The 288,358-nt window shown below is 37.3% G+C and overlaps 3 protein-coding genes and 1 long non-coding RNA gene across 13 annotated transcripts in view; 2 read left to right on the top strand and 2 right to left on the bottom strand.

Moving 5' to 3' along the window:
- Pdk1 (Phosphoinositide-dependent kinase 1) overlaps positions 1–36,392 on the top strand; it is a 384,329-nt gene extending 347,937 nt beyond the window's left edge. For 2 of the 4 annotated variants that reach the window (XM_087415474.1, XM_087415473.1), the window contains 3 exons: positions 29,402–29,641; positions 29,774–31,141; positions 31,354–36,392. In XM_087415474.1, the coding sequence (XP_087271600.1) occupies positions 29,471–29,641; positions 29,774–31,141; positions 31,354–31,467 (1,653 nt within the window). In that variant the 5' untranslated portion in view covers positions 29,402–29,470 and the 3' untranslated portion in view covers positions 31,468–36,392. Of the gene's footprint in view, positions 1–7,116; positions 7,345–17,732; positions 18,354–29,401; positions 29,642–29,773; positions 31,142–31,353 lie in introns of those variants that run through there. The other 2 variants (XM_087415472.1, XM_011054175.2) reach the window with 2 other exon arrangements.
- Aptx (aprataxin) lies at positions 36,382–38,366 on the bottom strand. Of its 3 annotated transcripts, none has more exons than XM_087415477.1 (4): positions 38,281–38,366; positions 37,257–37,585; positions 36,917–37,050; positions 36,382–36,857 (listed from the first exon to the last, which is right to left on the bottom strand). In XM_087415477.1, the coding sequence occupies exons 2-4, from the start codon at positions 37,571–37,573 to the stop codon at positions 36,694–36,696; spliced, it is 615 nt and encodes a 204-aa protein (XP_087271603.1). In that variant the 5' UTR covers positions 37,574–37,585; positions 38,281–38,366; the 3' UTR covers positions 36,382–36,693. The 3 variants fall into 3 exon arrangements, with proteins under 3 accessions (XP_087271603.1, XP_011052478.1, XP_087271602.1); XM_011054176.2 differs by having other exon boundaries at positions 38,126–38,347; XM_087415476.1 differs by lacking the exon at positions 38,281–38,366 and adding an exon at positions 37,928–38,096.
- Positions 38,367–53,240: 14,874 nt separating this feature from the next.
- Positions 53,241–191,093, top strand: LOC147906763 (uncharacterized). Its single transcript, XR_015548145.1, has 2 exons — positions 53,241–53,290; positions 167,940–191,093. It is a non-coding gene; the product is annotated as an uncharacterized LOC147906763 (long non-coding RNA).
- On the bottom strand, positions 60,288–272,364 carry LOC105144915 (uncharacterized). 5 transcript variants are annotated; one of them, XM_011054177.2, is made up of 14 exons: positions 269,336–272,364; positions 141,986–142,086; positions 141,672–141,895; positions 138,758–138,951; positions 74,619–74,684; positions 69,868–70,164; positions 69,261–69,625; positions 68,654–68,950; positions 66,851–66,991; positions 66,303–66,486; positions 65,937–66,233; positions 65,192–65,802; positions 64,560–65,072; positions 60,288–64,426 (listed from the first exon to the last, which is right to left on the bottom strand). In XM_011054177.2, exons 1-14 carry the CDS (start codon positions 269,373–269,375, stop codon positions 64,112–64,114), a joined length of 3,645 nt encoding a protein of 1,214 aa, XP_011052479.2. In that variant the 5' UTR covers positions 269,376–272,364; the 3' UTR covers positions 60,288–64,111. The 5 variants fall into 5 exon arrangements, with proteins under 5 accessions (XP_011052479.2, XP_011052480.2, XP_011052481.2 ...); XM_011054178.2 differs by having other exon boundaries at positions 65,192–65,790; positions 269,336–270,778; XM_011054179.2 differs by lacking the exons at positions 138,758–138,951; positions 141,672–141,895; positions 141,986–142,086; positions 269,336–272,364 and adding exons at positions 93,193–93,637; positions 102,885–110,440.
- Positions 272,365–288,358: the final 15,994 nt, after the last annotated feature.

Here is a 288,358-nt window from a genome sequence, read left to right as displayed (position 1 = left end):
TGCCGCATTTTTTTTTTATATTCCCAGGCGCATAATTCCGCCGACTGCATACACGGTATTATTAAAGCGACGGGAGGGGGCGGGGAGGGGAAGGAAGGAGGGAAGAAGGGAGGACAAGGACGGAGCCTACGGGACGCTCGGCTTCCCCGAGGAGAGAAGCGCCGATGGAATAGTCGGAGTGCATCGAAAAGCAGGATGGACGCGGCGAGTACCGCGCATTTATCGTTCGACGCACTCGCTGAATGACGCGCGACGAATTTAATTAATGAAGATCGCGCCGCACACGTCGTTCCGCGCGTTAAACGTCTAAGAATGTATAATACGTGACCGACCGGGAAAATGAAGGGTAATACGGAGCAAGGAGCCGTGTGGACTGATTGCTGTCGCTTGGTATTATAATTCTACGCAGTTGTGCGATTCCACAACGTCGAGACCTTTGTTCTTCGTCTCACCCTCACCCTCGCTTTATTCGCCTTTCTGCCAATGCATAATTTTTCATCTTTTTTCTCACCCTACTTTGCGTTTCACAAGGTTTCCGCTAACCCTTAGTATACACACAATGGTTTTCCGGTCCTTTACCACACACGATAAGTCGTTTGTGTCCCGGCTTAATTTTCATCATTTGTACAAGTATACAAAAATTATTAAATGATTCTTATACTTTAACATCTTTAGAAAATATTTGTGTATTAAATAAAAGGGAAGGATAAAGATCATTATTTAACTAGGTTTTCCTATAATATTTCGAAGAAAAGGAATGCGACACTAATGTGTGATCCAATAATGTGTGTACTAAGGATTAAAGTGAAAATGAGATAAAGTCGTAAAACTGTTCTTTATTATTCGAAGAGAGGACTTTTTGAGACGTTATAATGAAATTTGCACCAAAATATAAATATTTATACTTTAAAATTCGATATAGGTACTCACGCATTGATACTTGACAGAAAGGTTAAACCCGAGCACTATAACGTGCATGTCTGCGTGTTAGACTCAATAATGACATCTATTTGTATTCACATCATATTGTAACAGACCATAGTTAATCTGATTTTAATTCAAGTACATGTAACATGGTCAGTTTGTATATTTGGCAAAAAATATAACAGACGACATATAAGTTTTCAATTATTGACAACAGTTTAACGATGATTTGACGACTTGGCAATTAAACACATTATTTTATATATTTTTGAATGGCTTTTGAATCAACATTTTACATTGAAGAGGATCCATATACTAAAGTCGAAACGTCTATATTTAAAATTTTTAATACATATATGTATTATTACACACGGATATCTTGTGTTGGCTCACATAGGCGTTTCCTTACATTATCATGTTGACTTAGACTTGAAAGTTCAAGGGCCTCTAAGCGCCGTACGGCAAAGACACAAGAGCGTTCTTAACAAACGGAAAATATAGATATCTGAACATCGATTAGCATTATGAATTTACGCGCGAGCTTTCGCAACCAACGTATATTAAAGATGTAACGGCGAAGCTGAGCGGCGTAAATATGTAATGGGAAACCTCCAGCTAATGTAACGGCATTATAAATAAAGTATCAGAGTCAAGCCAGGCATCTTGTACACGCCTCACTTTTTAATAATGAAGTTACCGTCTAGTTTCTTTTCCCGAAACTACGGTCCTCGCGGAGTATTAAATAATTCCGAATGGCTTCATAAATAAATCGATTATTACAGCAAGGATATGAGTCGGCACGTTATATCTTACGAATTGCGTGCGACTCAAAAGGAATAAGCTATTATTTATTATCTTACGGTAGAGTATCGCATACTAAATTTGGATATAGATAATACCTAGGCATTAAGCCAGTTGTTTGCCAGTAATTTCTGCTAGTAATTCTCATAATTAATAATAAATAACCACAGGGCTTTTACTGCGCCCTTTCCACAATAATAATCCGTCCTGAAACGCATTCAGACGTATCGCGACGACGAGAACGTCGCTCGATTCATTCATTTCGGCGTGACGATAGACGCAGACTAGTCGACGGAAATTAAATTTTAAACAGTTAACGGTGCTGTTATTTGCTCGATTATTTGCGCCTTCGCAGCATCTGAGCCTGCACGATAATTTTCACCCGCGATCCATTGCCCTGCTGTTCTTTGTTTGCACGCCGGCGACTTAATTTCGTTACCAACAGGCCAGTCGCGCAGACGATACTTTTCTCTATTTATTCTCTTTTGATTTACGGCGCCCACCTGACCGGGTATCTGCATTGAAAAATATTTTCGCCCTATCCGAATTCCGCCCAGCGGATCGCACACATTCAACTGAATTTTCTACCTGCTCGGGAAACAAGCGACAAGGGCAATCGGCTTATACATACCATTTGCAAAAGCCGAAAGGTATTTGGCTTTATCCTTGCAGGCGTGGCGGCTCCGATAATTGCTGTTCGAAAGTGGATACATTTACTACAAGGCACAGGACGACGGATTCTTTGAAAACATTTTTTGGATATTTTTCTTTTTCCTGTTTACGTGACAATTCCCTCCAGGTCCTTCGAACCTTTGGACATGCATTCTACTCTATGCCTGATATTCGTTGAACAACAACACCATGAAAAGTATACGAAACAATGAATAGATCTATGAAGGTATATATTTTTTTTTCTCAAGTTACACTAAGATTTTTTAAGGGAACGGAAACATAAATTATATTCGCTGAAAAAGAATATTCTGACTAATAAAAACAAAATGCATTTTGATCATATCAATCAGAATTCTGGTTATCATGATAACTGAAAGTCTGATTATCTTGACTGTGAAATGTTTGATAGATTTAACTCTTAAATGCTTGAATGTGCATCTTTATGGTTGAATGTATTAGAATTTCAATTACACTATCAGACTTCCAATAATCTTATTTACATTTTATTTTTATTTTTTTCTCCTCAAATACCTCACGCAATCAGAATTTTGGTTATCATAACTAAAAGTCTGATTATCTCGATTGGAATATTTGATAGATTTAATTATTAAGTGTCTGATTTGTATCTTTACGGTTGAATCTATCAAAACTCCAATTAATACTATCAGACATTTTTCTAACGATTTTATTTACATTTTACTTTTATTTTCTTCTTTTCAAGTTGTGATTTATTTCGAGATAGCGGGATTGCAAATGTACCGAGAAAATTATTTTACTGAGAAAAATATTTTGATTATATAGAAAATACGAATAAAATGCATTTATAGTGTTAAATTTAACAATGTATGATCAGAATGCATTTAAGAATCTAATTTAAGTTGCCACTCCTACTCAATATATTGTTATTTTACTAAATGGATAAATTTGACTTTATATAGTGCCAATTAACACTACATGGTATTGACACTATACAGTCTCAAATTTATCCATTGTTTTAGTATAAAATAACGATGTATTGAGTAAGAGCAGTGGCCACTTGAATTAAATTAAAATTGACACTACATATATAGATTTAACAGTGTATCAATCAAAATTCTGATTATCATAATTGAAAGTCTAGTCATCTCGACTAGAATGTTTGATAGATTTAACTTCTAATGCTTGATGTATCTGCCTTAATGGTTAAATCTGTCAGAATGCCAATTAATGCTATCAGACTTTGTTTTTTTATTATTTATATTTTACTTTATAATTTATTTCATGTCTTAGATTTTACATCGCGGCTCATTCACTCGAAAATATGTCGAGGTAACTATTTATTAAACGTTTGTCCGGTTCGGCAACGCGGTGATCGATGCGCGCAAAAGGAGTCATCAATAATCACGATTCACGCGTGTGGCACGTATCGCACGCATCGTATCGATCTTTGTAACACGTCGTTTCGTTGCTCAATCATTGTTTGCCACCGAGAGTATATCGTCCACCGCCGTTCTTCGTCGGCGGTCTGTCTCTGTTATTGCTGAGAGGCGCGCGATGACGCACGGTGCTCGAATAAACTGCGAGTCCGATGTCGCGCGCGTGATTTCCAACCAGGAAAGAAAACACATCGCAGGGCGGGATGAGAGGTAAAAAAAAAATTTTCTCGGCCTCTTTTTTTTTTCTCTCTCCAGGCCGTCTGGCCGAGAGCGCGTTGAGCGTATCGGTTACTGGCCGACGAGTGGTCTATAAACTGACTCGAACTCGCAATTTCGACATCGCGCCAGACGAACGCGAAACACGATGTTATCAGATTACCTGATAAAGATCCTGCGCACAAAGTAAACAAACTACGCCGCAAATAATCATATAAATGCTGAAGTTATAATATTCTTTATATAATAATGGAAATTAGATGCATTGAACAAGGAAAACACGTTGCATGATAATAAGAGGAAGTTTTTTTTATTCGGAAAGAAGAATATGTTTACTTTGATAAAATAAAAATATCATATAATGTAAAATACAACGTTCAATATTTAAATTTTTTATGATAAATCGAATAAGATTTATGACTAAAATAAATAAAGAAAATGATCATTAATCATATAACTAAAATTACTTGTTTCTCGTTTCAATATTTGATACATCTTGATATTTTTAAATCGAGTTAAATCGGATTAAATCGAAATTAGATTGGAAAGGAACGTCTCGAGACCTTTGAAAAATAGAAACCCGAATAAGTGTTATTTGTGTCATCATGGCTGATAGCTCATCGAATATGTCGTCGAGGTAACGTCGAGCGGAAGCGGGGGCTGATACTTGGCGTTCTTTTATTTTTACGCGCGCGTGTCTGTCCCCGAGGTGGATAGAAGTCGAAAGCTCTCCAGCGATATTTCCAGCTTGGCATGGCATCGCGCGGCTGCGAGGACTTGCAGAAAATTACACGCTCCTTTGTCTATGCAAGACAATTCAGTCGCTTTCGCATTCAAAGCGTGACCAATAGCGAGAAGCGCCGGAACTCCGGAAGATGTTTTCGTCGGAGTTAGCGAACGCGGCGCTCCTCCGCTGGCAAATACAAATCAGGTCATCATGTATGTGACTGCCGCATATACCTACGTGTACATACACACGCGTACCTCGGCTTCCTTCCACCCCTTTCCCGCCCCGGTGTACCTGTTCGTGTCTGTCCACCCGCTACCGACGACCGCGACGTACCGGAAGTCGCCGCAACGAATGTGCGGCCATCCACGATCGATCGAGGATCTCTTTCGATGCGACGGGATCGTTTACTCCGTTTCGGTCTTTCGCGAGAAACAAAGCGAACGGTTAGTAATCCATTTTTTATGAAAGTAGAGACTTTTTCTCCGAGAAGTGTCCCGAAACACAAAATCTCAAATTTCGACGAATCTATCCCTCCTGTATATCTTATGTATGTCTTTGCCGTCACGACGATAACGATCGGCAATTGCCGTCGTCGTGTAGAATCTCCTTCGCCTTTCACGTCCGCCAAATTATCGAGCTTAATTGCGAGGAAGATTCGACCGGATTTCGAAGACCTGATCTTGCTCAAACCCCCTGCATCATTAAAGCGATTCAAGACCCGTGAATCCGCGGGCGCGGAAATTAGGTCGCAACCGCCAATAAGAAGGCGCCAATTTGATCTCTCTGCTTCATCGAGATTTTAACAACTCGCTATTATTAACAGAAGTAACGATCATATCCCGTTACAGGTCTTAATTGATAAGCAGAGAGAAATCTTAATGAATCTATGTGTCGCTATAAATTATTATCCGGGGTCAAAATAAGGAAAATAAAAATAAGAAAGTGTATAATATATTGTTTCGCACAAGGAAAAAATTTTTGATTAGTCAAAGCTGGTACCAATCTTGTTGATTTTTTAAGAGGATTAATACGCTAATTGCTTGAAAAAAACTACCGCTAATTGCCACTTTATTCGTACTACTATCGATCGTTATAAGCGCGACGATGTTATTGGCATTATTGCTCCACTAAGTGCCAAATTTCTGTTGGCGATCCGACAATAAATAGTCGGCCATTGAGGAACCATTGGGGGGCCATTGAGGGGGTGCCGCGAAGGGTCGAATCAAGGATTGAGATCTCCAACTACGAGTCGACATAGCGACGATTTCGTTTCGCGGGCGCTTCTCTCTTTGAACGAAACGTCACAATCTACGATCGTCAAAGTCGTGTTTCCGGGTGAAAATGGCATCCAAAGCAGAGTGATGAGTCCCGTCTGTCGCGATAAATCTTGGGGGTGATTGATCAATCGGATCAATTTTGCGAAAGATCCCAGATAATCCCCGGCTCTCTCACTCTCTTTCCTCTTTCTGTCTCTGTACGTCTCTTTCTCTCCGCTCAATACTCGCTCGCGCAATCGCGCTTATTTTAGACCGATGAGTTGTTTTTAACGCGTTCGATTAACGCGCAAATAACATACTACGTATATTTTTACGCCGGCGTAATCCGTACTTTTCTTTTCTCCTTCGCGATCCGCGCGACAATTCGTTACTATTTACTAATTGATGTTTACTTGTCGACGAGTTAATCGTTACGACTTTTTCGAACGTATGCATACGACGCACACAAAAAAACATCGTGCGTATATACAGGGGTGTTTCTGAAACGCCCACTAATTTTTCCAATTTTCGCAATAGTTAACGAAATATTACTTTCTAAACATTGCCGAATAAACAGATAAAAAAAAATCGATGTAAGACAATTTTAAGATATCTTTCAGTGTTCTTTATGAAATATTTTGAAGATTTTTCTTAAAGGACTCTTAAAGATACCTTAAAGTTGTCTTACACGCTCATTGAGTAACTAAAAAAAAATATTGCAAAAGTTGCAAAATGGTAAAAGACTTTTCAATTCAGTTTTTTTATTAGGAATTGCACTGTATGATTAGTGGGCGTTATTTCAGAAACACCCTGTATACGTGTCGATTATTTTCACAGTGACGTAATGCGCCAGTGTTTAATTACAACCGCTATAAATACGTATACAGTGTATTTTTAATTCGCGCAATCCCGCGCGCAGTAGAGAGGGAGGGGGAAGGAGAGAGAGAGAGAGAGAGAGAAAGAGACAGAGAGAAAATATCGAGAGATGAAGACATTTCCTTGTAGCCAGCGTTTGTCGTAATGCGCGAGTAAACGCGAGGCGTCAGTAGATGTTATTTCGTAGCCGATTCAGCTTCCCCTCTCTGCCTTCAAGCTTGTTCACGTGCGCCTTATCAGGCCCATCGACCGGACGAAGTTCGCTCGCTCGGAGGATTAATTAAGAAGCGTGATTTCTGCAATTCCAACGCTGCCACCATCGCCACCGCCGACATCGACATCGCCATCGCCACCACTGCCATTGTAATCAACGCCAGACTGGTGAATGAGGTCCGAAGATCGTCGCCTGCCCACGAGAATGATTCACGCTGCCTACGCTATTTACTACATCGCTGTAAGTGAGAGTTCGCCCGCCCGTCATAAACAATCGATAGATCCACTGCACAAGCAGCCGCTTGTTTATCACAAATAACTGGCTTTGCCGATTGATTTGTCCTACCTCGCTATCACTCCTTGATCACGCCGAGCACACGTGTCGTACCTATTATACGGTGATGATTGTATGTATTTCTCGAATTAAAAAAAATATTATCGTATCGCTGTCTTTTATTTCAAAAGTAACACGACTAAAAAAAATACTTTTTGAATTATTATTAGTTAAATAAATATTATTCTATCAATCGTTAAAAGTGAATTAAAACTTTATTTAAAAATCGTCTGAATCATTACAATTTAAAAAAGATGATTAAGAACGAAAATAACAAAAATGATATTTGATCATGTTAAGAATAAATTCTTTTTGCCGACAGTTTTCGATTAATCAATTATTTTTTGTCAAGTTGAAAAATACTTTTCTCTTTTTCTTAATTTTTTTTTTAGTTGTGTCACTTTTGAAGTAAAGGAACAATATTATATCACTGCGTCACATTCTCTCTCCAAGTTGTATTAACCGACACTCTATCGTGTACTCTTCATCTATATAAAGAGTTAAAATTTCCTAGAAGTGTATCTTCTCAAAACTATTTTTGCCAAGGGAAGAAGTCAATAGATTGATGAGACCATCTTTGTGCATGACCATGAAAGTATATTAACGGTAAGATCAGTAGTTCCCATATTAACTTATTTGTACACAAATTCGGCACTGTCCTGCGAAGGAAATTTAGGATCTACAGCCATCACGTCGCATTTCTCTCGCGATTAACGCGGTCACGCAACGAGCGTGCTGTATTCGTTTAATTACCGTGATTTTGTTCCTTCTTTACGTTGTATGATTTTCGATCGATAAATCCTGAGTTTATCAGAACACCTCGTGTTCTAATGCGCGTGGCTCGCTATCGCGACCGATTTCCCTCGAATTCCCGATTAATTAGTCACGCTGGATACCGTGCCCGACAATCGGTGTTCTGGAATTCGATTATTGGAGTGACGGAATTTTACGCCGCGTATGTCGATCGCGTGAATGTCAATCAGTGTGCGAAATTTTAGCGCCCGAACTAAAAACAACGTAGTAATGGGAATATCATGGCAATGACGATCCCAGTGTTGTTACGCGCGAGAGAAAAGCGCGACTTTTGTCCATCTTGCACAATCCAAAGTGCACTTTATTTAAATTTATACCCACTTTCGTTCGCACTGTCGACTGCTATGATCGACTAATACAAAGAAAGAACAGTTTTACTAAAGTAGGTATTCAAAAATTTAGCCAGATGCAGATCTGAAAATAATTTTGTTGAATCATCGAAATAATTATATAGGAAACTCAAGCATGACAAACAATGTTACAAAAAGCATTTTGTAGCAAACAACTTGAGCGTCCTGCATCATTATTAAATTTATGTCAAATATCTATAATGTAATTTGAGTTATTTTTAATCATTTCTATAGGTCATTTATATTTTTAATCAATTCTATGTCGGTACCCAACATTAATTTAACTAAAACAATGGGATTAAACAATTTAAAAAAATATATTAAATTTGATTAAAATTCAATTTATGATTTACTAAGTGCATACTAATTAATATGGACGTTGTTTACTTTGAAACTAATCACAGAAATGGATTGATTTTGTATTTTGACATGCATGAGGAAGTTGAAAATAAAATGTTATTTAACTCAAAGGATTAGATTATCTTTGCTCCTTTGATTAACCTTTTAACAGTAAAGTCCAACAAAATTATTTTCAGATCTGTATCTAACTAAATTTGAAGATTAGCAAAATCGTTGTTTCCAAGTTTATTTCTTTTTCGTAAGAAACAGAGAGAGATTAGCCTTTAATTACCGCTGGAGTTAATGGCGGTAAACTCGGTCGTAAACTCGGCGGGAGAGAATAAAACGGAAGTGATATTGACATTTCGGGATCGCGGTGCGTCGCAATCGGCGTAATTTCGATTATTATGACAATTGCGCACGATACTGTTTGCAGACGCTCCTTTATTTGCGCCGCGTGCCGGCTGCCCGCTCCGCCGTGTACAGGTTCTCTCGCGCGCATTCATTAATTAGCCGGGCATTTGTTTAGCGCTATTCGAATGCGGCCGACGCTCTTTCGGACCGGCGATCCAACAAAGGCGAGGTAGTTATTGTTACGATAATTTTATCGCGTATCATTATGACACACAGGCGTAGTGTGACAGTGCACCTTGCCGCGCCGTGGTGCCAACGTCTCCTACGTGGGCGATCGACCGCTATACGGCTTATGTTCAAGTTACGTTGCGGTCAAGAGAGCTGCGGCATGTTATTCCTTTCGCGAAGCGGTAGTCGTTCGCCGCCTCGTAATAAACAGTCTTGATAAATGAATAATGACGCGCTCACGCATGGCGCGGCCGCGCGCAACATCCGCGTAGCGATTTAATGCGGGGGTTGAAAGAATTATGGCGCTTCTTCGGCCACTTCAATTCTACCAGTTCCTCCGACGGGAATTCGTACAAATCTGAATTAAATTACCGTACAATTATCATCAATAAATCACCGATGCAACTAGACCTCCACGAAGAGGAGCTCTGTAGTTACCTTCGTGCGTTGCTCAAAGCAATTATGGGAGGGAGTTATCTTTTTAAATATGGAATATTTTCGTGAGCGATATTTAAAAAATGTATATTAATGTACAATTTCGCTCTTCAGTATTTATTCCTCATAATTGTTGGCCCGTAAACGTTTATTCTGCACGAAAGAACGGTTTAGCTGAAATATCTTAAAACAGGTACAGATCTAGATCTGAAAATAATTTTGTTAGTTTATAATTATGTAGGACGCTTAAACTGGTTGCTAAAATGTCAAAATCTTTTGCAACACTGTTTGAGCTTCCTACATAATTATTTTGATGGTCACACAAAATTATTTTTAGAGTCGTATCTACCTACGCCTACCTACATAGAAAAGATTTCTTAATCCAATGCTATTATTCTCTTCAATCTACCATGAAATAGGATTAATATAAAGACAATCATATTTATTGTTGACAGATAAATATTTTACTTATAAATAACAATTCTGAAATTTAAAATAAAATGATGAAACATCGGTTTTGCGCCAAGTACTATGGCATCGTGCTTTTTATAACATCGGGTAAAAATTTATTTTAAACTTAAAGATATGTAAACTTAAAATTACATACATTATTTTTGTTTCAATCCACGTATCTTATTTTCGAGAGAGAAGAATAAAAATAATTGATTTAATTTTGATATTTTTTATTTTTATATGTCAAAATTGCGATAAGATCAAACATGATAAAAATGTTTTTTATCTTGTTATCAAGAAAAATCATTTTGAGAGAATAAATTTTTAGAAACTTTAACAAACTCATTCTTTCTATGTGTAGAACTTGTATCAGAATTTTTTTAGATTTATTCCGAAAAATTCTATTTTATGACCTATTCTCGCGTTTCCGCGGAATTCAATTCCAGATGAATTGTAGCAAGGAGAGAGAAAGAGAGGGCGGGGGGGGGGGGAAGAGAAAGAAAGAAATGGTCGCGTTTCGTTTGTCGTACCGCGGACGAATTATGACGCGTTAATGCGCCATACATTTCCGCCTTCGTCGGCCAGCATCGATCTGACGATTCGATTCCCACGATTCGAGCCGCGGAACAATCGCGAACGCGCGAGCGTGAATTCCGGTCGGATTAGTCACTCGTGACCGATTTTCCAACAGATTTTCTGGCACCGGCAAATACACGCGCACAAATCGAGCGAGCCGTTATAGAAGACGCGCGTCCGTTCGCGCATATACCGGGTGCGCTAAATACGCGCTTCCGCATTGTGATGCTGTGCGGCTGCACCGAGGATAGAGTCACGACCCCGATTCCGCACATCCTTAATTACGCGTCATATCCAGCAGAGGCTCGCATCTGCAGTTCGCCCATCTATATATATATATATATCGTGGCTCGAAGCAGAAGGAAAGTTGTCTACGACTGAAATTTCGTAACCTATTTTTACCTATTTCGCAAATGTCTTTTGTCTTTTTTATTGTGTCATATCTATCTAATTAAAAACTCGGTGATCAAAGCTTTGTTACAGCATGCTATTATTTGATTATCAATTATAATAGCAGAATTGAAAGAATTGCTTTGTAAAAGTAAGTTACAATTACTTAAAAAATTAACATTATTTTTCTATTATTTTTTATGTTTATTTTTTCTAATTTTTTGCATTGCTATTTTAAATACAAAAATCTTTTAGGTGTTGGAATTAATTCGTAGCGTTTTTAATGAAAGAATGTTATTTATTTCACATGAGCATTAAAAAATACATTAATGAAAGTACTTCCCATCACTTGTAAAACGCTACGAATTAATTCCAACACCTAATATATAAAATTATTTTACTTATTTACTGAATATTCAATCATAGGTTATATTATTTATAATGAATTAATCTTTATTAGAATCAAAATTTGGATCGATATTTAGACGTATTTACATACTAAAAGGATTTTAGCTTAATTCTTAATACAGATATTTAGAGTGTCATTATTATCAGGAATAAAGATATATTTCAATCACAAAGAAATAATCACTGATCGTTCACGAAACACTTCATTTTGATCAATCTCTATGTTGATAAATTTTTTTGACATAAAATAATTATAAAAGTAATTATTAAATTGATTACTAGTAATAAAAAAATGTAACTAAATTAAATTACAGTTATAGATGAAAGAAAAGGAAGTTATAGTTATTGAAGAAAAGTAACTGTAACTTCGTTGCAAGTTACACTTACGAGTTACTTCCTATCTTTCTATAATAATATATTACATTAATATGTATATATATATATGTATATATATATATATATATATATATATATATATATATATAATATATTATACATAATATTATATTAATTAAGAGGTTTATATTATGATCACTTTACACAGTGAATAATTCTGTTTACGTATTTGCACTCGTCGTAGCGCAACATTTTGCATTGATCTCTACATAATGACAAGGAACATTACATTATTGCGTAATCTCTTTTAGATAATTTAGAACCGTCGTGTTTCCCTAATCTCGCCTTTTGTCGTCGCCGCGCAACAATCTCGTGATCGGCTCTCCACCGCACTTCGCACTTCTCCGTGCGAAAATATTCCCTGGTCGGAATTTCGGAGTCTGCATTATCATCCCGTCAAGGTGGGGATCGACGACGACAATGACGCGATCATGCAAACAATGATTTGACTGTTCTCACTGCGCAGCGCGTATTTGAAAGTCGCGACCGGCCTTCGTCGAGAGAGCCGCGATCGAGAGAAAGAGAAAGGGTGGCGGGGAAGGGATGGGATGTGACGGTGATCGCGGGGGATCGTCCGAAGGGGAACAAGGATTTCTGTCCATTGACATATCAGAACAGCCGTTGCTGATTTCGCAAAAGTGTATTTTCGCGCGCCAATTTGTGCGGAGAGAGAGAAAGAGAAAGAGAGAGAGAAAGAAAGACATTCTCGCATCTCGACCACGGACAACAACGTACGATTGTTCCTTGCCTGCGACGACGCGACGCAGCAAAGTATATGACGATGACGGTAGCGTGAAGTTCGATGACTGCTCGACAAATTTTGCGGAAACCTCCCAAGAAAGTAGTCAAGTGTATTAAGCTGTTGACGCCACGCACGTGGGAATTTCACCCTCGACGTAAAAATATTTTGAATTCGACGGCGACGTGGGGGAAAATATTATTACATCATCAATAATATTTTCCCAAACATGAAATCTTTTTATAATGCAGAGAGGGAAAAGGGAGAGAGAAAGAGAGAATGAGATCATGATGGTGTTATTTGCAGAGCATATTTTATCGTATTCTTGTTTTCAAAACATCTTGATATCGCCGCTGGCGGACCTTGTCAGCATTGATTTCCTTGGCTTGCCAACTCCATAATAAAAACAGTAAAATTATTTTTAGAACTTTTGCCTGCTCGGTGCGCACAATCTTACCTGTACTTCCAAGAGGAAAGACCTCCCAAGAACGGACTATCTCAAAAGCATTAGATAAGAAGAACTTTCCCAATAATTTTCTTTTTTTTCTGTTCCTTTGTCATCATTTCCGGTCTTAAATGATTTCACGGACCCCAGACACATGGCGTACATATTTTGCGTTCATTATCACGAGGCAGTGGTCAGAAAGCGAATACGGGCTCCGGGCCCTTTGAACCTACGGAGGCGTATACGCGTTTACATCCGCATGAATGGCAATCGAAGAAAATTGAATTCGTTACTCGTTGCGGCCGTCGATTAATCTGTGCCAGTCTCTCGAAGAGACATTGTTTTTCACGATTATTAATATCCGACCTATTCATTTAATAATAGTATTGCCCCGACACACGCGGGATTCGCACGTCGATATCTTATTTATGCAACGAGCGCGCCTCACAGATGACAAAGTCCAAGAGAGGATCTGCCGCGTTGTTGTTGACTCTTCCGCGAATCACAAGCATTATCATACCATTCGGTGAATAATTGCCGGCCGTTTATATATCGTTGTTATGCACTCGTCGCAGCATCCGAAGATTTTCTCTCTCTCTCTCTCTCTCTCTCTCTTATTCCATCACTTGCTCTGTCTTTCTCGCTGTGGAAACGTTTGGTGTTTGATATATCGCGTTGCATGGACGTTCCCCCTGCCAGCAGCCTTTCACGCAGGTCTAAAAATTAAATAAAAAATAGAAAAGACAGACAGAGGAACAGCTCGTATTCCCGACCGTAGGAAAACCGATGGATCGGCTGCGCAGTTCAAAAGTTTTGTTTGACATTATCTAAAATCTCCTTCATACTTGTACATATTTGTTTAGGAGCACGAGAGTGTGACGTTACGAAAACAAAGCATAGAAGCTCAGACTAGAATTTTACGTGATTGTAAAATCTAATTATATGTATACGAGTATATAAAATTATAATATAGTTTTATATATAAAAACTAATATAGTTGTATTAATTTAATATAGTTGTATTATAGTTGTATTATTTTAACATTTCTATATACATACACAGTCTGTCTCAAATTTTTCGAATTTATTTTCTGCGAAAGGTAACTAAGCTAGCTATTAAAACAGCACGGAATTATTTTCTTTATGAAAATTTATTTCTAATTCTATTACGTTTTTCTGTTTATATCATTTATTTACTGTGATGTCAAAATAAAAGTACGTTTTTGAGAATGTATTTATCGAGAAAAATAAACATAATTTTGAAAGATGTTCTAAACCATTCACCGTCTTTACTATCTTCTTCCTGTAATTATTTTCTTTTTTCAAAGTCAAACATAAAGCTGGAAAGATAACATTCTAAAACAATTTCGATAATTGTGGCATATAAACAGTTTTTCGAGGTCATTTCCCTTGTTTCGAAAGAAGTTTATCATTACATGTTTATAGAGATTTTTCGATGAAGATATTTATTAAAGAAATTTCTAAAAATATTGTGTAATCACTATAAAGACTGTATTACTTCAGATAGAATGTATTTCGAATAATTAATAAATAAAAATTCAGAAACTTTTGAGACAGGCATGTATATATTAGGCGTTGGAATTAATTCGTAGCGTTTTACAAGTGATGGGAAGTACTTTCATTAATGTATTTTTTAATGCTCATGTGAAATAAATAACATTCTTTCATTAAAAAACGCTACGAATTAATTCCAACACCTAATATATATATGTAAAAATATTCGTAAAAATTGGGAAATACAAAGAGAAATGTTTCCGTGCAAGCACCGGGAGATTTTCTTCGCAAAGTGTACCTTCCGCAGGGCTTCCCCTGTGTTTTTTCGGGCTCTCATCGTGGCTTCTAATTAACCGTCATCTTTAACGTTATCATCGCGTCATGTGGGCTCCGCTACGTACTCGTATGGGTCACGCGGCGTCGCCATTACGCGTCATTACGCAACATCATTGTACAATATTTGTCGTGCGATCTGCAGACAGACATATGCGCGCGCGTGCGTATGTATACTGCGGATTGTCGCTGACGTAGTACATTCCTGAGATTACAGGTGGACTACTTTTCAGAAACGCTGGCCGATAAGCCGCGGCGTGTTTCTCCGCTATCGATCTCGTACGCGCCGCTTGTCGACCACACTAGAAGATTATCTATCGGCGCGTCAGGAAGATTTACGGAAGGGAACGCGCGCGGCCACCGCATCGACGATGATCGACGATCGCGCCCAATCACTCTGTCTATATTAATAAATTATAAGTGGAGATCTCTGCGAAGTAACTGGACTTCACCCTGAGAGAACAGTTTTTGGTATTTGTAAATATTCAAGTTGCAAAATTCCCACAAAAATATATTATTAGGCACAATTATGATATGAATTTATATGAGAATTAATCAAATATAAGAGAAATAAATTTTGTCAAAGCGGATCTTGGTGCTCAAATATTTTTATATGAATTTATGCAATATGTATATATCTGATTCGTAATTTTTTATCTATGCTAATGAGAAAATTAAATTATTAGGTACCAGAACCTGCTTTGATCGAATGTTTTTTTCATTTTTTTTTTTGCATTGAATATTGTTTAGTTGATTATATAGCTATAAATATCATATTATTATCACGTTATATCGTATAATTATAAAAATGAAGTTTTTAACTATTGTTATTTTACTATACGATTATAGTCACAAATATTTGAAACTTTCCTCTCAGTGCATAGTATTGAAAGAATTTAAGAATTATAGGCAACACAGGATGTGATCGTGAAAGTTTAGAATATTGTGAGAGGACAGGTCTTTCCTGCTGTTTTCGGTTTCGTTTCTATTTTTAGCTCAGACGCATTTCCTCATTGTGTACCTGCTTGATTACAGATTGTCGTTTCGACGATTATTCAAAAGCTCTTTCCGTTAGCGCGGAAAAGTTGAAAGGCGCATCGGGATCACCCAGATACCTAACTGAGAGACCGAAAAAGGGCGGGAAGAGCATCCGTGATCTCGTCCCGGGAGTTTGGAGTTCGGAGCCGCCCGTATATACCGCCAACCGGCCGTTTTCCGAAGTCTCGGAGGAATCCGAGAACCGACCGGATGCAATTCCAGAATGGGAATGCAAGCGGCCGCGCGCGGCGCGGCGCGTGTATGAGGCTCCGTTACTCGCGTATCGGGTATTTCCCAGAATGCGACTATAAACAAACAAACACATCGAGTTCGGTAGGATAAAGAGAGATAGAGAAAGAGAGAGAGATGACGGAGAAGGATGGGGGAGAGAAACGGGCGGGCGAGCCGGCGGGAGGAGAAGGGTGGCAGAGAAAGAGAGACAGAGAGAGAGAGAGAGAGAGCACCGCGCCGCGCGTGTGATCAGTGCACACTCCCTTCCAATACGAGAGAGTGCACCGACGAGGAGCCAGCCGCCGCGCGTTGTGCCGGACGTAGGAAAGGGTGCGCGGGGAGGAACAGGGGGAGGCTTGATCCTGGCGCCGTCGGTTGAGGGAACCCCTCCATTCCTCTCCTCCCCTTCCTCGCCAATTGCGCGACCGGTGCATGCGCCGTGCGTGGGGTTTCCCTGGTTTCCCCCGCCGTCCGCTGGGCGCGAAAACCGTCGGCGATGCCCCCACCACGGGTACGAACGGGCGCGCATCGCATACACGGCTTCCCCTCCGACGCTCGCCCGTTCGAAATCGCAACGTAAAGTCGTCGTCATCGTCGCGGACGAAACGGCGACGCGACGGTGACAAACAGTCGACGCTGTTTACCATCGATAATGCGAAGGTATCGTGGGAGGGGAAGAGGGGGGCGGGGATGAAGCGAGCAGCCTCGTTTTAAAACGGCGGATCCCGAGGCATCTCGGAATTCATGGGGTGGGTTTTTCAGGTTTTGCTGCGCTTCTTCCATCCGCGGCAGCTGCGCCCGTCCGGGGTCATTAATCTCGCGCTAACGCGAGCGACCGACTCGTAAATTCGAGCGTTCTCCTAAAACTCTGGCGAGCGCGCGACGCGTTCCATCTTTTCTGCACCCGGTCGGCCCTTTGACTTGAAATGCCGAGAAAGCGAACCCCGATGAAGGCGCGTCTCGATGCTTTCGTTGCAATTTTCGCACTTGACCATAGGACCAAGCGTACTTTACGATCCGCGGTAAGATTACTGGCGGACGGCGCGACGCGTTACGATGACGGCGGCGGCGGCGGCGGCGGCGGCGGCGGCGGCGGCAGCAGAGGAGGAGGAGGAGGAGGAAGAGGAGGACGAGGAGGAGGAGGAGGAAAAAGAAGTGATGGTGGTGGCGGCGGCGGCAGGGGAGAGTTACTCCTCATACGGTGCCCCACCATCGCTCCCGGATGCGGACTCCTGCGTCGGATGGTAGGGATGCCGACAGTTCCCAGAGTGGGGCTGCTGGCGGAGAAGTGCTGCTTGCCGCCAACTCGGGCCGATCCCTCGTGGTGGGGAGAAAGCGCGGGTTAGCAGCCCGGACACGCCAACCGTCGGATTCAGTAAGCGAACGGCTCTCAACGGCCACGAACGTGTTTTTCGTTCTTCGGTTCCCGCGCATGCATATATATATATACACGTAACTGCGATATATATATATATATGTGTAACTATCCGAGACTGACCCGCGAGAAACAACACTCGTCGTCGGGAGTAACGCAGTCGGTGATCGGCGACGACGTGACGACCAACAGTTAGTCAGATCGTATAACAGCAGCAACAACAGCTTATACATCCGCGACACAGATCCGCTTTTTCGAGTAATCACAAACACTATCCGTCAAAATCCATTCTCCATCTCCGCGATCAAAACAAAAAAAATCAAGAAAAAAAAGTTCTTCCATCCCGTTCTACAAAAACTCCCCCCCCCCCCGTCATTTCGGTTTCGGTCCTTCAACTTCGTTCCCGCAACTGTGGCTTCAATCAATCAAACTGGATTCCAACAAGCAGTACGTGTCGCGATTACTTCGCGGCTACCGGAGGCTTAAGAAATTATTCAAGGTAAGAGATCCGTCTTCCTCTTTGGGGGCGAATCTTGCATATCGCAAGCCGCCCTCCTTGATTTCTTCCTTTCTCTCTCTCTCTCTCTCTCTCTTTTTCTCTCCCTTACGGATCGAGAGGACTGCGCGATAGATTTTCGCGCGTATCCGTGCAGTGGCAGGGTGTAGTCTCTAAGTCACGCGCGGTAGTGCGAATTCGAGTGTCTTCAGCAGAAATACGGTGTGTGTGGTGAACCGCGTATCGAAGAATCAGGGTGCTTCTTCGATAGATTCGCGCGAACTCATTCAGCTTCTTGTGACGCTCCGGGGATCGATAGTGTATCTTGAAATGAGGTAAAAATTAATAAGTGAGCAAGTTCATTAGAATGTTTTTAATGTTATTGGTCAACACTTGATGAATTTGCTCACGTTTGGAATTTTCATCTCGTTTCCCCTGGAGCGAGTAGAAATCTGTCGAGAGAGAAGAGATACTCCGGCTTGGCTCGAACATATAGATAGCGCGAGAGAAACGCGCGTGATAAGTTGGCATGCGACGAGGATGACGAGGCTGTTTGTAACGCCGACGTTTCAGTTAAGTGCGAGACGATCTAGCGTTTGATTGTGTATCACGCGACTTGATGAAAAACACAAAAATGAGCGAATTTTTACTACGGTATTTATCGTATCATTGGCAAACACCCAGGGAATTTGCTCGCTTTTGTGTTATTACATGACTTGATGAAAATCATAAAAATTAGCGAATTTTTACTAGATTATTTATCATCTCATTGGTAAACACCCAGAGAATTTGCTCGCTTTTGTCATACGACTTTATGAAAAATCTAAAACGTTTATAATATTGATAAACATTTTGTGAAGTTGCTTGCTTTTGCAATTTTCATTCTTATAATTATCACAATTTAATGGGAATTACAAAAAGGAACGAATTTCCTGAAATATTGACATGTCACTTGCACTTTGCAACGCTCAAGTGTATTTATTTATCTCGTTTTAAGTACAAAATTTCTGGGATTTCAACCAACGTAAACAAATCTTATGATTTCATTGATCGAGTGAATTTGTTCTTAATGAATTCGCTCCGCCTAATAATAGTACTTTATTTTTATGACTTTTACCGAATGGGATGATGCACAATGGGGTGAACTCTGGCGTTTGCTTTTTGCTTTCTGGAAGATTGGCGGGAAGACTCGCGGTATCTTACGTGCGATCAGAAGTAGACATTTACAACGCTCAGCCGAGAGCGAGTTATCGCGCTGATTCTTGAAGCAGCCTCGTCGCGAAGTCCACTTTTGCAACGCTGGCGAACAATGTCAATTATCACGACAATCGGAACGAGGATACACCCGATATATATATATATATATGTAGATCGATCGATAAATAAATATGTAGACCGTCACCACGGTGTTTACGCGACGGATTATGGCGAGGCTCGTGAAGTATGTGAGATCCGAGGAAGAACGAAACTTGTTCATTTCAGGACAAGAGAGAACGGGCAGTGAAATAAATAACGGGGGAAGAGAGAGAAAGAGAGAGAGAGAGAAGAGAAGAGGTTATTATTCTGCCTCACAGCATGAATAATTTACACGCTCAAATTTAAATAAATTCGCCCGCCACCGCCGTTGTCGTCGTCATCGGTTTGAAAAACCGTAAGCGCGTAATCTCGACGTCGGCTCGATGGTTGTTTACGGTCGCGCGTTGCGCGCAGTTAATTTTAAACGAATTCGCCGGATATCGTCGCCGGGTATCTCGTCTCGTTCGTTATCGTCCGGTTATTTATGTTATTCCGTGAAATTACTTAGAAGCCCGTTAATTAGGTCTCCAACCGATGCAACGCTCGTAAACAACGTGTGACGTAAGCTGAACATATACCGCTGTATTATAACAAATAATGAGGAACGGACGAGCGATAATATTCGCGGACTGGCAAAACATTATTCGTCGTTGAAAAATCGGAAGGAGGAAAAAAGAAAGATTTGTCTGGGCGCACTCGAATTGGCTGCCGATACTGATAATCGATCGTGGCTTCTAGCTTCGTCGAACTCATTTCACACAGGAAAGATCAGTTTTGTTGAAGTATTTAAAAATTTAGCTAGATAAATTGAAAAGTAATTTTGTTTGGATCTTCAAAATAATTATGTAGAATACTTAAACTGGAAGACTTGCTAGAATGTAACTTTTTGCAGCATTGTCATTAACGTTTAAGTGTTGTACATAATTATTTTGATAGCTAAACAAAATTATTTTCAGTTTACATATTTAGCTGAATTTTTAGATACATGGAAAACTGATTTTACTGAAGTATCTAACAATTTGGATACAGATTTGAAAATAATTGTTTGAAACGTCAAAATAATTACGTAGAAATCTCAAACATGATGATCAATGCTGCAAGAAGTTTTGACATTTCTAGCAAGCAGTTTGAGCGTCCTTCGTAATTATTTTTATTATTCAACAGAATTATTTTTAAATCTGTATCTAGCTAAATTTTTATTAGACTTGAGCAAAATCGTTCTTTTCGTTTACAATCCTTGTTTTCGGTGCGTTCGACGATTCCGATAGCAGAATATCGCGACCGAGTATCAGTTGGGCGACATCCTCTTATGGCCGAAAATAAAAATAAAAAAAAAAGGAAAGAAAAAAGAGAGAGAAAGAGAGAGCGCGAGTGAGCGATTATGGAAACTAACGGAGGCCGTAAGGTCGTCATTGGCGATCGTGACACGTGAACTGCGGATGACCGAGTGAGATTCCGTCACGCCCGCATACGAGGAGAGGATGTCGCAGTATAAGCGCGTCCACGGATGATGTCTCCCGACACCGAAAAACATGTTTGGTCCGCGACCGGTTGTTTATACGATATATACCATGTGAAAGCAAACACTTTAAAGATCATCGAAGCGTCGCGCGTCGTCGGGAGCTCGATCTTCGTCCCGAAATGTGTTATCTTTGACGGTCGCAGCGCAAATAAAAAGGAGGAAAAAGATAAAAAAAAAATAGAGAAGAAAAAAAGGAAATTAAGAAAGGATTTCTTCACTGGATGTGCTAAACTGACGAAACGTATTCGGCAATTAATTAAATATTATTCTCGTCTCGACGCAAACCTAAATAAGACCTTACGTGAAATACGTCACGGTGGATAATAACGCTTGCTAATGTATCGTAACGCAAATACCAACATGGGCGAAATTACGATCTACGCGTGCCCGTGGCACCTTCGGATTAAACCACCCGGCCCCGGTGTGCTGGTAGCGCATAATTCTCGAAACTTTGTCCTGGCCGTGATGCAAGGAACGCGGGGAAACTCTCCAGCCTTTACCTCGGGAGTTGCATGCGAATTGAAAAACAGTTGAGGGTGTACTCGCATAACTAACGGAACCGCACGTTATCGCCACTAGCTTTTGACAACGTCGTTATATACTATGTATTTATTTCGTATTACATACTGTTCCATCGAATCCTTCCTTGTATCATAATATAATATATAACAGTGGAGATATAATTAGCGTGTTGACCACACGATTAGAAGATCGATTGATGTATCTCAATTTGTTAGTTTTAATTTTTAGGTATTATTTTTAGGTATCATTTTGTTACCTCAAGTGGGCATCGCATGTCGCACTACTTCACAGTTCCATTAATACATGTTAATATCCAGTCTAGCGCTATTTATGCACGCTTCACGACAATAACGATACACACTTGTACTAGAAACGTTATTGCCGCACCTCTTGACTTTTCTCCCCCTCCCCCCATACGATCGGAATGCACACAATCATGCGATGCGTGCGCATACCACGATCCGACAGGAAGATCACCCTCGGAGACTAACTATTGTCTGCTCTCGAGGCGGATCGCAACAAAGTCGAAATGTATTTAAGGTCGACTGTTGCTCTGTCGAGAATCTCGTATCCCCCGAAAATCTTTTCTAGCACACAGACGGCTTTTTCCATGCAACGGAGAGACTCTGTAACAGAGAGTAGCTATCTCACCTATCCTTAGCATTCAGTCTCACGCTTTAGTGCTATTCATTCATTGTATAGAAACATATTTTCTTCTCACTCACTGGGCCCTTAATTAAAGGAAGAACCGATGGAACGAAATGTATATTGGCAAATGATTTCGTTACCTGAGGGGCGCAAAGCTTTGATCAATCTTTTATTTTCGCAAATAATCCGTTTCGCGGAGGGAACGAATCTCCCTCCACTGAGTTATAAATATATAAAAAAAAGGCTACGGTCGATACAAACACTTGATACAATGCTGCACGACATTATCGCGTTCCTTCCACGAACGATGATATTGCTGATCTGTACTTTGTACTTATCGCCAATTTTTACTTGACGGCTTTAACAGCTCCCTCCGCTCTTTATTATCTATTATATCACCATTCGCGTGCGCTCTGTCGCGTACACTATACACTTCGTACTTTCGCTTAAAATACTTATCGCGTAGTCTAACAAATATTTTCTCTTGCTTTCTCGATTAATCAACGAGTATCGATTAACTCTTGTGAATGAACAATATATACACACACACACACACACACACATATATATATATATATATATATATATATATACACGCAAGGTGTGTAGATAAGAATACAAGTATATATATATACTTGTATTCTTTTCTATTATGATAATTCAATTTTATTCTATCGATACGTTTATTTTTAAGTTTAGTCTACCTTCGTCTTATAGTCTTCGACGAGACGATGGCTTATTCCGTACCAGAACGGCGTGTCGCGGGGACAAACCGTATTCTATTCAATTCCACTCGTTCTCGTTCTCTCCTCGTCGAACGAACGCCTTTATTCGTCGGCATCGGCGGCGCGTGATCCAATTTAACCGCGCTCGCTCGCGACATGTTTCTCTCAGCGTCTGCGAATGCAAAACATCTCATTCACGGGCAAAAGTGCTGGCCGCCTGCGCCAATAGGCGTAGTCCCTTACCTGCGAGAGCGGCAAAAACGAGAGTAGTGGCGCGCGAGCGCGCGAGAGAGACGGAGCGTAGAGGTCGAGAAACGCGGGAGGAGAGAAGGAAGGAGGCAGACGACGACGACGACGACGACGGCGGCGGTGGCGGCGGCGGCGGCGGCGACGGGTATATAGAGAGAGCGTCGCCCTCTCCTTCGCCTCCCTTCGTCCTCTATCCGCGCGAAGGGAAAGGGAAAGGAGGGAAGGGTAAAACCCGCGTACCGGGAGAGAACACGGAACGCCATAAGATGGAGGAAAAAGAGAGAGAGAGAGAGAAGAGAAGAGAAGAGAAGACGAGAGAATGTGCATGCGGGAGAAAGAGAGAGGAGACGCGCGCGGGGCTAAAATTAGAATGTCCGTTGGAATGCCGCTGGTAGTGATGGTGTGTACAGGATGATTCAGCGAGTGAGAAAGAAAAACAGAGAGAGAGAGAGAGAGAGAGGGAGAGAGGGAGAGAGAGGGAGGGAGCAACGGAGGAGATATGCGCGGGATAGTTTATTCCGTCCTGCAACGAAGCCTCTAAGGACGCATAGCGGATACTCGCGTGCGAGTGCGACGTACATAACGAAGAGGCACCGGAAAGCGGTCGATTTTGTGACTATGAGGTTTTTTCTCTCCTTCTTTCTCTTTCGCGCTCTTTTTTTTTCCTCTGGCTGTTCTTTTCTCGCGCGTCTTTTATACTCCCGTCGCCGGAAATAGATTCGCATATCGACGCGCTCCGAGAATAGTCCTTAACTTTTTTCATCGGAAGATTTCACGAGGCGGACGATAGTAGAATAGAATAGTAGTAATCTTGGTAGTAGTAATAGCAGCAGCAGCGGCGATAGTACTATGTGATTCGATGCTATTTTCAAATGGGACATTATTTTCGTCTTGCGCTGCTTTCGCATTTATGAACGACCTGATTATCGAAACTTGTGAATTCAGAAGTTCTACTCAAAATTATCTATTCTCAAAATTATCATTTCATCGTGGCACTTCCAATTCTCAATAATAGCATGAAAAGTAGTCTCATAATTAAAAAGCTTCATTTCTACAATTATATTGTAGAATCTCAGTGTTATCTTGTTTTAGATTCTAAAAATTCTTCACGTATTTCTCCAAATTATTTTAACGTAACATTTTTTCCAATTATTAATATCACTGAAATACAATTCTTACAATTAAAAAGCTCGATTCTTCAATTATAGAATCTCAGAGTTTAGATACTGGATTCTAAATCCTTCACCAACGTTCTTCTCGCGATTCATTCTATAAATAGCGGCTACCAATTTTTGTGGGACCGTAGGCCGGCCACGTCTCTTCTTGGGGACTTCACGACCGAAATTCAAATACCACCGATTGCTTTTCAAATACTTCAGCGAAATCCTCCTGTCCTTCCCCGCGCGAATATCGTTATCTGCGATCTAAGCAAATCTTTCCTAGGTCATTCAACGACGGACTTGCCCACGTATCGATTAATTCTGCAAGATTCCCCACCTTGTCTCGCGTTTGCGAAATGTTCGGTATCTGGTGTCGGTGGTTATACCTCCGTCGTCGATACGTGGAAGGTAGAGGCAGGGTGGGGAATAGATAGATAAGCAAATAAATAAACTAGCGGGGCAAGGTGAGTCCGAGGCGACGGACGTGCGAGAAAGAGAGAGAGAGAGAGAGAGAGAGAGAGCAAGAAAGATAGCCTCGAGTAGGACCGGTGATTCTCGGGCGAACGTTCTTGGACGAGGTCGACGGCCTGACACGGATGGTTGACGCCGTGGGGCCCGGCTCGTAACCGGCCTGGGAAGAAGAACGAGAAAAGGTAGATAAAGAGAGGAAAGGAAAGGGCCCACCGCTGTGGAGCAAATGACGCATTTTCGCCCTCCGCGAAGACGATAGATCGCCCTGTGTACCCCCCGGCTCGGTGATCGGTCTGGGTCAGCTGGCAATTCTCCTACTTCGATACTCGTTCTCCCTTTCTAGATTGCAGAGGAAGGATCGAAATGATCGTCAAGTATATAGATCGCTCTTGAACTAACAGGGTGGTCCTGTGCCCGTTTCTAGTATATATTAATTTTAATCTCGATTCAACTTACTGTTCATCTTTTTCTAGTTTCAAGAATTAGAAAAGGATAAAAGATTGAATCGATCTTAATTCTCTATTGAGTACAGCGAGTGTCTCAGAGTGTATCGTATCCCTGCTCGTCGATCTCTCTCTCTCTCTCTCTCTCTCGCACGCTCGTCATCCCCCTTCTTCCTTCGTAAAAGTGTGATCGATGGACGACGAGACGGGACGGGTGGCACGAAATTGGGGCGTTGCGTATTTATCGCTCCTATCTCGCCGCTATTTACCGTACCTGCGGCTTTTCGCCGCCGGCCTGCTTTTATCGTCCGCTCATTTTACTCCCCCCTCCTCCATTTCTCTCCCCGTTTCTCACCGTTATAACTTGTACAATACGCGCGCGGCCGGATATTTTTTTATTAGATTTCTTTTTTCATTCGCCGCCGCTAATCGAACGCTTCCTCGCGCGGCAGTTTATTCTTCTCTCGAATATTTCTCTTATATCCTCTGTTATTGATGCCACGAGAATTAATTAATATCTTTAAGAAACGCTTGGCGTCGCGTTTATTTCAATTTGATCAGCAAGAATTCTGTTTTTTTTTTAAATTATTTATTATATATTTAGATATTTATATTTATTTGCTACCATTTTTTAACATATATTTTTGTTTAATTGTTTACGAATTTTCTATTAAAAATAATCTTGTTTTAGAGCAAATTTTCTCTGGGAAATAGAATGTTTATATTTTATATTTACTTCCATTACACAATTTCATTAAACAACAGTATTTATCTCTTGTAATTTATTATTTTTTTTCAAATTTTTCCTCTTTTACATTATATAATCTACTCATATTTTAGAGAGGATATACGTTTAAAATTATATAAATGAAATAATACGACATTCGTCGTCGACGTTTCGTTTCCAACAAATAGTGCTTCATTACGGCGACTCGGAAAATCGTAAAAGCCGAGACTGCCTGATGAAGTGATAAAACTTAATTCGGCCGTACAAACAACGTTCGTTCGTGTTTTTCACGGGCCGCCTTGCCGTCTATCTACCCTGATTTTACGATTTTTGCGGAGGTTTTTACGGAGGCGGGGGTTTATTTTTATTGGCGGCGTTACCCCGCGTCGGGGAGGCGCGGCGATTCGAAATTACGACGGAGTCGTAAGAAAATCCGGCATATAAAACGGCGAAGAAACCATCCCTGTTCGAGCACGATTCGCGTTTATCACCGTCGGTTTTAATGCAATTCTCGTCAAAATTATTCCTTGGCTCGGAGTCGGGAAAACATCGCGGTACATCAAGATTAATTTCACTCGCGAACAATTAATTATCCGATTCCCGCCTCGTTATATCGCTCCCTGCGTGCGACTCAGTCGTCTGCGATTGTTGTTATTGCGTATCGAATCTCGCCGCCGCGACTTAAGAAGATTCCGCGCACGTGGAGTATTTCTCCTTGTCGAACATCTGTCGCAAATAATCGTAAAGCTGAATTCAATGAGCTGCGCATAATACGTTGTCGCCAGTCGCAGTTTTACGTCATCCATCACGCCATGATTTCCAGTAGAGTAGACATAATTATTCAATCATTATTTGGTTGCGATAAGATATCCACGGAGATTAATGACATGAAATAACCAAGGGTATATATGGATGAGTTTGTGTTTGATGTTTGGACCTTCATGTTTTATCATACGACAGATGTTTGCAAAATAACGATGGAAGCCGAGAGATGGGATTTTTTTTCCTTAATTAACATGTCAAACAGCCGATAGCTTTTGAATCGAAAAAGTTTCATTATAAAATCTTGTGTAGCTAAATAATTTTAATGTAAAATTTCATTATTGGGACATAATTTAGATATTATTAGCAGAGAATCGTGAGAACAGATTATATATAAATTAATTTAAAAATTTTATCAAAATTCAAGAGTCCTGCATTCAGAAAAAAAATATAGTGATAGCAGCTATAAAGGTGACAGTTACAAGTTTTATATGTAGAATTTATTTCATTGTATATATATATATATATATATATATATATTAGGTGTTGGAATTAATTCGTAGCGTTTTACAAGTGATGGGAAGTACTTTCATTAATGTATTTTTTAATGCTCATGTGAAATAAATAACATTCTTTCATTAAAAACGCTACGAATTAATTCCAACACCTAATATATATACATATAATTGAATAAATCACATGTATATATTAATTGTACATATAAAAGTTGTCATTTTTATAGTTGAAACTATTACTATATATTTTTTTGTGAATAGGAGGAGCCGGTTCGCCTATCTTGCTTTCGAAGCGCAAAGCTTAGATTCTTCTCTTCAATATCTTCAATCGTCAATGAAGACTCTTGAAAGAGAAGAAGATATGATAAAAGATCGCGCACGTTCGTCGATCGCGAAAGGCGGGAAACCTGTTGCGATCTTTCGTATACAAAGCGTTTTTTCGATGGAAGCCCAACGATAATGACAACGGAAAGAAGAGCTCGATCGTCTTTCGAACCGGAAACGAGGGACGATTAGGACTGCACGAAAGAGAGACATTTATCTGGCAGGAACTCCCGCGATCATGATCATCCTCTCGGAGCGGAAATACTCGAGCTCTCGGCACTTTCTCGTCGGGGCCGGTTTTCGGCTTCACCCTTCGACCATTGAATTTCATACCTCTTTCTAAACGTAGTATTTAATCGTCTTCAACCCCCCCGGCAAGATTACGGAGCAGGTACCAGGTGGAACATCTGTTGCTCAACCTGTATCGCGCTATAATGCCTTTTACGCTCCAGTACCGATCCCTTTTGCGATTTTTTTCGTCGGTTATGTGAATAGGAGGAACCAGAGCGTGCGTGAGAGAACACCCAGTCGTTTGGCGCATTATAAAAAGCGTCTGCTCGCAAACGGGTCGCAATTACGCACTAGGTCTCATAGAGAGGTAGCCAACAATAATCTCTTCCGTTGTAACGAGGGAAATCCGCTCGGGGAAAACGTTTCTTGCTGGTCTCAGCCTCGAGTCGTCGTTCCTGTTCCCTCGATCTTGCATCATGATCTTATTAATGGATACAAATTCGTCTTCTAACCCGCTGGTCCTTCGAATTCTCATAATTAAAGTCGTTTCGTATTCAGATGTTAAGCAACAACTTGTCCAACTAGCGATTATAATATTGCTCCATATATACACATTATAAATATATGTATATATATATATATATATATATATATTTTAAATATATATTTGCGTATCGAAAGAGGATGTGCTTCCGCAAAACATTTATGTAAATAATGGAACACGCGTGCGACTTACGAAAGCGCGCGTGATTAACCCCGTAAACTTTGGACTTCGGCCGCGTATAGCCTTGATCTTCCAGCGCGTGTGGGCCGCTCGTGGCCACGTGAATGCGTTTCCATTTTTCTGCATGGCGCACGAGAATGTGCGTGAACGACGTCTCTTTCTCTCTCTTCGCCATCGTCCTCTGACCCGCACGAAGTGACCACGTGCCAGTCGGTCGCGGTGACGTCACACTTCCGGTACGTGATTTCCTGGTACCGGACGACCGTTGGCGGATGAGAGGAGTTAAGTACCGGACACGGGAGGTTCGCGCCTCCTCCTCCGCCGCCTCCTCTGCGCGAGTGTCTCTCGCGTCTTCCGGAGCGGAAAGGATAATAAGTGCCTCGCGAGCAAATATTTGCAAACGGAAGGGCGACTGTCGTCCTAACGTCTTGAACTCTGTAGTTGCATTTTTTTTTTTAAATTAAATTAGGAAACGATCGAAGAATTTTAGACCTACCTCAATTTTAGATTAATTCCGCGATTAGAAGCGAAGCGACGTTTATTTTCGGTCTCGCGTGATCTCTGACTTGATACTTTTTCAAATTTATAACACTATCAGCAGAAAGTTACATGAAGTGACAAGACTGTAGATCTTATTTTATTTTAACGATTAGTTATCGATGCGCGAGAAAGTAGTAGAATAGTCAGACGATCACGGACAGTGTGTCTAATAAGTCGTGTTTCTTCTTACAGCGTGTGGCGAACCAGGCGCTTACCGTTTCGCCACAGCCGGCAGTAACGGTGGAGGGGCCGGTGTCCAAAATGTCTCCACCGACGAACGACGTGAACAACGGTGTGGTAGCGTCTCCTAGCACCCTGGCGCCTCGGGTTCCACCGACCACGAACCCGTCCCTCACCAACCCACCGACGCACAAGCGTACCCCGAAGGACTTCATCTTCGGCAAGGTGATCGGCGAAGGAAGTTTCTCTACCGTAAGTCTCCTCCCCTTCATTGTTTTCATGAATTTAATAAAAAGAAACTTAATGCGAACGTAAATTGAAATGTTTTATAACAAGAAATATGAAAAGAGACAATAACGAATCTGTAATTTTTTAATCCGACAGGTTTACCTTGCCAAGGATATCCACACCAACAAGGAGTACGCGATTAAGGTGTGCGATAAGAGTCATATAATCAAGCAAAAGAAGACCGAGTACGTGAAACGCGAGAAGGAGGTGCTGAACATGCTCGCGGACGCCAAACACTCGTTCGTGCGACTGTTCTGCACCTTCCAGGACGCGGAGAGACTATACTTTGTCATGTCGTACGCTAAGAACGGCGAGCTCTTGCCTCACATCAACAAGGTGGGCTCCTTCGACATCGAATGTACCAAGTTCTACTCGGCCGAAATCTTACGCGGTCTCGAGTATTTGCATGGGCTCGGTATCATTCACCGAGATCTCAAGCCGGAGAACATCCTGCTGGACGAGAAGATGCACGTGCTCATTACCGACTTTGGCTGCGCCAAGATCCTCAAGGATGACCCGGAGATGCCCGCGGACGCGGACTCTCAACAGCAACAGCGTTTTAGGGAACGCAGCGGCTCCTTCGTCGGTACCGCTCAGTATGTGTCACCAGAGCTACTGACCAACAATAGCGTGAGCAGAGCATCCGATCTCTGGGCCTTGGGCTGTCTTGTCTACCAAATGGTCGCTGGCCTGCCGCCTTTCCGTTCGAGGAGCGAGTACGTGATGTTCCAGAAGATCCTGAAACTCGAGTATGATATACCGGACGGTTTCTGCGAGTTGGCCAGATCGTTCGTTAATCAGTTGCTCGTTTTGGAGCCGACGCAACGATTGGGCGCTCTGGACGAGCACGGCGCTGGTTATCCCAGCATCCGAGCGCATCCCTTCTTCGAGGGTGTCGACTTCGAAACCCTTCACGAGCAGACACCGCCACCTATTTATCCGTATTTGCCCGGCACGTCGGAACGAGAAGAGTTGAGGTCGCAATACAGGGTGCCTGATAATCTTGAACCCGGTCTGGACCATAAACAACTCACCAGGCTTCTCTGGCTGAGTACCGAAGATACCGATGATGACAACAGTACTGGCGCAGAGCAACGCGCTGTTAACGCGTTCTTCAACGAGATAATCGCAAGCGTGGACAAGCCACTGAGGAGGTGCACTAACAACAGATCCGACAGCGGCGCTAACATCGCCAATCTGACACCGGAACAGATCAAGATGCGACTAGAGAAACAGCGCACCACGAATCAGTGGCACTCTTTCGTCGAGGGTAATCTTATACTGAAACAGGGCTTCGTCAATAAGAGGAAAGGCCTGTTCGCCAGGCGGAGAATGCTCCTCCTTACCACCGGACCACATCTGTACTACGTCGATCCCTTCAATAATGTTCTCAAGGGTGAGATACCCTGGAGTCCAGAACTGAGGGTCGAGCCGAAGAATTTCAAGATCTTCTTCGTTCATACGGTAAGTGTTTTAGAATATTGTTAAAGTAAATTATTGAGCATCCGATACTTTTGTACTTTTGTACCTTTTTGACAAAGAGATGGAGAGATGGAGAAAGAAATTAAAATCATACCTTTCGATGTTTCCGTTTGTATTCAATTTCTATAAAAATGGAACATATATTTGAAATATACACATCAAATATATCTAAACTTCGATGTTTTTGTTTATAGCCAAACAGGACATACTATCTCGAAGATCCCGAGGGATTTGCACTGGAATGGTGCAGAGCAATCGAGGAGACACGAGTCCACTGTTATGGCCTGCAGGAAATGACCACTGCTTAAAATGAAAACTGGAGAGATCCAAAAGACAGAACGAACACATAATAAGTGGTAAAGTCCGCGAGTGGTTATCGCCAAGGTTCTCGACGAGAAGAATTGGCGACTCGATTGTTCACGTATTAGCCCATTGTAAAAAGTAAACTAGTAGACTTATCGCGCGCATTCCGATTGGTGCGCTCTGTACAGTTTATAGGCAGAAATTCATTAAGCAAAAATTTCTACCTCCGTCATCGAGAATCACCGTCGCGCGGTGTCCATTATCACTTACGTTCGCTATTTATTGATGACCTTTTAGAGAGAGAATCGTATCATTCACGCGCGAAAACCGCACGATGCGTGCGCGAAGAATAGACGGAGGATTAGAGAAATTTTTAGCCAAGGCTTCGGCTGTGTATTCGCAGCGCCTATTGCCGTGTGACGTAACTCGCGTGAGATCGAGGTCGCCCCGAGGCAAAGAAAAATGAAGTTCACGCACCCGTAAATTTCAATGTTTACAATTCTCGTGATATGTATAATCCGGATCCCATGGCACGAGCAGAAATTTCCACGCGGCTTTCGAAGAATAAAAATTATTAGGTGTTGGAATTAATTCGTAGCGTTTTTAATGAAAGAATGTTATTTATTTCACATGAGCATTAAAAAATACATTAATGAAAGTACTTCCCATCACTTTCTACTACTTTTGACCATCTTTCGGGCAGTGAATGAATACCGCGTCGGAAGAACTGTTCATCTTTAGATGAAATCCAGGAATCGAACCATTTTGTACAATCTTCGTAAGATGTGAACTTCTGCTCGCACAAGCTATGAGCTAATGATCGAAACAAGTGGTAGTCGCTAGGTGCAATATCAGGAGAATACGGCAGGTGCGGTAGCACTTCCCATTTAAGTGTTTCCAGGTATGTTTTTACCGGTTTTGCAACGTGTGGGCGAGCATTGTCGTGCAGCAAGATGACTTTATCGTGTCTTTCGAAGTATTCCGACCGTTTTTGCTTCAATGCACGGCTCAAGCGCATCAGTTGCCGTCGGTAGAGATCTCCAGTAACGGTTTCATGCGGTTTTAGCAGTTCGTAGTATATGACACCCTTCTGATCCCACCAAATACAGAGCAGGAGCTTTGAGCCATGGATATTGGGCTTTGCCACTGATGTTGATGGTTCGCCGGGCTTAACCCATGATTTTCTGCGCTTTGGATTGTCATAATGGATCCACTTTTCGTCACCGATGCAAAAAACCTTTTCTTTTCTGCCGTTGAAGCAGCAGTTCGCACGTGAGAAAACGTCTCTCAATATTCCTTGATTTCAATTCATATGGGACCCAATGTCCTTCCTTCTGGATCATGCCCAAACTTTTAAGACGTTTTCCTATTGTTGAGAAGTCAACTTCCAATGACGTAGATAATTCCTTTAAGTATTTGACATGAGTTTTCATTGAGCAGTGCCTGCAAATCGTTATCTTCAAATTTTTTCGGCTGACCAGGTCGCTCCTTGTCATCCAAGTCGAAATCACCAGCTTTAAAACGTGCAAACCACTTCCTACACGTTTGCTCAGCCAGAGCATGTTCACTATACACATCCACTAAAATACGATGAGCTTCAGCTGCACTTTTGTTCATATTAAAGTAATGAAGCAAAACTCCCCGCAAAAACACTTTATCTGGCACAAATTTTGACATATTCAATGAATTATACAGTATTGTTATTTATGATTTCAAGAAAGGTTATGTACGGCAAATGACGTCCTATGATAGATGTTTACAATGTATACAGAACTATAGGTAACAACGAAATAGTGTACTGCTTGTGCCATCTCTTGTAAAACGCTACGAATTAATTCCAACACCTAATAAAAAAAGGAAAAGCAAAAGACCGAATTGTGTCCCAGAAAGGAATGAAGGATCCGCCTGTTCGGAGGCGCCCTTGGTCGCGCAAAACACGCTTCGCACGACGCTATTGTAGTACTTTATTCCTAAATATAGTCCAATTCCATACACACACGCGGATAAAACGATGCGTATTTAGGTGAAATTAAAAGCTGCCGCGCGGTAATGTCATCGCGCGAGCTTAGACGTCAATTTAGCCAAAAAATGGGAAAAAAAGAAAACGAGAAACGCCGTGGAGGATAACGAGACACTACGCAGCTTTAACGAAACCGTTTTACGTCGCCTGTAAAGGATCCTCGGAATCTCGCGACGTTCCGGGCGATCTTTGCTCTCTTCGCAGTGTACAGACAGTATTCTTCGTTACGTCGTTCATCATCATCCCTCCCTCTCCCCCCCCCCCCCCGCCTTTCTTCGCGTATTTCGTATTCTCGACCCCTTTTCTCATAAATATTCTCTGTAAATATCATAAGCGCGTTTCTACGAAGAGCAGGCCACGTAAAAGCACTTTGTAATATAATAGATACGTAAATAGAATAAAAGGGGAAAATATCGTTGTCTTACCACGGCGTTTTTCGCTCGTTTAATTACGCTTCTCGTCGTCTGGCTTTCGCGGATTCGAGTGTGCGATCAGATGACTTGGGGAAATATCGCAGACAAGGGAAAGATCGGTGTTCGCCCTATCCTTCCTCCGTTCGAAATGGTAGCGATGAAGAAAAAAGGGGCATAGGAAATTTCATTTTCCCTCCCGCGAAAGACTTACATGCCCGTGACTCTAGATTAATATAGACGTTTTCGATAGCTTTAAGAGGCGCTATAGTAAAATTCGCTCTCGAGCATATCGCCGATTCATTTGTATATCGTTATCAGCGCGATTATTATTTATAATATAATTTACGTAATGTTCGAACGAAAATTATTATCACCCGCGACCGATGACGCGTACGAGTATTACGAGTATTCATTTTCCTCGCATATGTATAAATTAGATATTTAATTAAACACGGTCTCGCGCTTCGTTAATTTATTTCTACCGTTACTTGCCTCGAATTATTTATTCTCGTTTTTTTTTCCTCTTTTTAAATACTATGCGTCAAGGACCGTGACGTTCGTATATAGAGATTACAGACTAGTTAACTATTTCGCTACACCACTCCGTGCGACTATATATTTATATATATTAGAAAATATAGTGCTATTACTACTATTACTATTACTATCGTCACCACTGCGTTGTTGCTACGTTACTGCGTACATATATATATATTAAATATATTCTATATTATACGTCAACTATTGTCGTTAGACTTAGCTGTTTTTAGGTATATATATATATCTTTATTGTGAATACGTACTATCGCATTGAGAATAAGGAAGGAAATCGAGGTGCGATTCGACCATGATATCGCGATCGAGCCGTAGTCCAATGTGTATATAAAGTTGTACATTACTAAACATACGAAAATATTTATATAGATATATTGTACGGTATATATATATAAAATATTTATATAATGTAAATAGTTTGTAGTTAGGGGGAAAAACTGTATAAATGTTTATAGGGTAAAATCGCGTTTAGGTTTAATTCTCGTTAATTCTTGGCACGGCTCGTTCGCGATTCCGCTGACGAAAAACTTTAATTTTCTCTCTTTGTTTTTCTTTTTCTCTCTTTCTTTCTCGCATGACACAGACATATACAGGGTATTCGGGGGATGACCAGAGCGGTCGGTGGTTGGCGCGCGTTGCGTCGTGCGATGTTCGAAAAAATGGTGATTCTTTATGAATCGGCATTGTCCTCGCTGCCTAGTGGCTTTGCTCAAAATGACCGCTTTTGGCAGGCCGCGTACGGTGTGGGCGGACGGGAAACGAAAAGCGGGCGAGCAACCACCGTCAACGTCTCGACTCAGACTCCTTTCTTCTTTTTTCTAGTGAGAACCGATCGCGAAAGAGAGAGAGAGAGAGAGAGGGAGAGAGAGAAAATGTTAGTCTTTTAATTTAGAGAGAGAGAGAGAGAGAGAGAATTTCGCTTTAGGTGAATCGCGTCTTGATTTCGCAACGTAATCTGTCTACCGTGAACGAAGCACGTGTGTCATGGAATTTTGGTTTATATATATATATATATACATATACATATATCTCGCGTGAAGTCATACATAAAAAGATATATTTTTCGACATAGAAACAAATATATTCCCGTGCATTGTGTAAATATATCACACATCGACGTTGTGCTTCTTTTCCGGGGAGAGAGAAACAGTACGTACTATACAATATACATCCGATCGCCGATCTCGTATCTTGTCGAAGTCTTTTTCTTCTTTTCTGTATACGAGATAGGGAGAACGGATCGCGCGCGTCGTTTTCATCGCGGGGAAACTTTGCAGGTCCTGTATTTTGTGTAGGCGTTGCAAACTTTCAGATGGGAACGCGTGCGCGCGCGCGTCTTCTTCGAGGGGTATCCAACGGCGCGTTTCGATTTTTCCGAAAAAGGAACATTGTTGGATGTCTCTTTTGTTCGTCCGGCACTGTTCCTGAGATTCCTGCCGCCCTTCGGTCCGTACGTTTCGGACCTTCCCCTCTCACTATATTATATCATAGCGAAATAATCGGTTTGGACGTGACTTCGTAAGGGGACACACCAAGGCGCTACGTTTACTAAGAGAAGAGATATAACTAATTTAACTAGGCTAGAAGTTTTTTCAGAGGAGACGTATACTTAATTCGAAATTCTTACACTGTTACGATATCGTTTACGACCTGCGAAATAACAGCAAAATCTTGCGGATGTTCAGATGCCTACTGTTTCGATGCAGCAGAAACGTTCAACTATTGATTGCAGTATTACTAAATGTATACAGATTAAATGTAACACACTCTACACATAACACACACACACGCACACAACACACAAATACTGTCAATATACACTTGCGCAACCTACGAGAAGACTTTGTAAATAGTTAGGATATAATTGATATTATAGGCGCCAAGATGTATTAAGAATAACATCAAATTTATTCCGAATAAATCTTCCGAACTATCGCATAAACATGTCTTTATTAATCTTTCATGTCCCATTCCAAAAAATTTCCTTCATGCGATACATTACAATATTATAATTATAAGAAACATAATTTATATATCTTCTATGCAACGTAAAAATGTCATATTTTAGATATATATGCAATAACATTATACATGTTTTTTTGCTATGCATTACACTGTTTCAAGGTTGTAAGCTTATAAGTCTCAAAGATACAAAAAAAAAAGAATTTATTTTCTAAAGATAATTTATACGTTGTTTCATTATATAGAAGTTTTAAATTACATATTTATACATTATACGCTTTTCATGGCTTGCCGATGTGTGTTAACAAATGTCTTTTTAAATGTGGCATATTTTTCGGCTCCGTCGAGCATTTGTGACACTTCAATTTTGTGTTCAGATAGTTTGTACACATCTGCGGAGAAATCTTATTGATTTTGCCGTCTATGCGCAACTGACGGCATATATCTAAAATTCAATATGCTTTTATATGTAAATTATAATATAAATAAACATATGATACAAACCTTGCGAATGTAAAAAGAATGGCGTGGTAAAGGAGTTCCAATGATATTTAGTTTTAAGGCAAGGACTATTAAAATCCGTGCTTATTACATGTAGGTGCAGCCTTTGCATACTTGGCATCGCATGATAACCTATGCTGTTCAAGAATTAATATTGTCTTATAATTCTCAAATATATAAAAATAATTCTGTGCTACATTTTTTCTATATACTGTATATATATATATATATGTCTTTTATATATGTAAGACAGCATACATATACATTCTTATTTTGTCATATGTGTAATAGAATTAATTACTATTTATTATTACTATTAATACTGTTCTATTTTAAGACTCACAAGAATTCATGATCTGTTTGGTCTTTTATTAGATCACATGCAACATCGTGCATATATGTTAACAAATCTTGATGCTCTTTTTTGATACGCCATATATTGAGAATATCCTCTTTCGGTAAAATCAAATAATGAAATTGCGCTTTAGGATATTTATCTTTGATAACAACTATTTTATCATCTTCTCTGATTTTGCATTCAGGATCTTCCATTGATTTAAGTAAATTAGCTGACCAATGATGTTTTTTTGCAGTCGCTATTACATTAGTGGCTTTACGTTTCATTATCACAATTAATATAAATCGTAGTCGTTGAATCATGCTATCATTTATCTAAAAATATATATATATAAATTAATATATTATGTATATATGTGCGTATACACACACACACACACACACACACACACACACACACACACACACACACACACACACACATATATAAATTTATATACATATATGTACAGTGTTAAAACAAAAGTTTATAGCACTACGAATTACAAAATTCACGCAACTGTAACTTCTTTATTAAAAATGAAATTTAAATTAAAAAAAGAAATTTTAAAACTTAAAATCTTCACTTTTGAAATCTTCACTATATCTTTAGAGTTTCTGTAAGTTTGATAATTTTTTGATATGGAAAATAACGAGTTGAATAAATTGGAAATTTACTTTTTTATGGGATGTCATGTATCCAAGAAAAATTTATAGATATTTTCGAACATGAAAGTTTAAAATTTTTTCTACCAAACTCTTTTCAGAAATATTTCTAAGATTTCTGTTACTGAATTATCGCGTATTAAATAAAAGAAGGAGTTTGACTTTAAATATTACTGCCGATCGATTACGAAGTTAATACTTTTAACCTACAATATGTATATAGTGAGGCAGCTTTCATATTTTGCACTTTGACTTGCACTCTCACAATATATAACATAATTCTTGAATTCTGTACGTCTATATATAAATAAAAACGAGAGAAACACACGAATCAAACGAAATGATTTAAAAATATGAGATCTAACCAACAAATATCAACTTCAAAACACTTGGAAAATGGAAGATTAGGATTGTCGAAATCGCCTGTACACTACCGCCAGTACATCTACTTTCAGTTTGGGAACTATGTGACTACATACATTTTATCGATAAAATCGTATCGGTAGTAGATATTAGAGAGCCTATAATCAGAGTGGCGCCATACGAGAGATGATATTTTACGAGTCATATTTTAGCGACAATAAACAACGTTTTGTATAAAGTAATGTGCAATATTACAAAATGTACAATATTGTAATAGTACAAAATATATGAAATTTTATAATAAATATATGTAAAAGTTTTATTGTTTTATGTACAATATTTATTTATTACCATTTTTTAATTTGTCACAATTTTTGAGCAAAAATTTGAATTCAAAATTTAGAAAATAATGCGTTTAAAAAAGAGGGAATGGCTAAAACATGGCAGACCAATCACAAGTGATACCTATATGACGTTACTCTGATTGTAGGCTCTCTATCCCATTCTTATTCTTATAATTATATTTACAATTTGCAATTTGAATAAAGTTAGAACTCTTCTAATTGTATAAGCAAACTACATTTAATTTAAAATTGTGAAGAAAATTTGTATGAATAAAAATAAATCAACCTTAGAGGCCCTCCACACCCCCACCAATTTTTAATGGCGATCCTCTTTTCTTTGTAAGTATATTCTCCGTAAAAAAACGAGTTAGTCGGTTTTTGCAGATAAATATGTTTTAAATTTATTTTTTAATTTTATATCTCTCTTTTTTTCTTTAATTATTTTATTATATTTCATTAAAATCATATTGCATTATGATTAGCGAAATACAATAAAATAATTAACAATTACATTGCATAGCTTTTTAATATTATCTTTTATTGTAACCCTTTAATAATTATTTACAATACAATGTATAATAAAAAATGTTGTTCGAAATATAATAAGAATTATATTATAGGAGCACAATTAACAAAATTTAGTAATGAAGTATTATACGAAAATGTCGAAAATACATACGATAACATAAATTTTCTAAACCAATGTTTAATGAAATATTGATAAATGTGAAATGAAAATACTAATAACAATTAGATCGTACTTACTATTAATTATTAACTTGCGATTATATTATAAAACTTATTAATATCGTGATAAAAAGTCATTAATACATTTACGACAAGATTTTCATCGCATTTAAGATAATTATCCCGATAATTTGATCAAGGTCCCTCCACGTTGTGATAAGGTTAGTATCCGATACAAAGAAGAAAAAAATCTTCATAGAAAAGCGAACTTGATGTATTCTGATTTCACGTCACAATTCATAAGATCCATTTGCAAAAAAAAGTTAAGCAATCCGTTAAACACCAGCGGTCTTATTACAGAAGGATGTGAATTTCAAATCTTTCAGACCACTTATGATAGAAATAATTTTGGTAGCATCTTAATTACATTTTTATTGCATTTTTAATATAATATCAAAATTTGCGAGAAAATTATATGTTCTGCCACACATTACTACATCATCTCTTATTAAAAATAAAAAGATAAAATGATTTCCTTATGGAATGGTGATTACGAAGGAATATATTTAATAGTAATAAAATACATGCATTATTGTAATTTTTTATATGTATGAATACAAAAGTATCTCGGATATTAATTGTTCGAGATAAATCGAACTTGATAATAACAAAATTTTAAAGAACTAAGTATGCTTTCTGAAAAATTTGTTATATATAAAATTTAACAATCTTTTTTTTCTGCATTTTCAAAATTTTAATTATTAATATCCGCTAATATAAAGGTATCCATTCGACTTATCTCGAATTTTTTGTATCCACACATTTTTAATTAAATTCATGTAATCACGATATCATTGATAAAAGAACATAAGGTATTTTGATAAAAAAATTATCTAAATCGACAAAAATCAAAATTTGTTAAATATAATCTCGTAATATATCTGCATGTATTTTATCATAGAAAAGTATATACATATAAATTAATAATTAACAATATTCTGGAATGGCGGGATGTTTCCAATACCTAAAAATGATTTTAAAATAACAGTTAAAAAATTAAATATATACATTCGTAATCACATTTTTTTGTTAGAGCAATCATCGAAAAATAAGCAAATTATTTGCATAAAGCTTAAATTTATTTACTTAACAATTTGGATTTAAAAAAATAATCATTATATGTATATCCATACATTAAATATATAATATTAAATTCGTATTGTTATTAAGATATAATATTATTACTAACATTATTATTACTAGTGGGAGAACATTTAATAAAACAAAAAAAACGACGAAAATTGTATGTTAAAGTATACTACTAAATTAATTTCATAACTTGATTTTAAAATATATAGTATATAATTGTCTAACTCATTGACAAAATTACTTCCAGTGCAAGAAAACTCGGGATTAATTCCGATCCTATACAAAAATTTCCAACAAGATACCAAACTAGACTTTGCGAATGGACTTTACAGAAAGCGACGAAGAATAAGTCTTCATATGATATTGTAAAAATAATTTCGACTTTCTATCGGTACAAATCACGCATTCACTGCATCAACATAGCATCCACTTGACGCGAGGGACAGCGATGAGACTTTCGTACATAATAAATTAATCATTAATATTTGTAATTTTTTAATGACTATAAATGTAAAACTATAAATGTAAAACTATAAATGTAAAAAACAAACAAGAAGTTAATATTTAACCTATATTACCTCAGTCAAAGCTCGAATCTTTACTGACTTATTTAATAAATTAAATAGACGAAAAATTGACGATTATTTTAAACATCAAATTTTTAAGTTAAATTAGTCACTTAAAATTATTAATGACTTTTTCATATTTACAATAAAATTCAAATTAAAAAAATTTTTTTAATTAAACATCTATCAAATTCGTTAAATTAATAAACAATTTTTGTTATCATATGGTTCGTCGATTTCGTGTAATTTACATCAATAAAGCAACAATAAATTTGATTTACTACGACAAGATAAATGCTATCTGTATGGAATAGATATATTTAATATGAATATATAAACATTCCAATAAATGTATAATTTAAATTAGTAATTATTGCGGAAATTATAAAAATAAACATGATGGCATTTACCTGGACATAATTCACATAAATTTTATATTACGTATGTAATATTATTATACATACATTTATTTATGATAAAATAAATTACAATATTAAAGCGTATACATACTTTGTATATGTATAGAATTTTATAACATATTAAGTTTAATTTCAGGGGAGCTGAAAATTCAATGAAATTTAAAATTATATTATATATAATATTAGGTGTTGGAATTAATTCGTAGCGTTTTTTAATGAAAGAATGTTATTTATTTCACATGAGCATTAAAAAATACATTAATGAAAGTACTTCCCATCACTTGTAAAACGCTACGAATTAATTCCAACACCTAATATATAATCATAAAATTAAAATTATATATAATATATAATCATATTTGTCAATTGGGTTGTTGACAATTAAATAAAATTTAAGATTAATTTAAAATTTTATTTAATTTTTATCTTTTCTTTGCAATTATCAAGTACGTACACATGATGTCTATGTATCCTTATCTACATATTATATAATTTATTAGTTAGATTTATTATATAATATTTTTTTAGTTTAATTATATTTATTTTTTAAAACAAAATTTAATTACCCGATCGCGAAATCTATTTAAGTGTCATTTTATTTATAATAATTTAATTTTCCAATTTATCTACATTTATTGTCTTTACCTATACAGTCCCTACCTATCCATATACTTGTCCTACCTATCCGTATTTTCATTTATTCGTGCCTATTCGCGTATCCTATCTCTGTTCGTATATTTCTACTTCCTACAATACATTACTTCATTAACGTGTAACACCACGAATATAATACGTTAATGACTGTGTTCAGCAGAGAAAGCTTCGCAAAATTCTTCAACACGATTGGTTCTTGCTTTAGGTTCTTATGAATTTAAATGAACTAATGATATTAAATCAAATTTTACAATAATTGCAAAACTGCTTTCTTTGCTGAATGCAGCAGCTAATGCCTAACCATGTCCTATCGTGTACTGATAAATTCAGAGAGATTACCTAATTCCGATCATATTAAATAAATGAGCAATAAATGATAATAATTAAAATAGACTTTTAATTTTTAAAATACAAAAAATTAATAAATAACAAAGCTAATGAAAGCCATTGCGGATAATGAAGTGCAACTAGAATTTATAGATTAAAAAATCTACAAAACTTGCGCTTCATTATCTGCACTAGCTTTCATTAGCCCTGTTATTGTATTTTAAATCAACAATATAAGAACTCGCAATTTGCGAGTAAGTTGCCCTCCCGAATATTCAGAATTTATCTTTATATATATCTTTCAAAAAATTTGATTGATGTTACACACCAACACCCACTTCGTTCAGATCCTCGTCTTTTTTCTGGCCAATATTCTGGCTTAATATGCCAGAGATCGACAGCAAGGAGAAATATTTCTTTTTGCTGCCGACTAAAAGCGTAAAATTTTACGCCTTTGTATGATGCACGAAACACGAACGCGTCGCGAAAAGGCCACCATATTAATCAAATTGATTAAATATTAATTATCAATAATAATAATTTTATTAATACATGTGTGTGAATAAATTTATTCTTTATTCGTGTCTATTCGAAACTAAAAATATAAGTATTTGACTAAAAATAAATCTAAATTTTAAAAAAATCTCTATGAGGGATATTTTGATTTTATAAATCTCAAATATTGTGAAATTAGATCAAATTTCTTAATATAAATTTTACACAATATAAACAACAAAACTTCAAATTAAATATAAATCGGAAATTACTAAATCGATTACTATCCCATAAAATTTAAGACCCATGTACGTATTCTTAACGATTCGAACGATTCGTTGCTGAATCTCATCTCAAAACATGCAGAGAGATAAGAAATTCAGATAAATGATGTAAGATCCAAAAGGGAGATAATTTTCCCTTACATTAATAAATATCGTATATCGTTTATGTTTTTAAATTAATACAATTATTTTCTGTATAATTTATTATTTCAAAATTAAGTATTTTAAAAGATGCAAAATTCTGAACGCGATTTTTTAAAATAATTATAAAATAAAATTCTTTTATTTCTTGACACAATGAACCTATACTGGATTTTACATCATGTTACTATTTTGACTGGTATAAAATCCAGTTACTACATATGGATAAGTTATAAAAGTTTAGGCTAAAGTAAGTGCATTTAGTGCAATTTATGTAAATTATAGTAACAAATAATAATCATAAAATATTTGTTATAAAAAAGCGAAATTAATAAATTATACGAAAAATGTGCTACATTAAAATATCTGTTATTTCATTAGTAACAAGTATACAAATAATAAGTGTGAAGTAATACAAAGAATATCTTTGAAAACAGTTTATGTTATATACATATATGTGTATATATATATTATTTTTTTCTGCACCAACTTAAATAAAAATTTAATCCTGAATGAATATTTGAAAATAGGATAGATAGAAAGAATAATACTATACTTATTATACTGTAACAAACACTGTTTTATATTATAATATAGACAAAAAAAAACAATTTCATTTACTCTAATTACATTTTATATATATATATATATATATGTTCTTTATATTTTTTAATTTACTGTATTTTATTTATTTAAAAAATACGAATACTTTATTAATTCTTTTTACTTCCAAGTGCGTTAGTTGTTAGTTGCCAAGACGTAATATACAAGGTATTTGATAATTCTGTTGACAACGCTCATAGGTACAGCGGACTAAACTGAGTCGAAAAGTCTTGTATCATTTTGCAATTTTTGCAATAATTAACAAGATATTAATAATCGTTCAATATTGATTTTCAATAAATTTTTACCCAAATACGATTAACTTTACAGAAAAACAAGAAACAAAAATTGTTAATTTTCTCCTTATAAAGTTCTAAAATTTTTTTCAGAATTTTTTAATATCGTATTTCCTCACATGTTGGTAAAAATACTTGTCAATGAAAAAATGCAATACTAAAAAGTTGATAAAAAATTCTGAAAAAAATCTTAGAGCTCTATGAGAAGAAAATAAACAATTTTTGCTGTTTTTCTGTAAAATCGATAGTACGATCAATAGATCATCGCAATAGTAACAAGATATTAATTATTAAATAGTGCCGAAATTGAAGATCAATATTCGCCACTATTTAATAATTAATATTTTTAATAATTATTTAATATCTTGTTACTATTGCGATGATCTGTTGATCGTACTATCAATTTTACAGAAAAACAGCAAAAATTGTTTGTTTTCTTTTCATAGAGGTCTAAGATTTTTTTCAGAATTTTTTATCAACTTTTTAATATTGCATTTTTTCATTCGCAAGTATTTTTATCAACATGTGAGGAAATACGATATTAAAAAATTCTGAAAAAAATTTTAGAACTTTATAAGGAGAAAATTAACAATTTTTGCCGAAATTGAAGATCAATATTCGCCATTATTTAATAATTAATATCTTGTTACTATTGCGAAAATTGCAAAATTGGTAGAGGACTTTTCGACTCAGTTTAATCCGTTCTACTGTCCACGAGCATTATCAGTACAATTATCAAACATCCTGTATATATTTTAATGTAAAACATATTTAAAAAACCGATTACATAGAATCAACCTTTATTATATTTTTAAAATTAAATTATTTGGTATCAATCAAATTGAATTACATACAACTGAGATTAAATTACTTATTATTATATATATATATATATATATATATATGTGTGTGTGTGTGTGTGTGTGTGTGTGTGTATTTTGTGTGTGTGTGTGTTTGTGTGTGTGTGTGTGTATGTGTATACACAAAATATATTTCCGTTAACATATGAATTTAGAAACAACATTTGAGCCTTTAACATTGTAGTTTTCTTGAATGAAATAGTTCTACTTTATTGTTTCAGTTGAATTAATGAAAGATTGGATAAGAGCAATGGCGACTTTTACGAAAGATTAAAAATAACTTAAACTGAGTTAATATGATATTATAAATTTTACAGTGCATGTACAATAAAATAAGAAGAAGCATCTAGGATTAAATTTATCCTAATCTGTTCTAACTTATCCACTTTAAGATAATGGATGCATGGAATGCTACATATACATTTATAAAATTTATAAAGGCATATTTTTATTAAATTGATGCATATATGCATCTGTAGTAATTAATAAAATCACATGTATCCGTTACCTCAACAAAAACATCAATTCATCACTCACCAATTTGATGCGCAACAGCGGAGTTTTATCTGCATCGTTGCTACGATGATTCTGTAAAAAGAATATAAAATTTAAATTAAAACAAAACAAAAAAAATCAATTAATATTAAAAAAAATATTTAATGAACGTAATTCTCTTGAAATTAATCACATAATTTTCAAAATATTTTTAGCATCGAATTTTTTAATTTACCATTCACTTACATATTTATAAAAATAATTATATACTCGAAAAAATATTATATAATAGACATTACATATATAATTATATATAAACATTTTTTATATATGAAACATTTTTCCCCGAGCATTTTCTAAAAAAATCTTGAAAATACATAGATATTTATAAAATTTCAAAATAATTTTAAGATAATTCTTTTTTTCTAATTATTATTTTTAAATCAGTGTAAAATAAAGCGAATAAATAGAAAAAAGATATTGATTTTACAATAGCAAAAAAAGATATTTACCGCAAGGTTGCTCCGCTGGTGCCCGATGTCTCTCCCAGACCTCCTCCTCCTCTCAGCACATGGTTGTCATCCTCTCGCACAGGACACTCGCGTGCAACACTCGTGATAATACACTATAATCGCGCGCGGACTATGACTTGAGTCCGAACTTGAACGGCACTCCCGAAACGCACGACGCGACGAACCGGCTGCGGTTCGTATATTTTCAAGTAAATCGGCGACGAGGGTACGTTAGCTTCCCCGTTGGATTTTTACACGAAGAGAATGATTTTACTCAATATCTAAAAATTTTTCTAGATGTATTACATTCAGGTATATCCGAAAATTTTTAGATAATTGAGAAAAATTCTTCTTTTCATGTAAATATCCTCTGGGTACTGAGATGTACCCGGAGAGGAAAGATAATCTGAAAAATGTAATATATAGCTATTATCTTTATTATTATGCAATTACTATGCAATCGGTTAATTTTTAGAAACGAATATTACGTCTGCAATTCATTATCATTGCAAAATAAATTCAAAATAGATAAAAAACTGAATCTTATTTATACATAGATGATATGATTAGAATCTAGAATAAAATAAAGATTAATAAAAAAGAGAAATTTTTCTTTTATTACTGAAATATTTCTTTTATTACCGATAAGATCCAAAGTTACGGTAAATTTTTAAACGGATCCTCATATAACGAATACATAAGAACAAAAAATTATTGTATGAGAGTATTCATATATTAAATCATTCCTTTTTTATGATACAGACAAGAGGTATCGCTACTGATTGTGTAATACGCGTTAACATTAATATTTCGACAGTTATATTATGAATAGTTAGAATATCGGCCCAAGATATAGATTAAAACTTAAAAAAATAAGTAAAGATTAATTATGAATTATACATTCTTTAAATAAGATAAATGCAAACATTTTGTAAATTGTAAAACAATTTAGATTTAATGTAATAATGAATATAAATGGAATTCATATTATACATTTACAGATATATAAATTAAAGATATCTAAGGACGGTATTCATAGTTCGTTCCTATTTCAAGACTGTCTTATGTTTTAAGACGACTCTTTGATTCGTGACTTCTTAAATCTGTTCTTAAGACAGTCTTGAATATAAACTCTGACTGTGAATATCGACCCAAGATATAGATGAGTTGTGTGCGTACGAATCCAAGTCATAAAACAAAAATCGCATAATAAAATCGTGTAATATTCATCGAAGAATATTAAAACGAGTAGATTATTTTACTGAATTTATAATGTACGTTAATATTTCGACAGTTAGATGATCGGCGCGCAACCTTGAAGTGACGATGGTACGGGGTGGCACGGAGCGGCGCGTCAACATGTTACTTCGCGGAAAAATGACGAGCGGCGTAAACATGACGCGCCGCTCCGTGCCACCCCGTACCATCGTCACTTCAAGGTTGCGCGCCGATCATCTAACTGTCGAAATATTAACGTATATTATAAATTCAGTAAAATAATCTACTCGTTTTAATATTCTTCGATGAATATTACACGATGTTTTATTATGCGATTTTTGTTTTATGACTTGGATTCGTTACGCACACAACTCATCTATATCTTGGGCCGATATTCACAGTCAGAATTTATATTCAAGACTGTCTTAAGAACAGTTTTAAGAAGTCGCGAATCAAAGGGCTGTCTTAAAACATTACTTAAGACAGTCTTGAAGTAGGAACGAACTATGAATATCATCCTTAGATATCTATAATTTATATATCTGTAAATGTATAATATGAATTCCATTTATACCCATTATGATATTGAGTCTAAATTGTTTTATAATTTATAAAATGTTTGCGTTTATCTTATTTAAAGAATGTATAATTCATAATTAATCTTTACTTATTTTTTTAAGTGAAACTCATTAAAGAAAACAATAAAAATTGAAATATAATCCTTAGTACACACCTTAGATAGTTTTGGGCAATATTACTAGTTGAGCATCCTTATATATTTTATCAATTCGCGTTCATGGATGTCTAATTTTCGTGGATTAATGCAGATTAATGCGCGACACGCGGAGCGTAGGGGGAGCGACTCGTGCCACACGTCCATTTCCTTCCGAGGTCGCCAAGCGAATGCCGAAGTGATGACGTTGCCAACCACCGCGCCGCGCGGCACGCTCCCCCTAGCTTTTCGCCGCGTGACACGTGACCCTTCCCCTCGCTTTTCATTGGGCGCCGTTTAGATGTTCAACTATTGCTTATGAAAAATATTCATGATTCAATTATTCGTATTTTATATGATTTTGACAAACGGGTATCGTCATACATTTCATGCTTTGCTTTGTGGCATCTCTAGCATTTGTTCAATCCTGTATTATTTACGCGATTCTTGTATAATTAATTAGTAATTGTTCGCGTAGAGAATTTTTGATATTTCAACATTATGTCTCAATTTTTATTATTCTTTTAAATGATTCATACTTAAATAAAAGTAATATTTTATACATTCTTTATATAAAGATAAATGCAAATTTTCTTGATATTGCGGTTCAATTTGCGCTAAATGTAGCTTTGGCTAAGAGTATTAAATATCTCGTTGATCATTATTTAATTTTTCAACTAAAAAATTAATTTATGACACTACTATTGCTGCAAATTATTCTGTGTTTGAAAAATTTTTTAAACTTACGTGTAATGCCGATTATAGTTCGGTAAAATTACTGTTAGGACTTATTTAAAATAAAAAATATGCAATAAATTCCAGAAACTCATTTAAAATGTAAAATAAGTTAGAAGTGTATAGTTATTTAAAATGATAAATACTAAATAACTCTTTTATGTTTTTATTTGAAATATATACTTTAAATAATTCTATTTTAACCCTTAGTACACGCCTTAATTTTAGGCAACTTTACTACACACGTTGGGTCATTCGTGTTCTGGATTAATATTCGTTACTTTTACAAATATATAAAAATCATTAAACAATTTTTATGTATATTTTGAGATTATAAATATTTATTTATTAATTACTATTTTTATTTATTAATTACTTATTTATTATTTATTTAGTATGATCGTGATTAGAATTAGTATTAAAACAGACTTTCAATGTTTAAAATAGTAATTTTTAATGAATTTCTGGAATTTATTGTATATTTTTTATTTTAAATAAGTCGTAACAGTTATTTTACCGAACTATGATCTACATTACATGTAAGTTTAAAAAATTTTTTAAACAGAATTATTTGCAGCAATAGTAGTCATAAATTAATTTTTTAGTTAAAAAATTAAATAATGATCAACAAGATATTTAATACTTTTAACCAAAGCTGCATTTAGCGCGAACAATTACTAATTATACAAGAATCGCGTAAATAATATAGGATTGAACAAATGCTAGAGATGCCACAAAGCAAAGCATGAAATGTATGACGATACCCGTTTGTCAAAATCATATAAAATACGAATAATTGAATCATGAATATTTTTCATAAGCAATAGTTGAACATCTAAACGGCGCCCAATGAAAAGCGAGGGGAAGGGTCACGTGTCACGCGGCGAAAAGCTAGGGGGAGCGTGCCGCGCGGCGCGGTGGTTGGCAACGTCATCACTTCGGCATTCGCTTGGCGACCTCGGAAGGAAATGGACGTGTGGCACGAGTCGCTCCCCCTACGTTTCGCGTGTCGCGCATTAATCTGCATTAATCCACGAAAATTAGACATCCACGAACGCGAATTGATGAAATATATAAGGCTGCTCAACTAGTAATATTGCTCAAAACTACCTAAGGTGTGTACTAAGGATTATATTTCAATTTTTATTGTTTTCTTTAATGAGTTTCACTTAAAAAAATAAGTAAAGATTAATTATGAATTATACATTGTTTAAATAAGATAAACGCAAACATTTTGTAAATTATAAAACAATTTAAACTCAATATAATAATGGGTATAAATGGAATTCATATTATACATTTACAGATATATAAATTATAGATATCTAAGGATGATATTCATAGTTCGTTCCTACTTCAAAACTGTCTTAAGTAATGTTTTAAGATAGCCCTTTGATTCGCGACTTCTTAAAACTGTTCTTAAGACAGTCTTGAATATAAATTGATAATTGACTGTGAATATCGGCCCAAGATATAAATGAGTTGTGTGCGTAACGAATCCAAGTCGTAAAACAAAAATCGCATAATAAAACATCGTGTAATATTCATCGAAGAATATTAAAACGAGTAGATTATTTTACTGAATTTATAATATACGTTAATATTTCGACAGTTAGATGATCGGCGCGCAACCTTGAAGTGACGATGGTACGGGGTGGCACGGAGCGGCGCGTCATGTTTACGCCGCTCGTCATTTTTCCGCGAAGTAACATGTTGACGCGCCGCTCCGTGCCACCCCGTACCATCGTCACTTCAAGGTTGCGCGCCGATCATCTAACTGTCGAAATATTAACGTACATTATAAATTCAGTAAAATAATCTACTCGTTTTAATATTCTTCGATGAATATTACACGATTTATTATGCGATTTTTGTTTTATGACTTGGATTCGTACGCACACAACTCATCTATATCTTGGGTCGATATTCACAGTCAGAGTTTATATTCAAGACTGTCTTAAGAACAGATTTAAGAAGTCACGAATCAAAGAGTCGTCTTAAAACATAAGACAGTCTTGAAATAGGAACGAACTATGAATACCGTCCTTAGATATCTTTAATTTATATATCTGTAAATGTATAATATGAATTCCATTTATATTCATTATTACATTAAATCTAAATTGTTTTACAATTTACAAAATGTTTGCATTTATCTTATTTAAAGAATGTATAATTCATAATTAATCTTTACTTATTTTTTTAAGTTTTAATCTATATCTTGGGCCGATATTCTAACTATTCATAATATAACTGTCGAAATATTAATGTTAACGCGTATTACACAATCAGTAGCGATACCTCTTGTCTGTATCATAAAAAAGGAATGATTTAATATATGAATACTCTCATACAATAATTTTTTGTTCTTATGTATTCGTTATATGAGGATCCGTTTAAAAATTTACCGTAACTTTGGATCTTATCGGTAATAAAAGAAATATTTCAGTAATAAAAGAAAAATTTCTCTTTTTTATTAATCTTTATTTTATTCTAGATTCTAATCATATCATCTATGTATAAATAAGATTCAGTTTTTTATCTATTTTGAATTTATTTTGCAATGATAATGAATTGCAGACGTAATATTCGTTTCTAAAAATTAACCGATTGCATAGTAATTGCATAATAATAAAGATAATAGCTATATATTACATTTTTCAGATTATCTTTCCTCTCCGGGTACATCTCAGTACCCAGAGGATATTTACATGAAAAGAAGAATTTTTCTCAATTATCTAAAAATTTTCGGATATACCTGAATGTAATACATCTAGAAAAATTTTTAGATATTGAGTAAAATCATTCTCTTCGTGTAAAAATCCAACGGGGAAGCTAACGTACCCTCGTCGCCGATTTACTTGAAAATATACGAACCGCAGCCGGTTCGTCGCGTCGTGCGTTTCGGGAGTGCCGTTCAAGTTCGGACTCAAGTCATAGTCCGCGCGCGATTATAGTGTATTATCGCGAGTGTTGTACGCGAGTGTCCTGTGCGAGAGGATGACAACCATGTGCTGAGAGGAGGAGGAGGTCTGGGAGAGACATCGGGCACCGGACATGGAGCAATCTTGCGGTAATTATTTTTTACTTATGTAAAATTAATCTTTTTTCCGCTTGTTTTTAAATCATTGTTAAATAAAATGATTTAAATAATTATTAAAATAAAGAGCATTAGGTCATTTTAATCAAACGAATTCTGAAAGGTGTAAACAGTAAACTTTTATTATTCTTTTATCATAATCATTCACTTAACATCCGTTTATTCGCTCTGCACCACGTGGATGTTCCACCACGTGGACATATATGTTTCGTATATACAACCATTTTATACAATTGGATATAATGTTACCATTAAGTTATTGACTGGACTTTCTTTTCTGATTACCTTGATTACCCTTTCTTGCTGTTAAACGAAGAATTGGTTTGGATCTACAATTTATATACGTTTTTATAATTTGCCTCAGTATACATGGTTGAATTTGTAACACATATTGTAATTGTGGAGATGATCCAATTAATACATTTTTTATACCATTACCGAAATTAATTTCTAAATTTTTAATATGTTCATATAAATTATTTTCAAAGGTTTTTATTTTATTTATAAACACGGCTGATGAAGATTTAGTATGGTCGGGAAACGTTCCGTAAAATTATAATAAAAGAATAATAAAGCTTTACTGTTTATTTTTAGAGCTCGTTTATTGAAAAAAATGACCTGGTAAAAGCTCTTTATTTTATTATGTGAAATTTATACGAGCGAATTATCTAATATATTTTTTATTGTAATATATTTTTTATTGTAATTAAATAATTATATATTCTATAAAATAATTATATAAAATAATTCTATAAAATAATTATATATTCTCTAAAATAATGATATATATTTTTTAAAATATTGATATGTATTCTTTAAAATGTTATTAATTATGTATATTCTCTAAAGATCTTAGCAAAAATAAATTTGTATAACATTTTAAAGTAATTTTTAAGTAACTCTCCTTTTATTTAATTTAGATAAAAGGAGAATTACTTAAAATTTAGAGAGAGATAAAATGATTATATATATTCTCTAAAATAATTATATATATTTCTCTAAAGAAGATCTTAGCAAAAATAAAATTGTATAAAATTTTAAAGTGATTTTTAACTTGTTAAAATGACATAAAAGAAAAGTTATTTAAAAATTATTTTAAAATTTTCTACAAATTTATTTTTGCTAAGATTTTCTCTAGAGAATATATATATAATTATTTTAAAATATATTAGTTGTTTTATATCTAATTAAATAATGGATGCAAAATTTATTTCTAATTAAACAATGGATGCTTACAAAAATTGTATTTTCAAAATTGCATGATTATTTTTCAGCAAACTGCATGCGTTCATATAGCAATTATTTTTTAAAGTAATGATTATTTCCTTACTCTGTTTTAATTTGGATTTTAATTTATTTATTACAGAATCGTCATAGCGACATTGCAAATAACTCCACTGTTACGCATCGGATTGGTGAGTGATGAATCAACATTTTTATTGGGTAACGGATGTATGATAATTTTATTAGTATATTATGTACATACCTGAATACATGTATGCATAGATTTAATAACGATATACGGACACATATATGTATAGCATTGCATACATCCGTTTCCTTAAAATGAACAAGTTAAAACTTATTGATATCGTGTGTTTGTTTTATTTTATTGTTATTCGAATAAATTTAGTTATGTATGCCTGATTCTCTGATGAATCTTATAGATCCAAATTTCTAAAGATTAGAAAAAAGAGAAATTAAAAGAGAGATTTTAGAAAGAGAAATTTCAAAAAACTAAATTTGGAAATTAAGCGAGATAATGTGACTAACTTTGAACTTATAACAAGAGCATTGATTTATTCGCACAATTGTAAACTTACGCTACACTTAGAGCCTACGTATAATAAACCTAAATGATTGATATATACAGAATCATACAAAACAGTTAATCCTCAGAAAACAAAATCGCGTCGGTTTGTAATTCTTTCCACACATCTCTCCTTCTCTCTTTTTCATGAATTATTTACATGAATTATTGCGCCTTTAGCAGGCAGTTATATAAATAACGATAAATTTTTTGGTGTTTTCTGTACACGTCTCAAGAACGGCGCCAAAGATCGGCAGTTTTCTACATGCGATTCTCGATATCGAGAAAGATAAAGCTAGTAGTGATGGAATTACGAGCTATCGCATCCGTTGATAGTAATTCTGTTTCTGTTGGAAACTGGTTCAGCCTCGTAATGTTCGGATCTGCCGTACAGTCTTCTTGAGTGGCCGTATCTGTTACGAATACATATCAATTTATATAACACGATATCAATCCTATTTAATAATTACAAAATAAACTTCGCTCATCAACACATCTGGTTGTGAGAACCGTAAGATAGACGTATTCTTCTTTACAGCCATAACCGTTAAGGTATGCCAATCTTACAGTTGTCGCATTCGTACTATAGTTCTTGTAACCAAAAAAATGTATTGATGGGCGACTTTTGGTCATGGCAACCGTAGCCATTTTTTTCCGTGTGTATACATTATACACTTTAATAAATTTTTGATTCGCTGTCTATAGTATGTTTTAAAATAGTTTTAAGCAATTAACTCTTTGTAGACTCCGTTTGGAGTCTTTTATTTCATAAATTGCTTGATGAATTTTTATGAAACTTGGCGTGTAGGATAATTTGATAAAGCTTTATTTGAATTCAACTAAAAATTCAAAAATTCAAAATAGTAGATTCAATATGACGAACGGAATTTCGAAAAAGTAATTTGATTATTATAAAACTCGGTTTTAGGAAGTTTTTAATTCCTAAGTAACATTAAGTTTCTAATTTCGCTTTGAAGATCATCAGTGCTATGTGTAAACAGTTAGTAGGTACTGATTTCCAAACTGACTTTCAAACTCAGATTTTGAATTGTGACACTAGAGTCTTTTTCATGGAGATTACTGTCTTTTTAAGATTCGATATTTTTAGGGCCTAAACACATTTAGTTATTGCAGACATTATTACAGCATTTGGTTAATTCAACAAATTTTATTTAATCAAATTTAATCGTAGTCTGTTTAACGTTAAGCTGTTCAATGTTAAGCAAACTACGGTTAAATTCAGTTAAAAAAAATTTTTTGAATTAACCAAATCTGCAAACGACTAAATATGTTTAGTTAGAGGAACAAATTTTGTTTTCTCAGCGTATAAAGATAAATTGAATATTCGGGAGGGTAACTTGCTCGCAATTTGCGAGTTCTTATATTTTTTGAAATATTGCTTATTTAAAATATAAAAATAACTAATAAACAACAGGGCCAATAAGAGCCAGCGCGGCTAATCAAGCGCAAGATCTTTTGTACAAAATCAAAATTTGCGCTTGATTATTCGCGCTGACTCTCATTAGCCTTGTTATTAGTTAATTTTTTTATATTTTAAAGATTGAAAGTCTGTTTTAATTATTATTATTTATTGCTTATTTATTTAATATGAGCGCGATTTAGTTATCCCGTTGAATTCATCAGTACGCGATGATTAGGCATTAGCTGCGTTCAGCAAAGAAAGCAGCTTTACAAATATTGTAAAATTCTTCAATATGTGATTGATTTATACATTTAAATCCATAAAGAACCAAAGTACAATCATATTGAAGAATTTTAAATTTACAAAGTTGCTTTTTTTGCAGCCATTAATGTATTCGCGATGTTATTACACATTTATAGTAATTTAGTTAGGAATACACGGATAAAGAAGGTAGAGATAGATGAATAGGCACGAATAAATGAAAATACGGGTAGGTAGAACGATAAGTATGAATAGATAGAGACTGTATAGGTAGGGACAACGTATGGAGAAGTAGGGGTAAACTCAATTTTAAATTAAAAAATTAAATTGTTACAAAATTATAAAAATTAAATGACATTTGAATAAATTTCGCGATCGGAATTAAATGTTATTTTAAAAATAAAGATAAAATAATTATGTGATTGAACTAAAAATATCCCATAATAAATCTAACTATATATAATATGTAGGTAGCGACACGTAGACATCACGTGTACATACTTGATAATTGGAAAGGGAGGATTAAAAAGTGAATAAAATTTTAAGTTAATTTTAAATTTTATTTAATTATCAACATCTCGTTCCAATTTTATCAAATATGAAAATAAATCAAATTAATTTTAAATTTCGTTGAATTTTCTGTTCCCCTGAAATTACTTTTTTTTTGGTAAAATTCTATACATGTACAAGTTACGTAACGCGTTAATATTGCAATTAATTTTATTACAAATAAATGTATGTATAATAGTATTAGGTATGTGAAATACAAAAAATGTATGCATACTATATCTAAATAAATGCCATTATATTTACTTTTGTAATTTGCACAATGATTGCTAATAAATTATACATTTATTGAAATGTATATATTCATACTGAATATTTATTCAATACGACAATAAATAGCACTTATCTTGTCGTAGTAAATCAGATTGTTACGTTATTGATGTAAATTATACGAAATCGGCGAAACATATGATGATAAAAATTATTTAATGATTTAACAAGTGTGATAATTATTTCATTTGAAATTTTTTTTAAATTGGGGTTCTATTTTGAGCATCAGAAAGTTATTAGTATTTTCGAGTGACTTCTAAATTGAATTAAAAATTTTATATTTAAAATAATTGATTTTCTTCGTATTTAGTACACAAATTTATTAAATAAGTCAGTAAAGATTGGAGCTTTAACTGAATCAATGGTTAAATATTAACATCTTGCTTTTTTGACATTTATATTTTTATCATTACAAAATAACAAATATATCATAGTGATTAATTTATTATATGCAATAACGTTGCTATCCCTTGCGTCAGATAGATGCTAGTGAATGCGTAGAAATTATTTTCATCATGGAAAATTATTCCTCATCGCTTTCCGCAAAATCCATTCGCAAAGTTTAATTTGGTGTCCCGTTGGAGATACTTGTACATGATATTATAATCCCGTTTTCTCGTCAATTCCTAAGAAGTAATAATTTTGTCAATGAGTCAATGACAATTAGCTATATATTTTAAGGACAAGTTACGAAATTAATTCAGTGCTATATTTTAGAATACAATTTTCATTGTTTTCTTAATTTTACTAAATGTTCTCTCACTAGTAATAATGTTAGAAATACACTGTCTTAATGACAATGGGAATTTAGTATGATTAATATGGATATATAATGATTATTTGTCTAAATCCAAATAATTAAGTAAATAAATTTAAGTTTTATACAAATAATTTGCTTATTTTTCGATGATTGCTTTATCAAAAATGTGGTTACGAATGTGTATATTTATGTAATTTGCTAATTGTTATTTTAAAAATCGTTTTTAGGAATTGGACATCCCGCCAAGGACATTATTAATTATTCATTTATATATATATATATATATATGTATACACTTTTTTATAATAAAATACATGCAGATATTACGAGATTATATTTAACGAATTTTGATTTTTGTAACTTAGATAATTTTTACCAAAATGCTTTATATTTTGTTAATAATGTTATCGTGAATACACGAATTTAGTTAAAATTGTATGGATACAAAAAATTCGAGATAAGTCGAATAGGTACCCTCATATTAGCGGGACATTAATAATTAAAATTTTTGGAAAATACAAAGAAATAAGAAATTGTTAAATTTTATATAATACATTTTTTAGTATAAAAGTATAGTTCTTTAAAATCCCGTTATTATCAGGTTCGATTTATCTCGAGCAATTGGTATCCAAAAAACTTTTGTACCCATACATATAAAAAATTACATTAACGCATGTATTTTATTATTATTAAATATATTCCTTCGTAACCACTATTCCGTAAGGAAATCATTCTATCCGTTTATTTTTAATCCGAGATGATTTTTAGTGATGTATGGCAGAACATTTTCTCGCGAATTTTAATATTATATTAAATATGTAATAAAAATGGTAATTGTAATTGACATGCTATTAAAATTATTACTATCGTAAGTAGTCTGAAAGATTCGGGATTCACACCCTCCTGTAACGAGATCATTGATATTTGACGGATTGCTGAACTTTTCTTTGCAAATGGATCTTATGAATTTTACGAAGAATCAGAATACATTCAGTTCGCTCTCTACTATGAAAATAGATTGTTCTTCCTTGTATCGAATACTAATCAGCGTATCGCAAGACGAAGGAACTTTGATTATTGAGATAGTTATCTTGATCGTGAATTTGTGAAAAAGCTGTTATAAATATATTAATGACTTTTTATCGTGATATTCTTAAGTTATATTCACAAATTAATAATTATTAGTAAATACAATCTAATCGTTGTTAATATTTCTTCTGCGTTTATCAATATTTCATTTATTTTTTAAACATTAGTTTAGAAAAATTTATGTTATCTTATGTATTTTCGACGTTTTCGTATAATGCCGCATTACTCAAAAACTTTGTTGATTAAGCTCCTATATTATTATTTTTATTATATTTTGAATAGCATTGATAATTGTAAATAATTATTATAAATGTAATCGAATTGTATAAAAGATTACGATAAAGAATAATATTAAAAAATTATTTTGCAATTTCATTAGCGAAATAAAATAGTTTGACGTAAAAATAAAAAAATAAATTAAAGATATACTTACCTGCAAAAAATAAATTTATTAGTAGTGCGTTTTTTTTATGGGTGAGTATTCTTATAAAGAAAAGAAGGGTTAAATTGGCCGATAAAAGTGAGGGGAGGGGGAGAGGTGGAGGACTCCTATCACTCGTTTTTGCTAAATTATTAAATTGATAATATATGTTTAGAAAAGTTTGAATTTATTAAAAGTATCTATAATTACTAATAATTATAGAGACTTTAATACATACTATTGATTATGTTTGATAAAAACTGAAAAATTGCATAAAAAACATAACTTTGTATTAGGTGTTGGAATTAATTCGTAGCGTTTTACAAGTGATGGGAAGTACTTTCATTAATGTATTTTTTAATGCTCATGTGAAATAAATAACATTCTTTCATTAAAAACGCTACGAATTAATTCCAACACCTAATAATTTTATAGGATATTATAAGATAAATATTCTCTCTCTCTCTCTCTCTCTCTCTCTCTCTCTCTCTCTCTCTCCGACAAGATAAGACAAAATTCACTAAATTAACTTATTTGAATTTTCAATTTCATTTATTAAAATTCAACAATTTTTATTTACATATGCAGGAGATGCGAAATTAAAATTTTTTCGTTCAAGGACTTAAATTATCCCTCCTATGAATAGTTGGCAGGCTCTATTCTGAGGATTTAGTACAGAGACGAATTATATCTACTTTCGACGATACGATTTTATCGATAGTGTCAGAAAATGTATATAGTCATGTAGTTCCCAAACTGAAAATGGATGTACTAGCGCGGATAGTATACGGGGAATTTCGACGATAACAGGAAAAACGCTAGCATAGCCTCTCTCAAGTTTCTCTCTGATATTGGCGATAAAATCACAGTCTCGAAAATAAATAGTGCAAGTCCATATAAATTGTTTTAAAAAGTATTAATATAAATTATACTTCGACTGGATTATTTAAACATTTTATAAATATAAAAATATACGTATTACTTAAAGTTTTATAACAAAATTCTTCAAGATATGACTTCAATAAATTTTATTTATTGTTAAATATTAAATGTATCATGATAATAAGCATTACTAATTAAGCATTAATAATTAAATGTATCATGATAATAAGCATTATTATAATAAGCATTGAATTGATAATTCAATAATTTATTACAAAAAAGTAATTAATTAATGATAACAATGTTAAATAACACGTTATTTTAGTCTTTAATCCAAAGAAAAGAAGACCGCCGATTAGAATTGGCGAGAGTGGAAGGCCTCTTAGAAATCCTTTGAAATTACTAAGTACTCTATCACTACATTTAAATATTTTATTAACATTAAACTATTTAATTACTACTAAAAAAAAAATTATAATTCTACGTAGCACAACTATGGCGCACTAGATATGAATTAATTCTTACAACATTCAGCTTTTATACATTTACAATGTACATATTCTTTGAATATAGGATTAGTTTCTATTACTGTAAATATAATTAATTTATTTTTTGAAATTTTTTTTAATGCACAGATATCATGGATAAAAATTGAATGTTAATATCAAATATCTAAATTCTAAAAAATCGATGAAGTATTACAAGAATCCGTAAGAAAGATGTACTATACAAAATTTTAAGAATTTTCTAATATTTTCAAGAATTACAATTTCGAGAATTCAACTTTTCGAATTAAAATTCTTCAAAATGAACACTGTCAGGAAAATATACTGAAGAGACTGCGCTATTTAAAATTCCAAGAATTTTCCACATTTTCAAGAATTGCAATCCGAGATGGGAGGATGGGAAGACAAAGAATGAAATAACACTTTAGCGAATAACTTTATATTTATTTATTTTATTCAAATGGAAGGCAATCGATAAATTCGCAACAAATAAAAATAAATAACACTCTCTCTAGCAATAATTACGTGATCGTTACTTAAGAGTATATCATTACAATAAATTCAATGATACTTAATAACAAAAAACTTATATGTATACCACTCCTCACGCGCGGGTGCGCACGTAATGCGCATACAAAGTGTATATATACGTGTTCGTGTGTTTTTATGTGTATATGTGAGTACATGTTTTGTGTGTGTGTGTGTGTGTGTGTGTGTGTGTGTGTGTGTGTGTGTGTGTGTGTGTGTGTGTGCGATGCTACTGCATCATTTTTCTGTCGATGCAACTGCGCGGTTCGTTATATACTCGACGAAGCTATGTATACATGTATAGATGCAATCGGTTTACATACTTTACACCTTGCTTGGCTGCCTTTACTCCGTCCTTGTTCGCACTCGCGAGTCATAAAGACTTATTACTCATACGGATACGCACATACACTGCAGATGCACCACACATGACAGACTACCAGATTCGCACAGCCTGACAGATCGATCAATCATCGGCAGAATCATGATGAACGACTCAAACTTAAAATAATTTCGCGATTGCAACGTTTCCAAGAATGGTGGCTCGAGTTGCGACGCGAGTTCGATAAGATAGGGATGCGGCGTTTTATGATATGATCTTTTTAATTAATATTGCCTTTTAATTACCCTAAATAAATTCATTATATGTCAAGCTCGCTACTACAAAACACACACAATCTCTTCCGTTATATTTTACACATTTATATATATACAGTATTTTACAAGAGAACAATAAAATCCTTATTGTCATGAGGCAACGGATGGTGACGAGTGTGACGATTTTCTACATAATGCTTGTAGCAAGGGATACTTTTCTTTTTGGCACCTTCGTTTCTCACCCCGATGCCATGTTCCGTTTCTTGTGACAGATGAGTTTGATAGGCCGCATTTATCATTTCTAAAAGCCTAAGACAACGGCAGGAAGCAATATGGTAGCGATATCTTAAATGCAGATATTAGCAAAACGTGATTAAAAAAGCAGCCTTTACAACAAATCTGCAATAACGCTGCAAATTGATTGATGCCTCGCGAGCCGTTTGCTACGAGTAAAAAACGGTACCTTGGATGCTGTGCAACTTACAAAATATATTTATAAGCGATCGATTCCCTTGACATGATAAATACCGTAAATTATGAAATTCATAAGATTTACAGAATCAACGCTTACTGTAATTATTCGATAAAAAAAGAATGTTTCTGCAACTGGCTCTGAGAACTAGAGCAGGGGAGGGAAGAAGACAGGAAGACGAACCGGTTCCTTTAATTAAATGCATTGAGTTCCAGCTTAATTATTTCCGCGCGTGTTTCAAACGGATTCGGCGATGCGTTACGGGCGCACGATCGCGCTCCTCGCTTCCTCTGTCAGGGCTCTCGCGTACACGGAACATGGCAGTACCTCGAGGTCTTTAGAATTCTCCATGAAGCGTGAATATGTTTGGAATGTTGCATTTTTTTCGTTTGCTCTTTCTCTGGTGAATGCGGGAGAGGAAATGACGATCGCGGACCAATGTACCGTGTTTCGCTAATGAGATTGTGGGAACACACCTCACTAATTTTCTCACATTCAAAAAAACTAACAACTTAAATACGGCATTCTCTCTTTATTCGTATTAAGTAACGCTAGTTCCGCGTGGAACTAAAAAGCTCGCAAGAAAAAACAACACTTCGAGGCACGTTGGTTGCGAGGAAAATTCAGAACGTTGCGGTATCATTACAAGTGTTTCTTTAAAAAAAAGAATCAAAACAACCGCGACGTTTTATTTTATTTTATTACTTCTTTTTTAGAAAAATCATCGATCGCTGCGTATTGGGGTTTCGATTAGCACCATCGCTGTCCATAAACATTAATACGTACCACATGTACTAACTTAAGGAAATCTCAAATTGTAACTTTAATGTTACTTATTCGTTACTTATTATTTCATAGAGACATAAACATGAAGTTTCACGCTGCAATAATATTACCCACGAATTTCGAGATACCCTGTATAAAAAGTAGTTCAGATATAAAGTCAAGTATTTCAAAAATTAATAGAAGTAAATATAATATTCAGATATTTTTCATATATCTATTCAAAGTACAAATATTTTGTGTAACTTTTATTCAAAGATACGATTTATCATCATTTGTTTTGTCACAATTAAAGATTTCCTTGCATTTCATCAGGCAAGCAATACGCTCTTTAAGATACATCTCTCTCTCTCTCTCTCTCTCTCTCTCTCTCTCTCTCTCTCTCTCTCTCTCTCTCACATACACACACACACACAAACACACACACACGCGCGCACGCGCGCACCACACACGCACGCACGCACGCACGCACGCACGCACGCAAATACATACAAGCTCTCGTTACCGAGATCGACATCGCGGTCCCTCGTCGTTACGTCAAAGTCCGAAGCCGCTTGGTCTCCGAGGAACGTCTCGGAACAGGGCAGAACAACATTTTTTTAACCCACAAAGCAACTCTCGTGTGACACATAATGTTCCGAGACGGAATCCTTCGATTACGATCGCCCGTGGTGCGATGTGCGTAATGGTTGCGGCTCGCGACACGCATGGCTTCGATCTCTCTTGTTCATACAGTTTGGAAACATGGAATGTCACAAAACAACAAAAAGATTACTAGTCGCGGTGGAAAGATCGAAGGACCGCGCCGTGATAACCGATCCCGGTAGCGATTGTGTAGCTCGCTCGCGCACGCAGCCATTCCTACGATTTCATTGCTATTATGATTATCGATTAAAATACGCAATAATTCCTAACATCACATGCTCTGTGGCTTAGAAAATATGTATAGCTGCGCTGGAAGGCCCCCGAACTCGCGTATTCAAACGTTACACGACTCGTAGACGTCAGGCGCACGTAGAAGTATATTTTACATATGTGTATACGTATGTTTATATGCGTATGTATGCATATCTTTACAATAATTATTGTTATATTAGATTCTGTAAGTGTTTAATTATGCAAAGTTATGTTAAGATTAATTACGATTGCGGGAGGGGGGCAGGCATTTGGAAACAGAGGATTATCCGAGGGATCATATACGCAATGTTTTCTCGTCTCCTTGATTTGACACACACGCTATTTCTCGCAGTTATTAAAACCCAAGCAACACACGACTGGATAGTAAAAACTAGCTTAAAAAACCTGTCGTAAGCTGACTCTTTGGGAGAATTTTGAAAGTTGATTTCGGTCCTGAAACTTTAGGTCCTTTTCTTTTTTTATATACGAACGGCATGCACACACATATCGCTATTTTAGATTTTAGTTCCAAGAAGAAAAATATTATATATATATGTAAATATTTTTCTGATAGACCACCAATCAAAAGAATGACGTGCGTTAGTGTTCATTGATTGAAGAAGACCGAAAGATGACACGTGTGTCAAACACTGGTCCATAATTCGACAACTTCTCTCGTTCTTAATTCTTAATTACGATAACGATCCGCGCGATTATGTACCTATTTTTTAAAGTAGTTATACTTTCAAAATCAACATTTCTCGTCTTGACGTGCGTATAAGTACACATAATGTCGGTTACAAGATGCATCAGAGACAAGAATGTCATGAAATAGCTTATATAAAATGCATTGTACAGACCTCAAGCAACGCAATCATTGTTCGCTTTTCTTTGTCTATCTCGAATTATACTTTTGATTACCTGCCGAGAATTAAGTACATAACGCCGGATTGTAAAAGAGTATCTCGGGCTAGGTCGCAAAGTCTACCTTATCCCAGGTCATTGGAGATAAGTCGGACGACATCTTGAAGTCAGAGTCCTCCATGTTAAAGAGATCAAACGAGTACTGACTGCTGCCTAATAATGGGTCATAGATATCTGTAGATGAGAGACTGATTGATGGAGTGTTAGACTGATGGTTGGACGATGGCATTGTAGCTGAAGGCGGTGGTGATTGCGGCATTAGGGAATCCAACCAATCAGGATCGTCCATATCCATCGGCATGTCGCAATCCAGTTGAACGAAGTCCATTGGATCCAATGTTTCCAAGTCCAATCCCAGTTCCTGAAAAATATAATATTAATTTGAATAACTGCTAATTCCATTTGTACTTTTGTTAATTATATCATAATTATTTTGATTATTACAAAAAATAGTTTTGTTCTTCTTAATAAATTTCCTCTCTAAAGAAACATACTTTGAGATCTAAATTTGCATTATCGGGAGTCACTTCTTGTGGTGGTTGAGGATCTGGGGAAGCTTGTTGCACTGATTGAGGACTGAGTAACATCGTGGCGTCTAGCTCCGCTTCGGAGGTTAGAAGATCCGTGCCGAAGGCAGTAATCTCTTCCTGCTGTTGTAGCTGTTGAAGTGCAGTAGGTAACTGAATGGAGAATGCGGTTAATGGTAATGGTGGCGGTGGCGGTGGTGCTGGTGTCGATGGACTCGGACAACCACTCTGAGATACCTCCATCGGTATCGGACTAATCGGACTCATTGGACTGGCGGCCGTAAAAACTAACGATTGAGTTGGATTGTCCGCCGGCGCGGTGAAGACCAGATTTGGCTGTAGCTGGCGATTTGGAGTCGTGGGAGTAGCTGGATCTTGCGCGGCACTTGGTGGTAGTTCGCCATTCTTGATCAGAATCTCCAATACGTCGTCAACTACTTGACTTTTTATGTGACTCTTTTGAACTGGTTCGATTTTGACCTGTAAATAAAATGCGACAAATGACAAAATTATTCATATATATGTATTAGAAGAATTTGAACATTACAACTTTTATTACTTATTACTGATTATAGAGTTATAATATAAAATAATTATACCTTCAGCAACTTAGCAGCTTCGTCGTACTGCGGTGGCGGTGGTTTGATGTCTTCAGTAGTAGTTGTTTGTTGTTGCTGCTGTTGCTGCTGCTGTTGAACCTGCGCTTGCGCCACGAGAGCACCAAGAAGTGAGCCATTCAGCTTTGTCGGCTTCGCCAAATTTAAGACGATGGCCGTAGGTATTTGGACAGTAGTGCTGTTCTTAGACTGATTCTTCTTGTTGTTAATCGCGGTCAGAGTCGCAGAATCAAGAATAGCAGTGGCATTGTTTGGTTGCGCTTGCAGAAAAGCTGCAAGACTCGCTTTCGCGTTGATTTGATGAATCGTAGCTTGTTGTGGTTGCGTTTGTTGTTGGCTCTGTTGTTGTTGCTGCTGGTGTTGTAGTTGTTGCTGTTGTTGTAAGTGCTGAAGCTGCTGCAGATGCAAAGCCAATTGTTGTTGTTGCATTTTATTTTGTATATGTTGCTGAAGTGCCAGTTTCTCGGCGCGCACCGTGGTTGGTTGTGTTTGACGAATCTGCTGAAGCTGTTGTTGCGACTTATACAGCTCGCGCTGTAATTCCTCTATCCGTTTCCTCTGCACCTTGATGATATCATCTCCTGAAACACGAACTGTGTCGTAAAAACACCCACGTGTGCTGTCTCTCAAATCAACAGCCTCGCTCGAAAGTCTCATCGTTCCTTGCGCGCACACCAAACACTTAAAGTGGTGCTTAATCTAACGAAGAGATATCGAGACGTTTTACCTGGTGGACTCAACGGGTCGTCGTGCTCGCTACTGTGGGGCGAGGCCGTTCGCGGGCTGCTCGGCTCATCCTTCACAATAGAACTCGGACTCTTGACCTGAGAGCTAGAATCATCCGTTGCCATCGGGCCAGGTGTGTCCATCAGGATATGACCCATGTGTGTTACGTGTGGTCCAGTAGAGTTAGAGATCGAGTTGCTGCTGGATTCTGTGAAGGGCTTTAATCGCTCGATCAATTGCGGCTTCGAGCCCGACACTGGCAGATTCCGTCGTTTCAATTCTACCTTTAGGTCGCTCACTGTAAACGCGACACACGAAATTATTTTCCGATTCTTGCGACCGATCTTTCGATGCGATTTCAATATACCTTTCATATCTTCTAATTTGCCCAAAGGCCTCAGTGGGGGCTGTTCCGAAGGATTGTTCGAAGAATTCGACGGAGCCGGGCTGGCAGCGTTCGCGCTACTTCCGCTCACGCTACCAGCATCGCTCGCGCCGCTACTTGTCAGCGATAGCGGCTTCTGCGCGGCCGGCAAGATGATTTGAGGATACTAAATTAAAAGAAAAAAAAAAAAGATTTTTTAAACTATTTTTATGAATTTGAAAAGCAAATATTTGAGAGAAATGATTTTTTTAAAAAAAGATAAAAATTATTTATCTGAAATTTTATATATATATATATATATTAGGTGTTGGAATTAATTCGTAGCGTTTTTTAATGAAAGAATGTTATTTATTTCACATGAGCATTAAAAAATACATTAATGAAAGTACTTCCCATCACTTGTAAAACGCTACGAATTAATTCCAACACCTAATATATATATATATATATATATATATATATATATATAATTTTTTTCGCTTGTAAAAAGTTTTGCTGTAATGCGCGTGCTATAATGCATGCATCAGTACCTTATGCTGCCACTCGAGCTGCCATTGGAGGAACAGCTGTTGCTGTTGTAGAAGTAGCTCATAACTGGTCTCACCGGGTTGCGCGCCGCCGAGACCGGAAGTGTTAGACGACACTGGTGCCTTCTGCGCGTTTGGCGGTCCCTATAGTAAGAATCATTACGTAAAGAAAATATAAAAAATGCAACTCGCGCTTGACCATTTATTATAACAAGTTGTACACGATTCGCAACCCGAATAAACCCCGCCTTTATGCTTCTCGCTTTACGTAACGTTGCTCGCGACCCGTGAACAGATTTGAAATATATTTTCCTGACATCACTGTCTGGCGCCCAGTGAAGAGGAGACCAAGGTAGGTAGGTAGGTGACGTAGCTCTTCGGTTCAGGCCAGGCCGAGTGATAAATGATACATCAAGATGTTTTCTGCGCCCTCATTTGCACGCCCATTCCCGGTTCGCTTTCACACCGGCCACGCTATATCTCGGATGTTTTGGGGCCCGTGCGCTGTTCGGGGTCCAGTGGCTTGATTCGGCTCGGCGTCTATCGGAGTCTGGGGGAGAAGACCCCGCGCAGCCCGCTTCCTGACTTCTCCGCTCTTAGGTGCAATTAGCGCTCGAATTACTCAGAGCTAACGAGGTGGGGCTTCGAGCCCTGCTCTGGGGAGATCGCGAGAGTTAATCACCCGATACGATCTACCTCCGAGGTTCCTCCAGACCCCAAGAGACTGGGGCTCTCTACGCCTTTTCGCTGCTCTCTGCGGCGGCCCACGGGAGCCGAGATTCACGGTCCATGCTCCATACTCGTTTTTACCTTGTCCTCCTCCTTCTACACGACCACCTTTTCTTGCTCTCATGTTATCCTTTTTGCCTGTCTCGTTTTTTTTGCCCCGCACGCTGGCTGCCACGCCGAAATGCGGCCCTCCGTTAGCCCACGCTGACCGACGAGCACTTCGCCACTAGTTTGTAGTATCACCCGGCCGTTCCAGGTACACGATAATTATCGCGCGCCTCTGTGTATATTCTGGTCATGCTTCGGATTAAAAATTACTTTGCACCTCTCGTTTCATCGCTTATCGAACTCACTAGTTCACGACTGAGCGAAGCATTTCCGGTAAAATCTTTTGGCTCGAGTTTATGACCGAATAATTTAGCAGTGCCGAGTAATTTAAGCTTAAACCGGATAATTTCGATGTATCAAACAAAAGTAAAAAAAATTACACAAGGAAGAGATAGAAAGAGATAGCATTATATAAATTTCCGTTTCAATAATAATATCTATTAATCTATGGATTGAATGTTTTATCGTTCTAATAATGAATTAATTACGAAATTAAGGATTGAAGCAATTTGACTTTGAACGCGCACATAATGTAAAAATCAATTTAAATTACCGCCGATTTAATACTGTATTTAATATTATTACAAAACTACTTTTGTTTAAATATTAAGAGGAAATAGTGTGTTAATCGATCAACAATTGTCTTACGTAATATCTATTACGTTTAAAGATTCACGCGATGGACCGGTGATCGTGAACAGTGATGTCAGAATCTCGATGCTTTGAAAATAATCTCGATCCTTTAATAACTTTCATCGCAATTCAATAGCCGTTCTGTGAAGACATAATGCCCTGCGTAATAAAATCGATACCTCCCGACGAGAGAACCAACAGTATCATTTTGCAACACGGCGATAAAAGAAAAACGATGTATGCCCTCGCGCTGCTCTCCTTCGTGCAAGTCACACAGAATGACACAGTTGTTCTCGTCGTCGAAATGTTGACACAATAAATTGAAAGTGAACTTACTTTATACTCGTGGAACTTGATCGTGCGGGTCTTGGGTTGGCTCTTGGTCTTCGACTTCTTTCTGTTCTTGTCCTTCCCGGGGGCGTCGCTCCTTTGGCACGTGGGGACGGCGGTGGCGGCTATCGGGCTTGGTTGGGGCCGCGGGGTGATCGCCGCCGGCGGCGGTGCCGGGGGTGACGCTATCGAGATGTTAGATAGGGGACTCAAGCTGGACGTTGTCGAGCCCAAGGACATCGGACTCGGCGCCGGCGCCAATGGTAGGAGGGTCGTCGACGGGCCATTCGTCGTTTGGCTCGCCTGTTAAAAGAGAAAGAGGTCGTCTGATGGTCTTTCAAACTTCTACAATGCAACTGACACGCGGTATCGATCGCTATTGACATAATTATGGCGACCTTCTAAATATCGGAATTACCATCGGGAATTGCGCGATTAATCTTCGTCGTGCTCGATTAACGCTTTCATTGCCGTCTAAACGTTTTAGAGATTAAGTTCGAAAAACTGCTAATTCTAATATGAGAGATGAAGCTCAATGACACGTGTCGATGTACAATCCAATAAGAAGATAAATGTTTGCATTATTTTTTGTTTTTCTGCGCTAAAACTTTACCTGTGTAGACGTGTGTTGCTGGCCGTGTGGAACTTGCTGCTGACCCTGTTGCTGCTGCGTTCCGACAACGGTGTTGCAAAGTTCGGCGAATGTCTGTATTGTCGATTCAGTAGTCGTTTGCTGGAAGACGGGAGACGTCGACGAGACCACAACGGCACCGCCGGTCGACGGTATGCTCAAGGAAACTGTGACGATGCCCGCAGAAGCGGCCGCAGTTTCCAGAACATCCGATGATCGCGACTCCAGTTGTGGTGAAGGCGCACCTTCCGAGCTCTGGGAGTCATCCTCGAAAGTGATGTAGTGGTCCGGGTGCTGGGGTTTCGTCACCTGCCCCTCGCAGGTGGCCTTGAAGGGAATGTGACCCTCTGGAGGGAGAATTTAGTCATGAAAAATCGCGTTGACATGTACACGGAAAGAACGATTTTGCTGAAGTATTTAAAAATTTAACTAGATACAGATCTAAAAATAATTTTGTTAAATCGTTAAAATAATTACTAAAATATTTAGTAGGAATCTTATGATGAGTAATGCTGCAAAAAGTTTTGATATTTTAGCAATCAGTTTGAGAGTCTTATATAATTATTTTATGGAAGCTATCGCGAGATACCTTTGACCGCCCTCTCGATGGGCTCTTCAGTATGAAGGATGTTCTTTTGGATGAGCTCGAGCGGCCCAGGTCGATGACTGAGCTGATCGTTGAGTTGATCGGCTAGCCTGGCCTTCTTCAGCATTCGCTGCCGTTCCGCCAGACTCGGATCCACGTGACCTACATCTTCAAGGATATGCTGCCGAACCAGCTCGTCTCTGCCTGGCCTCTGCTGGATCTTTGCCTTCAGCAGATCGCCTGTCTTCGCCCTTTCCAGCTGCTTCCGTTGCTCGTGAAACGCCGGTGGCGTCTTCAACGCTGCGCGCAAGGAAAAACATTCGTGTCTTTTATATCGTACTTTACTCACCCGTCTGGGCGTGATTAATTTTAAGAGCGACATTGCGCTGAAATGTCTCGGTGAAAGCTACTTCGAGTAGCTTTGAAAGAAGTCGAAACAGGGCTGTCATTACTTTCTCATTCGTAATTTTAGATTCGCAATTTTTCGGTGTTTTGATCAAATGGATTTTTCTTTAAAAAAAAAAAAGAAGAAGAAACAAATAAACGTCAAATTTCTTAGTACGCAACGTGACGCATGCAATAGGCATCAATTTCCGGAACGGTATCCGATGATCCTCAAAGGCAGCATTTTGGTGTTAACATGATGTGTCCTCAGACTCCTGCATTCCTCAACGCCGTTAAATCGGTGGATAAATGATCCCCGAAATGTGTCTCTATCACTATTTCCAGACGCGGATGCTGTCGGTGCGACGCATGTAGACGTGGACGTCGTCATTACGCGGAATAAAAGGCACGTACCCACCTACGGTCGCGTCGCCGATGTCGGCAGCGGAAATGTGAAAATACATGGGCGCCCTGGTATTTTAACCGCGTGCCGTAAGTTTCCATCCAGCCAGTCGTGGAACGGGGCACGCCGTCCGACTCTTTCCCCGTCGCCAGTTTTTTTTAGCATCTTCGAGATTAATCGTGGATGTAATTCCCTTGCTCGTCGTCGCGGCCGCGAGAGATGCAACGCGTTCCTCGTCGGATATTACTCTTCGGCTCGTTACGGAGAATTTACGGTACTTTTGTGAAGGTACGAAGGGAAAATAAAAAAGTAATGGGAGGTAGGGGTTTCTGATCTCTCGCGCAGAGGATCGCACTAAAGTGGGATATTATAAGATCGCTTATGGACCGATCTATAATTTACATCTTTCAGTACGTATGTTTCTTGCTTTGTTCTCTCAAATAATTGCAATCGTGAATTGAGTTGCCGCGCATTGGCATCATTTCTTTTTCGAAGCCATTCGCTCTAAAAAATATCGGATTTAACATTGTGCGGTGTCTATATGATTTTCACTGTGTTGGTGATTATTAACGCCATGATATGGATTTAATAACATGAGTTTTAAGTTTACATCGTGATGATATTGACACAAAGTGTTAAAAAAATTATTTATATGGTAGATAGTACATACCATACTGACTAAAAAAGCCTTAATGAACATAGATTGAAAGCTCAATCATTTCTGCGATTAATAGTTTTGTATATTAGTATTATAACTGATTTCTTGTCTCTTTTTTTATGTGTTACATACGACGTGAAAAGAAAGAGAAAGAAATTAAGATAAATAGGACTGATAAATAGGTCTATTTGAGAGAATTACAGATCTAATGAGATGATCTCTTATTCAATGGCAATAGTAACTGCTGGTTAATGTTAACTTAAATTATACTTTAGCGCCGAGACACTACTTAGATATAAGTAATCAGTATAATTACTGATTTCTGATAAAATTTTTTATTGAATCGTATGGAAACTGAATCAGAACATTCAGAACGCGATTTGTAAACACTTAAGTAAATCTTCACGTCACATACGACACATAAAAATCAATGAATTAGTTATGATACTAATATACAAAATTGTTTATATCGTAGAAACGATTAAGTTTTCCTATGTTTACTAAGTTTTCCTATTTTTACTTACCATCAGTATAATGTATATTATAATATCTATCATCATATAAATGTCAAATGTTTTTTTAACACCCTGTAGAAACATCAGGAGTTTTAAATCCATATTATATCAGTGTTAATATTTCTCTATTTAATTTTTTATGATTTTTACGTTTTTTTACATATTTTTTTTATAATATTTGGGTTCTCTGTAAAGTGATGATATCATACATTAATATTTTTAAACATCTATTGAGTATCAAGTTTCGTTGAAATTGGACTAATAGAAAAATGTATGTTGCATAGGGTTAAATGCACACCAATATTTTTTAGAATAATTTGTTATTTCCTTTGGCGAACGAGAAGTCAGAGGTTTGATATGTGTTTCAAAGATATTCGACGTCCTTGCAATAACTATTCTAATCTCAGACCAACTGTCCGAGGAGCGTCGTTAATTTGCCGCAATAAACATCGCTTTCCGCGGTTGGAATAGGCTCAAGATTCGGGAAATAAAATAAGAGACACTGCGATCTTTACACGACGATTGACATCCTAGGAGAAAAACGTGTAGGTTTATTTGCATTTACATTTGCTCGTTGTACTCACGATGGCAATACGCATGATGATGTACGATTTGGCGCATATTTCACTGTGGCAAAGCAACAAATTTGGCAGATATTTAATACCGTCGTAAACATATAATGCGTTATTATATAATTACATTCAATTTTGCATTCTTAGCATTCTCAGCCTTTATAACGAGCAACTCTCCACATGTTTTACTCTTTTAGTGAATAATTTTCAGTATCTCTAATATTTATATAATACTGAAAAAAATTTAGAAGCAATTAAATTTTTATTTAAATGTGTAATCTCATAAGTGTAAAATATAAAAATAATAATTTTACTGAAGTGTAAATAATGAGAATAATATGAGTTAATATTCAGAATAGAATAAAATAGGGGAAAATGCATCTCAAAAGATGAGACATCAGCATAATGCTATCTTAAACTTATAAAACATAATAGAAATAATAGCATATATAGACGAAATAATAAACTAATAAATTCCTAGCTAAGAAATACACAATTTAAGGAAATTTAAGTGAAGACTGAAATAAATTAAAGTAATAGTAATAGTCAAGATAACATATAAAAAAGAAATGTGTAAATAATAATAAAGCAATAATAAATTGCTAGCTAAGAATATATAGTAAAAAATAAAGAATATGAAATTGAAAATGTCTTTCAAAATGATATAAAAAAATTAAAACGTTAAATTTTATAATATTTAAATAGCGTTGTTCAAGTAAAAATAGTAGTAGTAAAGAAAAAAGAAATATTAGCGAAAAAACTTTTTCAGAAAAACGGTTCGCGGGAATCTATCAATTTTTGAATGTAATAAATTTTCAGGCATGCGAATGTGTATACGGGGCTTAACTTTAAAGCCCCAGAAAATCGCAGATGAATGAACCCTACGCGCGGCATGGAAATGCATGTGCACACACGCGGCTTTACGCGTAAAGTCGAATGAGGCCTATCAAACCGCGTATTTTCATCAAGCCGACGATATATACCGGGCGCCATAAACGCGCCAGCGGTAACAAGAGCAATATTTTAGGGTGTGACCCAAATAATTACTGGATGCTCGTGCTCTCGTTCTGGTAAACATTTGGTATCCATCGTAAATCTACCGAGTAACTAGACTGCTGTTGATCGCTTCGAGGATTTCGGATGCGAGCACGCCATACGCCGCGCGAATGTTTTTATTTTTGTTTCTTCATTTTAGTCCACGGTATGGTGAGGAAAAAATCGAATCGTTTGTTTCAGAAAACAACATTGTGAGAAAATTAAAAAAAATTGTGTTTACTACATTTTTTATTTATAAGAATATAAACGCAAACAAAATATTGAATATTCTTTGACTGATTAAAATATATTCATAAGAACTTTTTAAACAATTATATCGCTCCTTATTATTTCAAAAGTAACACAACAAATAATTAAGTTTCCCAGAAAGGAGAAAAAATTATTTTTCTTGACAGAAAATTATTGTCTAATCAAATGATATCTACAAAAAAATATATTCTTAATAGGATCAAATATTATTTATCATTTTAGTTTATTTTAAATAAATCACTCTTTTTGAATTGTGACAATTTTGATAATTTTGAATGAAATTAGTTCACTTTCGATAATTAATAAGACAATATTTACTTAACTCGTTCATGATAATAACTTGAAATTACGTTTTTTTTTAGTTGTGTCACTTTTTAAGTATAAAGGAAGCAATATTTAAAAAATACAAATTTATTGTAATATTTTCTAGGGAAGAAAATTTAATTTCTTTTGAAAACTTTTTTTATCTTATTGATTAAGTCTTTTTTAGAATGATTTAATTATTACAAGATTAATTGACCGACTTAAAAGCGACCTAATTTGTTTCGCTTTAAAACTCACAAAAAAACGATAGCTAATTGTCAATTTGTTTAATTGTTGCGAAGCAATTTACCACGATCTAGATGTGTCCTAGATATCAGTCCTATATACTTCTTACGTATTCTTGAGAACGGCGTGATAATTAACTCGTGCGTGTATCAATCGATCCCACGTGTGTGAAGACGTTTTTAAGACCGTAGAGACTAGCCGGCAATGACGTTCAATGACGGTCGTAACGAAAGTTACGTTGATCACAACCATCGCGAGCATCAGCGAGAGTTTTAACAGCCTTGAGTCGTACAGGCGCAATTTTCCGCGGCGTAGAGAGGAAAAAAATGTATATAAACGGTGTAATAAACAAGCGGATCAACACTTACGTGGCATGATGCCTTGCGCAACCAGCTGATTGATGGGTCGCCTCAACATGAGCTTCACCTTCAACGCTGCAACAGAAAAAGGGAACCGCCGGTCATAAAGTGTGCCTCCTTAGTTATGGGGAAGAAATTAGGGGCCAATTCGAGCGAGCGGCCTCTTCTTCGTGGAACTTTTATTCGAACGAGTGCGTTGCACCTCGGCGAGACGCGACGCGGAGAAGTCGCTCGCTCATGAAATTCTCCCATCTCTCAGCAGCATCTCGCTCCAATTTCTGTGGGATTTCCGCGGAGGAGTTGCGACAGCCGCGAAAGCTCAAGTCGTGACGTGGGATGCTTCTATAAAAACCGCAGAGATCAAAGTCGATCACTCGCCCCAACTTGTGGCGCGGATCTTTCCTGTTATTTATCCTGCGCATATCACACGTCTCTTTTGATCCTTTTAAAGATAAAATAATGTTTATAATCATTTTTATAACAGGTTAATTAAAGAAAGACATTAATTCGACATTAATTTATTTTTATTAGCATTATTATTTTATTAATATATACAAAATATTTTTTTTAAATAACATTAAGATTAAAATAGTAGACATCTTATACATTGGACATGCTATCTTTTAATGATGTTTTTATTTTTACGAAAAAAATTGTAGATAGATTTTTTATATTTAGTTATAGCAATATTTCAAAATTTTAATTAACATAGCCATACTTTTAATTACCCATACATTGATATTGTCTAAAACCCGCTTTCCTGTAAATCGGAAAAATGCGAAGGTGCGTTGGATCGATCAAAAAGATCGAGAAGATTCACGGTTCGTCCTCCGCGCAAGATATCCAAATACAAATTAACACACAAAGGGCCGGCGGTTATAAATACGCGCACGACGCGGGCCAGATTGCATAAATTGCCTGCGAAAGAGGAAGAACAAAAACGCAGAGGCCGCATGGCCGTGCAATCTGAATTCAAAGCAGCCAATGTGCCGGCGAAATGCCTGGCGCACTGCCTTTGAGCATAATGGCTTATCCGCGATGGGATTTGTTACTTCAGTGCTGCTGCTGAACTCGTAATTCGTTCAGACTCCCTCGAATCGTCAACGAATGTTAAATTGGCAGCTCTCCCTCTTTCCTTCGATCTCTCGCGTCTTGTTAGAATTAGTCAGTGTTGAATGAAAATTACACTTGTGACATTGCTTCCTGTTGTTGTTTTCTGCTTTACACTGACGTTGATGAGTAATGATTCAATTCCTTGTGGATAGTTACATTTAAACTACTATTTCGGGATTGAGATATGCCCACTGAGATTTCGGGCAACATTGTACTTTGGCATGGAATAACTTAAATTCACGATGCGACAAATCCCTCGGAGTGATCTATCGTCTTGTATTCCTTACATAAACAACGCACGTGTCAAGCAAGACAAAATTATAATGGAATTTGATCCTTTATACTTCCTTTTCTCACTAGCTAAGTGCCATCGGTTATTAACGTCCGTCCTTCGTTCTTTATAATAGGTACCTTTTATTTTCTAGTCGATTTTACTTTGGTATTTATTTTGTTTCTTCGCTCCGTCTTCTTTGATCCACTTCGATGCATTTAAAATAGTCTAGGAATTAATATTTTCTCGTTTTGTAATCAGTTTTCGTGTATTTAGTATTTTCATTCGTCTGTGCTCCCGATACTGCCTTTGTACAATAAAATGTGTAATCACGAATACAGCTGCATTCCGAACGTGATTTCCAGGATCGATAACGGGGATATCGATCAGGAATGCTCGTTAAGGAATAAGGCTATCGCGATTAAAGTGCGTTGATAAGATTCCATAGTGTTTGCTTGCACTTTGTACCAACGGTTATAATAATTCGTACTTGATCGCAATTTCCAATCGGCGTGTTCCGCGATTATCGCATCGTAATAATAATTCGCGCTAATTAGCGAGTCCATTCTGTTAAATTAAATCAGGTCGGTTAGTTGCTACAAAATAAGTTTGCCAACTCTCCACTCTATCTAGTCTCTTTAATAATACTATGGCGCGCAAACTCAACAATGTCGTAACGACATTGCTGCTCTTTATGGACATTCGACTTCGTTCTGTGATGTTGCAATTGTGGCCGCGTTTTATGAATTGTCAAGAAATCTTGTGGATTAAAACCTCGAAGTTAAACAATTATTTAAACAATTTTAAAGATTTTTATTTCAGGCACGGAAAGAACAGTTTTGCTAAAATATCTAAAAATTTAGCTAGATACAGATCTGAAAACAATTCTGTTTGAACTATTAAAATATAATTATATATAAGACTTAAAATGGTTGCAAAAACTTGTCGCAGTATTGTCAACGATATTGTTAGTCTTTTAAATAATTTTTCTTATAATCCAACAAAATTATTTTCAGATATAGCTAAATTATTTAATACTTTAATAATAAAACTATTCGATTGGTATATTTTTAGAAAATTTTCAAAAATTCCAGAAATTACAATTATTATCGTAAATTAATACAATAAATTGAAGATTCATTGCATTACATGGTTTTCTTGATTTTCAATTTTATAATTAGACAATAAATACTGAAGATTTGAGTAAATCGCAGATCCGAGAGAAACGGAACAGAGCGTAGTGGAGCAAATCTAGATCGGAACATCAGAGGAAGGATAGACACGGAGAAGATAGATACTAATGACCAGAGTGGCGTTACGTTAGCTACCGAGAGATATGCTGGACCAAACGATGTTCTCCCATCCCCCTTCCTTCTCTCTCTGTTTCTCTTTCCTTGTTTCTTAAGCATAGCACACGTGCATAGTTGCGCACGTGCATAGTTGTCCCGTGTAGCCGGTGGCACTGCAGGTTACGACTTTGTGGCTCGTGGACGATCGCGCTTACGTGAATTCTCACCGTGTTTCGCATTTCTGGGAGCTACTCGTCGTTATTTCGCTTCGTAAGCCACGCCGCACCGCAGCGCGCTGTGCCGCTAATTTCTTAACCCCGTGGGGTCGAGCATCCTCTCTGAGTTCCGCGCGAAATCGAGTTTCAACACGTCGTAATTAATGGCGATATGTATGAGAGAACGGGAAGCGAAACTCACAGGAAGATAACTGTCAAACATATTTCGCGGCTTATGAATAGACATCGGTAAAAATATTCAGAGCAACGAATTTAGATTTAGACATCTAAAATAAATAACTTTATTTTTTTTTGTGTTGCGTTAAGTGTCTTTTTAAAATATTCGAAAGAAAATATACCTATATTATTAACATAAGATTAACATAATAATATTTAAAAAATTAACAAAAGAGAGAATTGTATCTATTTTATTTTTTTTTTTCGTAAAAATTGCGACTATCAATTTGGAGCAGTTGTAATTATTTATATGGAGTTTGCGTGTACAAATATACGAATGATTAATGCGTCGGAACATTGCTAAGGTTACTATCTATCATATTCCAGTATTTCCAAATGTTTACATAGTAAACACAATAAATCTTGCGGCAGACATCTTTTACGATTGCAATAAAACTGATGCTAATATCGTGAATACCTCCTTATGGAAATTCTATCGATTCATAACGCGGGTCTATTTACGCGAGCGTTTATGCATGCATTATGCGTGCGGATATATCGGGGGTGCTCCAACTTTGAACCAAATTCATTATCGGCCTCTCACGCATCGATCGCGTTGGATTCTCGTGTTAATTGCAAAGTTTCCGGATGCCGTGAGATATGGGAACCACGCGCCGCCGCAGGCATTCGCGCCATCCATAGAATGCAGATTTGCACCGGTGCATTCCTTGGGGGAGGCGATTATCTCCACGTTCATCGAGATATACAGCCTTTACCATTTTGATTCTCGCTTCGGACGTATCTTCCCTCTGCGATGCAACGCGATTACACGGAAAAAATGGTTTTGATGAAACATTTAAAATTTTACCGGATACAGATTTAAAATAATTATTATTATAATTTTGTTGGAAATTCAAACTGGTTGCTAGAATCTCAAAATTTTTTGCAGCATTACTCATAATTTTTTAATTTACAACATAATTATTTTAATAGTCCAACAAAAATAATTTTTTCAGATTTGTATTGCGCTAAAGTTTAGATCTTTTTGTGTACGAATTGACGATAAATAATTCAACGAGCAGTAATTCATTCATTTGTAAGAATAACTGGATAACACTTAATAACACTTAATTGATAATATGTACAATAAGGACTGTTATCGATGCGACTTTACTTCTATAATTTGCGTTACAACTTTCGCATAACTGTAATCGTACAAAGAAGAAACGATTTTGCTGAAGTATACAAATTTAAATATAGATCTGCAATTAATTTTGATGAACCATCAAAATAATTATGTGGAAAAATCAAATGTGATAACCAATGTTGCAAACATTGAATTTTGACATTCTAATAGCAAATATTGTCAGATAACAACTGTATGCTAAAAATAAGTGATATTTAAAATGTTTTTTCTTTTTTGATGTAAGCCGATGTTTATAATAATTAATTTTTAGGATTTCCTTAAATCAGAGTGTTAAATCCACATGTTGTTCATATCAATATCAATTATCACATAGTGAATATATAAACATTGGCATAGAGTAAATCCATTTCTACATTTTCAGCGTATATATATATATATATATATATATATATATGTATATATATACATATATCTCCAAATTTTTAGAATACTCAACAAAATCATTCCTTTCGTGAATTATAGACGTAATAACAAAAACTAATTTTTAATAAAAGTCTTTAAAAAGTCAAAATATACAATTGCGGTCGACATTAGACATGTAATTATTCTTGATTTCTGACTTGTGAGACAACTGAAGACCACCCAAAGCTGTCATTAATTTTACGATTATCTCGCTAACACGTTCCTTACGTGCCTGCTTTACGACGAGACGACCGGCAAATAAATCAGCGCGATCGGAATCCTAAGCGCGGCGTTAAAGTGTTAAAGAGTTCCGGAAGACACCGAATTCCTTCGGCTATCTCATAAATATTACGTCTTCGTGAATTCGTTCCTACTGTTCTGACCCCAATTTTCGGATCTGCTCTTCAACCAATTTCGACAAATCACCACCTTCCAGCATCGATAATCCCATATGCCACGATCGCGTCGCAAGAAAGCACATAAAACGCTGCTTGAAACGATGTTAATGCATGAACTTACCGCGATGCATTTATCGGGAATTTCTACGACCGGAGGATATTGGCGTTCGAACAGGACAATTTGCAGTGTCTAAGCAAGAATTATTAAATCGATATTATCCAGAAAGACCTATGAATATTAGGGAGCTTTTGCAATATATCTTGCTAAATTGTGACACGTTTATTGGGGATTCCTACGACCACAAGATATTGCATCCTGATAGGATGGAAACTCTGGTAAATAGAAATTTCTCTTTAGTTGGTGTGTTAAGTGTAAAGCTCTATGAATGTTAAATGCCCTCACCACTCTATGATTTGCCTACTGGTAAACGCTAACCGTAGATTATCGCAGTGATGTCATGTTCACTGTAAATCCAAGTGTGTAATAAATAATAACTTTCATATATACTTTAGTTTAACACGCTGCATACGTACATGGATTTATACATTTGAACATGCAATATAGTTGTACTATTTATTATATTATTTATGTATTTATATATTACTTTTACGTGGAAAATTAAATCATGTACATATATGAAGGTGTCTATTACTTGAATTTGTAATGTTAGAACTCACGCTTAGGGAGTTCAATGTTCGAAATACGCGGAATTAAAAAAAATTTCTATTTCGCAAGCACATAAAATTTTTAATGAAGTCATCGCGAGTTTGATAGAATCCCTTTAGCCATGTCGTCACCGGGACGCTGAGTGGGTGGAATAGAAGTCGGACATTCACGAAATAGAAAGACATGTTGTAAGATACGTTTACGTCGGGCGGGGGTGATCCAATAATACGGCAGCTTTGGGTATAAATAAAGCCTGCGAGCCCGGAGATCGCGAGAGAAGTTGTCTTGTGTCGTCTCCTCTCCTCTGTCATCCTCTTCGACTCGCTTTTCCCCGTGCAAACGCTTATCTCTCCTGTCCACCACTCTGCGATCTTCTATCTTCTAATTCTCACTTCGTCCCACGCTTTATTGATCTTTTCTTCCTCTTTCCCCTTCGTCGTGTCCTCCTTAAACAAGGCAGCACGTGACAATTTTTCTTTTCTCTTCTTTTTTTCGAAATGGATGCTACAGAACTCTCCCCCTCACTTTTGTTTCTCCACGTCTACGTGATTTTCGAGAGATGAGCGGCATAAACATCTCGAATACCATGAAATATTCCATTCTCTAAATAACCAACCACTTTATCAATGTGGTTGCGGAACCCTTAATGGAAACATTATAGTCATTCTATGCGAACTATTTTAATGTTTCGTTATTTTCTCGTAGTTTAAGAGACAAGAAGTTTTCTGAAGAATCGTGACCTCTGAAATGTTTAATTTACGTGCACTATAATGGAAAACAGAATACAAAATTCTCTTAATTAAAATTGCAAAAGGATAAAGTGATTTAATTTCTAAAAGTTTATTCTTCATCCATTTGTAAGAGTAACCATATTTTTACTCCGGACACGAAATTAATATTATTAATGAATTCTTTTAATTTCGTTTAATTTTTGCCAAGCGGTATTGACGATCGGCCTCCCTATTAGAATACTAATTGGAATTCGCCGACGAATTTATTGGCGACCGGTTGAATTTTTCAGTGGTGCGTTTCCCGCCATTGTTTTCTGACGAGCACAGCTGGGCGGAGAATGCACGCCTGTGCACTTACGTCAAAGAGCGGGGAAGAACTGCGAAGGCACAACCGTGAATATCGTCATGATGAACGCCCGATGGCGTCCGTTTGACGTTCGTTGCACTTAATATTCCGCTCATTACAGCATATTTATATTTAATTGACATTCCCGCGTGTTATTTCCTATTCAATGCGAGCGTTGCGGATGTAGACATGGCATAGACGGACAAAAGATCGCATTAATGATAAACACGTTTATTAATATGTTAGATTCGATTGATTTTACTACGAACGCACGATAAATGATAATGACCAAATAATTAAGAGTTTATACAGAAATAAATAAAATTATATGTATATATATATAGCAAAATATTGAAGTGCATAGATAAACTAACTGGTATTATAATAAATATGTATAAAAAAATTTAAATTTAATTTAATAAAACATTAATAATAAAAATGGAAGAGATAAAACAGAAAAGTAATACAGTGAGTAGTACATGATGATATGTAATATTATATAATTATATAACAATAATAATAATAATAATAGATAATAAAAGAATAATTAAAAAAAGTTTTTTCGGAAATAATCAAAATTATATAGAAAATATTAAAATAAATAGAAGCTAAAATATGTTAAATGTGAAAAGAATTAAAATTTAATTAAATAATGAAATAATGATAAAAAAGAGAAGAAACGAAGAAATGCAATATCATAATATGAAATATTACATGATAAAATTATAATAACAAAAGAACAATTAAAATAAGTTTCTTTGGAAACAAACAAAATTCTATTAAGCAAAATATTAAAGTAATAGTGTTAAACGGAATCGAAAGTAGTGATAAAGGATAGAAGAAACAGGCAGAAATACGGTATGACAATACTAATAACATTGTGTGGTATTACTAACAAATATATTTCACATCCAATTATTGTATATTATGTTCATTGCAACAAACATTACCGCAGTTAATTAATTATTAATCATCTAAAATTCATATCAGCAAAAATACACGCAACAAGCAAATTAACGCACACGGCAATTATTTCTGTCCTTGACAAATTACGAACGACCAGCGCAAACTCGTGTATCTTCGCAATCGTAATGAGAGGGAGGAGAGGCGTGTAATATGCTTATAATTACCCCGCTAGTTAATTCGCTTAATAGGATAATCAGTGTGCTATTTATTTCGTTTTCACGTCGGGGTGCAGCGCCTACGTTCCTCCAGCTGTTCCAGCCGCGCGGCCATGGATCGTTTCGCGGCGCGCGGTAGCCGGGAGGGACGCCGTTTAATGCGCCGATCGTGCGATACGCATACAAACGCACGCATGTATGTACTTATAAGTGACTTATAGAACTCGCGTGCGTCCGCTTCGTGTATATTAGCGCTCTATGTAAGTTTAACACGGCTTCGGCACGCTCCGCCTACCGGCTACGCCTTCTAATCGACGTGCGCACTTGTTTCTTTCGTAATGTCCCCCTCGAGGAGCAATAATGACGCGCGTATTTACATTTTTCCCTTGTGTTTATTATTACGAGATCCTCGCATCGAGCGCGACATGTTGCACTTTGAGTTCTATGCGCATTTAACGATCGATTTATCCTTGATGCGCAAACGGCTTTATCTTTGTTGGTCATCTGCATCGTGCCTATCGCGAGTAAATGTATCGTTTCTTTTAAAAAATATGGGATGTACCGACTTTTCAATTTTATTTTTTTGAAAACAACAATGAAATACTTTGTGGAAAATATTATAGGAATGATTTTGATAATGTAGTTTAGAATTGCATGGAAGAATTTAAAATAGAGTAATTATTTCTTTGCACAGGTATTAATATTTACATCGCATATTACATATTAATGTTGAGGTGATATTTTTCGCAATAATTCTTTGCAGTGTTTTATGATGCTTATTAGCGTCATTATTAAATTGATCATTGATGTAATTTGCGTTATTGTGTAATTTAATGTTATTTTCAGCTTTTTCAGTTTATGATTGCGTTTCAAACCCGATAAATTGAATCAGCGCGCAATTTTTCTTATAGAACTGGTAAATCTATTTGCAAATTTAAATATAAATATTATCGAGCTCGAAGATTTGTTTCGATCGAAAATAGGATTCTTTCTGTTATTTAATTTATTGTTGTCGGCTTAATTTTTTACTTATAATTATGTGTCACGCATTTCGAACAGAATACAATCGCATGGTAACAAATAATTGTGCTATTTGAAATAATTTCCTGCAATTCTAAATTACATATTAACCTTCCGGAGCTGATGGTGAGTCTATTGAATTCTTACAATTAATTATCATTTAAATCTCTTTCTCAAAAATGTTACAATTTAATTTTCTTTATTTGTGTGTTACATCTGCAAATTTAGATTATTCTTATTAAAATCTACTAATATTAATTTATTTATACAAATTATGTTATTTGGAGTCTTTGAAATTAATCACCCTAAGAAAAAATTTATTAAATATGGTGTGCCTTTAATTAACACTTAGAGAAACTATTTATTTTTTAAATCTTACTTTTTTTTGAGTATAGATTTATTATTTTATAGTATAATTCATTATTTTTATAATATTTCTTATCTCGAAATATGATACTGTTTCAGCGCCATTACAATTGCTTTCCCGTTCTGTAAAGGTTAATATAAATTAAATGAATCTTGCAGACTCTGCGCCAATAACTATATTATAGATTTTGATGCTCCGGGGAGGTTAAAGTAATTATCACACAGAGATTTCCTTCAAGATCTGCTATCTGTGCTTCTATACTACATGATACCTACATCGCATGTTGCTCAAAACCATTTCAGAAATATTCTAAAGAATAAATTTAATTTATTTTGAAATGTAGCTTCTCGGGTTTCAGATGGTTCCACCTAAGCCTTTGGCTTATCTTCATATTCCGCGTTTAATATGGGAATGCGCGAATCCCGGATCGGGCGATCATCGCGTGCGAAAGGCGTGTAAAAAATTCCGGAGTCAGCTCGCTAGAAACGATCGGTCCATCCGACATCTCGCCGTATCTGTACCATTTACTATGTCGTTCACTCCGAAAGAAAGAGAGAGGATATACCGAGTCGACCGTCTGGCGCTCGTAAATTCTGCTCGAAATTCTTAAATATCACGATTCCCTCTCTATTTCTCGCCTCCTTGTCCCCCGTCGCTTCAGAGGAGAGGAAACCAGTATTTTTAATCGCGCGCGAGCGCGTTTCTTCTCCACCTCCCACGACCCACGCATCGAACGTTGCACCACACGCTTGCGATGGGCCACGCAAGCCAGGAGGACGCAGGATGAGAGAGACGCGTGCGTGCGCGTGTATGGCACGCGTGCGCGCGATGTTCCTCCTAAAAACGGGGTTAACAACACTGAAATCTATTTATTTACCGGGATAAATCACCAGGAGCTTTATGGCGGAGTATATTACGCAAATCGGGGCGTTATATCAATCGACAAGAAGGTCGCATCCCTTTTTCCTCTTTCGCGTTTTTCCCATCCTGTTCGCAATCTCCTCCCACATCTTCTATCTTTTTTTCTCCTCTTCCGCTGTTTTTCTTCAACGGCCGCATTTTTCGATGTTCTCGTTTTTTTTTTGCAGAGCGGATGCCGTGAAGATTTGCATTGCATTTGATGAAAAAGTTACGATACTTTAACGGATAAACTGTTATTTCACACTCTTCTATAGAGCATTTGTCTAGAAAATGATGCAAGTTTGTTTAAAAAAAAATCTTATAAAAATTGCAGCGTCAAAAATCTCTTTAAATAAATTAGATATCCCACACGTTTTACATTGTATATAGATTAAAACGTTTTCAACATAAATGTGTTGAGTTTGTGATTTTTCTCTTTTCCTGTTTGAATCTTTTTATTCTTCTTCCTTGATATCGTATTCCTTTTTTTCGCTCTGCTTGGAAAACGATGACGACGTACGAGGTGCCGAATGGACGTCTGGCGCGTTGCGTCGTACTTCAAGTTTGTAAAGCTTCGCCATTACTCCCGATATTTCACGATCCTCATCTTCATCGCACAATTAATGTCATAAGCGCGAGATATGTTTTTGAAAAATTTTAATTGACATTGCAGATGCAAAATAAATATTTATTAACAAGCTGTTTCTTGTAATTTGTAATTATAATGATTTTTCATGAATGTAAGTAGGAGAGGCTGTATCTTGGGACATATTAATTATTCTAGTTTATAAGATTTTGTGCAAAAGCACATGAAGTCTGTTTTTAGACTGAAATCTGCCATCAAAATATTTTCATCAAGTCTGATTTCCAAGACGTAAAGAGACATTTTTCCAATATTGAATATATAGTGAAATTTTTTATTAGAATTAGGAAACAAATTAGAAGTGCTTAATTTTTTTTTTATATGATTTTTAGGTCTCCCTTAATCAAGAGCTTCGAATAATATCGCTCAAATGTTACAAGAGAATTATATTAACTCTAGTGATTTCAACTGCAGTTTAGATTTAGGATGACAAATCGATTGGAGGAGGAGTTCAGAAATTACTGAGAGAAATTGTTCGACATCTGTGTTACGATAATTACCACGTGTGGGCCGACAATGCCTATATTATAGACAACAAGATGGGTGTTAGTATCGGTATTGTTCCAAGCGTTCGTCCGTTGCGTTTCAACTATCATACTGATAAATCAATCGTTTTTGCGTGATAAACACCTGCCACCGTTCAAAAGCGAGAGACGCGATGTACTTCTACGGGCGAAAGTTGATCCCTGAGGCATATTAATTAGTAATTGCAAGAAACGAATCGCCAGGCAAACATTACTCTGTATGACATCGCGAGCTCGATCACGATATAACGTTTTTGTCTTGTGCGATTTCGCAAAGTATTATTACAGGAACAGGTCGACCGATCGGAAAGAGAGAGTCAATTGTGCGCAATCGTCATTATCCCTTAAAAGGTGGGATAACCGTAAATAGGTGTTACATTTCAGAATACACAAAACTACGAATATTAGAGGTAAAGGAACATAATAAGAAAAAAAATTCCTGATTTTCAAACGCACTGCAATTAATTTTTTTTCTCTAGTAAGAATGTTTAACGTCGGTCATTTGCATCTTCCGATAGCAACGTGAATCTTACAGTGTAGATTTTTATATTGTTCTAGATTATTTAAAAATCTGGAAAAATTCTTATGAAACCTTTAGCGAGTTTTTACTGTCACCAAAATTGGATTGTAATTTACTTATTTTTTATAGATTTTTAAGTATCTACCAGAATTCACAATATATCAAAACATTGATTGTGCTTTCAAAGTCCAACTTGGTCGATAAAAGATTAAAAACTTATTATTCGTATCAAGTTCTCGTGATGTTATGAATATACAATATATCGCAGTGCGATTTTGCATCTTCTCCAAACGAGTGGATTACATCGTAGAATTTCGCAAAGCGACGTTCTAGATGATCGCGTGTCAGAAGTTTAATAGTGTTTTCCACTGGGAAAACTATACTGCAACAATTGAGTGCAAATTAGTTTATATAATTTCAGTATTAATGAATAACTTAATTCTTTTAGGATTATAGGACTATCATGATAATAAAGAATATGTAATTAAAAGGATTAAAATGTGAATTGATTTGTACAAAAAAAAATTGTACTCATGTTCTTTTCTATATCAATGTAATTTAATTTTAATCTCGGTTCAACGACTAACTGTCCATCTTTTTTTAAGGAATTAGAAGAAAAATGAAGAGGTAGTTGAATTGAGATTAAAATTAATCTACATTGGTAAAAACAGGCATCAGTGTGCATCAGTGCTGTACTGTAGTTTTCCCAGTGGTCAACGCTGTAAAACGCTGCCTTTGCTGATCATCGACCGAGCCTCTCGTTGAAGCCGCGGAAAGCGCGGGTCGTCAAGAAAACGATATGCACGCATCGCAAACTCGCGCGCGCGCCCACCCACGTGTCCGTCCGCGCGCGTTTAGTTTCACGTTTGCTAGCGTGCTGGATGCTGTGCGGGACTCGCACGCCCCTCCAGGTGAAACCGTTTCCTGTGTCGCAAGCCGCATCTCTCATTCCTGAAGGGTTTGCCACTCTCTCTCTCTTTCCTTCTCGACTTCCCCCCCTCGTAGCCTCGCTCGCGCTCGCGTGCGCCGTCTTCTTTCTCTTGCGGCATAGTAATATATCCGACTCGCGTGGGCGGCCCACGTGGGCTTGACAGCTAAGCCCACGGGAAACTGGTTACACCCACAACTACGTTCCGACTTTATGCCGCGAAGAGAAGAGGCACACGCCAGGTAGATACACACTTTGCTCGAGCACACCGGTTGGCTGACTAATATTTTGGTAAGCAGTGGACACGTGGCCGTCTCTCTATCTTCGATAAAACTGTCTTTTTAATCGATTCGTTGGCACCAATTTTCCAATATTCTAAAATATATGACAACATCGTGACAGGGAATATTAATCTGTTTTCTTCGAACTAACACGATGTCGGCTTTTTACATATTTTCGTATATATTTCTCAAGAACTATGGTCAGATTTGAGAGTCGGGATTGTTGTGGAAAGATTGCTTCGACCTCAATAATAATGGCATTATAATTTATGTTAATAGGCAAAGCGTCAAGTCTATTTTCATTTCCCTTCGCAATGATTAAGAAGGATAGGCACACACTAAATTGATGAAAATTTTGGAAACAATCATTTTTAACTTTATAAACCATTCTTTAGGAGTTTAATGAGTCCAGATGACAACTCGCAAATTAGATCTGCCTAATACATCTCGGCCAAATTCAAATATATGATATACTGTTAGTACTGAAGTATACTCTACTCTCTAAAATCTTTGGAGTGGACTCTCACTCTTACAAATTGAAAATTGAGCCACACTTTTCCAAGATTGGCTCAGTTTTTATTCTTTAGAATAAAATTCCACTTCAAAGAATTTAGAGAGTACCTAAACCTTAGATTTTCAGTACAAAGTATATCGAAACACGACCCAAGTTTATTTCGCACTCTTTACAACAAATTTCCAATGTACATTCCGCCTTTTTCCGTGTTGAAGGCGCATTAACGAGGATCGACAGTGCGTCTGTGCCATTTCTCACGAAAAAGTAGCAGCTCTGAGCGCGAAGAAAGAAGGAAGGACCTCGTTTCCGCGGAAAGCGAGTCGTTGTTGACGGAAAAACGGCGCCGAGCAAGCTCATCTAGCGTGTCTAATAAACACGAGCATCTTCCGTCTTAGCGTTTTTCTCCGCGTGCGTGCATGCGTGAACGCGAGCACGCGGTTACGCACACGCTTTGCGGACAATTAATTTATCTCTCGGGGCAGTCTGAGATCGCGCTAACGTTCAGGCTCTGCAGACGTACGAACGAACAGACGGACGAACGGACGGATGGACGGACGGACACAAACCGTTCCAGAAATGGAGTTGGTTTCGCCGGTTGAGATACGATCGTATACGTACGTATGTACGTAGCGCACATATCGTACGGCGACCGTACGTGGAGAAAAACGCCATAACTCCGCGTCGTATATGGCGGCAATGCACAGGTGCATGCCACCGTGCATCCACCCCGCAACCCCCTCTCGCGTCATCGTTGCCACCATGTCCTCGTCCCTTCGTCCCTCGATTGAACGTGCGTGCAGAATGCCAATTGTTTCTCCGCCTCTCCGTAGATACTTCGCTCGCGTTCGCGATATCAGGACACGCTGAGCTGGTTCTCTCCGTTTCGCGCCGTCCTCTTCGTTCCTCCTTCTCCTCCTCGCATCCCCGATGATGATCCCCGTTGCTTTCCTCTTGTTCCGCCCCTTCTCGCTCGCTGAAAACTCGATTGCGATACTCGGATGGTGTAGGTATCGCATATCCTATCCTCCTTATGATCCTCGTTTCTCTTTCTCTTTCATATTCCCCCCTCTCTCTTGTAAAGAGACCCGGTTGCGATATCTTTGAGAGTTCGTACGAGATACTTTTTCTGTGACTCTGTATTATCTGACTTCTTATTTCAGCCGCTTCAGCCAAAGATAAATGGCACAAACGATATAATAAAAAATAATTAGTATGTATGTCGGCTCGTTTCTAGAAATAGACTGGTCGCATATCGCGCGCCGATTCCGAGACTGCTTTGGAAACCTACAATCGACTTGGAGTGTAACGCTGCCATGAGGCCCATGTGCGAGGGAACTTATACGTTAACGCGATCGGTCGTTTGCTTCATCTCGAAGAACATTTCTCAAAGACAGCGCCTCCTTCTAAAAGATCGAGTGAGCCGTGAAGGAGGAGCGTAATTCAATTCTGCCAGACCAACATGGATTACTGTCTGTTTATTACGTCAACATGATAGACTTTTAGATTAGATACATTTTTATCGAAATCTCGCAAATATTGGACGATGTTCATTCAATGAGCTCTATATAATATATCATAGTAAGCCAGGTTATTCCAATTCTTATTGTTAGACAATAATATTCTTCTGTAATATTTTTTGTCAGGGATTCGTTGATTAATGTTATTTTATGATTACAAATACGAAAGAATAAAAAAAAAACAAGTATTAGTATGCCTTCTTTTTTTTTATCGACTAGAGTTTTCTGTAGTTTAATAAAAAGAAAGCTCGCAATATATTGTAGAATTCTCGTAGAATTTACCATTCATTCAAAAACTCTTAACCCTTCAAAAAATGCCACTATTTGGTGCTGGTGCAACACATTATGTATATCTAATCCAACTTTCATTGTTTATAACTTGCATAAAAATGAACGTATTGTAAAACAATTTTTTGTTCACTCGAAATGCTAAATACTAAAGAATACAATAGCATCAAGAAAATATATGTATTTTTAGTAGTAAGCAATATAATAATTATAAGCAATATAATAATTAATTAAGCAATAAAGTAATCAGAAGTTTTGACGTTACTTTATTGCGTTACTTTGAAGTTTGAAGTTACTTTAAATAATTCTTTAAAAAGCTGATTATACCAGGGAGAGTAGGATTGAAGGGTTAACTAATTGTCGAAGGGAATTTTCAAAGGGAAGTTAGTGAACTATTTGTAATTCTTTTTTCAACCGGATTTCGATGAAATAGTATCGCCTGACGGATAACACGCCTCATCGAGCAACGAGGTATAACCACGAGAGCCACCGAAAGATACATTCGCGCGCGGTGAGAGTTGACTTTATGAATGAACGAGCGAAGGGCGAGCGTAGGCGAGCCTACGCGCTTTATCATAATCGAGACCTCCCGGCCTAGTCGCGCCTGCCATAACTGCCCAGGCATAGAGCAAGGTTGCTCGTGAAATCGAACGCGTTTTGCTCGCCCATTCGACTACGATTACGCTGGTTGCGTGCGCGTCGCGGATGAATGAAACCGTGCAGTCATTCGTTTCTTCATTCATGCTCGCGCGATTTCGTAAGCGCCCTTTCACGCCTTCGAGGGATCCTTCCTCGGCGCGAATGTTGCGAGAAGGTTTCAGGTGACTTGACTCGCGACTACTTACTTCTGTTCTATTGCAATTGTAACTGAACAATTCAACGATCAGTGTTGATAAATTTAAGGATGTATTATATGTATTTTTGACCAAATTAAGAAATTACAGATTTTTCTATATTTGAAAGTAAAATACAAAAAATTTGACGGCAATTTAGAACTTGAATAAAAAATTATTTCAAAAAGAAGTAGACTTATTTTTAAAAAATAATTAAGATAAAATGAGAAAATGTTCATTTAAACTATAAAATTGTTAAATATAATATTGAACTGTTTCACACATGTGTATACAGTATTCATATTTATATGGAAAGTATAAATTTTCAATTCCAATCATTTTTTGCAAAGAATGAACATTTGATATATCCTTAATCACACAGTAATTTTTTAATATAATATTTAATCCGGGAATAGAGTTACCTGGGACGATTTTTACATTCTAGCAACAAGAAAATAAAGCTCAATCGTAGTAATTTTTTTTTTTTTACTTAGAAACTCTTACCTATTTTTTATTTCTTGTTATATTTTTCAGAAAATATCTAGAAAATCTATACCTACATATAATAATCTCAAATGCTAATAAATTGTAGAGCGATCAATAATACATTAATTACATACAATAATATAATTAATAATGCTGATTTTCATTTGGAATTTAAAAACATCCTAGATGTGTGTGATTGTTTATTTAAAAAACATTTAGTTGATTATTTCAGGGTGAATCGACTGTTAATTTTTAGAATATATGGAAATTTTTAGAATATATCGGAAAATGAGCATAAAAAATTGTAAAATGATTAGCTCCGTTAACTCGCCTTCTAGAAATAGAATTTATTTCTCTCTCAGGTGGAAAATAATTATAACTACAGGATCGAATTTTCAACGTTCGCGCCATTTATCCGCCGGGAGATTCTCTACTGACAGATCGAACAAGATGGACAGCCATTACCCTGAGGCGCAAGAGGTACCTCCCTTCGTACCTTTGCTTCCTTCCTCCATCAGTCCGTCAGTCAGTCTGTCACCTTAACACGAATACGCCACGGGGATGAATAATCCATGGGGCTCGAAGTGCGCATCGAGAGAGAGAAAGAGAGAGAGAGAGAGAGAGAGAGAGAGAGAGAGAGAGAGAGAGAGAAAGACAATGTACGCGTCCCACACAGGAATTTCAGGTGTTTCAACTAACGAGCGATTTGCATGAAACGAGGACGTACGCAACGGCAAAGAGAGGAGGGCAACGAAGGAGGACGAACCAGTTTCGAATCGCGTCGATACACATTCGTAACTGCGTAATGCGTGTAAGTCGACGTAAGCGTCCTGTCAGTCTCCTCTTGCCGATTTCCCCTTTGGAAATGACGAAGTGTGTGTGTGTGTGTGTGTGTGTGTGTGTGTGTGTGTGTGTGAGAGAGAGAGAGAGAGAGAGAGAGAACAGTGAACGCAATTAAACATGATAATAATAATAATAATAATAACGATAATAACAGTCGTTGCGCTCTGACAGAACCTAATTAATTCCTTCGGCCATCAATACACTTTACAGTTTTACGTAATAACGGCATTGCCTTTTCACGCAGACTGTTAATGTAAAACGGCAGATTTTTTTTGTCACGTAAAAATAAAGCAGGACGTCGCGAGGACGTCGTCGGATGCTGTCATCCGTGGATTCCTCGAATGCCGTCCGGTCCTGCGTTATTTTTGCCGGTCTTATTTCATGGAACGCGTTCGTCGCGCGCAATTATACCGCGAGCGGTGACAGGTGAACGCACAATTCAACGCGGAAAGTAATAACCAAAGATCGGAAGGAGAGAGAAGGGAGTCTCTCTCCTTCCTCCCTCTACAATACTCGGGGTCTCCTTCGTTACATAAATTGCGCGAAACGTTCTGTCACGCGTTTCATTCCCTCTCCTTGGCCGGTGCTGCCCGCCTTTATGCAACGCACGCTATGAATTATTGCGCAAAGGAAAAAAAATAATTAACCGCCTTAATAACGGCTCTTAAAATTCCGTGCGGAACGAGCGCGGAATTGTCCGCCGAGTTGTTGTCGATGGTAACAGGTCAGGTGGATAACGAGGGCCGTTTTTAAAGTGCCATACGCTTAAAGCGGCCTTATCGTCTGGTTTTTATTTCCCGTCTCATGGGTCATCCTCGCGAGTCCCAATTATGCACGTTGCACACGGAAGATGGACAAAAGGAGAGACGAGGAAAGGCGCGAAATGCGCCTCCATAGAGATATCACTTCGTAGGGTGAAATCGCCGCACTAAACGCTCGCGACATGATGCGGCATTAAGATAAAAATCGTGTCATTCATTACCTTTATCTCGTTTGATGCGTCTGCAAATGGCGCACATACGTCGGCCGCAATGCTGCCTCTCGGGCTTTTGCTCGGTGTCCAGGGTAACCATGGTGCTTGTATACGTTGTGCTGCACGTACGATAAATTATATTTCCGTCTTATCATACGCGGCAGGACGTATATTGCGGCGTTCAACACCTCACGTGCTGCCCGTGCGAGTCATTCTGTGGAACATCCTCGTTCCACATTTTTCACGAAACACAATTCTCCAGAAGAAACAAGACGAGGACGGATAACGCGTGCACAGAGACGCGTTCACTCCTTTTTTTACGTGAGTCGCGCGTTTATCACGGAACTCGCGAATTGATCGACGAACAGCGATTGTTTCGTTATGGCTGATGAGAAACGATTATTCTCGGTCCATCCCTCGAAACGATGAACAATGCTCCTACGTTTATCGGTTCCTGCAACGATTCATGCCGGTTAAGTGTCGATTCGACACCGAGATAGAATCGCTAACTCGTTCACGATTGACACTCTGTGCGCCGAGCGTCGCGAGGCGTTTGATGAAGCGATAACACGTAATCTTCAAATTTCTAAATACGATTTTCACATAATAAAGAAGTGTTGTCTCTTAAGTCTTAGTACACATGATGATTTTACCCATATTATGATGGGTCATTCGGATTAATTTTCATTACTTCTATACTAAGAAAAATGTCTGGTTGGATTAATCGAAATTCTAGTTAAAAATGGATGAATCAGAATTTTTTTTATTAAATCTATCAGAATTCTAGTTAAGATAACCAAATGATGAATCCTGATTGATATAATCAGAATCTTCTAGTTCGTATATTTTCAATCGGACATCGGTTCATCTATTTTCTCAGTGTACAAGTATTAATAAATTATTAAGTATTATATATACTTTAAGTCTTACATATACTTTAACATCATTAGACAGTATTTGTAAAGTTATATATTAAAAAGAAAGAAAAGAATAGAGATCATTATTTAGCCAGATGCTCTTCGTATTTCAAAGAAAAGAAATGCGCAGGACATGAATGATCCAATCATATGTACTAAGAGTTAATTCTTCGCAGCTGACGATTGGATCTATTAGATCCACTCAATTATATCCCTGCGAAGCTGACGGTGAATCTATTGGATCTAATTATATTTTTTGTGATCATCTTCAAACGACCCCCCATTAATTGTATGAAAAATTGAATCTCGATGAAATGAGTTAGTTTTCACATATAATGTAGCTTATAATATGGCAAACAAAAAATATTATTGATACAAGGCTCAATAATGAAACTGTGATATATCAAATGTGCTCTACAAACACAAGTTTCACATCTTTGATACCATAGCTCAAAAACTAATATTATTATTGAATTTTATGTTTATCACCTCTTTGTTCACCATATTATAAGTCTACATTATATAAATTTAAAAACCTAGTTTATTTTTTTCTGAGACCCGATTATTTTTCATATAATTAGTATGAGATTCTTTAAATTATTATTATTAAAACAGACTTAGTTCTTCATTCTGTTTTATACGAGTTACGTCATTTTGAAATTAATAAATCTTCTTGAAATTAGTGTCTCAACATAAATTAAATGAATCGCACAGACTCAATATCAGTATAATTGTATTATAAATAATGTCAGCTTCGAAGGGATAATCTCAGTTCAACACCTCGCAACGCTCATTAGCTTTTACATGATCGATATCTTCCGTCGGTCCAGCCTCTGTGAAACGCATGCTGCGCTTTGAAACTTACTGCGACATCGAGATTTACACAGCAGTTTAGTTAATCCTTAATCACACACATTTTTAAACAATTGTCCCTCGTGACATAACACTTTCACCCACGTTCTCGTCTCAATTGCTCTTTGCACCGCGCACGGTCCGAATTTCACGCTCGTTTTCTCCGCGACAAGAGGCTCGGATACACAATACTCTCGAGGACATGATTTCACGTTCGATCTGTTGATCGCCGTTTAATGTGTCAGCAGTCATACGTGCGCGCACGCGAGTCTTTCTGACCGCAACGTTGACGTGGCGCGACAGATTTATTTTATTTTTTTTTTTATTAGTTAGATCATCTTCATTTGCATATCGCTTCGATATTACGGTTCGGGGAAATGAATTATGATTATACAATATATGTTGCTATGCCCTGATGACATTAAACATTTTAATGGATAATTCTCGACTCGAGACACGCGTATTGTTCGCGTCCCACCCATAATGTCACACTAACTGAATGACACGTCGCGCGTTTGTTAACTCCTTGGATTGCTTGTTACGCGAGCATTATGTTCTTTCATAATTTATATGAATCACAGTTGAGAGATCTGTATCCTCGTGCACGATGACACGAGCGCGAATAGGTCAGTTAAAAAAGATTGTTAACGCATTGTGATTACGCGGGAGTCGATCAGTATTTCGTAAGATTATGCTAATAACTTATGCTAATCTTAAAACAAGATTTATCTCGTCCCAGTTGAATTGTAGTCTATATTTCCAAAGCAAAAAGTTCCCTCAATTTGTATGTATTATCCGGTCGTTATGAGTTCTTACAGAAAATACTGGCTAATTTATTGCTGAAAGACAGTAAATTGAAAAAAAATTCTGGTTGAAAATGAATGAATCAGAAATTTCTGGTTAAATTTATTGAATTTCTAGTTGAGATAATCGAAATTCTCTGGTTAATACATTTCTGGTAAAATCTATTAGAATTCATATTTTTAGAATAATCATATTAATCAGAATTCTAGTTATCTCAACTAGACTTAACCAGAATTCCAGCAGAATTACTATTTGATCCAACCACAGATCATCTTTTTCAGTATAATTAATTATTTTGATTTGGAGTACTATATACATATATTGAACAACAGTGCGTTTGATACTCTCTCAACATAAGTAATTAATAATTTCTTTCAGAGTATTTGATTTCTATAAGAGTGTTATACAAAAGTACAATCAATTATACAGCAATGCTTTATATTTGATTAGATAAGTACATAAGATCGAACTGTAGTAATTTCAAAGCAATATTTACCCCATCTTAGCTAAATTTTAATATTTTCCATGCAAAAAATTCCTTTAGTTTACACGAATTATTTGGATACTACTCGTCTCCTCTCAACTTAAGCATGTTTCTCCTCACGCGGGAGGATTAATGGCAGGCGTGGCAAATATTCAATTTATCGTTGAACTTTTCGTCCCGTTTGTCATTTTATTGCGCCCTAGGCGAACCACATCGCACCTCGAGGAGTCACGAGCGGTCACGGCTAATTAAGCTTGATTCAATTTAATTAATCCCCTTGATAACCCCTTACCACTCTTCATCGGGGTTAGTCCTCCTCGGGGCAATTAGCGCGAAGAATCGTGTGCAGTCGTACAGCCTAATCGTATCGAATTAATAGAATCGAGGCGACGGAGCCGAGCCGCGAACTCGTTCTTGTGTTCACTCCTTGCTCAGCGCGTGGGCGAGGATTCATTCCGCCGTCGTAAATTACGGTAAAATTACCGACAACGTGAAAAGAGTTGAGTGGATCGGCGCGGCGGACAGGCGGGCGGGCGTCGCGTAACTTTCGAAAACGTGAGAGGCAGAGCGTTCTCCACACGGCTTCTCATTGAGAAAAATTGAGAGAGGTGAAAGCGAGACAAAAAATATTTCGGTGAATAAGTTTTTGAATATTTCTGCCCGGTCGCGTCATTCGTTCATTGCCGGTTTTAAACATGGTTGCGTCGCGCCGGAACGGTCCTCTGATAAGTGAAATCTCTACCGTGAAGGTGCATATACATTTATCGATTGATCGGTAAACTGCAAAATTGTAATTGTATCGTGTAATTGGTAAGTACCGAACCTTCGATGTAATTCCCGGTCAACAAATTGATATCGGACCGGTACGAGGAATTATTAAGCGATTAACACGGTACTGATGCGCGAGATGAAATTTAATTTGCCACTGTATGCACATGATGATCGTCGCGATGCCATTTAACGTACTAGTGTAACGGAGGAGGTCATAAAGACGCACCCGGTAGACGATTGGTGGTGGAAGAGCCGCAGTGAAAGTTGACAAAAGTCGGATCCTCCGGCGGACTGGTCCGGCACCCACGCATTGGCATTTAATTAACGCCGAAATTATTAAAGACGGCTCCGTACTGTCCACACACTAAATAACCGCCCACGCGTAATATTCCTCTGTGCACCGTTACACCCATACTATTCGATCATTATGTAAAGTTCTTCTTAATTACGGTACCAGTAATTAATTCGAACGACCGCTTTAAAAAAAGAAAAAAAAAGATTTAATATTCGGGAAGAAGGTCATCATACACGGAACTGACGTAATATTTTCGAAAAAAATACTTGGTTGTAATTGAAAAAATTACTCGACATTTAGAAAAAATTGAAACAGTTTTTTTTCGTTGATAGCTTTGTTGATTTCTTTTAAGATACAGAAAGAATGATTTTAGTATTTAAAAATTTAGATATAAATCTAAAAATAATTTTGTTGGATATCAAAATAATTATGTAGAAATCTCAATGCTGCAAAATATTCTAGCAACAAAGTTGAATCGTCCTACATAATTATTTTGATGGTCCAATAAATTTATTTTCAGATCTGTACTTAGCTATATTTTTAGATACTTTAGCAAAATCGTCCTTTTCGTGTATAAATTAATATTATAGTTACTGTTTTCTGTAATATCATGTGCAAAATTATTATCGAATTTCCTCGAGCTTTTTTTGTAACTGTCAAAATCGCGATAATGTCGTCGAATTAACTCATTCTAGAGCGGAATTATGTCATTATAATCAAGTTTATCGGGCTACCTTTACCTTAGCCAGGCGGTACACGCCGTGTAATTAGCGTAATTACTATCATAATGCGCTCGTTGCCGTCGGCCATTCGTTAATGTTACACTCCCGCGGGTTGGTCCACAAAATTATTTCATCTCCATTTTCAACCTACTTATTGCGCTTATGGTTATTAAGGGACGGATGGAGGCAAATGAAGAAAAGGAAGAAGAGAACGATGGGGCGGAAGGAACGATGCGTAGCTGCGCGCGATCGCGCCCGATCGAGCATTGATTAATTCGCGGAGCTTTTCTGCCATTTATAACGCCTCTCCTAATTAACCGTGGCCAGGTTAATAGCGCAATTTGTTACTTTAATGACGTATCAAGTTACGAAATTAACGTGGCAGATCTAGATGAGGAGCGTACCTTGCCGCCATGATGAACCTCGTTTAACCTCGCGCGTTCTATTATTTTTTGTTTTTATGCCGTCACCGGATATTTAGCTGAGTACCTAGTGAGGGAAAAACGAATACTAAAAGAAAAGTACCGTTTCTTTACTAGTTTCAGTAATGGAAAATGACGCTTTCCATTTGTAGTAATAAGGTAAAAGGTAACGTAAACGTAATTAACGAAAAAATATAGCTTAAGTAAAATAAGCAAAAATGAATAATAAAATGGTAAAAAGTAAATTAATAATAAAGAAATACTTGAGATAAGATATAAATAAAGCAAACCAGTGTAAAGCATAATTATAAATATAATGTGAAATTTGCCAATTTTAAACCGTTATCGCTAATCTAAATTAAGAAGGAAAAATAATACGACTTAAATAAAAATAAATAAACGTGAATAAGATCTGAAGATTATAAGAAAGCAAATTAATGATAAAGTGAGCATAAAGCGTGATTGCAATAAAATTTGCCAACTTTCAAATGGTTATTGCCAATCTAAATTAAGAAGATACGTCAGATCGAGTGAGTACAGATAATAGTATTAAATCGTCAATATCTTTAGTGTTATTCGCGCGCATTAATTTCAACCGTAAGACGAAGGCGGCTTTCAAGCGTCGTGACAGTCACCGGGCGCTAATTTACGAGACGTTTTTATTGTATGACGACTCGAGTGCTTTCCGATAAACAAGAGGCTGTGGTATGTTGGTTACGGTCCCATGAAGAGGGTTGCGAAAGAGAAATCAGGGAACGGACCCCCTGCACCGGAGAGAGAAATAGTCGGGGCCCCTCCCACGAGGCGGCGGCCTCGACACGCATTTCCAAAGAATCTTTTCGTCGTCACGGACCCATCAGCCCCTGGAGTACCGTCGATTCTTATCTGGTCGCGCCGATCTTCATGATCTTTCACTACGGCCCCTCTCGCATGAATTTATTCGCGTGAGGCGAGAGACGTGGATCTGAATGAGCCAGTGAAACCGAATCACGATTTGTGATATTTTTAACTGTCGATATTGACGTCGATTTTATATCGATATCGCGTAACCATGGCCGTAATATCTTTTTATGACAGGACTTTAATTGCCGATTAATACGTCCCAGACTTTTCCGATAACGACGTAATGCTCCGAATTAATTATGAGACATTTCTGAATATTTGTTACACGAAGCGTTCCTTTCGTGACATCTCTGTCTTTCATATTTTTGTTTTGTTTTTGAAACAATTGATATTTGCATAATATGATTTATTCTTACGAAACCAAAATACGAAATATGTGAAAAGTTCCTTTGATAAAAAATTAAAAATTGCGCAGAAATACGGAAAAAACCGTTCTATCAAAGTATCTAAAAATTCAGCTAGAAATAGATCTGAAAATATTTTTATTGGACTATCAAAATAATTATATAAAACACTTATGCTGATCGCTAGAATAACTTTTACCCAACTTTTTACAGCATTTGTTTGAGTCTCTTATATAATTATTTTAATGATCCAACAAAATTATTTTCACATCTATGCTACGTAAATTTTTATGTACATCAACAAACATTTTTTTCCATATGTAAACCTTAATATTTTCCTAAATATTTTTAACGTAGATATAAAGTAATGAGTGCCTTTGCAAAGTGCAAAATTTAAACTTTTACTATTTAACTTTTACTGTACAATTGTTTACGCAATTGAGTTATTAACAGATCAATTACATATTGTTCAATAAAATTCATCCTAATCTATCCTAATAATAATTTATCCCCCAATCTTTTTTTTTAATAGATACATTATCTAAAGTCAAATACCACTATGCAACAAACATTTCTTTTGAATTGGTGAGCGTTAAGCAAAACGTACAATGTTAAATAACGCGAATTCAAATGTCTATCATGGTTTATCTCTTACACTTCTTTACTACCTGCTAATTAACGACGATTCAAGGAATGTCATCGAAACATCAGACGTGTCACCGGACATTGGCGTGCGAGTAATTAATTAAACCCACTCGAGTTATAAGTAACGTTAGTGGCGAAGTTTGACTAAAATTATTTATTTATTACTCCTAACGTTCTAATAAATATTCCGTAACGATCTAATCAATATCTAACGTGGCGAACAATAAAATAAAATGTTAAAATATTTCTGAAATTCTCTAACTAACTTGATAAAAGTTCATTAACTTGATAAAAAATATTTTTATAACCAGAAGAATAATGACAAAAATGAGCAACAATAGATGTTACGCAATAAGAATTAATAAATTAATTTATTAATCAAAATGTTTCGACTCTATATTTGGTTTTTCATTAGTTTGATAAAAAAATATCACAACATAATAAGATAATAAAGCATAATAAGAAGAATTGAAGGGACTTTAAACCGTAATTACAAACACATAGCAACATAAATAAAAATTATTTACAGAGAACAATGTGTAAAAAAAATTAATTAAAAAAAATAAAAAAGGTATGAGACCATATCAAATACTAAATACAAAAACGTAATATTTTCATTTTGATGGTACGTTATATTCCTTACTTTCCCCGGTACTCCCGCTTTCGTGAATGACTGACAATTCCAAATACGACGACTGGCACGATCATATCTCTGCTATTAATTTACTGAATGAAGAACAGACGGTCATATGGAGACTATTGAATATGTCCATTATCTGAACAAGACCGTTAATACGCTCCGGCGCAGATCGAAAGACGGGCCGCTTGCTGAAGGGCCGGAACAATATCGCGGCGAAGGAAGGTACGAGTGACCAAATCGACTGCAATCGACGGTACGATCTCGCGACGGTGAAATGCGCATGCACCGGATCGTCATGAGCCGTCGCGAACGAGCTCCGGCTTGTCGGACGTGTTTGCGAAACGAGGTAGATCGAATCCGAGGGATCGCGATTCAATTAATATCTGACCGGTGCTTGATTTAATTATCAGATTCGACCAGTGCCGATAGGAATCGCTTCATTAATGCGCGCCATGTTTTCAGTCAGAATGCGACTGTCCAATGAGAAAGAAAGAAAAAATGGGAGGAAAGAAAAAAAGAGAAATGTCATCGAAAACGTCGTGTGTCGACATGAACACCGTGTAATTATCGCGGCCCATTAATTCATCGTTGGTCCCCCGAGACGCAAATCCAAAAGTACGAGCGCCTGGCACTGCCAACCAAGTCCACGCGGGTCCACTATGCTCTGGCCCGATTTTATCTGGCCTGTGTTGATCGTCGAGGTGGGAAGAGTTTACGCTTCGTGCCTCTTTAACGAGTCTCAAACGCGGACACGGACTAAGCTTTAATATGCGCTTTTTATTGCTGGCACCTTTTTGGCGCTACAGCCAACGAGGTTGACGCCGTAAAAATTCGCCGGTTTTAAACGCGGCCACGTCTCGGCGGTAGGTTTCCTCCGATATTTTATTATGCGCCGTTGCGATATATAATAATTTATCACGATGGAAATCGATTTCCTCACGGATGATACTTCCCTCCGGATTATAGAGACGCTAGCGAGATCACGAGTCACTGATCGGATACAATTAGCACACCTGGCGTGTTCGACGTCCGACGGCACTTTGCCACCGCTGTCATCCTCACAAAGACCAAAGCCATCAACGATCTTGGCAAGTCTATAATTCTCAATGAGCTGGACGCGGCGAGGCGAGGCGCGATGGCACGCTCGATTTGCACTTCGCGATCTGCCAGGCGCCGTTCTTTTTTTCATTCATAACGAGAGCGTGGCGAGACCGCAGTCAATAACAACGTTCCTCGCCGTTAGCGACATCCTAATCGACACTAACTAAAAGTATCGGTTTATTAATTTCACACTCAATAATTAAATGTATTAACACATGATGTTACATAACAGTCACATTATTGAGCGCGAAATTATAACATTGATGTTATGTTACTTTTAGAGGGTGTGATTGGTCAGTCCACTAAAAAGTTTCTGATTGAAAATGGACAAAGCAGAAAATTCTAATCAATCAAAATTCTAGTTATCTCAACTAGAACTATAAGAGAGTCAATCAGAAAATTCTAATGTGTTCATTTTCCAGGATTCCAATTAATGCAGTCGGACTCTTTTTCCAGTGTACGTTAATTAGTCGCGAGCACTTTTTACAGCAGCGATAAATGATCTCTGTATCTCTCAATTACCAGGAATATGTATTATTTATTAAAAATTAATATCAATCTGCGTTACGTCAAATGATGTTTTTAATAATCGAACATATCGACGACTGTCATCTAGCACAATTCCGAATGCCGCGGTAGATCTCAATGCCGCCATCGACGATCGTCGATCTTCATCAAGCCTCACTTGAAAGGGACATTTAACGCGTTAATGTATGAGCGCGACGCGTTCACAGAGGCCGACGACGATCGATCCCGCCGCGTTGATCGGTCTCGTAGTAGAGCGAAGCAGAAAATGCACACCATTCATTTTCATCCGTGAAGGCCAGTCGGAGCGTCGGTCGTCTTAACGAGAGAACCTCGTTGCGGCCTCCGTTGCACCGTTCCTCGTGCAATGACAACGTCGCCGGTAACACGCTGACACACAGCACCGATTGCACATCCCACAACGACGATGCACTGTACCATCGGCACGGCCGATTCACACTACCGTCCATTCTCATCTCGGCATGATGCCGAGAGGCAGACGCGACAACATGTTTTGCGCACTTCTCACGACTGGTTTGTGAATCCTCTTTCTATCAGAGTATTCACCTGTGTTGAGGTGACACAAAAATATCCCAGTGCTCCAACGATCCCTCTCGGTTCGCCGCGGGCCTCACTCGCGGCGGTGCGTAAACACACAACACTGGGAGAATTGGCACGTGGCCGCGGAAACGTCAGATGGTAGAGACAACGCGGGGGCGCACACGAGCGGTCCCAGGGGGCTGATACGTCGCGCACGTAACGAAGAACTGTGGGACGGAAAGGGAGAAAGAGAGGAGAGAGTTGTAGTTTAGGGAGAGAGCGCGAGAGAAAAAGAGATAGAAAGGGAGAGAGAGAGAAAGAGAGAGAAAGAATCGGAGAGAGAGAGGGAGGGAGAAAGCACCACACGCGCTTCCTGGGAGTAAGAATGCTATCTGTCGATCCGGTCTCTCGGTTCGTCTCTGACTGGTGTCGTGTGCGCAGCTCACGAGAGAGCACAGCCCGTGCTGTGCGCTGCGTGCCGTTGCGGCCTGGGGGCCACGTGACACGGTCCCCTGCAGGAGGTAGGACCGCACACTCCGCGAGTAAGAGTGGCCGGACCAGCCATGTGTGTTGTATAGCGCACGCGGGACTCTCGCGTGCGCGTGTGGGCCGCATCGCATGGGTGTTGGAAGAGGAAGAGAAAGAGAAAGAAAGAGAGAGGGGGGAGGGAGGAGGAGAGGAGGCAAGCGAAACGAGAAGGATGAAGAGAAACAACGAAGACAATGAGAAGAAAATTAGACGGAGTGAGAGAAAAAGCGCAAGAAAAGAGTGAAGGAGTAAGCGAGGGTGGATAAAGCGAGCGAGAGAGAAAGAGAGATCGCGAATGCAGTCGGCCTGCCGTCGCATCCCGTGCAAAAGGAGCGTAGCGGCGCAAGGGGGACGTAGGCGGGCCAAGGGGGACCGCCACTGATCGTGGGTCAGAGTGGTGGAGTTGTTGCGAGAGAGGGAACAGGAGAGTGTGTTGCGAGGAAGGGGGTAAAAGCGATCGAGTGGGAGGACTGGGTCCGCGGGCCCCGCTACGGGCACCGAATGGAAGTGGGGTCACCTCCCTCGGTCTTCACTCCTTCTCATTCTCTCTCGTGAATGTTACTCGAAGAGAAGCAGGAAAATGAGGGACACAAGACCCGAGACGAGGAGGTAGGGCGGCCTACGACCCCGCCAGGCGCGTGCCTCGAGTCAGCTCGCACGGTCTACCGCGCACGATTGATAACGAGCCCATGGTTGGCACCGCAGTGCTTTACAGTCGTTGATTTTTAAGCAAGCTATTTGTATGGCACATAGGCGGATCAATTGTGCAGGTTGATCTTAGCACTTTGAACGTGGAGAAAGTATATCGACAATCGAGGCGTTCAAATCGATCATGAATGCTATTATTAACCGACACGGGCTGCCAAGTCCGCAATCATTGAACATTTGTATAGAATATTCATCCATATGTTACGATAATTTATAAAACTAGTCAGCGTTTTGAAACTTTTTATCTTTTAAACTTTTTCTATTTTTAACAATCTTCTTTAGTTTCGCAACAATTCAATATTAATCGTAATCATAAAATTTTCAACAAAGATATTATTTCTTCCAAAAAATGAAGATTTCAATTTTAATCTTTTCTGATAAACGCTCTAAAAAAAATCCTATCAGATGAAACGTCATGCTGAAGCTAGAAAGATACAGAGCAACTAGAAAGTGCGCCGATACGCGAAAAAACTAAGGGAAACGCATGATGATGCGTGGGTGTTAACAGCGTTAAGAGCAAGAGTAACGGTACACGGGATACGTAGGTACAACTGTTAGATAAGAGATGGTAGGTATTAGTGCGACGAGAGAGATGTGTCGCAGCGATTAATGTCGCGCGGAGAATGCGCACCGCGCGTACGCCACAGAATTGGATCCCGGTCGGCTGTAAACCGCGATTAACGACGGTCGCGCGCGAGATCCGCTCTCCAAAATAATTCTTTTCTAGTTTCCTGTGACGCAACTATAACCGGGGACGCGGAACTAATGATCTCGTGCAAGTTTTCGTGGAAGAGGCGACTTAAAGGAAACCGGGCACGCGCCCTTAGCTACTCGACAGATGACTACGGCAGATGATCACTGTATTATTACGAAACTTATGCCTTATTAATACTCTTCGGAATATATCCACATTCCTCGTAAGAAGATAAAGTTCAAAATATTCATTTTCAAAAATATCTGGACTAAACGTTACTTTAAAATAAATTTATGTAAAAAAGATATAAGAGATATCAATTTTTCTTCCTTCGTCTCTTATGGGAATAAATAAATGCAAAATTGGGATATGGTAATAATAACAGTCTAGCACAGACGACTATATGTCGACTATATGCTGTATATTTAATAAAATAATAAACAATTAATGCATAAGAAAGTTAAACGTTTCGGCTCGAATTTGAGCCATCTTTAATGTATGGTAATATCGAGTATGAATAAATATTGTGTATAAAGATTTCTATTTTAATTCTGTATTTATTTCAATTTAAAGAATTTTTACCGTTCATTAAAAAATAAAATAAAATAAAAGTGTGATAAATTACAATAAAAAAAAAGAATAAATTAAATTTGAATAAATTAATCAGAAACAATTTTAGGCGCACTCTTACGTAATTGTTTCTTTTTTATCTCAACAACAAGAAAATGTTAAGTCTCCCATCATCTCTTGTGTAGCTATAATATTTTTATTAAAGACTTCCATGATTGGAATTTGCTTGTATAACGAAGACACGTCTTTAACCTTCGTCATGACCTCTGTCTTGGTCTCCGTGTGATTGGCGTGGAATGACGGAATTAAAAATGTACCGATGGAATTTTAAGTCGTTCGCGGCGTTATGGACTTTCCCGCGACGACACGGAGAATGGAAGACACTGTCGAGACGAGAGCCAGGTTTTACTGTCAGGAAGATTTTACGAGAGTCGCCGCACGCCGACGAGTGATGACGAAATGAGTCTACTGCACCGCACGATGCCGCGTATTTATAGAAATGTAGACGGGATTGTACGCTAATGGTCGTATAAATAGTACCTCTTACTAGAGTTTTTAACCGGAAGCAAAAGCCTCAGGTGCTTTAAAAGCGGCTCGTAAACGAAGCCCGTAAATATGAGTGTCGTCCGCGGCAACTCATCGCGCCAGCACGACGTCGGCCACAACGTAATTATTTGTTGGCGGAGGTGAAAAAGGTACACGATAAGCAAGGAGTACACAGCACGTGACGTGATTGCCTGATCACGGCCCTGATGATCGGGTGCCTCTTGAGGAAGTCGAAATTTCCGTGGAAGCCGGATGGAATCTTAAACGGACAGTTATTTGACTGGGCGAAAGCGCGAAAAGTCGGCTTTAAGAATGTTCGATAAAAAGCTCTGCTGCGCAAAAATTGCTACAAAATTATTTCATATTTTTGTGCGTTGTTTGCCCCGCAATTTTGCATGTATGCTAACAGAATTTTAGTTATCATAAAAGCATTAAAACTATATTTTCATATGTTTAATAGCGCAGTATTTATTTATTATCTAATTTTATATTATTATCTAAATATTTGTATTAGCAAAGCTTATTTCAGATAACACTTATTTTTTACACAAGCGTTCAGAATATTAATAATTTTAATATAATATTTATATGAATTATTTTAAGGACAGGTTATTTGACTATATAATATTGTAATAAAAAGTGTTGAGATAATCATTTTTTAATTATAAATTATGAGTGAATTTTTGTGACTTATTTAAATATTGCTCACGACTTTTAAAACTACTTACATAAGATTATTGTATAATTCTTTTTAATTATACGCAGTTTCTAAATTAACTCTTTTCTTGTACAAAGTGAGAACTATACAAAGAAATTCTTTAATTTTCAAAAAGATGTTCAAACAACTAAACAGAATTTTATTAAATAGAATGAAATACAGAACAATATACAGAAAAATACTGTACGTATTCCATTCATCATAATTCATCACCTGTCGATATCGCTTCCTCGACCAATGATTTTTTGAGAACAATATTCAGTTGAGTACCGAATATAAGAAATTATACTATGCAATGTAACATGGAAAACCTGTTAAGGATTAATATAATATACCCTTTTATTGCGAGGAACGTTTTAAATGGTGATTCTTGTTTTGTTGCGCGTGTCAGTAGCGAATGCTTGGCGGAAAGTCAATGAAAAAGTCATATTTACATAGTTTCTTCGTGTTAGCGATGCAAACGGTTTGCCGACGAAAAGGTTAAATGTGTCGTTGCGCGAGCGACGAGGATGGGTACTTAAATGATGAATACGCCTCGCTTTTGCATTCATTAGTACCTTGCTGTGGTCAGAAATACAGTCGCCGTTGCAACTGAAAAAGAATCGATCCTAAAGATAATAAAGACAAATGTTAAAACAATAAATCCGACTTGCGATGTCGAAACAATTGTAGATACATGACGATGAAAGGGTAAAGCGTACTAATGTGTAGTACGGCTACATTAATGATAAATACTTAAAATTATATTTATTTGCCATAATTCTATTTAGAACTACATACTTAGTATTAAATAATTGCAATACATAATTATATGTACATACATATATAATATATATGTACACACATATCTAATTAGGTACATGAGTATGTATAACAGAAAATATAGGTCATACTATGAATTTTGATAAATTAAAAACATTTCTTTTTATAGTATTAGCTTCTTTTTCTCCGAGTTAATATATACTTGCGATTTTTCTATTATACATATTCATGTATCAAACTGCGTATGTACATATATATAATAATTATATACAATTATTTAATATTAAGTATGTAGTTCTAAACACAATTATGACAAATAAATATAATTTGTCTTTCTAATCTATTTTTAAATTATTTGTATTCCATTATTTTTATTTCACTTAAATGACTGAAATTCTACACTATCATATTTCACTAAAAAAATGAAAAATGGCCGCATAAAGTAGATACTCCCGTTAGAGAGGACGACTGATTAATTATACGCAGCTCCACGAACTTCAATGTGATTACGCTTAAAAAAAAAAAAAACATTCGAGTTGCGGTGTAACCGAAAACGATCGCTTGTACGATCGGTACATGATAATGCAGAATTAAAGCAGGATTCTGAATACGCGGATGTTAGTAAAATATACGCGCTTTCCCGTACCTCCCCGTTTGCGATTGGCTCCAACTTCGCCCACTGATGTGTATTTTGTAAGTCGGAAAGTTGGTTTCGGAATCGCTCGGTTGTTTCTGATCGAAGTGCCCACGCAGCGAATTGGGATCCGACGCCACGGTTGCCGAAACAACGTCTCTCTGAATTTCGCCCACGTTTGGTCCCATTGGCCCCGCAGGCAGAGGGCCACGCGTGACCAGCGATATTCTGTGGGGGGACGATTTCGCGGTCAGGGCCCTGCATGCGGCACGTCCGGCATTTCCAAAATTATTGCGGCATATTGAATATTCATAAAGATGTTTACGTCGCCTACTAATTTCGATGAACGGTGGCGATATCTCATTTGTTCTTTCGCAATAAAACACTAGATTTTTATGTTTATTGAATCTCCGCGAACGCGAGATGGACTATATATGGATCGTCTGTGTATCTCCGCACTCTAAAAAATATCGGTATGAATTTAACACCCTGCTCTAAGAGAAATGTCTGGTTGGATTAATTGAAATTCTGGACGAATCGGAATTTTCTGATGAAATTTGTTAAATTCTAGTTCGAGATAATTGGAATTCTAATGGATGGAATCAGAATTTCCGATATTTAACCAGATATTTTTCTCAGTGCATTCGATATCTATATATTCTCACCGTGCCGGTATATATTAACGTCAATATGGTGTGGATTTAAAATCCATGCTATTAAATCCACATCATGTTGATGTCAATACCAACACCTACACAATAAGAATTATGTAGGCACAACATGATACTAAATCCATACCGATATTTCTTAGAATGCATTGTGTGTTAAATATTCGACCGTCTTCAATATCGTTGCCCATCAGTAATCGATTATGTCCTTCTTCTGCATATCGACATAAAGCAGCCGATTTTTCTTTTATTAAAAATCATCGTAGGTACTTAATGTATATGCACGTCCTGATCATTCAGGCTAATCTCAGTTTGCAAATCACAAAAAGCCACGTCAAGCGGCCGCGATCGGATTTCGCCGCGCCGGATTAAAAAAATAAGACTTGTGGTGAGTTGAAGTGACAAATCGCTCGTATCGTATCTTTCTATCAATGGATATTAGGGCTTGGGGTGCCCATCAACGTATACACTATGCCGTGACTAATGTCTAATGATGCGCATCGCATCGTTCTCTTCGTTTCCTCGTTTCGTCGTTCGATTTTAATCCGGCGTCCGGCTTCGATTCTTAAGTGCCACTCGCTGAAATCTTGATGTCACCTCAAGAGACACTCGTCGAAAGACTATATGCTCGCAAATTTCAGCCGGAATAACATTTCGCTTGCGCGCAACTTGATCAACGAAAGCCCACGCACGTCTCCCTAAACCGCTTCCTGCTTCATTATCACGCGAGCAACGTTGTGCGCTTATGTTACATAAATATAGTTATGTTCCCCCGGTGCGATTTCATGTAGGAGTTCCGTAGACAACAATGATCGATGATCATTCGTTTGTATCAGCGGCAATCGTTGAAACCTGGAACTTGGAACACTAAAGGCCGAATTGTAGCGAATATCCGGTATCGCGAACTATTAGAACAATCTTTTCCATTAAATAAATGAAAAAGCCAAATATTGAGACTAAATCTTGATGCCTAATAATATTTTTATCAGTGAATTCAAGTGGAGCACTCGGTGCGTATTAAAGCTGTCGTACACAAATGACGTAAAAATGTATGTTTAATCTAAATATAAAACAAATTAAACTTAACATAGTGAAAGCTAAATTATTTTTACTTAAAGAGGATCTTTGTTATATAAACAATCACTACATAGTGAGTTCAACTCCATACATACGTACAACTCCGGAGAGTTAAATAAAATTTCATTCACTACAATTTCCAGTTGTTCAAACCGTGCGCCGAATCTTGAAAATAACCGATCAGGAAACGTAATCCTGAAGCTGGAATAATATCAGATAGTAAGATATTTTTTGTTTCTTTTGGTAAACATCGTGATTCGGCATTTTTCGCAGGTTTATCTGAATCATCTGCGATGTCCGAAGAAGCGATCCGGACAGCGATCGTAAATTCGCAGACATCGTTAAGTGCGAGATAAATTCCGTGATGAAGCATTAAACCACCATATTCTGAAAATAAGACGCGAGATTTAATGATCGCGTTTTGTATATACTTAATTTACGAATTCTAATTATGATAACGATGTGGCAGCGTTAATATTAATGCTCGTGAGTTTCCATCAGCAATGCAATGCCAATTAGTCATCCTTATCTCGTGTAACGTTTCCTTTACATTTGAATATTACATTTTAATTTGTGTCAAGTCAAACGGCAATAACACTCTTCATTCGTTGTAGTAAAATTATTTCACAAACAAGTAACGCGACTTTCCTGCAGATTATTTCAAGACGCGAGCGAACTTTCTCTCTTACATGCCATTTCATATATTGTTTAATAAACGGAGTGGATCAGTTAAAGTTGCGCAATGGAGAAGATTGAATAAAACCTTTTCTCACGCAGCAACCGCGTATTCTCGACGGCACTTGACCGATATCCAGAGCCAGATTTCTATGCCGCGATAAGAATCGATGGCCATACGTCGCACTGCGTGGAAGCAGCGTGAAGAGGCTTGTAAACAGCGAGGGTTGGTGCCAGTTAATTGTGGGTGTAATGCAACACATCTCCGCCAGACAGCCACGACAATTTGGAGAGTCTCGTAATGTACGAGCTTGTAAAAATTTCCCCTAATTAAAACGGGTGACGCCGTCATGAGATGATGACGAGAGGAAGCCGTTGAATGTGACGTGATAGCTAGGAAGCTTCGACCGTGATGAAAAAGAAAAATAAAGATCTTCTAATCACGGTCTGATCATAACAAGAGGTCCGATATTTTTCGATTTAAAATCATGCTATCTCGAGAAAGAGCTATCTCGTTCTAGAGTTTCTAGAAAGAAAAATATGTGCTATTTCGCTGTGATGTAATTTTATAATTTAAAGTGTTGAATACATTTATATGTATACAATTCCAAAAAATAGCAGTGTGGCTTTAATTAACATCAACACAGTGAGAATTATATAGATGTTAAATGCATGTTAAATTCACACTGATTTTTTAGAGTGTACAAACATTATTAAGAAAAATTATATCACACATTATATCACACATTTGATAATATTAATATAAACTAAACAAAAATAAAATTTCAATAAACTCTTTAAGTGTCAATTAATATATTATGTATATTTAACAAAAATAAATTTAGAAAATTAACGTAAATTTTCGGACGTAATGTCGGACGATTATAGGCTGCTATTTTATATTCAGACTCTGATTAGGATCTCTAGAGAAAATGATCTCGCGGTGGAAATATGTTATGAGGAGAGGGCACTTAAAATACCGCCGTGATAAAAACCGTATTTACCGCCAATATATTTCGGCATTGAATGCGCGAGATAAGCAAGTGCTGATCGCGCGGAGAGTAACAGTAGTGCAATAAAAGCTTGCTGTGTACCTGATGTCACCAATAAACCTGCATCGACGATCTTTTTATTAGGCAATTAAATTTTACCGGGTTGCGAGCGGATATCGCAATATTATAACGCTACTGCGTTATCCGTCGCGCTAAAAGCTCTCGGGAAGTTGTCATGGCATAAAACGTGCGCTGTAATGTTGCGCGAACCAATTACATTATAACGTCGCCTACACGGGACGCTTAGCGAGTCTTTGATAATTGGACGAAATAATCTTTGCTACAATGCGTTCGGTGCGGCAGTTAATAAATTTATCCGTCGGATTTATTGTTGCGTGTCGTATGATTCGCTCGTGCGCAAGATAACTCCAGCACTTATTTATTCGGTCAACATCAACTAAAAGTAATATAACAGCAATATGGGAATTTCACACTCAACAATGTAACGTCATATATTATATTACACTCGTATTGAGTGCGAAGTTATAATATTGATTCTCTAAAATCTTTAAGTGGAGTCTAATTCTAAAGAATGACAAAGAGTGACAATTGAGCCAGTGTTGAAAAAGAGTGGCTCAATTGTCAATTTTTAAGAGTGAGATTTTAGAGTTAGATTTCTAAAGATTTTAGAGAGGATGTTATGTCACTTTTAATGCATCAACTAGGCACACTCGCACAAAATTATTTAACTCTTACTAACGTGTATAAAAATGTTATATCAGAATCAAGCAATCCAACTTAATTGTTAGCAAATAGAATTATTTTTAATAAGAGATTAAAATTTTTACTCAAATTTTCCTATTGTTCTATTAGCCGTATATTTTGTTATTTTCAGTAACACAAGTTCATTTAATTTCCTAAATTTTTGTCTATACAAGATACTTATTCGATGTATAATATTAAAAATTAAATACATATATTTATGTATTATTTTTAAAAAAGTTTGTAACCAAGTTTGTCTTACTTTTCTCACTTTTTTACTCCTCTCTTCTTTTGCCTTTCCGTGTGCAATTCTCTTTCTCACACATACACACACATTTCACCGAATCAGATTATTCCGCGTTTCCATTTCAGCCACTCTGCGAGCCCTCTGAAAGCCATTAGAACGGCGAGTGCGAAAATCGATGTATTGTGCGGAGTGCACTTCCTTTGCATCGAACCGTGCGATCTCTTCATCGCATCACTTTTTCTGCTCACGGAGTAGCGAAGGTGGAGGCTGGATGATCGAGGCGAAACGATAGTATTGCGAATTCTCCGGGCAACTGCTCTTCTTCTCTTTCTCCTGTTTCTTCTTCTTCTTCTTCTTCTTATTCCCCGTGGTACAGATTCCGCCGTGCGTGTCCGCCGTGCATAACCGCGATAAATTACGAGGGTGGAAGGCCGAAAGGGGTAGCAGAAGAGAAGAGATAGAGGAAGAGGTGGAAGGCGGGAAAAGAGAAATGGACAGCGGGCGCAGCTTGCTTTGCACACAATTTCCACGTGGTCGGGACTGGCCGGCGGCGGTATCTTTGCGCGAAAATAAAGTGTCGTTGCGCGTGCTAGCACACGCGTACCGCGAGATGCTGCCGAGAACGCAAGAGAGTGGCGGAGGTGGTAGCCTGGTCCTTATTAACATTTTCTCTGGGATTCACAGCGAGATTAAATTGACGGCGAGGATTTGCGAGTTGTTTGTTACGGGCTATTCCCGTCGACCCTTTCCTTCTCGTTCTTTCGTTGCCTTCGAGACTCTCTCATTCTTGCTCTCACACCATACTGACTACGAAAGCCTGCAATTCTTTCCTGGTTCACTCTCACAATTCTCGGTATAATGATCTCGATAATTTTTCATCCTAAGAGGCAATCTAAATTTACGATGGGTTTTCTGCTCAAATAAAAATCTTTAAATCTAACAAAAATTAAACAAGAATTGTAAACATTCAAAAGACAATATACTACGCAAAAATTTTTGTTTCTAGCTTTTTCAATTTTTTAAATTATATTTTTAATTATTTATTTTACTTTTTATCTCTATGGTAAACGCATAATGATGTTATACGTTTATTTTTGTCGCCTTTAGGAAAATTCGAAGACGAGGAAGATCGAGACGGTTTTCTGAGTTTATATGGACCTTCTATTATGGAACAGTCTCTACGGGGCGCAGCTGTTAGCCCTGTTGATCGTCAAAAGTGTACTATATACTTGCGGAAGAGCGGAGAGAAGCGCCGCTGCATTAATAAGACGGCGGCGTTCGCGCGCGCATCGGTCGCATAGACGGACTTGGGATAGCTCTCGGAATAGATTCCTAACTCCGTACAGTAGGCCACATAATCTACGGGAGTAGGGAGAGAGATGAGGCAAGAGGGAGGGAAGAGAGTGACGGAAGTTTATTTTCTCTTTGTGACTATTCGAAGACGCTACTCGTCCCAACCCAGAATTCGCGAACTCGCCTAACTCGAGACGAGCCAAATCGTAAAGCGGGGCGTAACCGCGTGGGCGACCGAGAGGAAAATAGCGGCGTTATTGTGGCAAATCTCCGGAAACGCGTTTAATATTGTGCACTCATGCGCTACGCAATATAGCAATCTCGAAAGCGCGTTACGCATTATTAAATAATATTTCGCGCAATTTCTATTTCTAAATATATTTCGGAATTATATGTATATCTTTTTTAGAAAAAAGTTTTTTTTATATTTGATTTTGAAGTATATAAATTGAATACATCTCGCTTATCTGCTACGACAATGACATAACTCAAAAAATAAAGTTTTCAAAGAAATAAATAAAAATAAATAAAAATAATTTAAATGATTTGGATTATTGAAATATAACATACGATATTTTATAATATATTATTTTTGAAATGCAAGTTTGGTGTAATAAATGCTTCTAGAAGAATAAAAGTATATTTTTTAAAGATATGTTTTTTCCTTTTTTTTTATTCCGTTTTTTTTCTCTAAAACTTGGAGTAAAAATCTCACTCTAAAGAATGAAATCTCACTCTTGAAGATTAAAAATTGAGCCACTCTTTTACAAGACTGGGTCAATTTTCACTCTCTGGAATGAGATTCAACTCCAAATAATTTAGAGTGTAAGTAATTAAAAAATAACCATTTTTAAGTTATTGTTGTAACAAAAGAGCGAGATATATATATATATATATAAACAAATTAGTCCATCTGTTTGAAGACTTCCGGTTTACACTTCGCTTAGTCGACGACGGCGGTACGAAACTGTGAAGCACAACGTTACAGCCGTAACATTGGGCCGTACACCTTTTTATCGCGTGCACTTTTGCACTCCGCTCGGGACTTTTCGCGCGGCTCCTACGCTTCATTAAGTTTGAAGAGATCATTCTTTCAGCCCGGTGTCTGCCCGCCTCACGGTTTCACGGGGCCCCGATCGCCAACAGAAAAAGGCAGAATCGAAGTTTAAAGGGAATCGCGAAGAAAGGCGACTTGAGCTTCCTTTCTCTTGAACACCGCGTCGTCGGTGCCTTTGACGCCTACTAATGAGAGGGCAGTGATTAAGGGAACTCTCGCAGTGGAGTGCTGAGAAGCGAGGAGGAATACGAGAATAAGCGGGACAAGGTATAAAGCAGCATCGCGGACAGACAGACGGGCGGACAGCTGCGGTGCGACGCGGGCTTTTTCGTGAAGTAACGCGATCCCAAAGGAATCACCGCCTTGTCGATCGTTAATTCGACGGCGTGTCGAACGAACTTATTATCGACGTCTTCCTTTATTCTTCCCACTTTCTTTCGCACGATCGAAAGACGGACGTTAAGCGTCGATTCCACACGTGTCTCGAGCGACCTGATTAAGATCTGAATTTTTATGTAAAGAATAAATTAGCTAGGTAATTAAATGTGATAAAAATTAATGTACAGGTTAGGCTAAGAATGTACGAATTTCATGGTATTTTGTAGTATCATTTTAATTTAAGGAAAAATATCTTAATAGATACTTATATAGATACTTTCTTCTAAATGTATCTTCATGTATCTTTATGTAAAAAAAACACATGTCTTCTTTCTGCACTTCTAATTTTCGTTCCATTACATTTCTGCTTTTTCTAAGTATCGAAGCAGGAAACCGGTGGATCTTCATCGCCGGAGAAAATTCCATCGGTCACGTAATCGATAATTGAATAAAATCCAGTCAGCATTCCGCGAGTTCCTACGATCGTTAGCAGAAGTATGCGAAATATGATGTTTCATTAATTAATTGATCTTAATAGAAGCTTTATCAAGGAAACTTGAAACACATATATTGATAGTTAATATTTATATAATATGGTAAATTAATATGTTTCTCAGTAAAATTTACATTCATAATACAATATGTTAAATTAATTTAACATATTATGAATGTAAATTTTTACATTTTATTCATTTATTTTAGAATTTACGTTTCAAAATGTAATATTTTTATATTAATTATTTACTTATTCATAAATTGTGCTATTTTAACACAAGAACTATTGAATCAATTTAACACAAAGTATTCAAATAACATAATCACATTATGTTAAATTAATACTTGAATGTTAAAAATTCAACACAAAAGTTTTAGCACAGACTAATTTTAATACAAATATAAAATATTTTTTATATTTGTATTAAACACTGTAAACGTTCAATTAAAAAATTAACAAAAAAAAAATCCCGATATTTCATTTCACCTTCACTTAATCTCAACTGCAGAATAAATATTTCCACTTCACAGAACTCGTTTTGTCTTGTCTATTTCCGCGAAATGACACCTCAATTGTCCCTGTTCCAAATTATTGATATAATCCAAGCGATTTTACAGATCGTGACGAGTGATCGAGTTTCATGTATTATGCGTTGACGATTCACGTAGACGGTAGATTGCATTTTAATTAGAAGTGTCAATAGCCGATGTGACCTAATTAACGAGTAACTCCTCTCGAACGGGCGCATTCTCAGACTGATCAAAATGCGTCTGGCATGCTGGGCGCGATTTTTCCTGCCCGACGCCATCGATGGGAAGGAAACGCGAGCATCGCGTGTGACGTTAACGAACGGGTTATTTACCGCGGCTACGAACTGTGGCATTAATTCTTCGCTATCGCGATAAGATCGTAGCTGGCAGCTGGCGTTGGGGCAATTGGCCAGCTGCCAATGGCAGCAACTACCGCCGATACATTGTCGAAGAGGTCGAATGCGCTTATCTCACCGTCGCGAATCGGACATTGCGAGAAGAACGCATGCCCACCGCGAAGGCTTGCTGAACAAGCTGTTGTGTGATGTGTCAGATGGTATGAAATAGCGATTTCGTTCTTACATTGCCCTTTCTTGCATCGTAATATACCTACTTCAAAAATTGGTCTTCGGTTTGCCATCGCAAATCTCGATATCATAAAATTGTATACAAAAGATAAGAACAGATTTCAATCTAACCAGAAACCATATATTCTGGCGGTGTATCCGATTTCTGGTAGGTTGAAATGTGTTGAAATCCTTTCTTTTTATCGTGTTTGTATCTTCAATGTAGAAGATTTAGTCATTGGTAGAAGTAGTAATATTTTATTGTCCTTTTTTAATTCTTCGCCAGCAACTGAGAGCTTTAAACTTTAAAAGCACCATTAATAATTTGATTGTAAATTTTGTACATAAATTTAAATTTTTAAAAATAAGTAAAATACAATCCGACTTTTATGTAAAAACTCGATGTTAAAGCTCTAAAAAGTATCAGAATTTTTTCTGATTTTTATATAGGATAATAAAAAAATTTACTCTATTTCTCGGAGATCGTTATTGTTGACGGAAGAGTAAAAATTTATGTTACGGCGATTAAAAATTGCATAATATATTTAAAAAAATCGATATCATAAAAAAGAATTGTATAAAAGAAGATAAGCATAACAGAATCTAGACAGATTTATACATTTTCCGTTGGATATTCTTAGACTCAACGATCTCTCAACGTGCAGAAGATTTAGTCGCCAGTAAACAATTTAAATTAATGTGCGATCTTAACGCGCCTTTAGCATAGTTTATGTTGTTTTTAACGCTCTACCATATTTATAGATCACAATAGAATGATTGTGTCGACAGAATTTAATATGAAAATTGTTAGTACCGCATATTACATCGGATGCGCGTTTACGCAACGATTAAAAAGAACAACGGGACCAGGAAAAAGGAAATCGAGAGACAAGCACCGCCTACACCGTGTCGTTTAATTACGCTGCCGAAAGTTACCTTCTCGGTGTCAGGCAAGCGAACGTCGTGCGTGATTTATCGCACGCATACGCGAAGATAATCGCGAAAATTCGCCCAAAAAACTGCGCGCTTTCACCACTGCATGCGATTTATCGAGATGCTATCTTTGTCGTGAGCTTCCATTACACATCGACCGTCATCTTGCGCGACACTCGATAAACTGGTAACGTCAATTACGATACCGTCACTTTACAGACTGGTACTGGGCACGATGGTGACCGCCACATCCTCGACGGGAAACGCCGAAACCGCGGCTTCTGGGACATGCGTCGTCCGGGATTGATGCCAATAAAACTTTTATTTTAAAATCATAAGGATTAAGTAATTTTATCGCAAATAAATAACGCTGCAAATCTGATGATGCATTATAAAATTTGGCGATACTTAGAAGATAAGACAGGTACTAATTACCGTACAATTATCAATTGGCACTCAGAGAAAAACAGTAGCAGTAACTATTGTATATAGAACAATAGTTTAGTTTATTATTTACTAAATGCATATATTAATATGGACGATGTTTATTTTAAAATTAATCATAGAAATTGATTTACATTTTGACACAGATAGAAGTTAAAAATAACAAAATATTATTTAATTCATGGATTGGGTTATCATTGCTTTTTTGATATCTAGCAATGTACACGTGGCTTTTGAAAATGATTTCTGATATAAAAAAAATCACTTCTATAACTTCAAAAAGATTTTTGAATCTGTATTTATTAAAAACTTTTTATTCAGCTTAGTGAGTATTATCTCTTTCTCTGTGTGTGTGTGTGTGTGTGTGTGTGTGTGTGTGTGTGTGTGTGTGTGTATGTGTGTGCCATATAAGATATTCACATATTTTTTGAATACCCTGTGTAATCAAATGCAATTACTACGATGGCAGAAGTTGAACTTTTTTACGAAATAGTGCAAATAGAAGCTAAGCTGAACACAGAAAATACGAGCGAGAATCAGCTGAAAGACAAAAACGATCGAAGGACTTTTCGTGGGCTCCGGATAATTCTTCAACTTACTAGATGGGTCAAGGACTTTCTCTCTCTCTTACAAACAACTGCCTACGATCGAAGAAAGAGCACTGCGTAACTCACGAGGCGCGTGGTTATTTAGTCACGCTTCGTCTCAAGGAAACTGACCTATTAATCTTTCAGAGAAGAGCAAATGCAACAAATTCGTGCTTCATTCGGATTAAGATTCGATAAAAGTATAAGAAAGTATCAGAATGATTTTTTTTATAAATTATAGTATAAATTATAGTATTTTATATGCATTATATTCATTATAAACTTTCTGTTTGTACTATACATTTATATAAAATATTCCTTAATATACAAAATATTGAAGCAAAAGGATCTTAATAACTCTCTCTATCTCTCCCTCTAATTCTCAAAAATTGCGAAAGATGATTCCAATTACAGTATTTAAATGTAATCATTACTTCACGAAATCCCTAATGCTGATTCATTTCCTATCTTTCGTATGATAAATTGATACCAACTAGATCTTAGTACAAAGATTTTTCTCGGATTTAAAACCGACAAAGTCAGCACGACTGATTCAAGCGAAAAAATCGTGCGGCGGTCAAAGCATCTGCTTAGCTTTCATCTCGAGTCTTCGTTTGTTATCTGAGCGTTACCTACGTGTACATGTACACCCATCTGACTATCTGCTTATCTACCGGCTGTGGAAGAATCACCAGCACGCGTTTCTACAGCGGTTAGGATGCAAACGCAATGTAAAGTCGCAATGTAAAGTCGCGATAGCACCCTGATCTTAATGTTGTTTCACACAAAATGTATAGTATTGGAGTAAAATCGAATAAAACTTCTTAAAAAAAAAAAGAAAAAGAAAAAGTACGCGTCTTCTATGATTTTTTCCTTTGTGGAAAAATTTCTTGTATATAGAACAGTAATGTACAAAATTTATTTGCGATTTCACAAACAAGATTTCTCAGGAGCCACAAGAATTACAGCCTTATAAGTAAAGCATTCTCAATTTATTACATTTTCTTGCAAAAAGTGGTAACAAAAAGCAAAAAACTAGCAAAATATTAAAATTATTATAAAAATAAATCTTTTTTTCGATATAAAATATTTACGTCAATTTAGGCACCGAGGAAAAAATTTAGTCTTATTTTTCGGTACTAACTAAACTTTACAGTAAATAAATATTTACTTAATAAAAAAATATTAAACCAAATTAATGATTCTGCCAGATAAACATATGTTTACATTTAGTAAATATTTAATTATTAACAAATATGTAATTACTATTTCAAACAAATATTTATTAAAACATTTTTCCAGTGTGGGGGTGACTTATTATATTTTTGGTCAAGGCTGTATTAAAAATGATCGATTCAGGGGAGCAATTTCCAAACGAGAGAAGACGCAGGGGAAAAGGATAGTACCGGTTGAAGATTTTCCATGCGGGTACACGCAAGATTAACGTCGAACGCGATGTGAACGCGGCCTTATCGCGGCGCACATGCGCTACCGCACGAGCTGATGCGCCCACGCCTCGCGCGTATACAGCACACTCCGGAATAAATGCGTGTTTATCGCGGCGGTGGCGGTGGCGGCATTGCTTTTGATGCCGGCCAGCAGCTCGTGCTGCTCCCTCTTCTTCTTCTCTTCCATCATGCGGCTTCCACGTCCCTCTTTCTCTTTAGCGCGGGAGAGGGCCCCCGCGCAGATGGGTCCGACCGATTTACATAAGGCCGAGAGAGCTCGGTGCCCGCGCGCTCACCTTCCTCTTATTAAACGCGCTCGCAAGCGCAACACGCACACGCGATGCACGCACGCACACGCGTATCCTTTATTAAGGGCGCAGTCGGCGCACGAACGCGCATCGCGCGCGGACACAGAAGCGCCGCGCATACCTTGTTGCGCTAACAATACGACCGCCCACGTACGAGATATCTCGTTTTATTATTATCCCCGGTCGCTTTCTCCTTCTCTCTCTCTCTCTCTCTCTCTCTCTCTCTCTCTCTCTCTCTCTCTTCGTCCGGTTTCTTCCTTCGCCGTTACCTTCTCTCTCGTGGTCCCCGATCGCCCTTTCGCCGTTTCGTGTGCGACCGCTAGTTCACCGCGTCCACGACGCAGTGAACTTTGCATGCGCTGATTCATCGGTATACTTTACTCTACCGACGCGCACGCGTTTGTCCGTCCTCGATCTGAGACAATGTTCCTTTTACTTGAGAAATAAACATACGTAACAGCCGTACGAGAACCTCCAATGATCTAGAATAAACTCGATAATGAATAATATTCTCGATGAAGAGCAGTTTAATTGGAAAGTATAATCCATGATTTTAGTGACTTTCGCTTTTCTTTTTTCTAGGATTTGAATATAATATTCAATCAGGAGATATCAGGATTTTAATTAATATGAATAAAATAATTTATCACGTGTTAATTTTTTGTCTGTTTTTGCTCATTTATTTCACCTTTCTTTGATATTCTTATTGTAAGATTCGATGTTTTAATTCCTCTTTGAATTATCCAGAAACTTCTACTAATTTCTTCAAATTCTCTCGGTGACGATTTTAGACTCGAAAAAGAGATTTAGGTTATCGCTACAACTAGGATTTCGCGAGTATCGGTGGAAGAAGACATATCGCGAGGAGATGAAAGAGAGCAAAAATAAAAAATCGTCTGGATAACGCCAGTGTCACGTCTGACAATGAATTTGAGAACGCCGGGGTCGGCATCGCTGTCAGTGCGTGAAAGTTCGGAACAAAGATAAATTTGTACCAGGGCTCTCCCCCGCATTGGTCTCTTGTGCGGTTACCACATCGTATCTCTCCTCTCGCGTCTCGCAGCATCCAAGAGAAATATATATGCTTGGGCAGGATATTTGGATAGATATAAAGGTCTACGGGATGTCGGTCGAAGTGAAAACGCAACAGGTATGGTCTGGCTAGATTCTTTCATGCTGTTTCTTTTTTGTCGAGATGTCACAATTTAATTGTTAACAAAATTATGTTCTCTTTGACAAGTGAGTTTCTAGACGAAGAGAAAAAGAAAACGATTCAGAAATGAATCGGTGATCGCAGGCAGAAGCAGCACGAGTTCAATTTTTGAAAATAAGTTTTTTCTTCTTCTCACTTTTTCATTTCGAAATAGATACGTGTTGAGTACACTTGTTAAAAACAATTTTAAGGGCCTAAAATAGATGTTAAAAATAAGCAATGAGTGCAGACATCTTTTATTTTCATACTAAACTTTTTACTTTTCAAGAAAAATAATGATGCAAGTTTCAAAGTTTTCGTATTGTGTTTTGATATTCATAATGAGGTTGAGTAATACTTTTTTTATTCTTAGTAAGTTTTACATCAGAAATATTATAATTTAATTATTATATTAAAATAAATATTATATTTAATTATATTATAATTAATTATTATTATAATTTAAATATTATAAATAATATTAGAGAGAATATTAGAAAGAAATATTATATTTAATTATTATTATAATTTAAATTTGATATGTTTGAAAATAAAAACTATTCAAAACTATTAAAAACTATTAAATTTATGTTGATTTCTTTTGCTAACAAGTGCAGAAAGGGAATGAATCTAAATTTGAAGCTTTTGATTTAATAGAATATTTCGGGAATATGTCAGAAATATTATTAAATATAATATTTAAATTCCTGGAAGTAATTTTGTTAATCTTTTGACTGGAACTAAAATTAAACAGTTTGTTTGTTAATAGTGAAAAATTTGATAAGTAAACTTTGATAAATAGACTTGCTTCGAATATTTTCTTAAAATCGAGTGCTTCAAAATGCAAAGCGCATCGAAAGATTGATGGTGCTTCTAACGTAAATAGATATGAACACAGTATAAGTATCATAGAACATCATTTAGATGGCATTCGCTGATAAGCGCTAATATCGTGACTTTGTAAGCGAGTCGCAGAACCGGGTCTTTATTAGCGCGACAAAACGGTCGATTATCTCGCGTGCAACCCCGGAAGCCGAGCGATACGTATGAGCGATAACAGTAATTGCTCGCGTGATCGTCGGGCGAGGAATTTCTGGCATTTTCCCAAGGTACCCATCAAAAATACACGAGCACTCGCCACGCATGCTCGCGTCGTTGCGCGAACAATGATCGTGTTACTGATAAACGTTTATATTCACTAGGACGATTTCTAATGCGTGGACAACAGAACGTGTCTTGAGGAATTCTCGCTATTATATCTCTTGTTCCTGAACGGTACTCTCTCTTTTTCCGGAACAAAAAGAAGTCACAGGGTGAGAAAGAGAGAGACAGAGAGAAGTCGGAGAGAGGCGCGGCTACAAAGGCATCGCGCGGAGCATTGTCAGTGACAAAACAAGAGAGCCTCGAGATCACCAACGCCACTATCGTAACGTACGAGCAACATATCGCATGACAAGAGAAGCCCCGGGGAACACAGAGAGCCTCGGTGTTGACCCCTCTGACCCCCGCTGTTTTTGTGCTGGTCTGCCAGTCGAGAGTCGGACGCGGGCCTTTGGGGTCTCCCGGTCCCAAACCGCGAAACATGCCGACACAGTGCGGTATGGATATATCCCCAGAGGCTTTACTCTCATGAAACTCACCGGTGCGGTGTTGTATCGCAACACTGAATTTCAGACGAGGAACGCGACATTCGTCGTGTCGGTGAACAGAGAGTGCCGCTTTTCCCCCTTTTGTTTTTCTCGTTGAGATGTTCGAGGGAGCTGTGGGAAATCATTTTTTTACGTCACTTTGTATTAAAAATCGCACCTAAACTTACTCATACTCGTAACAAAATATTATTAGAAAACGTAATAAAAAATTTCATACATTGATATTTTTAATATTTCGATTTATTATTACTTTTTCTCTTTTATCTTTTGCATTATTTTCTCTTATTTTATTTGTTCTTCTTTGCATGTTTTCCTTTTTTCTGTTTGTTTTTAGAGTTCTAGAAAATCTAAGATTTGTCATAGAAGATATAATCTGATTAGCTATAAAAATATGTCTGACTATCTAAAAGCCTAAAAAATATTATGATCTAATATTGACTATTGTGATTTAAACAGCCAATTAACATTCATGTCAGCATCCAAGAAATACAGTGACGATGAACTAATCTAATCGACTTAAAGACGCGTCTCTAGTTTGCTAGAACTTTATTCTGAGAGAAAATGCTTTATCTATATTTACAATCGGAGAAAAACATGTGATAGTAATTATAAAAGTAACAACTACATAAGTTTTACATGTAGAATTAATGTACGTAGTTGAATACACTATTTTAGAGTTGCAATAACTATCAAACGGTTTAATCAACTACGTATTGTATTTATAAAATTTGTATAGTTGTCATCTTTATAATTACTACTAACATGTCTTTTTCTCTGAGTGTATTTATCTACCTATTTTCAATTAAAATCTTTTCTGATTCGGCTAATTCGCTCAAACGCATAAATCCTTCTTACTTAACGAATAAATAATCACGTCATTAGTTCCTGTACGTCAGATTTTTAATAAGTCTTCTTATGGAGTGTTATTGTGCTCTATTCTAATCATATCCTGCAGAGCGGCCGGATCGCAGGTCTGGATAGAGGATTTATGAGCTTACGCATCGACACGTACACGTATCGTCGGCCAGCCGACCAGTCCTCCCTTCCCTCCTCCCGATCAACGTTTACCAGCAATAAGTAACGATAATTACAAGCTAATGGAGGCGATGCTCGCGCGTCCGGTACGCGCCGCGGTGGCGGCAGCTGCGTTTTGCATTCGGTATTTAAATTAACCGATCGATCGGCCGTGTTCACCTCGCACATTATGCAAATGCCGCGAAAACACGTAAAAGTTTTCTGCAAAACCAATTACGCCGACGCGACACCACCGCGCCCGCCAGAAGTTAATTGCGAATTTTTGCACCGTACAGTCATTACGGGCCCTTGCCTCCCGTTTCCCCCCTTTACACCAGTCTTCCCATCTCCTCTGCGAGGGAAGAAAGGAGAGAGAGAACGAGAGGGAGAGGTAGATGGTACCGGAGTCCTTTGCGACTCTGAACGGTCAAGAATGCTGAGCACGAGCCATCATTCTTGAGGAGTAAATTCGGGCTGACGGTGTATACACTACTACTGTTTAACGTAATGGAATATCTGGATAAGGGTAACGAAATACTTGAGCGTTAAAGCGTACGACGTTAATACAAGACGTTCTCTCTACAGCCAGTAGCAACAAGACATCTGACGCCGACAGTTTACTGTTCTCCCGCGCGTTTAACATATCCAGCTGAAGTAATAAAGATATGTTTCGCCGCACGGTACAAGCCCCGGCGCCGTACCAGTGGAACGTCTTTCAATCACGACGCTCGAAAATATCTCGGGTGTACCTTCACGCTACTTTCCTGCTACATGTTACGGTGCACGAAACGTGTACGAATGTGAAAGGAGACACGATATACGCGAGATGTAACTGACGTAATTACACGAGATATAATGACGAAGGCGTATTCAAAATTGCTCTGCGCTTGTATAAAGAAAGGGTTATAACATCGAGTCTCTTCCCAAGTGTACCAAGTGTCCATTCGCTTAATCAGGGATTTGAAACGCACGGTTGTCACTATCCAGTTTCGTCAAATTCGCCGTTCGTGTACCCATTGCGGGCATTGCGGCATGAAAGATACGTCGAGAAATCAGCCTCAAGAGAGTTCATTCATGGCGATCGTTTGTCACGTGGGGTTTATCTATTTAAACGTCACGATCGGTCGACAAGTGTCGACAGAGCGGCTACGTTAGCCTTGATACATTTCGCCTACACGCGTGGAGAACGGCTTTTCCATCTTCCGCGTGTCGCGTACACCACCTACGTGGCCTTTAAGCCGCTCAAGGACAGCGTTCCCGGCACCATCATTACCGCGACTCGAACGCGTGGACACGCAGGCACCTCGGCGACGACGGGCCGTAAAGCTCATCTGAGGTAAACATCCTCCTCCGCTCGTTCCCGTTTCTCCGCGCGCGACTCGAAAACAAGTCGTGAATAAAATATGTATTTCCCGGCGGAGGCTAACCGCACGACGCGACGTAACCCCCCTACAATTTCATAAGGAACCACTGCACCGTATACTTGTATACCACCGTCTACTTGTATACGTGAGAAATTATTCGAAAATTTTGCGAGAAATTATTCCAAGATTTGCGCAACTCGCAACCCGTAATCCGAGAGATCGAACGCTTAATTGGATTACGCAACGATAGGTAAAGCGATGTAAAAAGTGGGCGGTAATTAATTCCACCACCTTATCCTCTGCGTTGTGATGCTGGTGTTGATCATAGGCTATTACTAGACGTTACGACAATAGTTTTCAAACTCCGTTATACGAAATATAATTCTCTGATTTCTTCGGAGAAATTATGAGTTTTGCGATGGCACGTAACGAATAGATATTATTGTCCAGATATATAAAGAATATTCTAGCTTAACGATATCATCATTACAATAAAATGATTTTTATAAACCACAAAAAGTAACAATTAAAAAATTCTGTTTATTTCTGAATGTCATATTTTGGCGATGCCTAAGAGAAAAGATTTGCACGGTAAAAAATTTTGTGTTAAATTTCATATGTCCCAAACATGTCCATCCAAGTTTTTATGTTAATTTAACATAAGATGAATATATTAAAAGATAACACAAATATTATGTAAAAATTAGAAAAGTATTACAAGAAGCGTAATACTTTGACACAATTTAAAAGCAAATTTTATGTTAAATCGACACATTTATAATAAATTTAAGTTAGATGCTATTTTTACATTTTTAATTTGACTCATTATTTAATACGCCGTGAATTGAAGAAGATTGAAAACCGCTAGATTCTAATAAGAATTTCTGAAAACTTCAATGCTCATGGCGAAGTCACAAACCCTGACACGAGGCTGTGCACGTGGGTAGTGCGCTATAAAACGCGTGGGCCAAAACAATTCTCCAGTTAATTAAGATAATCGTCTCTTTATGACGCCACAACGCGATGCGCAGCTTATCTGTCGCTACTCGGTGGCGAAATTCGTTTTCGCGCGAGGAGAAAGGATGCGCGGTTTAACGGCTGAATTTTAATGCGAACAAGTTGCGCCTGTGTTCTTATCAACGAGAGAACGCGAACGATGATTTCAATTCATGCAGGGAGAAAAAGGTGCACGCGAATAAGCGCAATGACGATTATTCGTACCGATTTTCATCGATTGAAGAAATCAGATATTTCTATGTAATGATTAAATTAAATGGTTTTGCGTATCGATCGCGGAATCGAATACTATTTCTTACACAGGTCCCCCAATATGTAATTACGCAAGAAATAAATCAATGATCTGTGTAATTTGCAATGCAATCTTTGTCCGACGCGATGCATAATTTTAAACGCGGTGATTATAATGAAACGTGATGGGATATGCTTGAAACAACTTGCTTGCTTATATACATATAAAATATCAGCTTGAATGCAAAATTTTTGAAGTGAACGACGCTCTCTCTCGACGCTAGTCTACTTATAAATAAATATGTAAATACGAAATATCTTCAGCCTCATCTAATTATTAAAATATTCGTATAATTGAAATTCATTCATTAATAAATATATTAAAATTAAGATAAATTCTAGAATATTTCAGACTACATATTAATATATTGTTCACAATATTACTACTATTTAAACAAAATTATTTTAGAAAAAAGAATATTTTTCAAACTAAGTTTTCTTCAGGTTTTTAAGATATTAATGACATCATTATTAAATTGATTTAATTACGATATTATTTCAGCTTCATGAGTTGCGTTTTCTTTCTGAAGTCCTATAATGAACGGTGCGTTTATATAACTAATTTATATAACTAAAAAATGTATTTAGAATTTACATATAAAAATATCATTTATTATTAAACAAATAAGGCTTAGCCTCGACCATATTGGCTCTTTACTTACTTATTATTTACTTTATTCATTACTTTATTCAGAGGTCTTTAAAGTGTCTAAAAATTTAGCTACATAAATTTGTGTGACTGTGTGTGTGTGTGTAAAAATAATATTGTTGAACTATTAAAATAATTATAGGACTCTCAAGCATGATAAATGCTGCAAAAAATTTGGACATTTTAACAACATGTTATTGAGCATAATTAGTTTAACAGTCTAACAAAATTATTTTCAGAAATTTTTAGATACTTGCAAAATCGTTCTTTCTGTGTATATACCTAGAGACACATAGAGTGATATTATTATTTTCTCCTGAATTCGTTGCAAAATCAAACATTGTAATCTATGTTGAGTATATTGCAGGTGAATGGTAAATATTGTAGCCGTTAGAATGTGATAAACGCTGCGGGATATTACCGTGAAAATTGCTAGAATAAAGGCAATGAAAGTGAAGCGAGGCGAGGCAAGATTCTACAACGTGTTTCGCACCACGCGAGGGCATGCGGGTGGTCGCCCGGTCGCCCATTGTGGGTCACTGGGTCTAATTACGTATAATTAGCAATTTGTATCTCGCCTCAATCAAAGCCCTTCCCCTTGCGTAATCAGTATGGTGTTATACGCCGCACTCGAGGCTCTTGCGTCGAAGGAGCACTCTTGCGAATCGCGCCTCAGTCTCTCTCTCTCTCTCTCTCCCCCCTTTTCTCTACCATCTTGATCCAATCGCGAAACTCGTGAAAGTGTCCGCAAAAAAGATTAAGGGGAAAAATAACGAAAAAAAAAAGAAACGAGATTGTCGTGCGTTATTTTTTCATCCGGTGTGTTTCCTCCGACTCCCGCACGGCACGTGTAATTACTCGCAAGCCGGTAATTGTTTTCCTTGTCGTCCTTTTTTTATCGCCGATCCGTACGAGAACCGAAACTTCCTCAGAGAGACGCGTCGATCGAGATTGTGCGCAGTGGGTGGTTACATCGTCGGCTCTGGGTGTTGAAGACGAGCGTAGTGTCGCGAGGGTGGATCGCGACTCGCGACAATTAATTGTGACACCCGAGAAAAGTCTTCGCAGGTGTCCGTCGATGCATGCGTGCATGCGTGTATGCACATACGCGAGCGGGCAAGCGGCAAATTGGCCGTACTTTATGTCACGATGCGTAATTTACGCGTCGTTCGCCGCCTTTTCGCCGGGAGGTAATGAAATGGTAATAACTACGTTGTGCGATTCGGGGACAAACCGTCGCCGTTGCCGCATTGCCGCCGTCATTACACTGCTAATGTGGGAAATTGTGTGCGCGGCCGTGGCCGGCAGAAAGAAATCGCCGCCATGGTCGCATCGGCGTGACGGGTTTAAGCGCTTAAAAGTGACATGAATTCTAAGTAGCCGAGCGAAAGCGGCTCGCTCTAATTTCCGTGCGATGATACCTCAAGAAAGACTTCGTTCAAAGATGCTGTGTGTCAGAAAGACATGTTGAATAAAGTACGAGTTGAATGAAGCGAAATGAAATAAAATCAAGACAGGATAAGATGATATAAAATGTCGAATATGGTATAATTCTGAATAAAAATGAATCCAATTTTCGAAATCCAAGTTTGATTTTTTTTTTTCATTTTAATAGTACATTCATAGTACTCTCTCCCAATGAGATTAGGATTATCAAATTTGAACCTCAAAATTAGATTCAAATTATCTTATTTCGTTCAAAATTGCACTTATTCTTAAACCAAGAAATAAAAAGCTATTTTTTAATATTCCAAGTTTTCGAAAAATATGAAAAAATTCAGGATTACTCCTTTCAGCATCTCTACTATAAAATAATTTTTTAACAAAAAATATTTTGGAAGAGGAAACCGACTTTTACCTTCCTTTATTTCGGAGTGATAAATTGTGCAAAAAAAAATCGACATTGAAAGATGCAGACAAAGATTAAATGCGTTATATTTTGAATACCTTATTCTCTCTCGATACTATAAGGACATGCTGTAATCGTAATTCTGTAAACTATAATGCAAAAGACAATCTCTTCTGGCCATCAGATTTCTTCTCAGGTGTACGGGGCACGGCGATTATCTTCTGCGGATAGAAAGGAGGGAACGAGACGGTGAACGGAAGAGGAGGAAAGCCACTGTGCGATGACGCGCCAGGATCGGGCCAGGTGGCCGACCGATTTGCTGCGACCACAATAGCGCGTGGGCTGCGGAATTGTCCTGCGGGGACACGCGGGGCTATCTCGCTTATACCCATCGTCGCGGTGACGAAACGTCGTGAGGTCTCGTCGTGAAGTCGTTCTACCGCTGGATCTTCCTGGTCAAACGCCGTCATCCTATTTTTTAAGCCGCGAGAAAAACAAGTCTGGTCAGACGTCGCCATTCTATTTTTCGAGAGAAAAACATGCTGAACACGAGTTCATTTGCAAACTCCATAAAATTCCTATAATTTAGTTAGCAATAAATTGAAGTTAATTTATTATATTGTATTTATGTTTTTATCTTAAAATTATCTGCAGTTTGAATTTATGAAAACGTAACAATTTATCAGAATTTGTTTTTAATTACAAAACTAGAGAATATCGACATAAAATAAATATTATCAAATTGCAATATTGTTAAAAATAATTACGATATTGTAATTTTATTAACTCTTCGGAGCTAACGATGAATACTGGATCTATTCAATTATATGCTTTATGTTACAATGAATCTGCAAATTTATTTATTTATTTTCAAAATAAATTCTGTATTCGCAAACGTACACATATTCATTTTATAAATTAATTTTATAACGTCAAATTTCATATCAATTTGTGTTATTTTTAATCACTTCTACTCAAAATATCGTTAATTTAACTAAGATAATAAAGTTAAGCAATTAATTTAAGAAATGTATAAAATTCGACTTAGTTTATTCTTTACTGAGAATATTCATTAATATTGAACATTGTTTACTTTAAAACTGAACAATTCAACCACAGAAATGATTTGCATTTTGTCACATTAAACTGAAGAGATTCGATTACTATTAATCGCTCGTTTAATATCCAACGGTGTAAGTTACGTCATTTGGTTCCTTGAAATTAATTAGTGTTTTTTAGTCAACATAATTTGAATGAATTTTTCACAGATCAAGCGTCAGTAATTGTGTTAAGATTTTGACATTAGCTCCGAAGAATCAACGTTAATTGTGACAAAATTATAGATCTTCTATTACATACACGACGTATCGTATTCACTGAGTAGAGATAATTGGTAAGATGAGACGTGGATGAAACGCGACGAGTACGTCGTATTAATCGGCGTGTCGGCGGACAATCGAATTAGGCGTCTCCGGGCACGATCGCTCGCGGAAGGAAGAGAAGATGTCCCGTTTAATTCGTTGTGCGTGGGCATCGCACGAGCAAGAATCAATTCCGAGTGGTGGCGGGCGGTTAACGTTAACACTCGGTCACCGGAGTTCTTTGGCTCAAGAGATCCCTCTCTTTCGTCCTCCTCCTCCTTCTCCTCGTCCTTTTCCTCCTTGCCATCATGCTCCTGCTCGCGGCCGTTCGATCGTGACCAGCCTTGAATACTAACGATCGCCACTTCCTTCCTCTTGTCGATGTTTTCCGTCGCCGTTGGCCGCTGAATTTTAATTCATCGTCCCGTTTCGATGCACGCATTCTTCTTTGCCGTCGCGTCTCGATTCGCGAATGCGATTCGGGGTTCCACTTGGTACTCGCAACACGCGAGCATATTTATTCTTGTTTAATTATTTGATAAACAATAAGGATGAAATAATTCCATGAGTGTTGGGACCGCCAAGTGCAATGGAAGGCACTTTCGATTCCAATTCATAAGATAGCTGCGACAATAGCTCGTATTTTTGATCAACGAGAAACCGACAACACAGGATAGATTTAATTTAATTTCGTATTCCTTTCGCAATTTGCAAATAAAACAAATGCTGCTCTTTGTAATTCATTTAATCATGAAGATCATTATCGTAAATTTGACGTACAAGTGAGCTGAACAGGAAGCTGGCCTAGTCAGAAATGATTGATCGATCAACGTCGATTTGACGTCAAGTGACCAATTATTTCTAGCTGGGGTGTTGTGAAGATATATAGAAAAGAATAATATCTGTAACTGTTAAAGTATTATGAGGATCGAAGCATTGGACTATACTTTCCATACTTATTCTTTTTAATTAATAAGTGAGTTATTTGTTTAGATTATAAATATTTTGTCTTTAAAAATGTATGAAAATCTTGTGTTACGTTAATTAAAAGTGACCTATTTTTTCGAACGTAAAATTTACATAAAATTTATCAATAGCAATACTGTATTACTCAATATCGAGAGCGTTTCAAGATTAATTTATAATTAATATCTGCCGAGAACTGGACAAACCTTGAACCCGGACCTCATTTTTTTAAATCTTTACGTCCCTTGAAATTTGCATATATAAATAAAATATTACTCCCTGCTTGTGTAACGTACGACGGTCATTTGGCAGATTGCAAAATTTCGCCTGTCCTCGTTGCGCACATGACGCGTTACGTCGATATTACAATTTTTATAGCCGTGCGTGAAAAGTTGTAAAATTACGGCACACAACCGCGCAGGAAAATAATCGTCTCGACCGTTTGAAGGCACGTGGCTGAGGCAGCGTGTTACGTGCGTGGGCCGTGCGCGCAACCACCGAGCGTGTGCCTCTTATTTTTATCTCCCGCGTGCACGCGCGTGCATACACGCTCGCGCTGATTTTTGCGTCCGGGCCGGCCGTGCGGCGCGGCATGAAACACTCGGCGATTTCAATGCATACTTTCTGGCCACGAACGGCTCCGATTCGACATATTCCGATCCGGTTCGCCCACGAATACCCGGAGTATCACGGTGCGTGTATGAATATGCAACGATAAAGCGCGATTTATTTATAAGTATGACGCCGGAGATCGATCCTTCCACGCAATCGCGGAGGGAAAATCGTATGGTCAAAATATAAGATCGCTCTGCATTACGAAAAGTCTATATCTGCTAAAGACCTCTCTAAATTCTTTGAAGTGACATCTCACTCTAAAAGACTGAAAATACTGCTTCTCTTGTTCAAGAGTGAGATTTAATTATTTTGAATTAAAATTTACTCTAAGAATTTTCATCTAATTAGCTTAATTATTAATTCTTTTTTTCAGTATAAAAAAAGGATATGAGAATATATATGCGATGAAAATTCGTGAACAAAATAATTCACGAAGAGGGTTGCAGTTACAAAGTAGGAGTATGAGACAAAATTAATAATTAAATTGTTATTAAAATTCTCAAAGAGAGAAAGTTGATAATTTGTCATTAAAATTCTCAAAAGAGAATTTTACTCATCTTACAGTCATATGAGGTGAAAATTCGTGAATACCAAAATAATTCACAGGAAGGGTTGCGAGCATGAAATGAGTTAACTTCGGCAATGAGCATGTTTTCAGATCGCATGTTTTGGCGAGACCGTAAAAGCGTGTTGCGAAGCCCGCTTTTACGGTCCGACAAAAGTTAAAAATTACGATCCTGTATTTAATTAATGTCACCGTCGTTGTCGCCACTGCTGTTGTCCGCGGATTCACGAAATTCGGGCAATTGTGTTGCATACAGGGGCTACTTACATGGTGTAATGAAAAACGCGGTTTTCGCAGTCGCGTAATTGGCCGCCGGTGGACTTTTCAAAGTGGTCACCAACGATTGCAGTCATATAATTAAATCCGGTAAAGGCACGCCATGTATTTGCAAACCGGGTTGACTCGTGATAATGCGCGCGGCTTTTGAACATTTAGATGAAAAAGCGCGTATATGGCGGGTACGTGCTGATCGAATCAGTTTTTCTAGATTTTAACCTACCTCCAAGAATCGAAGATACGATCCCGTCGACGTAAATCCGTCTTGTTAAGTTAACTTGCTTATACAAGGAGACACCTTCAGTAACGAACGATCAATAAAAAGTGGATGCTCGGAGTATCGCATCATAATTCAAACTATTCGATTTGTTATTTCATGCAATTGTCTAATTCGTCTAAGGTAAACGCAGAAAAAAAAAACAAGAGTGAGAAAAATAAAAGAAATTGTAAAAACATACGTGATTAATAGTATGGAACTATCTTTGTATAGGAACACGTTGCCATAAATCGTCGAGAGGGTCTTATCTTAATAATGTATTTTTCTTCAGTAACGCTAACTAGTACTCGTCGACTGTGTATCGCCGCCTTGATAAATGCAACGGTTACGAAGGTCGTCGCGAGGTACCTGTACGAAAGGTAAGAAATGAGGCGAAACATCGATGAAACTCTCCTAAGACGCTCGCTTGAGGTATATTTGTCGTCCGTATCGCGCTGATGCTCGTACAGATACCTAACAGATAAGCATAACGATCGGCGCAGGCCTTTGCCATCGTCAGTTTACGGGGGAAGAGGAAGCTGATCTTCCTTTTAATTACATGAAATTCCAGAGGAATCTCGTATCGCATTATCGTTGGCGACAATTAGTGCTCGGCACAAAATTCGTTTCAGCGCGATTCGTTTCACGTCGAAAATGCCTCGCGCCTTCGCTTTCGTCGCCATTTACTGGTGAATTCAAAGCTTCGATTTTTTTAAACTTGGAGCAACGACTCTGAAATCTTGGAGTTCTTAAATACAAGATAATTTATGTTGCTGTTTAATATGCAAAGTAAGATTTTATTATTCATAAAACATTTTTTACTTTGAAAGAGTTTGGAAACACATAATTAAAAATTTTTAAAGAACAGTAGCTGTAAAATTAGGGAAGGCTCAACTTAATCGATTGATTGTTATCATATATATTTGAAGTCTTGGAATCTTAAATGCGAGATAATTTATGTTTTTAAGAAGAAAAAACAAAGTAAGATTTCATAAAGCATTTCTTATTTTGGAGAAAATCATGCGACTAAAAATTGTTGAGGAATAGGTAATTATAAAATTAGAGAGAAATCCACTTTAGAGAATTCACAATGGCAAGGACTTTAATAGATCGTTTGTTTGCAAATCTATCATTGTTGTAATAAAAAGAAAGAAGAAAAAACACATTCATTTTTGTAATGACCGAATGAGTATGTCGCGTTTTATTAATGATGTTGTTTCATTAAGCGCGCGGTCGCAGAGCTACTCGAGGTTATCGGTTTTACAGGATGGAAAGGAGGCCTCTGAGAGTGCACGGTGCATAATTCTGACATAATTTCCCATTACGAAACGAGCGCGCAAATTCGCGCGCCGGTATAACGAGTGCATGCATCGTCGTTTAGGGCGAGATACGCCGACGATAATTAGCTCGGCATAATCGGCAACCGGCGTACTTTCGCGTTTCAAGTACACGCGATTACACCCGCGAAGGAGCACTCTAAGAGATTCATTACGTCGCTTTGTAACGCTACGAAATATAGATACGATCGGGAAAGCAGACACATCCTTATTTTATTGACGTAACTTGTCGAAATTCTGTCTGATATGCGATATAATGTTTTTGCAACAAATTTCGTAAACTGTGAAAATCGTATAAGTGAGAAATTGAAAACATTTCAATAAAAATCAATGAGAAAGTACCAATTAATAATGGATACAAATTAAGTAAGAAATTGTTTTATCAATGGTATTTATTACTCTTTTTTAACATTATCGTGAATTATTATTATTACTTATAACATACTTGTGATATTTATAATAATAAATTTATTCTTTTCAAGTATGTTAATTTCTTTTCATTTTTTATTTATTACATTTAATCTATATTCACTTTACTTCAGAATATTATGAATGTAATCAGATATTATTATAATTAGTTTGTGAAAGCTAGTGGAAAAGGATATTCTTAGTCAGACATGAAAGATTTAAAGAATTTAGAATTGTCCAATCTGTAAGATTTGAATTATATTCGATCTAATATTAAAAATCATAAAGAAAAAAACATATTTTACATAAATAACATAATAAAATATATATAAACTGTATTGTTTACAATGTTTTTTATATAACATGCATAAAAAATTGTAAATAATTAGTAACATATATTTTTTATATATTATTTATATATTTATATATGTAAAGTATATATAAAGGTATAAGAAAATAAAAAAGAAATGGAAAAAAAGGATCGCGACGGATATTCGGTAAGGCATCAAACCCGCACCCTTCTGCTACGAGAATTTACGATTGTCCACGCGAAAGCGTAGGTAATCGGCGATGATATCACCGTTATAAATAGGCACGCCTCCTGTTTCTTGTGTGTATATATGTACACGCGTGTACCACGGCCCTCACACGCGAATCTGCACCTACCTGTCTGCACGAATGCCCGGCACTGTCTCTTTCCTGTAGACAGTCACGCATACACACGCATCAGTGTGCGTGCACACGTACAGATGATCAAGTAACTGATCGAAATTCGTTCGCCAAATTTTTGGAGATTTAACATCGATACACACACACATAAATTTTGGAGAAATTCACTTTTAAATTATTAAAATTAAAATTCGTAACCCCTTTAGGAAAAGCGCTTATTCAAACTTTTGCAGAACTCAACTTTTTAGAACTTTATATTATAGAATAGTGCTGTTTATGTTAAATTACTTCGATGTCTCTCTTAATAAATTTTTAAAAAATTTTATTTGAAAAGATTTCAAAAGATCGTTACTGATTTGCACGGTCGTCGACGGTGACATTGTGCTTCTTCGTAAAAGTGGTACGCATTGTTCAGTGCGCTCTCGTTGCACGATGAGCGTCCTTCGTACAAACCGTGATGGGGAGAATGCCTCGAGAACGCCTGATGGCAAGTAATTACAGAAAAAGGCGATCGATAAACGCGACAAAATGACGCGTTCTAAAGACTGCGCACGCGATGGCCTGTGGCTTTAACGAGGAGTCGACCACGACGAATCGGCATATATACGTATACGCCGCGGAATTTGTGGACGGAAAAAAGTGGGCACGCGTTCGATTCACCGCGGAAGAAACCCACCGCGCGAAGTTTTCAATGCGGCATCCAGAGATATTTACACGCCTGTCTTCGGGCGATCTTTTTGAAATCATTTTTCGTTTATTCAATGTAAATGCATATTAAGAACACCTTACAGACTTTATGATCTCGAATTTATTTTGTATGGAGATTAATTGTATTTAAAAATTGAAGAGTAAATATTTTTAAATCGAGTTTTCGGTTTCTTAAGAGATACATGGGGAAATTATTATTCTTCCATCTGCAATTAAAGTCTTTTTTGGCACAAACGAAATTAAACTTCGAAATTAAATTTCATCTTCATTTTTATTCAAATTTCAATTTTTATTAAATAAGATTTCTTAATTTGAATAACTAAAAAAAACTATTTGATATATAATAGAAATATTTCAAAATTATCGTGAATTTTTTAAAGCTTTGAACAGTAAAAGAATTTGAATTGGAGAAAACAGACCTAGATTAACTAAAATGAGAAAAAAAGATCTAGATTGCAGACGAAGAGTCATTCATAATTTATAACAATAAAAGAGAAATTATTCTTACATAAAATTAAAACGTATCTATCTATAGATACTTATTCGTTATAGTTAATTATTCGTTATTATGTCTGTGGCTTATAAAAAAACATTGAATATAGCGGTATAAGAGTCGTTGTGACTGATACTTCTATCCTGCCCGTGGGAAGTTGCGTTCCGAATACAAAACGGGGATCTAAGCTTGAGAACGATTGGCCAATTGCCGGTGCCGGTAGTAGTAATAGTAACGGAAGTGGCGAATGGGTTGGAGAGCTGCATTTTGCACAACGATAAAAGCTCCGAGCGTTTCTTTATTGGATAAAAAATCGCCGGATTCCGAATCGATAATCGAGGGCCGCTCGCTATGCGCCGAATAATGAGCGGATGATTACAGTCGCCGTGAGATATAATGGCAAGTTGCCCGCGAATGTTAAAAAGAGCCATCTCCGCGCCTTCTTCTTTTATAGGTATATATAGATTATTATAGGCGCCTTCCCGAGGAGGTGCTCGGTAACGCTCGTATAACATTGCGGGGTATGTAACTGCGACGATGAGCATGCAACACGCTCGCGCATAAACAGCTCAGACTGCATCGCATAATAATAGCGAATACCCAGTGCGCGATTATTCGATCGGAAGCGATCGTCGCGACAGGGACCGTTAGGTCTTTTCATCATTTATTCCGGACGTCGAAAAGCGACGCTTCCGTTTCCACGACAGGGGGAGGGGGAGTAGATGCACTGCGAGAAACGGTGACAGAGCGAATTGCAAGAAGGAAAAGCGAGTGCCGGCAAACGGAACTTAATGTACACAAGGTGTCCGGATGATTCTTATCTCTTCCATTTATTTTCATTGACATGTCATCTGATGACATTTACGATCAAAATTAGAATTTTGCCGGAAATTGATACCAAATTGTGAGAGTTTAACTTTTCTTCGTGAATTTTTAGAAATGGGAGAAAGTAATTTAATAATTTAATTTAATAATTTAATTTTGTGTTCAATTGTACACATTTAATAATTTAAATTTATACGATTAACTAACAAAGAAATAGAAATAATTAAAAATGTGATGAATATTTTTTTCCTTGTCAGTAATATAATTAAAAAAAATTAAGCACATATAAATTCGTGTCTCTAAAAAATTAATAAAAAAACATTTTAATTTTTTTTCAATGTGGTTGAAGTTTGAACCTGCGTTTCTTTAAAAGACTCGGCAAAAGATCTGGCCGACACAGGCAATTACTTCTTCGCGAAATTCTTACGCTAGATCAATATTTTTGAACGAAGATGAAAGAAAGAAGATGTGCGTGTGTACTCACATTCCTTATTGCGATCCATGGCGTGCTGGAGGGGTGAATCGTCGACCTCCGCCTTCGGCGGCGACTGATTGCCCTCGGCCATCTTCGATTCCGATCCTGGAACAGCACTCGCGGCCTTCCTTCCTGTCGCGTCCGCCGCTGCTTTATCCTGCTGCGGCGAAGGCTTCGTCCCTTTCTTACCGTTTCCAGCGTCCCTACAGGTCCGAAGAACGGACCGAAACGGAGCAAAACGTTGCCGTTTTGTGAATTAATCTTTCATACATCGGCTCGAAGAGAGGAGGACTGATCGAGCCTGCCCTGCCGATCGACGCTCCAGTGTCAATCGAATCCCGGATCCTTCGCGGCATGTTTTTGCCGCGGATGACGGAATGATGGATCAATCGACACTCGATCGGACGACGTTTCCATCAGAAAGCGAAATCGGAAACGGTCGGTCTTTCCTTCTCTCCGAGCGCGAATCTTCATTGAGCAAGAAATAAATGACGTTGAGCTATATCTACGAGAGTTTATATCTCGAGTGTGTATCCTAGCGAGTCTACTCGATCTTAAATAAACTAAAAACTAGAAATAATACGTTTCCATGAACTGGCTCAGTCTTAAATAAAATGAAGAGATGTATAATAAACTGTATTATTTTGAAATATATGGAAAGTAAATTTAACGTTATACGAGAGAAAATGTTTAACGTATCGAATTTTTCTTTCATTATTTAATTCTTCAATATCAAATATTTTGAATTTCAACGATATTTTTATCATAGAAATTCAAAATATTTAATAATGAAGAATTGAATATCGTATTCAATTAAAATTGAATTGTTAGGAAGAAATACATTCTAACACAATGTATTTCTTTTTAACTCTCGTTTTCAGATAATGTGAATAATATGTGCCATGAAAGTAAATTTTATAAAATAAACGCGCGTGAATGTGAATAATCCTAGTATAATAGAGAGAATATCGAGTCGCGTTTCTTCTTCGAAAGGATAAGAATAAGCGTTTTAACCATCGAAGGGTGAACACATTTATCTTGATAGACCTGACGATAGTTCCGTGAGAGCTTCATGGATCCAGATGGTCACGAGGATGTCGTGTCGCGAGCGAAATGTCACGCAGAAGATCTGCTTATTCGGTACTTTATCTCACGAAAAGTTCAGAGAAAATTGCACGAACGGCGCTTTGCGTGGAATCCATACGTACAGAGAAGTTAGGGAGCCGATTAAAGATTTTAAAGCGTCGAGAACCAACGGCCCCGTGAGTTTAAGTACGCCGAGGAGAAAGTTCCGAGAAAAGATTACTCGTCACAGCTGGAGATAGGAAGCCGGTTGTTAAGAGCGTTTATATTCTCGCGTAACGATTACACATGGTACTGATACTAAATTGCGAGTTAATCGTCCGTTCGGCGCGGCCCTAGCATTTCGTGCGATCTCGCAACTCGCAACAGTGAATTGAGGTGTGCGGAGGTCCGCGAGAACACTAATCCTGCTGCCTCTCATTTAAGCGACTTACGATAGAAAAAAATCTTAAGTCAAACTGCTTAATTATTATTTAAAATTAAACATTGCTCAAGTAATCGGATATTATCTAATTTATAAGATTCTTGGTTAATTATCGTTACTATTTCAAATTATGCTGTCAGAGAAAACACACAATAAAAATTTTTGCAAATTATGTTTAAATAGAGGTATTTTTCAATAAAACAGCATTTGCAATCGATAGACTAGATTTATAAAGTATATTATCTTGTTTTGGAGACGAGGAGAAATTAAATCATATCTATTTCTATATGTTATTAATTTGACAGTTTATGAATGTAGCTTATTTCGTTTTTTTTATTATGCATAATTCATTTCCCAATATATGGTATAAATTTGTTATAAATTAATAAAACAAGAAGAGAGTTTTATGTATATTTTACAACTTTATTCTATAAATTGTAATTAGTGTTATTTTATTAAAAACATATTAATTTTCCATATTAATTTATTCTGCAAGAATTATTATATAACTTCTCGCTTCTGACATCAGAATTTGAGATAGTAATATAACGATGATAGAATGAACAGAAGCTTTAATGAAAAGATTAATTCAGGGCTTTATCATCTCGCGTAGTCCTTGTTTGATATTACAGTTATAGAATTATGTTTGACTGTTAAATTTAAGTGCGAATTAAAACATTTTAACTGTCAGACTGTATTTAAATATCTTCAACACACACTTACAAGTAAAATAATAATAATAAATCATTCTGAATCGGGTAGGTAGATATAAAACCGTGACTCACAAATAGATAACGAGGTTCTTGCGGAAAGTCATGCGTTACTCAGATATACCTAGTCAAAGTATTAATATCATTAGCACTAAAATATTATTATTAGATCTAAGTTTCTGCGTTTTAGAATCTTTGTCAGAGTTGCAAGACTCAGGCGAGAGTGTCTCTCGAACCCGATAATCAGCTACTTAGTAAGTTATCTTCTTCCTGCTGCATTTCTGCAAGATCGGCGCGGTGCATGCAATGCCCTAATAGAAATAACGTCTCCTGAGATAATGACGCGGGTGATGGGCGACAAAGCGTCAGGGAGGAGTTCGTGGAGCTTGTTAAAATAATCGAGGCAGGTGCCGAGCGACGACGCGTCTATTTCTTGATCACGATAACGCCCTACCTTACGCCCAGCGTGCGATCGAGAACACGCGTACTTTATCCATTACTTCTATTTGTACGCGAGACGCGTGCATACCGGTTATACTCGCGTGGAAGCTGGTGGAAGATGATAACGCGACTTGGATATTCTCCTCATTTTACAAGGTTTTATTGACATTCGGTCGATATAACTCAAGCCTTCTCCACCTTGGTGAGTCTCAGTTTCTTGCTCTCCACGTCGTGTAATCTACATACAGCACGCAAATTATCTCACCTCTCGTCCTTGGCGTCGCGCCTAGGATCCTTCCTGTCCCGATCCTTATCCTTATGGCCGTCCGCTTTTTTCGCTTTCGACTTCGACTTGGCGTCGCTTTTGGCGACCTTGTGCTCACCGCCGGTGACGACGACCACGGCGGTGCTGTCGTTGCAGGATTGCGCGCCGGAAGCGCTTGCGGATATAGGGGACGACGTCGATGCTGCTCGACTGTTAGTGTAATCCTGTACGAGCGTACCTCGTTATCCCGCATTCGTTCAATGAGCATATGTTGATTCTGGTATGGCGCGAGAGAAGGGTAAAATAAGCCTTACCTTAAACCACTCCGGATAGATCGCGCTGATGGTATCCAGAAGGTCCTGGTCAAGTTGAATCCTCCAAAACGGGGAGCCGCTGTCCAACCTGTGGCCAGACTCTGGAAAAAAAAATAAAAACAAAAAAAGTGTAAAAAGTTAGTTTGATTTGAATATTACACGGTTCATCAAATATTAAATAACAATAAATGACGTTAGTCCGATATGTGAATAACACAACTGACGCCGACTAAGTAGGAAAATATCTTATTTGATGCGAGTTCGAGCTTAGTGCTTATGATATTTCTGTAAGACTTTTATATACATATCCAGTTCTGTAAATTGCGCGTTTGGTTTAATTTTTGATCTTGGAACGCAATCTTAATTTGAAACTGGAATAATATTCTTACAAAAATCTAATTTAATATTGAAAGTAATTAATTACTTATTTTAAGTATTGAAAATAGTACAGTATTTTTAATACTGCAAATAAGTAATTAATTATTGCAGTATAAATTGTCTAATATTTTGTAAGGAAAATATCACAAATTAAATTAAATAACAACTTAATGATATTGATGCTACTAAGTAGTATCTTGAAACAGTGTAAAGAATTTGCGAAAATAAATAATTTATTATTAAATTAAGTACTTGTGCAAATAGATAATAGCATAATAAATATGAATATAAAGAAAAAAAGTAAACATGTAGTAAAGCGAAGATGCCATCGTGGACAAGTCGCTTCTCGCGAGCAGGATTTAAAATGTGCAAAATGTTTCGAAGTCGCGGCGCGAAGGATCGCGGATCGGGCCCTTAAGAGTCATTCCTGCCGCATAAGGGCTAATAATGCCCCATGAACACGATACGCCTAAAGGCGTATCAAAACCTCGCGGAATGCCGATCCCGTCGTTTCTTTCGCGCATTCCGAGGGATTCCCTGCCTAATTTAAACGTTCATCGGTACCGAGGGATCACCCGGCGAGATGCTGAGGAGGTAAAGGAGCTGCAGTGTATCCTCGCGAGGACGCATGGAAAGAGACAAGAGAGAGAAAGAAAAGAGGCTCCTTCGTTACGGCGACATTCTACGGGCGAGACGCGTGTCCTGCCTTCGTAATCGAGGATCGAAGAGAGCGAGAGATGAAAAACAAGGAGCGCTGCTCCCAAAGGACTTTCGAATACTCCGATCGGCGACGGAAACGCGATTTTTGCGACGCCGTTAGGGTGAACGCGCTTTCTAAAACATAACCACGTTGACTGCCGTGTCTGCACTTTACATAAACGCTGCGAATCAAGTACCTACGTAACTTCGATTCCGTAACTCGATTTCCTGAGAAATTTCAATAAATTATTTATCAAATTTCAGAAAATGCAAAAGTATAAATATGTTTAAGTTTAAATATGTCACGTGAGCAGAATATACAAAGCCGAAAAAGTGTTTTACATTATTTGCTTGATTTTTCAATATATTTTTTAATGTAATCATTCCCATGAGCTTTCTGATATTCTCACATTATGTCTCAATTTTTATTGTTGTCTTTGATGATTTATAAATAAAGATTGATAATATTCTATACATCCTAGATAAATACAAAAAGATTTTTTAAATAGTGGAACAATTTATATTAAACATAATATATATAAACAACATTTGTAATTTAATGATTTGATAAAAGGGATGTGTTTTGAATATTTCATATAAATAATAAAGGATTAAATGCGAGAAATTCATGTGTAAATCGAATAATTTCGAAATCCGTGATATTTCAATACAATATTTCAAATCGAGAGTTTTAATTTTTTTCTGTAACGGCGAGTCTTCGAATCCGCGCATTTACCACGTAATCGAAATGCCGAAGCACAAGGCCGGAACAGAAAGGGATAAGAAATCGGATTGTACCCTCCGGCAGAGGGAAGGAGGATTTCACCTTAACCTAATAAATGATTAGTGTGCCGTACGGTGCCGGGAGAGCGGCATAAATGCTCAATCAGTATGCGTGCGCACCGGACAATCCGCTGTAAATCACGTGCCGTGAATCATTCGCCGACATAAATCTAGTCTCGGTCTCTGCTCAATACGCTCCTAACCGGTCCGACACATTAGTTAATCGCGGTACTAGTCGTCGTTTACGGGACACATGGGACACTCGAGGTCCACCTCGCGTGACTTCTTCCCCCACAAAAAGTATCGACAATGTCGATGGCCCTAATAGTGCCGATTCGAAAGAATCCACAATAAAACGATATATCATTGGCGAGACGTATGTCTCTCCGATCATTGATTACTCCGATATTGATTTATCGGATATCGTTGTGATTCAGCTTGGGAATAACGACTATGAGTCCGTTGATAACAATTAATTGAATTAATTGAATTTAAATTTACGTCAGCCATGTGGAGTTTTGCACTTTCGTCAACAATCTACTGGAGTACTATACTTTGAATTTCAATGTAGATTTTTATAATATTCTGAATTGTATAAAACTCTGAAAAATTCTTGCGAAAGCTGTAACAACCAGTTTTTATTATCATATAAAAGTTGGATTGTATTTTAATTATCTTTTACTGATTTAAATTTATCTAACACACTCCTGAAAATATGGGTATGGATTTAACACCATGGATTTTAAATTTGTACTATTAATATTAATTATTGGTGTAATATTATGTTGAAATTAATTCTCACCATGTTAGTATCAACACGATGAGAATTATATAGACACCGTATGGTGTTTTTAAAATAAAGAATTTACAATTAAAATATTGACTTTAAAGTTCAACTTGGACAGCAGAGACTTAACTGGGACATACAAGTTCTGATGATTCTGGGAGTTTTCCTAAAATTTTTAAATAACAATGATTTAGAATTTTATATTTTACCATCTTAATTTTCACAGTTTTAAACTTGAAAAATTGTAAAAAAAAAAAATAAAACTAATGACAAAAATTTTAATGGATCTCAAGCTCAATGAAATGGTAACGATGAAAAATGGTTGAAACACTTCTGAATTCAGAGTGCATCACGAGCTCGTAAAATTTTCGAATAATTCGCGAAAATCTTCGAAATATTTAGTCGTGTCTTCGACCTCGTCCTTTAAACAAAGCGAACATTGAAGACTCCCGGCGCGACGAGAGTGGATTCGGTGGTGGAAAAGCAACGATCGAACTCGAGGGGAACCCCTTCGGGAGAATCCGCCGTAAGACATATTCCGCGAAAGATCCCGAATGCGAGATGCATTCTTCGTAAGCGGCGCGGCCACAGCAAAGCCGTGGCCATCGAAATTCGGGCAAATAAATCTCGCGCTTCCCTTCTCCCTTTTTCCTCTCCTCTCCTCTCCGCGATCCGGCTGCAGGCGCACGTACGCAACGCACGCACGCACGCACGCACGCACGAGCGGAGAGCGCGCGTGTATACACGTGTACGCGGATGCACGTAGAGACGCATACGCGAGAGAGCACGTGCGTGTTTGCTTCGCCCTTGCGTCTACCTCGAAGCTTCTGAGTCACTCGCTCGCTCGTCACAGGCTACCCGCTGCACTGGTAGCCGCGAAAAACTGCACGCTGCACTTCGGGAATGTCGTCGGCATGTACAGGGTGTTCCCCTTCGCCGCGCCCGTCTTGTCGATTCGCTCAACAAGAACGGTGCGGCGAGCTCGCGGGTTCGCTCGGGTCGGGTCGTCTCTCTCCCGTTGCCTCTTATCCTTTTTTTTTTCTCTGTCGATCGCTTCGTGGAATCACTGATCTTCCTCTTGGCGATGACCGTGCGGTCATCGCGACTCCCGGAGATTTTGCGCGAAATATCAAAGATGTTATCATCTAGCACACCCCTAATCAACGATATAGATATCAGTAGATATCGTAGATTGTATTATTAGTTAGTTTACAACTCGCGAATCTAGCGAGGCTATTTTATTTTTATATAAATAAAATATCTAAAAATTAAAAGGCTTGCTGCAACAATAAACAATAAACTAACCTACAACGTAATCGAATATATGATAGATACTGGTAGAAATGGATGAGTGACAGAGTCCTCTATTTGTTCCAAAAATTGTGCTAATCACTATTATCGCTGTTATGATTTATCATGCAGTGATTTGTATTTTTTCTATCAATTGGTAATATAATATAACTATCGAAGGTAAATAAATGTTAGTCTTCTCATAATATTCTTTATTCATTTTATGCATGCTTGTAATATGACCTTACCTTTATCAAAATAAAAGAAAGTTTTTATAGCATGTGCAAATGTATTTTCCCCATCACTTTAACTTTAAAGTTTATTGTATCTATTTTTACAAAATGTGAATTAAAATCCATATCAAGCCCTTCAATTAAAATTCTGCCCTTCAATTAAAAATATCCTGATTTAGTATCATAAGCTCAACACTAAATCGATTGCAAAATCTATTACGAATGTTTCGACGCACTTTGTAAATTAATTCTTGCACGAAGAGATTTTCTTAATCTCCTTTTGTAGCACGAACAAGTTAGCATACCACTATGATAAATGTATACGGAATCATAGGGACGGAGGAGGATTGAATTTTCTCCTGCTTTATTGTATTCAAGTTAAACGTATGAGAGCATGGTCAGGCAGAAGAAAGGATTCGGGTTGAGGGCAGAGCACGAAGAAAACGGAGAGTTAAGCCCTCGGCGACGGGGGAAGAAGAGGTTCTCTTACAATAGCCGTAAGCTTTGCCGCTCATTAGAGGCGAGGTCGTGGGTCACGTGGAATCGCGGCTTTGTACTCAGTGTTCCTGTATATGTAAGTTACGTACAAACAATATCCACGCACAGAGATCCCTTTTCCCTGGATTGTACCCAGGATCGCTTCACCACGGATTACGGATATGATCTCTGATCTCAGAAATCAACAATGTTTATTCTCCGCCGGTTTTCTTGTGGTCTTTATCGAAATCGTACAGGTATCTAAAAATTAGGTAGGTACAAATCTGAAAATAATTTTGTTGGAAATCCAAATCGTTACGTAGGGAACTTAAACATGATGAGCAATGCTACAAAAAGTTTGAGCATTCTACATAATTATTTTGATAACCTAAAATTATTTTGATGATTCGAAACTATTTTCAGATCTGTATCTACAATCTAAAAAATATTGGTATGGATTTAACACCATGAGTTTTAAGCACCATTGATGGTGTTGACATCAGGAATTTTAAATCCACATCATGTTGATGTTAATATCAACATCAATATAGTGAGAATTATACATAGAAACCGCAACCGTGTTAAATTGAAGATTAATTAGATACTTAATTTTTAGATACTTCAGTTAAACTGTTTTCCCTTGCATCGTGTCTTTAGTTTATTCTTGATAAAACATAGAAAATATTCTTTTAATCATTTTTACAGCAAATAAGTTGACGTAAAGATATAAATATAGTAGTCGCGATGCTGAAACTAATAACAGCAGAAGGAAAAAGGCCTAAAAAAATGAATCTTAAAGAACGTCGAACATTCGGTGGAACTCAAGTACAATCAGCCTTGAGATTTACCGTCGTCCCGTGAGTAAGGAACCAGTCTTCTCTCACGGTTGGTCGCGCAAATATTACTGTAAAGACAATAATGATGCGTGAAACACAAATTAATCGCGGAATGCGTCCCCCGGATATACCACGCGACGCATGCGCGGTTTCAGTTATTCAACATCCCGCTGCAAGTCGTAAGGTTTTAATTGGAGTCGAGGGCGGCCACGAGAGAGAAAGAAGAAGGTCCCGGGGGGGAGGGGGTGGTACCAATGTACCAATGTCCGGGATCCCGAAGAATCACTCTAACGAATACTCCGTGCGCGTACTCAAGCGACTAATCAACGACATTGGCGAAGGCGGTGATTCCTCTCGACGGAATCCTTCCTGCCGAGGAAGATCCGAGAGAAGAGTCGAGAGAGTCGAGCGCCGCGCTGCGTTGCGCCTCGCCTCGCCTCGTGTCTACTACTATGGAGTGTCCCTTTGTTCTCGGGGCGTTCCACACGGCTCGCATTGAATCCGTACGATTATAAATTGCCCTGAGAAAGCGCGGTTGGCCAGTATGCACTCTCGGAGGCACGCGAGAGACAACGGATGCATGCGTGCATGCGTACATGCGTACATGCATGCATGCATGGGACGCTCACACGCTCGCGCGAAACGCTACGAGGCGCGGGGAGACTTATTTACCAGAGGTACAGGGCCCACTTAACCCGTAACCCCCAGCTTCGTATATCTTGTCGACAATGCGTACCGATGAATTCAATACTTCCCGGCCCTCCTCTCTTCCTTCTTCACTAGCTCTCCGCCTAACTTCCTCAATAAAATTCGTCCTGAGAAATATGGCGCAGCGCATCAGTGGTAGCTTTTAACGCGCTCTTTTTCGTGGTGGTTTCGTCTCTCCCGATTCTTCGCAAGATACATCATGAAGCCTTTTCTATTAAATGTATGTGATACGTTATCGTGGAAAATGATGTATTTATGTTACAAACATACCAAACTATCGATAGTTAGTCAATCGAATTATTATAATTATACATATAATATTGAAATAGTATTAGATATTTATGGAGCTTCAAAAATAAATCTAATAAAAATAAAATACTTATGTATCTCTGCAGATGCATCAATTATATATATTTTTAACGCAAGATATAATTTCGTAAACAATTGTATTCACAAAACAGAAGTTAAGGTACAGGTAGTTTGTACTTGACTTCCGCAACTGCAGAAATTGTCTGTGCAATTGTTTGTGCAAATTACATCTATCGCATTCAGAATATATGTATGCAGCAACATTCGCGGAGGATGACGTAAGTATTTTACTTGTATCAAAATATATTCTAAATCTTAGTAAGTTTAATACTTCAATCAAGATTGTTAAATTGAAAACAAATTTGATTTATTTATTATAAAAGTCACTTCTTCGATTTTATAAAACAATCTTTAAAAAGTAAATTTTTATATTGAATATATAATAATAAATTTTTCAAAATTTGTGAGTATATTTTAAGATTATTATCAAGAAAATATTTCTTGTTAAAGATAACCTCGTTACTTAAAAGAGAGAAGAGTAATTACTTTTCTTAGCAACAAAATATTTTTTATACGAGAGCAATTTTCCAAATTCATTTGATGACCCATGAAAAGTCGACGGCATCGACAACATACAAACTCGGCGTCTTCTTCCGCTCGGAGACTTATTTCTTCATCATCTCGCTATCTCAGTGATCGTGTGTAGGCGGGATGCGAGCGGAGATCGTCTTGATCGAGCGCATGTTCGATCGGCCGGATCGAATGTGCTACCGATCCCCGCCGTGCGGAACGGATCAACGATACCATTGAACCGCCGCGCGATTTCTCCTTGGCGATGGTAGCATCGTGTCGATGATGAATCGTGGGTGGACGCGAACGACCACGAGGTGATCGCACAAAAGAATGGTCGTCAAATCGAAAAGTTTTGTAGCGCGCGCCGTTAGGATTTCGTATGGCCGGTCGCATCGACGTCTCTCCGTTGTCGTCGTCGTGGTGAAAGTCTCGCTTTCGGTCACACAGGATGATTGATATCACCAGCTTGCTCCGACTTCGAACAACACACAAACCTCCCTTCACTTTGTCGCCGACACGAATTTCGTCCGGTCGGGGTTTGTCGAGCGAATTTACCGAGATTGACCCATATATCGTTTTCCAGTTATTGCGAACAAGTAATTTGAGGGCATTAATTCTGAACGGATTATGATATTAATGAATATATATGTTATAAAAAAAATTAATACTCTCAATTTATCGAGATTGATCCATGTAACTGGAACGTTACCATTTTGCAATGATTGCGGATATAAGTAATTTGAAAGCATTAATTCTAAATAGATTGCGATAATGATCATGCCTCTATGAAAATACTGATACTTGGTCAATTCAATGTACAGTCAACGAGATGCTATAAATGCTTTAAAGCATTTCTTAATTGGTCAATTTGTAAAATTCTTTCTTCTTGATTGGTCAATCAAACACTTCAAAGCATTTATAGTGAGACTTTGACCACAGCCTCAGCTGTGAAAAAGAAAGATACACACTAAAAAAATGTTTGGTTAAATTAATTAAAATTCTAATTGAAAATGGACAAAATTTTTGTTTAAATCTACTACAATTCTAGTTGATAACCGTAACTCTGATAGATATTTTGTATAATTAAAATCTTCTGGTTCGTCCATTTTCAACCAGACATTTTTCTCAGTGCAGAGTATCTCATAATGATCTCGCTCGTAACGATGTTGGGCCACATATCTGAAATCAGATACACGATTGGTATCGGCGGAGATTCCAGCTCTCCGGCAGACGAAAAAAATTTGTTTAAATATGTACGTCGATTTTTCTCCGAATTTTGAAAAGATATCTCTGATAAGGTAGTAGAATCTCTAATAGAAGAGCTGTCGATCTCCAATGGAATACTAGTCGAAAGATGATCGTGATTACACATTAATAAGAGATATTATGTACACACTATTTGTTATATTATATATTGAAAAAAAAATATATACATAAGAAAGCAGCTATGCAAACTGGGAAAAACATATTGTCATATCACAGCTGATTTTTTACGTCAGTTCTTACATCATTTCCTCGCTCACTAGTTTTCTCTGAATGGTAAAGAGTGCGTGTCTACAGGTATTATCAAAACACTCAATTGAAATGCGTCTCGCACTAATTACGAATCAATAATGAAATTTGCATGCTCCATTGAAAGTTTTCCTTGTCGGCGCCCTTCGTATCCGCGTATCTATAATCGGTCAGCCAATGTCCTGCACTTGGCTCGCCACGAGTAGATCCATAGTCGAGAATGACATCATCGACAATCTCTGGTGTACACCTAGCACGCGTGAGCGAAGGCGTATCAGCTGTGTCGTATCTTATTTCCGTCTTATTCCCTTATGCCATCGCGAGTTCTCGCTGTCGGATCGGTGGGTGGCGAGAGGGACGGGCTTTCTCGTCGCGAGGGTTGGGGGAGAGAGAAAGAAAGAAAAAGAATGAGAGAGAGAGAGAGAGAGAGAGAAAAAGAGAGAGACGAGGAAAAGAGGGAAAAAGGACACTCGTCTGGCGAGTGCCGTTCCTGTGTGAGTGGGAAAAGGACAGAAAGAGCTGTCGCGCGCCGCCATGTGTAGGTCGCGTGTCGGCAAGGCGAGCTTATGCCTCGGCATAACTATCCAAGCGTGAGATGACGAACAGTCTTGCAATGATTCGTTAATAAGCCGCTACCAGTGATATACCTTTCGATTTATCCTCGACATTCTCACCATATCTCCGAGAAAAATAATAAATGATAAAAGCGATTCATCGGGACTGAATAATATGAGTGTTTAAATAGATAAGATGGAGAAAGAAGCGTAAGCTTGATTAATAGGAAGAGATGGGCAAACCTTTCTGTTTTAAATGGGCAAAATTTTGATTATTTCTATTTCCATGAATATGCGTGAGAAAGAATGGTTTTTTTTTTGTTGAAGTATCTAAAAATTTTAATATATAACAGATCTGAAAATAATTTGGTTGAACTCTTAAAATAATTATGTAGGATGTTCAAATTGATTACTAAAATATCTAAACTTTTTGCAGCATTGCTCATCATACTTGAGTTCCCAACAACACAATAATTATTTTGGTGGTTCAATAAAATTATTTTGAGATCTGCATCTCTACCTAAATTTTTAAATACTTCAGCAAAATCGTTCTTTCTATGTGGATTTCGAAAAATGCACGATACTCTTTTAATAATTTATTCGTGATGAAATGAGTTGCGTTTTATTATCGTGTTATATCAGGTCATATATAGAGATATAATCTAATTAATTAAATATATATTTTGTAATGATGCTTCCTTTACATTGTCACTTGTCCTCAAAATTCTCACGAGTCTTTCTTATTTAACAAATTTATAATGCACTCTGTAAAGAAGATACAAGGCAGAGCATTGTAGAGGCACGCAAATTGAGTGGTATAATAAACGCATTCGTTGCGTTTATTATATCTATTACTATACTAAAAAAAAAAAAAAAAGGTTGGCTGCTGCAGCAAATTAGATGGTAAAATATGACATAGCATTTTTAATTGGCTGTAGCATGTTTAATTGGTTGCAGCAGCCAATTTTTTTGGTCGTGTCTCTTGAAATCCTATACTGACATTGCGGATAAGCAACCAATTAAAAATGCTATGCCATATTTTTCATCTAATTTGCTGCAGCAGCCAATCCTTTTTTTTCAATGTACGTGAACTTGCGACTAGTATTCCAATTCTGTAACTCTTAATGACAGTGTTAGTATCGTCATATTGCCATCGTGCACATATTATACATGGTAAAAAAGTTGTGCAACGATAATGTAACGATACCGGCATTGTCGTTAAGAATTACAGAATCAGGATACAGAATATACTTACATTGTACTCAGTTTCACGAGCGCGGCGACAGCGGAGGCGACCCACGCGCTCGCGAGAAGTGACAAACAGCCTAACGGCGCCTCGATAGCGATCTCGTTTTGGCTTATTCCGCCGTTTTGCTCACCTCTCGCCAGTTATACAAGACACCACGGTACACGCGCGCTCGTACACAGCTCGAAACCTTGTACAACATTCTCGTTACGCACTGCCCCTCCGTTTTCGATTGCACGTTGCAAATGATAAATAGCAGGATGCGCGCCAAAGTAGTAAAAGCCAGCTCGGCGAGAGGAATAATTTGCTACCAGGCTTGCCGCTCGCGCGTCCTTTTCATTAAAACTTCCGAAACGCCGCCAATAATCTCGCGGCTATTATTCCGTGTATTTACGGTAATTGAGCGGTGGAGAAATCGCAACAAGAGTGAAACTGGCAGGAAGATGGAGAGAGAAAGAGAAATGGAGAGAAAAAGGGAGAAGAGAGCACTTGGAACGAAGAGCGCTCAATGACGAAGAGCTTATCGACGATTGACTAATAACTCGTTATCGGACCGGCCCGACGGCCTTTTGCCCGTCTCCTCCAGATAATTCTGGATTTATGCCGATGGATCTCACCGACCACGATGGAGTTTCACGTAATTGGCGTAATTCCGGATAAGACGAGTCAAGTCGACACTAATAACGCTAATGACTTGTATGACAAGCAAAACATTACGCACTCCTATGTACGTTTTTCTCGATGACATTTAAATTTCCTGTAAATATTTAAATATCATGCCAACACACAAAAAAGGTGCTTTGACACACGGAAACAACGATCTTGTTGAAATGTCTAAAAATTTAGCTAAATACAGATTTGAAAATAAAATTTTGTTGGACCATCAAAATAATTATGTAGATTTAAGCAAAAAGTTTTGATGTTTAACCAGTTTGAGTGTCCTCTACATTTATTTTAATGGTCCAACCAAATTATTTTCAGATCTACATCCAGATACATTTTTAAATACTTCAGCAAGATTGTGTTTTTTCTGTGTAGAGTTTATGTTTTACCTCTGCCGGAAAATATCAAAGCCAATTCTATCGCGATTCATATTCGTACACCCGGTAGATGCGCATTAAGCCGATGTACGATGAGTCTTACGGGGGTGGCGTGCATGCTGTTGACCTGGCGTGAACCGGTTCGGGTCACTCCTTTTTTCTCCCTTCATCGGAGCTTTTTTTTTTTCACTCGCCCTTTCCTCTCTTCCCCTGGCGGATCTCGGCGATTATAGCCAGGTGTGACGTCACGCGAGGAGGCGTGATAGACTGTACACGCGTGTGTGTGGGCCCACGCGTGCCCCAGGTGTGTACCTGCTACGAAAGCCATCAAATCCTTTTCTAGAATTCGCGCAAAGAATCGAAAGTCCGCCACGCGTCTAATGATACCCCGATGCAAGATTTATACGTGGCGCGTAATGACGCCTTCCGCTTTCAAGCATCGCGTATCATAAATTCTTAATTAAATTCCCACTAGTTGGCGAAGAAAGACATCGGCCGTACCGTCATATTTTCTCTCGCGGAGATAATTAACTCTCCTCAGCTAACGATGGGTCCACTTAATTATAAGCTTCTCAATTATAAAAATCTCCTTGTTATAGTTGTCATCAAATAATTAAATTTTATGTTACACCTTGGATTATTTTTATTAAAATATAATTAGAACTTATTCTTTTTTATACTAATTATACGAAATCACTTTGATTTCTTGAAATTATTTAATGTTATTTCATGAACATGAATTAAATGGATCTTACAAGTCCAACATCAGTAACTGTGTTACAGATGTTGACGACAGTTCCAGAGGATTAAAGGGAGAAATAAAAGAAAAGGCGAGTGAGAAAAAGTCCCACCGAGCATACAAGAGATTGTCTCACAGGCGGGCAAGAAACCCGCCCAATAATCGATATTGGCACGAGTCTGAGAATCGGCCGATCGGCCGGCGGTGGCGATATAAAATTGCTAATTTTATATCCTCGTGGATCCCGCGGCATCGTGCCGCGTGACGTGAACATAAGAACCATCTAATTAATAATTCCGGTGCTTTCGTATCCGCTGCTTTCGTCGTTAAAATCGTGCGGCGCGATCCTTTCTTCTCTGCTCTTCCACGAAGAACAGCCGTTCTTCGGATATTCGCCCCGGATTTGATACGGCGGATCGGCAACGAGACAGAAAAGAGCGGATGGAGCCGATCTCGATGCACGCGCATAGAGCGTGAAAGAAAGATCGGTATGTGCGGCACATTTCAATTTCTACGAAAGAATAGAAAATAAAACATATTGTACAATGTTTAGGAAACAATAGTCAGAGAGAAGAGCCACAAGAAGTCAATAGAGTGAATTAAGAATTATATAGAAATTTGGTGGAAGATTTAATATTACAAAATCTCTTATGTTCTCCTAAGGATTAATTTACAATGTGCTCTTTGCTTTCTGTTTCTCGCTTATCTCTTCTTGTCTTTTTGCCTGTTATTCTGCCTGTTATTCTGTTTTTCTGTCACTCGAGATAAAAGTTGATGAATCCCGGAAGGCGAGAAACACCTGTACCGTAACAAGAAACACGGTTGTTGATAAAAATAATTGCAAACAGAGAAAAAACAGAGAGATAAAAATATAATAGGAAGCAAAGAGTAAATTGTAGATTAACTCTCCGCTGGCAATTGAGATCTTTAAAGGCACCATCAATATTTTGATTGTGAATTTTGGTAGAAAAATTTTAACATGTAAAAAAAAAAATGAAATATAATCCGATTTTTATAACGGTAAAAACTCGTTAAAGCTTCGACAAGTGTACTAGAATTTTTTTAGATTATATAATCTGGAAAAATAAAAAATTTGCTGTTTCTCGAAAACTTTTTATTGCTGACAGAAGACTTAAAATTCATGTTGACGTGGAGAATTAAATCTCTAACATTCAACAGAATTCATGTCTATCATAAATGGTACTTAAATATATAATAAAATAAAATAAACTGACTTTGATTACATCGTGTAGATTAAATTGATAAAATGCGCGCATTAGGTAAGTAACGGTAAGTTTTCCAGTAAATGATTCGAGTGGACCAGCGTAAGTCGTGCTCAAGAAACGTAGATTTGGGCACATCAAGAAGAACGAAGCGGGTCTCCGTCCTGCGAGGCAGGCTCGCAACTTACGGCTGCATTAATTACCTCGTAAGTTACACCCACGAAACTCGCAGGAATCTCTGGCAATCCCCACGGGTGGTTCCCTTCCGGTTAAATCGCCGTACAATTAAGCGCCTCTTTTTAGGAGCCGGACAAACGGGAATGACTTAAGACCGACGTAACGTTTACGAATAAGAATAACGAGCGCCCTTTTGTAAAAAGCGTCGCGTAACCAGCTTGGCTTTTCATAGCTATCGTAAACAAGCTTTAAGGCAGTGATTAATATCGCATTGTGTTCTATTCGTTTCCGCTTACTGATCACGCAATGTATGTTAATATCTTCTTACGAATGTCTACGAGAAAGAGACGTTTGTGAAACCGACAGTTGTGGCGAAAGATATGTCTAAAAGGAACTCTCTTCATTGTGCATATTGCATATTGTAATATCTCAGAATAATTATTTATAATAATTAAGTATTACAATCTCTTTTCCGAATTGTTTAGAGTAAAAGGAAGCTTTATGTTTATGAAACCTTTTTTGAAAATTTATAAAAAGCAATGTAAAGAAATTTTCTACATCTTTACTTACAAATTTAAAGTGGATCCTGGACAATCAATATTAATGTTACTGATTGTTTGGAGGCTGTTTATGTGTTCGAAAATATATTTGGCTACCAGTAAAAAAGTAAAGTTGGTAGCATTAAAAATTATTGATATCGCGTTTCGTATTTCCCAGTCTGAACAGACTGTGAAAAAGTAATTTTGATAGTCAATTCCAGAATGCAGTGCAAACTGTACAAAACATCGTGGTATTCTACAATTACTCCACTTTTCTCATAACTGTTTCCTTTCCTCTAGTCACGCAAAAAAATATTTTGCTACTCCAGCTAGAATTATAGCTGTTTTTTGTATAGAAAATTATGTATTATACGCATAGAATTTATAGCACAAATCTAAATTCTATCTGCCTATATGATTAGATGTAATACATATCCAATATCGCAGTACTTGCTAGAAATTTATTTTATTCCAGCTATTTTTCATACTTAGATAATTTTGGCTGTAACTACAAGATCATTTTTTTGAGCGTTATTAGTAAACTATTACTAATATAAATATTAGTAATAGTTTACATTTTAATAATACATTATATATTATTTATTATAGAATGTAATACGAATGTAATATGAAATTTCCAAAATATCAGCTGATTTATTGATAGAGAATGCGAAACGTAATACGAGTCACTTTCAATGTTGTTGACTCCTTTTACTGGCAATAAGCAGATCTATTCTTAGACAGACATTATATATTAAACGTTTGTTTTGAATTGTCTGGAGGGAGCATCAATAATATTGTACAAAATAATTATACAATAATATTAATCGTCTAGGAGCCTGTTCAATGTTGTTATAAACGGTGTGTATATGTCTGCGATGGCGTAATTGTTTGTGGAACGCGGGAAACAAGGAAAAAATGAGAATCTTGGCACGAGCTAGCCGTGAAATCGTGCATTTGATTCCAGATCGCGGCGTTTTCAGAATCCACGAAGAAGACGGACGTCTCAATCGCTGTTGTAGAACGTTCGCGGTGGTCGACAATGGCGGCCAATCGCATATATATCTACGGTGAGTTGGTGTTCACGCCTGCTAATCACCCAAGAGTTCAGGCCTCGTACGAGGGTGATTAATGGATCGGGATCGAGTCCCAGGTACCGCGGGACAAAGTTACGAGCGAACCTACCGCAGCCCTATATCAATCCTGATTTCCTGACGCTGCTTTCACAAAGGAGCCCTTCTTCTTCTTCTTCTTTTCCTCCCCTCCTCCTTCTCCTCCTCCTTCCTTATGTCGGATTCCCCCCGGTGGTACAATACAATGAACCTTGAGGCATGTATCACCCTGTCTCGATTATTCGCTCGCCAGCATCCAACCAAATTATATTAAAATCACTACATAGCCAGGGAATCGGTGTTCTTCATCGCGGAAGAAAACGAGAGATAGCTAGATATATTTTCGAGAATTTTAAGACGTTCGCCAAAAACACGATTGTCGAGCTTGTTTTTATATTGTAAAGGAAAGGATTAATTCTGTATTAAAATACAAAATGTTCTTTTTCCTTTTTTTTTTTAATATATCTTTTTTAAATCTGCCACGTCCTACAGTTACCTTAATTGAAGTATCTTGTTAACCGTGATCCCGAGCGTAAAAGGATGTTCGCGAATATTTCAAGCAGGTAATCGCATTATCCGCCTTGCGGCACCCGAAGCGCGCATTATCCGTGTGTCGAGTAATTTTACAGGGAATTCTAAGGATACCGATGCAGCGGCGAAGGATCTGGGAATTCGAGCGATCCCCACCTGAAATTTCTACGGTACGTTAGAAACGCGAAGTGGATCGCGCCGGAAGAATTTTTCGTGCACGCGCGCGTGCCTCGAGCGCGGGCGCGCGTGGACGGTGTTCTTACTCGAGGAGAAAACGCTATTGAGCAAAGAGAGAAACGTAGTCGGGAGAGAAATCTCCTTGGGAGAAAGAGAGGTTCTTCATTAGCATCGATCGGCGATCGTGCGGCGTGGGAGAAATTGTTTATCTTGTTGCGCGCCGAGGATATTCCGATGGAGCACCGCGCGCGATATTCCTGAATCTCAACGCGGGTTTACCGCCGTCGTAACTTGCCGAGGTTTAGGTATCGTCCGAGGTCTCCGTCGCGTCACAACAACTATCGTCGTCATCCATCGAGAAACCTTTTTTTTTTCATCCGTACTTCTTTACCGCTTCGTCTCTCGTAGTCTCTCGACGTCCAGGTCTCCTTATCTCGTTTTACGCTCGCGTCCACGGTACGCCCATGGTCGCGTCTCACCCGTGGTAACGACCGTGCGTATGTTTTGTGGTAATAATATTGAGTCGTCAGGAGACACCCACGCAGCCGACGGAGGGAGCCGGAAAGGGGCTGCAAGGATGACGAGGTGAAGCGGACGTAGGAGACTCGCGCGCGCTCGCGCCTCGTGGAAAATGTGTGTACGCCCGATAAATCTTCTTTCGCACGACGTATAATTAACTCTCTGGCTTGCTTTCCCTTCCCTCGCGCGTTCTCTCTCACTTTCGGACGTTCCCGCTGTTCTTTTTTTATCCGTCTCGCGCGTTTTCGAGAGATTCGCGCCGCAGCAAAAGAACCCCGAGAAACGCGGTCAGGAAGAGATGGAAGGCCTCCTCCTGTCGGAGGAAAAAAAAAACTTATTATCGAGTTTTTTGCGGAGAGAAAATTAAATGGACGTACAGTGAGGCTCCGCTAACAAAGTGTAATTTATTCAGTTTAAAGAAGAATGAAGGTGATAAAGGCGAATTAATATTCAATAATTAATAAAATAATACATACAGCCTTGGCTTTTATAAGTGCAAAGCGCCCTCGATTTCTTGGAAAAGATGGTAATAAAAGTCAAAGGAGAATTAAAAAAAAGATTAAAATTGTTACAAAAATAATAATCGTTTTTTTTTTTCTAATAAAACTGCCCTTTAATTTATTTTTTAGATATAGAACGTTTACGTTAATTTATAGAAATGCGTCAAGAATGTATACCCTTCTATAAACATTGATAAAAAAATGATTGCAATTACTATAATTTAATTATAGTAATTTATGATCATTTTCGCGATGCCAATTATATATTTTTTAGTAAAACTATAAATATAATTATTATTATTAATACACAGTACTAATAACATAAAAATAAATCATAAATATTATATAATAATTTTACCTTATATTATCTTATCACAACATTATATAGATTTAATCACAAATACCAAATACCTTTCAGTACAATGTTGAAATGATTTCGAAATGTTTTTTAAATAAAATTAGACCTAACCACCTTTCTCCTTGTACATCCACAGAGTTATTGTACTTTACAAGCCAATTTCCTCAAAAAGATCAAATTCATGATGCAAGCGACGAATTGGAATGAGGAATAACTTACTCCGATATATCGGCCGATCTAAACAGTCGGAGGCCCCACGGCCTCTGAGAAACATAAGCACCAATGTTTACCCTCACTGCTATGCTGGACGCGCCGATTGAGCTGTCAAGTTCTAGATTACTTTTGTCATAAGCCATAACCGTTCCTCGTGTCTTAATCTATGATCGGCCATGCTCGAAGTACAACGGCATAGAGTTACGTTTATCTGACACTCGGCACTTGTCTCGTGAATGGGAGTTCACACGAGACTCTAGATTGATCGTTTCGCTCGTTTAAACGTATATCATAGAGACACCGCGGCGTCGTATTAATTTTCTCAACAAAATAAATCCCTATAATCTATCTCCCTCGTTAATCTAAATATACGTACGTAATGCCGTTTTTTAACGCTTCGATACGGCGCATATAAATTAAGCAAGTAGATTGAGTCTTGCCGCAACCTTGGTGGAAAGCAAGTCTTTAGAGAGAATATTCTCGTCGCGTCGAGAAAAATTCATCTTTAAAAATTGGAATAACAGATTCTAATGAATTAAAATTAAGCATCAAGATAATTCGAAGGATAAACCGCTGAGGGCATTGCGGTGTACAGATTTGAGACATTACTGGGCATTACTTACGAGAATAGTGTATTATAATAAGCAGTACGAGGTTATGGATTACTAGGGACTAGATACTATTAATGGGTATTATGAGAATATTAATGGGCATTAATAGGGTATTAATGGGCATTATTAGAAAATCAGTGGGCATAAAAATTGGGCATTACTTAGGCATTACTAAGCATTAGTAGGTATTACTGTATACAATTTTAGTCAACGAAGGTTTATCTCTCGAGATAATCAATTTAAAAATTTATTTACCAAGAATATTAAATTAAATCAATAAAGCTCCATTTTAAAGAGTGAACTTAATTAATCTTTAAGAAGAAAACTATTTTTTATCTGGACACGACGCACGTATTACGTTGACTTTTAACCTACTCGCGAGTTGAAGATTAATTTTTTGAACATCTACCTGTCTATTCTATTCGACGCGCAAACAAATCATATTAAATTAGAAAATGTCAGATGTCAGTCAGATGAATTGTTGACGTCGCGTCGTGTCAAGAGCGACGGATAGTGCGGTATGATAACCGTCGAGTGGAAGAAATAGTGTCGCAATAGCATCTGTCAATACCACGCTACAAGTGCGCCGCATTATTGCGGTAACATCGCAAACGTGTCGTTCGTCCCGATAGAAATTAACCGCGCAATCTTAGACTTTATTATGCCGATCGCGTCGATTGGGGTCTCAATTTAAATTGCCACAGTCGCCCTTTAGATCCCGCAGGATCGCAACGCGTGTCTTAATCATCACCGTGACACTATTGTACTTGCAAACCCGCTTGCACTTCCGCAGATAGCTATTAATCGCCAACGATGATTAATGATTTGGTGGCGTGAACTCGATTTTCGACGCCAACGACTCAATACATGATCGATATGAGTAGGTATAGTTCATCGCCGAAGGAAAACGATTAAAAAAAAGATGCTCGACGAAAAAAGGAACGTTATTCATTATGCGATTGATTGCATCTAAAGTACCAATATCACAAGAGAGTAAAACTATTCATAGAACTTTTCATGAGCGTACCCAGAATTCCAGTCAGGCGAGAGGGGCGAAAATTTATCTTCACATAAAACTAATTAATCTTTAGAGAACAGGAGTCTATTTTTAAAATCTTAAGCTTTTTCTTAAGATTTGTTATAATTCATTATTTCATTGTATTCCTTACCTCAAAATATGACACTGTTTCAACGGGAAAGTGGCTTTCCCATCTTGTAAAGATCAAAATACTTGTATTAAATACCTTACAAGGGTATAATTTGGTGTCTCATCTATACAAACGGGGAAAGCACTAGAATTCGTACTATTCAGAATGATTAAAAAAAATCTATAAAAATTCACCAACATACTTTCAATTTTCTAAAATAAATATTGCAATCATTTATTGCAACTTCATTTTGAAATAATAAAATCTAGTATATTTATAATTACCGAAAGACTTAAAGAAACTTGCACGAACAGGAATCGCTCGGGTCATTAGTGATCCGTCTTGTAGGGTTAAAATACTTTATTAGACTAATATTCAGGAATCTAAGGTCGATATTCATAGTCAGATTTTATATTCAAGACTGTCCTAAGTATAGTCTTAAGAAGTTACAAACCAATCAAAGGATCGTATTAATGTCTTAAGACATTAGGTATTTAAGACAGTTTTGAAATAAGCACGGATTATGAATATCGCTCTAAATTTTTTTTAATACTTAAGAAAATAAAACTTTCTTATTGTTAGTACCTAATATTAATTGGAAATAATGTGTGAGCTACATTGGTCACTAAGCGTTTAACTCTTCGTCGTATATAGAAATAATTTTCATAATTTAATTGTTTCTTCTTGTCAAAATTGAGGGAGAGAAGTAACAATCTTTTTTCTTCCCTTGTTTATTGTAATGGGATTTTTCCTGATTTCGTATCTATTACAAGATAAAACAATCAAGAAAGTAATTACAATCTGTACTCCTTATATTCCGCGTATAGTTTATTTCTTCTAAGCGAAATAATTTCTCCCAACGAAGAGTTATTTCGCTATAAAATATCTCGCGGGATAACTTGACCCGTGAAAAAACTGAAGAATTAAACATCGGTCGACGTGCAACTGCGCGGAACGACGCCGAGACGATCATTACCAAAGAGAATCGATTCGCTCGCTGCGCGGAAGAAATGAAGTTATAGCTCCGGAGATTCTTCCGAGTCGTAAAACACGTTACTCACGGGACGATCGATGAAAATCGAATGCAGGTATTGCGAGAGACAGAGGCCAGACACCGCGGCTGCAACCACCGCCGTTTATACGAGAACACAGCGAATGACATTCCGGATGTCTCGCATAAATCCGTGGAAACGCGTGCGACGTATCTCGCCCACGTTATGCCCATAATCGCGACGAAACGACCAATCGGCGCGATCAGCCTCCTCTGGAGGCCATCTTGTGGAAACGAAAAGTGCGCGAGAAGAAAAAAAACGAGTGGAAAAAAAAAGAAAAGGAAGAAAGAGAAGGGGGAGCGCAAACGGAATCCACTTTCCAGCGATCGATCGACCGCCCACGGCACCCTCCTTCATCTCGTCGTAATCATCGATAAACTGTAACACCGCGTCATTAGGCGAGCATTCCGGAGCTGAATATTAATGCGAGCACAAGCGATTTCGTATGTAATCCGGCTGTGTCGGCTGCGTAGATCCGCTTCGAATTAATCACCATATTACATCAAAGTGCGCAACACGGATGTGTTTCCTACGCGATTACAGTTCATATTTAGGTGTCAAGTGTATAATATTTTAACGAAGCGAAATAGATCGACAAGATTTTACTGCTACAATTCATAGAAATTATTAGAGATTTTAATCAGAAGAAAGTGATTTCAAGTTGGGATAAATTTGCCATAAAAATATGACTAAAATTCTTGAATATCTTACACAATATTTAACATTCAACAGTTTGATTTTACAGAAATAAATGAGATTAATATAAAGAGTATAAAAAAGGTAATAAAAATCATTTCGTTAGCGATTCGTTAGAACAAGCAATAATTCTTTCTCTCTCGACATCTCAAAAGAAGCTTCTAGTCTTTGGATAAATGAGCGGATAAGCAATAACTGTGAGTTATTTTAAGAACAATACCTGAGATACCTCACGTTGCACTGTAACTACTTGAAGAATAGACACACATTTATTCAACATGTTAGAAAATAATAGAGAGAAAATAATTTAAACCAGCTTATTTTGGAGGGGTACATTACGCTTATCTTACGTTATGAAGTGTAAAAAATTCTCTGTGATTAAGTATGTAAAAAAAGGAAAAAATGAAATAATCAACATCGATTTATCTGTCAGGCACATGATGTAACGAGTTTCACGAAAAGCATTCCGTCGCGCATGCCGACGCGTTTGGATCAACAGAACCGACGAAGTGTCCTCTTTATAATTTACGCGAAGCGGATGGGGGAGTTGCACGCCGAGAATCCGTAGTAAATTCGAAAAGGTCATTTTCGCGCCCGAGCCGTCGAACGGTGGCAAATTACCGTCGAACGATTTCACGGCGGCGGCCGCTTAAATGTCGGTCGCCGACTGACAGCCTAACGATCACGTGGCCGAATTGATGACTACCGTTACCTTAATCACAGGTCGGCAGTCCCGGCTAACAAGTTAAGGATCGGGCCCGCGTATAGTCACGCGTTGCAACTACACGGGCCATCGATCAGAAGTGCCCAGGACGTTCTCGGCGTTCTCGCGACTGCGGCTGCTGTCATGCCGATTTCTGCGTGTATCCGACGCTCTGCAATCTTGCACAGCCAAAATATCCGACAACAAACCCGAAAATAATCCACGCCAAGAAAATCTTCTGATTTAACAAAAAGACTCAATCAGAATGACATTTGGCTAAGGCCAAACAAAATTTTTGATTATCATAACCATTTTCTAGTTGTGATCTCTTTTGTTCTGTTTTACCTCTCCAAAATACCATTTCGGTTGAATCTTCTTATTGTTTTAACTAAAATATTTTTTCTCTATATATAAGTGTTAAAAGCGGAATTTTTGTTTCAGGCTCTGAATTAAGAATCTATTTTTTTAAAAATCTAATTAGCTACTTAACTAAAAAATAAAGTGTCAATTCAGACTGTTTTATTCGTCATTACTGAGAAAAAAGTGTTCCGTAATTTGCACGGTAAAATAATTATCCATTTTTATAATTATTATTGCTAAAATGTTAGTACTAATTATATTTATTCAACAAAAAATGTATTGAAAATCATTGTAAATTAAATTTGCAATTCTCTTGTGTCAGCGTATAATTGATTGGAAAATTTCTATTTTCAAAATGTTTATTATTAAACCTTTGCATGAAATATCACTCAAGTTCATGCGGAAAACTAGAAATGTCTTGTATATTTCTAAACGCACCTGTAATGTCTTTTATACAATTACGGTTTACGTAGGTCTCTCATATGATCGTTTCTTCTCGGAGAGATCATATCTCGGGATCAAGCAGACACGACTTTCTGTAAATCGGACTCTCGTTGCGTCGCTAATGTTGTCGTTAACGTGTCGCGTTTCGAAAGATTGCGCACACACGGCTAGTTGCAGAGCTCAGTGCCGCGCATTACGCTCGGCGACGTTTGTCCGACGTGATCGGCGCAAACGAGGGGATACGTTCTCTGGTTGCCGGTTTATCTGCGATCTACCGATCATTCGTAAAGGCGCGTCTTTGTACGACTTGGAGGATTCGATCGCATCCTTCTCCTTGCCGCTCCGCGTGTTCACTTCTACATAACATTGCGCACGACTGACGTCGTTTGCCATCATAGTTTCGACGCTTGTTGACGATGTCGAAGCCGTGTTATTCTACAGAGCGGAACATGCCGCCGTTTTTTGTATCTCCGTTCCCTTTCTTCATTGTTTTGTAATTGCAAATAACGTCACGAGGGCGAAGATGAAAACGGAACTTCCTTATATATCTGTCTTACAATTTTTTAAAATGTCTGTGACATCAGACACAAGATTCCTTTACTTGAACATAGAAATAGAATCTAGAAATTATCCATAACAAAAATTCTTTCCTTAAATATGACTGCTTCGTACACTGAGAGAAAAGTGTTTGATATTTATAATTATAATTGCACGGTAAAATAATCATGAAAATGGAGCTCCATTTTTACAGTTATTAATGAAAAAAAACTTATTAAATTTTAATACATATGTCTTTGAATAGTACTAAGTAAAGACTCACAGTGAATAAATATTTACTCAATAAAAATTTATAACCAATTTATTAAACCAAAGTGATTTTTGTATCAAATAAATTATATGTTCACGTTTAGTAAATATTTACTTAGAACTATCAAATATTTATTAAAATTTAATACTTTTTTCAGTATATAGTTACTATACATACTATACATAGTTACTATAATATATATATATATATATATATATAAAACATAAATATAATAATAACTATTTTAATTATCATAGTTATTATCATAGTTAATTTTACCATGTAATTACAGTCACAAATACCAAATACTTTTCTCTTACAAAGTATATTTGTGTTATTTAACTTGTGTCCTGCGAGATTTAAATTCCACATGAATGGGAACTTCATTGTTGATCGAGAAACGCATCCTAATGTGAAACTACACTTAAAGATCGACGAGATTCCTTCGAGAGCTCGAACAATTAAATCCGCTATTGCGGGTGTGCTGGATGCTGCCGCAGATTCCGTGGATACTTCGGGTAATTTCTCTCTCTCTCTCTCTCGTGTCGATCGCGCGGCGACGTTGGTTGCACAATAGCGCGAGCTACGAAGGCTCGACTACGAAAACGACGCGAGGAGATCCATCAATCCGAGGCCGGTCAGCGTGTATCTCTCCCCGGTGGACGGGAGAGTATCGATCGTATCGATCCCGCTTGTCGAGGCGCGCGTAGGTACGCGCGAGTCCGACGAAAGTATCGAGATTCCTGTCTGCTCGCTTGACCACCAGAGGCGATTCCCGCGTCTCTCCCTCTTCTCTTCCCGCTTCGCCGTCGCTTCCTCTCTCTGATCCAGCTCTCCGTTCGCGGATACGTACGAAGCCATCGAGATCATAGGTGGAGACTTTCCCACGACCTTCTCGCCTAGGTTTTCATCAATCCTGATAAGAACCGCTCTATCTATAGTGAATTCGATCACTTGTATTACACTAGATTAGTGTACACTAAAAGCTGCTGTATATGAAATTAATAAAGCAAAATGTAAAAGCATAAAAATATTTAAAATGGTTAAATATCCAATAATGATACTTAGAACATACCTACAGTATTACTTCATTGTTGAAGTTGATTATATTGTGTCATTGTCAAAGTTGATATATTATGCCAGTTACTTTCTATAGTAGTCTTTAATCTAGTGTAGTGCGATTGATTGAATTCACCATAAAGCCTGAAACACAATTGAAGAGCATAGGTAATAGAAATAGAGAATAATAGATTTCAACTACCAGAAACTGTGTACTTTGATATACGTTATTGAAACCCGTTATTCCTTGTTTCTGTTGCTTTTCAATTATATCTCAGGCTTCTCTTTGACGTGTGTTTCAACACAGTTCTGTCCAACGATACAGCGATAAGTCTAATTGTCCGACTGTTTCGATAAAACTGGTCCCTTCGCCTAGGGCTACCTGTTAGCAATTGGATTTATTCGAATCGTCAGCAACGCGCCACGATTAATTATCGATAGAATGCCGTACAATAGAAAAAAAAACCCTGCCTCTTGTATTTATTGTACGTCATCCATCATGCGTTTATCGCAAGTGCTCGGACGTAGCCGCACTCTGCACGAATATGAAGCTATAGATTATACGCGACGTGGTCCATCGAACCGCGTTTTTTATCTCGATCGACGCTCTTTCGATCGAGCCTGCGTATCCCCCGGATATGCGATACCTCCTCGCCGGACCTCTCATGAGTGTGTCCCTCTGAGAATGGCGCGGCGATATTAACCCATTAACGTTTATAAATCGTCGCCGAGCGGCGCGTGAGTTGCCTGCGGAGTGCGTTTCGCGACATGCATTTCCAATGCCGAATATCACGTGGGCTTCTGTATCGATCTTGATCAGGGGCGGGCAATATTCATCAGGAAAATAGAAAGTAAAAAATCTGATGAATCGACGTTATAAAGTATGTAATTACATTTTTTGTTGTATATGTTACTTTGTTAAATCAATAAATGTAATTAATGTAGGTAATTTTGCAATGATATCTCTGACATATGATGTGTACAAAAAACTGTATTCTATTTTATAAATACATAAACAAATAAAATAAATAAAAAAGAAGGGTACAACTTTCATTTTTTCGTAATCGTTCGGAGAACATTTTCTTATGCATTTCTCTTCATAAAAATCACAAATTATCATAATAATAATATTATATACTCAAGAACAAATTGATGCATTAAAGTAAAAAATGAAATCCTTATTTAGATCGTTACAAAATTGCTGTTAGTTATTGTTAGCACAACTCCAACTCTTGAATTAGTTTTAAAATAATTAAAATATAACTGACCACGATTTTGTAACTATGTGATAAGGATTTTATTAACTTTATTTCAACACACATAGCATACACAGTAATATACTAATTTTTCCCTGAATGTAGCGTCATTATTATGTTACTTTTCAATGAAGAAAAGTACATAAGAAAATGTAGAGATAAAATAATTCACATAGAACAATCACGACAAAAGTTGTATCCTCCTTTCTTATAGTATCATTAAAAAAGAAATAAATTTCCTTTTTCATAAAGTACCAGAATAAAAAAAAATTATATATGAATTTGAAACAAAGTAATTTTTCAGCGAATCCGTACCTGCTGCCCAACAACATAGAGGATGGCGAGAGGAGGACAGAGAAAGAGGAAAGACGCACGAGCACGTCAGAAGGTGGAAGAGACCGTGTCACGTCTGCGGAACCACTGCGGAAATGCCTGCTCGTGACTCGTCGAGTGTCACGTGTCGCGTGGTATCGTGCTTCGCGACAGATGATTATTTCCTTTTCGTCTTCTTATTAGCCCACGTCTCAATGGTCCCCGAATAAAGGTGTCTGAAATTACGAGGACTCCGCCGCGCCGAGGTAATAACGTACGTAAAAATAACATATTTGCAATCGCGTGCCACGCGTACACGCTGCGGAATATCGCTTCCTTTAATCGGCTTCTTTCTCGAAGCTTATACCGTTATGGTGCACGTTACGTTCGTCGTCAACAACCACGTTGTCGAAGATAATACGCTGCAACGTGGACGAGACGTCGCGCGTTTGACGTTAAAAACATCTCCGGGCGGGAGGCCCCGTCGTAATTAATACGTTGCCGGAAAATACGCTCTTACTTCACTTGCGTCGGATAAAATGAATTATCACCGACAATTATTATCGAGTGAAATACGACAGGAGGGGTCAGACGCGAGGTGAGGCGCGTGACAGCCGACAATTATTCCTAATGCGCGCCTTCTAAGCGGCTGGCCGAAAGGAGAGGAAGAGACGCGTGTAACGAACGGGAAGGGAGAGAGAATGATCGTAATTATAATCCTCAAGCGGGTTTTCAATCGGGAAATTATTCGGCGAAAGACATTCTTCAGCAGGCGACCGTATCGAATAAAAAATCGAAGACCCCTACATAAGCATCCATATATATAAGCGAGCCCTTTTCTTCTATATAATAATACCGATAATAATAGGACCGATCAAACGACAGACGACGAAATTTCCGATGAGAGTGACGTGATTAATCATTATCCGCCGTTCGCGAGCGGATTAATTAGTGGATTCGTCGAGAGACGGTACGTCGAATGCCAAGAAGACATCCATGACGAGGAGTTCTAGCTGTACACCGAGATGTTATTAATTGATCACAGACAGATACTAATTGCGCCTCTATCGTGTACCAGAAAACAAGCCAGCGCACGTGCATTGTAAAGTCAAGTTTACTGATTTACGAGTTCCTCAATTTCCGTGACGCTAAATGATCCGAGAGTCGCACCTTTCCGTCATTCCGACTGCTACAGATCATTCTCAGTTTAATTCCTGTGTTATCACAAGTAATGCTCGAAACGTTTGTGGTGAATAGATGGAAAGTATTTAAACTCAAATCTTTTCTACCTTTTATTTATTCTTTTTTTTATCAGGGGAAACCATAAGTAAATTTGTTTCTTATATACAGGATGTTAAAAAAAAACCATTCATCATCATTTATAAATCGTACACAGCATACTGAGTAAAAAAGTCTTAGTGAACGTAAATCAAAAACTCAACCGGTTTTGAATCCATCCATTTTGTATGTTAGTATCATAACTGGCTTATTATCTCTTTTACATGTTGCATACGATATGAAAAGAGAGAAATCGAGAAGTGACACTGATAGGCTATTTGGGAGAATTACAATGAGGTAATCTTCTATAATACCTCCTTCTATAATCCAATCATAATGGTTGGTTGATGTCAACTTACTAACTCTCGTTGAAATTTTTCATTATAAAGTATGTGGAAATTAAATAAAGAATATTCAAATCGTGGTTTAAATACTGAGAGATTGGACATAAGAGAAGTTCAAATTTCAATTGTCTTAGAAGTTTAAGAAGTGATGGTTTTGAGGGAAACCAAAAATCTTTGCAGACGTAATCTGAAGATTTTGTGAACCGTTACATAAAATATATTGCAAAACTGGATGATTGTATTGAAAAATAATATTGTATATATTTTAAAGAGTCAACATATTCAGATATTTAAACTATTGTTTTAACAACGTGGAACGGATATGAAACGACAGGTCTTCCAAAAAAAACTTGCGATTTTTTTCTCAATCGATGCGATTAAGACGCGAATGAGAGATCATACTGTCAAAGACATCGCGAGTAACATTTGCCGAAGATGATTCCGGCCGTTTGGTTGGAAAGAGTTCGCCGATAACGTCAGTTAAATTACAAAGTAACGAAGAAGTTCCATTCGACGTGTATAATGGGCTGACCGATCGTAACGGCGAGTGCGCGGCCGCCGCATAACGCTGCTCTTAAACATAATGAGCGGTGTGATTGATCGTAAAGGTAATGGCCATCGAAGTTCAGCCGGCGGCTGGTGCGGGCCGCGTGTGAAAAAAGGCGAGCTTGCTTTGTCGATTTCGAAAACTCCGCGGGAGGCGACGCGTCGCTCCATTTCATCGACGTCGTCGCGCTGTCCGTAAAGATTACGGACTGTACGATAACACTTTTACGCGTGTTTTTCATTTCGACTAAAGAAACGAGAAGAGAAAAGAGACAAAGCGAGAGACGGAGACGGAGAGAAAGAGAAAGACGATATTCGGCCACTAAACTCACCTGGTAAACCTTGGCGCTCGGCAAAGTTATTCGTGAAAGTCAAGAGAAGGAATATATCCTGAGAAAGAGAAACACCCACGCACATCACTATTTCTTTCAACAGGAAAGGCTCCGTTTAGAACACTTACCGTTTACATAGATTAAATTAATTTCGAGACGGATGGCATTCTAAGTGGCGATAATGAGTGATGACGGCAGGAAGATACGTGCGACATTTCATCGTCAGGTTCACCAGTCGATTAGATGGATAAAAAATGCGCGGCTCCTTTGAAGATCGAGGGCACTCAAGTTAACACACGTTATTTGTCACATGGCGCGGATTACTAAATATCGCGATTACGTAAGCTGTTTTCTCGTCTCCAGTATCTGGAGCGGCGATCAAGATCGATGGAAGGTGGAGGAATTAATGTACTAATCGGAACTAATGTATTCTACTACCCAACTCGCCGTTCCTAATTCATTCTTTTTCTAAACTCGACGATAAAAAAGGAAATACGAAGCTAAAAAATGAAATGGTTTCTCGCATATAAATGCAGGTCCGCAGAACCCTCATTATCATTAGATGCATCGCTTTCACGCCGCAGGAAATTAAATCCTGCTGCAAATAAAAATGTGAAATCGAAGATATTCATATGAAACCATTTCTGGGATGAATTATTAGAACAGAGATTAAATTCTTCGCGAGTAATTTGTTACAGTATCAAGCAAAATGGTGTAAAAGAAAACATAGGTTTAAATCGGTAGAAGCGCTTTCTAATTAAGTAAACATTAAATAATGTCTACTATTATTATTAATAAAACATTTACAAGAGAGAAACAAACTTTAATAAAGTATAAAACAAGTATTTTTAAATTAACACTTTTACTATCGCTATAAATTTTTGAAATGCCGTGGAACTATATTATTTTTTGTAATATAATATAATTTTAAGTAAATGTTTTACGTTAAAATATATTTTCCAATAAAATATGTTTTAAATAAATGTCCACGGCAAAATTGATAGAACTCTTTAGAATAATTTTATGTAAATCTATTCGATATAAAATCAATATAAAATATTCTGTTTATATACAGATGGTAAGTAGAAAAAATATAGAGAAAACGTATATTAAATTATAAAATAATATTGAAATTGATACAGCGGCGCCCTTCATATAATTCACACGAGTACGTATCCAATTGAATACACATGGCAGTTAAAGTGTTAATAATATATTTTTCAGGTTCGATTAACTTACTACGAAGTATATACTTTCAAATCGATAGTTAAATTATTATTCAGTTTTTATGAAATAATGATAAATAATAAAATTGACTTACACATATATCAATTTAGATATTTTATGTACAATAAAAAATGGTAACTTATTCAATTGGTGGCCATTAACGTAATACATGTAATCTAGCCGGACAACCCATTATCTGCTTGAGTAGAGGTACAGAAAGACAGCTCTCCCGCGAAAAGACGAAAGTTCTTTTCTAATCCTGGAATCGAATCGGAAGCCAGCAGATGTATAGTTAGGGGTTGCTCCGGAGCGCAAGGGAGGATAAGTAGAAGGCAGCGTCTGCTGACTGTAACGTAGGTGATTTCAGCAGAATTCATGGTTGCTTGATTACGAGTAATAAACCGAGCGTTAAGACAAGATTTATGAGCATCTCCGGGCACCTATAGTCCCTGATCGCCACCCCGGGGCCCCATTTCGTTGTCCGTTCTTTCACTGCTTGTGATCCGCACCACGGGATCTTACCCCCATTCGCCGACGGCTTTAAAAGCAAATCGAAAGCGAACAAAATCTGTGAGAATTTTGAAAAATATCTTAATTTAGTCACTTATAATCTGTAATATATTTCATGAGCCATGGTAATAAATTTAATTCAGATTGATGATAATATATGTAAAAGATTTTTTTTTATATTAAGGTGTTGAAAAAGAAACCAGTATTTTAATATTTATTTATATGAAAAAAACGCATAAAAAATACATTGATTTGAAAAAATAATTAGCTAATTAAAACTTAATTAATAATACATTTCATCAATCAATACATTTTAAAATACATGGGTGTGGATTTAACATTGTGCAGTTTATATAATTTTTATTGTCTTGATATAAACATCAGTACGGTGAAAATTACGTAAATCTCGCATGATATCAAATTCACATCCATATATCTTTTAGAGTCTAGAAAATTGGAAAAGTATATATAATTTTCGAAACTTTAGGCTTTGCAAGGATTCACCTTCGGTCCTCATCGTTCAATCTGGCGAACCCTATCAAGAGATTTTCCTAACATAGCGATAGCGATTATTCTTCGAGGCGTCTAGCTTCATTGCAATATCTCTGACACCTAACGTTATTTAAGTCAAGAAATTGCTTATGTATATACGTGCTCTCGTTAATAAAGAGACCGATATATTACCTAATCATCTTGTAAGAAGATTCGTAGCTCCTTCTCTCTCCCCATGAGAATTTCACGGACGAGTGTTCTGACCGCGAAAATTAACTCCCCCGCACTATTTGTTTTATGCAAATGACTCGACACGCAATACCTCTCTGTCGAAGTACTGTCGTTAAACCGCGTATTCACTTACTGGGAATAATAACCACTCGCCGAAGAAACTTGAGTCGAATATTTTTAGATACCTCTCGGAATCGCATAACTTTCAAGTTCACTGGGTGGTCAAGAGTCGGGATGAACGGATGAACAAGTGGAAATGCGATTTTCGATAACGCATATAAATTATCGATTAATTGAGAAATAACTGTTTAACCGAGATGATGCGCACGTGGCTTTCGAGCTGTTCGAATTGCACATTTACATGGCGAATGATTGCGGGCGAGAGGCTCGAGGAAACGTGAGTGCATTTTTAGACGATCAATTACCACAAGGAAGTTCGTTCCCTTGGGTGGTCGTGAAATCACCGCTGATAAACGGTTGAATCCTTCGCGGTGAACAGAGTTTGCGCCTCTAGGGACGGATCTGTATGAAAGCTAACGAAGTTTATATTCCTTTCGAACCCTAAGTCTTTCACTAACAAGAGTTCAGTGAAATAATTTTGTTCAGAGAGAGGTACGCACCGATTTCTTTTTAAATCATATATTCCATACGGTAAAAAAAATATATCTTTTCAATAATTCTTTTTGGCTTTATTATGCATTTAATTTCTTAACATTGATTATCTCAGTATTTCTTATTTTAATTCGCCACAGGCTATTAACTGTCTTTTTCTTACTTGATTTTATTGTGCACTTCTATACGGAAAGGTTTTTACTGAAACATCTAAACAGATACAAATCTGATATAATTATGTTGGACCATCAAAATATAATAATTATGTAAGATATTTAAACGTTAAAACTTAAAACGTCAAAATTTTTTGCAGCATTGCTCATCATGTTTGAGATTCCTATATAATTTTTATGTAATCATTTCGTCAAACAAAATTATTTTTACCGAAAAAAGAATTTAGTAATAATTATTAAATATTAAGTAAAATTTGAATCAAATATTCGGTTAATATAACCAAAAATAATTTTACTTTAATAAATATTCATCAAATATAATAATATAATTAATCGTTTGCTAATACTTACTACTAAATTTTTGGAAAAGTAAAATTTAATTATATTAATCAAACATTTGACTGAAATTATTTCGTTCAATATTTGGCATAGTCATTACCAAACGTTTTTCAGTGTTAAATCTGTTATTTAGCTAAATATTTTTTAAGCACTTCATCAGCAAATTTGTTCTTTCCGTGTACATGTTCAAAGAGATTATTTATAGAAAAGAATAAACGTCATTTCTCTTTTCCCTATCTCTTACCCAAAGACCCTAAAAATTATTAACTTCACGCCCCGAAAAATCAATGACCATTCCTGACAATGACAGATCGAGTTCGGTGAAGGCCTTTCGTTTAATCTCATTACCAACGATTATATGTTATTTTTTCTCTGGTCGGCGTATCTTCTTCAAACCGGCCCGATCGAATTACTCTTGCCGTTCGCGTAGCTCTCGAAATCTCACGGAACCCGTATCCGAAGCGGAGGCGTGAGACTTGGAATTTCTATTCTTGTGTGCGAGAGTGCGTGTACGCTTTAAACTTTACGGACAGGATTTATCTCAAGGAATATTATCGGGACGTTGGAGAGTTTTCTGGTCGTAAACTTCCGAATCTGAACTTTCCTGTCGCCAAGTAATCTTCATTAAAGAGATTATTTTTGAAAAAACTTTTATGCAGCAGAGAAAGTACATTTTTTTATAAGAATCTTTTCTTTCCGGTGTTCTTTCCAATATTTAACATGGAAAATTATACATGCAAAATTATATATGCATGAAAGAAGTATATTTTCGCGTGGCAAAATAAGAGGCTCGCGAAAGAAGGGCGATGTAAAACTTCATGCTACGCAGACCGTCATAAAAATCAGTTACAAAACCCGATGCAAACATGTATACCTTGTGCGAAATTATAGCCTGTTTAAATAAAGTAAAAAGCGCGGTCATCGAACAACGATTGCTGTTCGTAGCGCGATGCGTGATTTCGAAAGGAGCTGAATTGCAAATTCGCACCTACTAGCTAGCACGAAAAAAACGAGAGTCTAAAAAGTAAACGCCGATGGTAATCTCGTCTCGCATTTATGCTGTAAGACAGCGATTGTTTTGTGAGCGCGCAAATCACTATCCTTCTCTGAGAGACCGACGAGGACGGCGATCGCCACCACCTTGGAACATCATGCTCTTTGAAAGCGAGCCTCGCATAAAGAGATTCTTCTCTCGCGTTGGGTGTACCACGAAGAAAATATATTCTTGGGTTTATCACTGCGTTCGTCCTCTTTCGTGCGAGTAACGCTGCAACATTCGTTACATCACGCCTCATTCTCGCGATAATAGTGCGGTAAAATTTTATGTTTAGCGTATTTATAAGCAAAGAACTTGCACGAAAATTGTGTGATTTAAAAACTAATATAATTTAAATATAACTTTTTTCATGGACCTCGAAAGATCTTAGGAAAGAATTCTCGAGGCAAAGAATTAATCTCACCATCGCTTTCGGTTATCTTCTAAATAACGATAACAGTAAAATAAAAATTGAAATTTGACAGCGATTTACAAATACAGAAATTACAATTTGAAAACTTAAGATTTTCAAAATTAAATTTCTCGAGATGATAATATATTTCGTTAATAAATTAAAAATAATTTTTTTCATACACCTTGAGAAGTTCTTAGAAAAGAATTTTTGAGACAAAATATATTACTTATGAATGTCTTCGATTATCTTTCAAATAACGATAATATAATAGTAAAATAAAATTTGAAATTTAACAGCGATTTGCAAGAATTTAAAGACTTTGCAAAAACTCGTGTGATTTTCAAAATTAAATTTCTCAAGATAATAATATATTTCCTTGATAAATTAAAAAAAATTTTTTGGTGCATCTTAAAAAGTTCTTAAAAAAGAATTTTCGAAACGAAGCATTATTCTCACGATTGCCTTCGATTATCTCTTAAATAATGATGTGGTAAAAATAAAATTGCAAATTTAACAGCAATTTACAAGAAAAAAATTTGCACAAAAATTCATGATTTTCAAAATTAAATTAAAGATGATAATATATTTCTTCGATAAATTAAAAATAATTTTTTTGATTCACCTTAAAAGATCCTTAGGAAAGAATTCTCGAGATGAAGCACTCACGATCGCCTCCTCATCTCTCGAGCAGCAATGATGGTAAAGATAAAATTTTCATATTTGGTAGCAATTTACAAGTAAAAAATATGCATGATAACTCGTGTGATTTTCAAAATTAAATTTCTCGAAATGATAATATATTTCCTCGATAAATTAAAGATAATTTTTGAGGGAGAACCTGAAGAAAGAATTCTCAAGGCACTACTCTCCGACCGCGATCGTCTGCGATTATCTCACGAATAACGCCTTAAGAATTTCTCTCAATACTTGTACACGCACGGATTAAAGCTTTCGCAGTAAATTAAGAGCGCGCGAGCGATCCTCCTTTAGTTCCGTCGATCCCATGATAAATTGGATAACGTGGCGTTGTAGCGCGATATCTCGCACGGGGCGCATCTTCGGCGCGACGCAAAGAAGAGTACCGGGTGCCGGATGCCCCGGCCAGCGCCGAGCGCGTATATATTGCGCAACACTGGCGCCAGGCCGCAATGCCGCGGGGCCCGAGTGACTCACCGAGACGAACAACGCCGGCCAAGAAGAGACGTGGCCGAGAGGTTGACCCACCTATCGCGCAACCGAGGACCCGTCCAAGGTGCTTCGGAGACAGTTCGTGAGAGTGACTCTCTCGTCCTCCCGTCTCTCAGGACGACTCGCTTCGCCAGTTGACCCATTTTTTTACGACGACGATCGAACAATACCCGCGGTGCAACTATTCGAACGACAAGAGCCATTCGTTCCTCGGTATTCAAATTTATTCAGAGACTATCGTTAAACATTATGTTTTAATAATAATGATTGCACACTGAGAGAAAAAATATAGTTACAATTACATTATAATTAATTTACAATCATTTTAAATTATATATATATATATTTTTTTTTTGTATTGTATAAATATAATATTATTATTAACATTATATAGTAACGATAAAAGAGCTCTTAATCGTAATTATTTACTATATTTATTTATACAATTATAATCACAAATATATACTAAACACTTTTCTTTCAGTGCAAAGGTGTCTTACAAAATACTGTCAGAGAATTCTATAAAAATTCTGAAAAGACAAATAGAGTTATAACCATTCAATGCTTTGTGCGTTTAAAAAAATGTCACGATTGCTTCGCATTAACCCACATTGTACATTGAGTTGCATACGCTGTTTACAATTTATAATTACGATTTATAATTGGACATTGATTGCATTATATCTCTTGTAAGCAGGAGAACAGATCGGAATTTTTAGCAAGAGCCTGCGAGATTCCACCTCGGTAGAGGATTAATCGCGTGAATGTTAAGGTGGCGAGTGTACGTTGTATTTTCTCTTAACAAGAGGATGTAAAGTACTCGAACAGCGCGATGCGGCGCGTCAATGCGATTTCGCATAAAATCCGCCCACGAGGTTTCCGAGAGACGTGAGTAACTGCGAGGTGGATTTTACGAAATTTGTCGCTCGCTCGCCGTCAGACTGTCGCCGATGCAAGTTTGGGGAAAGTCCTGCGTGTTAACCTTCGCGTGCGAACGTATCGTTACACGACAAGATTCTTGACCTGAGACACTCGTGGCCGAAAGATATTTCACTCCGATACAATGTAGCGGTCGTGTGTGCACGTGCGATGTGTTAAGTAATTACAGAAATCCGCTTCGAGGCAGCAAGCAATGAGCCAACACATGCATGGCTTATGCAGTTGTTCCATCTATTATTCAAATTGAATTTCGCAAAAGCTTCTGCGAAATTCAAGAGTGAAATCAGAAATTTTGGCATAAGAATTAATTCATATATTGATCGTAAGAGAACGTCAATTAACTTTGATTGATTGTCGCACAGACTTTTATAATCGGTTCCTTAACGCCACACTATTTACTTTATGCTTAATTTTATATAAAATAAATTAATAATATAATATGACTTAGAATTTAATGTTTTTTAAAATATTTATGGATGTTTGGCTCGTGTGCATAAAAAATACACGTACCGTGGGGATAATAAATATCATTCCTGCGACACGTGTATAAATGTATATATATCTATATATATTTATCATCGCTATGAATTCGTAAAATGTTCTCATAACATTAAGTAAATTTTTCTCATTAAAATAGATTTTCCAATAAAATATATTTTTTAAATAAAAATTCTCAGCTAAATTAATAGCCTCTTTCTTCTCTAAGGTTCAGTTCCACAACTCAAGGTTAACTCTTAATCTTAATTTAACTTATTCATTATCTGTTTCCAATTCTAGAATTGGAAAGAGATGAGAAACAAGTAGAATCTTGGTTAAGAGTTGTGGAACTGGGCGTAAAACTTTTAAAATGAATCTTATTTTGAAATTTCACTCTTAAAGATTGAGAATTGAGACTCTCTGAATGTGGAAAATTTTATTCTAAACTACGAAAGTTGAATCATTCTTTTTGACTGACTTAATTTTCGTTGTGTAGAATGAAATTTTTCACTGCAAAGAATTTGAAGAGTCTACAGAATTCATAATATATTTACTGCATAAAATGAATGCAAAAATTCTTGCCTTTGCCAAAAATGTTCTTGGTTCATATATAAACAATAATAAGTAGAGAGGAAATGTACATATTCAAATTGATACATGCAGCATCTTGGACTCACACAGTATATCCAATGCATGGCAGTCAAAATATTAATACATTCATTTTCACTTAAGTAACTAATCGTTAAGTCAACAATTAAATTTATTAAATCTTTCAACACAAAACAAGTATCAACTTACATAAAAATTCTGTGATGCCCCATCACGAGTATTATCGTAATTTAACGATGCATTATTTGGTATATTATTGGTGATAATTAGTGTTTAAATTTCGAAATAAAATTTTATGTCAGCGTTTCTCGCTTCTCTTCGTTGAAATTCTGTCGATTATATTAAAGAACGTCAAAACAAATTGGAAATTAATGTAAAGACATTCGTAAAATAAATGTGAATTGATCCGAACGATAAAAGAAACGACGATGGACCGGAGAGAGGAGAAGGAAAGAGGATCGGGAAGGACAGGTCGTAGCGCACAGAAGCCGAAATGCCGACGAAGGGTTTTATTGCATCGGACAGGATATAAAAGTCCGGGTTACAAGCGTGCACACTCGCGAAACCGCCCGGAGCTGGTCACCTCTACTCGCTGTGCACGTCCACCGGTTTGCTCTTGCTCTTGCTCTCGCACAGTTCACGACCGAATGAACGAACTCGCCGCTTGTTCTTTTTTCTTCTCGGTCCACGAAAAAGCACGCTCGAGACATCACGAAGTAGTTGACCTAAATGATCGCACCTACGGCCGTCGGAGGTACGCTCTTGTCGCCGAATTACGCATGCCGGTGACCGCGCATGGGCTCCGTGATCTTTAAGGGGTCGACCTTTTCTCTCCCCTCGTCTTGCTCGCTTTTAATTTAAATCTTACGTGCACTCGCAAAGTTGCGCTTGTCGGAGAAAGCGGATCGGCCGAATGCGATGTAAATTCGCGAGCTCGAATCGCCAGAGTGAGAATACGATGTGCAGACGGAGGGAATTGTTTCGCGGAAGCGAGAGCGTTACTTTTAATCTTCGCAGATTTATCTGGCAGTTTATTCGTATGCAGAAACTTAAGAGATATCTGCAAATGAATTCGTATCATTTAGACGAATCAAGGATCACGATTTTCCACGCAGCAACACGCACAGAGGCGCGAAAGTGGAAGAATACAAGACGGCACGGCGGTTTGATCGCCGGGAAGCGCCTCGCGGCGATAGATTAAGTGGGCGAGGTAGTATTAATCACGGTTTCCCCGTGAGGGGGAGGGGGAGGGGAAGATTATTACGGCATAAGGGCGATCCGCTAGTTCGTGGCGCCCATCGGCTGATAGCGTCGCTATCGATCATCCTACACGTCCGCGATGCCGTTGTCGTGTATGACTAATTGCCGCAACGACCGCACCGCGCACTGCGTTTGCCAATTGTAATTAACAGTCGCCTCAAGAGAAAGAGAGAGAGAAGAGTGGGAGAGAAAGAGAGAGAGAAAGAGAGAGATCTTCGTAAATTCTCCTCCAGGCGACAGCCTGGAGATCGAGCGCGATACAAGTCCGGATTAAAAGCATTAAAAGCTCCATCATGTCTCTCAGAATATATATTAATATATTAGCAAATATATACTTTTATAAAGATTATTTAGTGTTTCTTCTAGAAAGAATTAATGCTTTTCAAAATTTAAAGTCCTATTATTTAAGATTATTAAAGCGTAACTGACAAGTTAGAAGATCATAAAGACAATAATTCCTACACTTTAAAAAATATGTGGGTGTAGATTTAACATCATATGGTGTCTATATTCTTACCGTGTTGGTATTAATACTAACATCAATATGATATGGATTTAAAATCCATGATGTTATTATAGAGACACGCATGTTAAATCCATATTTCCCACGCATGTTAAATCCCATATTTTTTAGAGTTTATCTATCATTAATTGAAGGATTAATTCTACACAAGAACCTATAAATAAAACCGTAAATAAGACCTTCCTTTTTTAATTTGAATTATGACGCCAAATTATCTCTATCAGTAATGTCACATTGTGAACAATTTTTTGACAAAAATCAAACAGAAAAACAGGAAATATAAGAGTTTAACAAGTTTGAGAGCAAAGAATGTTTTTATTAAGAAAAATTTGTAAAATTTTATAAATAAAAAGTGAAAAAATTGCTTTATACTTTTAATTACTTTTTTTACGTTCATTACTTATTATTAATGTTAAAAAAAATATAAATGGGATAAGAGAAGTAGGTAATAAAATTTCCGCAAACAAAATAATAAAATCAAAAAAGCTAAAACATTGTTCTTATACTTATTATATATGCGAAGATAAATTTTACACATATAATAAATTTACACATGTATAAAATAAATGATTGAAAGATAAGAAGTTTCGTTATTTCCTGATTCTAACTTTCTGACTTGTTTGATTTTTGTGAAAAATCTTTTAATTCTAAAAATGTTAAATTTCTTAATGATTGCGACTGAACTTTTAAATCATCACTAGTGGCATATGAATAAGAAAATTAATATTGCAACAATTGATAATGCATGTGTGTGTGTGTATCTATGATTAAAACGATTATACTGACATAATACTATTCTAATGACGTAATATATGTTATTATATAAGCAGAGTACGTAATCATAATTAAAAATGAACTAACCACAATGACATTTCAATGAAAAAACTTAAGCGAGCAATAAATCCTCAGGATCGATATTCTAGAGAAGAATTTCCTGAGAATACAAGGTAAGAGAGAATGCTCGTCTCTAGGGATGTGCGTGTTAGTGGTACTGGAAGCTCAGAAAGCGGCGGACACGGAAAATTATAAAAATCGATGATTGCCAGGGCCGAGACCGCAGTGAGCAACTACGGTGATCGTTGCCCGTCGTTGGGTAGGCGGGCAAAAACTAACAAACGAGTTCCCCCTGTGATACTTGACCGTCTCCTTGTCTTCCTCTTTGGCTGCCTCCTCCACGAGAACTCGAGGAGCCAAGCGGTGCGAGCTTCAAGCTTCAAGGTAGACCCCAACGAGGCGATTCGTAAACGATCCTCGTACTGACCGTCCGTCGCCGGCGGGACTGATCGACTCGAAAATGCGCTCTTGAGAAGAACGATCGATGTTCGACCAAAGAAACCTTCGCTATTTTTTTTCCTGACTAAAAAATATGTATGAACGAAGTACAACATACACTTTCATAAGAAATAGAAGTATCGCAATGAAGTAATCTTATTTTCAATTCCCACATGTATCTTTTAAAATCTCAATCTCTTTCTCCGAGCGCAATTGGTTTCGTAATCCTACATCTCGACGATCAATTGCATTTCAGTTTCATGGAAGACAAGGAGAAGGTAAGTATTTTTAATTATAAATAGAGAAAAAATATTATTAAAAAAACTCGCTTGTGTGCTGATTGAAAATGAAGATAATTCAATCATGCAATGCTTTTTAAAAATCAAAATTCTTTTCCCATGACATTTTTTGTCGGTGGCAACTCATTGTTGCTGTGCGTACCGTAACAAATGAAAAATACGCTTGCTGTCGGTGCGAACGTCATATAAACTCGTTTCGGCCGACCTTCCCTATCGTGTCTTCCGGGATTCCACCTTTCCAAGAGACGATGGAACGGAGATGGTGTACACGAGTCGATAAGAATCTGCCACGGTGGCCAATGTCCGTGGAATGTGTGCCAAACAGCGGTAGTACGTCACGCGTTTCTCAGTGCAACTCGCGACAAAATAAAATGACGATTGATATTCCACGTACCCCTTTGCTCGTGGTGTTTTTAGCTACGATGGAATTTGGACGCGTTAAAAATTTGGCGAAGTTCCTAATACGCACAAGACGATCGATTTGCTTAATCGTGCATCCAACTAAGAAGTTCTAATACGATTTTTAAAAGGTATAAAAAATCTTAGATTTATAATAAAATTTTATGATTCCATACATAAATATGAAAAAATATTCTTGAGGAAGAAGTAAATGTGATTCAGTTTTTACTTTAGAAATATGTCTTTAAAATTAACGGTCATAAATAAGATAATTTATTAGAGCAGTAAAGCGATATAAATTTGTAGAACAATAAACAACATTAACAGAAAAATATTTGGTACTTGTAATTGTAATTGTAAATGTAATTGCATAGTCAAATAATTAGGAACATTATTTTTATAGTTAAACTTTTGAAATACTTGAGAAGCATGCAGTTATTATTTACAGTATGTATTTTTTTGTGTGCAGTTCTATACATAAAAATATATATAGTTTGCAACAAAAATGGTTATAAATTATAGAACAACAAATACTATAACAATAACAACTAAAAAAAATAGAGTACTTAACCATAATTATTTTATCTGTAATTACAAATTCCCAAACACTTTTCTTTCATTACCAGTGAATATAAATTTATCCTACCAAGAAACGTTCATACGACACTTGCCTAATTTTCCACAATTAATTGCAAAGACAGAAAGAATATTTGTCATGAAATCGAACAATTATTGAGATAATTTTCGTAATTGTCTCTCATTTCTTTTATTCCTTGTCGAAGAAGCCGATAGTAAATCGCGTGCCTCTCACTTTTTTCTTTGGATCCCACGAATGCATTCACTGGACGAAGGCATTACAAAAAAGATTGTTGGCAAATTATACACGCTGCGCGAAATTGCCGTCAAAAGCAAAACTATCATTCATTGAAATAAAAGTCTTAAATGGTAGTAAACTTTCGTGTCGCATGGCAAATATATAAATTGGCATTACGGTTTTTGATCCGTTCTCCAACTGCGTGCATTTAGTATCGAACGTAATCGCCCATGTCGTATTAAACGCGAGTTCACGGTGTTGCGATAAGGCTCGGGATCGATTGTATTTACAATTAGCTTTAAATGCGCGGTGAAAAATACGGCCTCCGGACTCGCGCAGCGACTTATGATCTCGAAGAGGGATAGTCAGCGGGATGCGGCCCTTCGGCGCGTCGTCACCCACGGGGAGATCCATCAAAAGCTTGGTTCGAGTAGCTCACGAGGCAGTAAAGCATCCGTTACAAACGTGAAACGTCGGCCCCGATGTACGAGTCCGTAGGCAGCATAACGAATGTCAGATAAAACACGGAGAGGAACTCCCTTGAAACACGATAGCGTGCCTCGACTGCGGTGAACGAACGCGGGGGTTCGGGCTCGGCAGAGTCCGCGAGTTTAGGAATTGATTTGCAAGTAAAACCCGATTACGGCTCGCCCTCGTCATCGTTCGTCGCGAGCAATGTCCCGGAGAAAAAAAAGGATTCGCTATTCCTCTTCTCCCTCGCCATACCCCAGATGCCCCCGGCATAGCAACGCTTCTGAATTTACGATCCGGGAGACTGCGAGAGGATCGACGACCGATACACGTCGAGATCCCATCTAACGGGTGTCGTAAACGAAAGTGACTTACGAACTGATGCGACAACTGACGAGGTAGTATCTACTCTGAGAATCGCTCTCTTTCTCTCCTTTTTTTTTGCGACGCTGAGAATGATCAAGTTGAGGATCTAAGTAACGACGTCGTATACTGTGCGGGAACATCTCTTCTGAGAACGACGGTTAGACTACTTTCTGCATTTGATCGTCTTATATTTTATGGGAATCGTTCCGAATCTTGGGGACTAGGCCGAAGTGTAGGACATTGATCGGAGGAGAAGACACGTCGCCAGATTAGCCATGCAAAAAGCGATGCTATAAAGTGTAATCCGGTTCAAAGAGTCGTGTGTCGCGAACGTTCGGATCAACCTGGCCACACCCCGTCACGCCCTGCGTTTATTCTTTTGTCAGACATACCGGTATTATATTATAATTCGTATATCGATCGACACGTCTTGCGATCAGCTCTTCGTCTCGATGAGAGTAGAAGTAGAACATGGAAAAAAAAAGATTAACTGTCACAGTTAAAAATTAAGTATGGTAGCTAAATAGAAAAAGTAGTATTATATGGATACCTAACGTCGTGTCTGCGAGATCTAATTTCCATTAGATGTGAGACCTAGATATTATCATTGTAACAGACAAGTATTTTGCTATTATATCAATGTATTTATCTTTGCAGCAAATTTTGCAGCATTTTCTGTGTAGCAGACAATATTCGGTAGCAAATACAATTTCAGCAAACCATATTTAACTGTGGTAGAGACAATTTTCTTTTACACGGACATCCAGTAATTATGACAACTAACTTCATGTTGCTAAATACTCTCTAAATCTGAATCAGTGGATAGTCACTAATTACCCAGTGGCATACTTGGCACTGATAATCAGTGAAGTTTGCAACTAAAAAAGGAAGAATGTTTGAGCATTATATAACTGATATTTGTCTGTTAATTTCAATCTTTCAAAACCATAATCATTGAATTTAAGCAAATTAAACAACTAAAAAATTAAAACAAGATTAATTAGATTACATAATAACGATTAACTAGGTTAGGGATCTCACATTTAATTCACTGATTACGTGGCATACTGATATCAGTGATTATCCTGATTCAGATTTAAAGAGTAAATTGATCTTTAACAGACACGCATACTTTGTTATCACGTCCTTATTAGCTTAGCTACAGCAGCAAATCCTTTGTATGTTAGCAAATTTCGTAGCTATAGTAGCTAATACAATTTCAGCTAATCAGAATTAGCTGTAACCAGAAACATTTTTTTTCCGTGAATGCTCGCGTGAACGAGCATTAGGCTGTCATTTTCGATATCGTCGGTTAAGAATATGTGTCAGATCATAATGCGAAATTCGTTAAGTGAAGAACAAATCTTGCACATGGAAGCGATTACACATTAGTGTGCAACGCGAGAGATAAAAGTCGCGTAAATCATGATCGCGCGGTTGACTAACGTGTCATCGCAAATGCGCAATCAAGTGTGGATAACACATCGGAGGATTCATCGATTCGACTCATTGCATAATATCGTCATCGGCGTGTCCTCGTATCGCGAGCACGTACTTCAAAATAAGATCTCTCCGATGGCAACATATTCGTAGGAGAAAGTCGAAAAGTTACTCCATTTATGTGCGTTAAGTACCTATTTAAAACCACTATATACTTCTTTTATAATCATATTTATACACAATAAAAAGCATTTTATATGTATTAATTTAACATAACGTGATTTTATCTTATTTAACTATTTTGTATTAAATTGATATTTAATATTTCTTAATGTTAAAATAATACAGTTTATAAGTGAGTGAAGAAATAACATTAAAAACTGTAATTTTAAAATCAATTCTAAGAAAATAAATGAATATAAAAAAATATAAATATTAATTTATCATATTATAAATGTTAATTTTACTAAAAAAAATATACTTGGTAATTTGTTTCCAAATTGTATTGCTACATTTTTTGTAATCTTTTATTGCTTCGCAGTCGTAATAATTGAAACAATGAAATTCGTGTAAGAGATAAACGGGATAAAACTGAATTCAGGCGCCAGTAGCGATACCTGCGAACCGTGCGAAAGGCACGCGAGCCTTCTGATCGTTTCTTTCTCTCCCCATTCCAGCGTAAAGCGTACACAAGCCAGTGAGGCGAATGACGAAGAATTCGTGCCGTGAAGGCAGCTCTTCGTGCCGTTCTAGTACAATTATCATCCATTTACCGGCCATCAGGCAGTTAGGAGTGATTACAGCTATCATAGCTGGTTTCATCAGCGACAGCGAGGAGCAAACGAGGGTGACAGACAGACCTGCGTGTACCGTAATGGCGTCGCGCCGTGCGGAGACCATCAAACGATTAGCGGATCCACCTGTCATCGTAGATTCTAACCGCTCCCAGTAACGCAGGCCTATTATCATCGCATCAAGGCGCCCTAATGCCGCGTATCCGTTTTCAGACCGTCGTTGATTGCTCCTCGCCGATTCTCCCTCCTTCGAATCGCTCACGCGGGCCTTACGAAATCGTTTCACGATCTGGGACGCACTTTCGTCACGAAATATCACGGGATGTCAAGTGTCAGACGTCAGGGATGACGCTAATTCGTTTTTACGCGGTAACAAGGAGCGAGATCGTTTGTCAAATCTTAGAACAACTATCGTCTTGAAAGAACTTTCTTATGGCGCGAGCGATGAGATGGTAAAAGTATCAGATAAAAGTAGAAACTGTTCATCTTTGTGACATCCATTAGAAGAAGATGAATACCTCCAACTGCGATATTTTATACAAACTGTCCTCGTAAACTTTAAATTGATGATACTAAGTTGTGTAAATGTTTGTTCTTTTAGTTAGACAATTAGCAAGAGACAATCGTAAAAAAATCCGAGTTAATTGTTGTAACTAATATTTGAAGAAACATATAATATGTAATATAATTATATAATATGTAATATAAATATATAATTATAAGAAATATTCATTATATTTTGTGAAATTAAAAATTTGTCTATTATAATTTAATTTAATAAAATATAACAAATATTATTTATATATGCACAATTTTAATTCTCCCTCTACAAAATAACTTTGCGATGTAAGATGAATCCAGGGCTTTCTCATCCCACGTCAGTACCGACGTCGTCAACGTGTCAGGAGCGTCGCTGCGACGAAGATCCTGAGATCGTCAGTCTGACACGAAGAGTTGGTCGTATCAGAAGTTCTCGTGGTTACGGGAATATCATTAGTTTTGACAAGGCACGTTCGCGTGCTGCGCTCGATGAGAATATTTACTGCGCCGGCTGATCTGTCAGCTGATTGTACCAGCGTAGTCTTGCCCGGCTTCTTGCCGGCGCGACACGACGTGGAGAAGCTGCTACCGTATGCGAACTCGCTACCGGAGGGAATCGAAGGCAGGAGAAGAGGTTTTGTGTAGACGAACGACGACTCTTCGCAAAGAGTCTTCTTCTCTCGGCGTTCCTCCTCTCCTTCTTTCTTTCTCCCTTTCATCCGTTCTTTCTGTCCGTTCGTCGTCCACCGGCCTTTCCTCTTTCTCCGTCTGTGACCAATGAATGCCGATCCGCTGATGCGCGCCGATCCGGCTGGTTTGACGAGGCCTGATGGATGCTCCTGGAATCTCGGGACTTCGCTCGGCTCGGGATGTGCAACGAGAAAAATCGCAGTTTAAATCGGCAACGCGAGCGCGCGGTTAGATATTCCTGACGACGACGACGACGACGACGACGATGAAGAGGAGGCCCAGACCTTCGATACAAACGATCGCCGCTCTATTGTATCGGAGGCACCTAACCGTTTCGATATAGTTGGAAATACCGGCCCGGACCCCCGAATAGCACTCCACTCCAACGATCAGCCGAGACCGGAATTCTTGTCAGGACTGGTTCCTCGGCGCGGAGAATGCTGCCTGCGACTGCAGTCGGCGACACCGACACTCCGCCGCGAGATGTATTTAACGCATACCGAGAATAATTGAGAGCGATTTGTTTGACCGTATCTAATCCCCTCGGGTTTCAGATCGATGTCAATTTCTTCTGGGCCGGTATATATTAAATATATATTTACCGAAGAGTTGTTCCGTGTTTCACAAACTGAATCATTGAAATTTATTGCTCGTAAATATTATTAATAATACAAATCAAATTAATAAATAGGATGAGATCTTCGAGTTTGGACGGCTCTACCGTACCTTCGGGGGTCTTAAGGTCGACAAGTCAGTAATCTTGAGAATTCGTTTCTCGTCGAGTTGCTAATCACCATCCTAACGCTCCAATCAGTTCGACTCATCGATTCGCTGCAAGCTTATAATTATCACTCAAAATTGATAGCTACTATGCGTTAATAAACACCGCTGGAATATATTTTCTTTGGCTCGTTCCTCACTCGATGTAGATACAATGAAAAGATTATAAGATGTAATAACATAAAATATAAAAATCAAGAAAACTTAACGAAATTAATATACAATTCAAATATTCGATTCTAAACTTTTTATATTCGTGCATAAAAATATAAAAATTATTTAAACTTTATATCAATCTAGAAAAATAAATAAAACTCCTTTTACTGTCTTATATCATTACTTCGCCCAACGACTCAATTAACGACGCAGATCGTTATCTACTCATGTTTTCAACTTGCATCATATTACCGTCGGAATCTTTTTCTCTTCCTTTATCTCTCTTCTTCTCTCACTCGGCTCGCAACTAACATCGTAAACCCACGTAAAAATGTACGTCAAAGAGTGTTGCATTCGATCTCCCAGGCGTTTTATTGCGTAAGCTCGTTCCGCGAGAACTCAAATCGACATCGATAAAGAAGAAGAAGAAGAAGATGAAGAACAGGTGGACGCGACGGCCGTTACCTCCGCTCTCCGTTTCCGGGAACTCGGAATGCACACTCCTGGGAGCACCTATGATGGGATGACTTAAATCCCGTGCTAGTGCCTCCTACTACTAGTCACCGCGGTATTGCGTCAATGGTAGCGCAAACCGAAACGATCGACCAACCGACGATATAACCCCCTGTATATGTTCCCGACGTGAAAAAGGGGGGTAAGTGGGTAGGAAGTACGATCTTTCACGTTTCCAAGTCGCGTTATTATCGCTGATCACGTAGCTACTTAGAAGCGGCTTCTCTTGGCTCTCTTGGCTCTCTTGGCTCTCTTCGCTCTTCTATACCATAGATATCTCTCCTATACGCGGCAAGATAGCCAGGTGAGAGCGAGTCAGCCTGGTTTTACTCGTTCCTCGCCGTCTCTCTCTCCTTCTCTTTCTTCGTTCCGTTTCGCCTTCATCATCTCCACTGCCATCTCCACCTCCTCCGTTTCTCACCCTCTCTGCACCCGCTGGCATCTTCGCGGGTATTTGTGCCTCGGTAGGTACAGACGAGCGGATTCCGGCTCGGCCAGACAGCGCTGCGCCTCCGCGAGCTTCTCAGAACTCGCGCGAGTGTGTGCTCGCGCGCGAAGCGAAAAGATGCAACGACAAGAGGAACAGAGGAGGAGGAGGAGGAGGAGGAGAGAATCGGTGGCAGGAGTCCCCTTTTCCTCCTTGTGTGAGGGGAGTACCCGGATGACTAGACGGTGGGAACTGTTCCCGACTACGGAGGTGAACCGGCACATCGCATCAGCCGGTCTTGTTTTGACGCCGCGCCATGCCATGCCGCGCCGACCGAGTGCACGGGAGAAGTGCATCGACCTCTAAGGTCGTTGCGCTATCCTCGACCTACGGTCATCGTGCACTGCGGCTGGGGGCGAGGGAAACGCTTTTCCCTCCCTCTCTCCATCCGAGGTGGGTAACAACACACCTGGGACTCTGGGAAAACGCGATTAACGGCCCCGATGTGCTCGATTAACCACGACCGGAGAATAATATCGCGAAATTATTAGGAGAATTTCAATGAAAGCATGAACTGCTCAATAAAATTTTCAGTATTATCTTAACAGCTTCGAAATTGTTAAAGATCTGGAAATATTCATAATCCTCTGCAGAGCACCTCCCTTGCCAATTTTCCTGACAATAAGCAGACGGAAATTGTGGATTACAATAATTATTTTAACGAAAACGTGAATTGCTTATGAAATTTTCAGCATTGTTCCAGCAACTTTGAAATTATTAAAGACTGCGGAATATTCATAAACCTCTTCAGAGCATCATCAACCCCTTCCTCGTCAATTTTCCTAACAATGAGAAGATACAAACTGCATATTACAATGACAATTATTACAATGACAATTATTTTAACAAAAGAGTGAATTGCTTGTAAAATTTTCGACATTGTCCCGACAACTCCGAAATTATTAAAGACTCAGGAATATTCATTATTCTCTGGAGAGCGTCAACCCCTCCCTTGCCAATTCTTCAGAAAAATACAAACTGGACTACATTAACTATCAAGCTCTGCTTATTGTCCTTCCTTCAGGAGGACGCCAGCCAGGGTCGCGAGGCGGTTCCTATTGTTGAAGACGTACGCGTGTACGTCTGGCAATACAGTCGCCTTCTCTCTCGCCGCTTAAGATCTATCGTTGGAATTTGCGTATGTAGATTAACCCCCTTGCAGGAGCAACTATTGTTCCTGAAGGAGACGAGGAAGAACGGGGACCAAGGCATTCGGCAGAATGTATACAGATGCTCGTTAGAAGATAGATCCCTATGACGAAGCATGCACGTTGAGTAACCCGTCTGATAGCTTCCGAAAGTCGTTGCGATAATCGAATTAAAATATGTAATAGCAAACTTATAATATTCAGTGGAATTTAAAACAAAATAATTGTTTTAATAAATTATGCTTTTCAAATAATTATTTCATAATTAGATCTAATGTTATTTTTTTCTATTGGATTCGATAAACACACTTTTAATATTATTATTTTAGATTAATCTGTAACTGGAATTTGGAAAGGACGATTTTGCTGAAGTAAAAGTCCAAAATTTAATTTAATTAAATACAGATTTGAAAATAATTGTTTCTTTTTTTTTTTTCAAATAAAAAGGCTCTTTTCTTTATATTCAGACTATTATTTTTATCTAAGATACGATACACTAGTTCAAATTTTTGAACTTTTTGCTATTTTAAATTATTTCATTAATCATTGTCACTTCTACGTCGCGATATTTGATAAATGCAAAATCAGTAATACAGACCGAAAGGCAATCGAAATTGCGGAATCGCAACCTGTGAAATTCGATGTGAAGGAACTCTCCTTCGAGTAGTTACTTCAAACACGCGGCGTGTCTCGACTCTACGTACACACTCGTGTGCGTGAGCGCCTGCGTGCGTGTCCGGATTCGTAATAAAAAAATTGACGACATCGCCACCGCGCCGGCAACACGACGACTCCCCGCCGACCAATAGCTATTGATCAGCTGCTCTCCTCTTGTGCCCGAGCCGGCTCTGGAAAGTGAGCCTCGAACCGATCTCAGTACGGAGAGACTCAACGGGGACGACAAGGAGATGCTTTATTCTTTCCGAGGACTTTCGAATTCGGACGGAGTACAAGACGCGATTCATTAGTCCTTTTAATGGCACATCCATCCTTCAATAATATCGTCACCACAAGACCGATCCCGATCTCTTTCCCGACTACGCAAATATTTTCTCGTGCGATCGATAATAATGGAATTCGTACCCTTCAAAATATGCAGCGGAGACTCAAGATTATAGAGTAACTACAGCTAGAAAAATTCGTTAAATACCATTAATTGTTTGTCAATCTGCAACGTACATTTGTCAACTTTTTTCCGTGTACGATAGAAATGGATAGAATTTATACACTAAGAAAATACATATTAAATTTTAATAAATATTGGTTTGAATAATACTAACTTATTTTTATTTACTTACTTAAATAAATATCTACTTAAAAAAAATTAATAATTAAATCAAATTAATGGTTTTTGTATCAAATGAATATATATGTACATTTAGTAAATATTCAGCTAGTATATATACTATTGAAATATTTATTAAAATTTAGTATATTTAGTATATTAATTTCTCACATTTTTCTCTCAGTGTATAAATATTTTTTCCCACTTTCTAATAATTAAAATTAGATCATAAACTTTTTAAGAAGCTTATGAGTATTAATATTCTTAAAAATTCATTAATATTCTTGTCAATTTAATTTGTGATATTATTATAATATCCCAGTTTCAGTTCAAGAACTGAATATATTTCGGCTCGTAGATTATAGAACTGGATATGTATATATTCACGTATATATGTATGTATAAATTAATGTATCTATGTATATATAAATTTATCAAAATATTTAGATACTAAGATCCAACTGAGACTGATAAGGACTTCTCATTTACTTAGTTGTGTATTCACATTTAATGTCATTTATTGTGTGTGAAATAAAATTAGATCAGTTACAGGCTCTGTATCAATTTCAATCAAACTAATGTATCAATTTTAATTAATATGTACGATTATAATTCGAATATGTATTAAGGCTACGGACAATTTAAACAAAGATGAATGACGTTTCCACATGGCCGGACGTGTTTTACTACTGGGAAAGTCGTAGGTCAATACAGGTGACGATAGATGCGTTCGAATCGCTCGTACGTTATCCTTAACGTTGTTATACATCATTTACCGGTGGTAACTGGCTCGATTACTGTCTGAGAAATTACCGACTCCAAGGTGGGTCCCGGCAAGCATCATCGCGCATTGCAGTGAGTTCGAAGTACACGACGATGCTTTGATCTTCGAAGAACACCCGTTCTTTTTGCCGCGATGTCAGCGAGCCCTTCGACACGGCACCGTTACTCTTGTCAAGCGTGGAATTGTCTTTTTTACGAAAATACTACACGACCGCGTCGTAAAGTCAACTTCGATTCGCCGAAACATCGAAAAGATTTCTTCCTCGTTAACTCCAGCAATCATCATGGTTATTGCACGCGTGAGATTTCTTTAGAGGGTTTCTTTAACTTTGTGTGGAACTCTGAGATGTAATTTAAAAATTGTTTAACGTCAGATTTATTTAAGATAATGCGAGATTATTTAAGATAAACGATATTAAAAATAAACGATTATCTACAAGACAAACATTTTACGTTAAGATAAATAACAATGTTTTAACGTTTGAACTGAATTTATAAAATTTAAATTTATAGAATTTATTAAATATTTTCATAAAACTAAACACTAAATTCTAAGCAGACTCATAAGGCTCGTAACATATTCCTGTAAGACTTGTAAGAATTTTTAAGTATACCCTTATACCCTTTATACAATATTTTTATAGATTCTTACCAACCATAAAATTTATAAGAAATCATAGATATTTATGTACGTTTATTATGATACATATGCATAAAATTAGAATATCATAAGTTCTTACAAGTTTTACGAGAACATGTTACGATTCTGCTTAGAATTGACCCATAAATATCATTTTACAATTTAATACAAGTTTTACTAAGTAATAAATTTTCACTAAATAATTGCTGCAGAGTTCTCTCTGTAAAGACAAAGAGATCTCGTCTCGATAATTCCCTGCCAGGAATTATTGAGGATCGGTTTCCAATTACGCTGACACAAAGAGATTACAGTTCTGACGTGGGAACAGGCGAAACAATTTATTGTTTCCGTTTCCGCAAGCAAACATTTACGCACAATTAGGAACCGTTTCACCAACCGAAATTAGAAAGCCCAAGTGTTTGAACGACGAACTGAATCGTCGATAATTTGACCGCTAACGTGTGTAATCGAGTTTATATTTGACGTTCTCGGTTTGCGAGATCGATCCAATACCGGTCCAACGACATTGATAGTAAATGACGTCTGGACGAAGTACGACGATAAGGCTAGTCGTTCTAATTGAACTGACGACGTTATCGATGAGATTATACCTCCCACTAGCAATGTCATTGCTTAATAGGCACGCAATATGTTGTGCGTAATGCTAATCGAAGCGAGGTTAAACTGAGGAAATGATGCGTAGATGAAGATACGATAAAACCACCGCGATTAACCACTTAAAAGAGTTATTTATTTATTGTGACGCTAAAGCGCAACAGAACACGTCCCGTATTTCATTCATCCCGTATTTCATTCGTATTTCACCCGTTAGAGTAATGATCAATTATTGATGAATGAAAATGTTGCTTCTTAAATACATTCGCGAAAGAATCGTGTACGAGAGATTTCCCCGCGATAGGTCGAAGATATTATTCAATCGATTGGCAAATACGTGTTAAGAAAGCGTAAGGTAAATTGTGGTCACTGAAATCCAGGTAAGTGGAATAGCGCGGTCTTAGTGATAGTCTTCCAGTGACAAAATTAATAGTTGCCTCACTTTTGGAATGATTTCATGACTAAACTAAAGAACTATTAATACTTATCGTCAATAATACCTTGAATTTAAGATACCGCATTTGCTCGATAGATTGGCTGCGTTCAGCAGAAAAAGCAGCTTTGCAACTATTGTTCTTTAATTGCTTAAACGATTGGTTTATACATTTAAATTCAGTGAGGGACTAAGAACCAATTTTACATTAAAGAATCTTATAATAGAATTTTATATAAAACTGTTTTTTTCTGTGCTGAATGTAACCGTTTTATTTCGCTTCATCTTAAATAAATGCGACACAAATCTTTTCTAAATGTATTTATAGGATAACGACAAACGTCAAGCTCGTACATAATACGGCATATACGGCATATAGAATAGACGAATGCGCCACACGCGAACGCGCGAGTCTGCGGAATGGAGCGTGAAAGAAGAGCGACGTGAGACACGCGAGAAGAGATGCGCGTATGCGTGGGAACGCATTTCCATTAAATCACTCGACTTTTTGCGCTACCGCGACGACAACGATCCTCGACGTCGGAAACGTCGAAGCCAGCCATAAAGCACGCCGGACGACGATTTTCTCGGTTAGGATGTCGTAGACTTTCTAAGGTGTCTCCTAAAGAGACTCTTGACCGTTTAGCAGTTTAGCAAACAGGTTATTATCCGAACTCAGGAATTTGTACAATTTTAGTCGATTGTCATGATATATAATCATCGCAAATTGCGTCACTGGAAAATTAACGATGGCTCGATTATTTCAATTAGCAACTAACATACATTTTCACATTTACAACATGGAAAATTAAATACAATTAGCTAATTTGTTAATTATACAAAAAAATTTTATGTAAAGTACAATTACAGTGGATAATTTTGAAACTTACTATATTAAAGGTATATATTATATTTATACACATAAGTAAAATTATGATTTATAAATAAAATTATTTTTTTTAGTAATTAAATAATTTATAAAAGTAAATTTAATTGAAGTTTAAAAAAATATTTACGTAATATATCTAATTTGCCAATGAATTTTTCTTCAGCTATCAATATAAATATATATAAATGCAAATACCATTACATCATATAATACAATATTACACAAATTTATAAATTACATAAAAACTATAAAATATATTTATTATAATTTATTATAATTACTGTTGCAGTATGTAATTTTTAGTCTAATAAAAAGATACATTTATACAATTAGGAATAAAAGTACTAATTTTTGTAAAATCGCACAATTGTATATATTTCCATTATAAATTGTGTAATTTTTGCACATATTATTTATGTAATATTACATATTTTTTTATGTCCAGATGTAACTGAAAAAATCGAAATATGTGGAAATTTAGAAAACAGTATGTTACCCAAACTCAGGTATCTATAATTTTCGTCGATTGTCAAGATATAATAATATCGCAAATTACATCACGGGAAAATTAAACTTTGTTAATTTATTAATTATATCCAGATCTAACTAAAGAAATCGAAAGCGAAAAATTAAAATACATGAATGAAGATTAATGCGAAGATGAATCTTGTCAACGATTTCCTCGGACAGTTCCGAAAACGTATCGCGACCTCATCTTCGAGGACGACACGTTTTCACGTCCGTTTAGTGCGAAGAGCCTTCGATCTAGCATGCACTCGTCCCGATCCTCTTATCGATCTCCTTTGGTAGATCGGCCAGCTGACCGATGACTAAGATAATCGTGCCATCAACCGATTGTAATTGGCTCGTGTAAAACCCATCTGCGCGTGCCGCTAAACGCGGTAAATCAGCACCGGGTTAAGAATCACTTATAAATAACCAATTAGAGACACCTGCGTGCAAGACACTGGAGTAGCTAAGCTAGACTCGACCTTATCCTGTCGGAATGCAGATGCGCGATTCGCTTTGATCTTTGTTCTTTGCGATCTCTTTGTATCGACGCGCCTGCCGTGACATTTGAGAGTTAATGATTTTAAAAAATGCAATATCGATTAATTTCTTCATTGTGTTATCTCATGTGTAATCTTTCTTTCTCTAAAGAACTTACCTACACTGAAAGAAAAGATTGGTTGCTGCAACAATTTAGATAGTAAAATATAGGATAGCATTTTTAATCGGCTGCAATTTTTGATTGTAGCAGCGAATTTTTAGCTGCGTTAGCCTATCGAAATTACTGACATTGCGGATAGAGTAATGCAATTAAAAATTTGCTGCTACAATCAAAAACTGGTGCAACCGATTAAAAATGCTATGCTACATTTTACTATCTAAATTGTTGCAGCAACCAATCTTTTGTTTCAGTGTAGAAAAAGTATTTTACAAAAAAATTAATAAAATGTCTTTCTTTTTGCACGAAATTCTTCTTCAATTTACTTTTCTAATTTATTCTCAGAACTTAGAAATTAAATTAGAAATTAATTTTAAATTTATCGAAAATTATTAAAATCTATCAAAAAATTGAATTCAACTCTTTACGTTCTTCACTTTTACATTATCTTAGACTTATAAAGATATGTTGCCATTTATGAAGAAATTATATTTCATTCTAGAATACGCTGCTTCTTGAATCGATCGTTGTACCTAGAAAAAATAGAATGGACGATCGCAACGAGAATCATCGTGTTTGCGTGTCGTTTATCGATGCTGCGACGTAAAGCACCGGAGAAAACGCATCTACGGTTGCGTGGGAAAATCACGTTCCTATTCCGTGAATGCGGCGAAACCTCACGAGAGCAAGTTTCCCGATTTATGCTAAATCGGTGATACGTCTGACGTCTGTTACGAGATGAATGCGCGAAGCGAAATGGAGATGAACTGATCCTCGCCACGCATTCAAATTTCCGGGACGATGCGACGTGCATCGTTCTCTCAACATCGCGCACGACCGAAACCTTTATTCACAAGTGCATGCGAGGGAAATGACGAGGCTTGCTTGCAGAAATGTGAAATGTCATGAAACGTCAGGAAATGTTCCAATATTGTGAATGTATGTCAAACACACGCAGTGGGTCTATGATATATAATTTATTTAAATGCAGCAATGTAAGATTTAGAATAATAATTATTAATATTTTACATATAGAAAGGACAGTTTTGAATCTAAAAATTTAGCTGGATACAGATCTGAAAATAATTTTGTTGGACAAGATAATTACGTAAGACGTTCAAGCATGCAAATGAGCAAGGCTGCAGAAAATGTTGACATTCTAGTAATCAGCTTGAGCATCCTTCATAATTATTTTCAGATTATTCTTTTTGCAATCATTCTGTTTGCACGAAATATGTACACGAAAAGAACGAGTTTGCTGAAGTAACAATTTAATCAGATACAGATCTGAAAATAATTCTGTTGAGTCATCAAAATAATTTTAAAAATCTCAAGTACGATGAGCAATGCTGTAAAATGTTTCGACATTTTAGCAACCAGTTTGAACGTCTTACATAAACATTTTGATGATCCAACAAAATTATTTTTAAATTTATATCTAGCTAAAATTTTAGATACTCCAAAACTATTCTTTCTATCTTGTGTACCTACGTTTAAAAAAACATATTTATACGCATATGTACACACACGCGCGCGCGTAGAAGGATATCGTTAAAGATCATTAATCTAAATTATACAAATGCCATTTTTTCGTCGATCGAGTCTAAGAAATCATCGACGCTCATGAATGTATTCTCTCTCCTTTCATCTGAGAAGCGACGTTGTCTCACCTACTGCCTACTAATTGAATTAAGCACAGCTCGTATTTCTCGCTTTAATCTCTCTCCGTAGCCGTCTCGGCAACAGCTTGTAACGCCGATACAATTTGTCCAAAGCGCATTTTATTTATCACGACCACGCCACGCTTCCGAGAACGCGCGGGGGCTCGGCATCCCACTCGATAAGTCACTTAAAAAATAAGAAAAAGAAAAAAAGGGGAAGGGGGAAGAAGAAAAGAGATACGACCAGACGGTGGTGAAGCATCTCGCGCGAGGGTAAGGCGGTCGCTTTAATTTACGCCATCCATGATTTATCCCGCAGGAACGTCGCTTCCGTCTCCTCTTTACGCTACTCCCGCGTACCATGGTTTCCTCCTTCGTTTCATAGCGTTGCCCCCTTTCTTCTCTACCTCGTGGCACCCTGACTACCTTTTCTGCCTCTCTTCCCCGTCTTTGCCTCGCAAAGAGAGTTTTCGGGAGAGTCGCGCTTTTTGATTTACGATCGTCCGTTGTGTCGAGCACCGGCACGACGGAGTGCCCGCATATACAAACGGAGGCGAGAAGGAGGAAACGGAAAGGAGAGGACAGAGGATGGAAGCGGAGTTCCTTCTGTCGTTTATTTCGAGTCACTTTCGACGGTCGCCTCGTTACCAGCCTGAATTTACGACGTATCGAATATATCGCTCTGACGATACCTATACACCTCGCACGAATGGTTATCGGGACGCCAAGGCGGGAAGTTTCGAGGAGAGGGAGGGTAGACCTGATAGAAGAGAGGGAGGTTGACTTTTTAATGCTCGCCATCCCGGTTCGACGCGGCGGTTTCGGCGTCGCGAAATTTCGAGTTTGCACATAATGATACAAAGTCGACAAGCGATCGCGGGAGAAATCAGTCGTGGCGCGTTATTGCGATATCAGGACCGACGTATCGAGAAGGAAGGCAAGCCTGACGCGCAGGAACGACGTATGGTGGCCGCGGCATGCAACGGCCACGAAAATGCCACGAAGATTGACTTTATCTCGTCTCACAACGAGTCCGGGTCCCGGGGTTTTTGATTGCCGATGCAACCAGGAGCAGTCTCTCGTTGTGCGCGCACCGGCCCCTGCACCGGCGGTTCCTTTAAATCCGACAGGAATTACCTGCGCGGGACACAATATGTCGGGATCCATTAAAATTCGGACGGTGCAAATTAAACTTTCGCTACGGCCGATGTCTGACAGGGAATATCTGCCCGGTTGCGAATTGCCTCACGTCTACTCACGGCCGCGATGTGACAGCAGAATGAGGAGAACGCATCCGCATAATTGAAGGTTCGAATAAAATTAATGGGACAGCCGCGCGAATTCATCATTCTTGCGGATATTTGCGTTTTCGCGATACGCAATCGCGGGCACTCTGGCGTCGGTAGGTCGCCGCCGCCAGGTTTATCATCTCCCGCCGTCGGGACGAATGTGTGGACAGGGAGACTTAAAGGAATATTCGCATATATGGGATAATGACAATGGCGCATACGCCGAATTCTTCGAAGGAAAGTGCAACACGCTTTTGCAACACCCGTGCGTTTCGATCGACGCGACGTTCTGCAGAGGAGATCGCTTGCATAAAGCACTCTTTTTCGCGCGAAATCGAAACTCTGTTCACCATGCAAACCGTGTCATTAAGCTGTTACCTTAGTGAAATAGTATGTGGCTTTCAGTCTTTTATTATAAGTGTCCATTTCTTTCCCACAAACGCTTACCTGTAACAAATAAATTTACACAAATAAATAAATAATCACTTATATGTAGAAATGTGATAAATATATTATTTTATCCATCTCCTCATAGTTATACACTGAAAGAGTAAAATAAGGCATTTTCACTATCTAAATTGTTGCAGCAACCAATCTTTTTTTTCAGTGTATAATTATTTGATATCAACTTTAATTTTTGAGATATAAAAGATACACGAAAAAGTCAATCTTGTTAAAAAATAAAAAATTTAGCTGGATAAAGATTTAAAAATAATTTTGTTGGAAGCCTAAACTGATTGCTAAAATACAACATTTTTTGCAGCAATGATTATCATTTTTTAAATTTCCAATGTCTATAATTATTTTGATGGTTAGACAAAATTATTTTTATATAGATCTAAATTCAGTAAAGTTTCTTTTTTAATAAAATTGTTTGTTATTAAATATCTCTCAAATATGTGTCGCTGTGTCATAAACTGATAATCACAATTCAGATATTAATTTAGAAATTAATTGTCGTTTAATATATTGCGGGACCACGAAAGGTTCGACTGCGACTTTCCTCGTTTTTACGAGACATTACGCAAATACGCGATTATCGCACATAAGGAACGATAGACGCCGCCGATCAATTTGCACTTCGTCCCGCCCGCGTTGCCGAAGAAATTCGCGCGCGGCCGCCGCAAAAGAAATCGCTTCTCGACCCATTTATTTCTTTGACGAATGATTCTGAATAGGCGACAGCGCGGTTTCGAATTCAATTACAATTTGCAGAATTACCCGTGCAAATGAGAGGAGCCGGCCGCCCGCTACCATCGCGCGTACAATTCGAGCCGCTCGCTCGTTCGCGCGCGCGCGTATGTGACGCGCACTCTTGCGTTTTACTCCACGTGGTTCCTTAATTAATTTCGCCCGAGATTTACGATCTCATCCGTTACGTTAAATTGCACTGTATCAATATTCATGCGGCGGATAGAATAAAACAAACGGCGACATCAATAACAAGAGGCTGCACGTACAAGAATGAAGAGAGAGAGAGAGAGAGAGAGAGAGAGAGAGAGAGAGAGAGAGAGAGAAGCGAAGGTAGCAATATTTGTACACGAATTTAAATTAAATGCGATCGCCACGGCGATCGCGTGATCGGACCTAATTAAAAGAAAGGCGAGATCGCGGTTTATCGAGCTCCCGGACATTCGTGCCAATTCCACGTAAAGGTTACCTTTGGGATGGAGGAATCACGACGCGGGAATTCGATGGAATTTATCTAACGAGTCGATCGAATCAGCATTTCATTTCTAACGTGAAATTGCCTTAACCGGTTATTTATATTTCAAGAATATACGTATAGGTACGTGCGCGTTTAAAGGAGACGATCAAAATTCCACTTCCTAGCTCGTTACAGAAGTTCCATTCGATGTCTCGCGCGTGCGTCGTCGGTTTTATTTTTATAAGGTATACGCGAGTAATCCGCAGCGATTAGCATCACGATTTATATGCAGATGTATCTGGCCTTTTCTTTTTATGACGAGAAAAACGGCCGCTGCACATGATCGGTGATTACCCGACGGTGATTACTCCAGTTCCGACGTTTAAATTTAATACCTCGAAATAAGACCATCCCACGACTTATAAATGAAACGACTGTTTCACGTGTCTCCTCATCTTAGTATCTTTAATTAAAGAACGACATTGGATGCACTCGAGCCAAGGTTTAATGTGTATTAAACTGCAGGGAACAAATGTATGCAACAGCAGCCTCTTCACCAATGTTCCCCGAAACGTTCTTCGATTCCGGCGAGAAATTACAGTGCGCTATACCATTTCAGAGTCTGGGACCGTCGGCCACGTGGCAAGCGATTGCTAATGATTTAACGACTCCGTGGCACGCGATGGGCGTGGATTACGGGTAGGAGATTCGAAAATTAAGATGTAACCCGACACGAATACCTCCCGAGTCTTCTATTTTTCGCGGAATCTCCTTAATGAGAGTCACGGAAACAGTCCAGATCAATTTCGATTCCGCAGTTCAAATCCGCGCGAGCCTCCAATTTATCAGCCTAATAAACTTGTCGCGAATAATTTCCCCTCACGTTGCAAATTTATGGATAATCAAACGAATAAAGAAACGCCAAATACGAGGCTAAATCTCTTGATACATATATATATACAATACTTAAAAATAATATTTCCTATCTAAATTTTAAAATTTTTTACAGTTCTTTAAATTGCACGCTGATCTTGAAAACGCGAGTTCTATATACAGAAAGAACGATTTTGCTGAAAGATCTAAAATTTTGATAGATAGATATGAAAATAATTTTGTTGGAAATTATTTTACTCAAACTCTGATTGCCAAAATATCAAAATTTTTTATAGTATTATTTTTTAGCTTTCAACATAATTATTTTGATGGCTCAATAAAATTATTTTCAGATTTGCATCTGTTAGATCTTTCAATTCTTTTGACTAAAGCTGTAAACTAAAGCTGGAACAGTAATACCACAAATTAAATTGATCGTCATCAGGCTAATAATAATGATACTAATGAGCTAAGCTTAAACCACCGCAAAGAATTTATTGCAAAAAAAATATGGATAACCATATCATATCATGTTCCATTAATAAATCCAGCTTATTATGTAAATTAAACATAGCAGTGTGCTATACGTAAACATCGAAAAGTAAGTATCGAATGTATTAGCATAAATGCATAAAATTTACAGAAAAATGGTCGTTAAGAAGCGAGATTGTAGAACGTCGTATTCGATAAGGAGCAAAATTGTACAAGCTGCACGTTTACGAGAGCACGCTCGTAGAAACAACGTCGATCAACCGCGAACGTAAATCATAAACGACATTAACGGTCGATAAAGCTGAGAGGGTTCTTTTTCCATGCGTCCCGATCGTATCTCTAAACGCAGCTACCGAGTACCATAGATCCGGCGTGCGTATACGCACGTATCCGGTGACGTTGAAAAATCTCGGGCGCCTAGATCTACCTTAATTTCGAAAGGCGCGTGTTACAGAAGCCGTCTTAGATCGAAGTCAAAGCCGATAGGAGGGTTATACCTCGTCACCTTGAAGCGATCGGCCGTAGGTTGGGTGTAGGCAGCGACGACATTCCCCACCGCTCGAAACGTTCAACCGATCGATCCTCCCTATTGGACGATCCTTTCTCAGCCGCCTCGTTTCCTCTCGTCTCCGCCGCGCGTCCGCTCCTTTCCGATTTCAGACTTTTCTCGATTTTTGCCTCACTACTCGCCAAGCAAAGCCGCCGCGAGTTTCTCCTTATTCGACGTTGCACTCCGACGCATTTGGATTATATTATCGGGACTATTCCACCCGCGAGTGACCGGCGCGGTCACTTTTAAGCGTGATTTATCGCGATTACCGTGGTCGACGCGCGGCCAATCGCAGATTTTAACCAACGGATCCTCCCGAGGTTCCGTCGATATGCATGCGTGTTATCGTCGCAAACACACTCTTCCCTCTATCTTTCTCTCTTTTCTCCCTCGCGGACTCGAGAATGGCACTTAACACTGCCGATCGGCGTCGATCGCGTGGTACTTCCCGCGAGGTATCGCGCTCAATTCTTCCGAAGCTGGGAAGGGCAGGACTGCCTCTGCGACGACCCACGCGACGAGTTCTGCCTCCGCGCCTACCTCCGTCGATTGACTGCCTTCGCAATTTGCGTCTAACGGATGACCGCAATGAAGTGGACTAGATACAATTAAATATGAATTGTACGAGATGCTTTGACTATCCGTATCATCCTTGGATATTTTATTCGTAATTTTCAATGGAATAATATTTCGTTTAAGTTAAACACACAAATTTTAGGACAGCTTCATCTGTTCATCGGCCTATTACTCGTTAATTGATAGATCTTAGTCTCGATATTGCTTCATAGAATTTTATTGTCAAAATTCTATTAGCATGTATTTTTCATTAATGACCGGAATAGATAAAAAAAACGTTCGATTAATACTTTCCATTCACCCGTTAGACGTTAGCAAAATATTTTCACGGCACAAGGATACCTGTTTATAAGGCGGCAAATTATGGCTACGCCGTCGACCGCGGAACGGACTCGTGCACGCCGACGCATTCACCTGTATGACGTAGTCCACCGGATCGGATAGGATCGGACGCGCGGACTGCCACTAGGACTGTCGCCGATTAGCGATCGTGGGCGATCAGTACTCACGGAGGTGGAAAGGCGTCGTAGAAAAAAATGAACCGACAGGACGGTGTAAAACTAGTCGATGACGTCGTACACTTGAGAGTTCTCTTGTCGGAGGCGTCTAGTCAAAATGTCGAAGCTGGTGCATAAACGCGACAGTTAATAATTTTTCTCTCTCACGCCTTTTATAATTCCTTGACATACAGAAAGATAAAGTCCTACACATTATTCCGTAGGAATAATTAGAACATCGTAATGCAGGAACTTTTTTCGCATCTTGATATTACATATTTTCTCATTTCATTTCTTTTTAATTACACTGAGAGAAAAGTTTTGATATTTGAAAATGTAATTGCATACACTGACAAAAAAAAAAGATTGGCTGCTACCAGCTAATTCAAAATGCTATGCCATATTTTATCATCTAATTTGCTATGTAATTTGCTGCAGCAGGCAATCTTTTCTTTCAGTGTAGTAAAATAGTTAGTAACTCTATTTTTATAATTGTATTCTTTTGACATATAAAACTATAAGTATAATTATTACTAACAGTAAGTAAGAAAATGAAACTTTTAAACATATCATGTCATATTACATCATGTTCAATATGAATGATTTAAAGCACGCAGTGAATTGAATTTAAAAAAAAAAAATATTTTACAATGATTCAAATAAAATCAGGTTTGAAGGGGTTAATTACGATGATAAATTCTCCTTTTAGCTGGAGTGTATTCTGAGAGATGTACCATTACGACCTATAATCAGAGGAGAAAAGCGAATGATGCATGCACCTCACAATATCGCACGCAAAGTTGTTCCGAGGAGTGCCGAAATTCGAGCGGGCGGGACGAGTATCGAGAGCGTGTATTAATTTACGGCTTCTCCTCGGCGGTGGCAGTGATTTATTTCGGAATTCAGATGTCGGTGCGCGATAGCGTGGAAGCTGAAGCTGCGGGAAACGCGTGCGTATCCACGCGTGTCCAGCACGCGTATCGAGAGGAGCGCCGTTCCGCGTTGCGATCGGCCGCTCGTCGTCCGGTCGCGACCATGTTATCGGCGAAAAAGTCAGAAAGACTCGCGCGAACCGGCCCGCGATTTATCTCGACCGGTCACACGCCCAGTCGAGCATGAACACGCCGAAAGGGACAAAAGGGGGAGAGAAAGAGAGGCGAGAGCAAAGAGACGAAGCTCGCACACGAGTAAACACGTGTTCAGGTGGTGTATTCGGCACTATAAAACTGGAGCACTTTGATTTTATTGTCTGTAGCATACGCACACCTGGACTTCCTCTAATAAAATAAACCTCGTAATATGAACGGACCCCGTAATAGGCCCCGCAACAACACGAGATGTGCGTAACGCACGTTTGCGACTGTTTTATCGTCAATATCTCTCGCGACGTCCCAAGGAACTGTATGCCCTGCCTTAAGTCCACGCCGTAATAAAATTCGCGATATTTACGATCCGCCTGGTCCCCGGGAGATCTCGGAAACGTTTCCCAGGGGCTGTCCCGCGAGATGCTCCGGGTGGGGCTCTTTTTATTCGCCGACAATGGAGGACATCGCGCTCGGAGGAAATAATTTGCCGCTGTACAAAGTGCTCGGGCATCATCGTATTTTTCGTAAGAGAAAAGATCCGCGAGAGATCTGTCCTCGAAGAACCGGTCGCCGAGCTTTACGACATGAAAATATCGTATATTGTGTTATACAATGTATTTCGTATGTCGCGATAAAAGAAAACGCTACGACGAATGGTCCTGTCGCGGAATTAAGTCTCACGTTCGTTTCCTCTCACTTGCCCGTTTCCGCACTGAAAGAAAAGATTGGCTTAGCATTTTTTATTGGTTGCAGCAGCTAATTTTTGGTTGCGTTAACTTATCGAAATCCTATGCTGACATTATGGATATACGGAAAAAAAATGTTTCTGGCTGCAGCTAATTCTGATTAGCTGAAATTGCATTGGCTATTATAGCTATGGAATTTGCTAATACATACAGAGGATTTGCTGTAACTAATATAAGATGAGTATAATACATGATAGCAAAGTATGCATGTCTGTTACAGATCCATTTATTTAGCAACATGAAGTTAGTTGTCATAGTTATCGGATATATAAATTGTCCTAATAGAAGAAAATTGTCTCTATCACAGCTAAATATGATTGGCTGAAACTGTACTTGCTACCAAATTGTCTGTTACACAGAAAACGTTTGCTGCAATGATCAATACATCGACATAATAGCAAAATACTTGTCTGTTGCAATGATAATATTTAGACACAGCTAATGGAAATTAGCCTCGCAGACACGACGTTAGATGTCCATGTAATGCTATTGAACTAGCCAAATCTAATTTTTATCTGTGGCAGCTAATCTTTTTTTTCCGTTTTACGTGACACAAAAATTGGCTACTGCAACCAAAAATTGGCTGCCGCAGCCAATTAAAAATGCTATGTCATATTGTACCATCTAATTTGCTGCAGCAACCAATCTTTTCTTTCAGTGCACAATCATGTAAGTGCGCAATGGTCCGAGAGCGACTCACCGGTTTCCAAGAAAGTTTTGTCATCGTGCAGCAGAGCAGGAGCCTTCTCGTTTTTTTTCTTTCGACTAATTTCCCAATCTTTTTTGCCCATACAAGCTTTTACCCGAGAAATCTCCGCCAATCGTGAGATTCGACGATGCGAGTTTTCTCGATAACTACGTGTCTGATGCAACCGTGCAACAGCTGGCGGTGAAAATGCACGTTCTAGGAACGTTTAATCGTCATTATATTGCGGATCTTGCGTTAAATTGCTATATCTCTAAAGTATTTTCCGGTCGTAAGTTATTTACAATGAAAGTAGCAAATTAACTCTTTTACTAAACAATAAATGGACAATAAATAATGGATGAATGATAAATGGATAACGTGGACATTCGTATTTTTCCTAAATATTAATTTATCTCTCGTACAGTTAAATAAATAAAATCAATCATCGCTATTAATCAATACGGAACACAGAAACGCATCTGAGGTACATGACAATATCTACTTTTACAGCTGCTGCTCATGTGCATGTTTTCATAGAAAACAACCATTACTCACATTACCTCAACAACGTCTTGTAAGATTAAAAGTATGTGCATCAAAGGGTTAAAGCCTAATGCGACGAACTGTTTACTTAGAGAGCCTACCTCATTCTGTATATGTTATCGCGTTCCACGAAATCGCAGTCGTGTCGACACGGTCCGCACGATTTCTGTCGCGAGATCGACTCGATCGATTCGACGCACGTACAACCCCTCCGTTCCAATTTCCAGGTAAAAACGCCGCGCAACCGTGCTGTGGGTCGAGAGCAGCACTTTCGTCGCACGGAATTAATCGCTGATTAAGGCAGGCAAGGTTAATCGTCAGATGATTCAGCCGTGAGTAAGGCGTCCATTGGTATCGGGCTCTTCGATGTGCGCGCGAGAGAAGTTGCATGAAGAAATGTGGTCGATTAAAAAAGAACAGTCGCTAAAAGGCACAGGAGATAAAACGAGAATTAAGATACTGTTCGGTATTACTTCGGTCTTGACTTTTCAACAATTTATGATTACACACTGTATGTATATTTTAGAAGCAAAATTGAAAATCGGAATTTAATTTTTATTTTAACACAGGGTTAAAGATTTTAGGTTTAACGAATTCACTATACAGTGATTGCTTGGATAACAAAGATTCTGATGAGTAAAAATAATTTAACTTTCTCTGTGAATGTTAAGATAAAAAATATGTACATTATTATACTTGAATTTACTTAGTATTCATTCTTTTTATACATTAAGCCACGTCATTTTGGTTCCTTGAAATTAATTAGTGTCTTTTAATCAACATATATTAACTGAGTCTCAGTGTCAATAACTGTGTTTCAGGTTTTGGCGTCCACTTCAGAGAGAGAGTTAATAATTTTTTATATAAACTAAATATAATTCCTAAATAATGGAAATTTTGTTTCTTCACATTGCTCTTCCATACTTATAGCCCAAGACAAAGTCTCTAAAATTAGGTAGATGATTACTACCTTTACAGAAATCTAATACTAATCAATATACTGAAAGACAGCAATTAATTACTTATTTTAAATATTAAAAGTACTATTGTTCAGTACTTTTAATATTCTAAATAATTACTATCTTTCAATAATAAATTGGCTAGTATTAAATTAATATTTGATTTCTTACAAGAGTATATATCGTATAACCATCGCAAGTATCAAGAAAATCGGTTTTTTTCAAACTGCACATGCGATCGTACCTCGGTGCAGTTTCGAAAATATTTGACACGGCGCGATGCGGTGTGGCGAGTCACTGCGATTGCGAAAGCAATCCTCGAGAGCACCGAAAGAGTATTTGCTCTAATTAAGCGCGCTCAATTGCGCGAGCGCGATTTACGGGGCGGCATGAGTGTTGAAAATTCGCGAATTTCGCTTTAACGAAACGCGCTTAATTTAGGCCGGTCGTTTCGCCACCAGTAATAAAGCGAAGTGGACCGATAAAGGAAAGGCTGGGGAGGTGTCCGTTTGACTGTCCATCGTGGCCGTGCTCTGTAATAAAGGCGGCTTCCTCCTTTGCCCTGCCCCATTGTCTTTACCTTCCTCGTCTTTCGGCCTCCGCGACCGACTCGTTATCCGGCCGCGCCGCGCCGCGCCGTCTCTCTACGTTTCTCTCTTTTCTGTGCTGGCGAAGACGGTTCCTGCATCCCGCGTGGGCTCTCCGCCATGTAAGAAACGTTATACCGACACTGTTAAGGGTCATTTTGCTTCACAGCAGAGTCGCCTCTCCTGACCGTAAAAATGGCATTTAGAACTGTAATACTGCTGAGACTCGCGTAGTCATTTAACTTCGTGTACGTATAAGCTGCGTTGTTTCGAAGCTTCGGCAGTTTCGTCTGTGCGAATCAATTCGACGGAGCATGAAGTGATATTGTTCAAGAAACTGGAAAGCTATAGGAAATCTCAATTATTTAAATTGCATTTGTTACATTTCGATATTATTCATATTCGAGAATTTTCATTTATAATTCAATTGCATTGTTCTAAATTGCATTCTTACAACGATATTTCGAACAGCCGAAAATAAAGACACTCTATGGCAACTTATATCCGCAATTTATCCTCACCGCCAATTAACGTGGAATGTAATTCACGGGGCAATTATTTTTGATACCCGTTACGCGACGACGTGTCGACAGCCGTGCGACGGTTGGCGTGTAATCACTTTCCTGTTTTACGAAAGAATTGCATTTTCTCAAAGCGGGCGACGTTCCTAAATACGAGTATATATAACTCTCAAATAGTTTCCAATTAAAAACACATCGCTATAAAGTATAACATTCTATTTCTTTAAAATTGCTAGTCTATTTTCAGGATTTCAATACAATTACAGTTTTGATTTTTTAGAAAGATCTTTACAATTAATTATAAAAAAGAAAATCTGAGAATATGAATAAAATTTTTCAAAAATTAATTGTAACTTCTTTATTTCAATTAGAATTTATCTTAATTAGAATCGCAATGCTTCTCGATATACTGAGAGAAAAGTGTTTTTGTGATATTTGTGATTATAATTGCATAATAAAATAATTATGGTTAGCTCTATTCTGATAATATTGTATCACTGCTTACAATATTAGTAACAATAATGATACATATGTAATAATAAAAAATATAATAAATACAGCTCACCGAAAATAATTATATAAATTATAATTAAATTGATAATTGCTATTTTTTTCTCTCAGTGTAGAACTCTCTTGAGGCTCTCCAGATCCAAACACTAAATTTTCAATTGAAATTTCACCTGGCACGACATTAAATCGTCGGTTCTTTTTGAAACGTATCAGAATTCTGAAGTTTTTGGCGGAAGAGCTCAATAAATTATACCGAAATTCCGCAAACGGGATGCTAACTTTACAGAGATTGTTCTTCTTCCTCTTAGCCATCGTCATCCATCCGAGAATCCGGCTGAGTGCATTTGGCGACGGTGCCGGGACTCGTTGCGGTTCTGGTTTCTGGTACTGGATTCTGGACCACTGCCGCCACCGCCACCGCTGTCGCCGTTGGACGGGGCCCCGATTAAAATGGAAACAAATGAAGTTGGACGTAATGAGGTCCTGCGGTGAGGGAGAACCCGTTCTTTAATTTATTCCCCCTCCCTCCCATCGCGTTACGGTCTTGCTCTCTTTATCTTTCTTTTTCTTCTCGGCAATCTCTTTTCTTCGTCGTCCTAACCCGCCCTCTCTTTCGTTCTCCCCCTTTTCTTCTCTCCAACATCCGTGTTCGCGGAGAACTTCTACTTCTTCGAGCGTTCGCTTGAGGGACGATCCAGTTTTCCCGAACATAAACGTATTCGCAATGAATGCCTTTCGTCAATTCTCCGCTCAATTTGGCATATTTGTCTCTTGTCAACTGTCTGCTTAAAATTTCATGTACTTATATTTCTGACAAAGTTATCGAGTCGAAATTAAATTTAAAGGAGTAGAAACTCACGAATTTTTTTGCAAATTAAATCTCAATGAATAATAACAGTATTAATATTTAAATCATACGTACGTTGATAATAAAAACTAAAATAAAAATGATAATAAATGCTAATAAACAATTTAAAACTGTATAAGTCCTTGAAGCTAGTAAATTTTAATCTGAAGGAATTTAGATTTGAGATTCAGATGGAGAATTAGCTGCGCGCACGTGGGTACGCGAACATGAAATTTACATGCTCATATCATCCGGAGGAGGCTGCTACCGATTACTTCTTATACGTTTAAGATCGAAACCGATTCTTCCGATCCTGCGACAATGGATTCTGGCCGCGTCGGTTGACATTATAAATCGCAATCAGCGAGCACGCTGCCACAGAAAAAGAATGAGAATGGAGAGAGTCGAGGGAACGCGAGAAGATAAGTGAGAAAGAGGTGGAGAAAAGAAGATTCATTGTGTAAGCTCGAAAATATTTGTGATACGAAAAGCGAATTTACAGATGCGTTTAAGAAAAAAAAAAATGGGATAAAATTCGCGATTACCAGAACTTGAAGGCGTTTCTAATGTTCTATGATGTTGTTCTCAAGACGACATAACTCTTTTCTCGTGCTCGAAAATATATATTTATAAAATATATTTTTACAAGATAAAGAGAAACTGTCGCTCTCTTACTTCGAAAGGAACACAACTCAAAAAACATGATTTTCAAGTTATTACCACGAATGAGTTCAGTAAATATCACCACTTCAATCTCATCAGAAGTGAACCAATTTAACTTTACAAAAAATCGTGACAACAAAAATGTTTTTGCTTTTTTTTAAAGAATTGTGAAGAAAAATGACATTTGAATGTTAAAAATATATTATTTTTATCAATATTATATATGATTATTTAATAATTTTCTGCTACAAAAGCATTTATAATGTATTTAACATAATCCAAGAATTCTATGATAGAATGGTCTCCTTCATTCGTTTGTCATTAATTTTTTGAGTATGTTTTTGAAGCAAGGGAGCAATGCGTTCATAACAATGATTGTTTCATTTTGCTTAGAAAATGACAAAGTACAATAGAAATGAATTAGAAGCGGGTTTCTCGGATGAGAGAGTGCGCAGTTAAAAATACGCGCGGTAAAAAGTCTTTTAGGCGTCCGTGTGCTCTCACAAGATTACCCATTGGAATTCCACTGTATAATATTGCGCGTGCAGCAATTTCTGCCCAGTGGGATGAACTTAACCTCGGCGTTACGCCGAGGTGAGACGCGTGTAGGAAAGCCTGTACCAAATCCTCTTACGTGCACTCATAAATAGGTATATCGATATAGCGAACGAAAATACACGACGCCACAGATCCAATGCGAACCAATCTCGATCTTGTGAGTAAATAAAACAAATCGTTACTGCCTATCGTCGAGGTGAATCGTTGCCGATGCGATACGCTGCTTATGCAATATATATTCTTTTTGCGAATACATCGACCACATTATCGCATATTGCTAACATCATTTTAAACAAAGTTTCTTATTTGGATTAAAGAGAGGGATTATATATACTCGCGATTGTCCGAACGTTCCGGATCGCGATTATTAACGTCTCAGATTGTCTTCCGATTCATATGTTCTCTACTTTATTATGTTGTTACATTAACTCGGTCGGTTTCTATTTATTATCATTTTAAACAATAAAAGAACAAATTAAAAGACGAATGAGAACGATAATGGTAAATACGTACAAATTTTCAAAAGATTATATATTTCCATGGTCGATATTTATGGTTGATTCTTATATTATTTACGGCTTTGGCAAAAAATATCAAGTATCTTATTAATCATTATTTAAAATTTTAACTCAAAAATTTATAGCATTTGGTATAAATTATCCTTTGCTTCAAGAATCTTTGAATTCGTGTATAATGCCAATAATTAAAGTAACTGTGAATACCGGTTTATTATTCTATTTTATTTTACGTGATGGAATAAACTATCTGTCGTACTATGATTCACATCAAGCTATAAGAATTTTTTTAATGATGACTTTCGGAGGGAAAAAACGATTCGAGATAAATCTTTTCCCTGTTTGCGATTCCTATACGATGCATGAGAGAACGGCGAGAGAGAGACGGTGATCAATTACGAGGGGGAATGGTGGTCTTGCGAGGCGAAATTCAATTGCGTTAGAAAAACAGGCTGATCCGCTCGTCACAAACGCGACATGGCTGTTCACTGGCGCAATCAGGAACGTTGCTACCAAGTTCGGGTTATGCTTCCTCGTGTTCGGAGCTCAAGGCACCGGCGGCAGCGGTCGAAGTTTCATACGAATCTCAAGACGGAGCCCAGGCAAGCGACCGAACGCAAGAAAAGGCATAGTAATGTAGACAAAGCGGCAAAATAGATTCAGGTTCGCCGCGTAAGTAGAAGAACCACCTTTGTCGGTTGATACAAACGGATGTGATCGTTCACATGCGTAAAAGCAATCCACTGTCCGATCGGGCGAGTAATAGGCTCACGATAACTAGTGATCTGGCAGGAATAGTTGCGTAAATGTGATAATTATATTTATTAGACACGCGCGGAGAGAGAAGTCGTTAAATCAAAGCCCGTTCGTTAAAATGCTGCAAGAAGTTTGCTAATATTATTCGTAAATGTATTTTAATAAAAATACATTTAGCCCGCGAAATATCCTGTTGAGAAACTAACAATAAACGAAAAAATAATCGTCGCAACAATGTTAATTTATTCTATATAAATTGAATAAAAGAGATTGCTTGATATTTAGCATCTCTTGTAAAGGTAACTGTCAAATTTCTTTATTATTATAATTACTTTACACAATTAGCATCATTAATCAATTATGAAAAAAAGAAAATATATATTATATATTCAAACATATAAAACATATAAATATATAAATAAATAAAAAATATAAATATATACATATATATTGCACATATTTGTATATTTCATAGATATGTACAAATATATATGTACATATTTTCTTTTTATATTTTATACGTAAAATATACGTTAATTTTTTTCACGAGAATAAACAACATTTTTTTCTTTTTCAATATATATTGCCTCATTACTGCGCTAAGAATTCGCGAATCACACAAATTATCGTAATTGTCGCGTTCGAGATCTCATCGCGAATTGTTTCTCGGTATTGTTAATGTAACTGTTACGATCCTAAGACCCAATGTCCATCGTCTTACGCAATGGAACGCAATACACGCAGAACACGCGTATACACGCACGTGAAGGCGCGTCGAAGATTCAACAGGCTCGACGCAGGCTATCGATGGCACGTATTGCGATCGATAGTAACGAACGAGTGAATTTTCCACCTTAAATAGGCAAGATATGTCCCGCTATGGTGAAAAATGAAAGGCGTAGCCTTCGGACGATCGCTCTTCTTTTTCCTCCGCGTTTTAAGCGAGAAGAAAAAAAAGCCGATTTCGAACAAATTTCTAATAAATTTGTTTTCAGAGTCGCGAATGCGCTGTGGAGCAAAATCGACAAGTGATTTCCGTGTTTTGAGAGATAAAAATATAAATTTTCGCGATTATTTAATGCGCGTTTAATACATGACGCAATTATCGTACTATAATTTCATACCGTATAAATTTTGTGTCTACATATAATGATTTTTGCTTTATCTAAAAGTTTATATAGCTGCAAATCTGAAAATAATTGTGTTGAATCATTAAAATAATTAATGTGAATCGTTCGAGTGTTGCAAAAAGTTTTACATTCTAGCAACCATGAGCGTCGTATATAATTATTGTCCGATCTGTATATAAATTTTTATTTTTAAGATACTTTTGCAAAATCATTTTTTCCATGTGTATAAAGAACAAAAATATATAAATTTATTTAAATACAAATCTGAAAATAATTTTGTTAAACTATTAAAATACAATAATTATGTAGGACGTTCAAGCACAATGGGCAATACTGCAAAAATTTTACATCATCCAAAGTAACAATTTCTTCAAATTTAGTTTTTTACTCAGTTTTTTAGTATGTTAAATTTTTGCTGTTAAATTGTTAACATAAATAACACAATTTAAATGGTCAATATAATATATCTACGTTTATATAATATATTTACGTTTTTAATACTTATATTTGACTTTTTTTTTCAAACGTTATTACGGATCCTGTCACCGGAACGAGTTGTCACAACGATCACTATGCTTGCTTAACTACCTTTTCGATTTATACCTAGATAAATCTCACTTTCTCTACACTTATATCCGCATATCCATCTCGAGCGGACACATTTCGTAGAGTCATGCTAATGAAGGATGATTATGCCAAAACACACGTTATCAGCGTCTTCGATCTGACAACGTGAAATCGGTGATCGACTGCTGGTCATGACGAATCATTGACGTTTACATTTAACCGTTACAATACTATTATACGGCGTGTACAGAACAGAATGTAACTTTTACGGCGTTCGTTATGATATCGATATCGAGGATCTTATGCGAGAAATCTATTCTTGATGCGATTAACGAGAGATGAAGGACGCGAGGCAGGGAATTTGAAAGTATTTTGATTATTTTGTTACCGCACCTCGTTAGGTCGAATTAATTACGAACCGCTCCGCTAATGGCTACCATTTTCAACGCCTCCCTTTCGCGTTTAATGTGCATGTCTCTCTTATATTCTCCCTTTACCGTACTAACGAGAGCTCGAAAGTAAAGAGTACGTGTGCATCGAGTATGCTACCGTCGGTGGCCTCGATTTGTCAACCCATTAGACAAATCCCAAGTAGGAACTAGAAGTGTCAGGGCTTACGTCGGATCGGTAAGCTGTCGTCTATCTCGTAAGGAGACAACTTTCATTATCGTCATAAATACCTTCGCGTTACCTGGAGAGTGTTTTTCGAAAAATTCATGTCTAGATATCCATCATAAATCATCGGTCACCATAAAGAAATGGATGACATGTATTAGCAGTAACTACGAGAGCCAGTGTTTGACATCGTGTCACATCTTAAATATAAAACCGAGGGATAAATAAGGATTACTCTGCATCAAATAAAGGAACAGCGCAAAATAGGTTCACGTCTCTTTAACTCTGACAGATGGGATCATCCGTCTTGAGTTATAATATGTGTGTCAAGTGATATCAAAAATTAATTGCATAGTATCCTGGAACGATACCGATATATAGACATATACATCGTATTTTTATACGCGATGGCATTTATGACACCCGGAGTATGTATCCGTAATAACATGTCGATTCCGGTTTTATAACGCGACCGTGTATATTACTTAGCGAATTTGACAGCGCATATATCGCGTCCGGCCTGCTTTTCCTCGAGGTAATCGATCGATCGTGACACACACACGCATGGTCCACCTTCGACGATATCTTAATTGCACTGAAGAAATTAATTCGCCGTTGCTCCACCGAGATATTGCCGTCAGATTAATCCCCCGATGTCTTCTCCCTCCCCCCCCCCCGCCTCCCCATCGAAGGTCCCGCCCGTCCGTCTCCGATAGCGGTTTCGTAATTATTTTTTCAAGCTCGGGAATTGGTTAGGTACCCTTAATCTGTTTATTACGACGAAGCGCCGAGGCGTGCTGCACGTCCGTTAATCCAGTTCTCAAGCGCAGTCGCCCTGATTACTTCGTTTAATGAAGGTTTAACATGAAAAAACGGATGCTGCGTGAGATCGCGTTCGCCTTTGCGGAGCACGAAATTTGCAGATCTGCATTCACCAGCGAGAATTATGCCGAGCCGATTCTGCCGTCCAATTAGCTGTCAATTAACATTACAAAGGTACAAGCTGCCCCTTCAATTTGGATGCCGCGATATGACAACGAGAGGAATCGGGGCGTACGCTCGCCGTAAACTACAAGATACGATAAAGAAGGGGGAGAGAGAGAAAGAGAGAGAGGGGGGGAGAGAGATAGGGATCAAAACGTGCGCCGGAAAAGAGCCGAGGGTGGGATCGGCAAAAAGAAAGGAGGGATAAAGAAAGACGAGAACCAAGAGAGTGCGGGGGGACGAAAGAGCCGCGGACAGGTGGTTTGCATACGCGTGCTCAACGCAACGTGCGTGCAACACGCGGGCTGAATTTTAATTTTCACTCAGCCGCGGCTGGGATATATTAAAGCCCGCGGTGTTTACGCTCTTCCGCCTTCTCGGCGTGTGCTCTCTCTCTCTCTCTCGTGAAAATTCAATTCGCACAGCGAGAAACGTAAGAGGGCGGACGGCATATACGTGAGCGCCTTGGGCTCATATCCGTGCAATCGCTCGGCTCGATCAATCGACGTATGGAGCGCGTGGTCGCGGTTACGCATCGACTACCAGGCCGCTATCAATGGACGCGCCCACGCGTGTTCTCGAGAGATCGACATGTCCCTCTTTCCCTCTCGAAGCGGCCCGCAGTCGAGTCGCACGCAAGGTCGTTTAATTCTTATGCGCTTTCAGAAAATATAATATATAGATTTCGCGAATGCAAATGAAAGAACGCTGGTTTCGCTTTCTCTCTCTCTCTCTCTCTCTCTCTCTCTCTCTCTGTCCTTCCCTTTATGCGATCAAAGCGAACAGCGGGTGGCAATCGAGTTTCACAATGTAAGATATGTATATCAATACTCTGTTCGTATAAAGAGGTAAAAGAATACGCGAGCGAGCAGAAATTTCAATCGTCAAAATATGATTTTTCATTTTTTCAGAAAATAGATTCGTGAATGCAAATGAAAGAACGCCAGTCCGATTTCTCGCTCCTTTTTTTCTCCTATGAAACCAAAATGAATAGCGGGTGGCAATTGAGATTCATAATGTAAGATATATATATATGTGTATCAATATTCTGCTTATGGAAGGTAAAGGAATACGCGAGCGAGCAGAAATTTCAATCGTTAAAATATGATTTTTCATTTTTTCAGAAAATAGATTTCGCAAATGCAAATGGAAGAACGCCAATTCGTTCTCTCACTCTCTCTTTCTCTCTTTCTCTCTCTATGCGACCAAAGTGAACAGCACGTGGCAATTTGAATTCATAGTACAGGATATATATGTATGAATATTCTATTTATGTAAGAAAGTAAAAGGATATGAGACGAGCAGAAATTTCAACCTTCAAAATTTGATTTTTTATTTTTTCAGAAAAATATAAGAATGCGTGTACATAAATATACGCAACCGAAGTGAACCGTGCGTGGTACAATTCAGATTCAATATAGAATATACATACATATATGTATCAATATTCTGTATAAGAAAATAAAAAGATATGAGACGAGCAGAAATTTCAACCGTCAAAATGATTTTTTATTTTTTCAAAGAAATATAAGAATACGATGGTAGTATATAAACATAATTCGTATTCATATTATCAGAATCCCTGTTTCCTATCGCGATGTGTTCCCTGAGGTTGTTTAATCTTATAAGTTACATCCCTACGAGCTTATGAGAGCAGTCGAGATGAAAAAAAAAGGACTCGTAACGAGTATCCCTATCCCCTAGTTGTGCACATGATGTGTATATCCAGTAATATCTTCGAGAGTTGGAAGTCGACGCCGCATTGCGCGTGGTGTTGCGTTTAGTCGCGCTCAAACGTCAGCTGTCGGATTATCAATGAGCACGCCCACGCACACTTCTCTCTCTCTCTCTTCTCTCTTTCATCTCCTCAAGACGAGTTTTTTTTTTTAGATGTCGACATAGCGCGCCCAATCGATTCGCAATTACGCGCGAATCGCTTCGTAAACGCAAACTCATAAACTCGGCCGAAGAAAGAGCCAGCGCGTCGGGAAAGCTTCGTCCGTGGCTTCGCCCACGCGTGGAAATTATTCCGAGGTTGATAACCCTTCACCAGGAAAAGAAAGAAAAAGCTTTCTCTCTATAAGCTGCATAATGATGATTCTGTTTTCATTCATAGGCTCTTTCAGGCATTGCAAAACTTCTTTAGCACATTATGTCCATTCTAGTAATGCCTTTTGAAAATTTCCTTTATAAATCCATCACATTGAAAATAATTAAAATAATAAATACTGAGGAAATAATGAGCAGATTATGAGTCTATAATTAAGATTATAATTTAAGTATGTAATTTAGAGCATATGAAAAGAATGATTTTGCTGAAATATCTAAAAATTTAGCTGGATACAGATCTGAAAATAATTTTGTTACGACTTCATGAAAATAATTATGTAGGACTCTCAAGCATAATGAGCAATGTTGGAAAAAAGTTTTGACATTTTAGTAATCACAGCTTGTACGCTCTACATAATTATTTTAATGATATACGACAAAATTATATTCAAATTTATATCTGTGTCTAATCAAATTTTTAAATACTAGCGTTTTTCTATGTAAAATAAAAGAAATATTAAGTTTATCTTAATATGTCGTATAATTACAACGACTACTTTTAAAATCATTTTATATATAAAAATGTTTATCTAAAATTTTTCAATTATTGATTAAAATGGGTATTACACGAGAAAAGTCATTGAGTGACTTTATCGCCATGAACGAAAATATTCACATTAATATTCACGATGAGATAGAAAGCGAAAGATGCGACAGGCAATTGGATTTTCAACGAGCATAATTACCAATTGCAAGTATGGACGTTAAACAGCAAGTGCCGGACGATCGCATAAAAAAGGGTCGTAAACGCCCCGCCGGAAGTACGCTAAATGATATTGCCGACACACTCCCGCGGCGCGGCCAATGTCCTGACGCATAATTAATTCTGCAATCTCGCCTATGTAAACTGCGCAGTGACGGAGTCGCTTTCGCGAAGGTAAGTCGGGTGCGTTTCATTCCGCGCAGTCTGGCGCCGCGTCGACGTCCGTTCTTTAAGACAATCGCGCAGTTGCTGGAGTCGATTTCACGCCTAGGCAAACCGGGAGAATGACGGTACAAACAAGCAAAACCGATACTGTCAACAACCAGTCCCACAACATTTCTTTATGCTAATTTCAGATTACAGCGTTATTTTTTCAATGAGATAAGAGGTAGACAGCTTGTGAATTTTTGACACTGCCTCATGCATCGCCTCGATTTTTCGCGAATTTGCGATTAACGAAAGTCGTCTAATAGCATCGTCTCGAAGAGAAAAATATCGATTACGACAACCTGCCCGTGGTTGCCAGGCCACGGCAAACGGGTGTTTGTCATTAACGCTCGAGATCACCGGCGTGAATTAATATAAATGGCCACCACCTTTCGAGTCGAGAAGCGATCACGACTGATTTTGTCGGGGTAATTGAATAAGCGTTGATCCGTCGGGGCCGGACTGGAGCCGAGAGCTGAGAAAAGGAGAGGAGACGACGGAAGGTTAACGAGAGGAAGAAGGATAAAGAGAGCGAGATCGATCCCTGGCCCGGTTTTCTCGGCGGCCGGGCCCGAAGAGAGGGACCGGTATAACGCATCGTGTCTCGTAGCCCCGGCCGAATTATTACTGCGGCATGCAGATGAGGGCACGATCGAGATATCGCGTGTACGCGCGGTCGTATGTATGTACGCGGTTCCAGATAAGATCGGCGTTCCGTACGCCGGCTCGAGCTTCGTGGAGGAGACCGAGGAGGGATTGCCACTATCGTCGAAACGAGACCGCGTGATATATCCTGTTTTTTCGCGTTTCAGGGACGTTTTATCGTCTAAGTCCACGAGGTCACTGTGGCCTGAAAATTTACGATGGTAGGTATACAGAAAAAAAAAAAAATGATTTCGCTGAGAAGTGTCTAAAAATTCAACAAAATACAAATTTAAAAAAATAATTTTGTTCTACTATTAAAAAAATTATGTAGGGCACTCAAGTTGATTGCTAAAATATTAAAACTTTTTGCAGCATTGCTCATGCTTGAATTTCTTTTAGAATTATTTTGAGGGAAAATTCTTTTTAAAATCTGTATCTTAAATTTGTAGATATTTCAGTAAAATTGTTCTTTCTGTACATGAATTGTAAAACTTGCCTAATTTATTTAAAAAAAAAAATCATTTTTTCCGTGTAAAAATTACGAAACTTATTAATTTATTTCTTGAAAAAAAAATTTCTTAAATCATGAGAGTGAGATATATGATAACTGAGTAGATTTATTTAGCTTCTGTGTGCGTTAAAAGTTGGCACATAATAAATTACCGTCACGATTTATTGTGGAAAAGGGAACACGAGGATGACGATTTTGTAGTGTGTACTTTCAAACTTGATAATAAAATCCTAGTAAGCGACAGATTGGACCAGGTGTGAAAAATCGCAGCGTGCCTAACAGGTCCATTTATAAAGTTAATTAAACGTTCGAGCGAAATCCGTACTTTCAATCTGAACATCATTTTTCAATTACTCGACATCGTCCGTCACTCAAAGTGACGGTCGCTAAATTATTTCGCCAGTCCAATTATTTGACGACGCGACGCGTCCTGATTAATGCAAATTGATTAATTAAAATCGGACGGACCGTGACAAGTGTTTATCGCTTCGGTTATACACTCTTTGTATACACTTTTCGCATCAATATCCGTAAACATCGCGTCTTGCTTCGCGCGAGATCTGTTTACAAAAGAAAGAGAAAAAAAATCAATTCTTTTATATCGTTATCACATTCATCATTCATAATTCCACTTATAATATACATACATACAATTGCATTAATAAAATATACACATATATTAAATATATATAATACGAATGACACTCCGTGTATTATCTGGATGCAGGTCTCGGCACAATTGCACTGCTTGCTGCATCAGGCCGGCCCTGCTTCCTCTCGAGCGGTGAATCAGCCGCGCTCGCTCGCTGCGGAGTTACGTAATCGGCGAACACGGTGTGCACACACAATATCTCCGTCGGATATCACTTTGTAGTCCGGCCGCGGGGCCGAGGTGGCCTATCTGATCTCTGCTCCGATGCCTTTGAGAGCGCGAAAGGGAGGAAGCCTTTCCTTGAGTTCCTTTTGCCCTCCTGCATGCAGCTTGCGAACAACGACCGGTCGTCCTTCTTTCTCTTTCTCTCTTACGTCGAGAGAATGTAGCATACGCGAATCGATCCGAGGAACATGATCCTCGGAATGATTGAGCACTACAGATAACGAATTTCGCGGAAGGAAAGGTATCGGTGCCTCGTTTTCAATCGAGGAGTTACTTCCGAATCGATGAATCAATTCGCCTTCGTAACAACCCATCAAAGAAAAGTTATCTTTTTATTCTGAACTGTATCGGATACAGATGCATTAGTGAATGAGTGGTTGTGAAATATTCCTGGGTAATTCAAAACTTCTTTAAACTAAATAAATGTATAAATCTAAGCGTCATACAAGATCTGTACTTTTTAGCTAAACTTCTTGTACCATTCATCCTCTTTTTCTCTCCACTTGGAAAGAAAAACAGGAAAGAGATGAACGGTGCAAAAAGTTCAGCTAAAAAGACGAGACCTATAGTTAAGATAAATAATGGAAAAAGAAAGATAATCAGCAGTATTTTATTCATGAATTTCGTTTAAGATATAAATAAGTGAATAAAAATTCGTCAATTGTTATAGTTATAAATAAAAAAATAAAACGATACTAAGATAATTTAGATTATACGATGTGAAAAAAATCAAGTAAGGAAATAACTAATATGACCGAGACTAGATGGACTTGCTGCTCAATAATATTTTTATATGTAAATTCTAAATACATCATTTAGAAGTTAAAATAATATTACAATTAAATTGATCGTCGATAATGATGCTACTACTATCTTAAAACACTGTAAACATTATAAATTTTATTTGAAAATCCAATATAAATAATTTCAATAATCTGTGACTATTCTTTAATCTATTAAATTAAATTATAAGATATTTCTCTTTTTCAAACTTTACGTTACTTTTAATCGTGATCGCAAATACCACGTGAAATGTTTACAAGCCACCGAGAACAAAATCGCGGAGGCAGAGCAGCGTACATGCATGTCGGAACGGTAGCAAGATTCTCGCGATTATGATATCTCAGGCGAAAATATTACCTCATGTTCACGGATTCGCTGGCGCGTAAAACACGGAGTTCGTTCGATTTCCTCATAAATCAAAGTCGTCGCGCGCTTAAACGGTACAACGTTATCCTCGCGATGGAACGCAAGAGGAGGAACAACGGCAGGATGCGAGAGAGGAAAAGGAATACGAGGTGACGCGAAGAATCACTCGACTGCATTTACCAGCGCGAGCATTAACCAGCTCACTCGAAACTATACGCAAACACCGCAAACACTTGTCGGACCTGAAGAGATGGCTGACAAACATTGGCTCCCAGAGCGACGAAGCGACGTTTGGCGTGCATACACCGTGAGCGATGCGTATGCGAAGGATAGGATACAAAGTAATGACTACTCGAGAAAATATAAACAGTTATTCTTTGAACAGAGATCCACATGAGTTGATATTTCATCTCAGTGTGATAATTGCAACTTTCCGATATAAACTTCCGATGTAAAAATGGGAGGAGACATTTCTTGTCTCCTTATTTGATTAATTAATATTGACACACTGAGAGAAAAATATAGTTGTAATATTACCATAATTTAATTACTAATTAAAAAGTAATTAAAAGCTCTATTTTTATAGTTTGTATTGCTATAATGTTAATAATAATAATTTATTCACATTATATTTATTGTACACATATATTGTTTGCAATAATAATAATTACGAATCTAGACTACAATTATGAAAAATATTATGGATAATCAGGACAGAATCCAAAGATCAAGAATTGAGTAATCTTCCTCTATGGTGAGATTTCAGCGTAGTTGAGTACATGGCTACTCTCGCGAGTATGTAGGAGTTGCATGACGTCATTTAACCAGCTGTTGCATTAGCAAAGAAAATAAAAAGCGATGCTAGCCATCGCAATACCTTGCGGGATGATATTATTAATGGCAACAAGCGCGTAGCCTCTTTGAACGACGAGCGCTACTAGACTGCCAGTTACCGAGGAATATTTTAACTGATGAGTTTTGTCACACGATTTTATATCGCGCGATTCATTAACATAACAAAGCCTAACTGTTTATTAAGCAAAACGAGAAATCGAACAGAAAGTTTTGACTTGAAAAAAATCAAAATTCTCTCATTCTTAAACCTTATAGAAGTAATGAAATAAAAGTAATGAAAAAAAAGATATATAAAAGAAAGAATAAAATTGACGAAAAACAGCTAATTATCAGTAATTAATAAATTACTAAAAAATTATAGACCATAGTTAAATAATTCTTGAAATCGATCGGAAGAATATATGTATATTGTAATAAGCATCGAAAGTAGAAGAAAAAGGCAAGCGATCCATTATAGAAATCTAATGTAACCAATTTAAATCCTGGTCAATTTATTATTGAAAGACAGTAATTCATTACTTATTTGGAGTATTAAAAACTCGAACGTGTTTTTATTACTTAAAATAAGTAATTAATTACTGTCTTTCAGTATTAAATTGGCCAGGATTAAATTTCTGTAAGAGAAATGCAATAATACATCGAATCTCAATGGGAAATCAAAGAGAAAAAGAAATCGAAAAGCGATAATACATAATATAACGAAAGATCAGCATGAACGAATCACTTTTCTCCGGCGCACTCAATTGCGTTTGCAGAACGATAACATAATGGAGCAAGGATGCGAAACGCGAACAGCACGACCGAGCAGTCGGTGTCGTAAATGAGACGCAGTTGCACGCGAAAGGATCGTCTCTAGGTCACTGCCCAACGAAAGTTACGTCAGGTTTGGATATGGTAATACCGCATTCCAGTACCGACACCTTCGCCAAGCCAGCCAGCCAGCCAGCCAGCCAGCCAGCCAGCCAACCAGCAGGAAACCCTCGCTTTCGTCGCTCCTTCTCCCTCGTGCTCGCTGTAATCGTCGCGAGTCGCTTAGAGTGTGTGCGATTATCTCGAAAACCCATTATTATATCAGTTGTGAGCGCGCGCGCCCGGTACCTCATTAATAACGTCCCTTTAATAACGGTATTTCGTAGATAATCTCTCGCTGCCGCTACATGCGCGCGCGCGCGCGCGCACTCGCTTCCGGTACACTCGTAAATTATTTACACATAAATCGGTAACGACGGCAAAGAAACACGTCATGTATTAGTCGCGGCGAGTTAATGCTACGTGATGGCGCGTGGCGCATATTAAGTCGCGAATGATTACTGCTGCAGCAACATGAAGGAAATACAGAATATAAAAGAAATTTTATAATTTTTATAAAAAAAGTTTTTTTGGAACAAGTCTATCGAAAAATATGTTCCAACTTCTTATTTGTCCGGTTACGATTGGAATCTCATGTATTAAAAATGTATTAAAAAAAATGTATTAAAAATAGCAAAAAAAAATATTTTATCTCTCCGATAGAAATTTTATGCAGTTATTAGATGGTTATATTAATTATATTTAGTAATTAGTATTTCTAATAAGAAGTAAAACTACACAGGGTTTCAATCAAGATGTAACACTTTGCCTGCGCACAAAAGATGAGCAAAATCTGAATATATTTACTGAATAAAAACAGGGCAATATTAGGTGATAAACTTAATTCGTTTATAATATATAAACTTAATACGTTTTTTGGTCTCCAAAATTGATTTGTTTCGAAGGGAAAACGATTGAATACCTTAATCAAAGTAATTTTCTCAATTTTCTATTTTTTCGATCTCTCCAGCAACAGGACAATTCTACGGTAGAACGCGGTGTCTTTCGAGGCGATCCATTCATCCATCCATTTCTTGACTTCTTCGTAACTGAAGAAGTTAAGTTATCTGTGATGAAAGTCAACAAATGTGTTGTATCGACTGGAAGAGATGGTAATCCGACGATGTCAAATCTGGAGAATACGCTGGATGCGGAAGAACTTCCCATTAAAGCTCAAAAAGTGTCTGCTTCACGCGTGCATTGCATATCGATTGTTGGCTACAAATGATCTTTTTTACATCAACTCGTTACTCATTCGGCGTAATTATTGTTGGTAGCGATCAGCTGTAACGTTTTATTTGGATGTAAAAGATCGTAATACAGCACACCCTCTGGTCTCACTAAACGCAGAGCAAGATTGTATGTCGTGAATATTCCTCTTCAGCGTTGAAGTGGATGGTTGGGGTCCACCCATGATTTCTTCCGCTTGCGATCAAAATAAATCCATTTTTCGTTGCCAGTCACGATACGCCACAAAAAACTCTTTTCTCTTTGCCTGGCAAGCAAAGAAGTCGCGATAGACAATCGATTCGAAATGGCATTTTTTGACAACTCATGTGATAGTCATGTCTCTTCCTTATGAATTTTTTCCATGGCATGTAAGCGTTTTGAGACAGCGATTAGAGTAACATTTAACGACAACTCTAAAAGCTGGATTCTCATCGAGTAATTGTTGCAGCTCGACAGCTTTAAATTTTTTCAACTGTCCAGAACGTTCTTTATCTTTCACGTCAAAATCACTTTTCGAAACCGTTCAAACCAAACTCTACATATTTTTTATAGGTAGAGTTTCATCACCATACACGGATAATAAGCGATGCGTTTCAGCTGCGGTTTTCTTGAGGTCGAAGTAGTGAAGAAGCACATGTCGGAAAAAACAGCTTATTGTGGTTCATTTTCAATCGATTGGAAAATCTCTTTGGTATCGAAATTTAACCTGTGAGGACTGAATCATTTTCAGCAATGTTTGAACTACAAAAGACACGCGACTTCACTGTCGAAACTCGCCAGCGTTGGAGGCGATATCCTCTAAATAAGTTTATCACCTAATGAATGTAGATACAATAAATGGAACAAAATTCAATCTTTGAGAATAGCATGTTCCAGTATAATTGCTTGAAACTCGACTCAGGAATTTTTTCAACAAACGAAAAGTCCATTAATAATTTTTTACGAGATGATTTCACACGATTGCGCGCGTATAGAGAATTACAAGAGACGTTTGCAATGAGCACCACCAGGAAATCGAACACCATCCTTTTGCGATGGAAATAAACGTCGATTTTGAGCAAGGCAGATAAAGATTACGTGAATAACGATTCGAGTGAGGCGAGTATCGCCGACAATAAGCAAATGTCCCAAACTTTCATAAGTAAGTCATACTAGTCGCAGCTATTAAATTTTACAGTTGCGTTGTCCTATCTTTTATAGACCTCTAAATTATTTTTCCTCTTTCTCTCGCAACTGTCCGTTTGTTCCCTGTTGTTGGCGGCCGGTTTGCCGGTGACGGACGTTCGTCGTTCGCGTGAGGTTCTCGATGAAACTACGTCTCGCTCCCTTTTTTTTCCAGAACCACACCGGATGCTGGACGGACAAACAAACATAAAATGTAATCAAAGTCGATGATAAATAGCTCGCGAGTATACGTTTTCGAAAGTACGGTTCACGAGCGGCCTTCGTGTGACTCGTAAAGAGCAATCGATAAGGCCGGTAACTAATTGCAAGCCAGAGTTACATCAGCTTTATATCTCAAATTAAACTAATAACTGGCGAAAGCGACCTCGCCAAAAATGGTGCGAAAACGAAAGCGCGCCGACAAAAGAACTTTGGTACGAGATTTCGGGCTCGCATCGCGCTTGAGGGACTGCACAAGAGATGGGAGGAAAAAGGAAAGCATCAGAAGAAACAACCACGGTTTTTCGTGACGGTAAATTGTCCAACGCGACGGATCGATCTATACGCAACACGTGAGATTGATGGATCGTTGAACGAAATCAGATTCTCGCACGAGTGTTTTCGCCAAATATTTCCCATTGTACTTGTCTGAATTTGTAACTGAATTTGTATTCACATTCAAATACTATGTCGTCTTTTGTAGCACCGTTAATATCTGTTCTCACCAATGTAGATTAATTTTAATCTCGATTATTGCAACCAAATTTTGATTAGAACAACATAATTTTTTAATGAAAAAATAAAAAAGAATTAAATAAATAATTATATTAAACATTTCTCTCAGTGTATGCATTTTGTGCTTTAAATTAACCCGAGATTGAAGTTAATTTACATTGATGGAAACGGGCATAAATAAATCTGTTATGTACAGACATTTTGGACACTCGGAAAAACATTTATAAAGCACATGTACGAGTCGAGATACATGCTGCCAAAGTATCTTCTGACAACAAGGTTGTGCCACAATATTTCGATTACCATATTAACATAATTCTGAGAAATATTACGGGACTGAAAAAAAAAAATCTTAAAATTTTATCTTGTTCTACATAATAATTACACATTACATGTACAACTTGTTGCTGATATACATCGCTATTTCTTCAACTACAGGACAGCTGACGCTCGACGTATTATGTTGCGAGAATAGAACGTGCCGGGGTTCGTGTAAATCGTCTGGAAAATAACGCGCGTCGAAAGTCGAGCTCGTTAAAACGTCAGTTACTGCACGTAGTACGTCGCGTAGTACAGCAGCGTAGCCGGTTAATTCTTAAAATGGGCGTGATCGTGAATCTCGACAAAACTTAAAAACGATCTCTACCTTCTCTCATACCTCGCGGATGAACAGATCGATCTGCGCGCAATGTTAATTATTTTTCGATGGGAACGACGAGGCATAAATCAACACTTATCTTCTCTCGCATTGCTGCGACAAGAAGGTCGTGCAGGCGGGGACGCGGAATTTTAACAATAACGAGTGCGCGGGCGAAAAAGCGAAGGAGCGCCTTTAAACGATAATTGAGTTGCCGGTAATGGCTTTTACTTGGCATACCCTGAGCTCGTTGTTTAGAGCACGGCGAGATCCGTTGGGATAAGACACTCGCTTGTAAATAATGTAATCTTTCGCGGGGCGTGTGGATAATTCGCCGTACAGAAAAGAGAAGGCTCGTTCGCGGGAGTAAACTCACCCGGGAGTGGCATTTTGCGGATTGGAGCGTGCGGTAATAACGCGCAGCATCCTGCTGGTACCATTAACACGTTTATGCTGGCGTTATCAGATCCACGTCAAATACAAGTACGCGGGGGATCGCGCTGATATCGCACGGAAAGCGAATGCGAGGAGAGGCGTCGTGGGCGGAAGTGACGAGCGCCTGATAAATGAAGGCGCCGCAGGGAACAAAACTAGTTGTACGTAGGCATCTTATAATTGTAATTACGAGAGTCTAAGAGTTCCGTGCCAAAAATAATTTACTCGTTAGATTTAAGAGAAAAAAATAATATCTATAAATATATCACTGCCTGCAAAAGTGATACACAAGATACAACTTTCCCAGAAAAGGAGCAAAATTGTTTCTCAATTTAATGGAAAATTATAGACTAACCAAATAATATTGGCAAAGAAAAGAATAGATGTCATTTTTATCATTTTCGTTTCACAATCTTAAAAAAAAAACCATTCTTTTTGAGTTATGACAATTTGAATAATTTGTTTACGAAGTTAAATTAATTTATTATATAAAAAGTGAATTTAAATTAATTCACTCTTTTAATGATTGATATAATAATGTTTACTTAACAAATTCATGGTAATAATTCGGAAATCACATTTTTTTTTAGTTGTCTCATTTGTTAAATGAGGGATAGATGCTCTACATAAAGAAAGATTATTTAAATTTATTCCTCATGTCTAAATAACATTGTCTTTGCTATTCGTATTGTTATCATCAGTATTATTGATTATTTTGAATTTAAATGTAATATAGCTTGTGTAAGAAAAAAGAATCTGATACATTCATTTTCTAAACTGGCTTTGATTGGAATAACCGATTGGAATAATGATTCGAGAGCATCGATCGCAAATGATTAAACGCTACATAAAATTCAGCCAATAATGCAGCGTGATAAGAACACGAATTCGCAGATCGAAAAGTGCGAGACGATATCGAAACGCAGGTTCGGGTACTATATCGTCGATTAAACGGCACTTTTGTCGGCGCGATAAAACTCGTTACGGTACACCTACCGTGGTAGCGAATTAAGCGGAATAATGAACGGCGGAGGAGCCGTTCGTACACGGTCGAGTTTTGATTAATCGAGACCAGGCCACCATCGATTGGGCGCCAATTTGTCTTGTCGAGGCTCGAAAAATTCGTACATTATTAATGGCGTAAACCATGCGCAGCCGCCGAATGGTAGGACTGGAAAAGGCAGAAAGGAGTCGTTGCTCGATCGGATTTTCGAGTATGTTCTTATATGCGCGCCGATTTCTTTTTGCGCCCATCATTTTTCAAAATGATGCGCATTTTAGATCGAGGGAGGAAGAATGAAAAAGGTAGAGAGAAAGAGGGGACATGCATCCAACGAGAGATCCCACGATAACGGAACGTTCTCATGCGACTTCCATTGCACGATTACTACGTGGGGGTTCTCGGCCGACAAGGACGTATAGTAAAATAGTAAAATATCACCGCCGGGTCTTTTTATCGTCGTTTTATGACTCTTAAAAGTTCTCAGCTCCGAAGCAAAATCGATAGTGCGAGCCGATCTCGCGCAGACATTTAAATCGTGACAAACGTCACCACCCACGCGCACGAGATATCCGACCGACTCTATATTATTATACTCGGCAATTTAGGAACGCGAATAAACTCCCCGTATTTACAATCGTGCCGATAAAACATAAATTGCGACGCTTTTTTTCGCGAAAGCGGCTGCGAGGAAAGTAAAAAAAAGTGCCGCAGCTTGTGGAGGCGTTTTCGAGCCTTTCTTTCTCGCTTTGTCGTTTAAATCTTATCGGGGATAGATATAATTAATTAACACAGATAAGAAAGCAAATATTTGGTCAAAGCAGATCTTGATAATGTATTCCTAACATATTTTTACGCAAATCTTAAAATTTCTAATTTAAATAAACTATGCGTCGATTATTTGTTGATCTTAAAACATATCAGTCCTAAAATCGAAGCTGCAATACACTGAGAGAAATGTTTGGTACAAATAATCATTTATTTTATTGAAATGCGACTAACAAAAACTTTCTTACTTGTTAATTAAAAATTGTGTTATTCTAACTTGTTCAAATTCGGTTACTCTAATATGGTGTTAAATCTACACCGAAACTTTAGAATAAATACGGCCTTCTTTGCTTATTTGTGTTAATCATTTCTCGATCAATTTTCACTTACTATTGTTTACAATTAATTAGATATCACAACGATGAACAAAACTAGACGATTAACGGATAATTCACAAGTCGTTCGATGAATCTGATCAGGCAAAAGGCGCGGCGTTAACGATTAGTCAAGTACTTCCTTTAGCCCGCCGGCGATAATTGGTTTCACAATGATCAATGTCAGACGATTACTAATTATTGTTAATTAAGCGAATGCTTTCGGCTCCTCGTTCGCTATCGCCTCTGGGGTTATACCGGCGCCACGACTTCGCGAGCCCACGCTTCCTACCTACGCATGATTACATTAGCCATCCTTAAGGACGATGATCTCATGCGTGGTAATACACAAAGCACTTTGTTATCGGTTGTCGCCTGTCAAAAATATGCGCTATTACTAAACGTCCATAAAGCAAATATTAACTTTCTAATCGATACTGAGCTTCCCCCTGCTTTGTTTAAATTAAATTCCTTACGAGCCACCGCAAAATGGAAAAATCGCGAATTTTTCGGGTTAAACCGTTAGCTCAATAAAACGTATCGCCAATTACAATCTCAATTGCACAAACCAGATCGAGATCATCGATAACAAATGCTCGCCTTTTATTCGAGAACCGCTGGCATGGCCCTCAGGACGGTTAAAAATGAAGCGATGGAATCTCGTCCCGAATCTATAACGATGACCGGTTGTACAAATTTCCTCGCTTCGCGGTGTCGAGCGCAAAAAAAGGACCCGGAAAGATCATTATCAAGATCGGGAACATCGGAACATAAAATCGAACAGAATTTCTATGCGTCACAAATTATGTACCCTGCAAATCGTTTCAACAAATTATCGATGCTTTACATTATTAGCTCATATTTAAAGTACCGCGTGATCTGATTCATATCTTATGTCAACCCTCTAACGGTCCTACACAGCAGAAACATCCCGAATATATTATACAGATATCCTGCAGATATCTTGTGATATCTTTAGGCTGTCCTTGTAATATAATTTGGACATATATTTGTTGTATGAGATACGACGAATTTGCAAAACGTATCCAGGAAGATGTTTTATTCATTTTTTATCTATTCGTAAAATAGCTATAAAAAGTAAATAATAAAAAATGAAACTCTCTCTTCTACCTCTATTTATACGAAAAAATAAAATAAAGATTAAACAAGAAATGACATAGCTCAATACACAATTAATTAGAAAAATGTCCTATTCGGACTCAATTAAATTTGGTTGATGCTTAATAATAACGTTTACTAACAATAAAAAGTTTACTGACTTTAAATAATTATAATAAAACAAAAACCGTTTTGACTGACGAAGCCAGGTCATGCCTGACTCCGAGTCCATCATTAGAGGACTAAAAATATATAATAAAAGCAATTTTTATTCTACACAGAAAAAAGTTTCAGAAATATCTCAAAATGTATCCAAATACAGATCTACAATTAATTTTGTTAAATTATCAAAATAGTATGACGTCAAAACTTTTTGCAACATTACTTATCATACTTGAGTTTCCTACATAATTATTTTAATGGTCAAAATTAAACAAAATTATTTTCGCACAGATCAGTATCTACTAAAATTTTTAGATACTTTAACAAAATCTTTCTTTCCATATAAAACAAGTCCAAAAAGTTTATTTAGCTGCAAGCGTAGTTATATGGCGTTCTCGTATCACGATAACATCTTATTTAGCGCAATATTATTTGATAACAGCTCATTTATATTTAACCGAGAAGGTTAGCGCGTGGATTTGTTGGTCTAAATTTTGTGAAGGGAAGAGAAACGCTCATTGCTCATTGCCACAGCTGCTATTGCAGGTACATGGCGAAAGGGGGTTGTTATCTTGGCGGCGGCGACAGTGGCGGCGGCGGCGGCGGCATAAGGACAGGGCTTAAATCTCGGCGGTATCTTCTCCTCGTGGCGGTAACAAGTTTCAATTCCTACCAATTCCACGGCCATACATCACTCCCCGGTAGATACAATAGTGACTTCGGAGGACTTAGGCCACGGCATCAGCCCCATCCAACGCGGACGATAAATATCTTATTGTGTGCGAGAAAGAAGTATGCTGGACACCCGTGGAAGCCGCGAGTTGCATTGATGGTGATATCGAGCTTCGACCCAACGAGCGACGATCGGCTTCACTACCTTACGCTAAAATCGCTTGACCCTACGTCGTTCGCAACGTTCAATGCAACAGCGCGGAAGAGTTAAACTGTGATCTGATAAATCGCGCTTAATCCCTTCAATGCGAGTCTTTATCTCTTGAGGGAAAGATCAAGATTTTTTTATTTCTTATTTCTACATACGTAAATCAAGAATTTTTTTTTTTAAGTACTTTCAAATAAATCAGTTACGAGATCTGGACTGTCTTGACTATGTATGCTGTGTGAGAGCAATATTTCTCTCAGCGCCGCGCCAACTTCGTTGCACTTTGCGACCGGAAAATGTAGCTCGCGATATTATGTGAGCGGCAGCAATTAGCCGGCAGTAATTAGTTTCCACTCGATAGTTTTCTATCATCGCGCGTATTGTATCTACATCGACATAATAAAGGATCGCGGGGCCAAAGATCGAGATCGAGCATCACGCTCATCTCGATCCACGATGATAAAAATCGCTAAATCGTCAGCACCCCTTGGCGTAATATATCTCTTTGATAAATAATCGTTACGCTTATAAAGACGATTACTATTGACAATTTTCAGTCGGATAACTACAACTGTCTATACAATATGAGATATTATTCGTTGAAAGTATTTTTTAACAGAATGTAAATTTTAATATAATGTATAATTATATAGATATTTGAAGCTCTATTTAATCGATACTCGAATCAAAATATAGTTATCCCTTTTTCACGATATCGAGTTTCCTCACTTCGTAAACGCCATTCACTCATGCATATTTTTTGATAGTTTTGGCTACCTACTATTCAAGAGATTGATAAAAATAGCTTATGGAAAGATCAATTTTAAGTATCTAAAAATTTAGTTAGTTATAGATTTGAAAGTAATTTTGTTGGACCATCAAAATAATTTTGAAGAAATATCAAGCATGCTGCTGCAAAAATTTTGACATTCTAACAACAGAATGTGTTCTGTATACTTATATTTTAATGACCCTACATAATGAATGTCTTAAATAATTATTTTGATAATCGAACGAAGTTATTTTTAGATTTGTATCTAGCTAAAAGTATCTAGCTTTTAGATACTTCAGCAAAATTGTTCTTTCCATGTAAAAAATAAAAACAAAGATGTGAAATATTATTATTAATCACTCACGAATAAATGATTCGGAAATTTAGTTAGCACAATCTGGAAATATTTTTGAGTGAAAATATATCTAAAATTCTATATTACTGACGTATCAACAAATATTACTCCAAATATGTTATATGTATATCTTTTTCATGAGAATTTTGATTTTCTCAATTTTTCAAAGAAAAACCCTTGATAGATTTTATTATGATAAATGTTCAACAAGAAATGCTGCATACAGATTTTTTTGGTTCAATAAAAAGTAAAAAATAAAAAGCTAATAGCATGCGCGAGATGTCTTTAGTGTTTAATAAATAGAAAATCGCGTATAAGTATTAAACAAAAATTGATGTAAAATTCATCAAACAATTTATCAAATTTAAGATAGTGAGTTTTGTAAGATTTTGCGTATTTTTTCGTACATATCTTTTAAAGATAATATTTATACCTTTAAAATTTATCATCATGCTTTCGCACACATATAATAGAACGAATGGCCCATGAAATGCTCCATCTGCAGCAGCGCAATAACAAAGATAACGCATAGAATGCGTATAGTGACGTCAGATTAAAGCTAATAACACAAGCCAGATATCGTTCGCTCGCACGACCGCGATTGTTTAAAAAATAATTCCGAAAATCACCATAGGTGGCGGCCGAGTTTGTTTGAAGACTTTCCTTGACTCGGCTCCTCCCACGCGAAGATGATGACCACGTAATTCGGTCGATTACGAGGTCTCCGCAAGTATGTATTATCGGAATCTTGTCCACGCGTAGTTTGCACTCTTTGGCGGCGTTATAAGATGGTCACGCTGTAAATTACATAACGGATAAATCGGATACAGCTGTATGCAATGGAATAAACTTGGAAATTTATTGTCCAACGATCGCGTCCAAATTGCCGGTCCATCTTCACGCGTTTTTTTTTCCTTTGCATTCATTTAGCGTCACTGATGTTCGTCGCTCTTTCAAAGTTGCATTAATTCACTATAAAATTTTATTTTATGTAATTATATATATATATATTATACGCGTAATTACACAATTAATTAAGTTTTACGATATATTATTTTTGTATTTATATTCAATTTTATTATGTATTAAGTTTTATAATACTTTCTCACGATTGTCTTTTTCTTACACATTAACTCTTTCGTTTAGAATTATTCGATTAATCGCCACTGTTAAACGTCGCGTAATCAGTTTTCTACATTAACTTTAATTACCTCCTAATACTTTCGTTTTCCATGTGTCTACTCTCGTTTTACGGTCTGCTCACGCCTCCACGAGCAAACTCAAGATCAGCTGATAAAACGTTCCAGCATTCAAGAATCGCGAGGGCCTTATCTCGCGATTCCATTTGCGTAACCGCGGGTGCATAAAACGAACCTCCTATGCTCGAGATTAATACGAAACGCTTTCGAAACGCGCACGTTAATACGCCGAGCGAATTATACGAACGATTCGGTACCGGTACCGATAGCAATCTATATCACTCCTTTGGAGCTCACGCCGCACGCAGCATGAACCTGGCATTTTAATACCGGCCGTTTACGCGCACGCACAATGTGTCTCTCGCAGCGCAATGTTGCTTCTCTCGTACGTGATAATAAAAGAACATGACTGTTCCTTTGCGAAATTATTATAAATATTTGCGTACGTGAGATACGTAACAATGTAACGATATGATTGCCGTGTAATAAAAGATTGTCACATGTGAATTATTGCTGGATAAAAAAGTTTCACGTTGCACTATTTAAAGATTCTACACTAACCGAAATTTATTTATTTATTTAGACGCTGAATCGAGTATTTCTCACTCTCTAAAATCTTTAGAATGAAATCTAATTTTACACTGAGGACAAGATGCCTAAAAATATATTTGTGAGAAATTTCACTGAAATAAATATTTATTTAAATACAGGCGAAATCAAATTTTATTCCTAGCAAATAAGCCATTTATCTTATTTCTTCGCAATCAATGAGATATATTTCACAGAACTGTATATAGAACTGTATTTCGTCATCACAATCAAAGTAAGTAACATTTATTTCGCAATACTTTGACATTTTTCTCTTAGTGATAAAGAGTGACAAAGAACGACAATTGAGTCAGTGTTGAAAGAGTGACTCAATTGTCAGTTTTTAAGAGTAAGATTTCACTCTTTGGAATTAGATTCCACTTTAAAGATTTTAGAGAGTAACGTTGCGATTGCCTGACTTTCGAGTGTCTCGATCCCATAAATGGCTTCGAATGCACTTTAGCGGTAATGCTTCGCAATATTCGTCACGCGAACGTCAAATCAATCTCATACAGCGTCGGTTAATTTGTTATCACGTGGAAAGCGGTCGAGGAAATATTGGTTACATCGCTTCGTTAACATTGTTTCACGCAAGAAAGTAGCGCTAACGTGTACTAATGTCGTGGTCCACACTTTGAACTTCTCGGTAACGCGGTACCTTCTAAATTAATCGCTTAGTTTTGATCTATTTCCAGTGACGTATATTGAAAGGCTAAATTATTGAAGAAGCAAAAATTCCATCGCTGGAATTGAAAGAAGAAAAAAGGAATCCACAAAAAGATAAACTCAGTGTATTATAATCTTCTGACATTCGTTTCTATCAACGTAGATTAACTTTAATCTCGATTTAATTTACTCTTCATCTATATCTAATTCTTAGAATTAGAAAAAGATATAAAATAAGTTAAACTCAGATTAAAATTAATCTACAATAAAATGGACATAAGAATCTTAAAAGTCTATACAGCCAGTCCACAATTTTCAATCAAATTACGTAAAACATTATTCTCTGCATTATAGAAACCAAATAAATAAACTGTTACCGAACAATTGTGATAATTAAATCATAACAACAATTATATATAACAACAAATTATATATAAAAAAATTAAATTGTTGATACTATTTCGTAAAAAATAATGTAAAGAAATATGAATATTATAGAAAATACGATAAGTAGATTCAATAATATTTCTCGTTAACTTATTGGATAGAACGGAGCCAATAGCAGTAGTAACAATACAGATCAAAACAAGGCAAACAATAGCAAATCAAAACAAGGAATCTAACTCGAGTACGTCCAGATCTTACGCGATTTCTTTGTACGTGCAAGAAAAGCCAAGCAGAATCGATTCCTCGGAACGGAACGCGCTCGAGAGATCGATGCAATCGTGGGATTGGGAATCGACGACGGGCGCGGAAGACGATGACAGAAGGAAACGACAAGTTTACAGAGTAAACACGATTCGATGCACGTAGAACGCTTTATGAGCCCGAGCTCTCTTTTCCTTCGTCCTCTGCTGCACTGAAAGAAAAGATTGGTTGCTGCAGCAAATTAGATGGTTAAACATGGCATAGCATTTTTAATTGGTTGCAACAGTCAATTTTTGGTTGCGTTAGCTAATCGAAATTCTACACTGACATTACGGATATGCTAACACAACCAATTGGCTGTAGCAACCAGTTAAAAACGTTATGCCATATTTTATCACGTAATTTGCTGCAGCAGCCAATCTTTTCTTTCAGTGTGGACATAAAACATCAGAGGAAGTGCGCATCTGATTCTCTTCCGTGCTCGCATATACCTGCACGTGCTCTGGATGAAAGACTGTTAACGCGATCTAAAAATAAGAAGAGAGACTCGGTGGATGCATGTTAATGACACGATTGAGTAATTTCGACGTTCGATACAATTTCAAACACGATCCACGATGCAGCGTTATCGTCCGTTTTATCAAACGTCCGAATTACCTCGTCAATTAGCCCGAATTGCGAGGGAATTAACATGCTCGTACGACATGCGAGTAAAGTTTCCATTCATACGAACGGTCGGCGCGAACTCGTTCGCACGCCCGAGCGCATTAAGCCGGTGGCTGTTTTTTTTCGCGCTTCCTACCGGGTATACAAATCAAGCGCCATGAACCACTTTCGCGAGCGTGTACACGTGCACATACCCGAGCGAAACACTGTTACAGAGCGTGCCGGCCGAAGTCGCATAAATTATACCGAGCGGAGTTTATCGTGAATTTATCGGCTCCTCTCGCGTTTAAGTGGTAACATTCCTGCGTGGCCAGACGAGGTCTGGGTCTGCAACTCTCCGATTGCAATGAACGAAGAGACACTTGGTTAGTTATCTGACTAAATTGGATTCAGTGCAGTTTCGGTGGAATTCAATTTTCGTTCCTGTATAAGCATCGCGAAAGTAACATCGAAAAAAGCGATGACAATTGGATTACTTGGCAAATTTGCAGCGTCGATGACGATCCTACAGAAAGAACCGTTTGCGCGCTGACGAAATTAAGTCCGCAATTGGAGACGCTCCTTTTTTTCGGCTATAGCGCGATGCGTGCATCATCGCCATTCAGTCCCGCGCGCACACATATATACGTTTGCCAAAGTACTGGTCACAAGGTGCAACTTAACGTCGGCCATAATCTTAATGATCTGGATTTCCTCCTTTTATAATTACACCGTAGATTAACTGCGCGGTTGCCGGAGTTGCAGCCTCGCGTTCCAGCCAAGCGGACCATGGGAAACGATTTCCTTGCGCTAATGTACAATCACCATTCGCATGGTCTTCAACCTCCTTCGTGTAACTCTCTTCTAGCGCCATCACGTGCGCGGTCCCACTCGGGTTGTTATAGCATGAACGCCCACGCGATACCCCGCTCGAGCTCACGCATGCGTAAGTCTAGAACGAAGAAAATAGGCTTTCATAGCCTTGCTTACAATTGTTTAACTCGCACGCTCGCACACGCGTACGCCTATTTATTTTTCTTCGCGTTCGACTATCACCTGAGTTGTGCTACATCTGCGATCTAGGCTAACTAATTTTGAGTCAGAAAATGGCCAAGGTCTCTCTTCCACGTTGCAGTTGTATAATACAGAAAGGGAAAAATTTAGACGCTTTTTAAATGTAACGTTTAATTGCCTCAGCCGGCAATATTAAAAAATGTCAATTTCCATAAAATATTTCTAAACTTTTATAACATTGAGTGTGGTTGAATAAACTATTTCAAAGTTGCAATAACTATAAAATAGCTTATAGTTATTTTTGAGTAAGTAATCCCAAAAATGTTTCCAAATTTTGGCCCTGGAGGGCGTAATTGAATAAATTATTTTATAGTTGCAATAATCATGAAATAGTTTATTTAAGTATTAATTCCATACTTTTTTGAAACTTGTATACACCGAAAGAAAAGATTGCTGCAGCAAATTAGATAGTTAAATATGGCATATCATTTTTTAATTGGCTGCAGCAGCCAATCTTTTCTTTCAGTGTAATGCCTCTTACAATTATCACCACTACATATTTTTCTGAGCGTAGTTATGCGAAATCTTTGGCGTCATGGTAATCGATAAAAAGTAAAGTATTACTGGTGGACAAAATCGAGAAGTGATAAAACGCATAAGTAAACTCGCGACAGCCGATTGTCACTTGACAGTAGTCGTATCGATATCTGGTCGTAATCAGTTGGTACAAATCGACGTTTGCAGAGAGCGTTTGCTGCTGGGATTGCTGGGACCGATGGACGGGTCCTGGGCTCTCTTTCTTGGGCGAGGCCCGCGCCCGGTCTCACAAAAAGAAAAGCCGCATTCCGCGCAGGATTCCGCGTGAGGTGTACCGATCTCACGCGTGAAATCGTATCCACTACTGGTACGCATTATCTACCGGCAGCGATCACGACCGATCGCGCACGACCACTCGGCTATTGATTTACGATTGCTGCGAATCGTAAAGCGAGCTCCGGCTTTCCCTACCAAGACTTCGCGCCCGTCCGAACTCATTGAGAAGAGTGACACAGCCCAACTTAACTTTATATCGATAATTTACGTCCGATTTTATGGCGAAACTCCGATATCACGGATATACGCAAAAGTTAAAGGTCCGATTTTTATCCGAAGATTAAATATCATGTTACGAGTGATCATAAGCTTGATTGCATGATATATTCGGTAAAATGTATGTTTCAAAATTAGACATAAATTAGAGACTCGATTTTTATTCGAAGAATAAATTTCTAAATGTTACAAGTGTAATGATGTATATTAATGTCAGAAGCACAACACATTCAGTTCAAAATATATGTTTCAGAGTTTGATAGTCACATTTCTGACACAATAAAACTAGATATTTTACTTAAGATTACATGAGTGAGAAAGATCAAGTATTTTTTTAGAAATATTCTGCGATAATTTATCAAGTTATAATAAAAAAATGTCATTTGTTTTTCGTCATTCTAATTCCATCTATCCTAATTTTAAGAGGGCAAAGTCATCAATCATCATTCGTCATTGTTGCAATGACATGCATAAGGCCGTTGAAATTTTCTTAAAACCACGTCGTTGTCCGCGATTTACGCAGTAGAGAATCAATGCCCGCTGCAAAACAGAAATTACGTAAAGAAGCGGCTTGTGCGTTTCAATATAATCAATCCGAATGAGAGACGCTTCTCATTCGTTTTGCACGATTGTATAAATATTTTGCGCGAGCGTGATAACTTCCAAGATATACGAGCGATTTCCCGCATATCGGCCGTCCTATCTCACGTGCTTTACGTCGTTTCTTCTAGACAAAAAGCGAGAAAACGAGACACGGCAGATCGTGCTTTCTGGTTAGAAATAAGTGCAAGATCCGACAGGCGGTGCGAGCCGTTTATTCCAATAATTCGCTCGTTAAAATACTGATCGAAAGATCCCGCGGAGATTTTCACAGACACCGTCTCGCCTTATGTCGGCGTACGTGACGTTTGAATTCTCTCTTTCTCATTCTCTCTCTCTCTCTCTCTCTCTCTCTCCCCCTCTTTTTCACTCCTCTCCGGAGCGTGTTCGCATAAACGAAATAGCTGAGGTGGCTGATTGGTTTCTTGGCACTATTCCCCTCGGCCCATGAATCGTTCCTCATCTACGTCGAGGTAAAACCCGCGCCTCATCCCCGTGTCCGGCAAAAGTCTCGAGATGGGTGACACAATTGGACGAGCCTCCACTTTTGTCTGCCTTCCAAACTGCCCTCTCACTCTGTCCGTTCGGTAAACACGCATAACTATTGCTTCATTCGTAACGATCGTTGAGTTAATTATTATTCGGCTATATCAAAAATCATATATTGCTCCTTTACTTCCAAAGCGATACAATTAAAAAAAATTAATAATAATAAAGGACTCTTTATATAGATAAATAATAAATACAAGAGGGCAAGAGTCTAATATATAATAATCAATTATAATTGATTAGTATATAATGTCTTCAAATTTATATGTTAAAAAGAGGAAAGAAATATTTTTCAATTTGATAAAAGATTATTGAATAATATCGATAAAAAGAATATTAGAAGACACGATAGAGATCTCAGGTGTTAAATGATTGTATGCTCTTAACATAATCAATTTTCATTTTTATCCTCGTCGTTTTCACAACTTTTAAAAAACCTTTTTGAATTATGACAATTTTGGAGCTCGTAAATACTTAAAATATACGTGCGATTTTTTAAACGTGATTTACACGCAAGATGGAGAATTTTTAAAAGAAGAATATTTTTTTCTCTATTTTAAAAATGTATCCAATCGATTGGCTTATATGGATCGAATATACATCACTTTTTCATACACAAAACATATGCAAAACATATTTTTTATGATGTTAAATTAGTTTACTTTTGATGAGATTGAATGATAGAATAATATTTATTTAACTTATTCATGGTAATAATTCCATAATTTTTTTGGGCCACTTTTAAATTAAGGGAGCGATATCTTTTCAGATTAATATAGAAATTTATCGCATAATTTTTAAAACAGATTGCGGTGAAAATTAAACAAAGTTCGCGAAGTAAATTCTTCTTAAACCTACTAAGCTAACACAAATCTTATTTCTTCATAAATATGTTAGCGATTTAAGGATCTCATAAATACTTAAAGCTTAAAATATACGTGCGATTTTTTTAACGTGATTTACACGCGAGATGGAGAATTTTTAAAAGAAGAATATTTTTTTCTCTATTTTAAAAATATAACCAATCGATTGGCTTATATGGATCGAATATATATCACTTTTTTCACACACATGCAAAACATATTTACGAATTGCGCAACTCTGTGATATCGGTTGCAATGTGAAAGATCGCAGTAATATTAAGGGCACTGCGACAGATTTCTCCACCGACGAGGGAAAATAATTACCAATCGCGGGCGTGAGCAGGTAAGTAGAGAGAAAAAGAGGGAAAGAAAGAGAGAGAGAAAGAGAGCCTAACGATCGATATAAGATATTTCTCTCAGAGACCGGTCCACTCTCGACAAGACATTAAATCATCGTATGTCATGCGACTGCGTCGCAGCAACATTCGGAGACGGCGTGTATTTCGGCGTGAATTACTCGGCATTCCGGCGACAACGGTGTGACGAAAGTCGTCAAAATTCGGCCGGGAATTCGCGAATATGGCTGGCGGGGACGGTCGCCATGTCGCCACGCTCGTTAGCCATTATTATGGGCATAGCTGAATCACCGTCCTCGTTGTCGTCGTCGTCGTCGTCGCCGTCGTCGCGCACATCGGAGTTTCGCGGCGCGCGGGGAATGAAAAGTTTATGATCAGGAAGAATCGAACAATGAACAAGAGCGAGAGACGAGTATTCGGTCGGTGAGGTACGACGGTAATAAGCCGGGCGGAGTTCATTAAGCGCATTGTTGCGTCCCGAGGGCGAGACTCGTCCCTCCCCTCCCCCTCTCCCTCCTCTTTTTCTTTCTCTGGTCTTCGTACATTCTTTTCGTCCTCTCGTTTTGCCCTCAGGAGAGTCTGCCTTTGATCCGTCGCATCCACTCGTATCGATGTGGGGGTCACGATGGCACGTGAATAGGGGACAAAAAAATAAACGGCGTGCCAAGCCTTTTTCTCGATTTCGCGCGTATTCGCGTTGATGCGCGAATTCTGAAGAGCCGACCGCTCGCGACCAATCGAATAGACCTTATCGTACCCAATCGATGACTAAGCAGACTTCGAAATATAGGCATTGAAGAATTATGAATATATTATATGCAGATATGTATTAATTCCATGTATTATGTTAATTCTATACATATACAGAATTATACAGAATTAATATATATTTTTAAAAATATGGATGTAATTTTTATGTTGGTATAAATTATGTAACTATCGATTGATATCGAGTATACAAAAATATTGTTTTATAGGAAACAGCGTCGACTATATAAATATATACATATACATTTTATAATATGTTAAACAATCAAGTTAGCTGACGTCTATAATAAAGCAGATAAGTATTTATTTCATATTAATTGCAAAGTGTAGCTTAGTCAACAGTATTACTGTTCGAGGTGTCGCATTATTTATATTTTCAAATGTTGGTAGAATAGCTAGCCGTGATTGCTGATTTCGTGTCGTCAGTCATAATGTTAGCGATGAGTTTGTGAAGTAAATAATTTTGTAGGAGGTAAAGACAGAAGATGTTCGCAAACGCCCAAAGTAAACAACTGAAATAAATGGCCTCCCGTTATAATAATAACGACGAGAGTGTACCATTACTCGTTTGTCCCCAGAGAGTCGGTAAAATGGAGCAAATGTACGGGCCGCCGTTATATTCGCTCATATTCGCAAAACCGGTACGACCGGAGGGACGCATCATTTATAACGTTATCCCTCGAAATTAATCAATGTAAGATCTATGCAAGCAGGAAAACATTATCAATTATTTTATCCCCCCCTCCTTTCTCTCTCTCTCTCTCTTTCTCTCTTTGCTTCTATAGCAGTATATTAAAAATAATTCTTACATTACGTCGCATTTTAAGCAAATTAAACATCTTATGTCTCCAGAAAAAATTCTATCAAAGTCTGAAAATAATTTCGTGTATTAAAGAACACAAAGAAAATGGTTTGTCGAACTGTCTAAAAATTTAGCTAGATACAAATTTGAAAATAATTATGTTGGATCATCAAATTACGCGTAGGATACTCAAGTTATCAGAATGTCAAAACCTTTGGCAGTTGCTCATAATACTTGATCGTCCTACATAATTATTTTGATAGTCCAACAAGATTATTTTCAAATCTTTAAGATTTTGTCTTCAACAAAATTGTTCTTTCCATGTAAAATTTACAATTTTCATGCAAAAAGAAAAAAATTATTTAAATTTTCGACAGGAAGTTAGAAAGTCTTTAAGTATAGAATGAACAAACTGGTCTAAATAATATCATTGTCCATAATCGATTGAACAATGACGGAAATAGTCGAAGCTACTAGTTGCTGTCGTGCCGCTTTAATAATTATGTCATTCGAACGTAAGAGGAGGTTGCACCCGGAGGTAGGAATTGCAGAGTGCGAGATAAGTGCGCGCTACTTGACCAGGTAATTAATATTCGAACGGGCAGTTAATGACGTCCGTGTGGCGGCCGCGACGGCGGCATTACGCCGGGCCGGGCTGATTGAGCTCGGCACTCGCTCTCTCGAAAATTCGCTGACTCCTCGCGGTTCATTTCAAGCCCAGGGTCGTAACACACCGAGCTCCGTTTCTCTCACCCGAGAATTAAACGGCGTTCGCCGTTCGCTCCTTTGCTCCTTCGATTCGCCGACTCGCACAAGCACAAGCTCGCACCAAAGCGCTCACTGTCCCACTTCGTCATTGCGCCTCTCTACCTTTGTACTTTCCTCTGAAGTCACCGATTGCGATTCTTATTATACGTTTAATGCACCAAAAGTCGATTGTGCTCGAAAATCAACAACGATCGGACCCGTCAGAAAAAGAGAACGAGAGAATCGAAAGGCATATTTATATTGTATCGTCATAAGAGTTAAGGATATTATTGTTCGGGTATCATGATAAAATACATCGTGATTTGACGATTATCATAAACGGAGTGGCAAAAATATAATATATCAGATGTCACTAACGGAACGCCGTTTTACGTCTTAACGCGCCAAAGATATTTCCGGAAATTGCTAATGACAGAACGACTAGAAATATAGCATGACTAGGAATAGCTATGTATTTTTTAGGTCAAAGACAAATTTGACGTGTGCAAAAATGCAGAAGTCGAAAAGTTGAAATCGCATAAGAGATCTAATAAGTATGCATAAAAATGTAGATTTTTAAAAATATTTTTTACGGATCATTTTAAAAACTTGATGTTGTAGCGGGTGTAAGGAATGTCCTAGGCATAACGTGCTTCAGATGTTTGGTAGTGCAGATCCCGTTTGGGAATTGGTTGCGTAACAGGTGAACAGAAACGGGAATAGAAAAGAAGAGACGAGTGCTTTGTGCCAGTGCTATATGCGGGCGTAGCAAAAGGTACTAAATGAAAGGTACTTTTGAAATACTTATATGTATGATAAAAAATAAGATTCTTTAGTTTCTTGTAACAGAATAGATCTTATAACAGACTTTAGATACTTTAAAATAAAAAAATTACTTACTAATAAACTTTAGCATGATTACAGAAAGAGAAATTATAATGCTGAAAATTCCAATATTAATTCATAAGATAATTATATTTCTTATTTGTCGTTTAAATGATTTTTTATGATGTCGAACATTTGTCATGTTAATTAATGTTGATTAATAAAATACAATTAATTATTTTAATAAAAATAATATTCTTTATTAAAAATAATATTCTTCTCTCTAAATTTCTTGGAGTGAAATCTCATTCTGAAAGAGTTGAAATATTATTACTATTGAAAAAGAGTGAAAAATTTACGCTCTTAAATAATTGGAATGGGATTTATTCTAAAAAAAGAGTGAATTTCCAAAAAAAAAAAAAAAAAAGAGAATTACTTTCCTATGAAGGGAATCTCATTCTAAAAGAAAAAAGAAAATCCGCCACTCTTATTCAAGAATGCAAATTTTTCACTCTTTTTCAAGTGGCAATATTTTAATTTTTTTTGAGTGCGATTTCACTTCAAGAAATTTAGAGAGCATTTATTGCATCCGTTAATAAAAAATGAAATACATTGACGTGAGACTTCCGACATGGAAAAGAATTTGGTGACCTCTTCCGAAACATGCAGAACGACGAAAAGCCATTCCTGTTCACTGTATATTTTATTTCTTTTTTTTTTCTACGAAAATCCAATAGTGGTTCTTCTAACGGAGGCTGACATATTTTATTGACCCCGTATATACATCCACATGCCGGTTGACAAATATCCGAATAAAAAGACATTCGTTGACAAACTTGTTGGACACGGAAATAGAAAATTTCGAAGTCGGCTCGTACGAGAATTTTAGAAGGCAAAAGTGGAATGATGTATTAAAGAATATAGTTATACAAAAGAAATGTAGTTATAGATTATAAGTCTATTACATCTTATTAATGAAAACGCCATTTTTATGAAATAATATTTATTCTTCAAATATCATTTTAAAAACCAACTTTATATGATAAAATTCTTGATGATTGTAACTCCAATTTATGAATGTATGACAATTAATAATGTCGTTGTTTTATTTGAAAAAACTATGATTATGGATATTATACATTTTCTTATTTATTATTTATACTTAATTTTTTTCTTGCGGTTTAGAATAGTTTTCAGTATACATTTTTTTTACACTTATTACAATCTTCTATTTCTTCTTTCTTCACACTGCACATTGCCAAACTAAAATCTCATTTAATTTTAAACTAAACTATAAAAACAAAATCTAAATCTCGCTCGGAATAAAAATTAAATATTATTTTATAATTTTATAAATTACAGATATTAACTTTATAAAGCTAAAGAAACAGAAATTTAACGATTATCTGCCAATGCTATCCTAAATGGAATTTCATTGATTCTCAGAGTGATAGCGACATTTGTATGTGTACGACATTAACGAGATTGATATCGCCCGCGAATGTCACGCGTTCGACTCGTTTCTAGAGCGAAGCTAACTGTGAGATGATTTCCTTGGAAAACACCAGCGATATAATATTATCATCGTCCCTTGAGAGAACCGGCAAGCGAGCATCGGTATGATAAACGGTTACTGCGGGTACGCGCATACCAATAAACAGCGTGAAGCCACAAATACGTTTGACTATAGTACATAAGTGGTCGCCATCTTTCGGTTATTTGCGTTTTACCTCTGCACACCCCAGGAATACTTTGTTCCGCTCGATTAATCTCCGCGAATCGCGCGTCTTGGATCCCTTTCATTTTACATATGGCCGCTCTATATTCGGAGCATTATACATCCAAAAGAGAATGTGTTTTCGCGATTCCTCCACGCCCGATCCGAATCCGAATCCCGATTTCGTTCAATCGCTGACCGCGCGATCCTCGCGACATGTCATTACAGAATTAACATTCCCGGGTTAAGATTATAGAGATCGCGGTTTCTCTCTATTTCATGCTCAAGGACTGTTTGGTAGGAATCACCTCAATTTCAAGAAATTCTTCCCTAGGCTGATTTGTGGTTTTTCACCGCATCCAAGGATGCGCCTTTCTAACTCGCTAACCGGACACCGAGAGCGATACCGGCGGCACGACCTTTTTTCGCGACTTGACATTGAAGACACGAAGCAAGAATTCTGAATGACTGCGTTACGTGATGCTCGGAATATCGCGTCGCCACATTTAACGAACTGATTAATCGCCGAAAGCTATTTCGCGATCGAAGTACAGGACTCCGAAAGTGTAGAGAGGAACAGAACGTTTAGGAGCGGACATACGCATTCTCCTCGGAATCATTACATGTCCGTTATGTAAGCGTTGTTATTTATCTTGGTGACGATCGCCAGAACATTCACGTTAAAATAATAACGCGGTGGCTGCCAATGGCCTGCGACAACGAAACGACCTGACAGAAACTCACTTGTTACCCCGTTTTAATACGCGACGGTTCTTTGATACTAGTATAAATCAATTTATAAAATTTACAAATTGCATCAGCAACCGACGATTATCGATTGAATTTATTTTCATAGAGACCGATTCTTGCCAAATTAAATCTGTATTCTTGTGCATTGATTATTATATTATACAAATACTAAAAGAAAGTTTGGTAAAAAATATTGGTAATATTTAGTAAATATAATAATAATAACTATTTTGTAATAATTAGAAAAGTAAAATAATATTTAATCTTGTTAATGTCATACATATAAATGTTGTTATCGCTTTAAGGATCGAGATAGCCAATTCAACCCTTAGATATATGATATTGCATTTGTATAGGTCTCATAATTTTATTTACAAGTTTATAATTTTAAATGTTCAATAAATTAGTGATATTATTGTAAAAATGCTTATAAATATCTCTCTCTATATATATATATATATATATATATATATATACATATATATATACATTTCATTTCTTTCTATTATTTATGAAAAAAATATATGTTTGGAGCAAATTGACTCTTATCGATCCTTCTAGGAGGAAAGCGGGATCAAATCGTCCTTCCTGTCCTTCAAATTAAGAATCAATAACATAAAATTTTATTTAGGATAACATAAAGGATTTGGCAGATAATCGTTAAATTTGTAATGATAATTTGATTAATTAATTTGATAATTATTTAATTTAATAATTATTTAATTATATAATTTGATACTCATTAAATTTTGAAAATGGACAAATCAATATTTTCTGATTGTCTATTAATTTTAGTTGAGATAATTTAAAGTAAAAATTTTACTCTGAAGAATGAAATCTCATTCTTAAAGATTGAAAATTGAACCACTCTCTTTTTCAAGACGGTTTAATCCTCATTTTTTAGAATGATATTCTATTCTATTAGATTGATATTCTAGATAATCCGAAGAATTTAGAGAGCAGATTTTGGATAGATATGACTGTGCATGACGAAATTATTCTTATTTCATTTCTCTCCATATACAAAAGAGAAAGAGACATAGAGGGGGGAGGGCTATACGCGTCCTTTACCTGTATTCTTTACGCGCGCATTATCATCAGTTTCGTGCCAGTTATTTCGTAACAATTCCACACCACGGGAAATCTCTTCGCCTTCGCATGTGAACTCGTCAGATTCGCACGCGGTCGTAGAGATCGCTTGTAAAATGTCTACTCTAGTAGAACGCTAACGTCACTAACATTCTCCGCGTAAGTAGTCAAAGATACTTTTACCAATGATAAAACGATAATCACGCAATAAAATCACCAAAAAATATCGAGACCTACCTGGAAATTTATTGATATCTAGATAGATCGATAAATATCAATATAAAGACGCGCGTTAACTCTCGGAGGACACATTGAAGATCGAGATTGTATTGTGACTGCGCATCGGAAGTTGGAATTCAACCAATAAACATGATGCCAACTAAATTGATCAAATCTTCGACGCATAGTCGCAATGAGATCTCAGAGCTTTGATTGCATTCACATCTGCTATAAAATTTATGACCGTTTCTATCAATGTACCGTTCATTAATTTTAACTTTGATTTCAACACTGCACTCAGAAATTTGTTGATTTCTGTGTAAAGGATGAACGTGATAAATGTGTTTTGTCCAGAAATAAGTCCATCTGTTATTATAAATATTTTCTATCACTAAGGCAGATCGTTTTTCGATTGATAATTCCTTTCTAAGAGTCATTTATGAGACCACTTATGAGATCATTTTACATGTTTTCATAAGAGTTCTTTCATTGAACCTATGTATGTTGATAAAAAAACCCGTGTGAAGGCCCCGCAACTTTTGAAAAAAATTAACTTTTTGTAACTCATCCGATTACTTATCGTTTGCACTATAGAACGTTAATTTTTTCAAAAGTTGGGGACCAACTTCACACGAGTGTTGACAAAACAGCATTGGGCGTCTGACATTATTACGAGCACTTCTACGAGTAACCTTGCGCGCGTATTTTATTTATTTCCAGAGATTGTAAACTACCGGCTGTTAGCCCCGTTTCTTCAAAAACTGCAGTTTTCAAGGATTCTTATATAAATAATGTATGTATAAATACGATGCATGCGAGTGCTGAAAGTGCTCATAACAGCAGGTGGATTCATTTCTGCGCAAAACACACGTCTTACATTCATCCTTTGCAGAAATCTAATACATTTGAGGATGTAAAATTAATGAATGGTAAAGTAAATTAATTTTAATCCCTCTCTCAATTCTCTCTTCAAATACTCTTCATCTTCTTCTATTTCTAAGTTCCCCATTGTAAGATTAACTTTAATCTTGTTGGTTCAATCTACTCTTTAAAAATTAAAAAAAAAACAGTAAGTTAAACCGAGAATTAAAGTTAATCAACATTAGTGGGAACAGGCATCAATATTTATAGGCTTGAATATTTCCTGCATTTTTAACTGTGAGCAATACATTGCATGTAAATTGTATAAGTACGACGAAAGAATTGAGTGCTTACGTGCAGGTGAGAGCGGAGCAAATCAAAAGCTCAGGAACGTTTTGATGTTTTCCGCTCGATAGCAACGGTAATTCGGGTTAGGTTTGACCGCGTTGCTGACCGGCCGTTGCTAGAACGAGGAGGGTTCTCCGAGGGATGCTGAAGAGGAAAACGGGAGGTAGGCAAGGTGGAGGGAGATGAGGGGGAGTGAGACGTAAGAAGTCAAAGACGCAAATAGAACGCCCAAGTTAGCCTAACGGTCTCGCTAGGCGGATCGAGGGGGAAGTTGGACCAGGCGCGCTTACCGACCAACGTCTCCTCATCTGCCTATAGTTCTCGTCCTTCTCCTCGCCCTGCCGACACCTTTCGCATTTGCTCACATCCGTCCATTGCTTATCGTCACGCGCGATCGTTGAATCATACGCGATAATTCGTCACGATACAAATTCGTACGACGATCTTTAGATACGAATCACTAATCGGAGAAGCAATAAGACTTATGCCTGTATTCAGTCAGGTCTTGTATTTCTTAAATTTATCTTCAGATACTCTACGGATTATTTCATTGGCTACTGAGCATCTAAAGATAAATTCAAGGAAGCTTTAAGTACAACGTCTGACCATTAGAGGCTATTGGAAAAAATCAAGGAAATAAATATTGATCAACTAATAACAGATAAAGCTCTGAAAATTATAAAGTAAAATCAAAGACTCAATTACAGGCTTTCTTTTCACCTTTTACTAAATATTTATCATTTGATACTGTGACATAAAAAATAAATATATATATTTTTAAAAAATGGTAACTCTCTGAAGCTGATGGTGAGTTTATTGAATTCAAGTTCAATTCTGTTCTATACATCTGTGAATGAATTATTGGGTGGCATAAATATCGTTCCTTTTAGTGACACAAGTCGACACAAATAACGTTCTGTCTTTGTTACATGGAATGCAAACGAAAGATAGATATTTGTGTTACTAGTCGAGTTGTGTTACTAAATATAAGGCCCACCCATTATTATTAAAATAAACTTATTATTCACACAATCCTTTTTATACGAGTTACGTCATTCTGATCTTAAAATTAATTAATACGTCTTAGTCAATATAAATCAATTCTCACAGACCCAGCACTAGTGACTGTGTTACGGATTTTGACGTCAGTTCCAAAAGGTTAATAAAATATGGTGACATGTTCACTCATCTATAAATTATACGTATTACAATATGATACATACTCTATAAAAATACGATAATATTAAACTGAAAACGAGTAAGTGAAATGCATCGCGAGATACTTTGGTGCGATAAATGAGAGGTCGAGAGCAAACGAAAAGGAGCGAACAAGAAAATTAATGAACAATGACTCAGCCGGCCGAACTATCGGCGCATCGGGACTTATCCTTTCTCTTCTCTTCTCTTGCCTTAATATTTACTTTCCACCGCCGCCATGATTTCTGTTATGGGAGAGCGATGGCGACGACAGCTTTATGAAATCAACGCCCTACGCGATTACGGAGCTTCTTCTTCATGAATAAGAGAAAGTCGAGTGTTGGTGAACCTATTCGCGTTTCGATGAATAAAAAAAATCGTCGATCTGAGACTCTTCCATTTCTTTCACGCCACCTGTCCGCCACATTTCATCGGATGCCTAAATTCTGCCACTGTCGTTGGTCTATCGATCTTTTGCTCGGCGACAGGCGGCTGCCGTAAAAACGCGTAAAACGCGACGTGAAAATGTTCGTCGAGGAAAAAAATACATTCCCAGACTTCATTAATGCATTTCAATCGCATCGTTTTTATTCGCATTATTAATCGCATCGATATTTTCTCCTTTTCCTCCTTATCGAAATTTTCAATTTATTACGTAATTCGACGGTATGAAAAACAGGTTAGCATGTCCGAATGAAAATGTCAGATGACGAATATTCGGCAAGAGAGATTTCTGGAAGCACCAATAAATAAAATTTCGAGGAGGCGTCGAATTGAATTATTATACCTGGACCATCCAAGTTCGCAGAATTGTCTCGCAGTCACGAAAACAATTTAACAACGGAGGAAGATTACGCGAGGAAGAAGTATCTTCTTGAATTTAGATTCGCTGGGCAGAGTTGTGCGAAAAAAATATCCTCGTGTGTTTTCGTGACTGTTAGAACAATGATGATGAAAATTTTTTCCTAGAGCGCGATATGTCGATTACGTCTCTATTTAAAATTCTCTATTTCTTGCATCGAACGACGGGCGGAATGCGAGAACGATCAGTGTTAAATTTCACATATAAATGGCAGTATAATCCATGAAGGCGTTGAAATTACGCATATCTCGAATTTTCGCGCCCGCGTGACTTCGACACGCGTCGCACAACAATCCGCGGTCGCGTTGGCGCGTAAAAATAGCGGGGATGGCGTCGCGAAAAGAAATATTCCCTTAGATTTCACGAGCGCGATCTCGTTACGGGAGTTAAATAAAAATATTAGCCTACGCTCCGCGCGCGGCTAGCACGGCGAGCCGCAAAGTGAAATGTTTGCACGAGTTTCTGCCCTTCTCATTCCGTCCGCCTCTCTCCTTTTCCCATCGGAACGCACGCGCGTGCATAATCCTCGGACGCGTGTGGGTTCCCCGGGGCCAACGCGTATCCGAGCATGCAGATGAGATCACGTCTCGGATCCTGAAGAATCAGGAACATTCGTAGGTAGTAATTCGAAAATTCACTCGGTATTCTTCACACGCTCCGCTCTGCGCGTTACGCGCGCAAAAAAAATAGAATCCCTGCAAACGCAATAAATCTGCCAATTCTTTGGTGTAAAGAAAGCTCTGCTATATAATACATGAACATGTAAAGTTCCTTAAGTATTTAAAATTTAGACTGAACTAGATGTAGATCCAAAAATTATTTTGCTGGCTTCGCAAAATATTTATTTAAAACACTCAAATCGATTTTGCTAAAACGTCAAAACTGTTTATGCAGCTAAAAAATGTATTTGTAAATCTATCTATGAATGTTATAAAGCACTAAAATCCATTTCAAAAATACAATTCTTTCTCTAATTTGATTCGAAACTTTTTGCTCGTCACGTCTGAGTTTCTTACGTAATTATTTTGATTGTCTTCGATAAAATTATTTTCAGGTATCTATCTGTCTGTATATGTAGGATGTTTGAATTGATTGTCATCATTGATTGATGTCAAAACTTTTTATAGAGCTGAAAAATGTATTTGTAAATCTGCATATGAATATTATAAAGCGCTAAGTTTCAAAAATAGGATTCGTCCTCTTATTCAAAACTTTTTACAGAGTTGTCATTATGCTTGAGTTTCTTAAATAATTAATTTTGATGATCCAACAAAAAATGATTTTCTATATCTACCCAAATTCATAAATACTTGAACAAAATTGTTTCTTTCCGTATAAAAAGAATAATATTAACTGCATCGATTATTAAAAAATTCATCCTTGCAATTTAGATTGAATCTCAATTTAAGTTGATAACATTGAACGCAAATTACAGGTGATAAGTCGGGAGAGAAAGAGAAAAGAGAGTGGCACTTATTTATAGGGTATGAAGTTATTTCAAAAGTTACACGCTCGGCGGGCGTTGCCTCGTAAATTGTTTCCTCTATATCAACTCGTAAGTCGCGCCTGTAATTCCGTTCGATACAGGCGACGAAACGAATTCGGGGCGATCCGATAAGAAAGTACAAATTTACGTCCGTCGATGAGACGCGAGCCGGTCGGCCATCGTCGTTTCGTAACGGCGTGTTTTTTTACAAAGCACCGTCGGGATAATGTCTTAACTGGCCGCTGCCAGGAGTCGTTTACACATCGATCGGCAACGAACGAGTGTATAAGTAGTCGGTAGAGTCGTTTGCACTTTGCACCAAAAAGTTGTCTCGGCGCGGTTTGCTCGCGTGATTACGGTGCGGCCGCGGCCGCGCCTCCGTATATACCCACAAAATTTGCATACGAGACGTATGATGCTCGGTTTTTTTTCACGTTGCACTTTGCAGACGCTCGATGAAAACGCACCGTCGGATAATTAATAATTGCCGGATGCCAGTAGCGCAGTGTTCGATTATTTTTAACGGTAAAACGTATATACTGCTCGCAATTATAAACGTAAATATACCCGCGTGTCCAATGGTGCTCCCGTGAGGTAACGGTGCAAAAATAATAATCGCGATGAAACGAAGGATCATCATCGGGGAAGAAACTACCGTCCGGTTCGCGTCGATGGACCTGTTTTCTGTAACTGAAATTCGTATACGCGATTACGTGCCGTCGCTGTCGACGCCGCTGCGACGGCGAGAAAATTACTTTCGGCAGGGAAAGAAGTCCCTTCGAAGGAAATATCACATACCTTCACACTCTTCGCCTCGCCCAATTTTGCACGCTCTCGCTTCGTCTCGGTCGCGACGGGAACGAGGGAAGGATCTCGTTCGGTTGATGTTTGTTCCGCAACGCTCGATAATGCACTTAATAGCCCTCGAATTACTTTGTGAATGATCGATCGATCACTGTTTAACGAGTGAAACCACGACTATACTCACGCACACATTTTATTTTGCATGTAAAGCTGATTCTACATTAGTCGCAAGTCGATCGCAAGCTTGTTGCGACAGCCAATTTTTATATTGACACTTCAGATTGGCTGTCGCAACAAATTTGCGATCGATTTACAACTAATGTAGAATCAATTTTACGGCGTGCACGAGAGACGCTTGAAAATATAAATAATTGTAAATATCTATACTGCATACTATCATTTACTGACTAATTTTAATCTGACTAATTTCTAGTGCTGCACAGAAAGAACGGTTTTGCTAAAATTTAAAAATTTCACTAGATACGTATCTAAAAATAATTTTTTTAGATCACCAAAATTATTATATTATACAAGATGTTCAAGTTGGTTGGTAAAATGCAAAATTTTTGTTTATTAAGATTATTTATTATGCTTGAATGCTACGTTATTTTGATGGTCCAATAAAATTATTTTCTATATCTAGATAAATTTTTAGATACTTCAACAAAATTGTTTTTTCTATGTATACAGTTTTATTTAATCAAAATTTCAGGATCACTTTCTGAATAATTATTGCCCAGTAAATTAAAAATTGATCAGCTTCTGGCTTCAGATTTTCCGAGATATTTTTCTACTTAGCACCAAATCGGATTTATATATACAAAATAATGGAATTGACGTTAATCTACATTTTATAAAAGTGATTTTTTATAAGTTTTTATAAGTAAAAAAAATGATTAAAATGAAAGGCACATGAATCATATAAAAAAATTACGTGTGTTTGGAGAAAAGGTATCAATTAACTTATTCTTTTTCATTTTGATATGTTAGCTGATTTAGAAACTACTAGAAATAATTTTTTTTTTGCAAGCTTTAAATTACATATTATCTCACATCAGAAAGTTTATTTCTAAAATTTCAAAACCGTTTTAAATATTTGTTGTATTATATCGTACATTATAGCGCTTATAAAAAGGAAACTTTCCTGCTTCTGACGTTATAATATGGCGTTATGCCCACCAGTTCATCGATTTACGCTTGTATGCCTGTCATAATTGCGAAATATTTTAACGATTTTATCATCGATTCGAGGTGTTGCTGAAACTGTAAAGGCGTGTTGGTAAACGATTTCCAAGAGGAACTCGCGAGGGCGATTATAGCAAACCCGAACGCGAAAGAACCGAGTAAAGAGTAAAGAGGACAGGTGAGCTCGCGTTCTGCACACGTACTCATTAACTCGGCGTCATATAGCACGGCAATGCAAACATTAAGACGCACGTACACACTCGCCATGAGATATCTAATGCTAACGTATATTTAACTGTCTTAACTGCAATCTAAAACAGGTTTAAGCCCTGGAAAAGCTTGTAATCGCGAATGCATCAAGTAAATTCTCTAGCTAAGGGAGAGAAGATAAACGAAATGATTGTCGTTTTCTTCAAACTCGCGCTTGACAAGTAAAAATCTATTTTTCTAATTAAGGGAAAAAACACAAATAAGTAGTCTTCAGTACAAAATAGAATACATAAATATTTTCTATGTTCTTTTTTTGCACTGAAGAGAACCAAAACTGTAATCAAAACATTTACGATTGCAATTGTAATACTTATGTAATATTTTAACAATTTCATAGCTTTTATTGGCTACTTTTATTTCTCTTTTTGTCGATCTTTTTATTGATCTTATAATTAGAATATTTTTATATTAATTATTTTTATAGATTAATTACATTATATAATACGTTATAATGATATAAAATATATGATCTCAAAAATATTGATAAAATTGATGGCATTGGAATGAGAAATTATTGAAGCTTGACATAATATTATACAATTATTAAATTTCATCTTAATAATTCTTCATGTACTTTTCCTCTCTGATAAAAAAATAATTACCTGTTGTCAGAAATTAAAATTTCCGTATATTCCGGATTAAGTATATGGATTCATTAGAAAATAAATATAAAAACATATAGCTAATTCATCAAGCACATCGTTCGTAAACTTAATATATGTAGCAATAAGTAAATACAAAGCAAAGTATTAACGCGTACATTGGGTGCCGAAAAAGGGATGTTATTCGTTGTCGGCGCTTAAAGGCACAAAAGAGGCAGAAAGGCGTAGCTCGGACGCTTTACATAGCGTTTGCCAACGTCTGGCCATGCCGGGAATGGCAGAGGGGAGACCTTCTGCCTTTATACCGGCTAATACTTTGGACGGAAATATCCGTAATGCAAGGACAAGCAAGCGGTTCTAGCTCGGCCGCTCGCACCGAACGTGAAATATTCGCCAAGCTTTCGGGTCGAGCGAGATAAGCAATTGCAATCAAACCGAATTCAATGGACAAAGTCGAACCGATTACAAATATTTCGTTGAGAGGAAATAAACGCGGATCGAGTGCGTAAACAGTCGGGTTTGTAAGATTTTTTCTGCATTCAAGAGCGATAAATCGCCATTTGATTGGCATACGATTTCCGGTTACACAAATGTGAAAAGTTGCCGACGTCAGAGTTTCCATTTTAGAGCCCGTTCTTGAACTTGATGCTCGTACCCTGTATTCGATATATAATACGCGTCCAATGCGACCCACACGTTCGCCCAAGTGCATCGCAAACGAAATGACCTTAAGTTCAAAATATCTGTTGTTGTTTCCGGAGTTACCAGCTCATCGGTTGACAATCCGCCGCGCGCGAGAAGCTGGCCAAAGATCGGCTTTTACGCGTAGGTGAAATGTCGAAGGGTCTTCTGCGTGCTCCCGCCATTAGACCATCTCCTAAAAGCGTAGTAACTCGGCGTGACGCGGAGTTTATATTTTCTTGCTGATTAATCGTACACCATCTGCGCGCGAAATCGAATAAACGCGCAAGACATCAATCGTGCGGAGCGGCTACTCGCATGTAAACCGCGCCCGAGCAACGAGACAAATTCCCGTTTTTCGTCGGAGTTGGAGCGGATCAGCGCTCGCACGTGGGTGGTGTGTTCAGTAATTCGTGAACGTCGCATAAAGATGCCCGAATTGCCACGTTGAATCGCTGGATTTCGAAACCAGCTCGACTTATATCGGTATCGCGATACATACACCTAGCGTCACACGTCAACTCGCCTCCGAATTCGAATGCCTCTCTCTCTCTCTCTCCTCCCCCCCTCCCATCCCAATGAAACACCCGGTTAATTATGCTCGCACCGCCGCCTTGTCATAATCTTCCCACAAAACGCATGAAGTATGAGCTTATTCGAGAAAATGGCATCTCAAAATTGTCGCGGACTACGAGAATTTAGACGCTTTTCAACATTATCACGCGATGGACTTAGTGCCAACTTGTACATCGGCGCCTTTCGAAATTAGGCCAACTCGTAGCAACAATGTAGTCGAGAGCCAAGTTAAGACACACGGAGCTTTTAATGAAATCGGACGGATGTTACAGCCCACGACTAACTCTATACCCGTTTTTTTTTTTACAAAATTACAAATATTTCGAATAGTGTGGAAATTAATTAAAAAGGCAATGTTGAAGGTATAAAAAAATTGTACATTTTTTAAGTTTGTACAGAATATCATAATAATAAAATTATATTCTGAAAGAGTTAATGGCTGCATTCAGCAGGAAAAGCAACTTTGCAACTTGTGAAATTCTTTAATATACAATTGATCTTGCCTTTAGTTCCTCACTAAATATATAAACATTAAAGAATCTTACAACACTTACAAAGTTATTTTTTCTACTGAACGCAATTTATAAAAGTAAATGGCTGCGTTCTGCAGAAAAAACAATTGTTGTAAAATCCTTTAATATGATTAATTCTTGTCGCTAATTCCTTACTATATTTAAATGTATAAGTCAAACATATAAAAAAATCTTACAACAGTTACAAAGTTGTTTTTTCCTGCTGAATGCAAACGATGTTTTGTCTTTTCCCTCTTTCTTTCTATTTTTTTGTGATCATAAAAGAAGTATTTTTTAAATGCCAAAACCTAATAAACTTCTAAATGTAAGATCAAGAAACAGTGTTTCGGATGTTATTAATTATGCAAATAATTGTTCCATGTATCCATGGAGTAAATTTAGCGGAAATTTAGAGTAAATCATAGAATTGTCGTAGGGCAGTGCGAGGGAGGGTACACCTGCCATCGTGACAGGAATATACCTCGTCGCCTAATTTTCTAGGAGCAACGTTATGCTATGGCTCGATAAACTTGTTTATCTCGCGGCGCCTCAGTTCACGATTTGCCAGAATATCAAGACAGATGTGTCATACACACTTCTCATTCGCCCTCACTATAATGGTACTTGACATTTTTACCGTGCGATATAATAAGTAACATTGCGCGGGAGTCAAAGACAAACGTGCGTCGTACTCTCCAAAATATTAAAGATCACGTTAAAGAAACACCGAATAACAAAGAATTATGAGCGACGCTCAATGAACGTGGGCGACGTTCAACTGCGTTGGTGCTTTTATAAGTTATGAAATGCGACATATCGTTTTATTTAATGAACATTTACAAAGTTATCCCACGTCACACTTTTGACAAAACCGCATTAGGTATACGAATATTCAGGATCCATTTATTTCTTTTTTTCATGGAGCTTTCTAATTGGTAAGCGCTAGACAGTTATACCTTAGCACAACTATTAAATGGAAGTCTTTTGAAATATATAGTTAAAAAATTATATATATTTAGATTAATATATAAAATAAATTTTTTTATCAGAATCTTTATTTTAAAGCTAACGTCGTTTAAAATTTAAAAATATTTAAGACATGGCAGCATGAAATAGAATTTTAATTAAGAGACATTTCTAGTTTCAAATTATCGCCGAGAACTCGTTAAACTTTCAAAAGGAAGTATATTCTATATGCCTTCTAATTATCGGTATCCGGTAATTCGCGCATCCTCTCATATTTTATATATACACGCTCTAAATATTCTCCAATGCATATTTCTGTCATCCATCCACTTAGATCTACCTAGCCTAATCCGCGTAAAAATACCTGAAAATATTTGTCGCGAAAATTGGCCGTCTCCGTTCGTCGAGATTGCAAACGACTTTCGTGTCGACCAACTCGACTTAGAACGCAGCCCGGAAGGCAGCCAATTCGTCGCTACAGTTTACCGCTCACTAGCGATCATACAATGACGCTAACAGGAAGTAGATAATGGGAAAGCGTATCGCTAAAATACGTGCCAGATCTCGCGAAATTGTGAGTATTGCCTAACATTCAATTAATCTGTCATACGATTTTACGACAGACATCGTAGTAGATCAGGAGTGCCCGTTGTAATGTTCAGGAGTACATCAACCCTCGAGACTAACGATTACGTAGATATCAGGAGAGATCAGTTCATTGGCACTCGATAGCACTCAATGGCACTGACGTCGATCCGCTCAACAGAATTACCGGTGTAGAACGTAAGGTTATTCAATCATCTTTCTGGCACGTTGTAACCGCGGTCGGTCGCCAATTCACCACGCGTATTTTCGAACGGTTAAAAAATTACTTCCTGAATTCTTTGACGTATATATTGTACGTATTTTAAATAAAAGAAAGATCGAAGAGTTAAAAATAAAGTTTGTTGCAATGCATGTCTAGGCATATTCTTAAGTATCATCATTTATGCAAAGTATTTCTTAATTAAAGCTGACATTTTTGTTTTTAAAAACATCGTGAAAGTTTTGTAAAAAAAAAAAATTGAGAAGTCAGTTATGTACTACGGTTGTTTGCGTTTCAGCGGGTGAAAATGAGGTTGCATCATCTCCGCCCGGTAGTCCTAAAGCGTTATAATCCAAGAAAGCTGGAGCGACAACCGTTTCTCCAAAATGGCTTGTGAAAAAGGAAGCAGTGAAGGTGGTATTTCGTTTGGGTACCATCCAGGTCATCCTCCGGACGACGTGCTGCGAGAGTAGAGAGGCGGAGGAGGAGATGAAGAGGACGAGTAGAAGAAGAAGACAGTGAAAGTTCTTAGCGGACAGAGACGGTTGACAGAAGCAACGGAGTTAAAGAGGCTGGACTGATCTCACGTTGGGCTCATTAAGGGCCTACAACAGCCGCGTCGCTTCCTAGACTCTTCGCCAAATCCATGCCAAGTGTCGTCATATCTCGTCTAATCATCGTTTTTCATCTCGGATTCCGTTGTTGTTCCATTCGTGAACTCTCATTATTAGATGTGTATATATATATGTATATATATATATATATATAAAATATATATATATATGTGTGTGTGTGTGTGTGTGTGTGTGTGTATAGAATGTTTCGTCAAAATGGTGCCAGAAGACTTCTAATTCTTGATGTACTATTTACGATCCAAATTCATTTAAATATGTTTTGTCTTATGTATTCGTGAAATATTAAAAATATTATCAAGCATGAGATTAATGTCTATTCGATTTTATTTGACTGATTAGGTTCACCTAATTAGACATCAGTAAATGAAGATAAATGACAAAATAAAATTTCGCAATTTTACTAAATTTTTCCTGTGGAATACATTTGTTTCTTAACAGAAATTTGAAATTTTACTGCTTCCTCCTTCTCTGATATGTTTAAGATCATAAATTTTTCTGTCTAATTTACTGGCAAAAGAACTTTGCAGCAACATGAATTAACGTGATGAGTCTTTGGCACTCTCGTCCGCTGCAAAAGGCACTCGTTCTGTTCTAAGTATAGCGAGTGATATATGGCGATAGGACAACGGCGACGTCTAGCCCAAACGGCTACCGCATCTTTTGACAAGTACGTGCAATTTGCAAAATGTCGAGCCACTAAAAAATCACGGACAGCCTCGATTAACGCGGAACGACAATGTAATAGGTGTGATGGTACGTCGTAAGAACACTTCGCGTTGAACCGCTGAATCAACACAGGTACGTTTCAATGATGAAAATTGAACGGGAGCAGCCGGATGTCGCCGGTGGTCGCGCGTAATAGCTACGCTATCTAATTTCGTGTGCCATCCAACTCACTGACTCACTTGGCGCGTATTCGCGATAGCGTATTCTTTTCTTCGCTTATACTTCGCGGAAAATACTAGAGGATTGCCAGATCTCTCACTGACGGAACTTTTCGCGCATTTCTCGAACTACGGAGGAACTTCTTGAAAATGAAGAAACGAGAAGTCTAAGATTTCTCGAGATTCAAGGTTTAGATTTAGAGTTAGAAGAATTATCATGAACCGAGTCTAGATAATCGAAATGACAATTTCTTCTTGTGATGCGGAGGATATTTGCTAGCTTCCGTCGAGACCGTCGCAACTACGAAGGTCATCCGCTGATTTGAGGAAGCCGCGAGAAGATAGGAAGAGCAACGTCACCTTCGGTTCAGTGGTATCGTAAATGAAACAGAGACCTCTGCGGAGATGAGGCGGGTGCAGCGTTGGTGATCCGTTTATTTTTACAGCAATGCCAGGGTGAATGCTCCGTGGAATGTTTAGCTTCGGCACATCGGGTGCGCGCACATATGCAGGCGCATCGCATTGCACGTATATCTATATATCGCAGGCATATCTATATATCGGGCCGTCGCCGAATTTCATTGGCGTGCGTAATAAATACGATGATTCATGCCGCGTGATACCATTCACAGCGCGTGCGAAAACGCGTTCGGGTCCCAATGACAAAATCGAACGTGCCGAATTGCGGAAAACGAAGCTATAGCTTATAGATAAGGAAGTCTGTTTTGCACGTCGACGTTTTCATTCTACTTATTATTCCATGGTGATTTCCTGTTGGAATCCACGTTGTTAAGACGAGAAGCAGAGTTTAAGTGTATAGTTTCAATCATAATACTAATTTTTATTTAAATAATGACCACTAATTTTACCTTTAGATTTACGATGTTTTAAAAGAAGTGATACTGGAATAACCTGTATACCACACTGAGAGAAAAGTGTTTGGTATTCGTGACTATAATCGCATAGTAAAATAATTACGATTAAGAGCTCCATTTTTATAGTTTTATTATTACTGTAATGTTACTAATAATAATTATATTTATAATACTCTCAAGAAATATACAGATGGCACAAAAAATTACTATAAAGTATATTTAAGTTTTACAGGATGAGAATGCCACTACAGTTTAAAATATTTTGAGGTAAGAAATACAAAAAGTGTGAAAATGAAACAACAAATCTTACTTAAGAAAAAGCTGTGAGATTTAAAAAAATGGATTCCCGTCCTCTAAAGGTTGAATTATGGTAATTGCAACCATTTTTTTCCTCTCAGTGTTACACAAAAATAATGTAAAATTACCACTACTAACATTTTACGATGCATGAGAAAATAACCATCTAACGTTTAAATATTACGGAATTAAAGTGCAGATTTTTTGTTCAATTTCACATATTATTTTCATACGTCAACAATAATCTCAGAGACGAGAAAAATACGAGGAAAGTGCGTGTAGAGAAAGCGCATACTATGTACATATATATACATATATATACATATACACGCTTAAGCCGACTGGATACGGGATTGTCGGTCCATTAGCGATGTTTTGCGCGAGCAAAGTGCGTGCGCGCACAGCTGTTACGGCGTAAACCACGCTTGTATCTGCCAAGAGCAACAGAAGAACGCGACGCGTGTGCACCCAAACGGGAGGCGGAAAAGATTACGGGGAAAGGAAGACGGCGGATATTACGTTACTCTATCGGAATCAATCGGCGTACACCGTTAAATATATATCGACCGTAACGTCATATTTCGAGATTACTCTCATTCTATTCCACCGTCATAAACAAGCCTAATCGCGACGGAAATAGCAAGCTCAAGGCATAGCTCTTGCTGTCAGACTCAAAGAGAAAAGTATTGTTATATAATGTAGATAGAAAAACATAAATACGTTTTAACGCTGTAAACAGAGTACGATGATTACTTTATTGCATCTAGTTCATTTTAGGCCATCAATTTCTTTCTTTTTTATTTTTAACCTTCCGTCAGCAACATGAATTTTAATTCTTCCATTAGCAATAGAGGTCTTCGAGAAACAGAGTCAATTTTTTGTTGCTCCGAATTATATAAGAATCTAAAAAAATTCTGGTACACTTGTCAAAGTTTTAACAAGTTTTTGTATATCATCTTATAAATCGGATTACATTTTATTTGTTTTTGTAGATTTAATCTACCAATATTCACAATCACAATATCGATGTCTTTAGTTGCGGAGAATTATTTTTATAGTCGCCGAGCATTTCTTTTTTCTTTTATATTTTATTTCCATGTATATGCTTTCACATCAAATTTTATTAAATCTAATATAAATAAATAATCTAACAAAAAAGATACTTAGGATTGAAAATAAAACATATTATTAACTCTCAAAATTTGTAACACAATTACTGATAATGAATCTGTGCGTAACTTAATTTATATGTTGATGAAAAGGCACTTCAAAAGTAATTTCAAGGATTAAAATTGATGTAACTGAATGAATAATATATATTAGCAATAAAAGAACCACTTATTAAATATATTATTTTTACATGCGCGCAAGATTTAATGTAGCTTTGCATATTTCCTTTATCGTTTCTAGACGATATCGAGTAGAGACCTTAACATACTTAGTGCACTTCTGTTGTGAGTGTGGATCCGAGAGTTTGCAAACGCGATGCGTGATCCGCGAAAGATACACGTAATCGCGACGACGTAATGCGTAAGCCTGTAACCGCGCGTGCATGCGTAGGCGTTCGCACGTAAGACTTCTACTCAGAGGCGTCAGTATGGTAGACGCGTTAGCACGTATAATCCGGCCATCGTACGAGAAATAAATCCATAGGTGTGAGAGTGTCGCTGCCGTTTGGAGTCCGGCCAGAAAACGGAAAAGAGGTGGAGCAGCGAGGGGACCATCGCCCACGTTTCGCGCATACCATGCCGATAAATAATCGTAAGAGTCGTCCAGAGCCGCGACCTGCCAAATTCTCATCCCGCGAACCAATCCATCGCGAATCCTGCGAAGGTCGGCCACGCTGGACGAGATCTATAACGACTTTTGTTTCCACAAAAACTGTGACAATTGCGACAGAAACGACTGGCGGCGATAATAATGACGGGAAGTGGATAAAATTGATGTACGGTCCACCTGTTAGCGCACGTTTGTAATATATATTTCGCCCTCGCCTAGGTTAGATTTATAACGTTTACGCAGTAAATCCGAAATCGCTTAAAAGAGTTGATCTTTAAAAGCCATTTAAATCTATGCTGACGTGGGCAGCGCCGCCCGTCAATGTCCCGAAATTCTTAGACCTATTTTCATAATATTTGGACGCGGCATTCTTTCCTGGCTCTGCTATTGACTGCTTCGCTGGCCGGGTTGGAGCGTCGGATTTAGGAAACGATTAATCACATCTGTGTTCCGATTATACGCACACATCCCGTATAAGCACTGAACGGAATGAATTTGTGTTCGATCTATTGTCAAGACTTGCCATAGGACTGCCCAACGCAGTCAGGCTTAAATATAGCCGATGTTTTTCAATCGACAGCTGCTCGACTTGATGTTTATGAGCCATTCGCGTATCTACGAATCATTTTTATGCCGTAGTGAGATAGGCTTACCGGCATGCCGTCTAAAAATTAAACTGCAAAGTCAGATGTCCAGACTAGAGATCCTATGTAACAGAGTTTGGCCATGAGCAATTTTGTCAAAATCCTATGAGAGAAAAAAATATGTATATCTGTTTATCTGTGTATATAAATTGTTTCACTCTTTAATCTTAATTAACCTTTCGCTGACAATAGGAATTTTTATTTCTTTTAATTCTTTCATTTCGGTAACAGGGATCTTTAAAAAATAGAGCAAATTTTTTATTGTTCCAGATTGTATAAAAATTAAAAAAATTTTAATATAGGTACTTGTCAAAGCTTCAATAACAAATTTTTATCATTATAAAAATGTTATATTTTACTTATTTTTGCAGATTTAAATTTATCTACCAAAATTCACAACCAAAATATCGATGACCTTTAGAGCAGAGTATGCTGTATATTTCAAGATTATATTTACATGAAATTTTTATGTAAACACGAATTTTTTTCATAGACAATGTAAGCAATGTAAAATATCATAAATCAAATCAAAATTATCATAAATCTGATAATATTAGCGATGATAAATAAAAATATATAAATGAGATAAAAACTTTATAAGCTCATAACGAAGAAGATGGCTTCGGTGATTCATAGATTGTTTACATTGTATATACGTAAATGTATATTATTATATTTTATGTGTAAAGTGAGAGTATGAGACAGTATAAAGTTAGAAACTGAACAGAATAAAAAGAATAGAGAACAGGAAACGGAATTCAAACATAATGTTAACGTAGAATAGTTCTGCTTCTTAACGATATTTCTCTGTCCTTCTATTCTCTGTTCTTCTTTTCCCTATTTCCTGTTTCTTATTCTCTTTTCTCTGTTCCACATTCACAATTCCTTTTATTTTGCGCAGTCCCTTAGAACGAGATAGTACGTTTTTCTCTCGTATGATTTTGACTCGCTCGTGGCCAGGCTGTGTTATAAGATTTTTAGTCAAGACAAAATCTTCGAGAACGCTACAACGATCATTATAGTGGCTGAATAATTGCCATGAATTTATAAAATAGCGTACGAATGTGTGTTTACGCAATAGCGCGAAGCTGTAAAGCTGTAACTGGAAGGCGCTGGCCATAAATCGAAAAAAGCAACGTGGATTACGAGCAACATGTTCCCGCGAGGAAGATAAATTTAGATCAAGATTTATCGATCGTCTTGTCCGACTCGGGTGATCCATCCCGCGATCATGCGATTGTCAACGCCCACGAGAACCGATGGTTTTATACTTATTGACCGCGAATTCCGTGACCACCGCAAAAAAAAGAATGTAAAAATAAATCATATGTTACGTAACCGCGCGATATCGAAAAACAAGAAAAATAAAAAAAAGTATCTGATAAAACGAGAATAGAATCGTTGTCACTCGATTATCGTTTCTCTTTTAAATACGAGAAAAGGTGGATGTAAATGAACGATACATTACGCACTCGGTATGAGACAAAGCTTAAGCATGTAACCTTCAACTTTTTCAGCAAAATCACATCATCGTTTCTATATTCGCGAAACGAGTCAATTCGTTTGTTTTATGTTCGTGGAATGTCGATGTAAAATTTTTGACAAGCACATACAAGACGAAAGTTAAATAAGTTTGCAGAAACGTGCAAGAATTTTATGGGTTTTCTACAATAAGCCATTACCTACCTAAGCTTTAAGTCCTAGACCGTAAAAAATGGACCAATCATGGTTGATTATTCTTCTCATATTCGACTGTGACTGATCTTACGGCTTAAAGCTTAGATAATGGCTTATTATAAAAAACTCATTAATAAAAATTATCAAATAAAAAAAGGACCTTCACAAAATATCTAAAATTCAACTGTAAAAAAATCTATAGGTTAGATTAGATGTAATTTTTACACGTGACAGAATTGATCTATTTACGAAATTCCATAATTAATTTAGCTAATTAAAAAAAATCGACACTTAATTAGAAGAATAGGTTTCCCTATAAAAGTGAAAAGAAATTCTCGGCTTTTCAACATCATATATCATTGTGTTTGGCTGAAAGCTTTCTGACATAGATTTCTGACTATCGAGAAAATCGATTTAGCGTACATCCTACATATGTATATAATTAGCTCTTCGAAGAGTCCACGGAAATACGGTTCATTTGTCATCCATGAAGTTTCTTCCTTGGAAACGACAGTCCCTTACCTAGTTAAAGAACGATGTGCATTTTAAACTGTGACACTTATAGCAAATGTATGGCTATATTTTGCAACGGTGTTTATTAAACTATCAACAGATGCAGCAGTAAAGAAAGCGAGCGCGTTCTCGATGTAAAACCGTTGAGGAAAGTAAGTAGGTCAATACCGGGAATCTTAATGATCGTTAGCATATTTGTAGAGTTCGGTATTTACAGGGGAGATTTAATCGCAAAAGAAAAGAATTCAAATAATTCAAATAAATCACCGATTCGGCACTAAGATCTTGATTTTTAAATAAAGCCGTTATCCTAAAAGCTCTTCTAGATCATTCGCGTATAAATTCTGCATAATATTCAGAACTTTCAGAAGATTGACGATAAAATCATGCACGATTGGTGTAAAAACCGATGGTTACAGTACAGGTGGATAACCATCAAGCGTCTACAGATAAGAAGGTGAATAACCGTGGGTAAAAATACTGGCAGAATGGAGTGCAAGAGGTGACGAGGAAAAAAAAGGACAAGATGAGGACAGAGGGATGAAGAGAAAAAGCCCGAGAAAGAGAACGAGATGGGTAGAGGGGAAGGAGTGCAGTTGGACGTGGTCGCCGTCCGATCCGGAATGCGCTTCGCGCATTCATTCGTCTCGGTCTGCCTCAAGCCTGGTCCAAATGTCCGGTCGCAGTCGTGGAATAAATGACCCACAAATAAAATAGTACTATCTCAATTGGTATCCTTTGCGTTTGTGAAAAACTTCATTTTAGTTCCATTGACTTTTAACATGAAGAGTTAAGTCAAGTTGTTTGCTAACATGATAAACGATTAACAAATTAAATGGTACTATCGTAATTTTATTAGACATTAGAATTCTCCATTTCTCAGTTTTATTACACTGTTAAATATTAAACACTGAAAGGATCAAATTTAAACAAATTCCCTAAATAATATTTGTTATTTTTCATTTTCAAGTGTGTGTGAATTATTTTAATACAAATGTGATAAAAAAATAATTATGTCTAATTTCTGTGGTTAAATTGATTAGTTTTAAAATAAATAGTATTTAATATATTTTTCTTCAATTGTTTAATTCCATTGTTTTAGTTAAATTAATGACATATTGAGTAGGAGAAGTGGCGGCCTATAAAAATGATTAAAAATAACTTAAATTAGGTACATGAATTCTCGATGTAATTCTCATTATAAATTTAAATTTGTCCTTTTCTCTCATTTCAACTTAAAAAATCATCAACACATTGCTTTCAGTATACGTGTGATACATTTAATTCTCTAGAATCGATATTCAAATATATAATACAGTTACTGATGCCGGATCTGTAAGACCCATTCAACTATGTTTATTAAAAGGCACTAATTAATTTCAAGGAGCCAAAATGGCAATATTATATAACTCATAAAAAAAATATAAAAAAAAGAAGAAATATCGAGTTATTTTAATAAGAATAAATTCGTAGACGTAAAAAAAAATTTAATTATTTGAAAATTTTACAAAAAGATTTATATTTGAGTGTGGGTCCAATAAATCCACCATCAGCTATGGAGGGTTAATGACGAAGTCAATAAGCGCAAAGAAGCAAGTCAAGCGGAATGTTGCCTCAGATACGCTCCGCAAGTAACTTGACCGCTTGACTTACATACTCGACGACTTCGCGTAAAACTCGGCGTGACGAAGCAACATTCTGTAATTCTTACACGAACACAATAGCGATAGGAGGTTAATGGGATTGAAACGCAATCTCGGCTCAAACGTAACACTCTTTATTAGTCGACACAGATGTTAGTCGCAAGCGATCGAGGTGTGTTAAGGGTCAGCGAGGTAACCACTCATCATGACGTGTTGCAGTCCAGCTAGCCACGCGTACCGTACCGTCACAGTGTTTACAGCGCTTTGCCCTCGGCTCAGGCATTCTGCGGTGACCTCGTGATCTCACCGATATCCCATCGTCGCTTTATGCACTTCGCGCATAGACACGCACGAGCGCGCACATTCACATGCACTCTTTCTCCCTCCTTTCTCTCTCTCTCTCTCTTTCTCTCTTTTTTTCTCTCTCTTTCTCTCTTTCTGCGCTTCTTGCAACGCGACGAATTATTATCCTAGTTAGACATGAGAGGAAATTGTCTTGACGTGCAGCCCCCAGCCGTATTACATGCAATGTCCGAGTTAATCATCGATCATCGATCGCGACTCCGAGGATTATCCTCGATCGTCCACGTTCCTGCTCAAAGCGTTATGCCTCATCGTCGAGGGAACTTGGATTAATATAATTTGAGACACTCAAAGCTTTGGCGATGTATATTGATATAAGCATTTCAAGAGAGTTCGACTGTCTGCGTAACAGTTTATAGTTCACACTCTGGCGCCATAAGATGAGAACGAGAGGCAGCACTAAATGTGGCGAATCTTATTAATTAAAGTGATTAACGTTCGATTAGGAATAGATATGCGCTGACAATGCACGCTTTCTGTGCGTGCATTTATATACAATTTTTCGAAAACAGTTCGCCCACTGTTTTCACCGCGATCGAGATTAGAGGGAATGCAGCTTCGTCTGTTTGTGGGAATGGTTACGTTCTGTTTTATACGCGCGAGACAAGATCGCACTTGCTGAGAATCAACCCTTTCGATTTGCCATTTTGTACGGATTCGGGTCACCTCGCACTTTTCTTTTACATCGTTCCACCTGTCCCTGTCCACACGTTTCGATATCCCGACACCGCGATCACCGTGTTGTACCAGCTCGATCAGAGACCCGACATGATAATTGATCCGAGTGATCGAGTCTCAAAAGAAATCTGCGAGACAACGTTCGTCCTGATTTTTCATCACGTGGATGAGATCGTCTGTTATTTCTATTTACATGAATAATCTTCAAACAATTAAGAACTTTCGCAATCACCGATAAGAAAATATAGAGTGGCACCGATGATAATGATAACGTAAAAGAACGAAAAGGGAATCTCTCTACGAATGATCCCTATGACTGATTTCCTCTTCCTGCTTTCTGACGTATCTATATCAATCACACGACGATCGCTTGCATTATCGAGGCTGTAGTCTTTTGTGTAGCTCGATCACTGTGACTCATCTCCTCATTGGGTTGGGTATCGATATACCGCTGCGAGGAGTCGCGCAAGGATCGCAGACGAGGGTGTCGCGGGCGGGTGTGTTCACATCGCGAGGTGGAGGGCGTCGTTTAGGTCGCCGTCGTAGCGCTTCGCAGCCATGTCACACGCGCACTGACGGACGTCCGACGTGCCGACGCCGACGCCGACGCCGACGCCGGGACGCTTGCCTTCGGTCGGACTCGGTCCACCATCTCGGGAAGCGTCGGGATGCCCGTGCTGGCATCGCGCCAACATGCGACTAGGCTGGCTCGATCGATTCCTCGGCGGAAGGCGTTAACGCCGCCTTACGAAATCTTGCAACGCGTCATTACGAGATCGCAAACGATTCTTCAAGATTGGCTCGAACCAATACCACTGTCATTTGTATGAAACTTATGACGAAATCGAGTGCAAGCATTAGTGCGCATTGGTGCATAATAAAACTGTTATACATTTAATTTGAGTATAAAAATGAAATTCATCAACTTCGAATTATGAAATACATATTTTACTTAATAGTATAATAATATGTATTAAGTATTTCACGATTTAATCGATTTCTGTTTTTTTACAAATATATCTTTACGTTATTTTGTGTACGACAGTTGTAATGTGCACAATCGCACAGAGTGCGCCTAATCGAATTCGCTCTTAGTCTATGGGATAATTTGATAATAAAATTATTCGAATCTGAAGTAAAAAATAAAAATTCAAAATGGTGCAATGGTGGCTTAAATATGAGGGACAGAGAAATTAAAAAATAATTTATAATTTATAAAAATCAATTTCAGGAAATTTTTAATTAGTAAGTAATATTAAACCAAGAACTTTCTAAAATCAAGTTACATGATACTCTGATTATTTCTTTGAAATTTGAATTTTAAAATTTTAAGGCCAGAATTAAATCAGCGACTCCGAAAACTCTTAGAAAACAAGATCTTCTATAAATTATTTTGTTAGAAAGCTCCGGTCTTCAAAGAGTTAAGGAAAGGAAAAATACGAGATAACAAATCCAAGTAAATCCAACAAATTATACCTATTTATCAAAATTCAGGAGTCACAGTAATGAATGCATCGAGATAATCACTTTATCATTAGACATTTAAAGTAAATCTACCGAAAGGCTGCATCAATCATTCGGCGAGATAATATTATCCCTTTAAAAGTTTAAAACGCTTCGAGAGAGATCGAATGTCAAAGTACGCTTCACGGATTAATAAAATTTTAAATAAGAGACGAAAAATAATAAGAGATTCGATTGCCAATATGAAGATGATGACACGAACAAGTGTAGATTATAATCAAGTAACAAACGAGGTTGACACGTAAATTTAACTAACTTTTATCACAGCTTTTACCACAACTTCATCCTACCGCAGTGTACCTAAAATTCCAAAGATAATTAAAACACAATAATGCGAGATCAGTACAACAAAGTTAAAACTATAATAATCAAGAGAGATTTAATGAAATTGAAGAGTTGAAACTGATAACACTTAATGAAGTGATATCACTTAAGTATCAATTAAATGTAACATTTAATAAAAACAAGATAAAAATTCAGTATCAAAGAAAAAACGGTTTAAAGAATTATAAAGAATATGCATTATTTAAAATGAATATAATTCTTTTGCTATGAGAAAATGTTGCGAAAACAATGATGGATAATGAAAGATAAAAACTGAGTCTTAAAGAAATCAAACGTTGTAGAATTTTAGATACTACACGTTATTCAAAATACTATAATTCTGATAAACGAATGTTGCAAAAGAAGAAGCAATTGTAGATAAGTAAAAAAATAAATATCGATTTTTATCTAGAAATAGATTCGATCGAATCGTCTTCTTCACTACTATTGCCCCTAGTTGCCACGGACGCGTCGAAACGAGCGCGGTAAATGATTTACGAACGACAATGACGTTCATGGCAATAACCGTGCCAAAAGCAGTCTCGCGTGAGACTTTCCTCGAAATGCGGTTCACGACGATTAGACGAACACTCGTTAAAGTCCCATCGTATAACACCCGCGTCAGTCAATGTGGCTCGTTGAGAATTCGATGGCTCCACACGAAAAACAGAAGGGGTGGACAGCGGAAAACAGGGGAGGGAAGGGGTACAAAGAAGAGTGCAAGGTGTTACGCGACTTGCGGTAGCGGAGTGGAGTAGACGTCCATCTCATTTTATCTCAGTGTGAAGAGTGACGTCACTGTATGCCAGTATAAAGGAGACTTTAAAAGCGAACAGATGTCTTTTATAGTTGACCATAGACCGTGCCGTCGTTCTCCATTGTACATACTGATCATACTTTACGGAATCGATATTACAAAAAGCGATATTACGCGCTACCATTATTGCGATTTCTGTCGTCGACATCGAGCAAGGGCATAATTCGAAAAGCGACGCTCGTCAAATCTCTGCTGCCGACCTTCCACGATGCAGACTTACATAATCTTAAGCATGAGTGATTGCGCATCTAGAACATCCGTATTCTCTAAAGCTTTTAGAGTGAATCTTACTCTAAAGAATGAAATCTCACTCTTAAAAATTGAAAATTGAGCTCTTTTTTAAATATTGTGGTTCAATTTTTACTTTCTAGAGTGAGATTTCATTCCAAAAAATTTAGGAGAGTATATACATTTGTGCTGATCTTACACGACGTTTGTTACACATCGTTGATGTGACCGAATCTTTCTTGCTCTTTTTTGCTTCATAAGATTCACAAAAGGAAAAAAAGAGGATCTTGCATGGTAAGAATAATTTTGCTGAAGTATTTAAAAATTTGGCTACACACAGATATAAAAATAATTCTGTTGGACTAAATTGTTGAAAATTCGAAAAATTATCGGTGCACAATCATATAACCAGAGAAAGATTTCTTCGAATTAAAGAAATGTTTCTTTGCTATACGGTTATACAAAGAAACATTTCTTTAAATCGAAGAAATTTTTCTCTGGATGTATCTGAAATAAATTAATATGTATTACTCCAATATGATGTAAGAATTTTCAGCGTAATCCGAATTTACTATAATTCAATCAACGATTATTTTACCATATATTATTAGGTGTTGGAATTAATTCGTAGCGTATTACAAGTGATGGGAAGTACTTTCATTAATGTATTTTTTAATGCTCATGTGAAATAAATAACATTCTTTCATTAAAAAACGCTACGAATTAATTCCGACACCTAATATGTAAAGCGAAATTTGTAATTATACAAATGTCATTATGAGATTTCATTTAAAGATGAATATTAAGAGCGAAGTTCAGTGTGTCTTCTAACAGACGACACAAATGATATGGTGTGAACATTAATTTAATAAAGAACATACATATTCGAAACATCTAACTTGGACCGTATTAGAGTTCTCTCTAATTTTAACATTATTTTTTAATTTTCAACATAAATGGTAATGATGATCCAATAAAATGATTTTTAAATTTGTGTGTATACAATACAATTTTTAAATACTTCAAAATGATTCTTTTCATGGCGAAAAGAAAAATCAGAGCATAAATCGAATATAAGAGGAAATTAACAAAATAAAAATCGGAGTGTATATAAGTCGAATGTAAGGAAAGAGCGACAGAAACGTAAATGAAACTTCTAAGAGGCAAGAATTGAGACAACGAAAAAGAACAGACAACGTAAACATCTCTTTTACATTTCGTTGTCTCAATTTTCGCCTCCTAGAAGCTTCGTTTACGCTTCTGTCGCTCTTCCCTTACATTCGACTTATATACACTCCGATTTTTATTTTTCGCCAGGAGAGATACGAGATTCTCGTAACTTGGACGATATAAAGCGTGAAGAAACGTATACGATGTACCTACGTACGTCCCGCCAATCAGCCACCAAAGGGACTGCATTTTTATATCGGACTTAATTCCCGTTGCAATCGCGAATATTGTGTACGTCGTACGTCAGCGTCAAAAGGCGCGGTTAAGTGCGATCGTTAAAAAGGGTATCTCGTAACTGAGTCGAGTAAGCGGGGACTTTTTCCAGCATTATTTCTTACGACCGGCGAACAGTTTAAATGAAAAGATCCCGAGTAGAGAGAGAAGAAAAGAGAGAAAGAGAGAGAGAGAGAGAGAGATGAGCAAGAACGAGAAGAAACGAAGAAGAAAGAAAGAGATAGAGACAAAGGAGAGAGAAGTTTTATCGCGCAGCCAACAAATAAACGAGCGTACGGCGGAACGGCGTGGAGAACAGGGAGGAAAAAGAGACTGCGTGAAAGTAACGAAAGTACATTTTATTGAGTTCTGGGTGGCTGTGTTGCCCGGTGCAAGAACGTACCTTACAAGTTAATAAATTTCGAAGTTTCCCTCGCGAGAGCAACGGCACGTCTCGGCACCCACCTCCGTCGCTGCTTTTATCCCGACGCGTCGCGCTGTAGAGATTTCACGTTACTGCGAAATAACGCGTCGTCTCCTTTACTAAATCGCATTGCCGAGCGCATTTCACAGCGTACTTTACTCTGTGAATTAATAAAAACGACACCGCCGTATCGCGTAAATCAAGCAGCGAAGTATCACGAGTTACGACCTAATGCGCCATAAAGGTGGCGTTAGCCGTATTAAAAGGCGTACGAAAAATGTGTATGAATTTCACACACAGATTGTTAAATTCATTACGTCTAATTTGAGTTATTTTTCATCATTTCTATATAGGTCGCTACAGCTTCTATATATTCCAATATGTCATTAATTTAAGTAAAATAATAAAGCTGAACGAGCTGAATAGCTTAACTAAAAAAAGTATTAAATTTGACTCAAAGGACTCCGCACAAAATCACGGGTTTTTTGGTCCTCTGATAATTGGCTTAAACTATAGTATGTTATAATATTAAGAATCTTTATTTTAAACGCATATATAAGAAACATAATCAATACTAGAAATTTAAAATGCCTATTACAGTCGAAGCTGGATCTTCATCGCTTTAAATAATTCAATCTTGAATTGCATATATACCATATTATAGTCTAGCCTTCGACCGTAATAAGCATTTTAAATTTCTAGTATAATATGTTATAGTTTGAATGCATAGAATAATGAGATAAATTCAGCTGATGTAAATAAAATACATAGTTGATTTTTTCAAAAAGTTATGCAATTTGTAACATACATATTTGCGAATTATGTGTTTTCTTTACATCAATTGATTCATCTCATTATTCTGTGTATAAAAGTAATAGTTAAAAAATGAATAATTTAGTAAATAAAGAAGACTTTTCAATCCGATTGGATCGAAAAATAGCAACTTTTAAATGATAGCAAAATCTATCTATTTTTTATATTTTTATCTAAGAAGACTTATGATCAGAAAGTACCTACTACAGTTCAAGCCAATTTCACTAAGACTCGTGGTTTTCTGAAATCTTTCAATATTTGTTAAGTGCATTACTTTATTATGAACGGTTGTTTACTTTGAAACTAAGCTATTACAAAATGGATTGATTTACATTTTGACACACATAATTAAAAATAACAAAATGTCATTTAACTTAAGGGATTGGGTTATCATTGCTTGTTTGATATCTAACAGTGAAACCATTAAAACACTGAGAAAAATTGGAAATCTGGTTGGATTAAATAATAATTTTGGTGAATCAAAATTTTCTAGTTGAATCTATTAGAATTCTAGTTAAAATTGATATAATTATTTTGGTTAAAATAAGAATTCTAGTAGATTTCACCAGAAATATTGTATCAACTAAAATTCCGATTATTTCAACTAGAATTCTAATAAATTTAACCAGAAAATTCTGATTCGTTCATTTTCAACATTTTCAGAATTTTTTTTCAGTAAGAGAAACTTCGATCTTCGACTTCGATCTGCGCGAAGCGAACTCATTACAAAGAATGCAGACTGCAAATGCATGGCATGAACGCTACATCGGATCGTTGTATTTTTCGATCGATGATGCGTGAGAAAAAAGAAATTACTTTTAGAGAGAGAAAGAGAGAAGAAAATAACTCTTTACTCGTCTCGGTGATTACGGTGCTCGTTATTTTCTTTTCTTCTTACGTTCACGGATCAACGGCGATTACGTCGCCGTGTGTGTGCTTTTCGAGGAGATACACGGTGGCTCGAATCTTCGCAAGGACAACGGGCGCGCTCAGACGAACGCTTAAGGTAACCGGTGCACAAGAAGCATTGCCTAACGGTTACTACCAAACGGCCTAGAACAGCCTTCGGTGGCTACGAGTACGCAATGGCTGACCAACCAGGGCGTGGAAGGCGGTTACTACTTAAACCGTCGTCGGTTACCGTGTCACGCTTCGTTAAGCGTCTCTTTCTTTCTTTCTTCCTCACTAAGAGTAGGCTCCGCAAAGCTACCAATGAAGCGTAATAACGGCCGGCAAGCGTGACGAAAGGATACTAACGAAAGGCGATTAATTAGGCGAGCTCCGTAAAGTTTCCGCGGTCTTTCAGTCGCTGTAACGAACCACGAATGTTTTACACTAAACGAAGCGCGCCGAGTAAATTTCGTGGACGAATCGGAAGCACCGATGCTCCTCTCTCGTCTTCCTCTCTGGTGAACGAGCAACAGCAGGACCAAAGAGCCTTAACCTAATTAAGGAAAACAACCCAGGCGTAAATCACGCCACCATCCAGGGAGAAAGCGATGACGAGAGATAAAGATGCGAGCGTAGATTTATTTTTCACCTTTTCTTGTATTCCTTCACGCTTATGCCGTTTGTTCTTTCATTTATTTTTTCTTTACACGGTCACACGTTGTATGCCATGTAGCTTTGTAGTGTGCTCGGAGATTCGTACGAAGGAGACTCGAAGGAGTATACGATTTTTAAAATTAAATTCAGAACAGAGAAATGAAATGAAACAGAGAGATTATTAGATAACGTTTTGGAATAAGTTTCTAGAAGATATCAGAAGCATCTTAAAAATTCCAAGTCCAATCTCGCGTGTGTATAAAATTCCAATGAGATAATTTGCGATTAGTATTTAATCTTTAAACACCTCACTATTCTGTAAATTCTTTGGAGCGAAATTTCACTCTAAAAAGTAAAAAAAAGAGTCTCAATTTTCAGTCTTTAAGAGTGAGATTTACTCTAAAAGTTTTAGAGAATATGGAAATACACTGGTGATATATCCAACCTAATTTCACTGCTTATAACTTTCATAAAAACATAAACACATAGTAAAATTTTTCTTAATCGAAATGCCAGACATTAAGAAATATAAGATAAATATTAAATGTATGACAGAAATATAATATAATAAAATAATGAATTATAAGAAATTTTATTCAAGGAAAAGCTGTAAAACTTTAAAAATATATATCCTGTTCTCTAAAAGTTAATAAAAAAATTATAAACAATAAAAAAAGCATCGGGGAAAAAAGTTGGATATGTCATACCGAAAAGGCGTTTAAGAATTAATATAAATAACAAATAATAACGATATTAATTAATGATGAAGTAATATAATAAATTAAACAGATACAAGTTACATACAATAAACGTGTCTACACATTTCAAGAAATTTCAAGTCATCCACTTATTTATGAACGCGAGTCGCACGAAGAAATCTTTTCACCGATCTCTTAATTTTTCGCGTCGCGGTGGCAATTCGCGCTCATCGCTTCCGGAAGCGTGCGATCATCCTTCTTCCGCACGGAGGGGACTCAGCTTTTTCTTTCTTGAACGATTAATAAATTCTCCGCAGCTTCGTCTGCTCGCACGCGTTGGTACCACTTGGGAGAGTTCGAGATTCTTGAGGATTAATGTACCGCGAGGATTTATGTGCGTGATGTCGAGTGCAACTAGGTCATAATAGCGCTCATTAAACCTACGTAAGGCTCACCTCCACGCGCGCGCACGCGTGCCCTTTCATAGACACGCACACGGATACGCGAGGTGTTTTCTTCACGCATCGCGTGGGAGGGCTGAGCGTCGTGAACGAAAAAAAAGAAAGGGTTGAAGGCGTAAGAAAATACGACAGGGTCGTAGATAGCGCGGGGGAAGGGCTGAGAGAGCGCAGAAAAAGGACGAGGCGAGAGACAGCATCGAAAGAAACGAAGTGGAGGCACGCGCGGACAAAAATACGACGATCGCAGGAAACGGTGAATCAAACGGACAGCAGCCGGCCGTTCCGAGGGTGTTTTTGTAACGATCACGGCTCATCCCTTGCCTCTCCATCGTGCATCGCTGTTACACGAATAAATTGCTTAGTACGGATATCAAAAGTAAAGTTTGCAATATCGCAGAGTTTTTATAATATTTGACAAAATTTCATTTCTGCATACACACACACACACACACACACACACGCGCATTAAAATTTTTGAGGTATGTATGGAATACCTTTTTATGTTATTAATATAATTATTTCATTAAAAAATATATGTATTGTTGGAATTTTATATTGTGGAATATTTTATATTGGGATTTTATGTACTAAATTTCCCATCTAATGGAATTTTTATAAATTTCAGAAAATTCAGGAATTTAAATGCATGTTTCTAATATACTGTTAAATCTATAGTGTTAAATTTGACCTAATGTGAGTTATCACTGCTCCTACTAAACTTTTTTTTTTTGTTAAAATGATAAATAAATTTGACACTATACGTGTCAATTTGACATTATATAGAATCAAACTGTATAGTGTCAAATATAAATAGTATCAGGTATAACCATTGTTTTAGTATAAAATAACAATATGAATAGGAGCAGTGGCGACTCACATTAAGTTAAATTTGACACTATAGATTTAGTGTATTTTCATTAAACATTAAGTAGTATATTTTATAGAATAAGCATAAAGTTTTTATCTTTGAAATTAATAAATGCCCTGGCTATAATAACTGTCTATTTAAATTAACTTTCTAATGAGACAAATAAGTCTGAATTGTGCAATTCTTTATTGTACTAGATATTGTAATAATACTGAATTGTAGTGAATTATGTACCTTTTATACAATGCGAATCAATCGTACAAGAGAAGATTGTTATGTATAAACGTAAGAAGGAAATTACAAAAAAAGTAATGAGAGCCTAAAAAAGAACTATAAAGATACTTTTAGTATGCCACTCTGATTCACTGTCCATTATTGAACCAATCACGAGGCTTTCTGCCTAATAACTTTGTCAACTACAAACGAAATTAAAGAAGAACTCTTATCAATTTTAGTTAATAGATGGCACGAGTTTATCGTTATTTATTACAACAGATATATTTAGCAAAAATCTTGTTCCTAACAAATATGTTCTTACCAAATTCGAGTTTTTTTTATCAAATAAGGCGAATTGATAGAGTGAGACAATTCAACTACGATCTTATTATCTTCAATGTATATCTAAACACAGATATTATATCATATACAAATTGTTTTTCTAAATTAACATTCTTTTTGTATGACGTAATTTAACAGATTTAAAAGATTTCCTCTGAAAAATTTCAGTAGCATTGCAGAAGCGCGTATAACATTTGAAATGAACAGTATCATTACACATTTGTTGTTAATAAATAACTTCTCAATGGCATATTTTCAGATTTCACAAATAAACATAAAAATAATCCGTGTGCGTGTAGAACATCGAAATTTCAACTCACCGAAATCATACCGGTTCTGATCGGACGAGACTTGGCGATCTGTCACGTGATAATAAGAGATGAAATTACATAGTCGTTATCAGGTCTGCTTGTCAAAATCTATACGCGTATATATCGCCGGAATTTCGAAATGAGTTACATGTGAGGGCGTGAGAAAGGAGCGCGTGAAAGCGCGACAGGTTATCTCTCGATATCTTGAAGTCAGGACTAATTTTATATTTGATGAAGCGACACGTGCCTTTCCCGTAATTACGGGGACGTCAGTCAATCAAAATATCCTTGATAACATCTTGATTGCCGCCAGTGGATAAGGTTTTGGTGTATGTTGAACGAATCAGTGTACAGAATATTTTATAAAATTTGAATGTAACATTGCTTCTAAAAAAAATCCCAAGTTGAGCCGTTTATAAGAATCGCAGTTTCATAGAAACATAATGCAAGAAAAATGTTCAACAATAATATACCTACACCAGGCTTTTGGACACCAAGATGAATATAAAGTCGAGTCAGATGAGACATCATTTCGCGGTATATGACGCTTTGTTGATTATAGACTAGTATAGTGCACAAGAAGGTGCTAAACATTTTCGGCAGCCAGATATACTTGTTGCGAGTAGGTCGGGCCAAAAGTCCGAAATAAAGCGGCAGCCAGACGTCGTCATGGCAATATAATGCCGAGATTAATTTCTCACGAGCCTCTTGAATACGGGCGGATTATTATCCGCATAACATCACGTCAACGACCGAACCCTTAGCGCATTATGAAGACGCGGATCTATCAAAATCGTGGCTAGCAAAATTTTCCTAATTACATGAATATTCGCAAAGTTACAGTGTATATGTATAATGGAAAAAATTCTCTTTAAAACGGACATTTGAAGTACTTTATTCCATTTTGCAATCACATATTTATTGCATGAGATATTCTATTCAAGTTATATTTCCAAATATTATTAATAATTATTATTATTATTAAATGACTATTAAACTCAAAGCTTTAAAAAAAAATTGACTTCGACTCTTTCAGATCCTGTATACATTGCGATGTACGTCAAATTTGAAGATATCCGTTGAAATTTATTTAGTTCTATACTACGACAGTATCTGAGATCAGATATACTTACATAATAACGTAAATATTACATAATAACGAAAAAAAATTAATTTTTTTTGTATGAATTACTCATTAAAGAGTCTTTGAATTAAATCCTGAAAGTTTCAGATCTGATTTTAATAAAATCATATTAAAAAAATTTTCCCCTTCAAAGATTTTCTTTGACAACTTATGTGAAAAATTGAAACATTGATAAACATATAGCATAAAGAAAGTGCGAATCGCGTTGAGCAGCGGTCTTTGCCAAACAATACACGCGTGATCGCCAAAATATCCGAAATTACAGTTTCGCTATATAACGCATCAATTTTTTGACGCCGGCCACCACGAGATATGGTGTCTTGCTGTGTATCGCGATATGCTCCAATTTTCCGTGCATCGTTCAGCGCATATGAATTCCGGGTCGGTGTCAGCGTGAATTTACGATCACAGCCCGATTTAGAGGCGCGCGCCGGCAGCAAAACTAATTGCGGCAAAACGATCCGCGTCCCCGAATGAGGGTGAACATAAAACGACGAAACACACAAGTGACAGGAGGAGGAAAAACGGGCGTGGAAAAAAGGCGGTATGGAAATAACGATAAAAATGGAGAGAGAACGCCTGATGCGGCTGAGAGCGGGACATATCGCCGGGTGAGAATCAGCGGGTCTTCTTTTCGCTCTCATGTCGTATTTAAGTACCGACGGTTATTACGGGAGACAGACAGTTCCCAGAGTGGACAAAGTGGTGCTATAATTCAGGAAGAATTCATGACTAGCGTGCGCGCCCTGTCAAGCCTTGCGACTACCGTACACCGAGTATCCTCTTTAATGATTTCACGTGCGTGAAACTCTCTTAAGCGGTGTCTGCAATGAGATTTTAAGGCGTAAAACTTAAGCTTTAAGCCGCAAGCCGTAAGAAATTGATCAATTAGTCGAATGCTAGGAGAATAATCAATTATGATTGGTTAATTTCTTACGGCTTAAGGCTTAATTAAAATTTTACGTCTTAAAATCTCAATGTAGGCGCCACTTTAATGCTATCGTACGTAAATTTTACGTGCAAGTGAGCGAGGTAATTGAGCGCAATAACAATAAGCTGTGCCTTCCAGTAGTCATTAGGAGGTTCAGCTGCTATATTAAAAGCTAAGACAAGCAGGGGCTTTTAAAAATTCAGTCTGTTACATATCAGTTTGAATTTTTGAAAGTGTACAAATATTTTGTCATTAAAAATGTAAAATGTATGAAAATATTGTATTTTATTAATTAAAAGTGATCTATTTTCTCGTAAAATTTATTTATTTATTGTACGTATTAGGAATACTGTATCATTCAATAAGAAGTTTTTGCAATATTGTTTATCCAGACACGATGAACGCTAAAGTCAGGTTTTCTTCTTAACAATCAAATAAGAAAAAGATAAGAACACGACTTTAACGTTCATCGTATCTGAATTCACGTTATTGCAAAAACTCCCTAATATCGTTAATATTCTAGATTTAAACGATCGATTCTCACGTCTGCTTCACGTAGACAAAACGCAAATGTGAGGAGGCAAAATCAAGAAATTGTCAACCGTGACGAAATTAATACACTGAAAAAAAATTCTGGTTGAAAATGGACGAATCAGAATTTTCTGGTTAATTTTATTAGTAATTCTAGTTGAGATAATCGGAATTCTGATTGATACAATATTTTTTGATAAAATCTATTAGAATTCTTATTTTTATCAGAATAATTACATCAATCAAAATTCTAGTTATCTCAACTAGAATTTTAGTAGACTTAATCAGAAAATTCTTATTCGTCCATTTCCCACCAGAATTACTATTTAATCCGACCAGATTTTTCTCAGTGTGCGTTGCACTCGCGTATTTCGACGATTGTAATAAAAGAGAAGGGCACGATTATGTTCTCCAGCATCGTCTTAGACGGTTTATCGACAACGTCGGAAATTAAGTAATTCTCGCGCTGCGCGGCATAACTCACGCGCTCGGGGAAGGCGCAGCGTAGCGCAGCGCCGCGCCGTGCGCTCGCGGTCGTAAATAATCGCAGCCTCGTAAAGGATAATCACGAATTGCATCATTACAAATGGTCCCAGTCGAGTTGTGCATTACCAGAAGCGGTTTCTACGTCGCAGATATGGTGCCGGATTTAAGAGCTATCGAGTCTCGCACCGAAGTAGCGACCTCGCAAATTAATCGCCGCGAAGGAGCTACGGAGGTAAGAAGAGAGAGGAGAGAAAGGAAAAAAAAGAGAAACACAAAGAGATGAGATGAAAGGAAACGTGGAACGGAGGAGGACGATGCAATGTCTGCAGGAGCTGAGGATGCGTTTCATTCAGCCGAGAGCGAGAGAAGGGCGAGATGAGGCGGGTGGATGCGTATCGGAGTTATTTTCGGATCGACCCAGATATCGCCGACGTATTTTCTTGAACGACGCTTTAAGCTGTTTCGGATAATTAGCGAATCGAGTCGCGGCCACGAGTACTCAACGCCTTATTGTCCTCGAGGTGCTGCTCGAGACCTCGTTTGCTTTTGATCTGGTGACCGCGGCGTGGCGTGGCGTGGCATGGCATGGCATGGCATGGCGTGGCTTGGCGTGGCGTGGCGTGGCGTAGCGTGGTGTGACGTGACGTAATGGTACGGCAGCATCCATACGAATATATGCTCTTCTCAACATCATCTACTCGACATCTCCAGAATATTAACGGACGTTGTATTCGTTATTGTAACGTGATGAGGTACGATGACTGGCTCTGTTATCGCGGTATATATAAGTGAATGGATAAGTGGAATAAATTCAGTTAAAATAAAATTTCAATATATATATATATATATATATATATATATACATATATATATTAGGTTTTATGTATAATTGAGGTACAATGACTAGCTCTGTTATTGCGATATATCCAATATATAAGCGGTAGAATAGTATAAATGAAATAAGTTCTTTGTCAATTAAAATGAAAAATTTTGATGTATTAATGTTTATGTAATAATTATTAGAATTTCACTCTCTCAATATTCAAGAGAATAAAATTCCAATGCGTTGACTGTAAAAATTTTTTTCGTGTTTCCTGACCTCGTTAGTTCTTTAGATTAAATACATATATATCGTAAGGTATTAGACTTTCTGCCTTTATAGAATTACAAAAAGATAACGAAATAAAATATAAAGTTAAATGGTAAAAAAAATATAAGTTAAACTGTACTTTGTACAGTAGTATACTAAGTATAAGGAAGTACAACCCAATGTTTGATGTGTAACACTACAAAATTATCTTTGTCGTTAATAAAAAGGTATGAAGTAGTATTAATTTATAATCTTGCAAGAGCTCTCATGAATCTAAAGAGGCACGTACGACGAACGCGAACGTTCGTTATCCGACCAATTTTTTAAACGTGTCTCAGAATGCCGGGACCTATTTATCGAAAGAGACGAAACGACGTCGGTTGCGAAGGCAGGGTGGCACTTAAATTCGCGGCAGCGGCGATAAATTCGTCGCTTGTAAGCGACACGTCGCATCGTACGAACATAGCGACCCAGCTGTTTTTAATATCTTCTTGGGGAATCTAACGCCACTAAGTGCACTGGCTTATGGTACCGCTACGTAAGTCTACGGGAGTTCGACGAACTCTAAACACGACTAATTTCGTGGAGGAAAAATATTCAGACGCGCGAAAAACTGTCTCATTTGACTTTGTTCGATATAAAATTAAATTGAAATTTCTTAGTCTTATGTGGGCTTTCTACAATAAGCCATTAATCATAAATCAGAAGTCAGAAGCTAAAAATTGACTAATCACAGTTATTAATTTTTAGCTTTTGATTTCTGACTAATAGCTTATTGTAGAAGGCCCATTACAGATTGTCTACAAAGAATCTTACATAAACTATTAGGTGTTGGAATTAATTCGTAGCGTTTTACAAGTGATGGGAAGTACTTTCATTAATGTATTTTTTAATGCTCATGTGAAATAAATAACATTCTTTCATTAAAAAACGCTACGAATTAATTCCAACACCTAATAATATAAAAAATCTGATACAAAATATCAAAAAATGATTTTATAAGTATCATAATAGTTTTCAAATTATAAATGATTGAAGTTTCGCATGTATATGTACCGATTTATCATATGTCATTAATTTATGATTAAATAAGATTGATTTTTATAGTTAGATGAGCAAGCTATAAATATTCAGGATTATAAATATTTCTAATCCATTTCAAAGTAATAGATCTGTAAAATATTTTATGTAAAATTTTTATATATTTGACTAGGAAATGTCTCATACAATTTTTTCACGAATCATCTCAAATTAAAATGAAATATAATTCGTCACTCACCGATATGATGTGCAACAGCGGAGTCTTGACTGCGATGAAACTACGTTGAACTGTAAAATATAAATACAACTTTGTTATTTGTTGCGTTAATCATTTATTTAGTTTTCGTTTATTAATACTAACTCTTTAAATAAAAATCATTAAGTTCTAACTTTCAAAGATAGAAATATATAAAATTTCCAAAAATTATAAAATTATTGAATTAATATTCGTACAGAACAAAAATTATTATCTAAACGTATCTCGATTTGTTATCAACTCTGAAAGTTCATTACAGATATTTATACTTCAGAGATGTCAATAAAATAGTTGCCAAAACGTTCGTTTTCTCTTACAAAATGTACCATATAGCATTCCAAATAATTTATCTAATATATTCTAATCATTAACTTTATCTATTTTTATGAATTTTATTGTAGGTAATCTTTTATGTAATAACTTATCCATTTACAATCTATTAAGATTACGTTATCATTAAATTGATACGTATTTTTGTATGAATATTTACATCTTGAAAACAAAACGAAATATCTCATCGCGAAATAGAATATATTTTATACATATTGTATTATCTCTTAAAATTAATCAGTTATATTAAAATAATTAATCATCAGAATATCATGATAATGCGTGATATTTGTGAAATACTCTGCATTATTGTGCATTCATATTCGACGTTCAGTCTTGATTAAGACCATTTGATTCCGAGCTTAAGATAACATTGTTTGCGATCCTCGCGTGATAAAACTCGCGAATAAAACTCGGAAATCGAATTGCTATACTTAGCGGTAAATATGGGGTGCAAATACGGAGCTTAATCTTTAATTCTATAAAAAATGTTCAGCCCGAGGCTGCACACGCGAGTGCAGCCTCAGCAAGGTGAATACGAAATTACGTGTACATGTTTCTGTCTCTCTCTTTCCACCTCGTTCTCTGGCATGTCGTGATTCGCGTGTGTGAGATTTGCGTGGGCGACATGACTCACCGTGGTCAGAAATATCCTCGCCTTTCCGACATTCACAACAAACACGAACGTCACCGGTGTCTCCGCCCCTCGATTTTTCGCGGTTATTACCCGTATGATGGCGTCATCGATTTTTGTGACACGCATCGATACGTGTTGACGCCGCCCGATGCGAAGAGCAAAACGCCAGTCGCGAGAGGTTTGTGACAGTTTAGTGAAGTAACGATTCATTTCGACACAATCATATAATTCATAACGTCAGATCAAACGTCAGCTAAAAAAATACACTACATGTGAAAAAAAATATTTTAATATTATACCTTTGTAATCGATATTTTTTAATATTTTCATTCTAGTATCTTTAAATAATTCTGTAATATAATTACTGAAAAATATCTTATCTTGATATGTTTTGATATGATCGCGTCATTTTATCCCGCAAAATCGTCAAACGCAATGAGCCGCATCGTTCAAGGATAATAGCAACTTATTGCGTTTACAAGAATAAAGCGTAAAATACTCGAGATCACGCTAGGATAATACGCGATCGGCGAGAGATCGATATCGGGCGCGCCATTAAATTCGTATTAGCACGTCATTATCGCGTAATACCCGTAATTTCTTGCGGCCGCGCCACATTCAATCGCGATGATTCGTATTCTGGCTTACATCGAGAGCGGATAATCTCGCGCGAGCGAGATAATCCGCGAGATCAACGCGATGAGTCACGATCCAAGTGTCAACTCGCGCGACGTCCAATTATTCGCGAGGTCACGATGTTCAACCCCGGAGTCCCTATAAAGCGACGACATTAATTCGCAAATAGCCGGCACCATCTCATCTTTAATCCGTATCGCGCTCTATTGTGCGCGCGCGAGACGTAAAAGGTGCTAATAGCGATAAAACGGCCACGAAATGCGCACCAATTCGATCGTGGACAATGGACGGGGAATATCCCATTACTGTCATAATTGCACGGTTATGGTGTCATCGAAATGGCGACGGTTAAATGAAATACAGCTTATAAAACGTGGATAACCCACGATGAATCGCTAATCAATAGTTCACGAACAATTCTGTCGCCGCTAAATTATTCAGATATTCTCATGTAAATCAAAACGATGCTAATTGAGATAAATGTAAACGAGTAAATAATAAATATATATAAAATGTAAATATATATAATTCATATTAAATTATTTATGCATTAAAGATTCAGTTTTGACCGCTGTAGGCATTTAATTTCTAATTCTTATCAGTTGTGTTCTTACATGTGTTACGGTCTAAAATAAAATTCTTATTGTTTATAAAATATACAATAAATATTTTTTAGAAAAAATAACGTTAACAATAGCAACTATAAAAGTGATTATTTATTTATACGTAAAACTATCATAAATAGTTGAATAAATATTATAGTTATTGCAACTATAAAACAGTTGTTTATGTACAAAGTTATGTACAACAGTTTATATACAAAAAAATAAATTAAATATAAAACTTGTTTTGTAGCTTTAAGAATAAATCAAATATCAATAAATTATATGAGCGTCCGCAATTAGTAATAATAAAGCGAAAAGATATAATTCGCAAACAATTGAAATGTATTTTATCAACGAAGTTAATAGCAATTTTTAATTTCGTTGATTATTACATTTCAATTGTTTGCCTTACAAATATATTATTTACGCTCTAACAACTCACGAAAGCTCGTATAGACGATTTATACTTATATTGAAAACTTGTATAGTTGTCATCTTTATAGTTTCCACTACGATGTTTTTCT

This window comes from Acromyrmex echinatior, chromosome 18 (genome assembly GCF_024713525.1).
Source record: "Acromyrmex echinatior isolate Ae372 chromosome 18, ASM2471352v2, whole genome shotgun sequence".
NCBI lineage: Eukaryota > Metazoa > Arthropoda > Insecta > Hymenoptera > Formicidae > Acromyrmex > Acromyrmex echinatior.
Note: the sequence above shows the minus strand (reverse complement) of the source record. Positions and strands in the feature narration are given on the sequence as shown.

Excerpts from the sequence above, each read along its gene's own strand:
- LOC105144915 (XM_011054177.2), bottom strand. The coding sequence starts at position 269,375 with ATGCCTGAGCCGAGGGCAAAGCGCTGTAAACACTGTGACG. Across the intron at positions 66,487-66,850 it reads AGCTCGAGTGGCAGCATAAG|TATCCTCAAATCATCTTGCC; the intron begins GTACTGATGCAT and ends CTTTTAATTTAG. Across the intron at positions 65,803-65,936 it reads CGACCCGTTGAGTCCACCAG|TTCGTGTTTCAGGAGATGAT; the intron begins GTAAAACGTCTC and ends TTTACGACACAG.
- Aptx (XM_087415476.1), bottom strand. Across the intron at positions 37,051-37,256 it reads CAAACAGATCATGAATTCTT|CATAGGTTATCATGCGATGC; the intron begins GTGAGTCTTAAA and ends ATTCTTGAACAG. Across the intron at positions 36,858-36,916 it reads ATTCTTTTTACATTCGCAAG|ATATATGCCGTCAGTTGCGC; the intron begins GTTTGTATCATA and ends ATTGAATTTTAG.